Here is a 239887-nt window from a genome sequence, read left to right as displayed (position 1 = left end):
ACCGTTCCAGGAGGCTTAGCGCTTGGCAGGGGACCACCTGTTTAGGCAGATCGGCCCCGCCAGGAAGCTGCACTGTCCCTGAACTCCAGGCCACGGGGGTATTCTCACTCAGCGTGAGCTGACAGGGCTTAGAAGGTTTAGGCATGGGGGTAGACAGGGACTTTCCAGCTACACAAGGCTCCAGTGGAGGAGCCTCACAGCTCCCTGTTCATAGCCAGCAGTCATGCATCCGAGTTCCAGGTTCAAGGACAAGCCTCTGGGCAGAGGCCTCTTTGTTATTACTAAAGGTGCCACTCTCTTCCCAAACGAATCCAGTCATCTGCATCTAAGAGCCAGTGTCTGCTGCTCAAAGGAGCCAGAATAGAGAGGGTACTTTAGAAAACCAGCTGAGAGTAATCATGAGGGCTATTATCTTATTGATCAAGGTCCAGCCATTTGCCAAGGTATATACACATTTTATTTAAAAAAGTTTACAGTTTTCATTATACACAACTATTAAGAGGTTATAGTCAGAGGAGGCATGTGTCCTGTTGACAGACGTGCCTACTAGATCATCACAATGCAAGGAAAAGGGTGGAAGGGAGGAGACAGGGTGAGGAAAAGTAAGCAATAAAAAGCTTAGATTTCAGTTAGGGCTGGCAGTCCCTTTTTATCTTTTCAAGTATCACACGTTATGTACCAAATACAATCCATAAATAATGGCCACTTCTTCCCATGCTCACAGCCAAGATGCGTGTTTGGCTAAATTCAGAGCCCTGGCCCTTCCCAAAGAGGAATGGAAAACCTGCACACCAGAGGGCCAAACCCACTTCTCAAAGGGCTTCCTCCACTCATCTCACCCCTAAGGGAATCGCCGGGAAGTTCAGGGGCCAGAGAAAGCACGAACGTGGATTCAGAAGTCCAAAGAAATGCAGTTCTTTGCGCCCAATCAGAGAGATTTGATTTCATTCAACAAGGCTGGGAAGTTGATTTAAAAACCTTGCTAACTTTTGTAAATGGCTTTCATTTTTCTAATAGTCACTGAGACATAGAAGGGCCACATGCCATTTAATATCAAATGCTAGTTCCTAGAGACGGAGTGTCTAGAAACTTGACCTGTGGAGGCTGGTGGAGCATCTTTCATGATTCTCGGCCATCCCAACGGGGGCCTGATAGAAGGCATGGGCCAGGCCAAGGCCAACTAGGACTTCAGGGGACCTTTGGAGGGAAAAATTCCTTCAAGAGGAGACGTTCCTCAGGAGCTTAGATCAGCCAGCTGGCAGTCAGAACAGCTTTTGAAGTGGATGAGAAATTTTAGGTACCGGAGAGATGATATGGCAACTCCTGATAATGACCTCACTAGTATAAAATGCTGGTTGAAACTGCACAGTAACCTTAAGGAGGGTGATGAGATTGAAGACAAAGCCAAATGCCAGTGTCCAGGACGGCTACCACTGACCCTCTGCCCACAAGCCCCCCCCCGCCCCGCCCTGTGCTGGGGCTTCCAGAGGGAGCCCAAAGGGCCGTGGAGTCAGGTTGCTGGTTTTGGCCATCTTGCTTGTTGGTGTTTGGCAAGAGCCTGAGCTCAGTTACATGAACAGGGGCAAAGAATGGCTTGTGCTGGTAAAACACAAGGGAAGATCCAAAAACTACGGGCACTGAAAAGGGGAAGGAAACCGCCAGAAGTGGCTCTGACCTGCTGCCGCTGTTACCACCTCTAAAGCCAAGAATGTTCAGCTTCTGCCCAGAGATCGGGATGCTTTTCTGAGTGTTGGAAGGGCAAAGCTCAGACAGCCTGGAGAGGCATTTGGTGGGGAAAACACCCCTGCTCCAGACTTACGAAATCATCTATTGCTGGGTCCCAGAGTCCTGGGATTCACCACCAGGTCTTCTTCCAGATCTTTCTGTACCTGCATGTTTGGGCTCCTACTCTCACCTCTCCCAGGTGCAGGGAAGGGACAAAATGCATAAGAAGGGACTCTGTTCAACCCAGCAAAAGTCAGTTTCCCAGGGGAGAGGCAAAGCCCCACCCAGAGCTAAGACATGCATGGGACCAAGGCCGGTGCCTGGACAGGACAGATTTGCACGGAGCAAGCAGGTGCAGTGGGACCAGGTAGCAAAGATAGAGCTTCCAGCGCTAACAGAGAAGCCTTATCTCCCCTTCATCAGATAGACCTGGAGGGACACAGATGGACACACTCACTCACACACACTCTCTCTGCAGCCACACTCAAATCTGCTTAACTCCTACAACCTTCCCCAGCAGGTCATTTGACAGTTCTGCACCTTCTGCTCTCTGGTGCTGGGGCTCTGGTCACAGGCGAGCCAATGTCTTATCGTTAGAGAGATCTGGGATTAGGTGAGGGGCTGGGCCACGGCACTGCTCACGCACCTTCCCGAAACGGGGGTCTACTTGGTTTTTTGACAAGATTAAAAGCAATCCTTAGCTGGTCATTATTTTTTTTTTCAAGGTAATTAGAACACTACTGTTTATACAATATTGAAAAAATACAATTTTTTATTGTTTGAACTCAAATCACCACCCAGCACTTTAAGCCTACCCTAAATAGCACCTACAAGAAATGTCATAGCACAAGCAAACTGCAAAGTCAGCAGGTAAGCAAGTTAGACAGTGCCAGCAGAGAGACCCTCCCTCCCCCAAAGCAATGAGAAGACAGCGTGCTAGGTAAGAGTGAAGTACACCATTACAAGTTAAATAGTTAACACTACCCTTCCAGCAAGCCACGGATGCTAGATGGATAACTCAGTACGGTTAACTAACCACAGCCCTACATCACTGCACTTTTTTTTTTTTTTTTAAAGAAAACCTTTTGCTTCATGCCCGTAATTAACATAAAGAAAGTAAATTCTTTGTCTTTTTATTTAGGAAAATAATCATGCTAAAAGCAAGTTGTACTTTATATAGATTTTCAAAGAAAAGATTGATTGTGCTTTTCAAATAAAAAAAAAAAAAGATAGGGTATCTTCCAACCTCACTGACTTAAACCTTGTGGAATACAGCACTTCTAAACTAAAAACACACATCAAAAAGAAAAATTAAATAATCCCAGTGGGATGCTCAAAAATCATCTTTAGAAGGTTTTAGGATTGGCTAATTCTGCAATTATCTCATTGGCTGCGGCAAAAAAAAGAACACAGAGCTGCTGTCTGAAACTTCTCCAAACTCCCCTCCGAATTCAGCAGGCAACACTCAGATCTGTAAGAAACTGCAGCAACCTGGACATACGGTTAGCTGAGTCGACATTTGATTAGCAGGCATTTTAAACTGATTTCCTCGTAACATACACAGGAGAGAAAAAATTTTCTTCCTTCAGGGCCTGTTCTACTACATCATATTTCTGAATCCCTTCTATTCGGTCACTCTCTGAGAAAAGTTGTTCTGTTTTTCCCATGTACAATCACTCTGGGCACAAGAACCTTTATTTGTTCCAATTATTATTCATTTTAAATTCAGAATCTGTGTTGGGTCTAAAATGCCCATTTCCCACTCCCACAAGCAGATGACCAGGCTGCTGCCAAGAGCAGCAGAAAAAGGGAAAACCAAACCAAAACATGAAGGCAAGTACCCAGGGCTTTGCAGTCACCACGTGGGTCTTCTTCTCAAGTCTAATGGTCCATGAGCGGCTTGTCCAAGGAGGCAGCCGCCTCTTGGTAGGTAAAGATGAAATCTGCAACCTGTCTAAACACAATACACACACACGCACACACACACACCCCCCCCCAAAGAAAATACCCCCCAAAAAAACACAACCCTCATATTTAAAGCTCTTAAGTTCAGGGTAGCGGTCTCAAACTGGCTAAACACTAGGATGAGGATGTGACTGCATGTGTTTTAGATCAGAGGAAGCATCATCCCAGTCACTTTTCTCCTCCTGTGCTGTCCTTTCAAAAACAGGTCTGGATTACAAACTCTACCCCGAGAAAAAGAACCGATTCAGAAAACACTTCTCAAGGTTTCTCCAACAGAACACTGTGGCTGCAGGGCCTGGTAGTGAAGGGCAGGAACTGACATATAAAAATGTACTTAAAATCAGAGTCAAAAAATGGTTTTACGTTTTAATACTCTAATTAGCTCCCTGTTTTATACTGTTACTCCACAGAAGACATAGGGCCACCTAGGACTCACAGGAAGGAGCAGCTCTGAGTCTTCTGTGGCTGGCTCTAAGCGCTCCCACGGCAGGCCTCTTCCTCCCCAGTTTTTTTCTTTCCATTTCGAAAAAGCACTATTTTATCTTCACATCCAAGAGCTGGTTGGTTTGGTTTGTTTCTTTGGAACCATCAATAAAAGAAGCGACTTTTTCCTGTTATTTTTACTCATGTCTACCTATCAGAGCGGCTATTTCCTTTGACAGTTCAGTAGCACACAGGCTGACTTGGCCACATTGACTTATGAATGCATGCATTCGGACCGCATATTGCTACCAAATGGAATGTGGGAATATGCTATGCACCTCAGGTTGAGAAATGACCAAGAAATCAAGATCTAAAGGGTGATATATAATATATATATATCAATGCTATTATTCATAAAAACCTTGTTTAGTAATAAAAAAAATTGCTTTGTTTAAATATGAATATTATAGTCTGCTTCTCATGGTTAGGAAATAATAGTCTTTCTGAAAAGCAGGTGCTTTTTCTACTACAACTCCATATCCTGGGCCTCATCTTCGGAAAAGTCAGACATAGAGCTTTCCGACGAGCTGTCCCCGGTGCCCTCTTCCTGCTCTTTCAGCGCCTCCTCCGTGGCGTATTTCTGGATGTACTCTGCACGGGGTGGGGGAAAGAGAACAAGGGCGGTGAGTGGGCAGGCAGGGCAACCCCAAAAAGCTGGCAAGGCTGGGGAGGTTCAAACTTACCTTAAACACCGGGCGGGGGGGTGGGGGCAAAGAGGACAGTAATCATGGTCACTACAGCGAAGGAGAATCCCACAGGGAGACTTCTTTGGGACAGAGTTTCCGCATTTTGCCCTGATCGAAGGGGTACTGGGAAGAGCAAGACAGCAGGTTCCGCTTGCAGGGGAGTACGTGCTGCAGCACCCCAAGAACTCTTCAGGGACCAGGGAAATGGGAGCCCCACAATTTTCTTTTTACTTTCACCTCCCAGATAGTACAGGACTAGTCATGATTCCATAGTAGTTTATAAGGAAATCCCCCATCATTTTTAGATTTGCAGTTATATAATTAAAGTCAGCCCTGGTCTATTATTTTAGGAATTGATTTTAGTCTAAACAGATCCTGCCTGTCAGGTTTTTGAAGCAGGTGGCAAAAACCATCGCTCAATCTGCTCGGGACTGAGCTGTTTTATGGAGACACCCCTCACCTCTGAGTGATTTTTCCATGTATTATTTACCTGAAGGTAGATTTACACTGCTACAGCCTCGGAGGAATCCTAGGCTGAATCAGAACTGCTCAAGAACTGCTGAATAAACAAACTTGTTCCTAAAAACTAAGTGCATGCTGTTTTTAAGTGAATAGCCTACACACAATAGGAAAAGATAAGACAGAAACCTATTCAGAATGCAAGCCACACAAAAACGCACCCTTGCAGCTTTGTTTCTCTCCTCCTAGAGAGCTGCAGGGACTCACTGCAACAGGAAGATAAGCTGAATGGCCAAACGGGCCTACCAGACTTGAATAACTAGCACAGGGCCTAAGAATGTTTGTCTATTTTAAAGATTGTCTTAAAACACAGTAGTAAACAGAAGGTGTGACAAAGACCACATCTGGCCAATGTGGCCCCTTACAGAAAAGGTTTGCAGGCTTGAGACTTAGAGCCCTTCCAATTCATAAAGCAATTTTATGCTAATGATTTCATGACAATGAAAGTAGCCCATGATTAGGTAGAATTTTACCTTCACTTACATTTTAGAGTGAGAGAAATGTTTGTTCAAACTTCAGCAATTTTATTTTTAACTTCTAATGGGTTGGCTATTTTGCCTCTTCCTTTGTAGAAGCTACATCTTGACACTGGGGTTTTTTTTGTTTGTTGTTTTTTGAGATGGAGTCTGGCTCTGTCGCCCAGGCTGGAGGGCAGTGGTGGGATCTCGGTTCACTGCAACCTGCGCCTCCTGGGGTCAAGTGATTCTTCTACCTCAGCCTCCCAAATAGCTGGGATAACAGGCGTGTGCCACCATGCCAGCCAGGCTAATTTTTGTATTTTTAGTAGAGATAGGGTTTCACCATGCTGGCCAGGCTGGTCTTGAACTCTAACCTCATGATCCACCCACCTCGGCCTCCCTAAGTGCTGGGACTATAGGCGTGAGCCACTGGCCAACACTGTGTTTTTGACACTAGAATTTGATACTATTGGCCCTCTTTATTCAAGGATACAAATGTGTATTAAGAAATTACTAGGACAAGGCCTTTGGGTTAGAGAAAGGAAGAGCAAGGTCACCAATGAGGAGGATGAAACAGAGGAAGATAAAAGGAAGGAACTGCTGAGTATCAGTCACCAGAGGGAGGCAGTTACAGAAGAAAGCGGGTAAGGCAGTCCCAGCCACACTGACCCCCAAGTCCTACCAGCTACAGCATAGGAGAGGCCACTCCAGGGAAAGGCTTTGCTTCGTTGAATGTGGCTGGGATGTTTAAACACAACCTTAACAGAGAATTACGGCCAGACGCAGTGGCTCACACCTGTAATCCCAGCAGTTTGGGAGGCCTAGGCGGGCAGATCACCTGAGGTCAGGAGTTTGAAACCCAGCCTGGCCAACATGGTGAAACCCCATCTCTATAAAAATACAAAAAATCAGCCAGGCATGGTGGCACACGCCAGTAATCCCAGCTACCCAGGAGGCTGAGGCAGGAGAATCACTTGAACCCGAGAGTTGGAGGCTGCAGTGAGCTAAGATCATTCCATTGCACTCCAGCCTAGGTGACAGAGCAAGACTCCATCTCAAAAATTAAGAGAGAGAGAGAGAGAGAGAGAGAGAGAGAGAGAGAGAGAGAAAGAGAAAGAGAGAGAGAGAGAGAGAGAGAGAGAGAGAGATTGATCTGAGACCTTATCTTTAAAAAAAAAAAAAAAAAAAAGGAGTAAAGGCAAAGATGTAGATTCCACTCAATTATCAGAACACCTTGAATGGCAGGCAAAGATGTCACCCAGCAAAGGGTTTTGAGCAGGGAAGTGACAGCTTTAGACAGCTCCAATGGTGCCCAGTGCTACAGACTATCCATTATTTAAACACATTTTCAAATGTGTGCTATAAGACAGTGCCAACTAAATATGAATGCTGAGTGTGTCAGGTGTGCTGAGTTGGCAGTGACTGCCACACAAGTGGAAATGTCCAGCGGCAGCATGTGAGAGGCCAGGCCTAGACACACACATCAGAAATCATCTCCCTGGAGGGGACTCACTAAAACTGTGAGAGGTGAAGCAGCTCCCCAGGGCTGCGAGAGGAAGAGAGGGAGACCAGGGGCTGAATCCTAAGTGAATGACCAAATTTAGGAAACAGAATGAGAAATTTCCAGAAAGGTGGGGGTAAGATGTAACACTTGCAGAGAGGTCCAGCAAAATGGGACTTGAGAAGAGTCCAAAGGATTGGGAAGAAATGAGGGCACAGATTAAGCAGAGGAGGGGAAAAAACTAGAGGAATTTAAGGTGAGGAAGCAAGAAGTTTGAAAATGAAAGGGAATGAACACATGACTCGTAAGGGAGGAGGCCACAGGAGCAGATCACTGTTTCTCAAACACAGAGACCTCTGACAGTCAGGGCTGGAGAAGGAAGACTGCGTGGAGGGAACAAGATCACAGGTTGGTGGTGGGAGTGCATTTGAGAAATCTCTTATTTCCCATAGGAGCAAAGAAAAGATGTAGAGGGGACGGGTTGGGGGGGGGGGGGGAGAAGATATCAAGGCACAGTAGGAAGTAGGGGTGAGCTCAGGTCTGATGGCCATGATTTTCTCAGATTACTAAGGAAGACAAAATGATAGCTGACACGAACATTTCTGAACACTAGGGGTCCGTAAGCTGAAGTGCACCATGTAAGATAAATGTAGCTTCGGTTCTTTTTGTAAATGGAACTATAGCAGATATGTACTAACAGGGATACTGCTAAACTGTTGAGACAGAATGCCTATGTGAACTAGATAAATATACACTGCTCCAAGATACCTGTGGTTTGCAGACATTACTAAGCGATTCCTAGGTCAAAATTTTAATACAGTTTCATAACAGCACTTTATCTGGCTGAAACTGACTGCCTTTTTCTTCAAATACATGTTTGCTTAGCTCTATGTTCTGCTACATAAATTAGATATTAATTTGCAAAGCACTTGAGATCTAAGAAATTATAATAAATTCATTTCTGCTTTATCTCAACAAAAGCTCCAAACAATACCCTATAGAGACCTCAGAAGAACAAAACAAACAGAAGAAAGCTACTGTTTAACGCATAGTCCCGGTTTGCCTCACACCTGTGCACATTTAAGAGTGAGGACCTGCACACTCAGGCTCAGGTAAATTATTTCTACTGCCACCTCTTACAAATGTACCTCAGGGAGGCCACACACTGTGAGGAAGCCAACATTCCGGACTGTTATGCAGATGGGCACATCATGCGAAAAATTGGTTAGATAGTAATGCGTGCCGTTGGTTAAAAACAGTAGGCATATTTCACAAACTTTGAATTCCTTTGCTTCTTGGTGGAGCTTCATGTATCTAGACTTTTCACTATGAAAGTTCTGAAACATACACAGAGGTAAAAGGGACAATCCAATGAACCCAAGTGAACTTTAGAATTTTTTTTTTTTTTTTTTTTTTGAGACGGGGTCTTGCTCTGTCACCCAGGCTGGAGTGTAATGGCATAGTCTAGGCTCACTGCAACCTCCTTCTCTGGGGTTCATGCGATCCTTCCACCTCAGCCTCTCAAGCAGCTGGGACTACAGGTGTGTGCCACTACACCCGGCTAATTTTTTTTATTTTTAGTGGAGATGGGGGTTTCACCATGTTGGCCAGGCTGGTCTCAAACACCTGACCTCGTGATCCACCTGCCTGGGCCTCCCAAAGTGCTGGGATTACAGGTGTGAGCCACCACACCCAGCTAGATGTTCTTTCCCAAGCTTATTTTCATTTAAATGTCCCATCAGCATATAAACTGTTTTAAGAATGCAAAAACAGGATTCTAAATCCTAAAGGATGAACAAACTGGTGCTATTACCACCCGAGGTTGGTGAGCACGACTTCAGCCCACAGCTGTCTCTTTTCAGGCCTAATAAAAAGTATTAGGAACTAAGTAACTTAAGAAGGGCTTTTAAGGGGCATGGTGGCTCATGCCTGTGATCCTAGCACTCTGGGAGGCTGAAGGCAGGCGGATCATGAGGTCAGGAGTTTGAGACCAGCCTGGCCAACATGGTGAAACCCCGCCTCTACTAAAAATACAAAAATTAGCTGGGTGTGGTGGCGCACACCTGTAGTCCCAGCTATTTGGGAGGCTGAGGCAGGAGAATCACTTGAACCTGGGAGGCGGAAGTTGCAGTGAGCTGAGGTCAAGCCAATGCACTCCAGCCTGGCAACAGAGCAAGACTCCGTGTCAAAGAAAAAAAAAAAAAAGAACTTTTAATGACTAAAGTCCAAAAGACTGCCGTTCTTTTGTCTCCAGGTTAAACTACACACCCTCTTACCTTTAATTTTCTGCTTGTATTCTTCTGGTCGGTGGAGGTACATGGCTGCAGCGTCACCATTGAGAGGATCTATAGGGTTAGGATAGGCCAACAACTGGGGCAGGAAGGACTCGAATATATTGGTAAGATCTGAAAAAACAAACAGAAACACGTCATGCACGGGAAATGCAAGTTCACCTAAAAGTCACTTGCATTCAGTAGTCAAACTGCTTCCTAGGGATTTAACTACATGGTGATGATTTTTCTTAAAAGTATGCTCTATTACATGTGACCTGTATTGCATATTCATTTCAATACCAATTAAAATTTTTAAGTTTATTTTTAATTTGAAGAACCAGATAAAGATATACCTGATACTCACTTTGAAAGACAATTTTCCCAATTCTATTTTACTCTATTTCTATGGCTATTTCACACAGCCATTTTCTACAGCTTACAAAACCCCCAACTCTGAAAGGTATTCAAATGCTGGGTCTTAAAAGAATTGAGGACAAATTTTTTTTTTTTTTTTTTGAGACTGAGTCTCACTCTGTTGCCCAGGCTGGAGTGCAATGGCTTGATCTCAGCTCACTGCAACCTCTGCCTCCCAGGTTCAAGTGATTCTCCTGCCTCAGCCTCCCAAGTAGCTGGCATTACAGGTGCCTGCCACCATGCCTGGCTAATTTTTGTATTTTTATAGAGATGGGGTTTCACCACGTTGGCCAGGATGATCTTGAACTCCTGACGTCAGATGATCTGCCAGCCTCGGCCTTCCCAAGTGCTGGGATTACAGGCATGAGCCACCACACTCAGCCTTGAACACAGTTTTATAGGACTTGACATTTAATTCAATTCTTGCAACTTTTAACAGAGGTAAATACAATCAATTTTTCAATTATTCTGGGTAATGAGAGTAGGAATCTATAAGGACCACATAAAACCACAAGTACTCATGAGACAGATAAGAATCAATCTACTGCATTTATTTATTAAAAACATTTTTTTGAGAGAGGATCTCACTCTGTTGCCCAAGTTGGAGTGCAGTGGTGTGATCATACCTCACTGCAACTTCAAACTCTTGGACTCAAGCCAACCTCCCAGCCTCAGTCTCCTAAGTAACTTGGACTATAGGCATGTGCCATGATGCCCAGTTTTTTGTTTTTTTTTTTTTTTTGAGACAGGGTCTCCCTATGTTAGGCTGGTCTCAAACTCCTGGACTCAAGTGATCTTTCCACCTTGGCCTTCCCAAGTGCTCGGATTATAGACGTGACATTATTAACTCTCTTCTTGCCAAGTATACACAGATGATATCTACACACAATTAGCAAAAAAACAAACACCCTCCTGTCACCCAGTGTTTTAAAAAAGCAGGCCAAGAACCTGCACATAACAACCCACACTCCCTACAGCTACAGAGATGCTGTAACTTCTACCCTCTGCTCCTCAGTGAACTGTGGCACCCCTGAGAAATGGAAGGACACGAGACTGCTTCCACGTCTCTGCCCTACTCCAGCTACTTTCTCACGTTTTATATAAAACATTTGTTTCTGGAGACAATGCTGAAGTATAGTAAGTAGCGTAAAAAACTACTCATTGAGTCATCTCTTTCAAGTGATTTTTCTTTTAACAATGGCTGCTCCTCTGCAATATTACAGATGAATGCTTTGCCAAGCCACATTGCTTCAGATTTGTGGTTCTCAGCTACGGGTGATTTTGCTCCCCATGGAATTTGGCAATGTCTGGAGACATTCTTGGTTGTCACATCTAAGGGGTGCTACCGGCATCCAGTGGGTAAAGGCCAGGGAAGCTGCTAAACATCCTACAGTGCACAGGACAGCCCCACAACAAAGGACTATGTAGACCAAAATGTCGGCAGTGCTGAGGCTGATAAACCCTGATCTAGATAAAAGGGGTAGGCAAACCTTTTTGTAAAGGATCAAACACTTTAGGCTTTGCAGGCCACATATGGTCTCTGTCATAACTACTCAACACTCAGCTCTGCCACTGTAACACAAAAGCAGCCAGAGGTAACAGGTCAACAAATCAATGTGGCTGTATTCCTATAAAACTACATATACTGTACAAAAGCAAGTAGTCAAGGTCTGCCCAACTTTGCTCTAGAAAATCTTAGCTATAAGAGGTGGCTCTTATCATTCATTGTAAGGTTAAGAAACTGAGCAGTTAAGAGAATAATCTAGAGCTGTTACTCGACTGTACTTTCTGCAGTGATGAAAATGTTATGTACCCCATCCAAATCAATAGCCACTAGCCACATGTGGCTACTGAGGACTCAAAATATGGCCAGTGTAAATAAGGAAATTAATTTTTCTGTTTATTTAATTCTAATTAAATTTAAATAACCACACATGGCTAGTAGATCCTGTGTTGGACAGCACAGGTCTAGTGAATGATAGGATAGAGGGTCCCATGACAGCTACCACAGTCCTGTTCTCATGCACCAGGCATTGACACAGAGCAGCTCTGCCTTGTAATGAAAGTCACAGACTTGGGGTGATTTCATCTGGGTCTATTTCACCTTCGAAAGGTTGACTTCAGAATAGTCCTATAAGGTTCTCACGTATTACAAAAGACATGCTGATACTCCTAATCAAAAAGAAATCAAAAAAGCAAAATAAAAATCACCTTCCTGGATAACCCCCAAACTATCTGCAGTGAGATTTTCACCGTTTTATTTATAATTTTCTTAAAAAGAGAAACAATTATTAGGGTACGAAAATCATTGAAAACTACTTGTTTTCAATGAAAAAAATGCTTATACTTGAATGCTGGGTAGAGAAAGGTTATAAAATGGTATGTTTTCTAGAATTACAACTAGGTACAGTGTGTATACATAAGACGAACATTTTTTAAAACTATGTCAAGGCAATAGCAGCCTGGTGTAACTTCTACTTTTCCCATTTCAAATGACACTTTTTTTTAACCTTTAAAAATCAGCATTTTTAGCTCACACCTGCAATCCCAGCACTTTGGGAGCGGATCATATAAGGCCAAGAGTTCAGGTGGATCACATAAAACCAGGAGTTCGAGACCAGCCTGGCCAACATGGCAAAACCCTGTCCCAACTAAAAAATGCAAAAATTAGCTGGGTGTGATGGTACACGCCTGTAGTCCCAGCTACTTGGGAGGCTGAGGCAGGAGAATTGCTTGAACCTGGGGAGGTAGATGTTGCAGCAAGCTGAGATTGCACCACTGTACTTCAGCCTGAGTGAAACCCTGTCTCACATAAATAAAATAAAAATAACATTTTCCTGTAAATATGTCCTGGTTTGTTTTTTTTTTTTTGAGACGGAGTTTCGCTCGTTACCCAGGCTGGAGTGCAATGGCGCAGTCTCAGCTCACCGCAACCTCCGCCTCCTGGGTTCAGGCAATTCTCCTGCCTCAGCCTCCTGAGTGGCTGGGATTATAGGCATGCGCCACCATGCCCAGCTAATGTTTTGTATTTTTAGGTAGAGACGGGGTTGCACCATGTTGACCAGGATGGTCTTGATCTCTTGACCTCGTGATCCACCCGCCTCGGCCTTCCAAAGTGCTGGGATTACAGGCTTGAGCCACCGCGCCCGGCCAATATGTCCTGTTTTTAATGCTTTTCTTTTCCTCTCTTTATCCTTAGGTAAGTGAGTTATTAAGGCAGTGATAGAAAATGCCAAAAAGTAAGCATTAAGAAGTTTTATAGGCCGGGCGCGGTGGCTCAAGCCTGTAATCCCAGCACTTTGGGAGGCTGAGGTGGGAGGATCATGAGGTCAAGAGATCGAGACCAACCTGGTCAACATGGTAAAACCCCATCTCTACTAAAAATACAAAAAATTCGCTGGGCAAGGTGGCGTGTGCCTATAATCCCAGCTACTCAGGAGGCTAAGGTAGGAGAATTGCCTGAACCCAGGAGGCGGAGGTTGCGGTGAGCCGAGATCGCGCCATTGCACTCCAGCCTGGGTAACAAGAGCGAAACTCTGTCTCAAAAAAAAAAAAAAAAAAAAAAGATTAGACTGTAAGAAAAGAAAATAGAAGACCTGTATTACAGGTACTTCATCAGTTTGTAAGACATGCGTCCGAAACAGCTGCCAGTTTGGTTCTTGAAAGATCCCTGAATTGTGTGCAGTTACTTGGGCGAGTGGGTCAGGACCCTGTCTTGAGATAGCCAGAAGGAAAAAATCTAGTCACAATATTTTCCCCAGCAACAAATGAGATGCGGCGATCAGGAGAAAGTGAAGCTTACCAAATGGGCGACGTCAGTCAAAAGACAACATGGCACAGAATATCAGTATTCCAGCCAGGCCTCAGAGATGTGGCATATCAGTATGTGAGAAAGGGATCTCGAATTTATGTGGCAGGGAAAATAGACTATGGTGAATACATGGATAAAAATAATGTGAGGCGACAAGCAACAACAATCATAGCTGATAATATTATATTTCTGAGTAACCAGACGAAAGAAGAATAGAATGGATGACTCTTTTTTGGCCAATCATTTGGTACAGTCTCACTTCCAAATCATGTATAATCCTTATAGTTCCCAAGGACAAGAACTAAAATACTTATTTACATTAAAAAAAAAAAAAAACTGAATGTGATTTCAGAGCACGTTAAGAGTTAAACAATAGTTATATTAACAGTAATGGCAGCAGGTTAATGCTTATATAGCATTTACTACAAGCCAGGCACTCTTCCATGCTCTGCATATACACTCTTAATTTCACTACAGCCAATGAGGCAGGTACCATTACTGTCTCCATTTTACAGATGGAGAAACTGAGGCACACAAAGCTTAAGTATGGATCTAGAACTCACACCTGAGCTTATCCGCTCTGCTGCCTCTGTTAATTGATAAAACACACAATGCAGAAACTTTCACGGAGGCACAAGCTCCCCAGGTCTCTGTGTCAAAATTGCACACCTTCATTGGCAGGGAAGCCAAAGCCATGAATCAGAGCTGACCACCCTCCTCCCCAAAGAATCCCTTTCTCACAAGTGCAAAGAAAGATGCTAAGCAAAAGATGTTCAGGCGTTTCTGTGGCTATTTTGCAAAGGTAGTATGCTTGTTTTCATGTGGCTCCACTGCAGGAGGTAACCTGCAGACACCTGCACATAAAGAATGGTGGCTCCTCCTGCCACATTATTATTACAGGTGCTGCTCAAAAGGATTAGTGGCTGGATGCGATTACATAACAACGAAAACCTTTAAAAACAAAGCATAGGTTTAGGTTCTGAAGTAATGCTCAGAAGTGCTTCAAGGCTACAGAAATATTACAGACAACATGTTATAAAACCAGGAGTTTCATGTGTCCTAGGAAGAGATTTTATACCCTTTCCTACTACTTTTAAGTTCCCTCAAGCTACCAATAAATGCCTCTGCCTATGAATTTGTTCCAAACAAATTAAAAAAAGCCTTAATTATTGGTTATTCTTTCCCGTATCTACTGTCTTCCTGCATTAATACATTTTTTATCCATTTTACAGACGTGCTGAGTCACACCTGTAAAACAGAAGAGCAGAAGGAAACACAAGAGGCCCAGTTTCAGGTGAAAATGACAACTTTGGGAGGCCAGTGACTAACAAAGTGATTACTACAGAGGGTGTTTCCAAAAGGAGCATCTCTCAAATGTGCAGATGTGCAGAAAGTCTTCTTTCAAGATAGACTGGCAGAGAAGACTAAAACTATAAACCAAGAATACAATACTCATCTTTGGAAAAATGAACATTTTCCCCTAAATTTTTTGTTAATGATAAAAATATGTCAAAGATCTTTATTTTAAAAACATTAACCTTCAAATTTTTGAAAGGAAGAGAGCCAGACACAGTTCACCTAACCTGTAGAGTACAGTCAGCCGGCCCCATTTCTGGCTGTCTTAATTTTTAAAGGAAGTTCCAAGATCCCTGAATATATGGTTTATGATGAGCAAACAGCCCTTACTTTTGCCTTAGACTCAATCAGCAGTTACCAAAATGTGGTTCATTAGCACTGACTCTTCAATCTGATCTTACTTTTTATTTTTATTTATTTATTTATTTTGAGACAGAGTCTTGCTCTGTCACCAGGCACCAGGCTGTAGTGCAGTGGCACAATCTCAGCTCACTGCAACCTCCACCTCTTGGGTTCAAGCAATTCTCCTGCCTCAGCCTCCGGAGTAGCTGGGACTACAGGCATGGACCACCACGCGCAGCCAATTTTTGTATTTTAGTAGAGACGAGGTTTCACCATGTTGGCCAGGATGGTCTCGATTTCTTAACCTCATGATCCGCCCGCCTTGGCCTCCCAAAGTGCTGGGATTACAGGTGTGAGCCACCGCGCCCTGCCTGATCTTATATTAATGTTAAAATTATAACACTCATACCTCAGTTTAGGCATATAAATTAACAACTTATATTCATATTTAATCTTTAAAAACAGGCTGGGCGCAGTGGTTCACGCCTGTAATCCTAGCACTTTGGGAGGCTGAGGCAGGTAGACTGGCTGAGGTCAGGAGTTCAAGATCATCCTGGCCAATATGGCGAAACCCCATCTCTACTAAAAATACAAAAAATTAGCCGGGTGTGGTGGCAGGTATCTGTAATCCCAGCTACTTGGGAGGCTGAGGCAAGAGAATCACTTGAACTCAGGAGGTAGAGGTTGCAGTGAGTCAAGACTGCACCACTGCACTCCAGCCTGCGTGACAGAATGAGACTCAGTTTCCAAAACACATGCATGCACACAAAAATCATAACAATTTCTTATCAAAAGCAGCATCACTTAGTCTACAGCAGTGGTTCTGGGGTAAGCCTAGGTCCTGCTTGTCCATCACAATTACCTGTGGAGTTTTTCCAAAAACTTGCTGGCCAGATGCAGTGGCTCACGCCTGTAACCCCAGCACTCTGAACTCCTGATCATTAGGTCAGGAGTTTGAGATCAGCTTGACCAACATGGTGAAACCCTGTCTCTACTAAAAATACAAAAATTATCTGGGCGTGGTGGCATGCACCTGTAATCCCAGCTACTGGGGAGGCTGAGGCATGAGAATTGCTTGAACCCAGGAGGCAGAGGTTGCAGTGAGCCAAGATTGTGCCATTGCACTCCAGTCTGGGCGACAGAGCAAGACTCTGTCTCAAAATAAAAAAATAAAAAAAATAAAAACCACGAAATCTTGCTAAGCATCCTAAGGATGCATCTTCATACCTACCCCAGGACTTCTGGTTTAGGACTGGATGTGTTTGATACAGACATCTGTGTGCAAATGCCCAGTCAGGAAATACTACCTGGCCCATGCATACCCTATCCCCAAAGACCAGATGGGAAGGAAAGGGCCATTTGCTCGTAGGTTCTTTTGTGCCAGAAAATGTTCGCATCTAACAGCTCGACTCTGGTTTAGTGGCCCTCCCTGACCCTTCCCTCTTTCTTTTCTGCACACTGCTGTTACCATTGCTATCTCTAGCACAGGTGTGCCAAACCACAGGCAATCCACAGGCAGTCAAAAGCAGATCTGCTTCTGGAGAGGCACTAAAGGGCCACTTTGGAGAATGGGTATTAGCAGGATGGTTAGAATCATCACCTAACACACTGTGGACACCTGGCAGAGCAAATTCCATTAGGCTGAACTGTCTCCAGCAAACGGGAAGCTGGCTCCTCAGTGAACAACAGATGAAAACTCTTAAAAGACCACAAGTTTAGCTGGGCATGGTGGCGCGTGCCTGTAATCCCAGCTACTCAGGAGGCTGAGGCAGGAGAATCGCTTGAACCCAGGAGGTGGAGGTTGCGGTGAGCCGAGATCGCGCCATTGCACTCCAGCCTGGGTAACAAGAGCGAAACTCTTTCTCAAAAAAAAAAGAAAAAAAAAAAAAGACCACAAGTGTAATCTCAGGCTTTCCACTGACTTGCTCTTTGACCTTGGGCAGGTCTTTTCCTTTCTACATCTCAATTTCTTCACTGAAAAAGGGGAAGTATAACACTGCTGTTCCTTACAGGGAAGTATCATATATTACTAAAAGTGACTATAAGATATCTATCAATTGCATCAAAGAACTAAACTATTAATATAAATATGACACCCTCTAAGGGTAGACATTTCAGCTGCCTCTATCCCTTAAGGGATATGTGTTAATTAAAATGAGTTACACTGAAAAAAAAAAAAAGTACCAATTCTTAAAACCCCCTAACTCTAGGTGACTCACAATGAGATGGAAAAGGGCTTGAAGGAGAAAACACAAGAGGGGGTTAATCGCATATCTCATGTTTTATTCTTGGCTCTTTATGAACCACTGACCACAAGTTATTTCTTTTCCATTTCCTTTGAAATAAATGGAAAATTTCAGGCTGTACATAGTAGCTCATGTCTATAATCCTAGTACTTTGGAAGGCCAAGGCAGAAAGACTGCCTGAGCCCAAGAGGTCAAGAAGAACCTGGGCAACATAGGGAGATCCTGTCCCTACCCACCCCCCGCAAAAAAAAAAAAATTAATGAGGCATGGTGGCATGTGCCTGTGGTTCCAACTACTCAAAGAAAGTAGTTGCTCAGTAGCTGCTGAGGTGAGAGGATTTCTCCAGTCAGGGGCAGGTGGCTGGGTGGGTCAAAGATGCAGTAAATCGTGATCATGCCACTGTACGTCAGCCTGGGTGACAGAGCAGGACCCTCTCTCTCCACCCTCAACAGCAAAAAAATTTTAATATACACTGCTTTCTTCAAGTTAAAATCCTGTGCACGCCCAAACCTTGACATGCTCTGACTCACCAGAAACCACAATTAGCAAACATGCAGTCATTTTGGAACACTTTTACCTACATAATCTTCATTTATTTTTCAGACTTAATACTGAAAAATAAATGCTGTAACTCAGAAACCACCACCATTATATGATATAGTCACAGCCAAGAGCCAAGAACCATCAAAGCCATATTTCCCTTTTCAAACCAACCTACTCCAACCGCTTTCTACTACTTCTCCCTCTCCCCTAGATGCCCAATATCCTGGGTTTCCTCTTTTTAAAAACAAACAAATAACAAAAAACTTATCTGGAAAGACATCAGCATCCTGCATAGCAGTGCAAATTCCGTGGCATTTGCATTTTAAGAATTAGCTTTGTACACTCTGACCCTGGGAAGTCCATCATCCTATAAATTTTCTTTTTTTTTTTTTTTTTTTTGAGATGGAGCCTCGTTCTGTCGACCCAGGCTGGAGCACAATGGTGTGATCTCAGCTCACTGTAACCTCTGCTTCTTGGCTGCAAGCGATTCTTCTGCCTCAGCCTCCTGAGTAGCTGGGATTACAGGCACACACCACCACAACCAGCTAATTTTTTGTATTTTTAGTAGCGACAGGATTTTGCCATGTTGGCCAGGCTGGTCTCCATCTCCTGACCTCAGGGTGATTTGTCCACCTCAGCCTCCCAAGGTGCTGGGATTACAGGAGTGAGCCACTGCACCCAGCCATCCTACAATTTTAAAGATGTAAGTCTACTGGGTGTGGCGGTGGCTTGCACCTGTAATCCTGCCTACTCGTGAGGCTAAGGAGGGAGATCACTAGAGCCCAGGAGTTATAGTGAGCTATGATCACAACCACTGCCCTCCAGCCTGGTTGACAGTATGAGACCCCCAATCTCTCTCTCTCTCCACTTTTTTTTTTTTTTTTTTTTTCAGAGATAAGTTCTGTGTTGCCCAAGCTAGTCCCAAACTCTGAGGCTCAAGTGATTCTCTTCACCTTGGCCTCCCAGTGCTACCACACCCAGCCAAGGCCCAGTCTCTTTAAATAAAAAAGAACGAAAAATAAGACGACAATATTGGTAACTACCAAATCCACATAACTGGTCCTTCATATGTCTAGTCTTATAATCTTAACAAATTTACATGCCTAAGATTATTTTCCTGAAAACCCATTCCCTTCTCCTAATGAAGGGGAGTAGGTTGAGTCTAACTAACACCCTTGCTTTTAGGCTCCAAGCCTCTGGAAGGAATCTGGCTAGGTATTCTTCCTTTCTTCCATGTACTCGCTAAGTTTCCCAGAAACGTCTCTAGTTTCTCTTCTATTTCCCTGGGCATGTAACTATGTCAAGCCCAATATATCATTCCAGCCCTGGATCAGAGCAGCCATCTCCTAAATGGCCTTCAAGGCTCTATACTCTCACCTTTGTAATCAGACAAAGTTTCCTTAAAACAATCGCTTAGATCATTTCCCACAAACAATAAGTTCCTCTTGCCCTCGATCACGATTCTGCATCCTGAAGAATTGCTTGAACCCGGGAGGTGGAGGCTGCAGTGAGCCGAGATCATGCTGCTGCACTCCAGCCTGGGTGACAGAGCAAGGCTCTGACTCAAAAAAAAAAAAAAAAAAAAAGAAAGAAAGAAAGAAAAAAAGAAAAAGAAACATCACTACATACCCCATGAATATGTACAATGACTATCTGTCAATCAAAATTCTGCATCCTCTGGAAGGATGCTATCCAAACTTCTTTCACCATCCCTCTCCCTTCTGGGGTACAACTCCTGGCTTTAAAACCACAGGGATAGCCACTACTCTTTACAGCATTTATCTGTTCTGTAATTCGATAAAGAACAGGGCTGAAAGGAAGAAAAATCTGTTCACAACTAGAGGAAAAAATGGACAAAAATCACAAGTTGATTGCTGTCTAGAACTGATGATTCCCTCTGAGACTTAGATCACTTTCCCTGTACTTTTGGTCATTATAGTTGAAACTCCTGAGAATTTTGACCATGTTATTCATATCCTTGACTACTAGATAAAAGCAGCTGTTGACCTTTCAAAATTCCATCGGCTGACTTTTGCCCATCTTACAAGAAACTGTATTGAATTCATCATGAACTGCCATGCAAGTCGTGAATTTTACAGTATGTGCTCAAAATAAAGCCAACCCAAAAATTTCCTCTTATTCATTCAACAAGTTTATTTTTGGTGGTGGTGGTGAGTATCTACTGTATGTACAAAAACCAGGCAGCTTTATTTATTTATTTATTTATTTTAAGGCTAAGATCTCCAGATTTCTTTAGTTACTTAATAATGTGGGGCTAACAGATTTTTCTCAAGGGTATATTAGATACCATAATTAATAGATCTTTACCTTCCACTCCTTTACTAGCTCCTACAAAGCAGCAATGCTAATAATGGTTGAATTTTTTATTTTAATTTTATCCTGCTTGCAGTCAGTAAACATTAAGAGACAGTGAAATTCTGCCAGGCACGGTGGCTCAAGCCTGTAATCCCAGCACTTTGAGAGGCCGAGATATCGAGACCATCCTGGTCAACATGGTGAAACCCCGTCTCTAATAAAAATACAAAAAACTAGCTGGGCGTGGTGGTGCATGCCTGTAATCCCAGCTACTTAGGAGGCTGAGGCAGGAGAATTGCTTGAGCCCAGGAGGCAGAGGTTGCGGTGAGCCAAGATCGCACCATTGCACTCCAGCCTGGGTAACAAGAGCGAAACTCCATCTCAAAAAAAAAAAAAAAAAAAAGAGACAGTGAAATTCTACAAGAAAGGAGGAGTAGCTGCCGGGCGCGGTGGCTCAAGCCTGTAATCCCAGCACTTTGGGAGGCCGAGGCGGGTGGATCACGAGGTCAAGAGATCGAGACCATCCTGGTCAACATGGTGAAACCCCGTCTCTACTAAAGGTGCAAAAAAATTAGCTGGGCATGGTGGCGCCTGCCTGTAATCCCAGCTACTCCGGAGGCTGAGGCAGGAGAATTGCCTGAACCCAGGAGGCGGAGGTTGCGGTGAGCCGAGATCGCGCCATTGCACTCCAGCCTGGGTAACAAGAGCGAAACTCCGTCTCAAAAAAAAAAAAAAAAAAAAAAAAAAAAAAAAAAAAAAAGAAAAGAGGAGTAGCCAAGAACCTATAAAGGATCCTACACTACACACAACGAAGCACTTGTTATCTTTGAAAAAAATTTGGCAACAGAGGGCGGTAAAAGATAGCCCCTCAAGGAAAACTTCAATGAAACCAATCATATAGGTAGGCAGACTTCAAAGAAACAGTTTTGAGATTAAAGGTACCATTCTCTAAAATAACTAATTTGAGCCAGGCGCAGAGGCTCACCCCTGTAATCCCAGCACTTTGGGAGGCTGAGACAGGCAGATCACTTAAGTCAAGAGTTCAAGACCAAACTGACCAGCATGGTAAAAATCCCACCTCTACTAACATAAAAAATTAGTCAGGCTTGATGGCGGGAGCCTGTAATCTCAGCAACTTGGGAAGTTGAGGCAGGAGAATCACTTGAACCCAGGAGGCAGAGGTAGCAGTGAACCGAGACTGTGCTACTGCACTCCAGCCTGGGCAACACAGCAAGACTGCATCTCAAAAAAAAAAAAAAAAAAAAAAAAGACAAATAATTAATTTGAACTCAACTTCAGTAACAAAAAGCCCATTTCTCCAGCTGTTTGAAGGCACATAGGTGGTGAGCTAAAGCAGCCCACCACAGCCTTCCTGTGGTGCCGTGGCTCAGGCCGAGCTGGCCACAGGTCTCACCATGTTATGTTGCACTTAGTTTACTGAATGCTAACTAGCTGCAAATAAAATAATATAACCTGCCACCAAATACTAACTGAGAGGGTCTTATGTGTGGATAAAATATACAAAAAGTCTAAGCTCAGCAGATTCACGCATCTTCTCATATTTGTCCATGGGGATCTTTTAAAGATAAAGTCTTAATGAAGAGGGCCATGCAGGCAACAAAACTAAACAAAAGAAAAAACAAAAACAAATGAAAACACCTTCCTTATCAGAAAAAAAAAGTAGGATGCTTTTTTTTTGTTTTTTTTTGTTTTTTTGAGACAGAGTTTCGCTCTTGTTACCCAGGCTGGAGTGCAATGGCGCGATCTCGGCTCACCGCAACCTCCGCCTCCTGGGTTCAGGCAATTCTCCTGCCTCAGCCTCCCGAGTAGCTGGGATTACAGGCACGTGCCACCATGCCCAGCTAATTTTTTGTATTTTTAGTAGAGACGGGGTTTCACTATGTTGACCGGGATGGTCTCGATCTCTCGACCTCGTGATCCACCTGCCTCGGCCTCCCAAAGTGCTGGGATTACAGGCTTGAGCCACCGTGCCCGGCCAGGATGCTTTAAAAATACAATAAACACCTCACCTCCCTCCTCTCACCTCTCAAAAAAAAAAAAAAAAAAAAAAAAAAAAGGTGGCTGGGTGTGGTGGCTCACGCCTGTAATTCTAACACTTTGGGAGACCAAGGTGGGCAGATCACTTGAGCCCAGGAGTTTGAGACCAGCCTGGGCAACACAGTGACACCCCCATCTCTATTATAAATAAAAAATCAGCCTGGTGTGGTGGTGCATGCCTGTAGTCTCTGCTACTTAAGAGCAAGCTGAGACAGGAGGATCACTTGAGCCCAGGAGGATGAGGCCACAGTGAGCCACACTGCAACCCAGCCTGGGTGGGTGACCTTGCCTCAAAAAAAAAAAAGGTAGGAATTCAAACACTCAAGGAAAATGTTTGCAACATACATGATAAATACATTTAAATCTCACTTACTGGTAGCATTTTGGTTTTTAAGTGTTCTAAGCTAGAAACAGGTGTTCCTGTGCTGTGTGGGAAAGGGCAATATGAATGATGCAGGGTGCTGAAACCGGGAGGAAACCAGCCACATTCTGCTCAGGGCCTGGCTACTAGGTCACCAATCTGAGGTGTAGTTACAGGACATGGACTGTTTTTAAAGCATTCTAAACCCACTTAAAAGATAGTTTCCCATTCACTGCCTAATTGTAGACCCTTTCCCTGCGAAGCATTTAAACTTCAGAGAGCTGCAGAAGAAAATGAATGCTACAGCATAGATCACAATAAAGGAAACAAGCTCCTGTTCATCAAAAACACTGTTCTTGTTGCATTGTCAATCTCAAAACAATTCACATCTTACTTGTTTTTTAGAGGTCATTCATTCTAGTTCAAACCTATTATGACCCTGCTTACCTTAAGAGCTTGTAAGCTAAAACGTGGTAATAGGATTTATTATTAACCTTCCAGAAATGAGGGCAGTTAATGTGTAATTAGCTAGCTGGATACTCTTACTGTCATACTAAAACTTGCTATTCAAGCTTGTAATTACTAGACAATAATTTAGTTGTTGTTAATGTTGGAAAAGATAAGAGATAACTTCCTGCAATTACATGCCAAGTGTCTATACACGGGGAAGACTTTATCTCTAACTCAATAATCATAAGCAAATGAGGAAAAAACATATCAAAGTTGCATTTCCATATAAACAAGAATGAAACGAGCCCTAAAATTAGAGCCCCTGTGAAAGCAGAACACAGCTGTGGCTACCTTTCAGAGCCATACCCTTCCTTGCTAGCTCATACCACGGTCCAAAATGCCTGGACCACTCCATGGTTTTAAAGCTGACCGCCAGTGATCGTGATATTTTTTAATGACTCTCCACTAAGTTGTTCAAAGCCAGGAGACTCTATTTTTATGTATATAATTAGGCTCCTGACATATGAACACTGCGTCCGAAGATTTCCAGGCAGACAGATAAAGTAAGTTGGTCATGGAGCTAAGTACTGTTGAAGCACAAATCCACAACTGAGCATATTTCTTCTCTATGTACAACAGGTGACATTATCCCAATAGTACTGGACAGAATTGCTCTACCTGGCCTCTACCTAGAAATAATGACATCCTGCTGTTCCAAAGGCAGGATGATGCTTGTGATTCAACATGCCAGATCAATACTGAAGTTCTCAAGCTGTTCAAATAGTAGTTGGCCAGTCAATCAGCTGTGCAGACACATACATATATTTCTTATCTGTGTAATTACACTAAAATGTTTAGAAACAGCATACACTAATCCAACATAAAGCATTAAATTTTAAGATACACCTTCTGCCAAAATCTGAATTATTTGGGAAGATTCACAGACTATCAGACTGAAAAGGGGATGGAATAAATGTTAAATTTGTATTTTAAATTTCTAAACGCCTGGTAAAAGAAATTTTGTAACTCTTGCCTAATCTCAAAGTACTTGAAGCATTCCTTCTGTTGTAGTCAATTTCATTTGCTATTACTAACTCCCCAGATAACTATAGGGGAAGACATTTCCCAAATGTTGATTTTTCTCCCCAGCAAAGTAAGAGTAGAAGTATCCAGTCCACTGGCTAGCAACCTTAAGGGGGAAAATGTAAACCACCCAGTTTTATAAGAAAATTGTCTTCCGCCTCACTTCTCCAGAACTTACTCCATCATATAAGTAACTTACCAAGTCAGTCAAAGAATGAGTAAAATGAAAGCTGGAGAGAGAAACATATTTGCAAGGATCAAGCATGCTTGGTCCAGAAGGGTGGGATGAAAGAAAGATTAAAGCTGTATTGCAGTGAAGGTACCTGAGCCCCAGGAGTGCAGGGTGATAAGCCAACTACGGATAAAATATATTTTGGAGGAAAAAATGGAAACTGGAAAATAGAAGAGAGCTTAAAAAGCTACCTGTGGCCGGGCGCGGTGGCTCAAGCCTGTAATCCCAGCACTTTGGGAGGCCGAGGCGGGTGGATCACAAGGTCAAGAAGATCGAGACCATCTTGGTCAACATGGTGAAACCCCGTCTCTACTAAAAATACAAAAAAAATAGCTGGGCATGGTGGCGTGTGCCTGTAATCCCAGCTACTCAGGAGGCTGAGGCAGGAGAATTGCCTGAACCCAGGAGGCGGAGGTTGCGGTGAGCCGAGATCGCGCCATTGCACTCCAGCCTGGGTAACAAGAGCGAAACTCCGTCTCAAAAAAAAAAAAAAAAAAGCTACCTGTGGCTTCATGAACTCTCCTATCAGTCCTTAAAATTAATTTGTTTTGAAATGGAAATCCAAATCCCCTTGGCTACATTTTATGTTTCTCAGAGCTTTTGTCACTGCTGTCTGGAGGAGCAGAAAGGGATGCAAAAAAAAGATGCTATCATGCAGGAAGCCAAAATGAATCAATTTTGTCATCTGCTACTTTCCATTTAATGTCACAAGAATAACAATAGATAACTTCATACTTGATAACTTCATACTGATGACAAGCATCTTTACAAAATTAATCCGATTCCTGACTATAATTAGCTCTCTTGCAAGGTTAAATAGTATACAATTAAAAATTACTGGGTGAGTAAACCACAATTATACCACATTTTGAACTCTGAATAAACAAACTGCACATACACTTGGCAAAGAGATAACAGGATGACAACAGAAGCAATGAGTCAACTGGCTTACCAGAAATCAATGGCAGGGAGGAGTGTGAGGGGATACAGGACTAAATTTACCGCTAACATAAATGCTGTTTAGTATCAGGCTATGACTAATGTAAATCTGAAATTTCAACTATGAATTGTTGTTATGTTACAAATACATATAGCCATGGCACAGTACATGCCCTGGGGCAAGGTGAATGGTAGGAAATTTCACAATCCACTCCCTGCTCCCTCATCGTATTATACAGCAGAGGAAAATGTTGAAACAAGTTTTAGGTGCCAGGCTTAGCCTTTTGCTTTTCAGTTGAATATTTATGTTGACATGCCAACTTCCTCCTATTAGTTATTTAGTGTTAGTTTTTTTTTTTTTTTTTTTTGGCAGGGTGGGGGTGCCTGGGGCGGGGGCAGTCCTTTGAACTGAGATTCTCTCAGGAACCACTGCAGGAAATGAAGTGATTCAGAACTCACCAATTATGAACTAACCTTCAATGCCAGAGGCTTTAACAGTTTGTAATAAAAATTCAGTTCAGATCTCAAGATCAGATAAGTCTGAAAAAACACTTCAAGGTCATCTGAACGAACATAGTCTACCGGTACTTTATATAATTGTATTTACCTGTTCCTAAAACTTTCCATGAAAGAAATGTTGAATTTTCTTGAGAAACAGTTTGTTTTGAGAAAAATGTCAAAACAATTCTCCCATGCTCAGTATACTTTTGACTATGCTCTGAAAATATTTCTTGTTTTCCTGCACTTACCTGTTAGTGTGCTCACACTCCTGTATTATGGAACATGTTCAATAACTCATACACATGTAAGTAACACAGCAGTCTGCTTTCAGTTCACTTGGACCAACATGGTTTAACTCTTGCTGCTTATTAAATGCTTTGCAAGCTAATGTAAGAACATACTCTAACGTTTTATAAATGTGATGAAATCTTTTAATTTATTTATTTCTTTATTAAAGACAGGGTTTCACCATGTTGGCCAGGCTGGTCTTGAACTCCTGACCTCAGGTGATCCCCCGACTTTGGCCTCCCAAAGTGCTGAGATTACAGGCGTGAGCCACCATGCCCGGCCAATGTGATGAAGTCTTACTTATGTTGGCCACTTTAGAAAGTGGTCTATCAGCCCTCAAATAGTTAAACATATTACCCAGTAATTTCACTCCTAGTTATATACCCAAGAGAAATGCAAACATGCCTACATAAAAACTTGTGTACAAGGCTGGGCATGGTGGCTCATGCCTGTAATCCCAGCACTCTGAGAGGCCAAGAGGGGCAGATCACAAAGTCAAGAATTTGAGACCAGCCTGACCAACATGGTGAAATCCCATCTCTACTAAAAATACAAAAATTAGCCAGGCGTGGTGGCAAGCACCTGTAAGCCCAGCTACTCAGGAGGCTGAGACAGGAGAACCGCTTGAACCCGGGAGGTAGATGTTGCAGAGAGCAGAGATCACGCCACTGCACTCCAGCCTGGGGAACAGAGCAAGACTGAGACTCCATCTCAAAGAAAACAAACAAACAAATAAAAACAAACTTGGGCACAAATGTTTATAATACTCATAATAGCCAAAAGACCGAAACAATCCAAATGTCTATTATCTAACAAATAATGTGGCTTATCCATACAATGAATTATTCAGCCATAAGAAATTCCAATACATGCAACAACACAGATCAACCTTGAAAACATCATCAAAGTGAAAAAAGCCAGTCACAAAAGACCACATATTATATAATTACATTTCTGAGAAGTGTCCAGAATAGACAAATCCACAGAAACAAAAAGCAGATTCGTGGTTGCCTAGAGCTGGTGGGGGTAAGTAGGGAATAGTTATAGGGTACAAGTTTATTTTTGAGGTGATGAAAATGTTCTAAAATTGACTGTGGTGATGGCTGAATATAATTGAATATATTAAAAACTACTGAATTACACATTTTAAATGGGCGAGTTGCATGCTTGTGAATTATAATTCAATTAAACTTACTTTTTTTAAAATTTGTTCTGAGACATGAGGTACTTGAGAGTCAGCAAACATCTACAAAGCTTTTCTGGTCAATGGTAAAAGCTTTAACAAAACTAAACTTCAGTTTACTTCATTGTAATTGGAACCAGCTTGCAGTATTTTGATATGTACATTTCTAAAATGTGAATGTAGTTTAAGAAAACACATCATTACATCAGATATTCCAGGCAGCCTGCCATGAGACATTTTTACCAAAAAAACCATCTTAAAAGGAATCCATTTAATCGACCGGTATATGTTCTTTCTTGTTGCCTCAACTATGTGCCATCATCTCCCCTAAAACTCTCTTGCTAAACATGATTAATTCACTCATTAAGACAACAGTTGAACCATTATTGTATCTATCAGGCATTGTTTTAGTCGTGTGTGTGTGTGTGTGTGTGTGTGTGTGTGTGTGTGTGTGTAGAGAGAGAAACAAGAACAAGAAAAAGTCCCCACTCTTGGTGCTTACACTCTAAGAGGATAAGATAAATAATAAACAAATACCAGTTTTAGAAGCTTATTTAAAACCAGGTACTAGCCCAGCTACTGGGGAGGCTGAGGTGGAAGGATCGCTCAAGCCCAGGAGCTCAAGGCTGCAGTGAGCTATTATTGCACCACTGCATTCCAGCCTGGGCAACAGAGTACAACTCTGTTTCTATGTATTAAAAAATAATTTTAAAATTAAAAAAATATATATACAACAGAGTGCTGTGCTATGGAGGGGTGTGATTTCAGAGATTGGCTGGGAATGGAGGCTGCTCTGAGGAAGTGATGTGTGAGATGAGTGAAGAAGATGCCAACCACACAAAGATCAGGGGAGAACATTAAGGTAGAGAAAATAATTTCTGAATGGCACAATCGGCTGGGGGCAGGGATTAACTGTGTTCTGCTGGTGACCAATCTTCCTCTGTGATTCTCATTTACCAATCTAGTTCAAAGATATCTGTCAAAGGTAACTTGCAGATTGTGGCTAGACTAAGAAGTCTTACCTACCTTAGACTATTAAAGGGTCTCACAAGTCTTCGACAAGAAGGAGCCATCCCTGGTTAAGCTCTGCCTCAACTGAGCTTTCCCTTCTTTTCTTGTGCCTCTCAGCAACTGTTACCTGTACCATTCATTCTTTCAACCCATATTGGTGAAGGGCACTGTGACAAGAGTCCAGGAACTTACAGATGAATCAGACACATATCTGATGGCCCTTAAGTTAGGAAATAATTGAGTAGCACCAAAAAAAAAAAAAAAAAAAAAAAAAGGCATAAACAACAAATACAAAGTAGAAAGTAAAAGTGGGCCATAAAAAAAGGAGCTATAAAATGTAATGGTATCCAGAGATTACTTCCAGCTGGAGAATCAGCGGAAGTGTACAGGATAGGAACACTGGAGTAGGGAGACTCTATGAAGCCAGAGGATTTGGACATGTGGAAGGAAAAACAGATTTATTTGTTGTATCCCTAATTAACTTCAAATAGACAACTGACCCTTGAACATGGGTCCATTCACATGTGGTTTTTCAATAAACACAGCTAGCCCTCCAAGTCAGTGGGTTTCGCAGTGATGACTGCGGGACTTAAGTAAGCATGGATTTTGGTATCTGCAGGTGGTCTGGGAACTGATCCCCTGCAGATACCAAGGGATGACTGTATGTTAAAATATTATCAGCTCCCCAAACCAGGTGACAAGGAGGGAAGGCCTGATACTCTTTATAACTCTCTGTGATATTCAGCATAGTATTTTTGAAGAGCTGGGCAATTCATCTGTTGATTCACTGTCAGAGATGGGGTGTCACTTTCAGCATTGAAGGTAAGGCTAAATTACTCTTCCTTCATCAGGAGGTTTTGGCCTTTGAAACAACGATCCCCTAAAACCTCTTACTACATCATTTATTTTTCATTTCACCTAAGTGTTTTTTCAAAACTAAAAGGTATTATATGTATGCAAATATGTATATATTATGTGCTTCTGAATACACACATATGTTTGCACATATATTTGTGTGTGTGTATATGTATCACTATACACACAGTTTAAAATGATTATTTTAAATTTTCACAGCTAAACTGGTTTGTACTTAAGAGAAAATTTTTTCTCCAATGATTAAACTTTCCCAGTCAGTCCCTCAAAAATCCCTTCTCATTACCAATGAAACATCTTAAACCAGAAAAGCAAAGCCCAACAACAATTTTTTAGGCAATGTCTCAACATCTCCAAAAAATATTCCATGGCCAAACTCACCATAGAGAGCTGTCCAAGTTTGATTAATTACATCTAGACACACAGTTCCTGACCTGAAACAGATGGAAAGAATGGCATGTTTTTAAAAATTAGAAAGTTAGCTGCATGTATCTGGCAACTGATTTTACTTATCAAGAGAAATACTTTTAATAGATCTGTGAAAAAAAGAATCCCAGCTGGGGAAAAGTATGATGAGCAACAGAATAGTACAAGGTCTTATGTGTCTCCTTACAGACTGGAAGGGGAAAATAGTAACTATGCAATGGAGAAACCAGACAACACCTGAACCAGGTGCTGAGAACGCAAGGGGCAGACAGACCTCGTGTGCCTCCGAATGTGATACCTCAAGAAGGTCACAATCTCACTTTGTGGTTTTCTGGCCTTAAGTGTGTTCATGCCCTGAATGTAATAAGGAAACATCAGACAAACCCAAATTGAGGAACAATCTAAAAAATAATTGGCCTGCCGGGCGCGGTGGCTCAAGCCTGTAATCCCAGCACTTTGGGAGGCCGAGGCAGGTGGATCAGAAGGTCAAGAGATCGAGACCATCCTGGTCAACATGGTGAAACCCCGTCTCTACTAAAAATACAAAAAATTAGCTGGGCATGGTGGCGCGTGCCTGTAATCCCAGCTACTCAGGAGGCTGAGGTAAGAGAATTGCCTGAACCCAGGAGGCGGAGGTTGCGGTGAGCCAAGATCGTGCCATTACACTCCAGCCTGGGTAACAAGAGCGAAACTCCATCTCAAATAATAATAATAATAATAATAATAATAATAATAATAATAATTGGCCTATAGTTTAAAGAAACACAGCAACTAAATGTAATGTATGATTCTAGACTGGATCCTTTACTGAAAGAAAAAAGTACTAAAAGTAAGTTACTAGAATATGGCAGTAGATTAAATAAAAAGTATTGCATTAACATTAAAAACCTGAATCTCACAACTATATACTGTGGATATATAAGAGAATGTCATTGTTAGGATAACGTAAAATATTAATATTAAAGGACTAAGGGGCATGATGTATATAAACATAGAACCTGCTCACACAAAGTTCAGAAAAACCTGTTAGGTATGCGTGAGAGACAGTAAAACTTAGTGCCATGACAAATTAAAACTGTGTCCCAAACAATCATATTCTAAACAGCACTAGAAGTACAAAACATGGTATGCTAGAATATTTTAAGTCTCACTAAAAATATTAGAATGAAAGAAAGGGATAAATAAGATTCATTAACTGAAATAAAACTACAGTCATTTTGCCTTACTCTCAAGAATTGAGAAAATACTATAAGGTCTGAAAATAATCTGTAGATTGAAAGCAGATCTCTGAATTGTGTCTACACAAAGAGAAACGAGATGTGGAACATTACTACTGTTAGTGGAATAACAAGAAAATGAAAGATCCAGTCACAACAGTGGAAAAAATTAAGTGGTACAATAGCAGAATGTGAACTAAGTGACTGAAAACCTCATATCCTTTGGATTCTATCATTTACATGACCATTCGTACAGTCCTAACTCCTGAGAAGGTCCAAAAAGGTCACTGAGGCTTTTTATAACAGAAAGACAGAGAAACGTTAATCAAGAGCAGTTCCTGCTAAAATTTAAACATTTAAAAATAGTTACTTACGCTTCATCAATGTTGGGATGGAAAATTTTATTCATGAATCCTGTAAAAAGAGATGTTAATTAGCAGCAAAAAGTACGCAGAAAACAAAGTATTTCAGTATTAGAAACAATTTTGGTATTGGGAAAAGGTGGCAAGACTTATAAATCACTACTTTCAACCTTAGATCTTTGGTTACTGATAATATTCTCCTGATAGCTCCAATTAATTTACATCAGCATTCTATTAACAAACGAGAAATGCAGCTTCTTTTTTTTTATTTTTTGAGACAGAGTTTCGCTCTTGTTACCCAGGCTGGAGTGCAATGGCGCGATCTCGGCTCACTGCAACCTCCGCCTCCTGGGTTCAGGCAATTCTCCTGCCTCAGCCTCCTGAGTAGCTGGGACTACAGGCATGCGCCACCATGCCCAGCTAATTTTTTGTATTTTTAGTAGAGACGGGGTTTCACTATGTTGACCAAGATAGTCTCAATCTCTTGACCTCGTGATCCACCCGCCTCGGCCTCCCAAAGTGCTGGGATTACAGGCTTGAGCCACTGCGCCCGGCCGAAATGCAGCTTCTTCTGCAAAACAATCTTTAAAGCAACTGTTTTTCTTAGCTATGAAGCTACTGCCCAAAGAGAAATTATACTACTAAATGATTCATAACCAGGGTCATGATAAAAGCTAAGAAAACTTCACTCTGACTCTTCCTCCCAAAAGTTTTATTGTTCAAGCTTTAAATCTGGAGGTTCTGCATTTGAACTTTTCCTTCTGAAGCTTACTTACGGGTATCATTCGTTACACCGTGTGCGGAACATGAATGAAACTGTTGAAATGCTAAAGGAATACCACTTCAAACCACAAAGGATTTCATAAGAACAGTGACTGAAATATTTCCTTTAACATTAGTCCACTCATTCAGGGAAACCCAGTTTTGATTAAAATTGGGGCAACCAAGAAATGAAGCAGGAGTTTAAAAAAAAAAATTCTCTCAGTTGGCTGTATCTGTTGGAGATCTAAGTTTTAAAATTTTTTTCTAGCGAACCAAGTACACATTTTAATAGCTATATGACCATTTAAACTTCAAGGAGAAATTCGTTTTTTTCTCTAAAAACCAGTGATTTAGTATATATGCAAATGGCAATACTCTAAAGCAGAGATCCATTGTCAAAGGTGTCATTTTGTCATCCTCATCACTACCTTTCCTTTTAGGACTCTCATTCTGTTCCGCACTTTCAATATTTGAACTTCCTTATTAAGGTGAGTATCACCACCACTATCTCCGATCCCCACCCTCCCTCACCCCATCCCCACACTCTTTCATTCAGAATATATTTGGTCAGCACCTATACCACAGGCATTGTGCTTGGATAGGGTACAAAAGACAGACAGACAGTACAGTGTTCTTGAACAGGTCACTGGCAGTGGAACAAGAGACATCAAGAAATAACTGCAATCTGAACAAAGTATTGACACAGTGAGGGGAATACATACAAGAAGAGTCAGGGAAGATGCAGAGAAATGGTACTGGAGGAGGAGCCTCAAGTAAGGCACTACAGAGATTGTCTCCAAAAACCTGAGAAACTTCCCCTGAATTAGAAAACGGGCAAGAATACCAAGTCTCAAGTATTCCAGTCTTAGACCGCTCCAGTCACTCACACTTTTAACTTTTGTTTTTAGATGCTCTGTGTTGAAACAGCATACAGTTCTATCTACTATAATCAAGAGGGCCCATGTGATGTATAAGTTACTCTGATGAAAAAAAAAAGCTTTGGGTCCAATATTAATTTTTCATTAAGGAAATTAAAGATGTTTCAAAGTCTATATTTAAGAAGCATGTGGTTTATGAAGATATTTTAATAATGGGAAATGTTCACATTTTAATATTAAGGGAAGAAAAATTAGGGTAAAAAAATCTACATAACTTGAGAAAAATACTAATATACATGTCCCAGATGACTCATGAGAGTATTTGCTACAATATTATTTATAAAAGCCAAGAGCCAAATTCAACACTGTCAATGGGATAGGGCTGGATGAAGGGGAGTACATCCATCTACTTGAGTCCTGTATAGCCAAAGGTAATGAAGTAGATCAGTATGTATCAACTTGTATAGCTCTAAAGCTGAGGGTTTTTTTCGTTTTTGTTTTTTTAAGTTGCAGGATGTTATATTCACAGCCTGATATTTAAATAAACTAAAACAAAGCAATACTACCTATTCTCCACGGTAACAAGTAGGGAAAACTGTACTGAACCAACATATACCAAATTTCCAAAAGTAACTGTTTCAGTTAGGGCACAGGGCCACGTGTCATTATAGGAATAGGAAACATAATGGGAAACACTGGTTAAAAATGACTTTATCTGGCCTGGCACGGTTGCTCACGCCTGTAATCCCAGTACTTTGGGAAGCTGAGGTAGGTGGATCACCTGAGGAGTTCAAGACCAGCCTGGCCAACATGGTAAAACCCTGTCTCTACTATAAAGAAAACAAAAATTAGGGCATAGTGGTGTGCACCTTTAGTCCCAGATACTTGGGAGGCTCAGGCAGGAGAATCACTTGAACCTGGGAGGCAGAGGCCACAGTGAGCCGAGATCACACCACTGCACCCCAGCCTGGACAACACAGCAAGACTGTCTTTTAAAAAAATGACTTTATCTAACGCTATTAATATAATCCTTTTAAAAAGGGACAATGGGCCGGGCGCGGTGGCTCAGCCTGTAATCCCAGCACTTTGGGAGGTCGAGGCGGGTGGATCACAAGGTCAAGAGATCGAGACCATCCCGGTCAACATGGTGAAACCCCGTCTCTACTAAAAATACAAAAAATTAGCTGGGCATGGTGGCATGTGCCTGTAATCCCAGCTATTGAGGAGGCTGAGACAGGAGAATTGCCTGAACCCAGGAGGCGGAGGTTGCGGTGAGCCGAGATTGCGCCATTGCACTCCAGCCTGGGGTAACAAGAGCGAAACTCCGTCTCAAAAAAAAAAAAAAAAAAAAGGGACAATGTGCTTGTGTGTTATTTGCTCTGTTTAAGACATGCACATAAATTAAGAAACTGGAAGCAAGTAAGTACAAATGTTAACAGTGCAGAATTCTTAGTGGGGGGAGTATTTTATCCATTGAACTTTTCAAATCTCATCACTCCCCCAACCACCACACCTGAACCAGAACTGGGATCACAGCAATGGGAAAAGGCTAGAAGGAAACAGGTGTCGATGGCTGTCATCTTTGCAGTATTCTCCCATTATTTCTACTTGTACTCTTGACTTTCCGACATTTCTACAATGTGCAATTTTAATAGTTGAAAGTAAAAAAAATTTCAAATAAAAAGTTATACGCAGTATCAGCTGGGTACAGTGGCTCTCGCCTGTAATCCCAACACTTTGGGATGCTAAGGCAGAAAGATTACTTGAGGTCAGGAGTTTGAGACCAGCCTGGCCAACATGCTGAAACCCCATCTCTAGTGAAAATACCAAAATTAGCCAGGCACGTGGCAGGCATCTGTAGTCTCAGCTTCTCAGGAGGCTGTGGCAGGAGAACTGCTTGAACCTGGGAGGTGGAGGCTGGAATGAGCTGAGATCATGCCACTGCACTCCAGCCTGGAAGCCAGAGGTAGACTGTCTCCCGAGGGAAAAAAAAATGTTATACATAGTATCAAACATTCTAAAATAGACTTAATTATACAAACAATAACTAGTGTTGAACTATCTTATGTCAGTAAAACCAACCATTTTATTTAAAATCAACACTCAGGCCGGGCGCGGTGGCTCAAGCCCGTAATCCCAGCACTTTGGGAGGCTGAGGCGGGTGGATCACGAGGTCGAGAGATCGAGACCATCCTGGTCAACACGGTGAAACCCCGTCTCTACTAAAAATACAAAAAATTAGCTGGGCATGGTGGCGCGTGCCTGTAATCCCAGCTACTCCAGAGGCTGAGGCAGGAGAATTGCCTGAACCCAGGAGGCGGAGGTTGCGGTGAGCCGAGATCGCGCCATTGCACTCCAGCCTGGGTAACAAGAGCGAAACTCTGTCTTAAAAAAAAAAAAAAAAAAAAGAGAGGTCTTTAGAAAAAGTAAGTCTTATGTTAGAAGGTTGCCAGGATTATGGAGAAAAACACAGCAAAGGAGGGGGACAGAAATGGAAAGCGTGGGGTGGGGTTGCAATTTTATTTTATTTTATTTATTTTTTTGGGGGGGGGTTGCAATTTTAAATCAGATGGTCAGGGAAGGACTTCCTAAGAAGGTGACTTGCTTTGAAGGAGGTAAAAGAGGAGTCACCTGGTACCAAGAGGAGAGGAGGTCTACATAGCGGCAACAGCCAAGTGCAAAGCATGTTAGGAGTTTGCCTGACACTCCGAAGGTTTTTCCTGAAACTGAAGGTATTTGAGCAAGGGGCAGAAAATGAGAAGTAAGGTCAGACAGGTGATCAGCATTCAGGGCCCTTTAAAGGATGATGGTATTCTGAGGTAGATGTGGGGAGGGTACTGAGACTATGCTGGAACAGTGACATATACATGTCTTTGGCTTGTTTAACAAATGGCTTGTGTCCTAAAATAGGCTAGTTGGGGAACAGCTCAATCAGCTCAGAGCACCTGAGTGCTGGGGAATGGCAGACCTCAAGCAAAATGGAATGGGGATCCTACAGGGGCATTACACTTCAACAAGCTCATACCACAGGGCATCTAAAGGTGTTAGGTCAAGAAAATAAGAAAATAATTATGGTAAGCTTTAAATGTTTATCAAAACGGTCTCTGAAAGACTAAGGTGTCTGGTTTTGTTTGTTTGTTTGTTTTTGAGACAGAGTCTCTGTCGTCCAAGTTGGAGTGCAGTGGTGTGATCTTGGCTCACTGCAATCTCTGCCTCCCAGGTTCGAGCAATTCTCCTGCCTCAGCCTTTCAAGTAGCTGGGACTACATGTAGGCGCCTACCTCCACAGCTGGCTAATTTTTGTTCTTTGTTTTTTTGTTTTTGTTTTTGTTTTTAGTAGAGATGGGATTTTACCATGTTGGCCAGGCTGGTCTTGGAACTCCTGACCTTGTGACCCACCCATCTCAGCTTTCCAAAGTGCTGAGATTACAGGCATGAGTCACTCCCACCCCCAGCCACGGAATTAACAGTTTCTATACAGTTTTCAATTAAATCTAGATTTGGCTTGGTTGAATACAGGAATACATAACAGAACCAAAAAGGACTTGGTAAACATACACTTTAGTAATACATGGTTTGGAGCTTAGTCTCCAGTGCCCCTGCGAAGTATAGAACACCATTTTAGCACTAGGACAGAGGGCAGAATCACATCACAAAGTACAAAGTACTAAACAGGGACATGATTCTAGCCCCAACTCTACTATGTAGGTAGGCCCTGCCTTGTGGGGTCTGTCTCTTTACCTACGAAGACAAATAGTTGAACCACACAATCTCCAAAATCTCCGCTCTATTTCTAAAGGCCCTATCAGCTCTAAAAATCTAGCATTTAATATTTAATAACAATGGCAAGTACTCTGAGAACAGAAGAATTAAGGGGAAATATCCAAGATTAAGGGTAAGTCCTTAAAGGAAATTAATTCTGTAAGGCAGCATTTTTAGGTACAGAAGTATTCTAGAGAATACCATACGAAACCACCAACACGATAAAATACCATTAAGAGCCACAAAACAAACCCTCTGACTCTTCCAGAGTAGGTAGAAACAGTTTATAACCTTGCCTTTGAGGAATGAACAAAACCAGACCAATTCTACCAAAAGACAACTTTCTAAACTAAAATGATCTCTTCCTATACCAGGCCTTTTTTTTTTTTGGAGACAAGGTCTCACTTTGTCACCCAGGCTAGAGTGCAGTGGCCTAGTATCAGCTCACTGCAACCTCCACCTTCTGGGTTCAAGCAATTCTCCTGCTTCAGCCTCCCAAGTAGCTGGGATTGCCACAACCAGCTAATTTTTGTATTTTTTGGTCGAGATGGGGTTTCACCATGTTGGCCAGGATGGTCTTGAACTCCTGACCTAAAGTAATACACCCACCTCAGCCTCCAAAAATGCCAGAAATTATAAGCATGAGCCACTGCACTCAGCCCTCAGGCTTTTTTAATTGTTAGAAAAATATCCAAAGCAAATACATGGAAAAGAGCATATCTCCTTGACATTTGTTCTTAGTCAAGCTGTGGGCAGTGTTTCTGGCAAAGCCATTTACATTCTGGATAATGATGCCAACAATGGAACTCCTGGATAAGAAGGGGGAAGACAGAGAAAGAACAGGCCAGAAATTCGGAGAAGGAATGTTCTCAGGGCTGTGTGTGTTGGCCCTGGCATGTTCTCCTTCCTTTTGGCAATGCTATCATCACACTAATATGTCTGCAGCAAGAGAATTTTCCCAACACTTGTTTCCATTAGACCAGGAACTATTTTCAAGATATTTTAAGAGAACATATTTTGAAAACTGCTTTTATGGCAACATGGTAAGTAGAAGTAGCAGGTTATTTTTAATCTACATGATTTAAGATTTTATTCACCACCAGACATTTTACTTTTTCTTCTTTTGAGACCTAGTCTTGCTCTGTGGCCCAGGCTGGAGCATAGTGACATGATCTCAGCTCACAGCAACCTCTGCCTCCTGGATTCAAGCAATTTTCCTGCCTCAGCCTCCTGAGTAACTGGGACTACAAGCATGTGCCACCACACCTGGCTAATTTTTTTGTATTTTTAGTAGAGACAGGGTTTCACCAGGTTAGCCAGGATGGTCTCAATCTCCTGACCTCATGATCTGCCCACCTTAGCCTCCCAAAGTGCTGGGATTACAGGCATGGGCCACCGTGCTCAGCCACTACCAGACATTTCCTAATCACATATTTCAGTGATTTGACCAGATAAAAATCAGAACTCCTTTAATTTTTTTTGACAATTATTCTCTGGCATAGTTCTAGCACTTGTTAAAGGGGGTGGGGAGGATCGGACAACAGGAATAAATGTCCAGCTAAAAAGCTTACCAATTCTGTCCTGCATCTTATAGCAGAAGGGAATTAGGTGATTTATAATTCTGGAGAAGGAATCCAAATTACACTCAGTTGACGTAAACTATAATTATGTATCTTAAAAAATAAAAAACACAGATTACAATAGAAAAATATGCCTTGCCTTTTTTTTGCTTGTTCTACTCCAATACTCAACTGCTCCAGAATCACAAATCTCATGACCCACAGGCTAATAGGCAGCAAACATAAATAACATCATGCCAAGTCATGTTGAAACTGTTTTTTTTTTTTTTTTTTTTTTTTTTTTTTTTTTTTGAGACGGAGTTTCACTCTTGTTACCCAGGCTGGAGTGCAATGGCACGATCTCGGCTCACCGCAACCTCCGCCTCCTGGGTTCAAGCAATTCTCCTGCCTCAGCCTCCTGAGTAGCTGGGATTACAGGCATGTGCCACCATGCCCAGCTAATTTTTTGTATTTTTAGTAGAGACAGGGTTTCACCATGTTGGCCAGGATGGTCTCGATCTCTCAACCTCGTGATCCACCCGCCTCGGCCTCCCAAAGTGCTGGGATTACAGGCTTGAGCCACCGCGCCCAGCCCTGAAACTGGTTTTTATTTCAGCCACTGCGTCTAGTCCCAGGGAGGGCTCTATACAGAGCTGTATACACTTCTGAGTAACTTCTGACATTGGGGTCAATATGTAAATAAATGAGGCCAAACCTCATCTATTTTCCACCTTTGTTCCCTTTATTTGGGAGGATATTAACGATCCAATTTGTGGATAGATGAAGTACCTTGGGCCAATCACCAGAAATTTCACCTAGAATTTTCTTGACAAAATGAGAGGTTAGACAAATGACTTGTGAATCAAGGTAAATCCACCCTATGGTAAATAGGTGAAAAACACCAACAGCCAAAACAGCAGCTACATCCCAGGGATAAAATAAGCCTAGCTAGACTAAGGTGGCTCAGACAGCTATGGCTGATGCAATTTCATTATAACCTTATGAATTCCTGTGAGAAAACAGTAAGTGAATACATTAAGTCATTCTGATCATCTATCTTCAGAACAACTGCCCACATAAAGCAGACTATTCACAACCAAGCTAATTAATTCTATTTTTTGAGTTGGTATAATTGTTTAAAATATTCTTATTAAAGACTGAATTTCATCTTCCCTTGCAGTATCTCAGACTATAACATTTTTTAAGGGTAATAACATGGATCTCTGTTCCTAGCACACAGGCTGACCAGAGTTGGGGTGTTCCAACTGAGTAAGGCGTAGGGGTGTGCCAGCAACACTAGTGACAGCCGATGGCCAGCTATGTGCAGGAGTGCACAATCTGATAGATTTTCATCTTACCTCAGACAGCCAGGCCCTGCCTGAGGGACCCTGTGCCTGGGAAAAAGTCTCTTCAGAGAACTGAGGGGAGATGGACCCGGGCTTGTCTTTTCCTGGGTGAGGAACCAGGTAAGGAGCGCTCTCTCAATGCCCTGTGTCATGGGAACTATGGAACTGATCTTGTGTGTCCAGATCTAAACTCAACGAAGGGTCCTCTTCTGTTTCTTCCTTTCTCTCTGATAATATGGAGTCTGAGGAATGAGCTAAATGGATAAGAAAAGTTCATTTATAACTAAGAAAAGGTGAAGTGTTATCCTTCAATAGCATAATCCTTCTACCGACCTAGTGGATGACCAAAACCTTTGGCCTACTTTCCTATAGTTTCTTTCTTTTTTAATTGCATTTTAGGTTTTGGGGTACATGTGAAGAACATGCAAGATTGTTGCATAGGTACACACATGGCAGTGTGGTTTGCTGCCTTCCTTCCCCTCACCTGTATCTGTCATTTCTCCCCATGCTATCTCTTCCCACCTCCCCACCCCACCCCCATTTCCCCCCAACGGACCCCAGTGTGTAGTGCTCCCCTCCCTGTGTCCATGTGTTCTCATTGTTCAACACCCGCCTATGAGTGAGAACATGTGGTGTTTGATTTTCTGTTCTTGTGTCAGTTTGCTGAGAATGATGGTTTCCAGATTCATCCATGTCCCTACAAAGGACACGAACTCATCGTTTTTGATGGCTGCGTAATATTCCATGGTGTATATGTACCACATTTTCCCTATCCAGTCTATCATTGATGGGCATTTGGGTTGGTTCCAGGTCTTTGTTATTGTAAACAGTGTTGCAATGAACATTCGTGTGCATGTGTCCTTATAGTAGAATGATTTATAATCCTTTGGATATATACCCAGTAATGGGATTGCTGGGTCAAATGGGATTTCTATTTTTAGGTCATTTAGGAATTCCTATAGTTTCATTGTTAAAAGACTAACTTCTGTCTGGTTTTCATAGTTTATCTTTCAATCTCTTGGTCATTCATATAACCACACTGTTGGGATCAGGCAGTATTTATTTTCATGGTCAGGGATAATACAGTACAGAACACATTGTACTTGAACTCACAAAACCCAAGTTCAATTCTCTACCACTCTTAAGAGTTGTAGTTAAAAGATCGGTCTCCAAAGGATAAATGTTTGAGGTAACAGCTATCCCAATTACCCTGATTTGATCATTATGTACTGTATACATGTATCAAAATAGCACATGTACCCCAAATATTTGTGTAACTCATGTAACAATACATTTTTTAAAAAGGACCAGGCTCCAGTTAGAATGCCTAAATGCCACTGTGTGAGCCTCTGGGGCAATTTACTTCATCGCTTTGCCTTTCCGTTCCCTCATTCCTAAAACTAAGTTAAATAATGGTATCTACACATCACTGGACCATCATGAGGATTAAATGAGTTTAATATATGTAAAACATTTGAACAGTTACTGGCATACAGTAAGCACGCAGTAATGTTAGAATTAGCTTAATAAGTTTAATGAATAAGTAATTTCTTCTTACTGTCCTCATCCTAAAACTCATAATATCTATCCTATGTGTCCATCTGCTAATGCTCTTGGAAATGTCAAGAACATGAGAAGATATTATGATTCAGAGAGATGTTTGCTGTAACTTCATCACACTGGAAATGAAAAATATACTTATTGTATTTTTTAAATATTTTACTATTTCTGTGACAGCCCCAGGACGTCCTGAGGACACGTACCCCATATTTACTACTAAAAAGACCATCTCCTCTTGATGTACAAGCAAAAGATTAAAAACAAAACAAAACAAAACCATCCTGACTGCATTTGGTATAGTTAAAACACAAGCACATACATACTGAACTAGAAGCCAGAAGCCAGACTCTGCAACTAGTTAGTAGTCATACATCTCAGCCTCATTTTCTTCCATTCTTATTTATTTTTAGTATTATTTTTTGAGCCAGAGTCTTGCTCTGTCCCAGGCTGGAGTGCAGTGGCATGATCTCAGCTCATTGCAACCTCTGCCTCTTGGGTTCAAGTGATTTCCCTGCCTCAGCCTCCCGAGTAGCTGGGACTACAGGCACCCACCATCACGCCCTGCTAATTTTCTGTATTTTAGTAGAGATGAGGTTTCACCATGTTAGTCAGGATGGTCTTGATCTCCTGACCTCGTGATCTGCCTGCCTCAGCCAACCAAAGTGCTGGCATTACAAGTGAGCCACCGCGCGGGGCTATTTTCTTCCATTCTTAAAATCAGGCAAACTGGTTATCATAATCTCTAAACTTCCACCTAACAACACAGTTTTCACCAACACCAGGAATACAAGCAAATCTCAAACTGTGAACAGGTTTTTAAAAAGAACTGAGACATTGCTTTTGTTTTCAAAAGAATTTCAGTTTAAAGAAAAGGAAGCCAAAAAATACTTGTTTTCATTATCATACCAAATCCTAAATGGAAAGAAATAGATTTAATGACAAAAAGATGTCAGAATAACCAGCTCAGAGGCTAGAGGTCACCCACTACAGAGTAGGAACCAACCTAGGCAGCAAGTTTGATGGAAGTTTTAAATAGCGAATGGAAAGATTATAAAATAATGAGCGGTCAAAGGCAGAATTAAAACTGGCATAAGTCAACTTCAAGAAAGAAATGGACAAGTCCTCTGATAGTAGCATGCATATGCAAAAGCAGGCTTATCCTTAGAGGTGGCAGCCTGGGGAAGAGGGTGGGAAAGCTAATGTACTATTTTTACGCTGGCTAATAGCAAGATGAAGGTAAGTGAATTTAGACATTACAGCCTGCTCACAGCAGGTTTCATAGTAAAAGGGCCCATTTGACCACTGGCTCCTCTCACTGAGAACTTCAGCACCGAGCTGGTCCTCAAGTCACTCTCTGCTCCAACCCCTGTCATTTTTGGTGACAATACAGACCATACTCCTGACGCCTGGGTCTCTGTTTCTTAAGCTTCTCCTCGATGACCTCTCTTCTATTCCATTCCACTTCATGCCCCACAGGACATACCTTGACCTTTGTCATTCCCTCCACAATCACATATTTACCTCCACAATCACAAATTCAGACACTGCCTATCCTACCAATCCCCTATCCTTGCCAAAAGCTTCCCACTCCAGGAACCATTCATTCTTTCCTCTGTTAATTCTAATCCACAGATTCTCCCATTTTCTTCCCACCTACCAACCCTCTAATCTTCACCAGCTTCTTATTCAGCTTAAGATTTAAGAGCCATCACCATCCTCATTCTCAAGCAATCCTCTGCAAATCCTCTGTTCTCTCTCTTCCAAAATGCCCATCCAGCAAATCTACCAGAGGAGGCATCATTCACATTTGCTCAGTTTCGACTTGAGGGTACCACTAGGTAGACATTCATTCACTCACACAAATATGCTTCTGCAGAACAGGCAATGTATCAGGCCCTGAGTAGTTACTATTTGAGAGGATGGAGATGGTGGTAGTAAAACAGAGACAGGGGCTGCCTTCATGAAGCTCACATCTACTGAGCTGACAAGGAGGAGAGACATAAGTAAACAAATCTATACCAATTTATCTAAACATGCTCAACAGCCTTTCTTGGACTTGGCATCGCCTACAATCTTCCCTTCTCCTTTCTCTGGTGGCTCGCCCCCGTAAGCTCCCATGAGTGTTACATTTTACCACGATCCCGCAAACCTCCTACCTTTTTCCCCCTCCCTTTATTCCCCTAACCTCTCCTCCAGTTCTTTCAATAAATAGCCTTGTCCCTTTTCTTTGAGAAAATAAAAGCCAACTGGCAGGCCCCCTTAATTTTCCATGAAAATTTCTAAACTCCTCCCTGCACACACACTCTTTTTCCTGCTTCAACAGCTTGCACAAATATTCCCCCTCTTCTGAAACACCAGGCCTCTGGGTTCTGATTCTGCTCCCTCCTTCCTTCCTTCTTCTTTTTTTTTTTGAGACGGAGTTTCGCTCTTGTTACCCAGGCTGGAGTGCAATGGCGCGATCTCGGCTCACTGCAACCTCCGCCTCCTGGGTTCAGGCAATTCTCCTGCCTCAGCCTCCTGAGTAGCTGGATTACAGGCACGCACCACCATGCCCAACTGATTTTTTTGTATTTTTAGTATACAAAAATAGAGACGGGGTTTCACCATGTTGACCGGGATGGTCTTGATCTCTTGACCTCGTGATCCACCCGCCTCAGCCTCCCAAAGTGCTGGGATTACAGGCTTGAGCCACCGTGCCCGGCCTTCTTTTTTTTTTTTTTTTTTTTAAATAAAGATGGGGTTTCACCATGTTGGTGAGGTGGTCTTGAACTCCCGACCTCAGGTGATCCGCTCACCTCGGCCTCCCAGAGTGCTGAGATTACAGGCGTGAGCCACCGTGCCCGGCCCCCTCCTTCCTTCTTAATGGTGGTGCTCCTGTGATTCTCTTCCCAACTCCAGCATCACCAAACTCTCCCTCTTCGAAACATCTCCCTACAATAAGTACTTTAAAATCATTCTGAATCTTCCACTTAAAAATTAAAAACAGGCCAGGCATGGTGGCTCACACCTATTGTCTCAGCACACTGGGAGGCCAAGATGGGCAGACTGCTTAAGTCCAGGAGTTCAAGACTAGCCTGGGCAACATAGTGAAACTCATTTCTACAAAAAAAAAATGCACAAAAAAATTAGCCAGGTATAGTGGCGCATGTCTGTAGTTCAAGAGGTCCAGGCTGCAGTGAGCCAAGATTATGCCACAGCAGTCCAGCCTGGACAAAAGAGATTCTGCCTTAAAAAACAAACAAACAACAGACTATCCCTTTATCTTCCACCCCCATTTGGTTTTTCCTTAATGAAGCCACATTTCTTCAGAGCAGTGCATGTCTAGATCAGTTTCTTGACCTTGGCAGCAGTGTGTGTCCAGATCAAAGTTTCTTGACCTTGGCAGCCTTGTCTAAGCCACCAGCATTTCTGGTTACAAAAGCTTTTATAATTGTGCTTCTATCCTATCACTGTCTCTTGCCCCACAGAGTAGAGTGATCATTAAAAAACAAAATCAGGCTGGGTGCAGTGGCTCACACCTGTAATCCCAGCACTTTGGGAGGCCCAGATGGGAGGATTTACGAGGTCAAGAGATCGACACCATTCTGGCCAACATGGTGAGCACATGCCTGTTATCCCAGCTACTCAAGAGGTGGAAGCAGGAGAATCCAGGAGGCAGAGGTTACAGTGAGCTGAGACCTCGCCACTGCACTCCAGCCCACACAACAGGACAGGACGAGACTCAGTCTCAAAAAAAAAAAAAAAAAAAAACCCCAAAAACAAAATCAGACCTTTCTCTCCCCTACTGAAAACCTTTGTGATCTATTACATTTAAAATGAAGGTTGAGCCTTTAATCTGGCCTACAAAGCAGTCTGTGACCTCGACCCTGCCTGCCGCTTGGCCCCTGTGTCATACACCTCACTTTTTACCCAGTTTTCCAGGCTGGGGCCTTTGTACTCAAAATTTCTTCTGCCTGGAAAGCTCTTATCCACGATCTTAGAGGATCAGGGCTGGCTTCTTTTTTTCTTTTAATCTTTTTAAGTCTCAGCTTAAATTTACTTTGTCAGACCCTTCCTGAATATCTGATCCAAGGTAGCTATTCTATCCATTAATTCTCTGCATAAAGCTATCAGAAGTTTTAAATTTTGATTTATTTTCTCACTCCAAAAGAACATAAAGTATCAAAAGAGCAATTTATTCGCTTCTGTATCTACAGCACCCAGAATAATGCCCACCATGCAGTAGGTATCCAATAAATTTGTGAACCTGATTAGAAGAAATGATACAGGCCACAGCCAAAGCCGCAACTGCCAGACATATAATTTTTAAATGTATTCTGAAAAATGTCATTTTCAGAACACCAGTAAAAAAGCTTTTAATAGGCCGGGCGCGGTGGCTCAAGCCTGTAATCCCAGCACTTTGGGAGGCCGAGGCGGGTGGATCATGAGGTCGAGAGATCGAGACCATCCTGGTCAACATGGTGAAACCCCGTCTCTACTAAAAATACAAAAAACTAGCTGGGCATGGTGGCGCGTGCCTGTAATCCCAGCTACTCAGGAGGCTGAGGCAGGAGAATTGCCTGAGCCCAGGAGGCGGAGGTTGCGGTGAGCCGAGATCGCGCCATTGCACTCCAGCCTGGGTAACGAGCGAAACTCCGTCTCAAAAAAAAAAAAAAAAAAAAAAGCTTTTAATAATGGCTTATATTCTCATAGCATTATCTCTATTTAAAAACAAAAAACAAACAAAAAAAAACCTTCCTTACTAGAAACTCATTTCTCTCTACTGGAATTCAAAAGATCATTGGCCGGGAAAACTGGCTCACACCTGTAATCCCAGTACCTTGGGAGGCCGAGGCAGGCAAATCACCTGAGGTCAGGAGTTCGAGACCAGCCTGGCCAACATGATGAAACCCCATCTCTATAAAAGTTAGCCAGGTGTGGTAACACCCACCTATAATCCTAGCTACTTGGGAGGCTGAGGCAGAAGAATCACTTAAATGCAGGAGGCAGAGGTTCAAATGAACCAAGATCATGCCACTGCATTCCAGCCTGGGTGACAGAGTGAGACTCCATCTTAAAAAAAAAAAAAAAAATTCTTGCAGAAGCCTATTTCTTCCTTACTCTCTCTCTTCTAAATTGAGGTGCTGACTCACACCTCTCCTAAAAAACAATGGAACCATGCCATTAAAGCACATGGTAGTATTTTATTTACGTTCCTTTTCTCTCCTAACCAGTAAAGATCTTCTACAGCCTTCCTCGTGTCCAGCAGGACGCCATGTACCTGGAGTTTTAATACACTGGTCAATATCAAACACACAGAATCCATTTAATTCTACTATCTCATTTTAGAAAAGGAAACAACAGTTCAGCTGAGTATCTCTCTCATGGTCAAGGAGAAGCAGGGCCACAACTTCTGTTCTGATAACCAGTCCACTGACCAATCACACTCTCCTAACTCTACATAGTAACAGCCAGCAGCATTGCTAAGCACTCTAGGAACTAATGTTTCTGAATGAAAAAGATAAAAGTTTGAATTTTCAAGTAAATCAGAAAAAGATTTGAACGTGATTCATTTCAAAGCAGTCTCTCTGGAAAACTATGCAAATATTTCAGCGATGTTATAGTTGATTAAAGGAGTTTTACAATTACTCTTTCAAAGTGCCTAGAGGGCCAGTTTTATACCCCAATTGATATTATTCAGTTTTTCCATTCATCTTATTCTTGGGGCTTAAATGACTGTTAGCCATTTCAAAAATTCATATCCAGCTTCAAAGCATCAAGATTTGCCATCATTTATGATATTCAAACAGAAAGTGTTTGAAACAATAATGACATTTAAGAGTAAGTTCATAACCTTCCAAGGTGGCTACTTAGATTTCTTTTCTTTCCAAAAAGTAGCTATGCCACTATTTAGAAAAAAAAAAAAAAAAAAAAAAAAAAAAAAAAAAAAAAAACCCACTCATGTATAGATGTAAACTGGACATCTCATGCAATCATGTAACTACTGACAGCCCTCTAAAACTGTATTTGGAGAGTGTCCCAAAGATGAGCATGTCGAATTATACTGAATATATAAATATTCAGAGAGAAATGTTTTAAAGAGCATATGCCAGGATGTAAATAATAACACTCTGTAATGGATAAGATTATAAGACCATTATTTGATTTTTCTTTACTTTGGCTTACAGATTTTCTTGTATCACTCCAATGGATATGGGTCATTAATACAATTGAAATATACATCCACATACAAACACACAAAACAGAACAAAGTACACATAGATGTTGCAAAATTCCAAGATCCAAGCATTAAAGATGTCTGATCTAAATCTGCACAGCTTATTATTTAAAAGCTCAAAATTTGGCTCAGGAAGAACAGTACACCTACCCAGATACAACAGGGGCAAGATTTAAAAAGAATGTTGAGATTGGGTTTATCTTACCTCATCACCCCTCTGTATAATTTTACAACTATCTACACACTTCAAAAAGGAATCCTTGCCTTTTCTGAGCCACAAGCTTTCAGAATGTTTAAAACACATCTCAACAGTAATTACATTGTTGACGACCTGAAAATAGGTCACCCCACGCAACTGATTGAAACTCTCTTATGCAACCTTCCTCTGGAGGAAACAAGAACAGCTTGTACAAATATTTCAGCTAAATCTACTTCCCTAAGAGAAGATGATACACGTATTTGTAGTCATTATCAAGTCCTGAAAGCACACAGAAAGGGAAAAGAAAAAAATTATGAAGAAGTTAAATTAGCTTAGTCATTTGTTCCAACCAATTTCATATTGCATCATTAATTTAAGAAAGCATGGAGGCTTTTTGTGTCATTAGTTAATAAATAGGCAATGCCTGACTCAGTTTAGACATTATTACTTAGAAAATTGCGTTGAGATAATCATACTACCTAGAAAAATACATTAAGGTCTGAGAAATGACTACATTTCTACAGGATATGAAAACTGTATTTCTGTAAGTTCACTGTTAGTTTCAACAAACTCCATTGTTTTCTTTCTTTTTTGTGTTTTTTGTTTGTTTGTTTGTTGTTGAGATGGAGTCTCGCTCTGTCACCAGGCTGGAGTGCAGAGGTGTGTTCTCGGCTCACTGTAATGTCTGCCTCCCAGGTTCAAGCAATTCTCCTGCCTCAGCCTCCTGAGTAGCTGGGAGGCGCCTGCTACCATGCCCAGCTAATTTTTGTATTTTTAGTAGAGATGGGGTTTCATCATGTTGGCCAGGATGGTGATCTACCCGCCCTGGGCTCCCAAAGGGCTGGGATTACAGGTGTGAGCCACTGCATCCAGCCTATTGTTTCCTTTCTGACTAGAAATGTGGGGTTAACAAAACTAGACTTAGCATGCCAATTTTCAGCCTTTAGGTAAATAGGCATTTATGAAATGTATCTGAATTTATATGATTTGGACTTATATAAAGGCTGTAAAGTCATATCACTAAACAACATAGGAGTTTTAAATGGCTGAATGGAAAGAAATACCCTAAAGTTAGAAGATGAATAAACTGGGGACAGGGAACCACAACACAACAGAAAAGCCCTCTCAAAAGGAGAGGATGTACATTACAGGTGTGCACGTTTCTACACCTATACAGGTGCTAAGTCAGATGTGCTTGCGGGTTGTCTCAAAGACGTAACACCTCACAGCTCCAGTCTCACTTTACCATTCACAATGCTGACACTTAGAGGCCCCTGTATAGCAAGAAAGAAATATCTGATTCAATTACCTGTAAAGGATCTTCTTCAGTATTGGGTTTAGAAAACTCTTCTAAAGGACCTCAAGGAAATTACCAATTTATTCTTCAAATGAATACTGACTTCCCCAGCCCAAGAAGAAACTACAGATGCAGTATTTTTATAGAATAAAACTCTGACACACACAAAGTAGCTAGATGTTGGAGGAGAGGCTGCTCCTTTTAAGTGGGACCTAGTTGGTGATGATCCCAACTTTTCTGCACCATTTGCCCTGAAAAGAAATGGGGGAGCCATTTCTTCTTCTTCTTTTTTTTTTTTAAGATGGGGTTTCACCATGATGGCCAGGCTGGTCTTGAACTCCTGACCTCAAGTGATCCACCCACCTCGGCCTCCCAAAGTGGCATGAGCCACCGCGCCCGGCCTGGGCATTAGTTCTTAAGACAGCCACACAGTAGCAAAATGTTTGAACTCTGGTAATTCTGAACATGACCTTCAGAATGCTCAATATATTACAATTGCTTTGTTCTTACTTAAAATTGGTCAATATTTTATCATAAAGACATGTATAAAGTGAAGCCAAAAAAAAAGTTGGCTTAACTAAATTATTACCATTCTACAATCTCCAAATATTTAAAGGTATCAACTTTCAATCAGACAGATCTGTCACTGAGTGCCTTACTGGGGACTGAGGGTGACAGGTAAATAACATCCCCATTAAGGTAAAGAAAAAGTACCTCTTTGTACAACTCCAATGAGGTTTCTATTCTTTTTTTCTGCTGTTTAGAGGGCTAAGACGACTGGGGATGGGGAGACTGCAAGGGTCATTTAATTGTGAGGTACCCAGAGTTGGAGTGAACAAAAAAAGGAAAGTAGGATCTAGGGAGGATTTCTGAAAATGATAGGATTAGAACATTCATTCTTATGATATGGCATTCAAAATTAGACTTAAGATATGTTTATTATTTTCCTGCTAACAGCTTGAAGAGCAGTGGAGCCTTAAAGCTGGTAAATCTGACATTGAAAGACAAAAATCTAAAGTAATGGTCACTATAATTATGCAAAGGGTATATTTAAATATCTTCTAACACACCTACAGAAGTTCCCCCCCAAAAGTCACTGATTAATTAACCAAAGTCCAAAAGGGAAAAATTCAGCTTAGTAGACATTTCTGGAATTAATTATCTTCCATGAAATGAAGAATTTTTTTCCTCTTAGATTTCAAAACTCTCTAAGGAGAGAAACCAAGTAGTCACATACCTATAGATGGAGATTTGAAAGGGTATTTATCAGGTAGGTCCACTCTAACTTTCCATACTCCGCCTTCATATGGTGCTGAAATAAAAGTAAAAATATTCATCAGAACTGCATCTCCAAATTAGAAAATAAATCTGAGTGTATCTTAAACATTATTCCCTCATCTTCTGAAAACCTTCCAAATTAATTCCTTCAAGAGTCAGGGACCTGTAACAATCCGTAGGTGCACCATGTTCAGATTAAGATACTTTTCCTGGAAAGATCCAAAGTTAAAAAATAAGCAGATTCATTCTCTTTTGTAATTTACATGGTTCTTCAAAATTACTAAACACTATTTAATTATTTGTTAAGTAACAGCCACGTTACTTTCTCTATCTCAATAAACCGCATGCCCATCACCCCTCCAAAGCCAAAAAACAAAACAAGAAAAAACATTTTCTGGAAACCACTCACATGGCCATCCATAACAAAACCCACAATTTACAACTCATGTCTAGTACTGTCACATAGAGATAAAGAGAAAGCCACAATCGGCCCTCTATATCTGCAGGTTCCACATTCCTGGATTCAACCAACCACAGATCAAAAATATTCAAGAAAAAAATTCCAAACAATAGTAAATAACAATACAATTTAAAAAATACAAAAAAGGCCGGGTGCAGTGGCTCATGCCTGTAATCCCAACACTTGGGGAGGCTGAGGTGAGTGGATTACCTGAGGTCAGAAGTTTGAGAACAGACTGGTGAAACCCTGTCTCTACTAAAATACAAAATGAACTGGGAGTGATGACAGATGACTGTAGTCCCAGCTACTTGAAGGCTAAGGCAGGAGAACTGCCTGAACCCAGGAGGCAGAGGTTGCAATAAGCGGTGATCACACCGCTGCACTCCAGCCTGTTCGACAGAGTGACATTCCAACATTAAAAAAAAAAAAAAAAAAATACAGTATAACAACTATTTACATAATATTTGCATTGTGTTAGGTATTACAAGTAATCTAGAGATGATTTTTAAAGGACATGGGAGGATGTGTGCAGGTTACATGCAAATTCTATGCCATTTATATATGGATTTGAGCATCTGTGGATTTTGGTGTGGGGTGATCCTGAAACCAATCCCTTGCAGATACCAAGGGATGACTGTATATAAAGTGATTGCAATAGGAGAAAGATTGCCTCACTGGTTCTGCAGTCCAACTAAACTTGCTTTTCAGAAACTATGGATGCTACCATCTGTCTTTGATGTTCTATTAAGAAATAGAGAAAAAGATTGTAATAGAAGAACACATACCAACACATGTACTTACTTCCTTGTGGTCCATAAAACTTCACTACAAATTCATTGAGTCCTCCCAGGATCGTAACCTCATGTTTACTCTCAATGCTAAGGTGGACAGTAAAGGAAATTACAAGGCTTTACAGTACCTGACAGAACCATGAATAACATCCCCAGGATGCGCCACTTAAAGTGCTGCCAAAATTTGACATGACATTGATCAAATACACATAATAATTCTGATAGTTTAGGAGGCAATAAATACTCTTGTGAGAAGAATATGTATGAGCTTTGGATTCAGAGACTGCTGTTCAAATCCCAAGACTGCCATTTACTGAGTAAGGCCAGCCAAAATAATGTCAGTTTACTCCCTGAGTCTTTATTTTCTCTTTGCAAATTGGGAAAACAGCATATCATAGGATTTTTATGAGGTTCAAGATGTTAAATGTGTAAGACTGCATTTTGTCTATATACATGAAAAACAGGCCAGGCACGGTGGCTCATGCCTGTAACCCCAACACTTTGGAAGGCCAAGGCGGATGGATCACCTGAGGTCAGGAGTTCAAGACCAGCCTGGCCAATATAGTGAAACCCCATCTCTACTAAAAAATACAAAAATTACCTAGGCATGGTAGCACATGCCTGTAGCCCCAACTACTCAGGAGGCTGAGGCAGAAGAACTGCTTGAACCCAGGAGGCAGGGGTTGCAATGAGCTGAGATTTATGCCATTGAACTCCAGCCTGGGCAACCAGACCGAAACTCCGTCTCAAAAAAAAAAAAAAAAAAAAAAAAAAAACAGGCAAATCCAGTTAAAATAAAATTAAACATAAATAATACAGCCCTTAAAGAAAACAGACATCTAAAGCACTTCTATACTGTAAAAGACAAAGGACAAACTAGGAAGGAAAATACGCTGTGGATTTTTAAAACAAATTATTACAAAGCAGTAAGAAAAAAATACAAACAACACAACAAAGAAAAGGCCAGAATATCCAAGTCAAGTAAACTGAAATGGGTAAAACTGAAGTATAAAAAAGTTTGACTCATTAAAGAAGTTTAAAAATGGTATTTTCTCACTATAAACAATGAAAACAATTAAAGAGCTGGATAAAAATCTAGTGTTCAGTGGAGTATGAATTAGTACTTCTGAGGACAAATCCAGCACTACCTTCCAAAACTTAAAATGAATTTACTCTTTTATTTAAATTTCACTTCTATGAAGTTATTTTTTTTAAATAGCCAGACACTGCTGGTGGGAGTGTGATATGGTTTCACCCACTCTGAAAAACTGTTGGCAGTACAAAACCTGCACATATGCATACCCTATGCCTGTCCGTGCTACTCCGAGAGATATGCCCAATACATATGGATAGTCACATTAACCGAAGCCCATGTTTAAGAATGTTCACGGCACTATTTGTAACATCCAAAAATTAGAGACAGTCCAAAATTTACCAACAGCATAAAGAATAAGCTGTAGTACAGTCACCCAAAAGAAAATTACAAAGCATTAAAAAAGAAAAAAGAGGCCGGGCATGGTGCCTCATGCCTGTAATCCCAGCACTTTGGGAGGCCAAGGTGGGTAGATCACTTGAGGTCAAGTGTTTGAGACCAGCCTGGTCAACAGGGTTTCCAGACATAGAAACCCTGTCTCTACAAAAAATACAAAAATTAGCTGGGTGTGGTGGTGGGTGCCTGTAGTCTTAGCTATTCAGGAGGCTGAAAACAGGAGAATCACTTGAATCCAGAAGGCAGAGATTGCAGTGAGCTGAGATTTTACCACTACACTCCAGCCTGGGCAACAGAGTGAGACTCTGTGTCAAAAAAATACAAGTTAAAAAAAAAAAAGGAAGAATTTATACACATAAATGTATGCGTTTTACAGATTTCAGCACTGAACTACAAAAATAATTTGTCTACAAAAATTAGCCAAGTGCAGTGGTGCACACCTATAATCCCAACAACTTGGGAGGCTGAAGCAGGAGAATCGCTTGAACACGGGACGCAGAGGTTGCAGCGAGCCAAGACTGCGCCACTGCACTCCAGCCTGGGCGACAAAGTGTGACTCTGTCTCAAAAAAATGAAGACAATTTCTGTACTTTTTGTTTGTATATATGTTATTCTTTAATAAAAAGTTTACAAAAAAATAAGTGTTTCTGATAAATCTGTATATATGTTTACTGGAATAGTTGAAGTTTAAAAATGTAAACAGTCTAAACATTTATCAATAAGAAACTGGTTAAACAAATTACTGTTACTATTTTTTCTTTTTTTTTTTAGATGGGGTCTCACTCTGTCATTCAGGCTGGGGTGCACTACAGTAGCATGATCACAGCTCACTGCAGTCTCCACCTCCCAGGGAGTGATCCTCCCACCTCTACTTCCCCCTAGCTGGGACTACAGTGGGCACCACCACACCCAGCTAATATGTTTAGTTTTTGTAGAGAGAGCATCTATGTTGCCCACACTGGTCTTGAACTCCTGGGCTCAAGTGATCCTCCCACCTCGGCTTCCCAGAGTGCTGGGATTATAGGTGTGAGCCACTATGCCTAGCCAGATGACTTATAAGCCATTTATACGATAGGTGGCTGGCTGCACTGGCTCATGCCTATAATCCCAGCACTTTGGAAGGTCTAAGGCAGGAAGACTAAGCCCAGGAGTTTGGGGCTGCAGTCGGCTATGATCGTGCCACTCTATTCCAGCCTGAGAGACAGTGAGAACCTCTCTAAAACACACACACACACACACACACACACACACACACACACACACACACACAGAGGCAGTAGGCTATTGTTAATATCTATAAATGCCCTCTTCCCAGAGCTCCACTAATATATGTGTCTGTTTAACTTCGGGTATCCAGAAGAAATCAACTAAGTTGTACAAGATATTCCAGTCCTTAAAACGAATAAACTGACAAAGATAAAGAATGGAGTCGTGCAGAATATTAGAGTTTAACAAAAGAAGTCTTAAACTAATTTTCTAATACAAAAATCCATAGATGCAGCATTCTCCATCAATCAGAACTAATTTGCCATGAATGACACCGATCTATAGCTATTACTTTTAATCATGTCACTTCTGGGAAAACTGAAGGTATCTTTTCTATCCTTTATCTGGATGCATAGAACAAGTTTTCTTCCATTTTTTGGTTTGGAATTTAGTCCACACTTACATCTCTTTTATAAAAAAGATTCTCCAAGCCTTCTCTTTCCCATGATCCCCGGTACAACCTACATGCCAGATACAATGGGCCTGTCTTTAATCATATATCACATCATAAATTAAAGAGTTCTCATAGTCTACCTCATATGAAACCCAAAAGCAAACTGAACTAAACTTTCAAAACTTTTATTAACCAAATGGTAAAAGAAGAAGCTGTGCTAACTTTATGCTGCCTTGGAATGGTACAAGCACAAAATGATACAGAAAAAAAGAAACAGATTTAGTCTAAAGAAAAACATTGCATTAAAAATAAGCTATTCCATCACCACTGAATGAATGACTTGCCACACACAAAAAAATAATAATAATCACTTCACTGCTGTTACCATGTGTATTTATGGTAGAGACCATGAGTTTCTTTCTCCTCTCTGTTGCAAAGTGAAGGGCAAGGAAGGCTATAAGAAGGCAGGTTAAAATGACAAAAATAATTATTTCTGGGCATGCTGGTCAGGCTGGGAGACTGGTGGGACTCACTAGAAGATGCCTCATTACGCTGTTTCAAAGCTTAAAAATATAAAATACCCTTCAGACACCATTCTGGTAAAAACTCATTAAATAAAACCATAAATCACATTTTATATTCAACTTTTTAAATCTTATTCACAAATACTGCTTTATATCCATTTAGCATTTCACTATTAAGGGGTATGACCATTTTGTGTAGAATAATGATTAACGGTTCTAAGAACCTAAGTCCATTTCACGTTTAAAGTGCCAGCCAACCACCACATTATTTTCCCTGAAAGGCATTACTGATTACACAATCTAATATTTATTTATTTATTTATTTATTTATTTATTTTTTTGAGACGGGGTTTCGCTCGTTACCCAGGTTGGAGTGCAATGGCGCGATCTCGGCTCACCGCAACCTCCGCCTCCTGGGTTCAGGCAATTCTCCTGTCTCAGCCTCCTGAGTAGCTGGGATCACAGGCACGCGCCACCATGCCCAGCTAATTTTTTTTTGTATTTTTAGTAGAGGCGGGGTTTCACCATGTTGACCAGGATGGTCTCGATCTCTTGACCTTGTGATCCACCCACCTCGGCCTCCCAAAGTGCTGGGATTACAGGCGTGAGCCACCGCGCCCGGCCCACAATCTAATATTTAAAGGCAAATGCCAAACTGTCAAGAGATAAATGACATTCTTGGCAAAATGTGTCTATTAGGGTTTTACAAGTGATTTTTATACAGTTCTGAAATTTTCCAGAAAGGAAGCCAAAGGCAAAGTCTGTGCCATAGGATTGACAATAACAGGTCAAGGACCAAGGATTCAGGGACCACTGTTTCTAAATTTACTGGTAACAAGTTCATAAAAGGGTGCACTCCCTGAGCTGTGTGGAAGGAAACCAGGCCCTGGCATGAAGAACGTGCTTCTGTGCAGAGGGCAGAAGCAAGCTGTGTGGATTTCTGTGTTCGGACCCAGCTGTTCCCTACTCTCCTGCAGATGAATCACACTAGAAAAGCTGAAGAAACTTGGCAACTTTCACTATCTGGTTTTTGCTTTTGTAAAAAAAAAAAAAAAAAAAAAATATATATATATATATATATATATATATATATATATATATGATTGGCTAATAAATAACCCAGTGTGGGCAGGAGAGGTAGAGAAGAAATAGTAGTGGCCCGGCAATGTTAATGATTGAATCACATGTTAATGATTGAGTCCTAGTGGCACATGGTGATTTGTTACACTGTTCGCTATTTTTGTCATATATTTTAAGTTTTCCATAATAAAATAAAAGTTCTTTAAAAACCTAATAACATAGTTATCATCAAAAGTTTAGCTTTGTAGAGGCATAAAGGTTTAGAAGAACTTAGCTACTAGAGCCCAGGCTGGAGTGCAGTGGCGTGATCTTGGCTCACCGCAAGCTCTGCCTTCCAGGTTCAAGTGATTCTCTTGCCTCAGCCTCCTGAGTAGCTGGGATTACAGGTGCACACCACTACACCCAGCTAACTTTTATATTTTTAGTAGAGACAGGGTTTTACCATGTGGGTCAGGCTCCAACTCCCGACCTCGTGATCCGCCTGCCTCAGCCTCCCAAAGTGCTGAGATTACAGGCATGAGCCACTGTGCCCATCCTCTCGTAACATTTATGAAACAATCTAAGTTTTCCTGAAGTATAACAGTTTGAAGGAGACAAAAAAGTTTGAGGTGTAACAGTTTGAATAAGACCAAAAAAAAGCAAGTGATTCAGTATTTAAGAAAACAAAGACTGGCCAGGCTTGATGGCTCATGCCTGTAATTCTGGCACTTTGGGAGGCCGAGATGGGCAGATCACCTGAGGTCAGGAGTTCGAGACCAGCCTGACCAACATGGAGAAACCCCATCCCTACTCAAAATAAACCCCATTTCCCCTAAAAATACAAAATTGGCCCAGCATGGTGGTACATGCCTATAATCCCAGCTACTGGGGAGGCTGAAGCAAGAGAATCGCTTGAACCTGGGAGGCAGAGTTGTGGTGAGCCAAGATCGCACCATCGTACCTGGACAACAAGAGTAAAACTCTATCTCAAAAAAAAAAAAAAAAAAACTTTACATTGAAAGAGAAGCATACTCTGACAAGACAGTAAATCAATAGCTAATATTCTGAAGGAAACAAGTTTAAGTGGCTTCATAAGGATGTCTATGAAAAATTCAATCACATGGAAGAAAGACAACCATGTGTCTGTATATCCATGACAAACAGCCTCTGGGCAACATCCTAACTAAAGATATGCTCTTAAACTATAAGGAAAAATGGTCATGTCCAATAGAAAGGCTCCTGGTTGAAATAAGAGTTCAAAAAAATTTTAAGGTTTTTAATGTTCTTCAAATGAAGAGGGGGAAACTTTTTTTTTTTTTTTTTTTGAGACAGTTTCACTGTTGTTACCCAGACTGGAGTGCAATGGCACGATCTCGGCTCACTGCAATCTCCGCCTCCTGGGTTCAAGCAATTCTCCTGCCTCCGCCTCCCAGTAGCTGGGACTACAGGCACGCACCAGCAGGCCCAGCTAATTTTCGTATTTTTAGTAAAGACGGGGTTTCACCATGCTGACCAGGATGGTCTTGATCTCTTGACCTCATGGATCCACCCGCCTCGGCCTCCCAAAGTGCTGGGATTATAGGCGTGAGCCACCGCGCCTGGCCGGAAACTTTTTAATTGAATGGCAGAAATAAAAGTTATTCAGAAAATAAGCACAACTTGGGGAAAGACTGCTAAATAAAGAGGAAAAAAAGTGGCACAGAGAAAAGACTATGGGGGTGTGGGCTTCTATCAGTGATGAAATCCATATGTGTAAAGAATTAGGGACCATTGCAGTGGCTCACACCTGTCATCCTAGCACTTCAGGAAGCCACGATGGGAGGACTATTTGAGCCCAGGAGTTTAAGATCAGCCTAGGCAACACAGCAAGACCCTCTGTCTTTACAAGTAATTTTAAAAAAATTTGCCAGGAATGGTAGCTTGCTCAAATCTGTTGTCCCAGCTACTTGGGAAGCTGAGGTGGGATTGCTTAATCTTGGGAAGTCTAGGCCACAGTGAGCCGTGACTGGACTATTGCATTCCAGCCTGGGCAATATAGCAAGATCCACATCTCAAAAGAAAAAAAAAAAGAAATGAGGGGAGGACAAAAAAAGTAAAAAGGATTAGGGCACATTTGTATTCATTTCTCTCAATCTGGGAGGCAATACTACGTCAAGGGCCCTCAACAAAACAACACACATGTGTCATTATCTTCTCATCTCAAGCAGTTTTATTCCCTGTATCCCCCCTAAAACTATTTTTAAGAATAGGAACTTATTAAACTGAGTTATAAAGAATATAGTCTAGATCTGTTAGATCCACAAAAGATCAAAGAGGATTTATTTCTAATCAGAGTTGGTTTCCTAAATATTCTATACACCTTTCATATAAGCATCATAAGGCAAACTATTTTGTTTTGTTTTGTTTTGTAGACAGAGTCTTGCTCTGTTGCCCAGGCTAGAGTACAATGGTGTGATCTCGGCTCCCTGCAACCTCCACTTCCCAAGTTCAAGTGATTTTTCTGCCTCAGCCTCCCTAACTGGGATTACAAGTATGGACCACCATTCCCAGGTAATTTTTACATTTTTGATAGAGACAGGGTTTCACCATATTGGCCAGGCTGGTCTTGGCCTCAAGTGATCTACCTACCTCGGCCTCCTGAAGTGCTAGGATTACAGGCATGAGCCACCACACCCAGCATAAAAACTACTCTTAAATAGAGACTGCCTTCAAGAAGTTTGAAGTCTAGCAAGGGAACCCGAGAAAGCGTTTGCATAAAGCACTACTACAGCTCAGAGTAGGAGAGATTTCTTCTAGCCTGGCGGGAGGGATAGGGACGGTCTGCTATGGAAGGTAAGGATTTACAGAATGTCTTAAAAAGGGTGTGATTTGGACGCGCTGAGGTGGGAGAAGGAATTTAATGCAAAGGTTTAGTATATGACTGGTCCACAAAATTGAGAACAATACATATTTATTTTGATGAGTAGACCAAGAGAATACTAGAAAGTAGGCCAAGACCAGATTACGGAGGGCTCCGAAGTATGGATTTATCTGGCAAACAGGGAAACAGTATTCCATGCACCGTGCATCTATGTATGCTTTACAAAGATAACCCACTGTGGTATGTAGGACTGGCTGAAAATGGGAATAAACAGTGTTAAAGTAAAACAGCAGAAAAGAAATATTCAAGGCTTCAACTACGGTAATAGCTATAGGAATGATGGGAGATTAAACCAGGCCTTCACAGCTAAACAGACCTGGCAGAGCCAGTAGAAAGCTCCAACATTGTTACAATGTCTAATTTTCATGAGAAACCAAAAAACTGGATCTCCAAATCATTCTTCTAATTTCTAAATCAATCTCTAAATTTGTAAGTGTAAACAAAGCATATATGCTCCAATGTCTCCCTCTCAGTGAGGCTTTCTGGGACATCCTATTTACAACCACATAGTCCTGACATGCCCACCACGCAATATACCACATATTTTACTTTTATCTCCTACTGCAGTGCAAGCTCCATAAGGGCAGGAATTGTTTATTTTGTTTAGACAAGAGTACCAGCAAGCAGTAGACACTCGATATAAAATGAACATGAGGCTGGGTGCAGTGGCTCACACCTATAATCCCAACACTTTGGGAAGCAAGGTGGAAGGATCGCTTGAGGTCAGAAGTCTGAGACCAGCCTGGGCAACATAACAAAACCCAGTCTCTACCAAAATAAAATTTTTAAAAATTAGCCAGGCATGGTGGCACACGCTTATAGTCCTACCTAATCGGGAGGCTGACAGGGGAGGATCGCATAAGCCCAGGAGTTAAGTCAGAAATCAGCAATGGCAACACAGTGAGACCCCCATCTCTACAAAAAAATACCAAAAAAATTAGCTAGGTGGGTGGTACAAGCCTGTAGTCCCAGCTACTTTGGAGGCTGAGACAGGAGGATTACTGGACCCCAGGAGTTTGAGGCTGCAGTAAGCTATGATGGCACCACTGAACTCCAGCCTGGGTGACACAGATAGACTCTGCTGCTTAAAAACAAATAAATTTGCCGGGTGTGGTGGCTCAAGCCTGTAATCCCAGCACTTTGGGAGGCCGAGGCGGGTGGATCACAAGGTCAAGAGATCAAGACCATCCTGGTCAACATGGTGAAACCCCGTCTCTACTAAAAATACAAAACATTAGCTGGGCATGGTGGCGCATGCCTGTAATCCCAGCTACTCAGGAGGTTGAGGCAGGAGAATTGCCTGAACCCAGGAGGCGGAGGTTGCGGTGAGCCGAGATCGCGCCATTGCACTCCAGCCTGGGTAACAAGAGTGAAACTCCGTCTCAAAAAAAAACAAAAAAACAAATAAATTTAAATCAATTTTAAAATAATATGAACACTGGAATGAAGCTGTCAGTCTGAGACCTTAATACAATTTTTGCCTGACAGGTGAGGTGATACTATACATACATACATATATATACACAAACATACACACACACACTAAATACATATATACTATACATTTATATACACGATACATATATTTATATATTTTATACCTATATCTATATATATGTGTATTTTTTTTTTTTTGAGACGGAGTTTCACTCTTGTTACACAAGCTAGAGTGCAATGGCACAGTCATGGCTCCCTGCAACCTCTGCCTCCCAGGTTCAAGTGATTCTCCTGCCTCAGCCTCCCAAGTAGCTGGGATTACAGGTGCCTACCACTACGCCCAGCTAAGTTTTGTATTTTTAGCAGAGACAGGGTTTCACCGTGTTGGCTAGGCTGGTCTCCAACTACTGACCTCAGGTGATCCATCTGCCTTGGCCTCCCAAAGTGCTGTGACTGTAGGCGTGAGGCACTGCGCCCAGCCAAAGGTGATACTATTAATGGCGAAGTGAAACATAGGACAGCAGGAAGTAGTTTTCTAATGAAAGATACTATTAATAAGTTTACTTCTGAACACACTAAATTTGAGGTTATCAGTAGATAAACCAACTGGCAATATATTATAAACAACTGGAAAACTCATGACTTAAAGTCAACTTGAAAATCACTTAAATCTGTGCCTGTTTCTTAATCTCTAAACAAAGGGGGAGGGACACTACCTCATTCACAGAATTGTGGAAAATTAAATGAAATACTGTACATCCAAAGATACCGGGTCCAGCAGCTGACACAACAGGAACTTTTAAAATGTAAAAATAAATATACAGAACTCTGCCTAAATGAATTGCCACAAAACTAAAATTCAAAGGTTTTTTTTAACATAGTTTTTTTCTTTTTATAGTTTTGGTTTTTTCCTACGTGCTTAAACAGAATACTAAAAAAAGCACACTACACCCTTTCTTGATGCTGGGTCATCATTATGAATAATAGTTGCTATACTGTACTATAAAACACAAGGATGCCCTTAGGAACAAATAAGAAATATACTTATTTTTTGCTATAGAAAATTTCCCTTTGTTATGCTAAAGTCCTTGCACTGAGAGGTTCTTTTCCTGGTTTCTCTTTGTTCTTTATTTTTATTTTTTTATAAGATGGGGTTTCACCATGATGGCCAGGCTGGTGGTGAACTCCTGGCCTCAGGTGATCTACCCACCTCAGCCTCCCAAAGTGCTAGGATTACAGGTGTGAGCCACTGTGCCCCGCCTTCTCTTTGTTCTTAACCTTCAGCTATGTTTGGGAGATGTTACAGGGCTAAAATCCTTTAAAAGGTATCTACAATAGGCTAGAAAAATCAGATAACCGAAGTTCATAAAATTACTGTATGTAGAAGAAAACAGGAAAACATATCCTAAGAAAGATACACTCCAATAAACTTTTAGCAGGTTTACAACTAAAGTAGTTGGCCAAAGCTGTCAAACAGCTTCTGAGTAAGGGAAGTAGTACTTAAAAATAGCCATTTCAAAATAAATATGTATCGCCCAGAAGCAAAAAAAAAATAAAATAAAAATTGGCAACTTACTATGGTACCCTGAATACTCAGTTTAGCTTTTCCCTGAATATATTATTCTATCAGACTTCCAAATAACAAAGTAAAAAGATTTGAAAAAAAATAATTGACTCATAGAAAAAATTTTAGACAGACTTATCAGAAAGATACGAAATCTAAGTACCACACCCCCATACCCAACAAAATATTTTTAAAAGCAGATTTACAAAGTGAGATAGTCAAAGTCAGAGATGACCCAATTGCAGAAACAGTTTGAGAGAGAGAAAAGTGAAGGGAAACAGGGAAAAATAATGATGTCATCTTGATAGTAAGAAAATGTAGTCAAAACAAAAAAGATTTTGAAAGAAGTTCCAATTTCAGTTACGCAGCTTAAAATATTTAGAAGCTAGAAGGCTACTGATAAAATATCAATAGCTCCTTAATAAACTTCACTGCTTTGCTGTTTTATGGCAATAGTGCGTATTTGCTTACTTGCAACTGAAAATTATAAATTTACATAATGTGCAAATGCATGTACATAAATTAGCAGTATATTAGCTAAACAGTATATTACTCTCTTAACTTCTAAAGGGTTCATCAAAAGCTTACTTTTGGGCTGGGCATGGTGGCTCACACCTTGTAATCCCAGCAGTTTGGGAGGCCGAGGCGGGCAGATCATCTAAGGTCAGGAGTTTAAGACCAGCCTGGCTAACACAGCAAAACCCTGTCTCTACTAAAAATACAAAAATTAGCCAGGCACGGAGGTGCACACTTATAATCCCAGCTACTTGGGAGGCTAAGGCAGGAGAATTACTTGAACCTGGGAAGCGAAGGTTGTGGTGAGCGAGACTGCGCCATTGCACTTGAGTCTGGGCAACAGAGAGAGACTCAGTCTCAAAAAGATAAAATAAAATAAAAATAAATTAATAAACAAATAGGACCAGTGGCTCAGGCCTATAATTCCAACACTCCAGGAGGCAAAGCAGGCTGATCTTCTGAGCTCAGAAATTTGAGACCAGCCCGGGCAATATGGCAAAACCCTATGTCTATGAAAAATACAAAAATTAGCTGGGTATAGTGGCATGTGCCTGTAGTCCCAGTTACTCGAGAGGATTGTCTGAGCCCAGGAGGTCAAGGTTGCAGTGAACCATGATCACTCCACTGCACTCCAGCCTGAGCAACAGAACAAGACCCTGTTTCTAAATTTTAAAAATGATGTCCTTTTGTTTCATATCTAATCCCCGTAATTTTTTAAAAATTTCTTTTCTCAAAGTTGCATATTACTTCTACAGAAAAGTGACACTCACTGTCAAATAACTATCAGCTAGTAAAGCATTCAGTTTAAAATCTGCAAACTTGGAAAACAACTTTGAACTTCAGAGAAAAAATAAAGCCCTGCCAGATTCTCAAGACATGAGACACTTCAGAGACATTAACAAGTCCGCAATGAAATTCTAAATCTAGAAAAATTGTTGTAAAAATTTTTTGGAAAACTTTTAGAAGGTAGGACCTTAAAAGACATCTGGTACTTAATTAAAATCCACTTTTTCTGCTCTCAGGAAATTATAAAATTACTTTCGGAGACAACAAAAATCTTTCCTGGTTAACCGTAAGCCTGAAGGGGAACCATGAGCTGTGCATCTGACATGCTGTGCAGAAGTCCCAGGTGGCATTTAGTTATGTCTGTCACAGAGTCTCTATGTGGGGGTTATGGCATGAAAGGAAGCACAGGCGAAGATCTAGACCTGCAAATCCTAAGGGTGGAGGGGAGATGAAACCCTTGCGCACATGAGAAAAACATGCAGGAAGAACCTTGTCATTCCAAAGGCAGAACCTACCTAATCACAGGCTGGTAAGACAAAGAAAAAAAATCACAATCTTAAAAATGACAACAGGCCAGGCACAGTGGCTCCCATCTGTAAACCCAGCACTATGAGAGGCCGAGGTGGGAGGATCACAAGTCGAGATTGAGACCATCCTGGCCAGCATGGTGAAACCCTGTCTCTACTAAAAATACAAAAATTAGCTGAGTGTGGTGATAGGTGCCTGTAATCCCAGCTACTTGGGAGACTGAGGCAGGAGAATTGCTTGAATCCGGGAGGCGGAGGCTGTAGTGAGCTGGATCATGCCACTGCACTCCAGCCTGATAACAGCGAGACTATGTCTCAAAATTAAAATAAATAAATAAATAAATAAATAAATAAATCACAACAGCATCTCACCTTGAAAACTTCTAAGTCATAGGCAACATACATGTTTTTATATCACTTCCTCATAAATGATATAAAAACATCCAAATAATCAGGTAGCCCTCTGCAAAATCCTAATGAAGACATCTATTTATTTCTTCCCCCAAACTCCTCCTCCCCAAAACATCTATTTTAAAACATCCTACTTCCCCTTTCGGGCTGTATGTGCCTTTGCTGTACCACCCAGAGTGCTCATCACAAAGCAACTTCTCAATATTAACTAACCTAAATTTCATATGACTTGATGGAGTATCTATGTAGTGTCTTTGGTATTCCAGTTTCCAATGTTCTCTGAAAAACACTGGCTGGGTGTGGTGACTCATGCCTGTAATCCCAGCACTTTGGGAGGCCAAGGTGGGTGGATCACCTGAGGTCGGGAGTTCTTAAGACCAGCCTGATATGGTGAAACCCCAAAAAAAAATTAGCTGGGTGTGGTGGTGTGAGCACTTGTAATCCCAGCTACTTGGGAGGTTGAGGCAGGAGAAATCCCTTGAATCTAGGAGGCAGATGTTGCAGTGAGCTGAGATCGTTCTACTGCACTCCAGCCTGGGCAATAAAGCCAGATTCCATCTCAAAAAAAAAAAAAAATTTTAAAAACACTGTTTCCATTTTTCATTTTATTTATTTTCATTGCATTTATTTATTTGCTGATTGAGACAAGGTCTCACTGTTGCCCAAGATGGAGTGCAGTGGTACGATCTCAGCTCAGCTCACCGCAGCCTCAACCCTCACAGGTTCAAATGATCCTCCCCTTCAGCCACCCCAGTAGCTGGGACTACAGGCGTGCATTACCACATCCGGCTCATTTATTATTTTTTGTAGAGATGGGGTCTCCCTATGTTGCCCAGACTAGTCTCAAACTACGAGTCTCAAGTGATCCTTCTACCTCAGGCTCCTAAAGTGCTGGGATTATAGGTGTGAGTCACCTTGCCTGGCCCCCTTTTTTTTCCATTTTAAATATAGTTTTTACTCTAACTTGACATATAGACTGCAATGCCACTCAATGAAGATAGCATTTAGCTAAGTCAGTGTATAAAAATCTCTACTCACAGACATTTTAATCAGGCATATATGAATCATTCACAGTAAGCAGTTAAATTTTACGAGGAAATATTTTCTCTGGCATTCTTCACAGTGACAAATCGTTACCTCTGTAGAGTAGTGAGTAAGAATAAATATCAAGCAATGGTACCCCCGTCAGCAGATAAAGATGATCAAAGTGTGAATAGTGGATCACAGAAATGAGCAGGAAGAGATGCTAGATATGCCATCACCCCCTTCCTCTTACATCATATTCAGTACCCCAAAGTCAAAGAGCCACTTACTCAAAGACCCTAGTCCACAAACCAGACCATGCCTCATCTTCCTTTCCTTCCCTACACTGACTAATTACCAGTTTATGTCTCTAGAGACTGGTTCCCCATCTTAATGACTTCTGTAATATAATCTCAAGAAAATTCTTACAATTCAAATATAAATGCCTATAAATCCAGAGGAAAAGGGAAAAGGTAACACATATGCACAAATAAAAAATGAGTGCTCTTACAACAGGTTAGAACCCACTACTCTAAAGCTCTAATCATAGCCCCCTCATTCTCTATCTTATATAACATGGATGGCTGACTCTGCTGCTCCCTTTACTACTCCAAGTTCATTAAGCATAGCAGGTGTCAAATATTAAGTGGCACTAATAACAATTTAACCTTGATTTCATAAAACTTAAAAGGGGGAAGAATACTAGACTTTGGCCTTTTTAAAGCAATACATGCACAAAGGAATAAAGTTCAGGTTCAAAATCACTGTCAAGGTTTTATTCTGAAAAAAGCAAAACTACAGATGAATACACTAGATAGTGCTAAATGCAATCTACATGCAGAGAACTCTGCGTTCCAAAACAAATGAATATGCCTTTATTCAACTGGGCCCAGTTTCCATTGTCCCTTTGGAAGACTTATGAGAGGCAGTACCCATTATCTGTTGGAAGTTTGATAAAAAACTTGTATAAACAGTGTTTTAAAAAATCAGAAAGTAATCTAAAGAGATATGGAAAAATAGTATCTTCTTGATTGAAATTCTGCTTAAAAACTATATAGAAGTGTAGTTAATAGGAAAATACTTCATTTGATATGTTCAAATAACTATTACAAGCTGCCTGTGTTTATTATCTTTATCAGTATTTAGGATGAAAGAACTGGTATAGAAACTTTCAACAGAAACCTGAATGCTGCTTTAAAAAAAAAAGTCCCTAGTGAAAATAAGCAAAAGAAATAATTTTATGGAAAGAAATTGCTATTAAAGAAACACCCTACCACAAGAAAATCACACCAATATGAGTAAATAAGAAAACCCTGGAAAGTCAAGGGAGGTGAAAGTAGACTGTAACTAGGTGTGCAATGTGATACAAGAGTGGTTACAGCTATTTTCAGCATTATACAAGTAACAGGTGATAGATCTCCGAGAAAAAGCCAGCCTGCCATATTAGCAAGACTGCTAGCTCAAGACCAACAGAAATGACTAACACACAGTTAAGAAATGAGCGGTCAAGCCTGTAATCCCAGCACTTTGGGAGGCCGAGGCGGGTGGATCACGAGGTCAAGAGATCGAGACTATCCTGGTCAACATGGTGAAACCCCGTCTCTACTAAAAATACAAAAATTAGCTGGGCATGGTGGCACACGCCTGTAGTCCCAGCTACTAGGGAGGCTGAGGCAGGAGAATTGCTTGAACCCAGGAGGCGGAGGTTGCGGTGAGCCGAGATCGTGCCATTGCACTCCAGCCTGGGTAACAAGAGCGAAACCCCGTCTCAAAAAAAAAAAAGAAAAAGAAAAAGAAATGAGCGGTCAGGTACAATTAGGACATATGGAAGTGATAAATAAACCATATGGAAATCAACCTAATCATTTAAGTAGAAGTTTGAGATTTAAATATGCATCAACAGTAAGAATAAAGCCTGTATTATTATGAAGTATGAGAAGAACATTAAAAATCAAGTTTCTCGCCGGGCGCGGTGGCTCAAGCCTGTAATCCCAGCACTTTGGGAGGATGAGGCGGGTGGATCACGAGGTCGAGAGATCGAGACCATCCTGGTCAACATGGTGAAACCCCGTCTCTACTAAAAATACAAAAAATTAGCTGGGCATGGTGGCGCTTGCCTGTAATCCCAGCTACTCAGGAGGCTGAGGCAGGAGAATTGCTTGAACCCAGGAGGCGGAGGTTGCGGTGAGCCGAGATCGCGCCATTGCACTTCAACCTGGGTAACAAGAGCGAAATTCTGTCTCAAAAAAAAAAAAAAAAAAAAAAAAAAAAAAAAAAAAAAAAAAAAATCAAGTTTCTCACAAGAAGTAATTCCTGAATTGAATGTGAAAAAAAATCAAGCTATTTAGCAAAACACCAGAAAACAAACCTACACACATACACAATGGTGGATGTATACATAATAAGAAAACTTGACATTGAAAAGGTGACAAAACTATTAAGTTTCCTTCTCTCGTGTTTGCACCACAGACACAAACAGAACTGATAGGTTCAAATGCCAAGTGAGACACACTGGTGCTGCAATCAGAGGGAACGGTGCAGTGGAGAGCCCCTCCTGAAAGACACAAGAACACCTTCAATACAACCAAATAACCCCATCAGATCAAGTGTTGAATTGCAGGCTTTTTTTCTTGACTTTTAAAAACAAGACTGGGGCTTTAAAAACAGCCTTTCCACACACACCCCCCGCCAACTTCTAGCCCCACTGCCCAGATACTAACACAGCTTATGCACTTTCCATAGAAATGTTTATATACACACACATTCATGTCATCACATACACAAAGACAGGTAGGTACAAACTGTTCTGTAAAATACCTCTGCCCGTGCATCTACGGAGGATAAATTTGAGGACATACAGATCTCAGCTCCTTTTTTAGTGCTTGCACATTGTCAATATACCATTTACCTGTCCGTAATTTCACATCCATTAGTGAACAGGAAGGCTACTGTCTGCTGTTTGCTTTTTTCCTTTTTGCTATTTGTTACGATAAACATCCCAGTACATGTGTGTTGGTATACTTTTTCAAGTAGCTCTTTGCAATTTCTAGAAGTGGAACTTCTATTCAAAGGGCTATATCCCTAATTTTAATAATGCCTAAATATCCTTTGAAAAGGTTGCACCCAATTACTTTCTAACTACTATCACATGAGCAGACCTGTTTCCCTCACGCTCTCACCAATACCAGTATCAAAGCTTTTATAGTAAAATAAAGTTCACCTTTAAACGCCACCTCAATTGCCAAATGCAGCTTAAATTGCCCAGTGCTTTTTTTCCTCTCATGCTGTTCACCAATCCACCAGAGCCCTGGCTACGTGACCCACGGGGAAAAGCATGCTTTTCACAAGGATTTGCTCTACTGATCTTCTTTCTTGCCTCTCTAATACAACACATGCATGTGCTCAGGATTCATGAACAAAAACTTACTAAGCTATGAAGCACCTTTCATCAACTATCTCAAAGAGACGGCTAACCAATTAAATCTCACTTAACCTGTGAGACAGGTTAACTCCAGAACCTGACAAGAAAAAAACTAAAAATAAGGACAGAGTTTAGTCTGACATGGCATCACTTAAACAACAAAAAGTAGTATCTTACCTACATCTCAAACACTTAAAAAGTATTTTTGTACTCCTAAATCTATGTTCCAATAAGGCTGGACACCATGGTTCAGGCCTGTAATCCCAGCACTTTGGGAGGCCGAGGCAGGCAGATCACTTGAGGTGAGGAGTACGAGATCAGCCTGGCCAACATGGCAAAACCCCATCTTTACCAAAAATACAAAAATTAGCGGGACATGGTGGCACACACCTGTAATCCCAGCTACTCAGGAGGCTGAGGCAAAAGAATCGCTTGAACCTGGGAGGTAGAAACTGCAGTGAGCCGAGATCACACCACTAAACTCCAGCCTGGGCAACAGAGTGAGACCCATCTCAAAAAAAAAAAAAAATTAATAAAATAAATCTGTGCCCCAAATAGAATATGAAGTTAATTTCTTATTTCTTAGGTGGACCTGTATTTTAAATAGCTCCTTATTCCAAACTACTCTGCTATTACAGCATGCAAAATAATGTGTTCTCACAAAAGAATGACATGGATTTAAGTCACCCAACATCCAACATTCATGTAACATATATGTTACTCTCCAATTTGCTAAAAAGCCATAGTTTACCCTTGACTACTTAAATGTGAGATCCCACAGAAGATAATTCAAATACATGGAAGAAAAATTCACTATATCTACTTAATATTTGTATGAACTATTTGATTTTGTAGTTTCAAATATTATCAAATGACTTTCTCAACCTCACCCCCATGTTCTTTCTCCCTCTCCATGGAATAGTCATATCACCATTGTTGATCAAATCACTATTCAGAGATTACATTATGACCATATAAATATTATTCACTTCTGAGCCATATAGATTAAGTTTGTCTTCTTTACAGTATTTTTCCCCAAGGAAATAAGCACTGTCTTAAACACAAAATTAATAAGAAACCAATGTATCTATCTTTAATTTGTTCCTCACCTATTTGGGTTTGTTTGTTTGTTTTTTAGATGGAGTCTCACTCTGTTACCCAGGCAGGAGTGCAGTGGTGGGATCTCAGCTCACTGCAACCTCCGCCTCCCAAGTTCAAGTGATTCTCCTGCCTCAGCCTCCCAAGTAGCTGGGATCACAGGTACACACCACCACGCCAGGCTAATTTTTGTATTTTCAGTAAAGACGGGGTTACACCATGTTGGCCAGGCTGGTCTCAAACTCCTGAACAGGCGATTCGCCCTTGTCAGCCTCCCAAAGTGCTGGGATTACAGGCACGAGCCACCAAGACCAGCCTGTTCCTCACCTTTGACAGAACTGTCTCAACATGTTTAAACACATTAAGATGAGTATTTGTATTTAAATGTTTTCCCTAGCTAATTGACCTTTCTCACTCTTGGGCTGATGAGTTGTGGAGGATAGGAGCTCAGGCAGTCTAGTTCAAGTCTGTTCTGAGCCACCTATTTGCCTCTCTCTATCAAGACCACAGGGCTTCTGGAGGTGCGGCACTCTCAGGCTTGTTCTGACTAGAAAGATGAACCACAGCGAGACTGCACAGCACCACAGGGAGATGCTGGTGGGAGAGAGGTCGGTGGGGGCTACTGCACAGACAGGTGAGAGCTAACAGGCAGCAGACAGGCTGGCGGGAAGCCACATTTCAACGAGATTTTGAAGAACTAAAAGAACTGGATGACTAATTGTATGTAAGGGAGAAGAAAGACTCAAGAATACCTGATATTTCTAATCTGGCAAGTGATGATACGGTTCTTTTTTTTTTTTTTTTTTTTTTTTTTTTTGAGATGGAGTTTCGCTCTTATTGCCCAGGCTGGAGTGCAACACGCAATCTTGGCTCACTGCAACCTCTGCCTCCTGGGTTCAAGCGATTCTCCCACCTCGGCCTCCTGAATAGTTGGGAGTACACAGGTGCCTGCCACCACACCTGGTTAATCTTTTGTGTTTTTAGTAGAGACTAGGTTTCACCATGTTGGCCCGGCTGGTCTCGAACTCTTGACCTCAAGTGATCCACCTGCCTCAGCCTCCCAAAGCGCTGGAATTATTGGTATAAGCCATTGTGCCAGGTTGATGACACTGTTCTAATAAAAATAAAGGGCAGGCAGGGGTAGCAGGAGCAAGTTTGGGGACAGGGAGAGAGATGAACAATGTGGAACATTTAAGATGATGAGACAACAAATAATTGTCCAAAAGACAACATTAAGTATTATTAACCCATTTTCATCTAGTCCTACTTCTTTCAAAGTAGATTTTTAAAAAGGGAACTTGGCATACAAAGAGTTTTAAGTAAAGGCTGAGCAAATGAATAAAATATAACTTCAGATCTTGGTAGTCTGAGGGATGATTTTTTGTTGTTATTTTTTGAGACCAAGTCCCACACTGCTGCCCAGACTGGAGTGCAGTGGAACGATCTTGGCTCACTGCAACCTCTGCCTCCCAGGTTCAAGCAATTACCCTGCCTCAGTCTCCTGAGTAGTTGGGATTATAGTAGCTGGGATTATAGGCACCTGCCACCATGCCTAGCTAATTTTTGTATTTTTAGTAGAGACAGGGTTTCACTATGTTGGTCAGGCTGGTCTAGAACTCTTGACCTCACGATCCGCCTGCCTCGGCCTCCCAAAATACTGGGATTATAGGTGTGAGCCACCACACCCAGCCAGAAATGTTTAAATAACATAGAAGTCTCTTAACAAAACCCATTGCACGGCCAGGTGCGGTAGCTCACACCTGTAATCTCAGCACTTTGGGAGGCCGGGGCAGGCAGATCCCTGAGGTCAAGAGTTCGAGACCAGTCTGGCCAACATGGCATAACCCTGTCTCTACTAAAAATACAAAAAATTAGCTGGGCATAGTGGCAGGTGCCTATGATTCCAGCTACTCAGGAGGCTGAGGTAGGAGAATCACTTGGACCTGGGAGGCGAGGCTGCACTGAGTTGAGATCGTGACATTGCACTCCAGCCTGGTCGACAGAACAAGACTCCATCTCAAACAAACAAAAAACTCGTTGCAGAAGTGAGAATAAGGGAAGCTTTATGGGATGGGGGAAGGCTTAGAAGTAGAGCAAACCTGGGTTTGAGGCCCATCTTCCCTACTTCCTACGTTAAGTAGCCTAGGGTCTCCCTAGTTAAGGTGAGGGAGCTTGTTAGAAATAAATACACTGGGCCCCAGGTTTCAGACTAACTGAATCAAAATCTGCATTTTAACAAGAGTCCCCAGTGACTGAAAAGCACCAGCCTAAAGCAAGTGAAATGTTCTCTAAGCCTTGCCTCCCCACACCATTTACAGAAGTGGGGATAAGCAAATTCACCTTATGGGGAAGCTGAGGATTAACAGGTGCCAAATATTTACCAAGCTTCTACCATGATATGTTAGTGTCTTACATATGTTATACCATTTAATCCTCTCAACAACCCTATCATGCAAGTATCATTTCCATTACAAAAATAAATACATGGGCCGGGCATGGTGGCTCAAGCCTGTAATCCCAGCACTTTGAGAGGCCGAGGCGGGTGGATCACAAGGTCGAGAGATCGTGACCATCCTGGTCAACATGGTGAAACCCCGTCTCTACTAAAAATACAAAAAATTAGCTGGGCGTGGTGGCGCGTGCCTGTAATCCCAGCTACTCAGGAGGCTGAGGCAAGAGAATTGCTTGAACCCAGGAGGCGGAGGTTGCGGTGAGCCGAGATTGCGCCACTGCACTCCAACCTGGGTAACAAGAGCGAAACTCCATCTCAAAAAAAAAAAGAAAAAAAAAAAAAAGAAAGAAATACATTGTCAGGCTGCAACACTGTCCAAGGTCAAACTGCTGGGGAGTAGTAGAGCTGCCACTCACTGTGGCTCCCCACTCTGCATTTGGCTTCCCATTAACCTCAATAATGTATATGCAACCTCGTGCAGCCAAGGACACAGAATAAGTGTGAGAACAGGGGATTCTCGCACCTACAGAGAATCTAAACAGTTTAAAGCACCATCAACAAAATTCAAAAACTGTATTCATACAAGCTTAAATGACTCAGCTGTGCTTATCCTTGAACTGATATTAAGATAAGGATGTGGCATTAAATGAACAGTATTTATTTCAACAATTGTGCTAAAATAGATCAACCAGCAGAATGCAACGACGGTTAATAAGACTATATGAAAATTCTCAATATGACACAGAAAACTCTCAATATAGCTATATTCCAGGCTCCTGAGGGACAGGAATTCAGACAAGAAAAGGAACACCCTAAGAGTGTCTCCAATTATAGGATATATTTCACATAAAGACTGAAATTCTTGGCCAGGTATAGCAGCTCACATCCCTGTAATCCCAACACTTTAGGAGGCCCAGGTAGGAGAACTACTTGAGGCCAGGAGTTTGAGACCAGCCTGGGCAACACAGCAAGACCTCATCTCCACAAAAATTTTAGAACTATGGGTGGGTGTGGTGGCTCACATCTGTAATCCCAGCACTTTGGGAGGCCAAGGCAGGATTTCTTGAGCCCAGGAGTTCAAGACTAACCTAGGCAAAGAAGCAAGACCCCATGTCTATTATTTAAAACACAAAACAAAACTAGCTGAGCACAGTGTTACACACCTGTTATCCTAATTACTGAGGAAGCTGAAATGGGAGGATCCTTTAAGCCCAGGAGTTCAAGGCTACACGTAGCTATGCTGGCATCTGCACTCCAACCTGGGCAACAGTGACACCCTGTCTCTTAAAAAATAATAAATCCTAGTTATTTTAATTATCTTTCAATAATTATTTTTAAGTATTAACATCCCAGAAAAGAATGTGCAAAATTAACATGTAGAATCCCAAGTGCTAGTTCCAAACAAATCTTAACTATGTGACTCACTCACTGTATCGACAATTGTCGAATTTTACTCATCCAAGCCCACAATATGCCTGACATGGTCTCAGTCTGCCACACTCCTCCTCTCTGCCTTTCAAGCCACACTGGTCTTCTTTCATTTCCTCAAACACAGTAAGCGCTCTTCCTCCCCACGGCCTTTGCAATGGCTGCTTCTGCCCAGCCCTGACTTCCCTGTAGTGACAGATAGCTTGCTGATTGTTAACCCTTACAGTACGTCTTTTCTTTTCTTTTTTTTTTAATAGATGGGAACTATGTTGGCCAGGCTGGTCTCAAACTCCTGGCCTCAAGTGATCCTCCTGTCTTGGCCTTCCAAAGTGCTGGGATTAACAGTGTAAGCCACTGCACCAGGCCTTTATGATGTGTCTAAATGGCACTTCCTTAGAGACATTTTGATCATGTGAAGTACATGCCCAACAGACTATCCCAACTATTCTCCACCTCATTCTATTGTCTATTTCCTTGTAGGTTTTATCATGAGTATTATTTTGTCTGTTTACATCCTCCCTCACCTCAAACAAAATTCGAGTTCCAAGAGGGCAAGAACCTCATCTGCTTTTATTCCTGACACTTAGCTGAGTGCCTAGCCTATAGTGGATGCTCAACAGAAACTGGTTAAATGAATAGTGTGAGTAGGTGCCAGACACTATGCTAGACAGCAGGATCTAGAAACTGGAGAGCATCTGCCCTCTGAAAGCTCCAAGTTCAGTGGGGAAATGAACAATCAATTACCAAAGAGGAAGATAGGAGTGATATGAAGGTTACCCAGCAGTGCTGAGGAGGCACACTGAAGGTGCTCCTGTCCTCATCCAGGAGGTAGGGAAGCCAAAGGTGTTTTCAAGAGGTGGTGATGCTGGCCAAATGCAATGGGAGAATAGCATTTTGCTCTTACATGGCAGCTACAGTGAAGTTTTTTCCAAGGACATGAAATAAGATGGCCCCTCAGAGTTCAACTCGAGAACACACCTTGACTAAGGGGAGTACAAGCCATCTGAAAGACAAAATCTGGTTTCCCACATAGCAAGATTCAAGTACAGTCAGAATGAATGTATTCAGACATGCAAAGAATCAAGGTGTCTCACAAAAGGGTCACCCCTGCAAACATGGAAGAAGAATGAAAAAGAGACTGACAGGGGCCACTGAAGCAACTGGATAGGGAAGAAAAGGGAGTCTTTGTTCACAGACATGACTTTTCTGGTCACAACAGATATATGATGAGATGGTGGCATCATCAGATTGTGTCAGACCATTATACATTTGACTGATCTCACTGCTTTAATTCCTTCTCAAATAACCTTCTTTCAGGTAATAGTATGGGATCCTACCTATGTTAACTTATAGGGAGCAGACATACTGTTACATAATGAAAATTATATGCTGGTTTTCCAATTGTACCTTTTAGTCTTATGAGCTTGGTTAATCTGATGCCATGGAAGTAGATCTGCTCTTAGTTCACAAATTAGATACTTGGAACACAGGGAAGTCCCCTTCCCCACAAAGGATAAGGTTGGCCAGAACTCAAAACAGAGAGGAGGGAAAGGATTTTTTTAAGAAGTGTTTGAGGTGGACCTGACAGATACAGAAAGAGAAGGAAGAGGGACAAGCCAAGGATGATTCCAAGGTTTGTGGCTTGAGTTATCTGGGGATGGTAATACTATTCAGCAATTAAGGAATAAGAGAAGGCCTAAGAATTACAGAGAGGCCAGGCACAGTGGCTCACACCTGTAGTCCCAGGTACTCAGGAGGCCAGAGGAGGATGATTTGAGCCCAGGAGTTAGAGGTTACAATGAGCTATGATAGTGCCATTGTACTCCAACCTGGGCCATAGAGCAAGACACTGCCTCAAAAAAAAAAAAAAAAAAAAAAAAAAAGACTTACAGAAATGTTCCATTGAAGACATGTTGAATCTGGGGTCTCTGAAGAGCAGCAAAGAGATATCCAATGGGCATTTGGCCACTCAAGACCAGAGCTCAAGAGATATGAAATTTTTATTCTAAAAACACATTCAGGCAATAATGAAGAAACCACCCAAGAAAAGGGTACTAACTACCAAGAGATAAGGATGAACTGTGAAACCCTGAGTAAAGTTAAAAAAAAAAATTTTTTTTTTTTTTTTGAGATGGAGTCTTGCTCTGTCGCCCAGTTGTGCCATCTCGGCTCATTGCAACCTCCACCTCCAGGTTCAAGGTTCAAGTGATTCTCATGTCTCAGCCTCCTGAGTAGCTGGGTGGCATATGCCACCATGTCCAGTTAATTTTGTGTTTTTAGTAGAGACAGGGTTTCACCATGTTGGCCAGGTTGGTCTCAAACTCCTGGCCTCATGCGATCCGCCAGCATCAGCCTCTCTAAGTGCTGGGATGACAGGTGTGAGCCACTGCGCCCAGCCCTGAATAAAGCCAATATTTAAGGAAAGAGGAACTTAAAAGGTATCCTGAGAAACAGATAAGTATCTAGAATATTTTAGGTATTTGCTAGGTTATCATTTAATGTCTGCTTTCAATAAATACATGTCTTACAGATAAAACACAAGTTTTAAAAAGAAAAACATTCCAAGGTGCAAATGATGGGGAAAAAAAAAAAGAAAAACAATTTGCTTATAATAAAGTTACTGAAAAAGACAAAAGTTCTTTCAGAATACCATAATATGGCTTCCTGGGACAGGAAGGAAACCAATGAGATACACCCTCCTGACCTCTTACCAGTACTTCAAAAAGTGCAATAAAGCTGGCTGAAAGAAACAAAGAAGTTTCTTTTGGGACCTACTTTAAACACTTAATCCTTGCCAAAAGTCCGAAGTCCATGATGCTAACTACCTTTGGATGAATTTTCAAGGCAGAGATAAAATCTCCAGTGTGCATTTTATGACTAACACTGGTTTTGAAAGACATTACTACACATTTATGCTCTGGAACAGACCAGAACTTCCATTTCTACATGGATGCTATGGCAGACTACTAATCTCCCCAGTAGTGTCACTGAATTTGTGACTCACCGAGTTAGAAGAGCTGCTTAAAGGTTTATCATCATCAAAAGCCATTTATTAGGTTTTTGTTTTTTGTTTTTGTTTTTACTTTAGCAAACTGCTAAAAACCGTGTTGTACATTTCCTACCCCATCACAGTTTACAACTTTGTTGCGTAAGATCAAACGACTTCAAAAAACACCTCTGGAATTTCAACACAAGTTGTGATGGTTAAGTGCCAAAACAAGTGGTATGACAGCAGTCAGGATGCAGGAGTAATCAGTAAAACCTGGATCGCGTGAGAAAATGGGACTTGAGCCAGTCTTTAAGGAAAGGCCAAGCAGTCAAGGAGGAATATGAAGTCCAAGAAATATCATAGGCAGGGTACAGCTGAGAACAAGGCACAGATGCAGGAACTGTGCCTAGAACCAGCTGATCAGTTTTATTGGAAAAAGAAGTCCACATAGCCAGGCTGTGGTACATAAAGACAGGTAAGTAGATGAAAAGCAAGGATGGTAGCGAGCCAGACCACAGAATTTTGTACTTTAGCCTATGAACAGTACATAGCCAGTGAAGGTTTTATGCTCAGGTAGACGACAGATGTAAAGCATGATTTTAGAAAAATTAATCTGGCAACTGTGTATAGAAAGGGTAATGGGGCCGGGCGCGGTGGCTCAAGCCTGTAATCCCAGCACTTTGGGAGGCCGAGGTGGGCAGATCACAAGGTCAAGAGATCGAGACCATCCTGGTCAACATGGTGAAACCCCGTCTCTACTAAAAATACAAAAAATTAGCTGGACATGGTGGCGCGTGCCTGTAGTCCCAGCTATTCAGGAGGCTGAGGCAGGAGAATTGCCTGAACCCAGGAGGCGGAGGTTGCGGTGAGCCGAGATCGCGCCATTGTACTCCAGCCTGGGTAACAAGAGCAAAACTCTGCCTCAAAAAAAAAAAAAAAAAGGGTAATGGAATAACATGATTGTGGCAAGGTATACATGTGTCAAACTCATCAAATGTATATATTTAAAGCTGAATTTCACTGCATATATTATACCTCTGTAAACAACTAATTTTTAAAAAACAAAGGTAAAGACAAGAATAAGCTGACTATTAAGAATACAGACTGGGGAAAAAAAAAAACAGGCTGGAAAATCCTGAACATTTGATAGCTGAAATTAAGACAGCTGCTTATATACATTTTTCTCCAACTTTAGCAACGTAACACTAGTAGCCTGAAACCAGCCATGATGGAGTATTTATACCTCAGAAATCAACAAACATTACAAACCAGGGCTTTACCCCCATCCCTAGGGTGGTTGTTGAATATTCACCAGCACACCACCATGTCATTTCTATACAAGGTTTGGCTTGGGTATGGCGCTATATGAAGAGTTCGACATTTCTTCTAACTCAAAAGAATGACATAATTCTGAAGCACCATGTCTCAATCTTACCATCAGTAGATGGTTATCAAAAGAGTGTAAGATTGAAGTGCCTAACGTTTTACTAGTTTCAAGAATTAAAGCAGGTCCATGAATAAGAAACCTTTGTTTGTGTCTCTCAATCAAGGCTTCTAGCTATTATGAGGTTTGGGACTAACACCAATTGATGATGATAATGCACAAAAAATTCCAGCATTCATTCCATTATACTAAAGGCTAATTGCATGGGCCTATTATTAGAATATGCTTTCCTAGTTCAACTAGCTGCATTTCAATAGAGCAAAGAGGGTTTTCTGGAGAAACCCCACTGTGAAAAGATGAACTTTGTCTTAACAACTTCAGTTTCAAAAACTATTCATTTATAGATGCCTATTTCATGTCTCTGAAGCAAAATGGTTCATTTGTTATGTAGATTACTAAGCAGTCAGTCACTCAGAATAAAAAGGTTTCTTCTTTTAGAGGCTCCGGCTAACTATCTGCATAGCCTCAATCTCAAAACTAGCAAAGCATATCACTAAATATGATGGCAAATAATTGTTTTGAACCCATCTGATTTAGCTGCAGAGAAACATGAACGAGCATCACCTTCCAATTTTCCAACCCACTTTCCAGGGGCCAATGTATGGCTATCCCCAAGAAAGACTGCCTGCTCCTTCGTTTCTTACCAGTAAAGGGAAGAAATAGGGGTCACAAGAGGGGGATATGGCAGGAGGTGAAGAATGATGTTCTCTACTGCAGATCCGACTCGATGAGTCCTTAACTAACAGCCTTAAGTTTTGTTTCAAAAGTTCTTAAGTCCATTGCTTAGAATTTGGAATGTAACTTCCCAAATATAAAAGCCAATTTAACTCACTTGTATCTGAAGTACACTATTTAACTCTGGAATATTAACCATCATCTATACCAATGCTTTTACTAGAAAATGTATATACATTTGGAGTTTTAACTGAGACACTAAAACCATCATTTGCACCTCATCACAACTGGAGCCCCTCTCTCTCAGAGAAGGAATACAAGACACAGGAAGAAAGACCATGAAGAACTATGTAATGTAAGGAGCAGGGAGAAAATGTCAGGTGGGAAAAATGACTAGAAATGGGAAGAAGAAACATGTACAGGAATCACCAGGAGAGGGACATTTCCCACTCCACTGAAAATGAGAGAGGGGTGGGCAGGGGGTAGGTATTCATCAGACACGTGCACTTTGATGAAGCACTCCATGAGCTTCTGACCTACACTTCGAAGAACCACTGCTTCAAGGAGTGAGCTGCAAGGCTGTGAAAAACATACAAGGAAGGCCGGGCGCGGTGGCTCAAGCCTGTAATCCCAGCACTTTGGGAGGCCGAGGCGGGTGGATCACGAGGTCAAGAGATCGAGACCATCCTGGTCAACATGGTGAAACCCCGTCTCTACTAAAAATAAAAAAAAAAAAAATTAGCTGGGCATGGTGGTGCGTGCCTGTAATCCCAGCTACTCAGGAGGACGAGGCAGGAGAATTGCCTGAACCCAGGAGGCGGAGGTTGCGGTGAGCCGAGATCGCGCCATTGCACTCCAGCCTGGGTAACAAGAGCGAAACTCTGTCTCAAAAAAAAAAAAAAAAAAAGAAAACATACAAGGAAACAGTTCACAGCCCCAGGTCTGCTCACTGAGCATTCTTTCTACCAGACTCCAGTCCAAGGGTCTTTTTCTTTTGCTTCTAATTGCCTGGAAGAGTAGAAATAAGAATCCTTCAAAAAGAGATAAATGAGCCAGGAGTGGTGACTCGTGCCTGTGATCTCAGCACTTTGGGAGGCTGAGGTGGGAGGATCACTTCACCCCAGGAGTTCACGACCAGCCTAGGCAACATAATGAGACCCTGTCTGTATTAAAAAATATATAAGCACACATGTGGCCCCACCTCTTTAGTAACAAATATTTAACATTTTTCCCCATTCTTCACAATGCTTAAGCCCAGATATGCAAGCCGAACAGTTGTAGGAGCTAGGGAAAAAGAGTAAGATACAGAATCAATCCTCTAAGGAGCAGCTTGAAAGAGGTGGGAGTTGGAGCCAGAAGCAAACAGCTGATTATATAAAATGGTAACTGTTTATATGAGGGGAAAACAAAGGGTTCAATTAAAGCACAAAGAAGACAGGAAAAGGGTCTAAGACAAATATGGGGCGGGTGGTTCAAGGAAGGCTTTGAGGAAGATGCAAAGCTTGAGGAGAATACTCAAGAATAAACAAGTGGCTGGGCGTGGTGGCTCAGGCCTATTATCCCAGCACTTTGGGAGGCCGAAGACAAGACGGTGGATCACCTGAGGTCAGGAGTTTGAGATCAGCCTGGCCAACAATGGTGAAACCCCATCTCTACGAAAATTCAAAAAATAGCCGGGTGTGGTGGTAGATGCCTGTAATCTTAGCTACTTGGGAGGCTGAGACAGGAGAATCACTTGAACCCAGGAGGCAGAGGTTGCAGTGGGCCAAGATAGCGCCACCATACTCCGACCTGGGTGACAGAGTGAGATTCTGTCTCAAAACAAAAACAAAACAAAAAACAAAAACAAAACCAGAAGCCAAGACGAAAGGCAGACTGGAAGGAGACAGACTAGATGCAGGGAGCCTTGAAGTTGTGAGATGATCGACAACAGTCCAGGTAAGCTCCTGAGGCCATGAATCAAATAGTGGTGGTAGTGATGAAGGGCAGGGACGGGGGAGACAATAAACAGGACCGAACAAAAAGGATGAGGGAGGTTGTTAAGACACACAGGTTTCCCAATTGGGCAACAGATAAGTAAACATATACAAAAAAACAGACTGCAGTGAGTTTGGAGGAAATAGTACGAAAATCAACACTGAACATGCAGTTTTAGGGGCCTGTTGGGATAGCCTTGGAGAGAGATTTGGAAGGCAGGCACCTACCCTAACCTAATTTTGGAAACAACTCAACTAAAGATGCATACACATGTTTTTAATTATTATCATTTTTTTGAGACAGGGTCTCACTCTGTTACCCAGACTGGAAGGCAGTGGCATCATCATAGCTCACTGTAACCTTGAACTCCTAGGCTCAAATGCTCTTCCTGCCTTAGCCTCCCAAGTAGCTGTGGAACTGTAAGTGTATGCCACCATGCGTGGCTAATTCTTAAATTTTTTTTTGTAGGGACAAGGTCTTGATATGTTGCCCAGGCTGGTCTCAAACTTCTGGCCTCAAGCAATCTTTCTGCCCTGGCTTTCCGAAGTGCCGAGATTACAGACGTGAGCCACCACACCTGGTCTATGAATCATTTTATAGCAAAGGATGTATTATGTGAAAAGAAGATTGAGAATGAAGCCTTAGGGAAAAACAACCTTTAATAAATATACACAGAGAGATGCAGGACCAAGGTAGGCCTTTATTATGAGATAGAATGTAAGATGTTCCCTCAGTTTAGGAGTCCACAAACTAGGGCCAACCACCCTGTTTCTGTAAATAAAGTTTTACTGGAACATGCCATGCCCATCCATTTATGTATTATCAATGGCTGCTTCTGTGCTGCAACAGCAGAGTAGAATAGTTGCAAAAAAGATCACATGACCCACAAAGCCTAAAATATTTACTACAGGTTGAGGATTCTTTATCTGAAATGCTTGGGATCAGAAATGTTTTGGATTTTGGTTTGGGAATATCTGCATATACATAATGAGATATCCTGGGGATAAGACCCAAGTCTAAACATGAAATTCATGTATATTTCTTTCTTTTTCTAAAGAGATAGGGTCTCATAATGTTGGCCAGGCTGGTCTCGAACTCCTGCATTGGCGATCCTCCCACATCAGCTTCCCAAAATGCTGGGATTACATGCATCAGCCACCATGCTGGGCTCATTTATGTTTTATATATATCTTATACACATAATCTGAAGGTAATTTTATACAATATTTTAAATAATTCTGTACATGAAACAAAGTTTGTGTTAAGTACTTATGTGTGGAATTTTCCACTTGTGTTATGTAGGTGCTCAAAAAGTTTTGAATTTTGGAGCATTTTAGAGTTTCACATGAGGGATGCTCAACCTGTTTCTGGCCCTTATAAAGCCTGCTCACTCATGCTGTAGTCAATAGCCGTTAGGCGAAGCCTATCCCTACTTCCTACCTCAGTTTCTCCATCTGAGAAATGAAATGTACATTATGTTTAAGTTCAACAAGAACTTAAAGGCTCATGGTAGTATCAAAGCTAATCATTAAAAATTTTCCTCAAATATTTTGTTCAACACAACCAAGTGCATTTCCAACAAAAGTCACGGCTTTAAGGAATATAAAAAAGTACAACATAGAATTTGACAATATAGTATTTAAATTACAAGGCGATTTATTGACTTACATGGGCCTACAAAATAAAAAGAATCCCAAATTTTACTTTATATCCAATTCAGAGCATTAACACAACAGTCTACTCCAGAGAGCATTCACCTCTACCTGCTACAAAAGGTCTTGGTCTTTTGTAACAGAAGAGAAGGACCATGCAGCAGAGAAGTTACTGCTATCTCCACCACCAGTGCCATCACTTCCTGAAAACCCACCATGTCTAAATGCCATTCTAAGCATCTAAGGCCTGTTTGTTTCATTTGAGCCCCTCAATAACCCACGAGGACATCCATCCATTTTATAGATGAGGAAACTGAGCCTCAGAAAGGTTAAGAGCCTTTAAACAGGTGCAGTGGTATTCATTCGTGGTCCCAGTTATTCCAGAAGCCAAGGCACAAGGATCGCGTGAACCCAGGAGTTGGAGGCTGCAGTGAGCTATGATTGTGCCACTGCATTCCAGTGTGAGCAAGAGCCAGACCCTGTCTCTCAAGGGGAAAAATGGTTAAAAGCCTTGCCTCAAGTCACCTAGTAGACAGCGGGTGACAGAACCAAGTCTGACCTCAGAGGCTCTGTACTTAACCACAACCCCATACTTTGTAGTTTGTTACTGACACGGAGGGAGTTAACACTTATAAAGGAACAAATGGAATCTGGAGACTAGGAACACATATCTGCTTCTCTTCCCCGCTTGGAACTCAATGCAGATCTTGGAAGTCAGGTTGGTGTCAGCAGCTTAAGGAGGTAGTATGTATTGATTAAACCAATGCGCTCTGGCCAGACAGCCTCAGAACTACAACCAGGTGTGCACCATCACTGCCAGCAGACAACGTATCAAGTTCCCAACAACCACCTCAAAATCAACTTTTCTTTTTTTTTTTTCGAGTCAGAGTATTGCTCTGTTGCCCAGGCTGGAGTGCAGAGGTGTGATTTCGGCTCACCGCAACCTCCATCTCCCAGGTTCAAGTGATTCTCCTGCCTCAGCCTCCCAAGGAGCTGGGACTACAGAAGCACACCACCATGCCTGGCTAATTTTTGTATTTTTAGTAGATTGGGAGGCTGAGGTGGGTGGATCACTTTGGGAAGCCGAGGTGGGTGGGTCATTTGAGGTCAGGAGTTTGAGACCACCCTGGACAACACGGCATGTTGGGATTACAGGCAGGAGCCACCATGCCCAACCAAAAATCAACTTTTTAAACAACTCCCCTCCAGAAACAGAGGGCAGCTGACAAAAGAAATAAAAAGACCTTTGTAAATCAGATTACAGTAATGTACTCTAAGAGGTCCTAAGATATACTCAGTGTCAAGAACATAAACTTTTACTTCAAACCGGCCCAGGTTTGAGTTCTGGTTCCAACACAAGGCTTATGATAGTAAATTACTTATCTTCTCTGAGCCCACTCCCTTGATGAAATAAGACCACCCTCTTCGCCAGACAGTCCAGGGAATTAGCAGTACCATAACAGAAAATTTAGTGGTTCAGAGTCAAAGCTCCCGAGTTAGACAGACTGAGCTTATCACTCAGCTCTACAACTTACTTGGCATGAGATTGGGGCCTAAGGTTTCATCTTTAAAACAGAAAAAAATGAAAATAGTACCTACCTCCTGGAGTTATTCTGAGGACTGAGGAAGATATTTAAAGTGCTAAAAAGCACAGTGCCCGGCCCAGGATGCACTAAATGTCAGCTGTTACTACTATGATTCATGTGTCTGGCACACAGTAAGCACTCCAAGAGGCTTTTCTTCCGTGTAAGTTATAGACCAAATGACAACTTCCAACTTCAAGATCTGATCTTCAGGGGAAACAACGTCTTTCCCCAAGGCTGTAAAATTAACTTTCATAGCTTTAAAGGAGTGGTAGAAGCACATTTCCTGAGACAGAAACCACAGGCTTTGCTCCCTTTTGTTAAATGGAAGGTTTCTTCATCTGCTGCTTCACACTTGAAAATAAATACTAAATACTACTACTGGTGCTTTCAGGCAGGCAACACCCTTAACCTCCAAACAGAACACTATCTTCCCCACATATGATTTTCTGAGCACCAGGAAGAAACACTGAAACAGAAAGACATCTGTTTAGAAGCAGAACTTTAACTCCTTGTAAAACAGCCTGCCTGCACCTATGGCCAAAGCAAAAGCAGGCTTAGCTAAGTGGCCCAGACTCTCCTAACCCTGCCTGTCTTTCAAAAGAACTGCTACCATCTACAGCATGCAGCTATCTTTGCGCTCCCCTTATATCACAAAATCCATGAAAATGTTGAGTTCCACAGATCCTTTCAATCATTCGTTCAGGATACAGAAACAGACCAAAGGCAATGCAAAGACAATCTAGAATTTCAAAATGCTTTGACCTCTACCAGCCTCGTAAGTCCATCCAGCTAAAATGTACCTTTCATATCAAGTTCAATTATTAAAAAGACAGAAAAAAATCCATAAAACCCTCTGAATCTCAGAAAGCTCTCTCAGATGCATTTTTAAATTTTCAAATGGCTCATATTCCTGCACTTGTTAATTTTTTTTCAAATGACTTCAGCTTTTTCACATAGGCAGATAATGATATTCATTCCAGGACTCTAAAATTCTAAACACAAAGTTTAACAGGCATTATAACCAGCTTAAAAGAGAAATCCTCTTCCATTAAACAGATCCGATTCAAGAGGTATCTAAGAAAAAGAGGAAAACAGTTTCCAGATACAGCATTGGCTTTTATCCACCACAGAAATCAACAACTCAGCTTCTCAAACCTTAACAAATTCGTTTTAAATTTCTAAGCCATTTGAAATATGCACAACTGGTTAATGATCTTGTATTTTCTTTCCACTTTTAAAAAGAAGCCATTTATCACACTCAGGTTCTAACAATTTAAAAAAAAAAAAAAAAAAAGCCTTACCCAAAACTTAAATCCCTAACCACCACCGTCCTCCCCAGCACTTTGCCACAGTCTAGTTCACATCCACAAGCCTTACTTTTCTTTGGAAAGCCAGGGGGGAGGAAAGCAGCCTATCTGTTTTAGATTTCATTTCTAGGGAAATGGAAATAGATGCAAGGCCTCAAGGTTACACAGTACACACAGAGAACATCCTGTTCACTTGCCTAAACACACTCTGAGCATGCTCACGGCTAATGGCCAAACCACCTGCTAAAGTTCCATTTAGTGGGTCTCACATGTTGCCTACAAGTTTGAGATTATGCTGTTTCACTTTGTTTTAGAACAGTCACCTTATATCCAGTTGATCCAGGCCACTTTTGCTGCCAAGGTGTTAACGTGTATGACATTTGCTAAAGACAGAAAGAAAATCACAGTCTCAGCTTCTGCCCTGAGGACATATCCTCATGTCCCTACTCCTTCCCCACAAGCTAAACTGTGTGTGCACATGTGTGAGTGTGTGTGCCTGCTGGAGTCTGGGGTACAAGGAGGTTGGTTGTAACAAGAGACCATGAGGCTGAGACAATCAACAAGCCGGGGTTTTCTGAGAAGTAAGAGCACAGGCAGGGATGGGCAACACAAGCTTCTGTCTAGTTCTTTTCATCTCAAGCATGGTTCAAGCAATAAAAACTCTCCCTGGACTAAATCCTAAACTAACAAAAAGCCTTTATTTTAGAGATAGCAGAGAAGTATGTAATTGTTAAATATCAAGTAGCTAGGAAACACAATTAAAACTCCGAACTGGGATATGAAAAGGAGGCGTGAAACAAAACAAAACAAAAAAACCCAACAACTTTGAACTGTAAGGTTTAAGAAAGTTAACCTACCTGCATAGGATTCTCCTAAATTAAAAACAGCATCTGTGCAACGCTCAGTGTTACCCCTGCATTTCAATGAACATACCAACATACCTTTAAATATGCTCCTTAAAGCTAGCACAAGTGTGAGACTTCTCACCAAAAGCTAGTATCAAACATTCACACGCAAATAAGTGCTTACTATTCCATGTTATGGTTCATATTTATTCTTTTAAGGCACTGAGAATTTCAACAATATAACGACTCCCTATAATTTGCTCTTCGAAAACTGCTTCTATTACATTAGATACTAGCAGGCCTCAAACTTTCATGCCTTAAAGCAAGACATATGCTCCTATTTAAAAAGGACTGGCTGGGCGCAGTGGCTCACGCCTAATTCCAGCACTTTGGGAGGCTGAGGGGGGCAGATCACAAGGTCTACATGCACCTGTAGTCCCAGCTATTCAGGAGGCTGAGGCAGGAGAATCACTTGAACCCAGGAGGCAGAGGTTGCAATGAGCCAAGATCGTGCCACTGCACTCCAGCCTGGGCGACAGAGCAAGACTCTGTCTCAAAACAACAACAACAACAACAAAAAAAAAAAGGACTGGCAGGCCAAGTGTGGTGGCTCATGCCTGTAATCCCAGCACTTTGGGAGGCTGAGGCAGGTGGATCACCTGAGGTCAGCAGTTCGAGACCAGCCTGGCCAACACGGTAAAACCCTGTCTCTACAAAAAATACAAAACTTAGCTGGGCGTGGTGGCACATACCTGTTCCAGCTACTTGGGAGGCTGAGGCAGGAGAATCACTTGAGCTGGTGGGGTGGGGGGGGGCGGAGGCTGCAGTGAACTGGTATCACACCACTGCACTCCAGCCTGGGCGACAAGAGCGAAACTCAAAAAAAAAAAAAAAAGGAACTGGCAGCAGCACGATCAAGACTCACTGCAACCTCTGCCTCCTGGGTTCAAATGATTCTCATGCTCGACCTCCCAAGCAGCTGAGATTACAGGCATGTGCCACCACACCCAGCTAACTTTTGTATTTTTATTAATAGTAGGGTCAGGGTTTTGCCATGTTGGCCAGGCTCAAGCATCCAGCCCCAAAATCCATATTCTTAAAACTACCAACCCGTACAAAGCTATACCTATCCACAGTTGACAATAAAAAAGACCTGTGAGGACCATTTGTTTTCCCACTTAAAACTAAGGAGCAACAACTCAATGGTGGCCACTGCACAGACCAGACTTCATTTGTTCGCACGCCTCGCTCTGCTCTTCCTCTATAACCACATCTGACAAACCCGATAGAGCTGGGATCGAGAAATCTGATAAGTCAAAACTGAAGAAGACAGAAACCCAAGAGAAAAATCCACTGCCTTCCAAAGAAAGGAATGAACAGGAGAAGCAGGCGAACTGTAATGAGGCATACACTGCCAATATACACTGTACATTCCACAAGCATTGCCTTCTTATTTCACTTATTTTAGCTGTTTAACTTTGTAAGATGCAAAGAGGTTGGATCAAGTTTAAATAACTGTGTTGCCCCTTTCACATCAAAGAACTACTGACAATGAAGGCCGTGCCTGCTTCTCCCTTCTGTCTCTCTGGCTGGAAGAGAAGGAAAGAACTTGCCTGTTGGTGAAGGAGAAGTGATGTGAGACGACAGTGAAATCTAGAGTAAAACCAAGCTGGCCCAAGATGTCCTGGAGGCTGTAATGCAGTTTAATCAGAGTGCCATATTTTGTTGCTGTTGTTCAAATGATTTTAATTATTGGAATGCACAATTTTTTAAATATGCAAATAAAAAGTTTAAAAACTTTTAAAAAACAAACAAACAAACAAAGGAGCACAGGCTGGACACTTGAGGCCAGGAGCTCACAACCAGCCTGGGCAATGTAGACCCTTTCTCTATGTGTATGTTTAACATGTAAGAAAAGAAAAGAAAGAGGGCTGGGCACTGTGGCTCCTGCCTGTAATCCCAGCACTTTGGGAGGTGGAGGTGGGTAGAGCACTTGAGCCCAGGAGTTTGAGATCAGCCTGGGCAACACGGTGAAACCCCATCTCTGCAAAAAACATAAAATTTAGCCAGGTGTGGTGGCACACACCTATAGTCCCAGCTACTGTGGAGGCTGAGGTAGAAAGATCACTTGAGCCCAAGAGGCTGCACTGAGCTATGATTATGCCACTGCACTCAAGCTGGGTGACAGAGCAAGACCTTGTCTCAAAAACAAAAACAAACCAAGAAAAAAAACACCAAAAAACAAGGCACATGGATGAAAGGAAATGTGCCATATGCTAGGAAAGAGTAGAAAATGACCAACTCTAGTTCAGAGGAAATACAGCAACTTCTATTACCTACCTGTTTCAAAAAGACAATAGTAAACTGTCAAGCTAATGAGTTTGAAACTGAAATTAAGACAAAAACTTGACTGACCATCAAGCTTGTTTTAACACCAGAATCCATTCCTAGACTTGTAAAAACAAAACCAAACTCCTGTTAACACCGTACTTAAAACCTTCAACAACTCTGGGTACCAGCAGGATACAACTGCACCTGCCTCCAATTCTGCAGGCTCTCCTCTGCTTATCCCTTGACCTCACCAATCCTGAGACTACACAGTCATTAACACTCATTAAGTTCCTTGAATGATGTGGTTTTACAGCTCTACGCCTTAGCCTCCCCTCCACCTAGAATGCCCCTCTACTCCGCAGCTCTCTAAAAATGCCTACTCACCTTTCAAGACCAAAGTCAAGCTTTATCTCTTGGAACAGCCCCATTTCCCCAGGAAAACAGTACACTGCACCCCTCTGTGTGTACCTTTGCCACTCACTGGTAGGCAAAGTTCATCTCTCTCCCTCCTATAATACAAGCTCCCTAGAATAGGAAAGCCATGTCTCATTTTTCTTGTTAGTATCTTTACTGCTTTGCAAAGGGTCTGATAGAAAGAAGGCACTCAAAATATTTGACTAGGAAACAGACTGAGAAAATATTGGGATCTCATTTCACATCCATCAGATAGACAAAATATTAGAAAACTGGACAAATGTTGGTGTGGATATGAATAAACAGGAACTCTGATATGTTGCTGATGGGAATGTGAGTTTGGTAAAACCACTTTGAAGAGTGATTTTTTTCATCTCTCACCAACCTGAAAATGAGCACCATCAAGATCAGGAATTCTGCTTCAGGTTACATACATTAGACTATTATTTGTCAAATATGGTCCTGATCAGCATTTTTTTAAATGAGGGATATTTATTTATATCTCAAGTATGCATCTCTCACATTGTATGGGTAAATATTTTTTCAGGGTATTTTATAAAACTGTAATTTACATTACATGTAAATATGCATATATATGAACAATATGCAAATATACATGCATATACATATGTTGGGTCTCAATGTACATACTTTTTAAAATTTTTTGAGACAGGGTTTCACTTTTGTTGCCCAGGCTGGAGTACAATGGTACAATCTTGGCTCACTGCCACCTTTGCCTCCTGGGTTCAAGCAATTCTCCTGCCTCAGCCTCCCAAGTAGCTGGGATTACAGGCGCCAGCCACCATACTCAGCTAATTTTTATTTTTAGTAGAGACAGGGTTTCATCATGTTGGCCAGGCTGGTCTCAAACTCCTGACCTCAGGTGATCTGCCTGCCCTGACCTCCCAAAGTGCTGGGATTACAGGCGTGAGCCACCCCCATCCCCACCCCCCAGCAAAGTACATTTCTGTGCCTACTAAACAAAAAGTCTTGAAAAACACTATCCCAGAGAAACACATATGTGCTCAAAAAGACATTCTTTAAATGTTAATTATGACACTGTATATAATGGTGAAAAACGAAATAACCTAAATGTGCATTAACAAAATAGAAAAATAAGATACATGCATATAAATCAATATAAATGAATTGGAAACAAATGAAGTAGAGCTACTAGCATACTTCTAACAACATCAATAAATCTCAAATCATATTGAATCAAAATATACGAGCATATTTATATGAACATGCAAAATACTACATACATACATTTGAGAAAATGGAAAAACAAATGGAAACATGATTAATTCACAAAAACAGGGAGGAAAGTGGAATCGGAATATTTCACAGGAGGCTTTAGTGTAACTTCAGGTGTTATTGTCTTAAAAAAAATTCTGAATGTTAAAATCTGACAACTGAATAATGAATAGGGTCTCATTATTATTTTATTCCACATAATTGTTGTGGTGCTTAAAATATTTCGTCATCAAAAAAAATGTAATAAACAAATGACTAGGGCACATCAAAAAAAAAAAAAAAAAAGCAACCTTTAAAATGTCCTGGTGTTGACCAGGCACAGTGCTTCACACTTGTAATCTCAACACTTTGGGAGGTTAAGGTGGAAGGATCACTTGAGGCCAGCAGTTTGAGAACAGCCTAGATAACATATCAGGACTCTCTGTCTCTTAAAAAAAAAAAAAAAGTCCTGGTGTTTACAGTTCCAAATCAATACATATCCCACATATGTAATTTTTGTTAAAGCTAACATTGGAGGGCTTATGTGTTAGACACTGCTAACCACTACTACACCATTTCACTTACTTGGTAAAAATGACCCTTTGCAGCAGATACTATTATTTTCTACCAGACTAACTGCATCGCTGTCTCTGGTATTTACTCTTGAGGGTCCAATTGTACTCACCATTCTGTATTTTCTAAGGGCAGAAAAACGTTCACCTATTTCAGAAAGTTGTTTGCTTTTTCCAGAGACAGGGTTTCTCACTCTGTCACCCAGGCTGGAGTGCACTGGTGCAATCATAGCTTATTGCAGCATCAACCTGCTGGCCTCAAGCAAATTTTTAAAAATCTGCAGCTACAAAAGCAAATTTAAACCCTAATTTAAAAGTTCACTTTAGAGGCCGGGCGCGGTGGCTCAAGCCTGTAATCCCAGCACTTTGGGAGGCCGAGACGGGTGGATCACGAGCTCAAGAGATCGAGACCATCCTGGTCAACATGGTGAAACCCGTCTCTACTAAAAATACAAAAAATTATCTGGGCATGGTGGCGCGTGCCTGTAATCCCAGCTACTCAGGAGGCTGAGGCAGGAGAATTGCCTGAACCCAGGAGGCGGAGGTTGCGGTGAGCCGAGATCACGCCACTGCACTCCAGCCTGGGTAACGAGAAACTCCGTCTCAAAACAAAACAAAACAAAACAAAAACAAAAACAAACAAACAAACAAAAAGTTGACTTTAGGCGGGGTGCAGCGACCCCCATCTGTAATCTCAGCACTTTGGAAGGCTGAGGCGGGTGGATCCCCTGAGGTCAGGAGTTCAAGACCAACCTGACCAACAGGGAAAAACCCTGTCTCTAGTAAAACTACAAAATTTGCCAGGTGTGGTGGCACATGCCTGTAATCCCAGCTACTTGGGAAGCTGAGGCAGGAGAATCTCTTGAACCCAGGAGGTGGAGGTTGCAGTGAGCAGAGACCGCACCATTGCACTCCAGCCTGAGCAAAGTCCATCTAAAAAAAAAAAAGTCCTTATTCTTTTTTAATTTTTATTTTGAGACAGAGTCTCACTCTGGCACCTAGGCTGGAATACAATGGCATGACCTCAGCTAACTGCAGCCTCCGCCTTCCAGGCCCAAGTGATTCTCCTGCCTCAGTCTTTTGAGTAGTTGGGACTACAGGCACATGCCATCACATCTAGCTAATTTTGGTAGAGACAGCGTTTCAACACGTTGGCCAGGCGGGTCTCGAACTCCTGACCTCAAGTGATCCACCTGTCTCGGCATCCTCAAAGTGCTGAGACTACAGATGTGAGCCACTGTGCCCAGCCAGAAAAGTCCTTATTCTTTGAAGATACATGTTAAAGTATTTATGTTGAACTGTCACAGTATTTGCAAATCATAAATGGCTCAACCAAAAATATGATAAAGCAAATATAGCAAAATTTTGATTCTACATAGTAGGGTGGTATACAGGTATTTATTTATACTATTCTCATTTTATATATCTGAGTTGTTTTGTTTTAGACATGGGGATCTTGGCCGGGCACAGTGGCTCAAGCCTGTAATCCCAGCACTTTGGGAGCCCGAGGCAGGTGGATCACGAGGTCGAGAGATCGAGACCATCCTAGTCAACATGGTGAAACCCCGTCTCTACTAAAAATACAAAAAATTAGCTGGGCATGGTGGTGTGTGCCTGTAATCCCAGCTACTCAGGAGGCTGAGGCAGGAGAATTGCCTAAACTCAGGAGGCGGAGGTTGCGGTGAGCCGAGATTGCGCCACTGCACTCCAGCCTGGGTAACAAGAGTGAAACTCTGTATCAAAAAAAAAAAAAAAAAAAAAAAGAGATGGGGATCTTGCTCTATTAGCCAGACTAACTTGAATTCCTGAGCTTAAACGATCCTCCAGTCTCAGCCTCCCAAGTAGGGACTATAAGTGCATACACAGTACCTGGCTTGTATCTGAGATTTTTCAAAGTGAACTGGAAAGAAAACTTTCCAGTCCATAACTGTTAAACAAGAAACTTAATGCTGTCATTATTATGCAATTCAATCTGAATTACACTTGTCAACTAACTCGAAAATAGTTTTACCTGCTTTAAGTTTGGTTTTATTCACAAATACGTGGCAGCCAAAAATAAAGATCTACAGTCACATCCATGTTAAAGACCTAATACTATATTTTAACCAATAAATATTACTATCAACTTAGAATCTGTTCTGCAATATCATTAATTGTAATTTGAAGCAGCCCTCTCTTGCTATCGGACAAGCTTAGACACTTTTTATGTGACTAAAAGTTACACTGTAATTTAGAAAATCACAAAACTGTCTATTAATTTCCTCAATAACATTTCCAAGTAATAAGTCAAATTTAAGAATCTATAACATCTTATTCTTACCTAATAATTAAATATTCTAATTACCAATAACAAACATCTGAGCTGCTTATTGTTAAGTAAGAGAGGTCCTAAAACATGGAAGCTTCTGAAACCTATCGTTCGTAACACCAGGGATCAGGAACAGAGATGAAGGAGAAATTTATTGGGTTGAAATTACAAAATTATATGAAAGCTTTTTTTTTTTTTTTTTTTTTTGAGACAAGTTTTACTCTTGTTGCCTAAGCTGGAATGCAATGGCATGATCTTGGCTCACCACAACCTCCAACTCTTGGGTTCAAGCATTCTCCTGCCTCAGCCTCCCGAGTAGCTGGGATTACCGGCATATGCCACCACACCTGGTTAATTTTGTATTTTTAGTAGAGATGGGGTTTCTCCATATTGATCATGCTGGTCTTGAACTCCTGACCTCAGGTGGTCCACCCGCCTCGGCCTCCCAAAGTATTGGGATTACAGGCATGAGCCACCGCGCCTGGCCTTGAAAGAATTCTCACAAGGGCCTGTCCCATCCACTCAACCATACTGCCTCTCTAGATGAATTCCATATGAAAAAACTGAAACAAGACACGAGGGAACTGTAAGTTTCCATCAAGTGAACAGATATATATTCTCTCTCCACAGGACAGAATCAGAAGACATTCTTAACCAGCTCTCCATATTGGACAAGGGACATTAACATCTTGACTCAATTCTACCATCTGTAATAATGACAAAAAGAAAAAAACTGATTCATTCACAGAGTAGGCCAAAGTCTGACCTAAGCAGGGCAAACAAAGCATTTGAATTCTTGGGTAAGCAGGTTATGAACCAGCATTGGATAGCATTTTAATAATTATACCTTTGTCAGGTGGTGGCTCACACCTGTAATCCCAGCACTTTGGGAGGCTAAGGCAGGCGGATCACAAGGTCAGGAGTTCAAGACCAGCCTGGCCAATATGGTGAAACCCCATCTCTATGAAAAATACAAAAACTAGCTCAGCACAGTGGCACGCACCTGTAGTCCCAGCTACAAGGGAGGCTGAGGCAGGAGAATCACTTGAACCCGGGAGGCAGAGGTTACAGTGAGCCGAGATCATGCCACTGCACTCCAGCCTGGGCAACAGAGCAAGACTCTGTCTAAAAAAATAAATAAATAAAATAAAATATACTTTCAGGTTGGGAATGGTGGTTCACACTTGTAATCCTAGCACTTCAGGAGGCCAAAGCGATAGGATCACTTGAGCCCTGGAGTTTAAGACCACCTGGCAATATAGTGAGACCCTGTCCCCTAAAAAAAAAAAAAAAAAAATTTTTTTTAATTACGCTTTCACAATACTCCATCTAATTCCAGGGATCCATTTCTAGAAATGAAAGGGTAACGACACATCATTACTAATGGCATAAGACTGAGACTTTTCAGTATTATGTGTATATTAACACAGGTTTTTAAACGTGAAACATTTCACTGCCGTATTTTAAAATCAGAAATGAAGATGTTAAAGGTTTTCTTCTTTGAACTTCTTAAAAAGCCCTAGTAAAAATGCATACCAAGAAGGTAATAAGCTGCAGAATTTATCTATTTTAATTGTACATATTTATTGGCAAAGAGAGTAAGATTCAAGATGAGATTTTAAATTTATGTCATAACTCTATCTTCAATTCTGTATTCCCTAGAAGGCAATACCATGTATACATATGACTGTGAAGGCCTTTTACATTCACACATACGCACATAAGAGTTACATGTATAATACCCACATATAAAATCAGAATATTCAAGTTAGAAAGATTTCAAATCATCTAAACCAACTCCTTATTTGATAGATAAGGACAGTTACCCAAGAAGAAAGTGAAAGTGCCAAGGTCTCTGAGTCACCCAGCATGGAGCCAAGGACAAAAACCCTGGATGGGCCTCCAGGTAGCCTCCTTTCCTACCAACACTCTGCCTCTCTCCTCTACCAACTTTCAACCACCGCCAAACTCCCAAATCAGGTCCTCTGAGTTAAAGGCTGAAGGTACAAACTAAACTACAAAAAAAAAAAAAAAAAAAAAAAAAAAAACAGTTTAACTTTTTTCTTTTTCCTTTAATGCTCAAGAGTAAGTAATTTTATCACATAAGCCCAGTCCCCCAGCAAAGCAGAAACTAAAAGTCTTAAGATATACACAAACAAAAATTCAGTGTTCTCCAGGTGAAAATAATAAAAAAACTAGAAAAAATTAAAAAATAAAATCCATGGTGGGGGACATTTCATAGCTAGATAGGTCTATACGAAAGCTCCCAAATATGTAAATGAAAGAAAAAAATGAAACATTTGCTGTGGAAGAAGCTGCACGTTATATCCAACCCTGTGTCTATTCTCTCCTTCTTACTATCAAAACTCCAATTTAATTTAATTTATTTATTTTTACTTTTTTTGAGACAGAGTCTTGTTCTGTAGCCCAGGCTGGAGTGTAGTGGCACAATCTTGGCTCACTGCAATGTCCACCTCCTGGGTTCAAGCACTCCTGCCTCAGCCTCCTGGCTAGCTGGGATGACAGGCAAGCACCATCACGTCCAGCTAATTTTTGTATATTTAGTAGACACAGGGTTTCACCATGTTGGTCAGACTGGTCTCAAACTACTGACATCGTGATCCGCCTGCCTTAGCTTCTCAAAGTGAATATAGATGTGAGGCAACCGTGCCTGGCCAAAATCCTGATTTTATTCAGGGCAGTCAAACATCCTTATTTCCCAGACTTTCTTGCAACGAGACACTTTTCACCTAGGTTGATCAGGACAATGTGTAGCGAAGGACACTCAGAAAAGTTCCTTTGGTCACTAGGGGAGGGGAGTAGCCTTAGGCTCTTAGCCTTCTGCTTACTCAGCCCTTTTTTCCTCCCCATACATGAAATAGTGATGTGATGACAGAAGCCATTCCTTTAAGATGTAAGACATATGTACTGAAGAGGGCTGGGAAGACACACTTTGGCAATCTGGATTCCTGATGACATCAAGACCACCCTTATCTGCCTAACTTCCCATCACAGTTATAGAACTGTTACTAGCAGCCAACTACAATTCATAACTGAGCTGTCCAGTAAGCAATTACATGCTAAATATATTCACATACATTTCATATAATATAACCTCAAAACAAATTACAAGTATTTCCTTCCTTTGTTGGGTGAGGAAACCAAGGCAAAGAGAGATGCAAATACAACTTGTAACTGAAGACTATAGTTGTTCCACTGTATTTTACTTCTTCAAATGTCATACATCTGAAAAAGTCTATGCTTTTTTCTTTTTAAGATAAGGGGTCTCGGCCGGGCACAGTGGCTCATGTCTGTAATCTCAGCATTTTGGGAGGCCAAGGCAGGTGGATCACCTGAGTTCAGTAGTTCGAGATCAGCCTGGCTAACATGGTAAAACCCCATTTCTACTAAAAATACAAAAAAATTAGCTGGGCGTGGTAGCACGTGCCTGTAATCCCAGCTACTCAGGAGGCTGAGGTAGGAGAATCGCTTGAACCAAGAAGGCAGAGGTTGCAGTGAGCCAGTATCACAGCACTGAATCCAGCTTGGGTAACAAGAGCAAAACTCTTGTCTCAAAAAAAAAAAAAAGGATAAGGAGTCTTGCTCTGTTGCCCAGGCTGATCTAAACTGCTGGCCTTGAATGATTCTCCCACCTTAGCCTCCTGAGTCGCTGAAATTACAGGTGTGAGCCACCTGAAAAAGCAGACGCATTTCAAAAAATTATCTTAATCATTCTCATATAATGTGCCACAAATCCATTCATTGTCGAATTCATTAAAACCCTGTCAGCCGGGCGCGGTGGCTCAAGCCTGTAATCCCAGCACTTTGGGAGGCTGAGGTGGGTGGATCACGAGGTCGAGAGATCGAGACCATCCTGGTCAACATGGTGAAACCCCGTCTCTACTAAAAATACAAAAAACTAGCTGGGCGTAGTGGCGCGTGCCTGTAATCCCAGCTACTTAGGAGGCTGAGGCAGGAGAATTGCCTGAGCCCAGGAGGCGGAGGTTGCGGTGAGCCGAGATCGCGCCATTGCACTCCAGCCTGAGTAACAAGAGCGAAACTCCATCTCAAAAAAAATAAAAAAATAAAAAATAAATAAATAAATAAAACCCTGTCAACAAGGATTGGATTTCAACCTCTGTGGGTAAATTCTTTACCAAGAGTCCTCCTCTGGCTGACTGATAAGAGATCACACCTCCAGAAAAGTATCAGGTTGGCCCTAATGATTCCAGACTGTCAGATCATAAAACACTCAGCCCATTCACCTTACCACAACCCACATAATCTTGGTCACAAACACTGCACTCTAGTATGTAAATACTTAAGAGGGACTTATTTACAACCTGATTCTTCAATCAAGAAGCTACTGGGGAAAGGAGGCGGGGAAGAAGCAGCTACTAACCACCTCATATCCCATGGGTGCCCTCTTGCTCATCTACCTCCTGTCTCTATGACATTCTGCTTCTTCAGGAAGCCTTCTCTGATAGACTCAACTTTTCAAAGGTCCTATACTCCTTTTTAAAATATACTTCTAAAGACACCTAGGCTATTTATTCATACGATATTTTATATCTCCATGATATGGTCCTATTCTTTTTTTTTATACAAAATAAAGACACAAAAATGTTAACAACAGAATTCAGTAACTTATCTTTTAATAGGCCTATTAGAGATTTAAAAATGAGGGCAACAAATAAATGGATAAAGAAAATGTGGTAGAAAAAAAAAGAAAACGTGGTATGTATATACACTATATACTACATATGAATACTATTTAGCCATAAAAAACCTGAAAACCACATCTTATCATTCATGGCATCATGGATGAGTTTGGAGGACATTAAGTGAAACAAACCAGGCACGCAAAGACAAATACCACATATTCTCATTGATATGTGGTAGCTAAAAAAGTTAATTTCATAGAAACTGAGCAGAATAGTGGTTACTAGAGTCTGGTGGGGAGGTAGCCAGAGATTGGTTAACAAAAACAAAATTACAGATAGATAAAAGGAGTAAGAGTGCACTGGAAGGTGACTGTAATTAACAATTTACTGTAGCTAGGCACAATGGCTCACACCTGTAATCCCAGCACGTTGTGAGGCCAAAGGCAGGTGGATCACTTGAGCCCAGGAGTTTAAAACCAGCCTGGGCAACGTGGCGAGATACCATCTCAATTTAAATAAAACAAATAAACAATTTATTGTGCCTTTTCAAATAACTAGAAAAGTTTATTTTGGATGTTCCCAACACAAAGAAATGATAAATAAGGTGACAGATATGCCCAATTTGATCACTACACATTGTATACATCTATAGAAATATCACCGTATGCCATATGTCAATTAAAAATAAGCAAAAATACATATATATACACACATGTATAAAGATGGGAAAATCAATAATATGATTAAACAGAAAAACAAAAAGCTCTACATATTTAAAAAGACACATAAATATGAGTTTTACATTTTATTTTAAAGGCCTGAATTCTAGCACTCAAGTCTAGTTTTCTGGCTTGGAATAAAGATACTTGCTTTATGAACAGAATATTCCAACAATGAGCCTACTGTCAACTGCCCAGAGTCAATTCAGTTCCCGATAAGAGTAACATTTAATGCAGCATATCCTGGAGCTCAAGAACTGAACTGCTTACCCAGGATGTTTCCTTCTCTTCTCCACACAAAAAGAGACACTAGCACATTTCATCACATCTATGACACACCATTATTTTATGACACACCAAGAAAGAAGAAAGTTGCCCATTAGACTACGACTCATCACCATTTTAAGACATCACAATTTCAAAGATTTGTTAAGATATGGAAAAAAATGTCTTAGACTCTATAAAATACCACATAAACCTGACACTGTTTACTAACATATAAACACTTGCCATCTTCACACACCACCACTTTTCCTTCTTGACTAAATGTGTATTTACACAGTTTACTGAATAATTCAATCCAGTCTGGTTCAACACATTGCCAGGCACAGTGGCTGACGCCTGCAATCCCAGCACTTTGGGAGACCGAGGCAGGCAGATCACTCAAGGTCAGGAGTTCGAAACCAGCCTGGCCAGCCTGGCAAAACTCTGTCTCTACTAAAACAACAAAATTAGCCAGGCATGGTGGCAGGCCCCTGTAATCCCAGCTACTTAAGAGGCTGAGGCAAAACAATCACTTGAACCCAGGAGGTGGAGGTTACAGTGAGCCAAGATCCTACCACTGCACTCCAGTCTGGGCGACAGAGACTCTATCTCAAAAAAAAAAAATTGATATACCAGACACTGTGCTAGTTTACAATTAAAGCACATCCTAGACTCTATCACAATGTGACTTCTCTTCTTATATACATTTATATCTTCTGATATACATTAGAGTAGTGGTTCTCAAACACTGTGGTCTCAGCACACTTTACACTTTTTTTTTTTTTTTTTTTTGAGACAGAGTTTCGCTCTTGTTACCCAGGCTGGAGTGCAATGGCGCAATCTGGGCTCACCGCAAACTCCGCCTCCTGGGTTCAGGCAATTCTCCTGCCTCAGCCTCCTGAGTAGCTGGGATTACAGGCATGTGCCACCATGCCCAGCTAATTTTTTGTATTTTTAGTAGAGGCGGGGTTTCACCATGTTGACCAGGATGGTCTCGATCTCCTGACCTTGTGATCCAACCGCCTCGGCCTCCCAAAGTGCTGGGATTACAGGCTTGAGCCACCGCGCCCGGCTACACTTTACACTTTTAAAAACTGGAGACCTCAGCCAGGCACGGTGGCTCATGTCTATAATCCCAGCACTTTGGGAGGCCAAGGCAGGTGGGTCACGACCTGAGGTCAGAAGTTTGAGACCAGCCTCACCAACATGGCGTAACCCCATCTCTACTAAAAACACAAAAATTAGCCACGCATGGTGGCATGTGCCTATAATCTCTGCTACTAAGTGTGCTGAGGCGGGAGGATCGCTTGAACCTGGGAAGCAGAGAGGTTGCAGTGAGCCAAGATTGTGCCACTGCACTCCAGCCTGGGCAACACAGCAAGACTCTGTCTCAATAAAAAAAAATGTGAAGACCTCAAAGAGCTTTCCTATGTGTGTCAGTACCATTTTAGGAACACAAAATATTAGTTCATTTAAAAGTAAATCTTGGCCGGGCGCGGTGGCTCAAGCCTGTAATCCCAGCACTTTGGGAGGCGGAGGCGGGTGGATCACAAGGTCGAGAGATCGAGACCATCCTGGTCAACATGGTGAAACCCCGTCTCTACTAAAAATACAAAAAAATTAGCTGGGCATGGTGGCACGTGCCTGTAATCCCAGCTACTCAGGAGGCTGAGGCAGGAGAATTGCCTGAGCCCAGGAGGCGGAGGTTGCGGTGAGCCGAGATCGCGCCATTGCACTCCAGCCTGGGTAACAAAAGCGAAACTCCGTCTCAAAAAATAAAATAAAATAAAATAAAAGTAAATCTTATGCCTGTAAACATAAATCATTTTTATGAAAAATAATTTCTAAAACAAAGAAGAATATAGTAAAAACAGTTTTTAATGATTTTGCAACTTTCTTTAACATCCAGCTTAAGAGAAGAAAGCTGGATTTTCATACGTGCTTCTGCATTCAATCTGGTATGTTTTGAATGTAACTAGAAAGAGTACTTTTATGGACTTTTCAGATAATTCTGGACATTTTTGTTGATATTGTACCAAAATTGACAAGTACTTATCTCCTAAAAGCTAACTGCAATGTGGAATCTTAAGTTGAACCAGTGAACTTTTCATATTCTTATATTAAAATCCACTGATCTACTTTGCATTTTTATGGATCTTTTACCCAAGCATAATTTTTCTATCATGTACTGGCCATTTGGAAAATAGCAGTTCACTGACTTACACAGATCTTCCAAATGTTGACACCGTTTCATCATACAACATCAAAAATTCTGTCAGAAATGTATCCAAAAACTGTTAAGCACACGGTAGCTGATACATGTATTCCAAAATTCTAATTTTTGCTTTAAAGCTCAAATTTCATCACTGGCAACATATACTGTCAGTTGTTCTTGTAGTGATGGGCTAGTTTTCATTTTTTAGAAAATGTCAGACAGATACCCAACTCTGAATAACCCCATTACAAATGGCATCCAATGAAAAAGCAGCTAGTTCAGATGGCAACTCAAAATCACAAGTGTTTCTTTTTTGGAAATTGCCACACTTTCAATATGCAGCAAAAATGCTTCCTGCTTCATTCCACAGATTTTTTGTTTTGTTTTTTGTATTTTGAAACAAGGTCTTACTCTGCCACCCAGGCTCAAGTACAGTGGCATAATCATAGCTAACTACAGCCTCAACTTCCTGGGCTCCAGCAATACTTCCACCTCAGCCTCCAGAGTAGCTGGAACTATAGGCAAGGGCCACCAAACTCAGCTAATATTTGATATTTTGTAGAGACAGGGTTTCGCCATGTTGCCCAGGCTGGTCTTAAACTCCTGGCCTCAAATGTTCCTCCTGCTTTGGCCTCCCAGAGTGCTGGCATCACAGGCATGAGCCATCATGCCCAGCCCAGTGCACAGAATATTAAAAGGACGTGTACTTGAGGGTCAAAATTTAATAAATTGCCTTTACTCCTTATCAAGGATATGTTTCAGTGGAACTGCCTTTTTTCAATTTAAAAAAAGTGGTGGTGAAGAATACAGTATCTATTAATATGGTTTTGGTGTGTTAAGACATCTGCAGTTTTATCCACCACTGGTATTGCACTGTTAGTACAAATGTCAAGGCAGTAAAGAAAGCACAGTGAATTAAAATTACTATGAAGCAAGTTCTAACTTCACAGTCTCCTTGAAAGTATATTGGGGATCCCTAAGGGGCTGTAGACAACACCTGTGCCGGAACCTCTGTGTTACTTACCAATAACCTAAGGAGTAAAATTCTGTCCCTCTTTTGCCAAGCACACGCCCATACACAAAGAAAAAAGAAAAGCTATAATTTTTTTTTTTTTTTTTTTTTTTTTTTTTTTTTTTTTTTTTTTTTTTGAGACGGAGTTTCGCTCTTGTTACCCAGGCTGGAGTGCAATGGCGCGATCTCGGCTCACCGCAGCCTCCGCCTCCTGGGCTCAGGCAATTCTCCTGCCTCAGCCTCCTGAGTAGCTGGGATTACAGGCATGTGCCACCATGCCCAGCTAATTTTTTGTATTTTTAGTAGAGACGGGGTTTCACCATGTTGACCAGGTTGGTCTTGATCTCTCGACCTTGTGATCCACCCGCCTCGGCCTCCCAAAGTGCTGGGATTACAGGCTTGAGCCACCGCGCCCGGCCTGAAAAGCTATAATTATGTATATATACATTTAAATATAACACTAAACTTCAGGTTTGGCATCTGCAAAATGAGATTTTAAATGTCTGATTTAAGTATCTTTCCTATTATTCTGAATAAGAATAGGCCACGTAAGATTTTTATGGAAGGTGTGAGCTGCTAAAGTACTTCTTAAGTCTTCTCTTTTGTCACAGAATACAGGTGAAAGGTAAAAATAAACACAAAGAAAGGTCTTTGATGAAGTCCTGAGCAAACTAAGAAGTTGACAGTATCAAATATTAAGGAAAGCCACTTTTGGAACCATTAAATTTGTAAGCAAGAACTTGAGACACTTTGCAATGTATAAAAGTACTAAAAAGCTCTATAATTTGGATGAGTTTAAGGTATTCTATTTTACAAGTGAAGTAACACAAGTTTCAACTGTTTCTTTCCCCAGTGCACAACTTTAAATAATTTCCTTGGATCTTAAATACCAGGAATCAAACAATCTTAACCACCTGAAAATGGCATTTTATAAACTATAAAGCAGGCGTCCCCAAACTACAGCCCTCGGGCCGCATGCAGCCCCCTGAGGCCATTTATACGGCCCCCCACCGCACTTCAGGAAAGGGCACCTCTTTCATTGGTGGTCAGTGAGAGGAACACAGTATGTGGCGGCCCTCCAATAGTCTGAGGGACAGTGAACTGGCCCCCTGTGTAAAAAGTTTGGGGACGTCTGCTATAAAATATTAGCATTTAGGATCATTTCAGAAAACAAACATACACGTTAGATGTGGGAAAATGAACACTACATAAAAAGGTAAATGGCATCTGCACAGAAAAGAACTCAAGTCTCCATCATTTGAGGACGATTCAACACTTTCCTGCATGATTTCCATATCATTTCCATTACAGGTGCCAAAGTTCAGTCTAAAAATGACCCAAGGACTTGTTGAAAACCCAGTAGTATATAATTTATTCTAATCCACTTAACAGCTGTTTGCTGAGCATCTACTACAAAGGCAAACCTACAAGGGACAAAACTATAAGGAACAAAAGCTTAAGAAACCATAGCCGCCAGGTGCAGTGGCTCACGCCTATAATCTCAGCACTCTGGGAGGCCGAGGCAGCCGGATCATGAGGTCAAGAGATCGAGACCATCCTGACCAACATGGTGAAACCCTGTCTGTACTAAAAATTCAAAAATTAGCCGGGCATGGTGGCACACACCGTTGGTCCCAGCTACTCGGAAAGCTGAGGCAGGAGAACTGCTTGAACCCAGAAGGCGGAGGTTTCAGTGGGCCGAGATCACACCACTGCACTCCAGCCTGGTGACACAGAGAGACTTCGTCTTAAAAAAAAAAAAAAAAAGAAAAGAAACCCTAGTCAGCCCCAGATGCATTGTGATAAGGACTTACTCTGATCTCAGCCCTTTCAACTGACCTGTGTGGCCAGATATTTAATTGACAAAATGTGGGCCATAACATCTCAAAGCAGAGATACTACAAGGATAAACATGAAATATATTAGAATGGTAAGAATATAGAATGTTCTATAATGTTCTACATTATAGAACAATGAAGGCTGGGCACAGTCACTCATGCCTGTAATCCCAGCACTTTGTGAGGCCAAGGTGGGCAGATCACTTGAGCTCAGGAGTTTGAGACCACCCTGGGCAACATGGCAAATCCCACCTCCACTAAAATTAAATTATTAGCCAGGCATGGTGGCACATGCCTGTAGTCCTAACTACTCAGGAGGCTGAGGCAGGAAGATCACTGAGCCTGGGAGATGGAGGATGCACTGAGCTGAGAAAGCACAACATTCCAGCCTGGGCAACAGAGACAGATCTTGCCTTAAAAACAAACAACAACAAAACCATGAGCTGAAATAAACATACATATACCAAAAATCATCAACGCTTTCTCACTTAAAGGAGAAATTTCAATTGCTTAGAAAATTCTGAAGTCAAAATATATCTATAAAAAACATAAAACAAATATTTTTAAAAACAGGCCTGGTGGCTCACCCTGTAAACTCAGCACTTCGTGAAGCCAAGGTGGCCAGATCACTTGAGGCCAAGAACAGACAGGCTAAGACTCCATTTCTACAAAATATATATACATATATATGTGCACCACAGAACAGAGGTGAAAGATTAAAATACATACATATATATATACATACATATTTATATACAGAGAGAAAGGCGGGGAGGGAGGGAGGGATGGAGGGAGGGATACACAGAAGCATAAAATATATATAAACCTTTTAAAAATAAATTTAGGCTGGGCACGGTGGCTCATGCCTGTAATCCCAGCACTTTGGAAGGGTGAGGCAGGTGGATCACTTGAGGTCAGAAGTTCAAGACTAGCCTGGCCAATATGGTGAAACCCCGTCTCTACTAAAAATACAAAAAGTTAGCCAGCCAAAAAGTTAGTGGTGGCGCCTGTAGTCTCAGCTACTCAGGAGGCTGAGGCAGAAGAATCGCTTGAACACAGAAGGCAAAAGTTGCAATGAGCCGAGATAGCACCACTGCACTCTAACCTGGGCGACAGAGTGAGACTCTGTCTCAAAAATAAATAAATAAATTTAAAGTCCAGCTGCAGTGGCTCATGCCTGTAATCCCCGCACTTTAGGAGGCTGAGGCGGACGGCCTTAGATAAGGAGTTCGAGACCAGCCTGGCCAACATGGTGAAATCCCGTCTCTACTAAAAATACAAAAATTAGCCAGGCATGATGGCACATGCTGGTAATCCCAGCTACTCAGGAGGCTGAGGCAGGAGAATTGCTTAAACCTGGGAGGTGGAGGTTGCAGTGAGCCACAATCCCGGAAAAGTTAGATACTTTTATATTTTAAAAATTTTTTAGGCCGGGCGCGGTGGCTCAAGCCTGTAATCCCAGCACTTTGGGAGGCCGAGGCGGGTGGATCACGAGGTCAAGAGATCGAGACCATCCTGGTCAACATGGTGAAACCCCGTCTCTACTAAAAATACAAAAAATTAGCTGGGCATGGCAGCGCGTGCCTGCAATCCCAGCTACTCAGGAGGCTGAGGCAGGAGAATTGTCTGAACTCAGGAGGCGGAGGTTGAGGTGAGCCGAGATTGAGCCATTGCACTCCAGCCTGGGTAACAAGAGCGAAACTCCATATCAAAAAAAAAAAAAAAATTTTTTTAAAAATATAGTATAAAAAACATTTTTATTTAAGAAGTAAAACTCGGCCGGGCGCGGTGGCTCAAGCCTGTAATCCCAGCACTTTGGGAGGCCGAGGCGGGTGGATCACGAGGTCAAGAGATCGAGACCATCCTGGTCAACATGGTGAAACCCCGTCTCTACCAAAAATACAAAAAATTAGCTGGGCATGGTGGCGCGTGCCTGTAATCCCAGCTACTCAGGAGGCTGAGGCAGGAGAATTGCCTGAACCCAGGAGGCAGAGGTTGCGGTGAGCAGAGATCGCGCCATTGCACTCCAGCCTGGGTAACAAGAGCGAAACTCCCTCTCATAAAAAAAAAAAAAAAAGAAGTAAAACTAGTTTATAGAACTTTATATGTAAAATAGCATTTACATGTAAATACTATTACATTAAAAATTCTATTTTTATAGTTTAAAAGTTAGTACTTACTTTTTGTTTTTTGTTTTGAGATGGAGTTTCACTCTTGTTACCCAGGCTGGAGTGCAAAGGCACTATCTCAGTTCATTGAGATCCATGAGTAGAGACAGGGTTTCACCATGTTGGCCAAGCTGGTCTTGAACTCCTGACCTCAAGTGATCCACCTGACTCAGCCTCCCAGAGTGCTGAGATTACAGGCGTGAGCCACCACGCCAGCCAAAAGTTAGTACTTTTTAAAAGACTACTAGCTCTGTTAACTACAAGTGCCCAATAAGGCACTCAAATTTCAGAAGGCAAATAAAGGACCAGAGGTACAAAAGAGCCAGTTGAACACCTGCCCAGAGTCATCAAGCCAGTAAGATGGACTTAAGTGCCATACTTCTGACTCTCACCATCTACATGACATGCAGGTACTGGCACTATTTACCATCAAAGGTTTAAAAATGCACCAAGGTTACTAAACTAACAAACAGTTGCTTACAAATACTTCTGACTTACATACCACACAAAAACCCAGGAGTCCTCATGAATTAATACATAATTCTGAACTACTTCTACAATCTCAAATTAGACAATTAATTACCACTACTATTTTTTTTTTTTTTTTTTTTTTTTTAGACGGAGTTTCACTCTTGTAACCCAGGCTGGAGTGCAATGGCGCGATCTCGGCTCACCACAACCTCCGCCTCCTGGGTTCAGGCAATTCTCCTGTCTCGGCCTCCTGAGTAGCTAGGATTACAGGCACACGCCACCATGCCCAGATAATTTTTTGAATTTTTAGTAGAGACAGGGTTTCCCCATATTGATCAGGATGGTCTCGATCGCTTGACCTCATGATCCACCTGCCTCGGCCTCCCAAAGAGTTGGGATTACAGGCGTGAGCCACCATGCCCAGCCCACCACTACTATTTCTATGTAGCAAGAATAGCTGGGCGTGGTGGCTTGTGTCTGTAATCCTAGCACTTTGGGAGGACAAGGCAGGAGGATAACTTGAGGCCAGGAGTTCCAAGACCAGCCTGGCTAACATGGTGAAACCTGTCACTACTAAAAATACAAAAAATTAGCCCAGCATGTCATCACACACCTATAATCCCAGCTACTCAGGAGACTGAGGCAGGAGAATCACTTGAATGCAGGAGGTGGAAACTGCAGTGAGCCAAAATTGCACCACTGTACTCCAGCCTGAGTGACAAAACGCAACTCAGTCTCAAAAAAATAATAAATGATTTCTGAGGAGAAATTCATTTAAAAAAATTTTTTAATAAATAAATGAAAAATATGTAGCAAGATGTTTGTCATTAATGTTCACTTTCTGGCCGGGCACTGTGGCTCATGCCTATAATCCCAGACTTTGGGAGGCCAAGGCGGGCAGATCACAAGGTCAGGAAATCGAGACGAACACGAGACTATCATCCTGGCTAACACAGTGAAATCCCATGTCTCCTAAAAAAAAAAAAAAAAAAAAAAAAAAAAAAAAAAATTAGCTGGGCATGGTGGTGGGTGCCTGGAATCCCAGCTCAGGAGGCTGAGGCAGGAGAATCGCTTGAACCAGGGAGGCAGAGGTTCCAGTGAGCTGAGACCGCACCACTGTACTCCGGCAGGGCAACAGAGAAAGACTCTGTCTCAAAAAAAAAAAAAAAAAAAAAAAAAGAATGTAAGATGCAATACCATCTAAATCTACTGTTATAGAGAGGTGCCAGGACACTGATATTAAAACCTGCTAAAATCATTTTTATTTTTCTTTACGAATCTTATATTCATAAACAAGATTAACAGACATTACTAGGCTGTTGTTTTAATTCTATTTTTCACACAACAAAAATGACTATAGTAAAACTGATGTTAATCACAGTTGAAAAGCAGTGTCCTCTCAACCTTCACCTCTATTTTTTTTCTATCCGTAATAACAAAGTTACAAGAGTTTCCTCTTCTGAAATGGTACAGTCAAGCATTAATACTTCTTAAACTACCACTTAAGGCCACACTTGCTATTCCCTAAAGAGAAGCGATTATTAATTTCCACACTTATTAGTATAGTAATAACATTATTATTAATTTCCACCCTTATATTTGAAAAGCCACCATTCCTTTATAAATACTAGTAGTTGCAGTCCAGGTTTTCTCCAAGTATAAAAACATGGTAAAATCTATGATTCTAATGCCTATTAAAATTTAACTTTAAATAATAAGATGCCATCAGAACGTCATCAGAGCTGACAAAACACTTTAAGAATGACATTTAAGAAATAAAACTGCCAGAACTGGCAGACTAAAACCATCACATTTTATCCAATTCATTCAAATGAGTAATGGTCCCAATTTAAAAGCACACAAGTCACACACTAATTTCTGATTCTGAAAAAAAAAAAAAAAAAAGAATTTTTTTTTTTTTTTTTTTTTTGAGACAGAGTTTCGTTCTCAGGCTGGAGTGCAATGGCGCGATCTCGGCTCACTGCAACCTCCGCCTCCTGGGTTCAAGCAATTCTCCTGCCTCAGCCTCCTGAGTAGCTGGGATTACAGGCACACACCACCATGCCCAGCTAATTTTTTGTATTTTTAGTAGAGACGGGGTTTCACCATGCTGACCAGGATGGTCTCGATCTCTTGACCTCGTGATCCACCCGCCTCGGCCTCCCAAAGTGCTGGGATTACAGGCTTGAGCCACTGCGCCCGGCCAAAAAAAAGAATTTCTAATTCTCATTAAGCAAATAAAAAGACACATGTTCATTAAGATAATCCAGTTCAGACTGGCTGCAGTGGCTCACGCCTATAATCCCAGCACTTTGGGAGGCCAAGGTAGAAGGATCACCTGAGGTCATTGAAGACCAGCCTGACCAACATGGAGAAACACCATCTCTACTAAAAATAGAAAAAAATTAGCTGGGCATAGTGACACATGTCTGTAATCTGTAATCCCAACTACTAACGAGACTGAGGCAGAAGAATCGCTTGAACCTGGGAGGCAGAGGTTGCAATGAGCTGAGATCATGCCACTGCATTCCAGTCTGGGTGACAGAGAGACACACCATTAAAACACACACACACACACACAAAACTTGGCTGGATGCAGTGGCTCATGCCTATAATCCCAGCATTTTGAGAGGCCTAGGCAAGATAATCACTTGAGCTCAAGAGTTCAAGATCAGCCTGGGCAAGATGGTAAAGCCCAGCTCTACAAAAACAATAAAAATTTAAAAATTAGCTGGGTGTGATCTTGCATGCCTATAGTCCCAGCTACTCAGGAAGCTGAAGTGAGAGAAATCACTTGAACTCAGGAGTTTAAGGCAAGCTACAATCATACCACCATACTCCATCCTGGGTGACAGAGACCTTGTTTCTATTTTAAAACAAAAAAAAAAAAAAAGAGAGAGAGAGAGACAGAGAGAAAAACACAAAATTCAGGTGCCAAGTTCCACTGGGTCTGACTTCACTGCTAAGGCAAACTCAAAGCATTGCCTGTTACTTTCACATTCAGAGGGTACACATTAAAATTGTAAATAACTGCACACTTTTGGCATGAGTAAGATCAAGTATGATACATCACTGCCAAAATGCACAAAGTAAAATAGATGAACTATACCTTAAGCTCAAACTCCTAGAAACAAGGACCTGGCTTGGCCGGGCACGGTGGCTCACACCTGTAATCCTAGCACTTTGGGAGGCCGAGGTGGGTGGATCACCTGAGGTCAGGAGTTCAAGACAAGCCTAGCCATCATGGTGAAACCCCATCATAAAAAAAAAAAAAAAAAGAAAAGAAAAGAAAGAAAAGAAACAAGGACCTGGCTTTGCTTCTACTTTTAATTAAAGGATCTGGAAATACCCTATCTCCAAAGGTGAGTGTGTGCTGCCTGTAATTAACCTAAAGTACTTTCCTATCAGTGAGTTTGCCTTGCTTGAGTCCTAGAAATTAAAGTATAAGCTAAGAACACGAACAGAAAAGACATATAGGCTGGGTGAGGTGGCTCATGCCTATAATCCCAGCACTTTGGAAGACAAAGGTGGGTGGGTCACCTGAAGTCAAGAGTTCAAGACAAGCACAGCCAAAATGGCAAAACCCCATCTCTAATAAAAATACAAAAATTAGCCAGGCATGGTGGCACGCACCTGTAGTCCCAGATACTTAGGATGCTGAGACAGGAGAATCACTTGAACCCAGGAAGTGGAGGTTGCAGCAAGTTGAAATCACATCACTGCAGTCCAGCCAACACCCCAGCTCAAAAAAATTAATTAATTTAAAAATATCTATAGAGAGTGAACATACAATTGAAAACACACAATTTATGAAAATGAAAAGAGATTATAGTCTTTTTTTTTTTTTAATCAGTTTCTATAGAGACTGTCAAAAATTGCCAGTGCTGACTATATTGCAAGATGTCACAGCGGGGTATTGGGAAAAAGTTTTCAATTAGCAATAATCACACCTTGGATAAATCTCATTGGCTACGATACTGCCACTGCACAAAGCTAGAAATTATAGTCTTTATGAACCACAGATAACAGTCTGATATATCATGGTTTATATGTTATGTATGAAACTCTTAGCTAAATCTCAAACAAGGGAAATGTCGCCTTAATTACTCCAAGAGAAACAACTGGTAACTATTACTAACCACCCTAATGCAAGAGCTCATGGATAGAAAAGATAAAAGCAAGTGAGGGTTCACAACGGCACCACAGACAACACAGGTATACTCACATATACAGCATTTGATAATCAGAGACAGCACTGAAGAGCTCCCTTTCTTCACTGCTGCGAGGAATGGGCAGCAATCAAGACATTTAAAGGTCTACCTCCTTTCCTTCTTCCAACCATACAACCAACCTAACTCAAAAGAATGGTATGTTCTGTTTTAAATCTTTACAGATATAAATGGAGTGACAAAATACACAATTTTTTTTTTAATTTCATTATCAAGATGGTGGCTGTGGAGAACTGAATGAATCAGGTTTGTAAAGTTAACAGATGCTAATAATGTCATATTGTGATGCAAAGATGAGTGCTTTTTTTCCTCAGTTTCCTTGATAATTCTGTTACCAAACACATATTGTGTTCAACATTTTAGTATGCTTAAGTATACTTAAGGGCAACTTTAATACCAGCCACCAAGTTAAGATAAAGGGCTAAAACTCCTGTCAAAATTGCTATCCATACTAAAAATTCTTTTCCCTCCTATTTTCGTCTATTTGAATATAATTTGTAATAAAAATTAATGGCCAGGTACAATGGCTCACACCTGTAACCCCAGCACTTTGGGAGGCTGAGGCAAGATGAACGCTTGAGCTCAGGAGTTCAAGACCAGCCTGGGCAACACGGCAAAATCCTGTCTCTACAAAAATATACAAAAATTAGCCGGGCATGGTGGTGTGAGACTGTAGGTTCCAGCTACTAGGGAGGCTGAGGCAGAAGGATTGCTTTGTGCCTAGAAGGTTGAGGCTGCAGTGAGCCATGATGGCACCACTGCACTCCAGCCTGAACAACAGAGGGGAGGGAGGGAGGAAGGAGGAGGGGGAAGGAAGGGGAGGGGAGAGGGGGAGAGAGAGACGGAGAGAGAGACAGAGAGAGAGACAGAGACCGTCTCATTGGAGAAAAAAAAAAAAAAAAGGCAACCCAAACTGTCTAAGAGCTCCCTCACAGGATTATGTCCTTGTAGGCTCTCCTAGTTTGAATTTTTTTTTCTTTTTTTTTTTTTTTTTGAGACAGAGTCTCACCATTGCCCAGGCTGGATTGCAGTGACTTGATCTCAGCTCACTGCAACCTCTACCTCCTGGGTTCAAGCAATTCTCCTGCCTCAGCCTCCCGAGTAGCTGGCATTACAGGTGCCCACTACCACACCTAGCTAATTTTTGTATTTTTAGTAAAGATGGGGTTTCACCATGTTGGCCAGACTTGTCTCGAACTCCTGATCTCAGGTGACATCCGCCTTAGCCTCCCAACCAAGTGCTGGGATTACAGGCGTGGCCACCACACCCAGCCTCTAGTTTGAATTAATGATCTGATCAAGTACAACTCACAGTTGTAAGAACCAAAGGCCATATAGAAGTGACTGTTTTTCTTTTTTTTACTATGAGAGACAAGGTCTCACTATGGTGGTCAGGTGGGAGAATGCAGTGGCAATTCACAATCATTGCAAACTACAGCCTTGGGCTCAAGCAATCTTCCTGCTTCAGCCTCCCCAATAGTGGACTATAGGAGTGAGCCACTGCAACTGGCAAAAGTGAGTATTTGTTGCTCAGTTTCTTCTTTTGAAATAGAATTATAAGAGTTAATGTAGTTCCAGCCAGGCACAGTGGCTCACGCCTGTAATCCCAGCACTTTGGGAGCCCAAGGTGGGCAGACCACGAGGTAAGGAGATCAAGACCATCCGAGCTAATGTGGCGAAACCCTGTCTCTACCAAAAATACAAAAATTAGCTGGGTGTGGTGGTACATGCCTGTAATCCCAACTACTCAGGAAGCTGAGGCAGGAGAATCGGCTGAACCAGCGAGTTGGAGGTTGCAGTAAGCCAAGATCACACCACTGTACTCCAGCATGGCAACAGAATGAGACTCTGTCTTAAAAAAAAAAAAAAAAAAAAAAAAAAAGAGTTATGTAGTTCCAAGTTTTGCTGCCAAGGAGAATCACTAATTTATTTACACATTTAGATTCAAAGAATAGCAAAAAGGTAGCAAACATTCAGCAGTCTGTAAGAACATGAAACAATAGATCTAACTATATTACACTTGGTGATCTCTTATTGAGATGACTCTAACCAATCAACCTTCTACCTACAAATGCTAGACGGAAATGCCCAACAACATTTTCAATTTTTTTTTTTTTTTGAGACAGAGTTTCGCTCTTGTTACCCAGGCTGGAGTGCAATGGCGCGATCTCGGCTCACCACAACCTCCGCCTCCTGGGTTCAGGCAATTCTCCTGCCTCAGCATCCTGAGTAGCTGGGATTACAGGCACACGCCACCATGCCCAGCTAATTTTTTTGTATTTTTAGTAGAGACGGGGTTTCACCATGTTGACCAGGATGGTCTCGATCTCTCGACCTCGTGATCCACCCGCCTCGGCCTCCCAAAGTGCTGGGATTACAGGCTTGAGCCACCGCGCCCAGCCCTGAATTTTTTAATTAATCAACTTTTCAGAAACTGTCTATGCAATATAGTCATCAAACCGAAAAGCAAAATCCAGATCACCAAAGTTACACTGGCACCCTTTGGACAAAACAACTAAATTTACTTTTCACTAGGCTGACAGCCCAACTGCTTCTGAGGTAACACGAACCAGGCACACACTCTGTATCTAGTTTTCTATTTATATTACCTCAAACTAAGATTTTATAATCAAAAAAACCTTAAAAAGTATACATGATAAAACTTAATATATGAAAAAAATTTTGCCTAACACTAAAAAGAAAATGTGTAATTCACAACAATAACATGATTTCGAAGGTAGGGAGTATCTCCTACCTTCATATATAATGCTCCCCTAAAAATGGTTTACGTTAGAAACCAGGAGATTGAACCAAAGACAAAGATTCTATTTCCAATTAATTCGTATACGAAATATGGATCCTCCAAGTGCTATAGGCCAGGCATCTTGTGTGAGTCCACTGACAGACCCGCCAGCCATGCCAGTCTTCCAGAGAACAGCAAAGTCTTCCAGAGAATTGGTAAAGTCCAGCCAAACCCCTCCCCCTTCAAAAGGGCTACCTAGTCCTCCCTGACTTCTCTGCAGGGATAGGTCAGAAGATCAGCAGCAATTATTCACGTTGCCTACCTAAAGACCTAGATACCTACAAAGCAGGGAAAGGCAAAAAAAAATCCTTCATCCCTCAAAAGCATACAGCTGCCATGTGGAGCTTCCCTAGGCTCTTGAGGATTTGGGTTCCACGGGGCATGGGCAGATACCCCCACAAGCACCAGCCTATGAATAACCAGACACTTTCCACAAGCATCTGGTGAAGTGCAGAGGAGAACTTAAAATAACCATAGTACCTGGCTTCCCCCAATTCTTTTCAAATTTCATACCCAACTGAGAACCACTAATGCAACAACAGCCTCTCGACAGATTTTTTTGTTTGTTTGTTTGTTTTTGTTTTTGAGACAGTTTCATTCTTGTTGCCCAGGCTAGAGTGTAATGACACAATCCTGGCTCACTGCAACCTCTGTCTCCAGGGTTCAAATGATTCTCCTGCCTCAGCCTCCTGGGTTAGCTGAGATTGTAGTCATCCACGACCACGTCCAGCTAATTTTTTATTTTCAGCAGAGATGAGGTTTTGCCATGTTGACCAGGTTGGTCTTGAACTCTTGACCTCAGGTGACCTGCCTGCCTCAGCCTCCCAAAGTGCCGGGATTACAGGCATTGAGCCACAAAGCCCGGCCAGATTCCTCAACTGTAATTTCAAAGGGCCACAAAACATTTTTTTTGAGAAAGGGCCTTGCCCTGTCACTCAGGCTGGAGTGTAGTGACGTGATCTCAGCTCACCACAACCTCTGCCACCTGGGCTAAAGTGATCCTTTTGCCTCAGCCTCCAGAGTAGCTGAGATTACAGGTGCATACCATCACACTGGGCTAATTTTTGTATCTTTTTTGGTAAAGACAGGGTTTTGCCATGTTGCTCAGGCTAACAAAAATATTTCACAATAACAATTTAATTCATAGCTGGTGGCAGCAGCTCATGCCTGTAATCCCAGCACTTTGGAAGGCTGAGGTGACACCCAAGGTCGGGAGTTCAAGACCAGCCTGACCAACATGGAGAAACCAGGTCTCTACTAAAACTACAAAATTAGGTGAACATGGTGGCGCATGCCTGTGATCCCAGCTGCTCAGGAGGCTGAGGCAGGAGAATCGCTTGAACCCAGGAGGTGGGGGTTGCAGTGAGCCGAGATCGTGCCATTGCACTCCAGCCTGGGCAACAAGAATGAAACTGCATCTCCAAAAAAAAATTTTTTTTTAATTCACTAATTTCAAATGGGAGTAAGGAGAAAAGAGAAGCTACCAAATCAGCTTGGACCAAATTCAGCTACAAATCTGTAATTTAGGCCAGGCACTGGAAGGCAGAGGCTGCAGTGAGTAGAAATCTCACCACTGCACTCCAGCCTGGGCAACAGAGGGAGACCCCATCTCAAAAAGTAAAAAAACAGATTGGCCAGGGGTCGTGGCTCACACCTGTAATCCCAGCACTGTGGGAGGCAGAGGTAGGCAGATCAGCTGAGGTCAGAAATTCAAGACCAACCTGGCCAATATGGCAAAACCCTTCTCTAACTAAAAATACAAAAATTAGCCAGGTATGGTAGAAGGCTCCTGTAATCCCAGCTACTTGGGAGGCTGAGGCAGGAGAATCACTTGAACCCAGGAGGCAGAGGCTGCAGTGAGCCGAGATCATGCCACTGCACTAAAGTCTGGGCAACAGAGCAAGACTCTGTCTCAAAAACAGGAAGTAATGTGTTTAAATCATTATTCAAGTGAAAGGTATTGCAATCACCATGGTAAAATAAAATTCATTTTACTGATAAGAAAAAAAAATCAACAAAATTCATATACTATAAAGTTAATAACAAAAAAAGAAATCGGTGCTTTAAAGCATGTAATTTAACATGTTTCCTTAAAAACTCACAAGTAAGGCCAGGCATGAGGTTCATACCTGTAATCCCAGCACTTTGGGAGGCCGAGGAGGGCAGATTACAAGACCAGGAGTTTGAGACCAGCCTGACTAACATGGTGAAACCTAATCTCTACTAAAAACACAAAAATTAGCTGGGTGTGGGGGCAAGGGCCTGTAATGCCAGCTACTCAGGAGGCTGAGGCAGGTGAATAGCTTGAACCTGAGAGGTGGAGGTTGCAGTGAGCTGAGATAGCACCATTGCACTCCAGCCTGGGGATAGAGCAAAACTCCATCTCAAAAAAACAAAAACAGGCCAGGCAAGGTGGCTCATACCTGTAATCCCAGCACTTTGAGAGGCTAAGGTGGGCGGATCACCTGAGGTTGGGAGTTGGCTATCAGCCTGAACAAAATGGGGAAACCCAAAAAACTAGCTGAGTGTGGTGGCACATGCCTGTAATCACAGCTACTCAGGAGGCTGAGGCTGGAAAATCGCCTGAACCCAGGAGGCAGAGGTTGCAGTGAGCCCAGAGCTCGCCTGGGCAACAAGAACAAAACTCAAACACACACACACACACACACACACACACACGTGAAACAACAGTTGTCACAATTGTTCTTGTGTGTGAAATACGGACCATCATCAGTAAATATTAAATTCAAACTACCTGTTAAATATGGCTGGGCACAGCAGCTTAAGTCTGTAAACCCAGCACTTTGGGAGGCTGAGGTCAGAGGATCACTTAAACCCAGGAATCTGAGCCCAGCCTGGCCAACAGTGAGACCACATCTCTATAAAAAATAAAATTAGCCAGGTATGGTGGCCAAGGCTGCAGTGAGCCAAGATCACACCATGAACTTCTGTCTGGACAATAGCGTGAAACCCTGTCTGAAAACACAAACACACACACACACACACGCACACACACACACACACACACACGCAAAAGCTACCACATGATCCAGCTTAGCCAAAAGAATAAAAAGCCTATGTCCATACAATGTTCATAGCAACTTTGCTTGTAATAGCCCAAAACTGGAAATAACCCAAATGCCATCAGGCATTAAGAGGTGAATGCATAAACAGTAGTTTATCTATATAACAGAATACTACTTAGCAATTAAAAAAAATGAACTAAATGATCACATGGGTGAATGTCACAATTATGAGTTTAAAAACCCACACAAAGAGTGTATACTGAATGATTCCACTTATATATACAATTCTAGAAAATGTAACAATCTACAGTGACAGAAATGAGATTAATGGTTGGAGGGAAGGGAGAGAAAGATTACAAAGGGGTACACAAAATTTTGGGGGAAGATAAATATGTCTCCTACCTTGATGAGGATAAGCTTCATGGGTGATACATAACATTAAAACTTATCAAATATATCACTATAAAAAAGTACAGTAAATTGTACATAAATTTTTAAAAGTACAGTTAATTGTACATCAATTATACCTCAGTAAACAAAATAAAAAAGAATTCAAAATACCAAAACTAATTCTACAGCTCTTGTTAGTCAGATCTATCTGCTCATGAATATACTTAACCTAAAGACTGAGAATACAAAAGTATGCCTAAATTGAGGATCACCATTATCATAAAAAAAAAGTTTAAATAAAGAGGAAATTAGAACTCATCTATAATCACCATGCCAGGCCATTTCAGTGCCAAAACGATAACTAAAACACAACAGAACAACCCGCTGAGTGTAGGGCTCTGAGATTTTTAATTAAATATTTTAATTCAGGGCCGGGCGCGGTGGCTCAAGCCTGTAATCCCAGCACTTTGGGAGGCCGAGGCGGGTGGATCACGAGGTCGAGAGATCGAGACCATCCTGGTCAACATGGTGAAACCCCGTCTCTACTAAAAATACAAAAAATTAGCTGGGCATGGTGGCGTGTGCCTGTAATCCCAGCTACTCAGGAGGCTGAGGCAGGAGAATTGCCTGAACCCAGGAGGCGGAGGTTGTGGTGAGCCGAGATGGCGCCATTGCACTCCAGCCTGGGTAACAAGAGCGAAACTCCGTCTCAAAAAAAAAAAAAAAAAAAAATTTTAATTCAAATGTTTACCTTCTTTTGATCCAGAATCCCACTTTGGGAAAACAGAAATAACCCAAAGAAAAGCCTATGTACAAAAATGTTGATTTCAACCTTATTCATCAGAGAAAAATGGCAAAGAATTAAATCAATGACACAGCCATGGGATGGCATGTTACATGAGCTATTTATTATTTATTTATTTTGACATGGAGTTTTGCTCTTGTTGCCCAGGCTGGAGTACAATGGCGCAATCTCCCCTCACCGCAAGCTCCACCTCCCAGGTTCAAACAAATTAATTCTCCTGCCTCAATCTCCCAAGTAGCTGGGATTACAGGTATGTGCTACCATGCCTGGCTAATTCTGTATTTTTCAGTAGAGACAGGGTTTCTCCATGTTGGTCAGGCTGATCTCAAACTCCCAACCTCAGGTAATCTGCCCACCTCAGCCTCCCAAAGTGCTGAGATTACAGGCATGAGCCACCGCATCCAGCCTATTATTTTTTAACTTGGAAAAACAGCTGCAAAATATTAAGCCAAAACAAAGCAGACACATATGATATAATCAACAGGTGGAAAACGATAATAAACGACATAGGAAAAAAGCCATAGGTTAGCATTTAAGGCCAACAGTTCTTAAACAGTGGTCCCAGGACCGGGAGATCATCTGGAAATGTCTTAGACCCCACCCTAGACCCAATCAATTAGAAAACTCCAGGAGTAGGACACAGTAACCTGTTTTAACAAACTCTCCAGGTGATTAATATTACACTAAACTTTGAAAACTACTGTTTAAAGGATAGCATTACAGGTGACTGTTTTCCTTCCTGTAATCTATATTTACCTCAATTATCTTATTACTTTTAAAATCCAACTAAGTTCTTAAGTATTTTACTAACAGGTACACTCTGTAGGTCTACAGATAAAAAGCTATTACATTACAAACATTATAATACAATGTAAGGGCTGGATTACATGCCTAAAAATCCAGTGATTCTTGGAACCATTGAATCTGTCAAGACTGAAGAGAATACCAAATTTTAAATATATCTATAAAATGCAGGTCAAGGGGTAAGAAAATCACAACACTAGAAAAACTAACAAATCTAGGTTTTCTAACACATACACAAATACAGAAGGGACTTTTATGGGTCACATCTGTAAAATATTTTTTCCCCAAAAAGCTGAATTTTGAGGCTTGCGTGTAATTTACTAGAACTGCACTGCAGGAATCAGATGTTCTAAAGCTGTGAATGCTTACTCATATAGGTTCCTGGTTAACCAAAATAAGTACCAGTATGTTATATTTGTCACCAAAATCTAGGCAGGGAAGACAAATTCAGAACACTGGGAGCTGCCAAATCTTTAACTTTTAGCTTGAAGACATAAAGCTGTGCCAACTTTCATCTCATCTCACTAAAACAGAGGCCACAGGAAATAAAGAGGCAAACCACAGGTTCCCAATTGACACTGGAGCTAGTTAAAAGATTATGGAATTGTCTACACTTGGAACACAAATTAAAGAATAAAAAAGACTACTAAGGGATAAAATAACTACTGATTAATAGTAAAATACCAAAATTAAGTCAAAGACAAATGGCGACACATTTTAATATTTTAGTTTTGCAGTTTTTTAAATAGCTGTACAGATCCCCATATACATCCTATCACACAAAATTCACTTTTTAACCTTTCTATTCTGTGAAAAGTCCACTCTAAGAGTAAATACAAGTTACTCAAAAAGGCACTATACACAGCAAACATAGCCTGTCATTTCTGAATTTTAAAAAATGTTTTCACTAATTTCATAAGCACCATGACCACCCATAACGAATTTTTCACTACCAAACCCAGCACCATGCCTGGCACAAAGCAGGTACCCAAACATATGAGGATTTTATTTTTTTCTGAGACAGAGTCTTGCTCTGTCGCCCAGGCTGGAATGCACTGGCACAATTTTGGCTCACCACAAACCCCACCTCCCAGGTTCAAGCGATTCTGGTGACTCAGCCTCCTGAGTAGCTGAGACTACAAGCCCACACCACCATGCCTGGCTAATTTTTTATATTCTTCGTACAGATGAGGTTTCGCCGTGTTGGCTAGGCTTGTCTCCAACTCCTGACCTCAGGTGATCTGCCCACCTCAGCCTCCCAAAGTGCTGGGATTACAGGTGTGAGCCACCGTGTCAGGGTTTTTTTTGTTTTTTGTTGTTTTTTTTTTTTTAATTGAGAGAGTCTTGCTCTCTTGCCCAGGCATGAGTGCAGGGTCATGATCTTGGCTCACTGGACCCTCAAACTCCTACACTTAGGTGAGCCTCCTGCCTCAGTTTCCCAAAATGCTGGGATTACAGGTGTGAGTCACCACACTCTGCCATATCTGAGGTTTTGAATTTGTTACAGAAAGCTTCTGAAACCCTAAAGCAGACACGAACAATTCCATAAAATTCACTCAGGCTGTTAATGAATTTAGTGTGAGACACTGCCCCTTTCTATCACTTTTGACACTTTCTTAAGGGAAGATGACATTTCTGCCATATTTTTGAATCCCTGCATATGAGTCACTTAAGTGCATTTAAAGTGGCATACCCTAGGCCAGGTGCTCTGGGCTCACACCTGTTAATTCCAGCACTCTGGGAGGCCAAGGTGGGAGGAACATTTGAGGCCAGGAGTTGGGAGGCCAGCCTGGGCAACCTAGTCAGACCTCGGCCTCTACGAAACATTTTTTTTTTTTTGAGGCGTAGTTTTGCTCTTGTTACCCAGGCTGGAGTGCAATGGCACGATCTCGGCTCACCGCAACCTCCGCCTCCTGGGTTCAGGCAATTCTCCTGCCTCAGCCTCCTGAGTAGCTGGGATTACAGGCACGCGCCACCACGCCCAGCTAATGTTTTGTATTTTTAGTAGAGGCGGGGTTTCACCATGTTGACCAGGATGGTCTCGATCTCTTGACCTAGTGATCCACCCGCCTCGGCCTCCCAAAGTGCTGGGATTATAGGCTTGAGCCACCGCGCCCGGCCTTACGAAACATTTTAAAAATAAAGGGGTGTATCCTGCACTCCCTCTGAAAAGAATCATTGAAAACTCTTGGTATTATAAGTTACAAAATTGTACACTATGGTGTAGGCTGGCCCCCATTATTATCAGATCCACTTTTCTGATTTAACCGTAATTTTTCTTTTTTTTTCTTTCAAGATAGGGTTTCACCATGATGGCCAGGCTGGTCTTGAACTCCTGACCTTAGGTGATCCACCCACCTCGGCCTCCCAAAGTGCTAGGATTACAGGCGTGAGCCACCGCGACCGGCCAACCTTAATTTTTCTAAACATTTCTTGAACTCTAACAAGTCAGGTTTTCCTCTTATCTTTTTGCCCCTCGAAAACACTCTTGTTCCTGTAACACCCCTCACAGGGCCTCCTCAGCCCCCACCTCTTGTATATAAACACTTTCTCTTGTCACACACTCCATCAGCTGTTTGGTAGCTCCTCCCCTCCTCCTTTTCCGGGTAGTAACAGAGCAGCCAATGAGCGATAAGGAGCGGTGCCTGCGGCCTTTTGCCTGCATACGCTTTTCCAAAACAAGCAGCTCTAGCCTTCAGCAGGGGCCACTGGTTCACAGATAAAAGGATCACCAGGGCTGTGCAACAGGGTGAGACGAGTAACCCCCACCAACAAGGAAACCCGTGTAATCTGAGCTGTTTGTTCCTCCACCAGGGAGAACTTAAACCGATATTCCTTTAGGGCAAATCACGCTTTAAGGTCACCAGAGTCCCAGTTCGCAGACAATCTAAATAATCAGCTGGTTGGAGATGGAAACCTCAAAGGTTGCCAGGCTCTGGCCAGCACAGATCACCCATCTACCTGACTTTGCAAACAAATGGCCGCACTATTCGAGACCATTCCATAGGATCTGGGCTAACTGCAAGGTTTTTTTTAAGTGGGGCACATTCCTAAAGGATCCAAAAGTCATGTAAATCAGTTTCTAGGCTCCTGGGGAGGTTTGCACAACCTTAAGCAAAGGATCAGAAGAGAAACAATGAATGAGTCAGAGTTTCAGAACATAATCACCCAGCAGATTATTAAGTGCATTGGTGCAAAACACTCACTCCCTGCATAACTTGGGAGTCAGCTCTCTTCCTACCAACCCGTCACAAAAGAAATATCACCGACTCCAAACAACAACCAGAGACGGTGTCTCCAAAAGAACTGAGCGAGGTGGTGGAAGGCAGCGGCCAATTAGTTACACATCCTCTTCTCTCCCTCCCCCCACACTGCTACTTTGCTACTATATAGGTTCCCTGCCAGGCTGTAAATCGTGGTGGTATAATTACGCTCAGGAGACATCCAAAAATGGGCTGAAACAGGAGACTGCAAGGAAACCAGCTATCACCCCCCAACACCAAAGAAATCATCAAGGGGCACGGGGGGGGGGGGGGCAAGAAGTGCATTCCTTCAGACCTTTTCTTCCTACTTCTTCTCCACCATCTTTCTCAACCCCCAGCCTTTTCAGACCAATTGTACTCATTTTAATAGAAGGCTGGGAAATTTTTCCTTAGATTTTCTGCTAAATATACCTTACTCAAAAATTGTTGGCTCCATTTGGGCCTACTGATTTGTGAATTCAACAGAGAAAGGAGGACACAAAATCTCTCACCTACACAGCACAGACACAAAAGGAAATCCAAAAATTTTAACTTCCAAACTCCGTTATACCAGAAAATAAACATGAAACAAAGATAACCTCTGGCTTTTAAATCTCGAGACTGTTATCCTCCTATCTCAGAGATCTACAATTTTAAAGGGCCTCTGCTTTCTTTTGTCAGAAAGGAAGGAAGGTGGGGAAAGAACAGAAGGCCAATACATCTTTGCCTTTCTTCATCTTCTACTAAAAATAAGCTATGAAATAAGCCACTTAGGGGGAGAAAAAAAAAAAGACACCCTGCTGTTCTTTGTCTGTTTTCCTCTCCCTCTCCACCCCCCACACCCCGACTCCTAAATGCGGTAATCATTCTAGATGCCACAACTACTAAATGAACAAAAGGCACGGTATGGAAAAGGCATCAGGTCAAGTCAGGCCCCCCTCTTTATCCTCAATCTTTAAAAAATATGTCTTTGTACATAATTTGAGACTCTGACAACGATCACAAACAGCTGGAATTCTCTCTCCCCACTCCATCCCAATTAAACATTAGGTAGAAATTTGCATTAGGTGTGACAGAAACTCTCAATTCAAGATAAAAATAACTCAGGTTCTGCCACCATGTCATTTCCTAGTTTCTAAACAAAAATAAAACCTGAAACTGCTTTGTGTAAAATGTACACACAATCATAGTTACAAGTTTTCCTGCAGCCTTATGAAAAGCCAACATTACTGGCATCATTCACACATTTACAAAACAACTGCAGCCACAAACAGCTTCATAAAGAGTTGATTTCACTCGCGCCGGAACATACAGTGGGTACACTATACAAGCTGCTCCGCTCTAATCTCCCACCCCACACCAAAAAAATTCTAAACTCCAAACCACAAACTTAGAAGTCTACCTACTGCTCCTAATTTCTAGCTAAGTTCTCCCTGAGCAAAGAGAAAAACACCTTATTTCTGAAAAGATTTTTTTAAAAAAAATCTCTTGCCCAGACAACTTCCCTCCCATCCCCCACTGCCAAACCCTATGCACAAACTACTTTTTTAAAACTTCAGCAAATTCCCTAACTGAATTTTTTTTAACAATAATCACTGACCACTACAAAGAGAGAAAACACTCAATCAAAAACAGCAGATATATAAAGGAAGAGAAAAGGAAATCACCTGAAGAATTTAGCCAAACAACTTGAGTTATATAAACAAAACCCTGCAACAGGGGGAAACAGTGGGGGGATGGGGAGAAGGCAGAAAGAGAAACAGTAGACAGGACTTTTAAACTGTGTTCCACACTACCACCCCCTAACTCCCTACTTTCCTCCCTCCCCAAGGACTAGTCGCCCAGAACTCTGGGTTTCCCCCACCCTCTAAATTACCCCTTAAAAAAAAAAAAATCCTCTTATTTGTCACAAGAACCTTCGCGAATTTCTCTAGCTGGTCCTGAAATAATCAGTCTGGACTCCAACCAAAACCACTGCCTGAAGGGCTCTTATCAGTTATCGCCTTCCCACTGCAACCTCCAGAGTGCATAAAGTTGGGGGATGGGGGGGGGAACAGAATATAAAGGGTGTCACTTGGAGACATCAGGGTAAGTATTCCCCCAAGAACCTGACCCGCTCAGAGAAGTTTTGCCCAACTAGCCAGTCCAGGGGGTATTTATTTTGTCCAGGAGCTCCTCTTTCCCCAGCTGTCATACCCCCCAATATGGAGGGTGGCTTGCTGGAGGGCCCGGGGGTCTTCATCGCAGACAACTATGGGTGGGACAGGCTTTGTCAGTGGAAAGGAAAACAGTAGGGTTCTCCCGGGGACCAGAAAGCTTAACAGGAGGGTCTGACTGAAAACACACAGAGCTCTTTCTTATAAGAGGGGGCCCTGAGCAGACAACTCTCTTCCGAATATAGAAAGGAATTAGGGATAAAAGAGGTCGCTTGAGTGACCCCAGTTCAAGCAGCATTGTAGCTGGAGGAAATGGGGGCATCTCAAGAAAGGGAAAAAGGCTACCCTCTTGGGAATTTCTGCCTGGAGTCCCTAAATCCAGAGCCAGCAAACAGGAGAGAGAAACCCTGAAGATGGATCAGAGAGCGAGGCGACTGGTCCTGCAAAAAGGAAAAAGGCCGTCTCCGGAGTCCAAACGTCGCGAAGGAAAGTCACGGGCTCTGGGGGTGCAGGAAGAGCGAGCAGCAACGCGTATTTCGGGGTGCTGCGGATGAAAGGCGAGCTGAAAAGACTCTCGGCCCCTGGGAGGTGCCAAGGAGCCGCCGTAGGCACTGGGGGAGGAGGGGAGTCTCGGACAGTGGCCAGGAGTGCCCCAGGGCCCTTGCAGTGTTTCCGGGGGTGCCCTGGGCATCCCCACACCGCCCCCCAAATACACCCGAATTCCCCTCTACGAAGGATACAGCTTGACCACGTCCGTGTCCATCCGCCTCTTGCCCGGACTGGGAGATGACATGGTGTCGCCGCCGCCTCTCTCCCTTCCTCGGCCCGTCTGTCACGGGGCCCGGGCCCCGGCTCTGAGGAGCCCGCGGCCGCGCCGGCTCCTCGGTGGAGGTGGCAACAGCCCCGCGGTCCCGGCGGTCCCGTCAGCCGCCGCCGCCGCCGCCGCCGCCCCCCGCACGGGGGAACACCGGGCACTGTCCGGCCGGGTGGGGGTGGGGACCCCGCGGCGCCCGGCTCGGGCTGCCCCTCTCCGGCTGTGGTTCCGCCCCGGCCCGACCCCGGCGCTCCTCTGCGCCGCGCGACGCTCCCTCCTGCCTGCTCTGTGGCTCGCTCGCCTGCTCCCCGCTCACCCTCTGGCCGACTCCTAGCAGCCTCCACTACAAGCGGACGACTCCAGCTCAGTCGGCCTCCCTACCCCAGCCTCGCTCTGGGCGCCGTGACGTCACCTCTGTGACGTCATCGGAGGGGCGGGCCAAGTCGACGAGAGGGGTGGGACGCCGCCGCGGCGTGGACTTTCCCGGGGGATTCTGGGAGTCGTAGTTTCTCTTTCTCCGGCTCTCTCACTCTCTGTCCCCTCCCCCAACTTCCCCACCTGCTTCTTCGCTCAACTGCCAGTGTGGTTATCATCATCCTAAACGATAATAGTAAATAATGGCAATATTATTACATTCATGAACTTTAGGGTAATGAACCTCCACACACACTCTGTTTAACAAGCTGTTAATTTTTTTGATTTGGAGGAGGCCAAGGTAGCAATTACTCAGAAAGTTACCAAAATCTGGAGATCCCCACACCAGCAGGTTCCTTGCACTCCACTCCCTCCTTGGTTGGAAAAAATTTATTTGCAGGGATTGTAGACCACAGCAAGCCTTCCTCGGAGCTTGCATACCAGGGTACATCACAACTCACGTGTCTACGGCCATGATTTTTTTTTTTTTTTTTCTTTTTTTGAGACTGAGTTTTGCTCTTGTTGCCCAGGCTGAAGTGCAATGGCGCGATCTCGGCTCACTGCAACCTCCGCCTTCTGGGTTCCAACGATTCCCCTGCCTCGGCCTCCGGATTTTTTTAGTAGAGGCGGGTTTCACCATGATGCGCCCGCCTCAGCCTCCCAAAGTGTCGGGGTTACAGGAGTGAGCCCACTGCGCCTGACCTATGGCCACTATTTCAAAGGTTAGAGTTGACACAGCAAGGTTGTAAGGCCAGAAGTAATTTAGTACTAATGTCCTTATTCTACAGAGGCAACTTGGCAAAGTGTGTGAACCTCCTCCAAAGTGTGTGACACCAACGTTAAATACTTCATTCATTAAATAATATTTATTGGCCGGGCGCGGTGGCTCAAGCCTGTAATCCCAGCACTTTGGGAGGCCGAGGCGGGTGGATCACGAGGTCGAGAGATCGAGACCATCCTGGTCAACATGGTGAAACCCCGTGTCTACTAAAAATACAAAAAATTAGCTGGGCATGGTGGCACGTGCCTGTAATCCCAGCTACTCAGGAGGCTGAGGCCGGAGAATTGCTTGAACCCAGGAGGCGGAGGTTGCGGTGAGCCGAGATCGTGGCATTGCACTCCAGCCTGGGTAACAAGAGTGAAACTCCGTCTCAAAATAATAATAATAATAATAATAATAATATTTATTAAGCATCTCTTACGTGCTAATCACTTTGCTGGACATGAGGATATAATGGTGAACTAAGAAAGACTAAATTTACGCAGCCCCCCCGTATAGTCTGTGGATCTATGGTGTCAGCATCACCTGGGAACTTGTTAGAAATGCCGGCTAGAGCTTCACTTCAGATCTATTGAATGAGAATTTGCAGTTTTAACAAGGTCCCCAGGTGATTCTTATGCACAATGAAGTTTGAAAGATACTGCCCTCCAAAATGAAGTGATATGGAACCCAGGCGTCAACCAGGCAAAGGGGCCAGTGAAGAGTGTTCCAGGCATCGCCTATATTTATGTCAGATTTTCCCTGCGATCTATTTTCAAAAGTTTCCTCTTTTCCCTGGTTCCCATGAACTGGTACTTTGTCAGACCATGTGCTGTGAGTTAAGCCCCCTTACATAATCTCCTATGCACACACACCTGGGGCAGCAGCAAATGCACTAACACTGAACATCTTTTGCAGCTATTATTTCATGCCTCAAAAAACCCAGGCTTTTTTACATTGTAAAATATATGTAACATAAAATTTACCATTTAACCATATTTAAAGGCATAAGTCAATAACATTAAATACATTCACAATGTTGTGCAACCATCACACTACCTATTTCCAGAACGTTTTCCCCATCCCTAACATTAACCAGTACCCTTCCCCCACCCCAGCCCTTGATAACCTCTCTTTATGTTCTGAAAAAGATGGGCTATTTTAGCTGTTTCTGAAAGAAATGCGTTGCTCTTTCAAATTGTACATAGCTGCTGGTCGGGGTGCACTGGTGTTTAAAACTAATTGATCACAGCCGTTAACAGATTTCTTTGTTCCTTCTTCAAGCCCACTGTTTCACTTGACTAGCCTTAAAAAAAAATAAAAATAAGTTGCACAGCCAGGCACAGTGGCTCACGCCTGTAATCCCAGCACTTTGGGAGGCCGAGACGCGTGAATCACAAGATCAAGAGATCGATACCATACTGGCCAACACGGTGAAAACCCGTCTCTACTAAAGATACAAAAATTAGCTGGGCATGCTGGTACGAGCCTGTAGTCCCAGCTACTTGGGAGGCTGACGCAGGAGAATCACTTGAACCTGGGAGGCAGAGGTTGCAGTGAGCTGAGATCTCACCACTGCATTCCAACCTGGTGACAGAGCGAGACTCCGTCTCAAAAAAATAAAATAAATTGCATGGCCAGATACAGTGGCTCATGCCTGTAATACCAGCACTTTTGGAGGCCAAGGCAGGAGGATTATGACATCAGGAGTTCTAGACCAGCCTGGCCAACATAGTGAAACCCTGTCTCTACTAAAAATACAAAAATTAGCCAGCTGTGGTGGCACACACCTGTAGTCCCGGCTACTCTGAGGCTGAGACGGGAGAATCACTTGAACTTGGGAGGCAGAGGTGGCAGCGAGCCAAAGACCACACCATTGCACTAAGCCTGGGTGACAGAGTGAGACTTCGTCTCTAAATAAATAAATAGTACGTAGAAAACCACACAGAAAAGGAGGAATGTCTGAAGGAAGAGATTTCTATAACCTCTTTTATTTGACCACTTTGTTAAAGTGAGATAAAAACAGAGCAGAGATTTGTCTTCCTGATTGTGTCTCCTCTGGGCTCTCTCTACAATTCTGTTGCTGCTACCTCCTCTCCTAAAATGACTCCCCAGGCCAGGGTGGCGGCTCGCCTGTAATCTCAGCACTTTGGAGGCCAAGGTGGGTAGATCCTGAGGTCAGGAGTTTGAGACCATCCTCGATAACACATGAAACCCCGTCTTTACTAAAAATACAAAAAATTAGCCGGGCATGGTGGTGCGCATCTGTAGTCCCAGCTACTTGGGAGGCTGAGGCTGGAGAATTGCTTGAACCCAGGAGGCAGAGGTTGAAGTGAGCCAAGATTGTGGCCACTGCACTCCAGCCTGGGATACAGAGTGGGACTCTGTCTTTTAAAAAAAAAATTTTTGCCGGGCGCGGTGGCTCAAGCCTGTAATCCCAGCACTTTGGGAGGCCGAGGTGGGTGGATCACAAGGTCAAGAGATCGAGACCATCCTGGTCATCATGGTGAAACCCCGTCTCTACTAAAAATACAAAAAATTAGCTGGGCATGGTGGCGTGTGCCTGTAATCTGAGCTACTCAGGAGGCTGAGGCAGGAGAATTGCCTGAAGCCAGGAGGCGGAGGTTGCGGTGAGCCGAGATCGCGCCATTGCACTCCAGCCTGGGTAACGAGAGCGAAACTCCGTCTCAAAAAAAAAATTTTTTTTTAAAGGCTGGACACAGTGGCTCACACCTGTAATCCCCAGCACTTTGGGAGGCCAAGGCAGGTGGATCACCTGAGGTCAGGAGTTCGAGACCAGCCTGATCAACATGGTGAAACCCCGTCTCTTAAAAAAAAGAAAAATTTGGCCGGGCGCAGTGGCTCAAGCCTGTAATCCCAGCACTTTGGGAGGCCGAGGCGGGTGGATCACAAGGTCGAAAGATCGAGACCATCCTGGTCAACATGGTGAAACCCCGTCTCTACTAAAAATACAAAAAAACTAGCTGGGCGTGGTGGTGCATGCCTGTAATCCCAGCTACTTAGAAGGCTGAGGCAGGAGAATTGCCTGAGCCCAGGAGGCGGAGGTTGCGGTGAGCCGAGATCGCGCCATTGCACTCCAGCCTGGGTAACAGGAGCGAAACTCCGTCTCAAAAAAAAAAGAAAAAAAAAAAAAAGAAAAATTTAAAAAAGATTCCCCATCATGTTTCACCTGATTAAGACTGTGCTAAAACTGGTTGTCAAGCTTTGGTGTACTTCAGAATCACCTGGGGAGCTTGTTAAACTCACAAATGTCCAGGCCCCACCCCTGGAAATTCTGACTCAGAAGGTCTGGGGTGGGGCTTGGACATCCATGTTTTTGTTTTGTTTTTTCTTTTTTTCGGCAAGTGAGTTGTTACACACTCCTTAGCGGATTCTGACTTCCATGGCCACCATCCTGCTGGACATCCATGTTTTTAACAAGCTCCCCAGATGATTCTGATCAGGCCAGAGTTTGAGAACCACTGCCTTTAAGAGTCCAACAGGCATCACTACTTTCAAAATACCATCTGACCACTCCAGGTGAGTTAACTGCTCCCATAATGTCTGTCCTATGGATATAAGGGAAGGTCTGAGCACTCTCCAAAATTTCCTCCCAACCTGAGAGCAACAGTGGCAAGCTTAGAGGACCCAAAGATGTTTCTGGAACCCAGGTGTGGAGTCCAGAAACAGGTTAGGTTTTGATAGAACAGGTTAGGGAAGGAACACTTGAGAAACAAGGACATGGGGTAGAGCCTGGAAATTTTCCCTGGTGCTTCACTCTTCACCAGTGCTGTGACTGCTGTGATCCAAGTACTAGACAAAAAATAATCAAAGGGGTGTTTAGAGAAAGTAGTTACAGATGACTCTGGAAAAGGTGGGCTGCTCTACTCAGAAATGCAATGGAGATTTAGCCCTCTGAGCAATCATGGAAGAAGAATCAGGCTGGGCATGGTGGCTCATTCCTGTAATCCCAGCACTTTGGGAGGCCAAGATGGGAGAATCTCTTGAAGCCAGGAGTTCAAGAGCAAGGCAACATAGCAAGATCCCTACCTCTATAAAATTTTTTTTTTTTAAATAACCGAATCATCCTAAAGAAGGGTTATTATTGGCCAGGCACAGTGGCTCACTCCTATAATCCCACCACTTTGGGAGGCCGAGGTGGGCAAATCACCTGAGGTCAGGAGTTTGAGAGCAGCCTGGCCAACATGGTGAAACGCTGTCTCTACTAAAAAAACAAAAATTAGCCAGGCATGATGAGGCACTCCTGTAATCCCAGCTACTCTGGAAGCGGGATAATCTCTTGAACCCGGGAGGTGGAGGTTGTAGTGAACCAAGATCATACCACTGCACTCCAGTCTGGGTGACAGAGCGAGACTCCATCTCAAAAAAAAAAAAAAATTACGTGTCTTTATTTTATTTATTTATTTGTTTGTTTTTGAGACAGAGTCTCTGTCGCTCAGGCTGGAGTGCAGTGGCACGATCTCGGCTCACTGTAACCTTCACCTCCCACGTTCAAGCAATTCCCCCGCCTCAGCCTCCCTAGTAGCTGGGACTACAGGTACATGTCACCATTCACGGCTAATTTTTGCATTTTTAGTAGAGATGTGGTTTCACCATGTTCACCAGGCTGGACTTGAATTCCTCACCTCAAATGATCCTCCCCCGTCAGCTTCCCAAAGAATGGGATTACAGGCATAAGCCACTGCACCCAGCCAAGTTATTGTGTCTTTAGTAAGTATCCTAGCTCTGGGTTACTTAAGATAAACCTGCCCCTTCCCAGCTCTTAAATCTCAGTTAATTTCATGTATCTTCCTCGAGCCTCAGTTTTCTCATCTGTAAAATGTAGCTCATAATGTCTTGCCCACTCAAATGTGTTGATGGCATACATGGAAAAGATGAATGTATAGTTGTAAACTATAAATGGCTTTCATGAAGCTAATGTAAAACGTTGATTACAGGTATAATGTAGTGGTGGTATTATCATATAATTATCAATTTCAATTCCCCTATTTGCCCCATTCATTTTTTATTATTCATGTATATCATTTAAGGAGTAGGGCACTCCTTTTTTGGGGGTTCTCAAGATCTATTTGTTCATTTTTTGGGGGGATTTATTTTCTCTTTTTTTCCTTTTTTATTATTTTTTTATATTTTTTTATTTTATTTTTATTTTTATTTTTTTTTTGAGACAGAGTTTCGCTCTTGTTACCCAGGCTGGAGTGCAATGGCGCGATCTCGGCTCACCGCAACCTCTGCCTCCTGGGTTCAGGCAATTCTCCTGCCTCAGCCTCCTGAGTAGCTGGGATTACAGGCACGCGCCACCATGCCCAGCTAATTTTTTGTATTTTAGTAGAGACGGGGTTTCACCATGTTGACCTGGATGGTCTCGATCTCTTGACCTCGTGATCCACCCGCCTCGGCCTCCCAAAGTGCTGGGATTACAGGCTTGAGCTACCGCGCCCGGCTTCCCTTTTTTATTTTTGAGACAGAGTTTTGCTCTTATCACTCAGGCTGGAGTGCAATGGCATGATCTCCACTCACTGCCACCTCCGACTCCTGGGTTCAAGAGATTCTCCAGCCTCAGCCTCCCGAGTAGCTGGAATTTCACGTGCCCCACCACTATACTTGGCTAATTTTTGTGTTTTTAGTGGAGACAAGGTTTCACCATGTTGGCCAGGCTGCTCTCAAACTCCTGACATCAGGTGATCTGCCTTCCTCAGCCTCCCAAAGTGCTGGAATTACAGGCATGAACCACAGCACCCGGCTTCTCTTTTGTTTTTTTTTCTTTTGAGACAAGGTCTCCCTTTGTCACCCAGGCTGGAATGCAGTAGTGCAGTCATAGCTCACTGCAGCCTTGATCTCCCAGACTCAAGTGATCCTCCTGCCTCAGCTTCCTAAGTAGCTAGTACTACACGTGCTACGCCACCACATCTGGCTCTATTTATTTATTTATTTATTTGGAGATTGGTCTTGCTCCGTCTCCAGGCTGGAGTGCAGTGGCACCATCTTGGCTCACTGCAACCTCTGCTTCCTGAGTTCAAGTGATTCTCCTGCCTCTGCCTCCCGAGCAGCTGGGACTACAGGCGCACACCAACACGCCCAGCTAATTTTTGTGTTTTTAGTAGAGACCGGGTTTCACCATGTTGGCCAGGATGGTCTCGATCTCTTGACCTTATTATCTACCCACCTCGGCCTCCCAAAGTGCTGGGATTACAGGCATAAGCCACTGCACCCAGCCTATTTTTAATTTTTTGTAGAGACAGGGTTTCATTGTGTTGCCCAGACTGCTGTTAAACTCCTGGGTTTAAGCAAGCAATTCTCCCACTTCCGCCTCTCAAAATGTTGGGATGAATGGCATAAGCCACTGAGCTGGCCTTTTCTCCTGTTTTTGAAGATGGCATGGCATCGATTTCCTCTCTTAGCAGCGAAGGTATGTTCACATTTTTATGAGACACCTTTTCTCAATGGGCATTTTGCCATTTGTTCCTTGATAAATCCACCGCTCCTCTTCTGACCTCCTCCTAGTCCCTCCACTTTAATCCTTCCTTTTTCTTTCCTGAGCTGAGCCCACCCTTGACCAGGTAGGTTCAAAGAGCAGCCCCAAAGCAGAACCAAACGACAGCCCTGGGTTTTTTACTGTCTTTCTTTCCTTTTTTTTTTTTTTTTTTTTTTTGAGCTGTAGTCTTGCTCTGTTGCCCAGGCTGGAGTGCAGCTGCGCTATCTCGGCTCACCGCAACCTCCGCCTCCCAGGTTCTTGCAATTCTCCTGTCTCAGCCTCCCAAGTAGCTGGGACTACGGATGCATGCCGCCACGCCTGGCTAATTTTTGTATTTTAGTAGAGATGGGGTTTTACCGTGTTGCCCAGGCTGGTCTCGAACTCCTGAGCTCAGGCAATCTGCCCGCCTTGGCCTCCAAAGTGCTGGGATTACAGCATGAGCCACCACGCCAGTGACAGCCCTGTTTTTACTTATTTTGGCTTATGAAACTGGGGCCCTCTCCACATTCTCTCGTGAAAGCCTGTCTTCCCCTCCTAAACTCCATCTCTCTCTATTCCCTTCCATTCAGTGGGAAAGCTGCTTTCCTCCCCTGGATTTCATCTTTCTGGATTCTCTCACTCAGTGTGAGAGTTAGCTGTTTCCGTCTCCTTCTCCTGTTTTTCTCTCTCTGTAAATAAATCACTTTCCAAAACAAAAACAAGAACAAAAACAAAAAACTGGAGCCCTCCTTTCGCAGAGGTGAGTTTGCTAAGCTCACCAGTGGTTTCTGCCGTTCAGAACGTCAGTCGTTGCCTCTAAGACAACACTGCAGCTTGGGAGTGTCTGTTTATATGTGGTACACGCACAACAGCCCTGCGCTGGAATGAGCGACGTTCTTCCTTATCAGGTATGGCCAGCGGGTGCCTGTGAGGGGCAGCTGTCCTATCCTGCCTGACTCACCAGTGTTGCAATCTGGGAAGTGTATTCGGGGCCTGTTTATCTCTGCCCAGGGCAGGGCCATGCTTGACCCACTGAAGCCTCCGATCTCAGGAACAGTTTCTCCGAGGCAAGAAAACAAGTTCGGAGAGAATCTAATGCTCTGAGCAGGACTCAGATGGAGTAAGCTGAAACCGGTTATTTGGTAGAATGAGTAGCAGAGCGCAGCCCAGAAGCTGCTCAGTCTCTGAAGTTACCTGTTAACCCCAACAGCTCTGGAACCAAAGTAAATTGATCCCTGTCCCCACCAAGTGTGAAAACCCCCACAAGAAAGCCCCTCAATTCCATTTCATTGCTTCTCACTGGGAAAGTGTTCATTTTGAGCTGGCACTCTTAGTGTTTGGGTCACAGGTCCAGGCCCTTCTAGAAGGTAATCATGTCAGTAGTTTCTTGGCTGCTGTGGAAATAAAAGCTTAAAATCCATTTCAAGTTATCTACATGTAACTTTGTCACAGTTTGTCCCCGGAGAAGTAATCAGAGTTTGGGAGCCTGCAGCATGATTCAGCTAGCCCACGGAACTTAGAAGACACCTTCCGGCCTAGGGTTTCCCTGTTATTGATATAACTTGGGCAAGTAACTGAACCTTTACACCTCAGTTTACTTATCTGTGAAACAGGATGATAGCACCTGTACTTCCTTTGCCTGGATCAAATAAGATCAAAGAGGAGATGATACAACCTCTGACCTGCTAGTCATCTATAAAGTATTATCTGGTCCCCTGTACACATACACACACACACACTCCCCAATGCCAAGCTTCAAGGAGGAAGCAAGGCTGAAAATTATTCACACCCACATCGAAACAGCTCTCACCTGGGCCAGCTCCTCTGTTGGGAGCCCACGTGTTGTCATTTGCGGCCTCCTGCCTTTCCTTCACTGCTTCCTCGTCTCCCTGATATGGAATTGCTGGAAGCCCCAGACTCAGTTCTCAGGTCTCTATCTACTCTTCTTTAACTATAAGTAATACCTAAGTGACTTCACAGTTGATTTTTTTTTTTTTTTTTTTTTTTGAGACGGAGTTTCGCTCTTGTTACCCAGGCTGGAGTGCAATGGCGCGATCTCGGCTCACCGCAACCTCCGCCTCCTGGGTTCAAGCAATTCTCCTGCCTCAGCCTCCCGAGCAACTGGGATTACAGGCACTCACCACCATGCCCAGCTAATTTTTGTATTTTTAGTAGAGACGGGGTTTTACCATGTTGACCAGGCTGGTCTCGATCTCTTGACCTCGTGATCCACCCGCCTCAGCCTCCCAAAGTGCTGGGATTATAGGCGTGAGCCACCGCGCCCGGCTTTTTTTTTTTTTTTTTTGTGATGGAGTCTTGCTCTGTCACCCAGACTAGAGTGAAGTGGTGCTATCTTACGTCTGTAATCCCAGCACTTTGGGAGGCTGAGGAGGGCAGATCATAAGGTCAGGAGTTCGAGACCAGCCTGACCAACATGGTGAAACCCCATCTCTACTAAAAAAAAAAAAAAAAAAAGTTAGCCAGGCATGATGGCAGGCATACCTGTAATCCCAGCTACTCTGAGGCTGAAGCAGGAGAATCACTTGAAACTGGAAGGTGGAGGTTGCAGTGAGCCGAGATCAGGGTACCACTGCACTCCAGCCTGGGGGAAAAAGCAAACTCTGTCTCAAAAAAAAAAAAAAAAAAAAAAAAGAGCCGGGCGCGGTGGCTCAAGCCTGTAATCCCAGCACTTTGGGAGGCTGAGGCGGGTGGATCACGAGGTCAGGAGATCGAGACCATCCTGGTCAACATGGTGAAACCCCGTCTCTACTTAAAATACAAAAAATTAGCTGGGCATGGTGGTGCGTGCCTGTAATCCCAGCTACTCAGGAGGCTGAGGCAGGAGAATTGCCTGAACCCAGGAGGCGGAGGTTGCGGTGAGCCGAGATCGTGCCATTGCACTCCAGCCTGGGTAACAAGAGCGAAACTCTGTCTCAAAAAAAAAAAAAAAAAAAAAAAAAAAAAATTAGCCAGGCAGAGTGGTGCATGCTGGTAGTCTCAGCTATTTGGGAGGCTTAGGTGGGAGGACCACTTGAGCCTAAGAGCTAGAGGCTGCAGCAAGCTATGCTCAAGTGAGCCACTGCACTGTAGCCTGGACGACAGAGTGAGATCCGGACTCTTTTTTTTTTTTTTTTTTTTTTTTGAGACGGAATTTCGCTCTTGTTACCCAGGCTGGAGTGCAATGGCACTATCTCGGCTCACCGCAACCTCCGCCTCCTGGGTTCAGGCAATTCTCCTGCCTCAGCCTCCTGAGTAGCTGGGATTACAGGCACGCACCACCATGCCCAGCTGATTTTTTGTATTTTTAGTAGAGACGGGGTTTCACCATGTTGACCGGGATGGTCTCGATCTCTCGACCTCGTGATCCACCCGCCTCGGCCTCCCAAAGTGCTGGGATTACAGGCTTGAGCCACCGCGCCCGGCCTGAGATCCGGACTCTTAACGGTCTCACCTCTTTTCTATTTTATTATTTTATTTTATTTTTTGAAAGAGGGTTTCACTCTTGCTGCCCAAGCTAGAATGCAATGGCACCATCTTGGCTCACTGCAACCTCCGACTTCCAGGTTTAAGTAATTCTTCTGCCTCAGCCTTCCCGAGTAGCTGCCACCACACCCAGCTAGTATTTTTTGCATTTTTAGTAGAGATAGTGGGGGTTTCACCATGTTGACCAGGCTGGTCTCAAACTCTTGACCCCAGGTGATCCGCCCACCTCGGCCTCCCAAAGTGCTAGGATTACAGGTGTGAGCCACCCCGCTTGCCTTTTTTTTTTTTTTTTTTTTTTTGAGATGGAGTTTTGCTCTTGTTCCCCAGTCTGGAGTGCAATGGTGCAACTTCGGCTCACTGCAACCTCTGCCTTCCGGGTTCAAGCCATTCTCCTATCTCAGCCTCCCGAGTACCTGGGGTTACAGGAGCCCACCATCACACCCGGCTAACTTTTGTATTTTTAGTAGAGACTGGGTTTTGCTATGTTGGCCTGGCTGGTCTTGAACTCCTGACCTCAGGCGATCCACCTGTCTTGGCCTCCCAAATTTCTGGGGTTACAGGCGTGAGCCACCACGCCTGGCCTCTCTCTCTCTCTTTTTAAGAGGTGCTTAGGTTGTGAGGGCTCTGTGTTATTCTATTATAGCAACAGAAAAAAGACTAAGACACTCCTGAACTCAGATGCATATACATAGCTGCCTGTTCGACATCTCATGTCCAAAAATAAATTTCTGACACCACCTCCTCACCTCTTCCTCACATATTTTTCCCCATCTCAGTCAATGACAACTATTAAGTTGAAATACATGAAATTGCCTTTTAAGGTTAAGAACTATCAAATATTGGCAATTGCATTTGGTTCAACCTAATACATTCTTCCAGCTGCTTAGGCCAAAGACCTTGAATTATAGTCCCCGATCTTTCTCTATCTCTAACCCCTTCATCCAGTTATCAGGAAATCCTGTTGGCCCTACCATCAAAATATATCCAGAATCTTTTCCTCGCCTTCTCTACCAACCCCTCATCTCTTACACGGATTGCTATAATCACTTCCCAGCTGGCCTCACTTCTTCAATCCCTGTATTCAACTCAGAAGCCAGCCAGCCTGACTATAAAGGAGATCTCATCTCCCCACTGTTCAAAATCCTCCAAGCGCTTCCCATTTCACATCATGTAAAAGCCAAAGCCATCACAGGCTCTCAAGGCCCTACAGGAGCTGCCGTACCCATTTCCGTCACTCACTCCTCTCTACCCACACTGTGTTTTTTAATTTTTTCACATGTGTATATATTTTAAGACTAGCCAAGTGAAGCAGTGGGAGTGGAGAAGGAACAAAGAAATCTGTAATCAATAGTTGTAAACACCATGCTCATACCAGCTGGCACTGGCCTTGCTGTTCCTCAGATACACCACGCATGCCCCTGCCCTGGGGCCTCTGCACTTTGCTACTTTCTTTCTTTTGTTCTTTTTTTTTTTTTTTTTTTTTTTTGAGACAGAGTTTCGCTCTTGTTACCCAGGCTGGAGTGCAATGGCCCGATCTCGGCTCACCGCAACCTCTGCCTCCTGGGCTCAGGCAATTCTCCTGCCTCAGCCTCCTAAGTAGCTGGGATTACAGGCACGCGCCACCAAGCCCAGCTAGTTTTTTGTTTTGTTTTGTTTTGTTTTTTTGTATTTTTAGTAGAGACAGGGTTTCACCATATTCACCAGGATGGTCTCGATCTCTCGACCTCGTGATCCACCCGCCTCGGCCTCCCAAAGTGCTGGGATTACAGGCTTGAGCCACTGCGCCTGGCCCTTTTTCTTTTTTTTTTAGATGGAGTCTTACTCTGTCACCCAGGCTGGAGTGCTGTGGCGTTGATCTTGGCTCACCACAGCCTCCACCTCCCAGGTTCAAGAGATTCTCTCCTCTCAGCCTCCTGAATAGCTGGGATTACAGGTGTGTGCCACCACACCTGGCTAATTTCTGTACTTTTAGTAAAGACAGGGTTTCACCATGTTGGCCAGGCTGATCACAACCTGACCTTGTGATCTGCCCACCTCAGCTTCCCAAAGTGCTGGAATTACAGGCATGAGCCACCGCACCAGGTCGAGATGTTTCTTTTTCTGAATTGGGACAGGTACTCAGGCTGGAGTACAGTGGCAAGAAGATAGCTCACTTCAGCCTCGACCTCCTGGGATACAGCCACCTTCCTGCCTCAGCCTCCAGAGTAGCTGAGACCACAGGAACGCACCACCACACCAGGCTAAAGCTGTTTCATTTTGGCTGGGTGCAGTGGCTCAGGTCTATAATCCCAGCACTTTGGAAGACTGACGCAGGCAGATGGCTTGAGCCCAGGAATTCAAGACCAGCCTGGGCAACATGGCAAAAACTTGTCTCTACAAAAAAGGCAAAAATTAGCTAAACATGGTGGCACATGCCTGTAGTCCCAGCTACTTGGGAGGCTGAGGTGGGAGGATCGTTTGAGTCCAGGAGGTGGAGGTTGCAATAAGCCGAGATTATGCCACTGCGCTCCAGCCTGGGTGACAGAGTCAGACCCTGTCTCAAAAAAATAAGAAGTTTTAAGTTTGAATATATATTTATTTAAAACACAAGTGAATTTCAGTATTTACATGTATCCATGTGTATGTATATATGTATACATGTATATACACGCAATAATAATTATATGGTTCTGCTATTCGCTATTTCTTTTTATTAAGATATAGTTGACAAATAAAATTTTTTTTTTTTTTTTTTTTTTTGAGACGGAGTTTCGCTCTTGTTGCCCAGGCTGGAGTGCAATGGCACGATCTCGGCTCACCGCAACCTCCGCCTCCTGGGTTCAAGCAATTCTCCTGCCTCAGCCTCCTGAGTAGCTGGGACTACAGGCACGTGCCACCATGCCCAGCCAATTTTTTGTATTTTTTAGTAGAGATGGGGTTTCACCATGTTGACCAGGATGGTCTCGATCTCTCGACCTCGTGATCCACCCGCCTCGGCCTCCCAAAGTGCTGGGATTACAGGCTTGAGCCACCGCGCCCGGCTCCTGTCTCTCTTATACCACCTCAGCCACCCTGGGACACACCAAGCTTGTTCCACCTCAGGGCCTCTGTACTTGCTGCTCCCTCTTCCTGCAATACCCTTCCCCTGGAGCCTCTGAACTCTCTCCTTTCTGCAATCATGACTTTATTCAAATAGCCTGTATTTGGAGTCCTTCCCTGACCACACTGTTTAAAAAGACACACCAGGCCAGGCGAGGTGGCTCACGCCTGTAATCCCCGCACTTTGGGAGGCCGAGGTGGGCAGATTACTTGAGGTCAGGAGTTCAAGACCAGCCTGACCAATATGGTGAAACCCCATCTCTACTAAAAACACAAAAATTAGCCAAACGTGTTGACGGGCACCTGTAGTCCCAGCTACTCGGGAGGCTGAGACAGGAGAATTGCTTGAACTCAGAAGGCAGAGGTTGCAGTGAGCCGAGATCGTGCCACCACACTCCAGCCTGGGCAACAAAGCGAGACTCTATCTCAAAAAATAATAAATAAATAAATAAAGGAAGGAAGGAAGGAAGGCACACCATGGCCAGGTATGGTGACTCTGGTGACTCATGCCTGTAATCTCAGCACTTTGTGGGACTGAGGTGGGAGGACTGCATGAAGCCAGGAGTTCCACCAGCCTGGTCAACATAGCAAGACCCCTTCTGTCTCTATTAATAAAAAAAAAAAAAAAAAAAAAAGACCGGGTGCAGTGGCTCACGCCTGTAATTCCAACACTTTGGGAGGCCGAGGCGGGTGGATTACCTGAGATCAACAGTTCGAGACCAGTCTGACCAACATGGTGAAACCCTGTCTCAAAAAAATAAATAAGTAAAAATAAATTTAAAAATAAGAGGCTGAGCACAGTGGTTCATGGCTGTAATTCCAGAACTTTGGGAGGCTGAGGCGGGCAGATCATGAGGTTAGGAGATCGAGACCATCCTGGCTAACACAGTGAAACCCCGTCTTCACTAAAAATACACACACACAAATGAGCCGGGTATGGTAGCACATGCCTGTAGTTCCAGCTACTTGGGAGGTTGAGGCAGGAGAATTGCTTGAACCTGGGAGGTGGAGGTTGCAGTGAGCTGAGATCACGCCATTGCACTCCAGCCTGGGGGACAAGAGCAAGACTCCATCTAAAAAAAAAAATGATGTCTATGTGGAAGACATAAATAAATAAATAAATAAATAAATAAATAAATAAATAAATGAGAGAAAAAAAGAAAATGCTCAAATATACCTTTTTTTTTTTTTTTTTGAGACAGAGTCTCACTCTGTTGTCCAGGATGTTACCAACTGAAAAATCTTCCTCTTCCACACGAAAACTAGCACACATGTTTATTCATCACTGGCAAAAAGCAGAAACAACTCAAATGACCATTAACTGATGAAGGAATAAATAAAACGTGGTCTATCCATACAATGGAATATTTTTCAGCAATAAAATGATGTACAAAAACACATGCTATAACATAGGTGGCCACTGAAAACATGCTAAATGAAAGAAGCCAGTCACAAAAGACCACATATGGTTTGATTCCTTTAATATAAAATGTCTAAGCCAGGCGCTGTGACTCATACCTGTAATCCCAGCACTTTGGGAGGCCAAGGCGGGCAGATCACCTGAAATCAGGAGTTCAAGACCAGCCTGGCCAACATGGAGAAACCCTGTCTCTACTAAAAATACAAAATTAGCTGGGCATGGTGGTGCATGCCTGTAATTCCAGCTACTCTGGAGGCTGAGGCAGGAAAATCACTTGAACCCAGGAGGCAGAGGTTACAGTGAACAGAGATGGTGCCATTGTACTCAAGCCTGGGCAACAAGAGTGAAACTCTATCTCAAAAAAAAAAGTCTAGAATAAGAAAATTCACATACAGAAAGTAGATTGTAGTTGCTTAGGGTTGGGGAAAATGGGAAGAATAGGGGTGGGGGTATGACAGCTCAGGGGCACTGGATTTCTTTTTTTTTTCTTTTCTCCCTTTTTTTTAGACACAGGATCTGGCTCTGTCACCCAAGTCAGAGTGCAGTGGTGGGATCATAGTTCACTGCAGCCTTGACCTCCTGAACTCAAACAATCCTCCCACCGCAGCCTCCCAAGTAGCTGGGACTACAGGCATGCACCAACTAAATTTTGTAATTTTTGTAGAGACCGGATCTTACTATGTTGCTCAGGCTGGTCTCAAACTCCTGGGCTCAGGTGATCCTCCCACCTTGATCTCCCAAAGTGCTGGGATTATGGGTGTGAGCCACTGTGACCAGCCTAATTTTTGTTTCTTATAGAGACAGATCTTGCCATGTTACCTGGGTTGGTCTAGAACTCTGGCCTCAAGCAATCCTCCTGCCTCAGCCTCCCGAAGTGCTGGAATTACAAGCATGAGTCATGATGCCCAGCCCCAGGATTTTTTTTTTTTTTTTTTTGAGACGGAGTTTTGCTGTGTTGCTCAGGCTAGAGTGCACTGGCTGGCACAATCTTGGCTCACTGCAACCTCTGCTTCCTGGGTTCAAGCAAGTCTCCTGCCTCAGCCTCCTGAGTAGCTGGGATTACAGGCGCACACCACCACACCCAGCTAATCTTTGTATTCTTAGTAGAGACGGGGTTTTGCTATGTTGGCCAGACTGGTCTCAAACTCCTGACCTCAAGTGATCTGCCCCACCCGGGCGTCCCTAAGTGCTGGGATTACAGGTGTGAGCCACCTCGACCGGCCTCATAGCTCTTCTATTTGGCAGATGTGGTGTGGTTGGAATGACTGCTTATTTCCAGTCCAGCTCCCCTGCTGCACTGTAAGCAGGAATTGTCTCCCTCATCTCTCTCTGTGTATTTTCTGTGCCTAAAACGATCCTTTGCTTGTAAACAGCAGAATATGGAGTCAGGGCTTCCACACCTAGCATGCTCTCCAATGGGGACACTCCGCTTCAACGGGGGAGTCCTCAAGGTTTGGGAATTCTGAATTCCAATCCCAGCCCTGTCATGGGGCATCTGGGGACTCCATGAACTCACTCCCTGATAAGACTGTGGGGGAAGATCGGGTAATGCCAGGAAGCTTGCACAGTTCACATTTAATCAGAACCTTTTTTTTTGAGACAGTCTCGCTCTGTCGACAGGCTAGAGTGCAATGGCGTGATCTTGGCTCCCTGCAACCTTCCGCCTCTCATGTTCAAGCGATTCTTCTGCCTCAGCCTCCCAAGTAGCTGGGACTACAGCAGCGCGCTACCATGCTCAGCTAATCTTTGTATTTTTAGTAGAGACGAGATTTCACCGTGTTGGGCAGAATGGTCTCCATCTCTTGACCTGGTGATCTGCCTGCCTCAGCCTCCCAAAGTGCCAGGATTCTAGGCTTGAGCCACTGTGCCCGGCCTAATCTGAACCTTTTTAAAAAATAGGTTAAGTCCAGGCACGGTGACTCACAGCTATAATCCCAGCACTTTGGGAGGCCGAGTCAGGTTGATCATGAGGTCAAGAGTTCTTTACCAGCCTGGCCAACATGGTGAAAACTAGTCTCTACTAAAAATATAAAAGTTAGCCAGGCATGGTGGCAGGTACTTGTAATTCCAGCTACCTGGGAGGCTGAGGCAGGAATATGGCTTGAACTTGGGAGGCAGAGATTGCAGTGAGCTGAGATCGTGCCACTGCACTCCAGCATGGATGACAGAGCAAGACTCTGTCTCAAAGAAAAAAAATAGGTTAAATTTGGCCAGGCATGATAACTCATGCCTGTAGTCCAAGCATTTTGGGAGGCCAGGGTGAAAGATCGCTTGAGTCCAGGAGTTCAAGAGCAGCCTGGGCAATAGGGAGACCACATTTCTACAAAAATAATTTTAAAATTAGCTTACTGTGGTATCGTGTGCCTGTGGTGCCAGCTATTCAGGAGGCTGAGGCTACCAGAAAGTTGAGGCTTCAGTCAGCTATGTTCACACCACTATATTCTAACCTGGGTGACAGAGTGAGACCCTGTCTCCGAAAACAAAAATTAATTCTGTCAATACTTAACCAAAATGTTTTTCTTTCCTTTTGTGTGTGTGTGTGTGTGTGTGTGTGTGTGTGTGTGTGTGTGTGTATGTGTGTCTGTGATCTTGGCTCACTTCAACCTCTACCTCCTGGGTTCAAGTGATTCTCCTGCCTCAGCCTCCCTAGTAGCTGGGATTACAGGCGTGTGCCATCACACCTGGCTAATTTTTGTATTTTTAGTAGAGACGTGGTTTCACCATGTTGGCCAGGCTGATTTCAAACTCCTGGCCTCAGGCTATCTGCCCATCTTGGCCTCCCAAAGTGCCGGGATTACAGGCAGGAGCCACAGCTCCCGATCTCCAAATTTTTCTTATTCTCAGCAACATGAGCCAGGACTCCTCTGCCAATTTTGTGGAGGAGAAATGAGGTTGCATTAGCAGAAAGTGAGATGTGTAAATCTGCTTAGTTGACTAAAGGAAAAGAAAGCTAAAGTGGGAATCCAGGACTCTGATTTCTTTCCCTTCCTCAATTTCTCTTATTCTTACGTTTTCCTGCTGTCTCTAAAGCCTCTTCATTTCCCCAGGGTGCTCTGGCTGTTTGGCCTGTGAATGCCTTTGGCTTTCCTCCAGAGGTCACACAGTAAAGGATCCATCGTGCCTTCAGCTGACAGTTCTGTATAGTCAATCAGGGGAAGGGGCGAATGATAACTGTTACCAAACTGTATGATGATTGGCTTAATTCTTATCACATTCTGTTTGGCTGTTCCAGGCCAGGCATGTTGGCTCATGCCTGGAGGTGGCGGTGAGCTGAGATGGTGCCATTGCACTCCAGCCTGGGCAACAAGATAGAAACTCCATCTCAAAAAAAAAAAAAAAAAAAAAAAAATGCTGGACACAGTGGCTCATGCCTGTAATCCCAGCACTTTGGGAGGCCGAGGTGGGCAGATCACAAGATCAGGAGTTCAAGACCAGCCTGACCAACATGGTGAAACTCTGTCTTTATTAAAAATACAAAAATTAGGGCCGGGCGCGGTGGCTCAAGCTTGTAATCCCAGCACTTTGGGAGGCCGAGACGGGTGGATCACGAGGTCGAGAGATCGAGACCATCCTGGTCAACATGGTGAAACCCCATCTCTACTAAAAATACAAAAAATTAGCTGGGCATGGTGGTACGTGCCTGTAATCCCAGCTACTCAGGAGGCTGAGGCAGGAGAATTGCCTGAACCCAGGAGGCGGAGGTTGCGGTGAGCCGAGATCGCGCCATTGCACTCCAGCCTGGGTAACAAGAGCGAAACTCCGTCTCAAAAAAAAAATAAAAAAAAAAAAAATAAATAAAATAAAAATACAAAAATTAGTTGGGCGTGGTGGTGCGCACCCGTAGTCACAGCTACTCAGGAGGCTGAGGCAGGAAAATTGCTTGAACCCGAGAGGCAGAGGTTGCAGTGAGCCGAGATCATGCCACTGCACTCCAGCCTGGCAAAAGAATGAGACTCCATCTCAAAAAAATAAAAACAACAAAAAATAGCTGGGCGCAGTGGCACGTGCCTGTAGTCCCAGCTACTCAGGAGGCTGAGATGGGAGGATCTCTTGAGCCCAGGAGTTCTGGGCTGTAGTGTGCTATGCCGATTGGGTGTCCGCACTAAGTTCGGCATCAATATGGCGACCTCCCAGGAGTGGGGGACCACCAGGTTGCCTAAGGAGGGGTAAACAAGCCCAGGCTGGAAATGGAGCAGGTCAAAACTCCCATGCTGATCAGTAATGGGATCGCGCCTGTGAATAGCCACTGCACTCCAGCTTGAGCAACATAGGGAGACCCCATCTCTAAAAAAAAAAGGAACACGTTCCTTTTCTTCCTCTGTTGCCTAGCTTCCCCTCTTCCTCTTGCTGCCCTGGGCTTGCAGCCCTCTCCAGTGAAACATTAACCCTTGGCCTTTGCCTCCTGCTCTGTTTTCTAGGAAGCCACGTTAAAACAGGCAAACTATGCAGTTACGTGAGGGTAGGAGCTTACAAACCCTCCTATGTGTCTACCTTGCACCATTAAGTAGAAACTTCTCTCCTCTCTGGGAGGGAATGGTACTGGAAAAATACCTGTAACCCTCCTCCCAACCTCCCGCACTCCATGAGATAAGCACCACTCCTTGGCAGGAAGAAATGGGGTGATTGTCCTGCATGTAGCCAGTAGGGTTGTCTAGGACTGGGGTCAGGGGAGAGTAAGTTGAATTCTGCCAGGAAAAGATAGGAAGCCCATTTTGATGTAGGTATCAACTGAATTTTTTCTTTTTTGAGATGGAGTTTCACTCTTGTTACCCAGGCTGGAGTGCAGTGGTTCGATCTCAGCTCACTGCAACCTCCGCCTCCTGGGTTCAAGCCATTCTCCTGCCTCAGCCTGCCGAGTAGCTGGGATTATAGGCACCCGCCACCATGCCCAACTAATTTTTGTATTTTTAGTAGAGACAGGGTTTCACCATGTTGGCCAGGGTGGTCTTGAATTCTCAACCTCAGGTGATTTACCCGCCTCGGCCTCCCAAAGTGCTGGGATTACAGATGTGAGCCACCGCGCCCAGCCCCAGATCACACTCTTAATGAGGGTATTTTGCCTCCCCTGAAGTGGTCTGCTAATGGAAAATGTATTGGTTCTACATGGGGGTGTGCAACTGTAATCTCAGGAGGTTGAGGCAGTAGGATCACTTGAGCCCAGGAATTCAAGATCCACCTGGGAAACATAGTGAGACCGTGTCTCAAAAAAAAAAAAAAAAAAAAAAAAAAAAAAAAAAAAAAGCCGGGCGCGGTGGCTCAAGCCTGTAATCCCAGCACTTTGGGAGGCCGAGGCGGGTGGATCACGAGGTCAAGAGATCGAGACCAGCCTGGTCAACATGGTGAAACCCCATCTCTACTAAAAATACAAAAAATCAGCTGGGCATGGTGGCGCGTGCCTGTAATCCCAGCTACTCAGGAGGCTGAGGCAGGAGAATTGCCTGAACCCAGGAGGCGGAGGTTGCGGTGAGCCGAGATCGCGCCATTGCACTCCAGCCTGGGTAACAAGAGCAAAAACTCCGTCTCAAAAAAAAAAAAAAAAGAAAAAAAAATATGGAGTTATATGTAAAAAGGAGGGTCAGGAATATTTGTTGAACAGATCATTGAACCACAGTGAAGCCAACCTGTGTCTTCTATAGTACCTTATGGGGAAACAGGTGGGAAATAAACCTGATTTACCCAAGTAGAAAGATGATTAGGAGCAGGGCATTAAGGAAGAATGAGCAGATATGCTGGAGTAAGAACAACAGAGTATTTCAAGAGTTTCCCCCTGGCCTTTCCACTCCAGGCCCTAAAATGCCCTTTCTGGCCAGGCGTGGTGGCTCACGCCTGTAATCCCAGCACTTAGGAGGCCGAGGCTAGTGGATTACCCTGAGGTCAGGAGTTTGAGACCAGCCTGGCCAACAGGATGAAACCCTGTCTCTACTAAAAATACAAAAATATCAGCCTTGTGTGGTGGCTCATGCCTATAATCCCAGCACTTTAGGAGGCCGAGGCGGGTCAAAGATGGTGAAACTCTACCAAAAAGAAATACAAAAAAAAATTAGCCAGGCGTGGTGGTGCACACCTGGAATCCCAGCTACACGGGAGGCTGAGGCAGAGAATTGCTTGAACCTGGAAGGCGGAGGCTGTGGTGAGCCAAGATCGCACAGCTGCATTCCAACCTGGGTGACAGAGAGAAATTCCATCTCAAAAATAAAAATAAAGGCCAGCCATGGTGGTTCACACCTATAATCCTAGCACTTTGAGAGAGCAGGGTAAGTGGATCACCTGAGGTCAGGAGTTTAAGACCAGCCTGACCAACACGAGGAAACCCCATCTCTGCTAAAAATACAGGCCAGGCACAGTGGCTCACACCTGTAATCCCAGCACTTTGGGAGGCCCTGGTAGATGGATCACCTGAGATCAGGGGTTTGAGGCCAACCTGGTCAACATGGTGAAACCCTGTCTCTAATAAAAATACAAAAATTAGCTGCGCATGGTGGCAGGTGCCTGTAATCTCAGCTACTTAGGAGGCTGAGGCAAGAGAATCACTTGAGTCTGGGAGGTGGAGGTTGCAGTGAGCCAAGACTGTTCCACTGCACTCTAGCCTGGGCTACAGAGAAAGACTTCATAAAAAAAAAAAAAATGCCATAATTAGCCAGGTGTGGCAGTGCATGCCTGTAATCCCAGCTACTCGGGAAGCTGAGGCAGGAGTATCGCTTGTACCCGGGAGGCAGAGGTTTCAGTGAGTTGAGATCTCGCCATTGCACTCCAGCCTGGGAAACAAGAATGAAACTCCATCTCAAAAATAAATAAGTAAATAAATAAATAAAAATACAAAAATTAGCTGGATGTGGTGATGCATGCCTGTAATGCCAGCTACTCAGGAGGCTGAGGCAGGAGAATCACTTAAATCTGGGAGATGGAGGTTGCAGTGAGCCAAGATCTTGCCACTGCCCTCTAGCCTGGGTGACAAAGCAAGACTCCACCTCAAAAAAAACCCAAAAAAAACAAAAAACAAAAAACCTCTTTTCTGGCCAGGCACAGTAGCTCAACCCTGTGCCGAGACTAAAGGATCACTTGAGCCCAGGAGTTCAATACTAGCCTGGGCAATGCAGTAAGATCCTCTTGTCTCTACAAAAAAAAAAATTAAGAATTAGTCTGGCGTGGTGGCATGTGCACAGTCCCAGCTACTCAGGAGGCTGAGGTGGGAGGCTCGCTGAAGCGCGGGAGGTCCGGGCCGCAGTGAGCCATGATCGCACCACTGCACTGCAGCCTGGGCAACAGAGGGAGACCCTGTCTCCAAAAAAAAAAAAAAAAAGTTTTTCCTCCCTTCCTTCATTACCCCGTGTCTTTTTCTTTTTCTTTTTTTTTGAGACAGAGTCTTGCCCTGTCACCCAAGCTGGAGTGCAGTGGCACAATCTCAGCTCACCGAAACCTCTGCCTCCCAGGTTCAAGCAATTCTCCTGTCTTAGCCTCCTCAGTAGCTGGGATTACAGGCGCCCACCATCAAACTCAGCTAATTTTTGTATTTTTAGTAGAGATGGGGTTTCACCATGTTGGTCAGGTTGGTCTCCAACTCCTGACCTCAGGAGATCCACCCACGTCAGCTTCTCAAAGTGCTGGGATCACAGACATGACCGCGCATGGCCATTACCTGTATCTTCTTGCCTCAGAAGGAAACTTTGTGCAGACACTGCCTTTCCTGAAGTCAGTGTTTGACTTTCTGGTCTCCTGAGGCTATTTTCCTTTTCTCCCCACCCCCACCCCTAAACAGATACTCCTTGTTTTCCTGCAGAAGGCCCCACCCCAGCCTCACCTTCCCCTCCTCCCCGCCATGGTGGCTTTTAGTGCCTGTGTGATTCACACACGTGCGTGTGCCTTTGTTTGCTGTTCTGTTCACCTCTCTGCTGCCTGAATTTTGAACTCCTGAGAAAGAAACTTTCTGGTATTCACTGGCACTAAAGAAAGACAGGAAACAAGTCTCGCAGCACAGAAGAATTTCAGTCTATGCTACATTAAGCTACCTCCTTGGCTGGGATTTTTAACCAGCACACAAAGAAGGGGCAAACCTCCCACATTCTTTATCTGGGAGCTTCTGAAACACACTCAGGATCTCAGAACCACTGGCCTGGCCTCTTGGTACTCACAAGGCTGGTCCCAGCCACTGGAGATGACCAGTTAGCTACCCCACTCCCAGCCAGCCAAGACCTAGCCACGGCTTGTCTATCATGCTTGGTGTTTGCCTTGTTAAACTGCTGACTTCTGGGATACCCTCAATTCGCAAATCTCTCGGTCCCGCAGACTGAAGGGGAGGAGAAAGGGTGCAGGAGCTTTTGGAAATGCTTGTCTTTAGGGCAGGGAAGGTGGAAGACAGTCCCTGGAGGCCTCTCTGCAGGCTCCTGCCCGCGAGACAGTGAGTTCCCAGTCCGGGCTTCCCTCCCCCGCTGGCCACTCGGCTCAGAGCTGTTGGCTTCCTCTAGAAGCCCTGGAATCGAAGGCCTCTTGCCCGGCCACTTCGGAGTGTGAAGTTCACCTGCAGGCGGGCCACTCCCTGGGAGGGCAGCCAAGGCTGGGACATGGCCTGGTTTGGTAGGAAACTTTCAGAGACGTGCCAGGATGCTCCTCCACACTTACAAATCCAACTGCTCACCCCACTTTACAAGCCGATAGTTCCTCAAAAGGAAACAAAGAGTAAAACTGGCAGGGAAACTGAGGGAAAATTTAGATTTCAAATACAGTGCCAGGCGCGGTGGCTCACGCCTGTAACCCCAGTACTTTGGGAGGCCGAGGTGAGTGGATCACAATGTCAATAGATCGAGACCATCCTGGTCAACATGGTGAAACCCCGTCTCTACTAAATATGCAAAAATTAGCTGGGCTTGGTGGCAGGCACCTGTAATCCCAGCTACTCTGGAGGCTGAGGCAGGAGAATCGCTTGAACCTGCGAGGCGGAGGTTGCGGTGAGCCGAGATCACACCACTACACTCCAGCCTGGGAACAAAACGAGACTCTGTCTCAAAAAAAGAAAGAAAGGAATTCAAATACAGTAACCACAGTAGCTTATAGACCTGAAATTATTTTTCACTTTTAATATCTTTCCTGATTTTTTTAAATTTGTATTTTTTTATTTTGGAGGCAGAGTATCTTACGCTGACGCTCAGGATAGAGTGCAGTGGCATGATCTTGGCTCACTGGACCCTCTACCTCCTGGGTTCAAGAGATCCATGACTGGGCGTGGTGGCTCACACCTGTAATCCAAGCACTTTGGAGGTCAAGGTGGGTGGATCACCTGAGGTCGGGAAATCAAGACCAGCCTGACCAACATGGTGAAACCCTGTCTTTTTTTAAAAAAAAGAGAGAGAGATCTTCCTGCCTCAGTCTCTCTAGCAGCTGAGGCTACTGGCACATGTCACCATGCCTAGCTAATTTTTTGTTCTTTTTGAGTCAGAGTCTTGCTCTGTCACCCAGGCTGGAGTGCAGTGGTGAGATCTTGGCTCACTATAACCTCCAGCTCCTGGGTTCAAGCAATTCTCCTGCCTCAGCCTCCCGAGCAGCCAGGATTACAGGCACTCGCCACCACACCCAGCTAATTTTTTGTATTTTTTTTTTTTTTTAAAGATGGGGTTTCACCATGTTGGTCAGGCTGGTCTTGAATTCCTGACCTCAGGTGATCCGCCCGCCTCGGCCTCCAAAGTGCTTGGATTACAGGTGTGAGCCACCACGCCCAGCCAATTTTTTGTATTTTTAGCAGAGACAGGATTTCACCATATTGGCCAGTCTGGTCTTGAACTCCTGACGTTGTGATCCACCTGCCTCAGCCTCCCAAAGTGCTGGGATTACAGGCGTGAGCCACCACACTCAGCTAACACTCTAAGTTTTACAACTATTGTCTTAACATATATTCCAAATATAGTGAAATTCCTGAGCCGAAGGGGATGAACACTGTAAGACTTGATTTTCAGAAAGATTGTACAGCCACTAGCAATATATTAGAATGCCAGTCCAAAAAGTTTCTTCTTTTCTTTCTTTCTTTTTTTTTTTTTTTTTGAGACAGAGTTTAGCTTTTGTTGCCCAGGCTGAAGTACAGTGACACAATCTGAGCTCACTGCAACCTTCACCTCTCGGGTTCAAGTGATTCTCCTGCCTCAGCCTCCCGAGTAGCTGGGACTACAGGCATGCGCCACCATGCCCAGCTAATTTTGTATTTTTAGTAGAGATGGGGTTTCTCCATGTTGGTCAGGTAGTCTCAAACTCCTGACCTCAGATGATCCGCCGGCCTTGGCCTCCCAAAGTGCTGGGATTATAGGCATGAGCTACCAGGCCTAGCCAGACGTTTTTTTTTTTTTTTTTTAGATGAAGTCTCACTCTGTTGCCCAGGCTAGAATGCAATGGCGTGATCTTGGCTCACTGCAACAGGTGCCTGCTAGCACATTCAGCTAATTTTTGTATTTTAGTAGAGATGGGGTTTCACCATGTTGCCCAGGCTGGCTGGTCTCGGACTCCTGACCTCAGATGTTCTGCCTGCCTCAGCCTCCCAAAGTGCTGAGATTATAGGAGTGAGCCACTTCATCCAGTCAATTTTTGTATGTTTTATTAGAGATAGGGTTTTGCCATGTTGGCCAGGCTGGTCCTGAACTCCTGACCTCAGGTGATCCACCTGCCTTGGCCTCCCAAAGTGGTGGGATTACAGGAGTGAGCCACTGCACCCAGCCTCTGAAGACATTTTTAAGTAAATAATTGACCCACTCATACCCCTCCCCCCTAAAAAAAGCTTAATTTTGTTCATTAGCAACAGATTGCCTTTCTGGGCTGCTAAGAGAGGAAAGGGAAAGTCCCCTGAGATCGCCATAATATTGTGTTAGGACGGAATCTATCTTTGGCTGCAGCTGGAGCACAGTCAGAGTATGGCCAAGGCAAAGCGCTGGCCAGAGCCAGGAGGCTGGGCACAGTGGCTCACGCCTGTAATCCCAGCACTTTGGGAGGCCGAGGCAGGCAGATCATGAGGTCAAGAGACCAATATCATCCTGGCCAACATGGTGAAATCCCATGTCTACTAAAAATACAAAAAAAAATTAGCTGGGTGTGGTGGCTCACGCCTTTAGTCCCAGCTACTCGGTAGGCTGAAGCAGGAGAATCGCTTGAACCCGGGAGGTGAAGCTTGCAGTGAGCTGAGATTGTGCCACTGCACTCCAGCCTGGGCAACAGAGCACGATTCCATCTAAAAAAAAAGGAATGTTAAAATTCACAGTTGTCTTTGTGTGATTAGTTAATTAATGTCTCTGATGGAACTGGGAGCTCCACACGTGTGAAAACCAGATCTCTCTTACGATGTGTTCTCAGGACCCAGCAGTCACTGGCGCGCACAGTCAAGTGCTCAGTAAAGATGTAATCAGTTCTTAGATAGGGTGCCTCACCTCCTTTTCTATTATTTTGTTTTTGTTTTTGAGACAGAGTCGTACTCTGGAGTATGACATACACCCAGGCTGGAGTGCACTGGCATAATCTTGGCTCACTGCAACCTCTACCTCCCAGGTTCAAGCGATTCTCCTGCTTCAGCCTGCCAAGTAGTTGGGACTACAGGCACCCACCACCACACCCAGCTGATTTTTTGTACTTTTAGTAAAAATGGGATTTCCCCATGGTGGCCAGGCTAGTCTTGAACTCCTGGCCTCAAGTGATCCTCCTGCCTTGGCCTTCCAAAGTGCTGGGATTATAGGCGTGAGCCACCACACCTGGTCTTTCTATTGTATAGAAAGCCTCCTCTCTAGAGTCCCATGTCAGGAAACCATTATCTAGGTTTATGTGGCGAATTTTTCTCCCAGCCATTCTTGTCCTCTAAGGAAGCTCGGAGGATCCCTGTGCTACTGAGACAGTCAATCCATGTCAGGTCCCAGCCTCTTTTCCATTTCTTCTTTCTGCTGTCTTATCATTGGATTCTCTCTGTGACAGATACAGTGTTTCCTCTGTAAATGGATGTCTTTTTCTTTTTCTGAGACAGTGTTTCTCTCTTGTTGCCCAGGCTGGAGTGCAATGGTGTGATCTCAGCTCACTGCAACATCTGCCACCTGGTTCAAGTGATTCTCCTGCCTTGGCCTCGCCAGTAGCTAGGATTACAGGTGCCTGCCACCTTACCTGGCTAATTTTTTTTTTTTTTTTTTTTTTTTTGAGACGGAGTTTTGCTCTTGTTACCCAGGCTGGAGTGCAATGGCACGATCTCGGCTCACCACAACCTCCGCCTCCTGGGTTCAGGCAATTCTCCTGCCTCAGCCTCCTGAGTAGCTGGGATTACAGGCACGCACCACCATGCCCAGCTAATTTTTTGTATTTTTAGTAGAGACGGGGTTTCACCATGTTGACCAGGATGGTCTCGATCTCTTGACCTCGTGATCCACCCGCCTCGGCCTCCCAAAGTGCTGGGATTACAGGCTTGAGCCACCGCGCCCGGCCTAATTTTTGTATTTTTAACAGAGACAGAGTTTCGCCTTGTTGGCCAGGATGGTCACGAACTCCTGACATTGTGATTCACCCGCCTCAGCCTCCCAAAGTGCTAGGATTATATAGATGTGAGCCACGATGCCCAGCCTATGAATGTTCTTTTTTTAAAAACAAAAACAAACCCAGAGTTTCACTTTTGTTACCCAGGCTGGAGTGCAATGGCGGGATCTCGGCTCACTGCAACCTCTGCCTCCCAGGTTCAAGTGATTTTCCTGCCTCAGCCTCCCCGCTAGCTGGGATTAATGGCTCCTGCCACCACACACAGCTAGTTTTTGTATGTTTTAGGAGAGACAGGGTTTTGCCATGTTGGCCAGGCTAGTCTTGACCTTCTGACCTCAGGTGATCCACCCACCTTGGCCTCCCAAAGTGCTGGGATTATAGGTGTGAGCCACCGCACCCAGTGGATGGTCTTTTTAATGCCCGTTCTGTCATGAGGCAGCCCCTGGCAGGGTACCAATCCTCCCCCAGCTAGCTAGCTAACTGAGGTTACAGGCATGAGCCACCACACTTGGCCCTTTTTATTATATTTTTAGAGACAGGGCCTTGCTATGATGCCCAGGTTGGTCTTGAACTCCTGGCCTCAAGTGATCCTCCCACCTCAGCCTCCCAAAGTGCTGGGATTACAGGTGTGACCCACCATACCCGGCAGGAATTTTTTTTATTATAGTCCAAGGGTTTGCTTCTCACTGCACTCCAGCTAGCTACAAGATCAGTAATTAAGTAGAGAAAAAAAACCTATAAATTTGTATGGTACACCTTGTTTTCTAGAAACGAGTGTTGATTATTAGATCTTTCTCTTAAACCCTTCGGGGTTTTGATTGGTGTCTCTTGAGCTCACACACAAATCACTGGAATTAAATTTTCTCACCGAGGGATAACAATTTGTTTCTGAAATAACTGAGCATGTTTCCAGGCTACTTCTCCTTTTTTTTTTTTTTTTTTGAGACGGAGTTTTGATCTTGTTGCCCAGGCTGGAGTGCCATGGTGCGATCTCAGTTCACCGCAACCTCCGCCTCCTGGGTTCAGGCGATTCTCCTACCTCAGCCTTCCCAAGTGCTAGGATTACTGGTGTGAGACACTGCGCCCGACCCTTAGCTACTTCTCTTTCTGGGTGAAGAGAAGATTTTGAGTCACAACTGCTAAGAAGATTGTGCCAAGGAGACCTCCTTGGCCCTGTGCCATGTAATGGAAAAACACCAGTTGAAGTGGTCAGTTGTGCTAACAATGTTTATTTTCAGCACAGGTGGAAACATTTCATCTCATGGCACCTCTGTCCCAAGATCAGTGTTGATTCAGCTGCTTATTATTTGGTCAGTTTTAACATCCTGAATCCAGGGTTTTGACGGAGCAAGCCACAAAACAAAGCAAAACAGAAACAACCACTCCTACCCTGATGCACACAAACAAATAAACTAACAAACAGAAAACCGATGCCACCCAGCGAGGTGGTTCGTGTTTGTAATCCCAGCACTTTGGGAGGCCGAGCTGGGTGGATCTGGTCAGGAGATCGAGACCAGACTGGCCAACATGGCAAAACCCCATCTCCACTAAAAACACAAAAATTGGCCGGGGGCGCGGTGGCTCAAGCCTGTAATCCCAGCACTTTGGGAGGCCGAGGCGGGTGGATCATGAGGTCGAAAGATCGAGACCATCCTGGTCAACATGGTGAAACCCCGTCTCTAATAAAAATACAAAAAAACTAGCTGGGCATGGTGGCGCATGCCTGTAATCCCAGCTACTTAGGAGGCTGAGACAGGAGAATTGCCTGAGCCCAGGAGGCGGAGGTTGTGGTGAGCCGAGATCGCGCCATTGCACTCCAGCCTGGGTAACAGGAGCAAAACTTCGTCTCAAAAAAAAAAAAAAAAAAAAAAATTTAGCTGAGCATGGTGACGAGCACCTGTAGTCCCAGCTACTCAGGAGGCTGAGGCAGGAGAATTGCTTGAACCCAGGAGGCAGGTGTTGCAGTGAGCCAAGATCACACCATTGCACTGTAGCCTGGGTGACAGAGCAAGACTCCATCTCAAAACAAACCAACCAACCTACCCAATCAAATGAATGCTCTTCCAGTGCTCTTCTTGGGTGGAAAATTTCTCAGGTTGGGCACGGTGGCTCATGCTATAATTCCAGCAGTTTGGGAGGCCAAAGCAGAACAATTGCTTGAGCCCAGGGGTTCGAGACCAACCTGGGCAACATGGTGAAACTATCTTTACAAAAAATATCTGGGCAGGCCGAGCATGGTGGCTCATGCCTGTAATCCCAGCACTTTGGGAGGCCAAGATGGGTGGATCACCCGAGTTTAGGAGTTAAAGACCAGCCTGGCCAACGTGGTGAAACCCAGTCTCCACTAAAAAAAATACAAAAATTAGGCCAGGCGCAGTGGCTCATGCCTGTAATCCCAGCACTTTGGAAGGCCGAGGGGGGCAGATCACCTGAGGTTGAGAGTTTGAGACCAGCCTGACTAACATGGAGAAACCCCGTCTCTACTAAAAGTACAAAATTAGCCGGGCGTGGTGACACCTGCCTGTAATCCCAGCTACTCAGGAGGCTGAGACAGGAGAAACGCTTGAACCTAAGAGACGGAGGTTGCGGTGAGCCCAGATCGTGCCATTGCACTCCAGCCTGGGCAAACAGAGCAAAACTCCGCCTCAAAATAAATAAATAAATAGATAAATAAATTTTTTTATTTTAATTTTTAATTTTTTTCTTTTCTTTTTTTAAAATTAAATTTTAAAATATTCACCTGGGTGCAGGTAGGCTAAGGCTGAAAAGGGTGTTAGCCAAATAAATAAAACAATTTTTTTTTTTTTTTTGGAGATGGAGTTTTGCTCTTGTTACCCAGGCTGGAGTGCAATGGCACAATCTCGGCTCACCACAACCTCCGCCTCCTGGGTTCAGGCAATTCTCCTGCCTCAGCCTTCCGAGTAGCTGGGATTACAGGCACATGCCACCATGCCCAGCTAATTTTTTGTATTTTTAGTAGAGATGGGGTTTCACCATGTTGACCAGGATGGTCTCGATCTCTTGACCTCGTGATCCCAAAGTGCTGGGATTACAGGCTTGAGCCACCGCGCCCAGCCCAAAAATTTTTAAAGATTTTAAAAAAGAAAATTTCGGCCAGGCGCAGTGGCTCAAGCCTGTAATCCCAGCACTTTGGGAGGCCGAGGCGGGTGGATCACAAGGTCGAGAGATTGAGACCATCCTGGTCAACATGGTGAAACCCCGTCTCTACTAAAAAAATACAAAAAACTAGCTGGGCGTGGTGGCGCGTGCCTGTAATCCCAGCTACTCAGGAGGCTGAGGCAGGAGAATTGCCTGAACCCAGGAGGCGGAGGTTGCAGTGAGCTGAGATCGCGCCATTGCACTCCAGCCTGGAAAGAGCGAAACTCCATCTCAAAAAAAAAAAAAAAAGAAAATTTCAGGACATTTTACCTGATGCAAACTCGTCTCATGTCTGGGAGGATGAGACATGAGACATGCTATCATGCTCTGACAATTGGGAATAATCTACTGAGAATCAGCTTGTGTTTGTTTTCACTGCTGTGGATGCCTTAGGAAGAATGAAAGGTATTTTCCCTCTCCCAGGGTGGTATACAGGCCTTTATTCTGATTTCTGGGAAACCTTTATCTCTAGAAGGTGATCATAGGATGAGGAGTCATTTGTGTAATCTACCAGCAAGATTAGATTTTATTGTCTCAGACAGCTGTGGGATGTTCAGGGGTTTGAAAACGGAGGGCAGCCAGACCCTATGACAGGCTCAAGGACGGGGAAGAAGAACTAAGTTGGTAAAGGCCTTGGGGCCTGGGGGAGGCGTGGAGATGCGGAAGTGGCAGCCTCCATGGAAGAAATCCTTAAGCTCTGAACAGGGAGCTGGACCCGGAGGCTTCAGGAGCAGCCGCAGGAGAGCCAACCAGGGCCTCTTGGTGCTGAAAGACTGGGAGTCCATGAAACCTGTCTTGGTGCCCAGGGTTAGTGATGAGCCAAAGGAGTGGAACCCATCCTTGGAGTAGCTGAGATTGGGACTCCCTCCCATCCAGGTGAGTAGGTTTGAGGTGGTTCTTTATTTTATTTATTTATGTATTTATTTTGAGATGGAGTCTTGCTCTGTTGCCCAGGCTGGAGTGCAGTGGCGTGATCTCAGCTCACTGCAACCTCCGCCTACTGGGTTTAAGTGATTCTCCTGTCTCAGCCTCCCAAGTAGCTGAAATTATAGGTGCCTGCCACCGCACCTGGCTAATTTCTTGTATTTTTTTAGTAGAGACGGGGTTTCACCATGTTGGCCAGGCCGGTCTCAAACTCCTGAACTCAGGTGATCCACCTTGGCTTCCCAGAAGGCTGGGATTACAGGCATGAGCTACCATGCCCGGCGAGGTGGTTCTAATTAAAGTGAGGAACATTATTGTTATTATTTATTATTATTATAATTTTTTTGAGACGAAGTCTTGCTGTGTCTCCCAGGCTGGAGTGCAGTGGTGCGATCTCAGCTTACTGCAACCTCCGCCTCCCAGGTTCAAGCAATTCTCCTGCCCTAGACTCCTGAGTAGCTGGGATTATAGGGACTTGACACCACACTTGGCTAATTTTTGTATATTTAGTAGAGATGGGGTTTCACCATATTGGCCAGGCTGGTCTCAAACGGCTGACTTCATGATCCACCCGCCTCGGCCTCCCAAAGTGCTGGGATTATAGGCGTGAGCCCCAAGAACGTTATTTTATTTCATTTTAATTTATATTATTTTTTGATACAGGGTCTTACTTGTTGCCTAGGCTGGAGCGCAGTGGCACAGTCACAGCTCACTGCAGCTCCAAATTCCTGGGCTCAAGCAATCCTCCTGCCTCAGCCTCCTGAGTAGGTAGAACTACGGGTAAGCTACCACACCAGGCTAATTTTTTTTTTTTTTTTTTTTTTTTTTTTTGAGATGGAGTTTCGCTCTTGTTACCCAGGCTGGAGTGCAATGGCGCGATCTCGGCTCACTGCAACCTCCGCCTCCTGGGTTCAGGCAATTCTCCTGCCTCAGCCTCCTGAGTAGCTCGGATTACAGGCATGTGCCACCATGCCCAGCTACTTTTTTGTATTTTTAATAGAGACGGGGTTTCACCATGTTGACCAGGATGGTCTCGATCTCTTGACCTCGTGATTCACCCGCCTCGGCCTCCCAAAGTGCTGGGATTACAGGCTTGAGCCACCGCGCCTGGCCTTTTTTTTTTTTTTTTTTTTTTGAGACGGAGTTGCTGCTCACTGCTCTCTCTGCCTTCCGGGTTCAAGTGATTCTCCTGCCTCAGCCTCCCAAGTAGCTGGGATCAGAGGCGTGAGCCACTATGCCCAGCTGATTTTTGCATTTTTAGTAGAGATGGAGTTTTGCCACATTGCCCAGGCTGGTCTCAAACTCCTGACTTCCCACCTCAGCCTCCCAAAGTGCTCAGATACAGTCATGAGCCACGATGCCCAGCCAAGTACATTATTTTTTTATTTTGAGACAGAGTTTCACTCTTGTTGCCCAGGCTGGAGTGCAATGGCATGATAATTGGCTCACTGCAACCTCTGCCCCTCGGGTTCAAGTGATTCTTCTGCCTCAGCTTCCGGAGTAGCTGGAATTACAGGCATAAGCCACCACGCCTGGCTAATTTTTTAGTTTTATTAGAGACGGGGTTTCTCCATGTTGGTCAGGTTGCTCTTGAACTCCCAACCTCAGGTGATCCACCCGCCTCGGCCTCCCAAAGTGCTGGGATTACAGGCGTGAGCCACCTCACCCAGCCCCCAAACATTATTATTTTTTTTTCCAAACATTATTTTTAAAAGTAACATAATTAGGCCGGGTGCAGTGGCTCACACCTGTAATCCCAGCACTTTGGGAGGCTGAGGCGGGTGGATCACGAGGTCAAGAGATCGAGACCATCCTGGTCAACATGGTGAAACCCCGTCTCTACTAAAAATACAAAAAATTAACTGGGCATGGTGGCGCGTGCCTGTAATCCCAGCTACTCAGGAGGCTGAGGCAGGAGAATTGCCTGAGCCCAGGAGGCGGAGGTTGCAGTGAGCGGAGATCGCGCCATTGCACTCCAGCCCGGGTAACAAGAGCGAAACTCAGTCTCAAAAAACAAATAAAAAAATAAAAATAAAAGTAACATAATTAGCATCCTCATTGTAGTTGAGCACTTCAAACCTACTACATGTATGGGGGTCTCAGTCTGAACACTTACCCCAGAGTGAGGCACCAACATGGTGAAACCCCGTCTTAAAAAAAAAAAAGAGAAAGAAAAGAAAAGAAGAGAAAGAAAAAAAAAAAAAAAACCTCTGCTCTTGACACAGGGAGAGGAGCACTACACACTGGGATCTGTTGGGGGGAAACGGGAGGGACAGCAGGGATTGGGGAGTTGGGGAGAGATAGCATGGGGAGAAATGCCAGATATAGGTGAAGGGGAGGAGCAGCAAATCACACTGCCACGTGTGTACCTATGCAACAATCTTGCATGTTCTTCACATGTACCCCAAAACCTAAAATGCAATTAAAAAAAAAAAAACCCTCTGAAATAGAATATGACAGGGTCAAAAATGTTAAAGTGGAAGTATTTGCAACCTTGTTCTCCTCCCCTGCTCAACCTAAGAGCTTGAATCTCAGAATCAGGTGTGTGAGATGGAGCTGTAGCCGGGCGTGGTGGCTGACGCCTGTAAACTCAGCACTTTGGGAGGCCGAGGTGGGCGGATTGCTTGAGGTCAGGAATTTGAGACCAGCCTGGCCAACGTGGTAAAACCCCGTCTGTACTGAAAATACAAAAATTGGCTGGGCATGGTGGCTCAAGCCTGTAATCCCAGCACTTTGGGAGGCTGAGGTGGGCGAATCATTTGAGGTCAGGAGACTAGCCTGGCCAATGTGGTGAAACACCGTCTCTGCTAAAAATACAAAAAAATGAGCTGGGTATGGTGGCACATGCCTGTAATCCCAGCTACTTGGGAAGCTGAGGCAGGAGAATCACTTGAACCCAGAGGCAGAGGTTGCACTGAGCCAAGATTTCACCACTGCACGCCAGCCTGGGTGATAGAGTGAGAGAGACCCTGTCTCAAAATAAATAAAAGAAAATACAAAAATTAGCCAGGCATGGTGCCATGCACCTGTAATCCCAGCTACTCAGGAGGCTGAGGCAGGAGAATCACTTGAACCCGGGAGGTGAAGGTTGCAGTGAGCCAAGATCATGCCACTGCACTCCAGCCTGGGTGACAGAGCAAGACTCTGTCTCACAAAAAGAAAAAGAAAGATGGGGCTGTAAGGCTGGAAAGAGCTTTCTTTCTTTCTTTTTTTTTTTTTTTTGAGACGGAGTTTCGCTCTTGTTACCCAGGCTGGAGTGCAATGGCGCGATCTCGGCTCACCGCAACCTCCGCCTCCTGGGCTCAGGCAATTCTCCTGCCTCAGCCTCCTGAGTAGCTGGGATCACAGGCACGCGCCACCACGCCCAGCTAGTTTTTTGTATTTTTAGTAGAGACGGGGTTTCACTGTGTTGACCAGGATGGTCTCGATCTCTCGACCTCGTGATCCACCCGCCTCGGCCTCCCAAAGTGTTGGGATTACAGGCGTGAGCCACCGCGCCCGGCCAAGAGCTTTATTTCTTTATTTTATTTTAATTTTTGAGACAGGGTCTCCCTCTATTGCCCAGGCTGAAGTGCAGTGGTGTAATCATGGCTCACTGCAGCCAGGTTCAAGCAATCCTTCCACTTCAGCCTCCTGAGCAGCTGGGACTACAGGTGTGCACCATCACACCAGGCTAATTTTTTTTGAGACTGAGTTTCACTCTTGCTGCCCAGGCTAGAGTGCAATGGTGTGATCTCAGCTCACTGCCACCTCTGCCTTCCAAGTTCAAGCAATTCTCCTGCCTTAGCCTCCCGAGTAGCTGAGATTACAGGCGCCGGCCACCATGCCTGGCTAATTTTTGTATTTTTAGTAGAGATGGGGTTTCACCATGTTGGCCTGGCTGGTCTTGAACTGCTGACCTCAGGTGATCCACCCACCTCGGTCTCCCAAAGTACTGGGATTACAGGCGTGAGCCACCGTGCCCAGCCACACTTGGCTAAGTATTAAATTTTTTTAGAGACAAGGTCTTGCTATGTTGTCCAGTCTGGTCTTGAACTCCTGGCCCCAAATGATCCTCCCACTTTGGCCTCCCAAAGTGTTGGGATTACAGGCATGAGCCACCATGCCTGGCCTGGAAGGAGCTCAGAGAAGGCATGAGGAGAGGGGAGGAGAGGGAGGTCAGGAGGATGCCTCTCCCACAGGGAGGCACAAAGGTGGCAGCGGCAGGTGCCCTAGGACTTAGCAGCTGGCCGGCGTGCGGGTGGAGCAATTTCCGTCTTGAAGCTTGTCTGGAGAACCTGATGTAAGAGCTGCTAGAGCCTCTTTTCAGATCCAGGTGTGTGTGTGTGTGAGACAGAGAGAATTCCACGGGGGCGGAGGAGGTGGGAGAGTAAAGTCTGTCACGGTGGAACTTCTGCCCAAGACATCTTCATGGTGGATTTCAGAGAGGCAAGATGGAGCCACCTGCAAGTTTCAAGACCAGCTGGGGGAAGAGTAAATTAGAGTCCCAGCCGCCCCCACATCTATCTTCTACACCTGTTCCTTTATTTTTCTTTCTCCGGAGGGCTGAGAGAGACTTACTGGGAAGAAGGAAGAGCTCCTCACTCGGTTTCAGGAATCTCACGAAAGGAAATGGTCACAGAAGGAAGAGTCACTTGGGTAATTGGGATGACATGAGTAAGTATCAAAAGTTCATTGAGCAGAAAAGACTCAAAGGTGGATGGGGGTAGTTTTTTTTTTTTTTTTTTTTTTTGAGGCGGAGTTTCGCTCTTGTTACCCAGGCTGGAGTGCAATGGCGCGACCTCGGCTCACCGCAACCTCCGCCTCCTGGGTTCAGGCAATTCTCCTGCCTCAGCCTCCTAAGTAGCTGGGATTACAGGCACGAGCCACCATGCCCAGCTAATTTTTTGTATTTTTAGTAGAGACGGGGTTTCACCATGTTGACCAGGGTGGTCTCGATCTCTCGACCTCGTGATCCACCCGCCTCGGACTCCCAAAGTGCTGGGATTACAGGCTTGAGCCACCGCGCCCGGCCTGGGGGTAGTTTTTTTTTTTTGAGACGGAGTCTTGCTCTTGTTGCCCAGGCTGGAGTGCAGTGTTGCAATCTTGGCCCACAGCAACCTCCGCCTCCCGGGTTCAAGCGATTCTCCTGCCTCAGCCTCCAGAGTAGGTGGGATTAGAGGCGTGTGCCACCATGCCCAGCTAATTTTGTATTTTTAGTAGAGACGGGGTTTCTCCATGTTGGTCAGGCTGGTCTCAAACTCCTGACCTCAGTTGATCCACCCGCCTCCGTCTCCCAAAGTGCTGGGATTACAGGTGTGAGCCACTGCTCCTGGCCATGTGGGGGTAGATTTTGGGGGAAAAAAAGGGATACTGGATCATAATCTCACCGGGGCAGAGACTACAGTTCTAGGTCCAGATATCAGCCTAATGTGGGGTCCAACCCTAGAAGGCATCGAGGCAGCCAGTCCTGGTTACACTGAGAGGGGAACTGGGTTACAGCATCTTGGCTGGGCATGGTAGCTCACGCCCGTAATGCCAGCACTTTGGGAGGCCGAGGCAGGTGGATCACTTGAGCCTATGGGTTCGAGACCAGCGTGGCCAACATGGCGAAACCCTGTCTCTACGACACATACAAAAATTAGCTTGGTGTAGTGGTGTGCACCTACAGTCCCAGCTACTCAGGAGGCTGAGGTGGGAGGACTGCTTGAGCCTGGGAGGTGGAGGTTGCTATGAGCTGAGAGTGCTACTGCACTCCAACCTGGGTGACAGACAGAGACCCTGTCTTAAAAAAAAAAAAAAAAAAAAAGTTATAGCATCTTTACTGAAAATGTTCAAGAGACTAAAGTAGGGCAGAAGATGAAGAGAAAGATTTCTCTCCTGAGCTCTAGGTCCACATTTCCAACTTTCTGCTAGAAATCTCTAAACCCCATCTCTAGAAAGATCATAAGCTCGGTAGGAGAGTAAAGGTTAGATCAGAGGGGAGCCTGGAGGAAGGGTCAATTAGCTGCTATCACAGATGAGATTCAGGCAAGAGGTAAAGATAGCCTGAATCAGGTTAGCAGGAGAGAGGCTTGCAAGACATTCTCTAGGTGGAATCTGTGGTACTTGATAATCGATTGGGTGAGGCAGAAGAAAGAAGCTTCCAACCTGGGTCAGGGAGGGTGGGATGCTGTGAACATGAACAGGGGACACAGTGGAGAAGGAGCAGGCTTGGGAGGAACATGTGGGAAGAGGTGTTGAGCATATTGTGTTTGGAAATTTTTCTTTCTTTTTTTTTTTTTTTGAGTTGGAGTTTTGCTCTTGTCACCCAGGCTGGAGTGCAGTGGCGTGATCTTGGCTCACTGCAACCTCCACTTCCTGGGTTCAAGCAATTCTCCCACCTCAGCCTCCCGAGTAGCTGGGACTACAGGCATGCAACAACAGGCCCAACTAATTTTTGTATTTTTAGTAGAGACGGGTTTTCACCATGTTGGCCAGGCTGGTTTCAGAACTCCTGACCTCAGGTGATCTGTTCACCTGGGCCTCACAAAGTGTTGGGGTTACAGGCCTGAGTCACCATGCTTGACTTTTTTTTTTTTTTGGGACAAAATCTTGCTCTTGTTGCCCAGGCTGGAGTGCAATGGCGTAAATCTCCACTCACTGCAAACTCTGCTTCCTGGGTTCAAGCAGTTCTCCTGCCTCAGCCTTCCAAGTAGTGATCTGACCTCAGGTGACCCATTTGCCTGGGCCTCCCAAAGTGCTGGGATTACAGGTGTGAGCCACTGCACCTGGCCCTGTACATTCATTTCTCTGGGTATATACCTAGGAGCAGAATTGCTGGACTCCAGGATAGAACATGTTCAAGATGACTAGGTAAAGTTATTTTTCAAAGTAATTGTACCCATGTACCAGTGAAATTTACCTTTTTTGCTCTATTTTTCACTGCTTTCTTTCTTTCTTTTTTTTTTTTAAATGGGGTTTCAGTCTTGTTGCCTAGGCTGGAGTGCAATGGCATGATCTTGGCTCACGGAAACCTCCGCCTCCTGGGTTCAGCGATTTTCCTCCCTCAGCCTTCCGAGTAGCTGGGATCACAGGTGTATGCCACCACGCCCAGCTAATTTTGTCTTTTTAGTAAAGACAGGGTTTCTCCATGTTGGCCAGGCTGGTTTCAAACTCCTGACCTCAGGTGATCCACCCACCTTGGCCTCCCAAAATGCTGGGATTACAGGCATGAGTCACCATGCCCAGCCACTGCTTTCATAATGAGAATATAAATGCATATATATATATATATATATATATATATATGTATAATTGCAAAACATGCAGGATTGTTGCATAGGTACATACATGGCAATGTGGTTTGCTGCCTCCATCCCCAGTCACCTGTATCTGGCATTTCTCCCCCTGTTATCCCTCCCCAACCTCCCTACCCCCTGCTGTCCCTCCCCTATTGCCCCCCAACAGACCCTAGTGTGTGGTGCTCCCCTCCCTATGCCCACGTGTTCTCATTGTCCAACACCCGCCTATGAGTGAGAACATGTGGTGTTTGATTTTCTGCTCTTGTGTCAGTTTGCTGAGAATGGTGGTTTCCAGGTTCATCCATGTCCCGACAAAGGACGCGAACTCATCGTTTTTTATGGCTGCATAGTATTCCATGGTGTATATGTGCCACATTTTCCCTGTCCAGTCTATCATTGATGGGCATTTGGGTTGGTTCCAGGTCTTTGCTATTGTAAACAGAGCCACAATGAACATATGTGTGCATGTGTCTTTATAATAGAATGATTTATAATCCTTTGGATATATACCCAGTAATGGGATTGCTGGGTCAAATGGAATGTCTATTTCTAGGTCCATGAGATAAATGCATATTTTTAATAGACAAATGAGATTATATCAACCAAAAAACTTCTGCATAGCAAAGGAAATAATCAACAGAGTAAAGAGACAGCCTGCAGAATGAGATAAAATATTTGCAAACTACTCATACAACAAAAGATTAATATCTAGAATAGGACTGGGCATGGTGGTTCATGCCTGTAATTCCAGCACATTAAGAGACTAAGGTAGGAGGATCACTTGAGCCCAGGAGTTTAAGACCAGCCTGGACAATGTAGCAAGATTCTGTTGTCTGTATTTTTTTTTTTTTTTTTTTTTTTTTGAGACGTAGTTTCACTCTTGTTCCCCAGGTTGGAGTACAGAGGTATGATCTCAGCTCACTGCAGACTCCGCCTCCTGGGTTCATATGATTTTCTTGCCTCAGCCTCCTGAATAGCTGGGATTACAGGCATCCACCATTACCCCTGGCTAATTTTGTATTTTCGGTAGAGACAGGTTTCAGCAGGCTGATCTCGAACTCCTGACCTCAGGTTATCCGCCTGCCTTGGCCTCCCAAAGTGCTGGAATTACAGGAGTGAGCCACTGCACTCTTTTTCTGTGTCTATTTTTTAAAAAGAAAAGAAAATGGCAAATAGGCTGAATAGACATCTCTCGAAAGAAGACACATAAATGGCCAAGGTATATGAAAAGAATCTTGATTACTAATCATCAGGGAAATGTAAGTCAAAACCACAGAAATTTTTCTTTTTTCCTTTTTTTTCTTTTTTTGAGATGGAGTCTCACTCTGTCATCCAGGCTGGAGTGCAGTGATACAATCTCAGCTCATCGCAACCTCTCCCTCCCGGGTTCAAGCCATTCTCATAGTTCAGCCTCCCAAGTAGCTGGGATTACAGGCATGTGCCACCACACCCAACTAATTTTTGTATTTTTAGTAGAGATGGGGTTTCACCATGTTGGCCAGGCTGGTCTCAAACTCCTAACCTCAGGTGATCCATCTGCCTCGGCCTCTCAAAGTGCTGGGATTATAGGCGTGAGCCACCATGCCCAGCCGAGATGCCATTTTATCCTAGTTAGAATGGCTATTATCAAAAAGGCAAAAAAGGCCGGGTGTGGTGGCTCATGCCTGTAATCCAAGCACTTTGGAGGCTAAGGTGGGCGGATCACCTGAGGTCAGGAGTTCAAGACCAGCCTGACCAACATGGTGAAACCCCGTCTTAAAAAAAAAAAAGGCAAAAAAAAAAAAATAATAACAAATACTGGTGAGGATGCAGAGAAAGGGAAACTCGTATATGTTGTTGGTAGAAATGTAAATCAGTACAGCCATACTGGAAAACAGTATGGAGATTTCTCAAAATAGAACTACCATATGATCTAGCATTCCCACTACTGGTCATATATCCAAACTAAAGGAAATCAGTATGTCAAAGAGGTATCTGCACCCCCATGTTTACTGCAGTATTATTCACAATAACCAAGATATAAAATCAACCTTAGTGTCCACCAGCAGATAAAGGGATAAAGAAAATATGGTATATGTATCTTCATGATGGAATGCTAGTTAGCAATTAAAAGGAACAAAATTCTGCCATTTGTGGCAACATGAATGAGCTTGGAGGACATGATGTTAAGTGAAATAAGTCAGGCACAGAAAGATAAATACTGCATATCCTCACTTATATGTGGGAACTAAAAAGCTTGATTCTCTCTAGAAGTAGAGAGTAGAATAGTTGGGGAGGAGGGTTAGCCGAAGATTTGTTAACAGATATAAAAGCATGGCTAAGTAGGAGGAATAGGTTCTAGTGGGGTTTTTTCCTTTTCTTTTCACTGGTTCTAGTGTTTTACAGCACAGTTGGGTAACTGCATTTAACACCATTTTTTTTTTTTTTTTTTTTTGAGACAGAGTTTCACCCTTGTTGCCCAGGCTGGAGTACAAAGGCGTGATCTCAGCTCACTGCAATCTCCGCCTCCCAGTTCAAGCAATTTTCCTGCCTCAGCCTCCCAAGTAGCTGGGATTACAGGCATCCACTACCACGCCCAGCTAATTTTTGTATTCTTTTTTTTTTTTTTTTTTTGAGATGGAGTTTCGCTCTTGTTACCCAGGCTGGAGTGCAATGGCGCGATCTCGGCTCACCACAACCTCCGCCTCCTGGGTTCAGGCAATTCTCCTGCCTCAGCCTCCCGAGTAGCTGGGATTACAGGCACGTGCCACCATGCCCAGCTAATTTTTTTGTATTTTTAGTAGAGACAGGGTTTCACCATGTTGACCAGGATGGTCTCGATCTCCTGACCTCGTGATCCACCCGCCTTGGCCTCCCAAAGTGCTGGGATTACAGGCTTGAGCCACCACGCCCGGCCTAATTTTTGTATTCTTAGTAGAGATGGGGTTTCACCATGTTAGCCAGGCTGATCTTGAACTCCTGACTTCAGGTGATCTACCCGCCTCAGCCTCCCAAACTGCTGAGATTACAGGTGTGAGCCAACATGTCTGACCTAACATCAATTTATTTTCTTTTTCTTTTTTTTTTTTCTGAGACAGCCTCAATCTCTTGGGCTCCTGTGATCCTCCCTCCTGGGCCTTCCAAAGTTCTGGTATTATAGGCGAGAGCCATTGTGCCTGACGTATTGTATATTTTCAAATATCTAGAAGAGTAGATTTTGAACATACCCAACATGAAGAAATGATAAATATTTGAGGTGATGGAGTTGTGTCGCACCCCTATTGACTCCCATGGGAAAGACACCAGGTTCAAGAAGCTAAAGAAGAGACTCAGAGTCAGCAAAGGAGACATGGGGCTTTAGTGGAGGCTACATACAGGGAAGAGAGTCCAAGGTCAAAGGGCTGGACAGGAGAACCACTTGCAAAAAGCATACAGTTTATGGCCGGGCGCGGTGGCTCACGCCTGTAATCCCAGTACTTTGGGAGGCTGAGGCAGGTGGATCACTTCGGGTCAGGAGTTTGAGACCATCCTGACCAACGTGGAGAAACCCCATCTCTACTAAAAATACAAAATTAGCTGGATGTGGTGGTGCGTGCCTGTAGTCCCAGCTACTAGGGAGGCTGAGGCAGGAGAATCACTTGAACAAGGGAAGCAGAGGATGCAGTGAGCTGAGATTACACCCACTGCACTCCAACCTGGGCGACAAGAATGAAACTGTCTGAATAAATAGCATGCAGTTTATATTGTATTTTCACCTAGAACCCTCTCCATGACAATCTGTGGAACACAGGCTGTACAGGGGTATTGAGGGCCTGAGTTTGGGGTTGAATGAGGATTGTCAGGTAGAGGTTGTTATGGGCTTCCATTTCACATCATTCTGGGAAGAGAATGCCTGCCTGGTGGTCCAGGGTATCCTGCTCTTGTTGACATCTTAGGGCAGCAGCCAGTGCACCCTGGTAATGGCTCAAGCAGGTGGAGAGAACCAGCCATCTTCATTAAGTCCCATTTTTCCATTCGGAACTGAGGCAGAGAGCAGGAAGGGGTGAGGAAGGATGGGGAAAGGAAGGTCTTGTCAGGGAAGGATAGACCAGCTTCCCTCCCTCCCTCCGTCCCTCCCTCCCTCCTTCCTTCCTTCTTTGCCTTTTTTTGAGATGGAATCTCACTCTGTAGCCCAGGCTGGAGCGCAATGGTGCGATCTCGGCTCACTGCAACCTCTACTCACTCAGTTCAAGTGATTCTCCTGCCTCAGCCTCCTGAGTAGCTGGGACTACAGGCATGCGCCACCACACCCGGCTAATTTTGTATTTTTAGTAGAGACGGGGTTTCCCCATGTTAAACAGACTGGTCTTGAACCCCTAACTTCTCAAAAAAAGAGAGGAAAAAAAGAGCCAGCTACAACCACGTGGGGCACCGGCAGAGGGCAGAGCAGAAGGGTGAAAGAGCAGGGTCTGTGATGATTAATTTGAGGCCCCGAATTAATCAAGCCACCGCTGTCTGCTTCAGGGGTTCTTGTTGGTGGGTGTATGGGTTTTGCTGCCATGATGGAGTGCAACAGACTGGATGGTTGAAACAACATATATTTATTTTCTCACAATTCTGGAGGCTAGGAGTCTGAGATCAAGTTGTTGGCCTCTTCTGAGGCCTCTCTTTGGCTTGCAGATGGCATCCTCTCTGTGTGTCTTCATGTGGTTTTCCCTCTTTACATGTATCCTAATATACTTTTTTTTTTTCCTTTTACTATTAAGAAAAAGGCCAGGCACAGTGGCTCACACCTGTAATCCCAGCACTTTGCGAGGCCGAGGCGGGTGGATCACCTGAGGTCAGGAGTTCGAGACCAGCCTGGCCAACATGGAGAAACCCCGTCTCTACAAAAATACAAAAATTAGCTGGGTGTGGTGGTGGGTACCTATATGCCCAACTACTCAAGAGGCTGAGGTGGGAGAATCGCTTGAACCCCTGAGGCAGAGGTTGCAGTGAGCCAAGATTGCGCCGTTGGACTCCAGACTGAGCAACAGAGCAAGACTCCATCTGAAGAAAATAATAAATTTAAAAAAATATTAGAGAGGGGTCTTACTATATTGCCCAGGCTTGTCTTGAACCCCTGAGTTCAAGTGATCTACCTGCCTCAGCCTCCCAAAGTGCTGGGATTACAGGTGTGATCCACTGCACCTGACCAGTAACCTTCCTATTTTATATATATATGTATGTACACACGCACACTTATATGTATATGTATATATTTATATGTACACACATATATATGTATATACATATATGTATGTAGCTGGAATTACAGGCATGCACCACCATGCCTGGCTAATTTTGTATTTAGTAGAGATGGGGCTTCTCTACTAAAGGTATATATGTATATATGTGTGTGTGTGTGTATATATATATATATATATATATAGAGAGAGAGAGAGAGAGAGAGAGAGAGAGACAGAGTCTCACTCTGTCACCTAGGCTGGAGTGCAGTGGCACCATCTCAGTTCACTGCCCTCAGCTTGTGCCCGGGTTCAAGCGATTTTCATGCTTCAGCCTCCCGAGTAGCTGTGGGATTACAGGCACCCACCATCACACCCAGTTACTTTTTGCATTTTTAGCAGAGATGGGGTTTCACCATGTTGGTCAGGTTGGTCTCAAACTCCTGACTTCAAGTGATCGGCTGTCCTCAGCCTCCCAAAGTGCTGCAGGTGTGAGCCACTGCGCCTGGCCCATATTTTATACTTAAAAAGCATAATCTGATGTGTGGAAAATGTGAATCCCCAGGCAAGCAGAAAGTCAGCCCTTCATTTTGGAGATCTGGTATCTGCATAATTTCAACAGAAACTATGTGTTAGAGAGGCAGAAATGATGTTGGCTCCTATCTGAGCCTCAGGGGTTTCTAGTCTCAATCAAGGAAGTGAAGATCACAGAGAACGTGACTGATTAGGGCTTTGACTCTGAGAGCTGGGTGTGAATCAGAATTACCCCAGCCTTGTTAAAGAATTCAGACGCCTGGCTCCACCCTACAGACTCCAATTTAACGAGTTTAAAGTGGGGCCTGGGCATCTGTTTTTAACAAACCACGCAGGTGACATTGATGCCCACTTGCGTGTTGAGGGCCCGCTGGAGGACTCTGAACTGAGGAAGGCTGGAAGGGGAAGCATTCAGCTGTGATCGGTCCTGACTCTGGGCACGGTGGCATGCATCTATAGTCCCAGTTACTTGGGAGACAGGCTGGAGGATCGCTTGAGCCCAGGAGTTTGAGACCAGTGCCCCTACACACCCTACCTCCATCTCTTAAAAAAAAAAAAAAATCCTAGGGTTTTGAGAGGCCTTGAACTGGGTCCTGGAAGGGCACAAGGCTTGGGAGGACTACGATCCCATCTCCGTTTAGGCACGGGGGGCTGGGTTTGGACCAGGATCATCCACGAAAAGCCAGCATTCAGCCCGGCGTGGTGGCTCACGCCTGTAATCCTAGCACTTTGGGAGGCCAAGGTGGGTGGATTGCCTGAGCTCAGGAGTTCGAGACCAGCCTGGGCAACATGGTGAAACCCCCATCTCTACTAAAAACACACACACAAAAATCAGCCAGGTGTCGTGGTGTGCACCTGTAGTCGCAGCTACTTGGGAGGCTGAGGCAAGAGAATTGCTTGAACCCGGGAAGCAGAGGTTGTAGTGAGCTGAGATCGCAATACTGCACTCCAGCCTGGGTGACAGAGCAAGACTGTCTCCAAAAATAAAAAAAAAAAAAAAAAGAGAAAAGAACAGCCAGCATTCACCTCTGGCCAAGACCTGACCTTCTGAGAGGCAGCTGAGCATTGACCTTCTGTCTTTTACTGCAACCTTTCTGTTTTCTGCTCTTCGGTCCGTTCTGGGGAAGAGACAAACATATCCCTGAGTTGCTGAAAATTCTGCTGGTGGCTTGGGAGCATGTTCAGGACTGGAGATAATCCAACCTACCCTGGTGTCTAAAAATAGAGCCAAGCCAGCAGGAAGCCAGCGGGTTGGGGATCCTGAGGTCTCCCCGGTGATGGAGAGGCCTCTGAGGAGTTGCTGCTCCAGGGAACCATCAGCCTTCTCCCCAGCGCTGCTTCCTGGCAGCTCCTGCAGCATCCAGTGGCTAGCACCTGACCCCACAACAAAGCCACTCTTCTCTAGAGTAGTTTGTCAGGCCGGCCGGCAGGCTGCAAAATTCAGCCCCACTGCCACATGGCTGCAGCCAGCCCTTGTGAGCTTGCCCTGGCCACCAGGAGGGCTCTATTTTAAATCATGAAAATATGGTCCCCATGAAACAGCTGAAGTGAGAGCTTAAGACAGAGGGCCCTGTGTTTTCTGTGCCCACCCGCCCCTTGCTCAGCTGGCTTTGCACACGCTGCTGCTGCCCGCCTGCCAGAAAGGGAACTGCCTCTGAGTCTTGTACCACGGGGAACCAAAGCACGAGGCGAGACATGATCACAGTGAAAGTTCCCAAGAGGAAGGCAAGGGGCTGGTGTCTGTCTAAGTAGATGTGAGTATCAGGATGCAGAGCTCTTGGGGATGTTGGAGCACATGGGCTTTATTCTGGAATTTTTTTTTTTTTTTTGAGAGGGAGTCTTGCTCTGTTGCCCAGGCTGAAGTGTACTGGTGCAATCTCGGCTCACTGCAGCCTCTGCCTCCTGGGTTCTGGAGGTTCGACCTCAGCTCCTGGGTTCTCCTGCCTGTCTCCCGAGTAGTTGAGATTATAGGCACCTGCTACCACACTTGGCTAATTTTTGTATTTTAGTAGAGATAGAGTTTCACCATGTTGGCCAGCCTATTAGTCTCAAACTCCTGACCTTAAGTGATCCACCTGCCTTGGCCTCCCAAAGGGCTGGGATTACAGGCATAAGCCACCACACCCGGCCTTGGAATACATTTTTTTTTTTTTTTTTTTTTTTTTTTTTTGAGATGGAGTTTCGCTCTTATTACCCAGGCTGGAGTGCAATGGCGCGATCTCGGCTCACCGCAACCTCCGCCTCCTGGGTTCAGGCAATTCTCCTGCCTCAGCCTCCTGAGTAGCTGGGATTACAGGCATGCGCCACCATGCCCAGCTAATTTTTTGTATTTTTAGTAGAGACGGGGTTTCACCATGTTGACCAGGTTGGTCTCGATCTCTCGACCTCGTGATCCACCCACCTCGGCCTCCCAAAGTGCTGGGATTACAGGCTTGAGCCACCGCGCCCGGCGGAATACATTTTTATTGAGCATGTCATGTTGACAGTTTTACACCTGGTCCCACACCAAATGAAAGTGCAACCATGGTCCCTGCTTCTGAAGAACCAAAAATCTGTTTGGAAAAATACTCACTTGTCGACCGTGTGCCAAGCTCCGTTCTCCATGCCCTACAATGTTCTGACTCATTTAATTTTCACCCCTCTCTTATGGAGTGGTTCCAAGGTGGTCACAATTATACTTCCCGTTCTAAAGAGGAGGATTTTGAGGCACAGAGAAGCTAAGTAACATGCCATGTTCCCAGCTCATGAGGGACACAGCTGGGATCTGAATCCAGATGCTGGCACCTGTAGCTGGGCCATCACCCTGGCACTGCCCTGTCCTCAAATGTGGCTAGCACAGACTGGGGGTGGGAAGATGCTGTCTAAGGCCTCTTCCTTCTCCTGGGCGTTATGACTGCCAGTAATGAGATTTTTTTTTTTTTTTTTTTTTTTTTTTTGTGATGGAGTTTAGCTCTTGTTACCCAGGCTGGAGTGCAATGGCGCGATCTCGGCTCACCGCAACCTCCGCCTTCTGGGTTCAGGCAATTCTCCTGCCTCAGCCTCCTGAGTAGCTGGGATTACAGGCACGTGCCACCATGCCCAGCTAATTTTTTGTATTTTTAGTAGAGACGGGGTTTCACCATGTTGACCAGGATGGTCTTGATCTCTCGACCTCGTGATCCACCCGCCTCGGCCTCCCAAAGTGCTGGGATTACAGGCTTGAGCCACCGCGCCCAGCCTTCTTTGTTTTTTTTTTTTTTAAGACAAGAGTCTCACTCTGTTATCCAGGTTGAATTGCAGTGAAATGCTCTCCGGGTTCGAGTGATTCTTATGCCTCAGCCTCCCAAGTTTATAGTAGCTGAGATTACAGGCATGTGCCACCACACACGGCTAATTTTTGTCTTTATTTATTTATTTTTTAGATAGGGTCTTGCTGTGTTACCTAGGCTGGAGTACAGTGGCATGATCTCAGCTCACTCTACCTCCACCTTCCAGGTTCAAGCGATTCTCCTGCCTCAGCCTCCAGAGTAGCTGGGACTACAGGCATGTGCCACCACACTTGGCTAATTTTTCTGTATCGTTAGTAGAGGTGGAGTTTCATCATGTTGACCAGGCTGGTCTCGAACTCCTAACCTCGTGATCCACCCGCCTCGGCCTCCCAAAGTGTATGATTACAGGTGTGAGCCACTGCACCCGGCCCTAATTTTTTGCATTTTAAGTAGAGACGGGGGTTTCACCATGTTGGCCAGGCTAGTCTCGAACTCTTGACCTCTAGTGATCTGCCCGCCTCAGTTTCCCAAAGTGCTGGGATTACAGGAGTGAGCCACTGCACCCAGCCTGACATTGTTTTTTTTAACACAAAAATAGAGCCATAGGCTATCAAGTGTACAAGGGTCTCAAAAGTTGCAGAGTGAAACAGCCCTGCCACGCTATGGAGATTCACAGCGAGGTAATTGCTGCCCTTTCCACCCTTAGAAGGCTCAGCAGTGATGCTGTTGTGCCGCCAGCATTCTTGGCTCTCCAGTTTTGGAATTGCTTCCAGAGACACTTCTTGAGCAAGACATGAATCAGTCTCCCGAGAGTCTTATTTATATATTTATTTACCCGCTGCGTTATTACCTAGCTTTATCACGAGAATTATTTGCCAGACTTAATTCCGAATGCCTTTTAGCTATTTCTGAAAGTCAGAGCTGCTGTAAACCACTTAAGGCTTTGCCACCACTGAGGTTATTTTAAAAAACGCTCCAGAGGCTCTCAAAGCTATTTCATGAGAAAAGCTACGAAACAAAACAAACACAAAATACTTGTTAGAAGTGTGTGTACAGGGTATCATCTTCTTAAAGTCACAACTTTGGGAGGAGACTATGCCTTTGGATAGTTTAATTCTGCATGTTTGTTAGAAAAATGAATTTCACTCTTGTAATCCCAGCAGTTTGGGAGGCTGAGGTGGGCAGATCATGAGGTCAGGAGTTAGACACCAGCCTGTTCAATATGATGAAACCCTGTTTCTACTAAAAAATGCAAAAATTAGCTGGGCATGGTGGTGCATGCTTGCAGTCCCAGCTACTCAGGAGGCTGAGACAGGAGAATCGCTTAAACCCGGGAGGCAGAGGTTGCAGTGAGCCAAGATTGTGCCACTGTACTCCAGCCTGGGCAACAGAGTAAGACTCTGTCTCAAAGAAAAAAGAAAAAGAAAAAGAAATTTCTTTGCCTTATAGTCTTCTTTAAGAGACAGGGTTTTGCTCTGTCACCCAGGCTAGAGAGAAATTACATAATCATAGCTCAGTGTAGCCTCAAACTCCTGGGCTCAAATAATCCTCTGGCCTCAGCCTCCTGAGAAGCTGGGATTATAGGCAGGAGCCACCATGCCCTGCTTATGGTCATCTTTTGTATGCTAGGTTGTATGCTCTCTGTATGAATACCAGGCAGGCTGGCAACTATTTTGCCCACTGTTGTATTCCCAGTACCTATCACAAGGCCTGACCCAGAGTAGGTACTTAAGAAATGGGCCAGTTGCCAGGGATGGTGACTCAAGCCTAGAATTCTAGCACTTTGGGAGGCTCAGGTATGTGGATCACAAGGTCAAGGGTTCAAACCAGCCTGGCCAAGATGGTGAAACCTTGTCTCTACTAAAAATACAAAAATTAGCCAGGTGTAGTAGTGAGTGCCTGTAATCCCAGCTACTTGGGAGGCTGAGGCAGGAGAATTGCTTGAACCTGGGAGGAGGAGGTTACAGTGAGCTGAGATGGTGCCACTGCACTTTAGCCTGGGTGACAGAGCAAGACTGTCTCAAAAAAAAAAAAAAAAAAAAAAAAAAAGACCAGTCACGGAGGCTCACACCTGTAAGCACAACATTTTGGGAGGCTGAGGGAGGAGGATTGCTTGAGCCCAAGACTTTGAGATCTGTGTGGGCGACATAATAAAACCCCATTTCTATTTTTTAAAGAATTAGGGCCGGGCACGGTGGCTCAAGCCTGTAATCCCAGCACTTTGGGAGGCCGAGGCGGGTGGATCACAAGGTCGAGAGATCGTGACCATCCTGGTCAACATGGTGAAACCCCGTCTCTATTAAAAATACAAAAAATTAGCTGGGCATGGTGGCATGTGCCTGTAATCCCAGCTACTCAGGAGGCTGAGGCAGGAGAATTGCTTGAACCCAGGAGGCGGAGGTTGCGGTGAGCTGAGATCGCGCCATTGCACTCCAGCCTGGGTAACAAGAGCGAAACTCCGTCTCAAAAAAAAGAATTAAAAATTCGGTGGGCACGGTGGCACACACCTGTAGTCCCAGCTACTTGGAAGGCTGAGACTGGAGGATCACTTGAGCCTAGGAGGTTGAGGCTACAGTGAGTCATGATGGCATCACTGCATTTCAGTCTCGGTTACAGAGTGAGACTGTGTCTAAGGAAGAAAGAAAAAAACTTGTTGAATTAATGGATAATATGATACACTAAGTAATAATAGATACTCAAATCAGTAATGAAAGACTAGACCAGGTACGATGGCTCACGCCTGTAACCCCAGCACTTTGGGAGGCCAAGGCAGATGGATCACCTGAAGTCAGGAGTTTGAGACCAGCCTAACCAACATGGTGTAACCCCGTCTCTACTAAAAATACAAAAATTAGCTGAGTGTGGTAGCACACGCTTGTAATCCCAGCTGCGAGGGAGGCTGAGGCAGGAGAATTGCCTGAACCCAGGAGGCGGAGGTTGCGGTGAGCCGAGATCGCGCCATTGCACTCCAGCCTGGGTAACAAGAGTGAAACTCCGTCTCAAAAAAAAAAAAAAAAACAAAAAAAAAAAACAAAAAAAAAAACTGTAGCTGGATGCAGTGGCTCAAGCCTGTAATCCCAGCACTTTGGGAGGCCGAGGCGGGTGGATCACAAGGTCAAGAGATCGAGACTATCCTGGTCAACATGGTGAAACCCCATCTCTACTAAAAATACAAAAAAAACTAGCTGGGCATGGTGGCGCATGCCTGTAATCCCAGCTACTCAGGAGGCTGAGGCAGGAGAATTGCCTGAACCCAGGAGGCGGAGGTTGCGGTGAGCCGAGATCGCGCCATTGCACTCCAGCCTGGGTAACAAGAGCGAAACTCCGTCTCAAAAACAAAAACAAAAACAAAAAAAAAACAAAAAAAAAACTGTAGCTGGATGCAGTGGCTCACACCTGTAAATCCCAGCACTTTGGGAGGTCCAGCGAGGCAGGTGGATCACCTGAGGTCAGGAGTTTGAGGCCAGGAGTTTTCAACATGGTGAATCCCATCTCTACTAAAAATACAAAATTAGCTGGGTGTGGTGGCACATGCCCGTAATCCCAGATACTCGAGAGGAAGGCTGAGGCAGGAGAATCGCTTGAACCCGGGAGGCGGAGGTTGCAGTGAGCTGAGATGGTGTCACTGCACTCCAGCCTGGGCAGCAAGAGCAAAACTGCACTTCAGACAAACAAACAAAAACATTCACATATATATACTTCACACATATATATGGGAAATAAACGTTCATGTTACAGGCAATGAATTCGATAGGAGTTCAGAGCAATGAATCATGAGCTGGTGTGAAGTTGGGGTTAGCGCTGAGTCTTGAATACAACTGAGATAGGGAACGAGATATGAGGAGGGGCATTGGAAGCCTGGGGGAAGTACCTACATAGACTAGCTGGCTAGAAAAAGGCTCTTCTCACAGAATTAAAGTTTGCAACGGTTGTTTTTAATTTTTATTTTTAATTTTATTTTTTGAGACGGAGTCTCTCTCTGTAGCCCAGGCTGCAGTACAGTGGCTAGATCTCAGCTCATTGCAACATCTGCCTCCTGGGTTCAAGTGATTTTCATGCCTCAGCCTCCTGAGTACCTGGGATTACAGGTGTGTGCCACCACACCCGGCTAATTTTTTAATTTTTTAAGTAGAGGCACAGTTTCGCCATGTTGGCCACCTGGTCTCAAACTCCTGACCTCAGGTGATCTGCCCGCCTTGACCTCCCAAAGTGTTGGCATTACAGGCGTGAGCCATTGCACCCACAGGTTGTTGAAACCAGGCTAGAAAAGCCCCAATTACCTAGGAATGAGTCATTGAGGGATTTTGCAGATGGCATTGGCTTAGTAAGAGTGGCGTTTTGGAGCAATTCATCTGGCAGGACCGTGGGCAAGAGGAGCTAGAGAGGGTAAAGCCTGGAGGTAGATCTATCCCAGAGAGCAGTATAGACATGATGCTGTGAGGACCTGGTCTGGGGAGAACAAGACATGGGGTAGGAGACACCTGAAGATGGAAGAGATGCAGGAGGGATGAGGCAACTGGTTTGGAGACTGATGGCTGGAGGCAAGGGAGAGGGAGACATCAAATATCAAAGATGACTCTGAGATTTCTGGCCTGAGTGATCGGGATAATTACAACAGCACCGGGCTGGGCACGGTGGTCCACGCCTGTAATTCCAGCACTTTGGGAGCCTGAGGCGGTAGGATCACTTGAGCCCAGGTGTTTGAGACAAGCCTGGGCAATATAGTAGACCTTGTCTCTACAAAAAATGCAAAATTAGCTGGGCATGGTGGCACGAGCCTGTGGTCCCAGCTACTCAGGAGGCTGAGGTGGGAGGATCACGTGAACCTGGAGGCTGCAGTGAACCATGATGGCTTCACTGCACTCCAACCTAGACAACAGAGTGAGACCCCATCTCAAAAAATAAAAATAAAAACAAAAACAAAAACAACAAACCATTGGCCTGGTGCGGTGGCTCATGCCTGTAATCCCAGCACTTTGGAAGGCCAAGGCAGGCGGATCACTTGAGGTCAGGAGTTTAAAACCAGCCTGGCCAACATGGTGAAACTCTGTCTCTACTAAAAATACAAAAATTAGCCAGGTGTGATGGTGGGCACCTATAATCCCAGCGACTCAGGAGGCTGAGGCAGGAGAATCGCTTGAAACCAGGAGGTGGAGGTTGCAGTGAGCTGAGATCATACCACTGTACTCCAGCCTGGGTGACAAGAGTGAGACTCTGTTTGAAAGCCACAACAAAAACAACACTGACAGGAACAGGAGGTAGCTTCTGGTCATATTGAGATTGAGGTGACAACAGGACATCCAGATGGAAACATCTAGGAGGTGGTTAGAAATGTAGGTGTGGTCCTCTTGAGCTTTGCCCACCCTGAGCTCCTCTGCTCCCCATGGCCAGAATGGAGGGTAGAGCAGCCCTCGGAGGCCCAAGGGGTGCGCAGCCGTGCCCATCCCGGGGCGAGTGAGGCACAGGTGCTGTGGAAAAAAAAAATGTAGGTGTGGAGCTGAGAGACAAAGAAAAATGAGAAAGAAAAATGGGAAGAAATCTTTTTTTTTTTTTTTTCTTTTTTTTTGAGACGGAGTTTCGCTCTTGTTACCCAGGCTGGAGTGCAATGGTGCAATCTCGGCTCACCGCAACCTCCGCCTCCTGGGTTCAGGCAATTCTCCTGCCTCAGCCTCCTGAGTAGCTGGGATTACAGGCACGCGCCACCATGCCCAGCTAATTTTTTGTATTTTTAGTAGAGATGGGGTTTCACCATGTTGACCAGGATGGTCTAGATCTCTCGACCTCGTGATCCACCCGCCTCGGCCTCCCAAAGTGCTGGGATTACAAGCTTGAGCCACCGCGCCCGGCCGGGAAGAAATCTTATAAAGAAAACAAGGCCGGGCATGATAGCTCGCACTTGTAATCCCAGCACTTTGGGAGGCCAAGGTGGGTGGATCACTTGAGGTCAGGAGTTTGAGACCAGCCTAGCTAACATGGTGAAACCCCATTTCTACTAAAAATACAAAAATTAGCCAGGTGTGGTGGCGGGCGCCTGTAATCCCAGCTACTCAGGAGGCTGAAACAGGAGACTCACTTGAACCCGGGAGGCAGAGGATGCAGTGAGTGGAGATCGCTCCATTGCACTCCACACTGGCTGACAAGAGTGAAACTCCATCTCAAAAAAAAGCTCATCAGAGGGTGGCACCCTGAGTCCCCACTTGCACCCCTGAAGCTCTCTGGCCCTACCTGCCAGAAGGTCCCAGGCCTTCAGCTAGACAGAAATTGACACTCTTATTGTGCTACCCTGATGGAAGGCTGACTCCTCCCTAGTCCAATTTAGAATGCAAAGAATTCCTTTTAGCTTGAAAGGACAAGGCTGCCTTTTTCTTTTCTTTTTTTGAGGCAGGGTCTCTATCTGTCGCCTAGGCTGAAGTATAGTGGTGCAATCATGGCTCACTGTAGCCTTGATTTGCTGGGATCAAAACATCCTTCATCCTCAGCCTCTAAGTAGCTGGTTCTATAGGTGGTCACCACCATACCTGGCTAAATTTTTTTTTTTTTTATGAGGCAGGGTCTTACTCTGTCCTGCAGGCCAGAGTGCAATGACGTGATCTCAGCTTACTGCAACCTCCGCCTCCCAGCTTCAAGCAATTCTCCTGTCTCAGTCTCCCGAGTAGCTAGTACTACAGGAATGCACCGCAATGCCCGGCTAACAGGATTTCAACCATATTGGCCAGGCTGGTCTCGAACTCCTGAGCTCAGGTGATCCACCCGCCTCAACCTCCCAATGTGCTGGGATTACAGGCATGAGCCACCATGCCAAGCTTGTACTTTTTTTTTTAGTAGTAGAGATGGGGTTTTGCCATGTTGGCCAGGCTGGTCTTGAACTTCTGACCTGAGGTGATCGCCTGCCTCAGCCTCCCAAAGTGCTGGGATTACAGGAGTGAGCCACCACACCCGGCCTGGCCTATCTTTTGAATCTGTAATGTCAGGGTTCCCTGGGCTTGATCCCTTAATTCTCGTAGGTGACTTCCTCCAGCCGTGACTTTAATAGCAAGTGTACTCAAAGATCCCCGTTTCCACCTCTAACACATCTTCTTCCTGAAGCTGCACACTCAAATGCTGAACTGCTTTCTTTTTTGATTTTTATTATGGAAAAACTCAAATATATGCAAAACAGAATGATGAACCCCATGGCATGAAGTGCTTTCTTAATGCCTCGTTGTGAATTTCTTTTTTTTTCAGATGGAGTCTCGCTCTGTCACCCAGGCTGAAGGGCAGTGGCTGCACCTTGGCTCACTGCAACCTCTGTCTCCCAGGTTCAAGCAATTCTCCTGTCTCGGCCTCTTGAGTAGCTGGGATTACAGGCATCCACCAGTACACCCGGCTAATTTTTTGTATTTTTTTTTTAGTAGAGAAAGGGATTCACCATTGGTCAGGCTGGTCTTGAACTCCTGATCTCAGGTGATCCACCCACCTTGGCCTCCCAAAGTGCTGGGATTACAGGCATGAGCCACGGCTCCTGGCATTTTTGTTTGTTTTGAGATGGAGTCTTGCTCTGTCACCCAGGCTGGAGTGCAATGGTGCGATCTCAGCTCACTGCAACCTCTGCATCTCAGGTTCAAGCTGGTACTACAGGCCCGTGCCACCATGCCTGGTTAATTTTTGTATTTTTTTTAAAAATAGAGATGGGGTTTCACTGTGTTAACCAGGATGGTCTCAATCTCCTGACCTTGCGATCCACCTGCCTCGGCCTCCCAAAGTGCTGAGATAACAGGCATGAGCCACCTCGCCCGGCCAACTTTTGTATTTTTAATAGAGAGGGGGTTTCACCATGTTGGCCAGGCTGGTCTTAAAATCTGGACCTTAGGTGATCCACCTACCTCAGCCTCCCAAAGTGCTAGGATTACAGGCATGAGCCATGGCATCCAGCCATGAATTTCTTTTTTTTTTTTTTTGAGACAGAGTCTCACTCTGTTGCCGGGTGCTAGGCTGGAGTGCAGTGGCACAATCTCAGCTCACTGCAACCTCCGCCTCCTGGGTTCAAGCAATTCTCCTGCCTCAGCCTCCCGAGTAGCTGGGACTACAGGCGCACACCACCACGCCCATCTAATTTTTGTATTTTTAGTAGAGATGGGGTTTCACCATGTTGGCCAGGATGGTCTCGATCTCTTGACCTTGTGATCCGCCTGCCTCGGCCTCCCAGAGTGCTGGGATTACAGGCTTGAGCCACCGCGCCCGGCCTCCAGCCATGAATTTCTTTTTTTTTTTTGAGACGGAGTTTCGCTCTTGTTACCCAGGCTGGAGTGCAATGGCGCGATCTCGGCTCACCGCAACCTCCGCCTCCTGGGTTCAGGCAATTCTCCTGCCTCAGCCTCCTGAGTAGCTGGGATTACAGGCATATGCCACCATGCCCAGCTGATTTTTTGTATTTTTAGTAGAGACGGGGTTTCACCATGTTGACCAGGATGGTCTCGATCTCTTGACCTCGTGATCCACCCACCTCGGCCTCCCAAAGTGCTGGGATTACAGGCTTGAGCCACCGCGCCCGGCCAGCCATGAATTTCTAATGAATATCTCAAAGTTAACTATGATCCAGTTGAAACTTTTTTTTTTTTTTTTTTTTGAGACCAAGTCTCGCTCTGTTGCCCAGGCTAGAGTACAGTGGTGTGATCTCTGCTCACTGTGCAGCCTCTGGGTTCAAGCGATTCTCCTGCCTCAGCCTCCCGAGTAGCCAGGGTTACTTGTGCCACCATGCCTGGCTAATTTTTGTATTTTTGGTAGAGATGGGGTTTCACCATGTTGGCCAGGCTGGTCTTGAACTCCTGACAGGAGTGATCTGCCTAGCATGGCCTCCCAAAGTTCTGGGATTACAGGCATGAGCCACCACACCCAGCCTCATTTGAAACACTTGACTCCCCTTCAGGTATGCTCTTTCTCATATCTTCCTCCTCTTTGTGAACTCACACTCAGTCACCCTGTGGTGAATGAAGAGGAAGCAAGGCCTAGACCAGGCAGGTCTTTCAATATCCACTCTGCAAAATCCCAGCCCTAAAGCCAGGTGAGGGCTGCACATTTATCTCTACCCACAGGGTAAATATAGTAATATGATTTTCATATCAATAGATAAGATGCTGAATGTCCCTTACCTGCCAATGCTGGGGAGTGTATAAATAAGCCCCTGGCTGGGCACAGTGGCTCACATCTGTAATCCCAGCACTTTAGGAGGCCCAGGTGGGTGGATTGCCTGAGCCCAGGAGTTCAAGACCAGCCTGGGCAACACAGTGGAACTGTCTCTACTAAAATACACAAAATTAGCCAGGTGTAGCAGTGTGTCCCCTCAAATGTCAGAAGGGGCAGGGGACTTTCACTCTCATTTTTTATAACTTTTGAAAAAGTATTTTATTTTTTTGAGATGGAGTCTCACTCTGTTGCCCAGGCTGGAGTGGCATAATCTTGGCTCACTGCAACCTCTGCCTCCCAGGTTCAAGCGATTCTCCTGTCTCAGCCTCCCAGGTAGCTGGGATTACAGGTGCCCACCAACATGCCTGGCTGATAGGCTGGTCTCGAACTCTCGACCTTAGGTAATCCACCCACCTCAGCCTCCCAAAGTGCTAGGATTACAGGTGTGAGCCACTGCGCCTGGTCTGAAAAAAGTCTTTTCCTTTTTTTTTTTTTTTTTTTGAGACGAAGTCTCGCTCTGCCGCCAGGCTGAAGTGCAGTGGCACAATCTCGGCTTACTGCAACCTCTGCCTCCCAGGTTCAAGGGATTCTCCTGCCTCAGCCTCCTGAATAGCTGGGATTACAGACGTGCACCACCACGCCTGGCTAATCTTCGTATTTTTAGTAGAGACGGGGTTTCACCATGCTGGCCAGATGGTCTCAATCTCCTGACCTCGTGATCCACCCACCTCAACATCCCAAAGTACTGGGATTACAGGGGTGAGCCACTACACCTGGCCAGTATTTTCTAATTTTATTCATATTTTAAAACACGGTACTGTGAAACATAGCACCTGTTTTGTTCCTCATTTCACTTTGGAAAACCCCCAGGTTGAGAGTGAGAGTTGAGCCCACTCTTTTTTTTTTTTTTTTTGGAGATGAAGTTTCACTCTTTTTGCCCAGGCTGGAGTGCAATGGTGCAATCTCAGCTTACCACCTCTGCCTCCCAGGTTCAAGTGATTCTCCAGCCTTAGCCTCCCGAGTAGCTGGGATTGCAGGCATGTGCCACCCTGCCCAGCTAATTTTATATACACATATTTTTTAGTAGAGACGGGGTTTCTCCATGTTGGTCAGGCTGGTCTCGAACTCCCAACCTCAGGTGATCCGCCTTCCTCGGCTTCCCAAAGTGCTGAGATTACAAGGGTAAGCCACCAAGCCAGGCTGGAGCCTGGTCGCTCTTGACTGGCTGTGTGGGCCTGGGCAGTGCCGGGGTTTGGCAACAGGGCCTGGGGGCCCCTGAGGACCAGTGGGGCACAGAGAGTGGCTACTGGTGTGGCATGGGCTGAAGGAGAGGGGGAAGCTGCTGGTCCATCTCTGATCATGGAGCTGATTTTCCAAAGACTCTAAGGCTTCAGCTCACGTTCTGTTCCCCACAGAGGGGGCCCTGCGTCGCTGGCCTGTTGTCAGGCCCTGCTGGGCTCTTCACTGTTTGGAGCCACATCTGTGGAGCCAAACTGCCTCGACCCACTTTCTGAGGAGGGGACAGGCAGGAAGTGCCTGCCCTAGCCAGATTCAGCCCGAAGTGGGTGTTCCAGACTCCAGGCAGCCTGCTGGCCCAGCTCCAGGCCCACGTGGCTGCAGGCTCTGTGATGGGTGACTCAGGTAAGCTGTGCTAGGCAAACAAGCCGGTATTCTCGGCCCAGCAGGGTGATGCTCGTCATTAGCTTTCCTGTCATCATTGTACCACCACTTTCTGAGAGTGGCCTTGCCAGGGCCATGGAGACTGGCAAGAATGTAGTTCTCTTGGTTTATGTCTTATTGCCAAGGTGCTTCCTGATGCTTCCAAAGCTGGGTTTGGACCTGATCCACCAGCATCTGCGCTGTCTGATGATGCCATGGAGGCCACTGGGCTGAAAGAGCTCTACTTAGACCACAGACGATCTGGTGAGGAGATACCGGTATGCGTCTTTCTTGTGATCCCAACACCGAAAGTTTTGGTGCTCCCTTCCTTCAGGAGACACAAAAGACTGGAGACACTTGGCGAGACAGGCGACGGGGCCTAACAAACAGCCAGCTTAAACAAACAGCTAATGTTTCCCAAGCACTTCGCATGTGCCAGGCACTGCTCTAAGCACTTCACAGATGTCACTGAATTCTCAAAACATTCCTGTGACACAGCTACTAGTATTATCCCTATTTTACAGATGAGGAAACCGAGGCTGAGTCACAGGCTCAGAAACACACAGCTGGAGACCAGGCGAATCCAGGATCTGAACTCAGGCTACTGAACCTAGAGCCTGCTAGATCCACCTGCCAAGCTCCCCGACCTTGAGTTGGTGGGTTTTATTCCCCTTTGTTCTTTTTACCTTCCTCCTTTCCTCTCTCCCTTTCTCTCTCCCTTTCTCTTTCTGATAGAGTTTCCCTCTTGTTGCCCAGGCTGGAGCACAATGGCATGATCTCGGCTCACCAGAACCTCCGCCTCCCGGGTTCAAGTGATTCTCCTGCACCTGCCTCCTAAGTAGCTGGGATTACCGGCCTGCGTCAACACACCTGGCTAATTTTGTATTTTTAGTAGAGATGGGGTTTCTCCATGTCGGTCAGACCAGTCTCAAACTCCCGACCTCAGGTAATCCACCCACCTCGGCCTCCCAAAGTGTTGGGATTACAGGTGTGAGCCACCGCGCCCAGCCTATCTTTCTTTTTTTTTTTTTTTTTTTTTGAGATGGAGTTTCGCTCTTGTTACCCAGGCTGGAGTGCAATGGCGCGATCTCGGCTCACCGCAACCTCCACCTCCTGGGTTCAGGCAATTCTCCTGCCTCAGCCTCCTGAGTAGCTGGGATTATAGGCACACGCCACCATGCCCAGCTAATTTTTTGTATTTTTTTTAGTAGAGACGGGGTTTCACCATGTTGACCAGGTTGGTCTCGATCTCTCGACCTTGTGATCCACCCACCTCGGCCTCCCAAAGTGCTGGGATTACAGGCTTGAGCCACCGCGCCCGGCCTCTTTCTTTTTTATAGACAAGGTATCTTGCTCTGTCACCCAGATTGGAGTGCAGTGGTACAATCATAGCTCACTGCAGTCTCGAACTCCTGGGCTCAAGCAATCCTCCCACTTCAGCCTCCCTAGTAGTAGGACTATAGGCGTGTGCCAATACTCCTGGCTAGTGAGCTGGTGCACTTAACTCTCACAGGTGCTGCCTCTCTTCCACTCTGTCATCGTGACTGTAGTGCAAGAAGGAGACTCAGCATGCAGCCTCAGGATTCGAGGCCTGGCTCAGCCACAGCCTGCTGTGTGATCTTGGCCTTCACTCCCCACTCTGGCCTTCGGATTCCTCAGTGATCAGATCAACTAGTCTGCAACTCCGCCTCCAGTTCTGTGGCTCTGACCCACATGGAAACAGCAGTGGGGCAAGGCCCTATCCCCTCTGCCCTCGGACAACCCCACCTGGAAGTGTCTACTCCTGATTACCAAGGACAGTCTCACAGGCATTTGAGAAGGGCGGGAATCAACCCCTGACCTCGTGACACTGATGGAGCAAAGCTGCTTCCCCACTCTACACCTCAGTTTCCCCACTCCTTCCAGTGGAGATAATGACCTCTTTGTGCTCTGTGCTATGTGAGTCAGGGTTAATTAGCATTAGTCACAGACTTGGGAATCCTTACAAGAAAAGGGTCATCTGGTGGGTCTGGGGTGTGCCCTGGCCGTGATGAGACACCACTCATGCCCTGCTGAGTGTGTCATCATGCTTCATTAGTGGCTTGCTTAACTGCAAGTTGGCCCTGGGGTGGCCTAGCCCTGAGGGTCAGTGCTGAGACACGCCCGAGGCTGACATGTTGGGAGGGCTGTGTGTGTGGCAGCATGGCTGCCAATGGCTCATGGTCCCCTGGGTTTCCCTTTCAGTTGACTTGCCATTTGATCTGGTTCTTATCCTTGCCACTCAAGCCTCTCGTCCTGAATGCAAGTCCCCAATTCTGACCTTAAATATAGAGATTTTTTTTTCCTTCTCTGTCTCCTCAATAAATATCCATTCTCATTTCTCTGTCCCTCCTGTCTCAATGCTTTCAGTCTCTTTCTGTTTCCATCACTGCACTTGGTACAGCTTAAGTGAGGTTAGAGGAGAGTGCCTGTAACAAAATAAAGACTCAATTTCAGAATGATGAATGTCTGTTGGCAATTTCAGCTAGGTATGCCAAATGTGGAACACTGGGGGCATCTAGTGGCCACGGTGGGTATTGCTGGCATTCCTGCTTCACACTGAGGCCAAATACCTCAACTTTTTTTTTTCTGAGACCAGGTCTTGCTCGAGTCGTCCCAGCTGCAGGGCAGTGGTGAGATCACAGCTCACTGCAGCTTTAACTTCCCAGGCTTAAGTGATCCTCCCACCTCAACCTCCTTATTAGCTGGGACTACAGGCGAATGCTACAACGCCTGGCTTTTTTTTTTTTTTTTTTTGATGGAGACTTGCTCTGTCACCTAGGCTGGAGTGCAGTGGCGTGATCTAGGCTCACTGAAACTTCCGCCTCCCCGGTTCAAGAGATTCCCCTGCCTTAGCCTCCTGAGTAGTGGGACTACAGGCACGTGCCACCACACCCGGCTAATTTTTTTATATTTTAATAGAGATGGGGTTTCACCATGTTGACCAGGATGATCTCGATCTCTTGACTTCGTGAACCACCGCACCTGGCCAATGCCTTCCTAATTTTTGTACTTTTTTTTTGGTAGAGACAGGGTTTCCCTATGTTGTCTACTCTGGTCTTGAACTCCTTGGCTCAAACAGTCTGCCCGCCTTGGCCTCCCAAAGTGGCCTCATACCTGAACTTGCTTCTCAAGTCGGCTACAGTGACTTTCCCCAGCTCTTGGAGACCTGGGAGATGGTATAATCGGTAGGAGGGGAGATTTTCTTATCACTTAATAGCTAATAAATTGCATTTCCCTTGATATCTGCTTTCTCTGGATCTACAGAAGAAAGGTCTCAGGCGCAGTGGCTCATGCCTGTAATCCTAGCACTTTGGGAGGCCAAGGCAGGTGGATCATTGAGGTCAGGATTTCAAGACAGGCCAATGTGATGAAATCCTATCTCTACTAAAGACACAAAAAATAGCTGGGCGGTAGTGGCACATGCCTGTAATCTCAGCTCCTCAGGAGGCTGAGGGAGGAGAATCACTTGAGCCTGGGAGGTAGAGGTTGCAGTGAGCCGAGATCATGCCATTACACTCCAGTCTGGGTGACAGAGTGAGATCCTGTCTCAAAAACAAAACAAAACAAAATTCAAAAATTAGCCGGTCGTGGTGACAGGTGCCTGTAGTCCCAGCTACTCGGGAGGCTGAGGCCGAGGCAAGAGAATCATTTGAACCCAGGAGGCGGGGGTTGCAGTGAGCCAAGATCACAGCATTGCATTCCAGCCTGGGCAACAGAGCAAGAATGTCTCAAAACAAAAACAAACAAAAAACCCACATAACAATGGTATTAAACATCATCATGAACAAATAACTATATCCTTGGTTAAAGGCAGGCAGTAGGGGCTGCTTTGGAGGCAGATGGACTGAGTTTGAATCCCAGCCCTCACTTTGTTCGTGGCCGTGTGACCCTGAACAAAGTAACTAACTTATGCTTTTGTTTCCTCATTTGGAAAAATGGGACAGTAATTATATCTACCTCAGAGGACTGCTATGAGGCTTAAATAAGATAAAATGCTTAGACCAGATAAAATGCCTGGCAAACAATCTGTACTTACAAGTGACAGCTGTTTGCAGTATTAGTAAAATCAAGTTTCAGAGGTTCTCCTGCTTAAGACTGGTCCCCCACATCTCAGTAGGAGGCAGACTCCAGCTGCAGTCTTGGCTTTGGCTTTGCTATCACTTTTTTTTTTTTTTTTTTTTTTTTTTGAGACACAGTCTCATTCTGTCGCCCAGGCTGAAGTGCAGTGGTGCAATCTTGGCTCACCAGAACCTTTGCCTCCCAGTTCAAGTGATTCTCCTGTCTCAGCCTCTGAGTAGCTGGGACTACAAGCACCTGCCACCATGCCTGGCTAATTTCTGTATTTTTAGTAGAGATGTGGTTTCACATTGGCCGGGCTGGTATCAAACTCCTGACCTCAAGTGATCTGCTGACCTTGGTCTCCCAAAGTGCTGGGACGACAGGCGTGAGGCACTGTGCCTGGCCTCGCTGTCACTTCTGATTGGCTCAAAACTCACCATGCCGTCCAGGTATTCTTGTGTGCCTTGCCTTCTTCTCTTTTGGTTCTAGTTAGCTTGGACAAGACTGGCCAAGAAATGGATACAGAGGCTAAAAAGGATTTTCTTGTCTCTGTGATCCTGGCTTCCCCATGAGAACTATGATGGCCTTGGAGGTGAATCTTTTTTTTTTTTTTTTTGAGACAGAGTTTCGCTCTTGTTACCCAGGCTGGAGTGCAATGGCGCAATCTCGGCTCACCGCAACCTCCGCCTCCTGGGTTCAGGCAATTCTCCTGCCTCAGCCTCCGGAGTAGCTGGGATTACAGGCTACGCGCCACCAGGCCCAGCTAATTTTTTGCACCTTTAGTAGAGACGGGGTTTCACCATGTTGACCAGGATGGTCTCGATCTCTTGACCTCGTGATCCACCCGCCTCGGCCTCCCAAAGTGCTGGGATTACAGGCTTGAGCCACCGCGCCCGGCCAGGAGGTGAATCTCTTTTTTTTTTTTTTGAGACAGAGTTTCGCTCTTGTTACCCAGGCTAGAGTGCAATGGCGCGATCTCGGCTCACCGCAACCTCCGCCTCCTGGGTTCAGGCAATTCTCCTGCCTCAGCCTCCTGAGTAGCTGGGATTACAGGCACGCGCCACCATGCCCAGCTAATTTTTTGTATTTTTAGTAGAGACGGGGTTTCACCGTGTTGACCAGGATGGTCTCGATCTCTCGACCTCGTGATCCACCCGCCTCGGCCTCCCAAAGTGCTGGGATTACAGGCTTGAGCCACCGCGCCCGGCCAGGAGGTGAATCTTGAGTCCCTTCCACGCTTCACATTTTCTGTTCCTACTACCATCCCTTTGAGGGCTGTGACTGATCCACTATGGGAAACAGTCAGTTTTCCTTCATATCTGCTCACTGGGATATCAATAGATAGCTAATAGAAGTGAGTACAGAAAGCTGAAGAGAGTTACTATAATGATCTGACTCGTTGGATAATCTCTGGATAAGTGGCCCAATCTCCATGACCTACCTTTCCTACACAGACACCTTTGTGTGTTTCTGTTTCCCTCTCTTCCTAATTGGCTTCAGCTACACAAAAGTCAATTCACCTAGAGAGGCACTGTGGCAAGAAAAATAATAACCACCACACCTGTAGCTAAGGAGCAATGAGAGAAAAGACATTATGGGATACAGATTGAATGAATGGTCTCTAATTAAAGGGTTTAAACACAGCATTCACTTCTGAGGGCATGGGCCAACTCACCAAGATGGCAGCTATAGAAAGCCAAAGAAAATCTAGCATGGGAATAAAACTAAACATAGAAAGGAAAACCGAGAAGGAAGTGTTTGTGCTTTTGTCGTTGGTCAAGCTGAGCGTGCAGCTGTTTTTGTTGCTAAGATGGAATAGGATGGAAGGGATTCAGAGGCGGCTCTCAGGCAGCTACAACCAGAAGAGTGTAAGTGAGGAAAGCCCCCAAACAGCAAAGAGAGTAAGAATGCACCACCTGTTAAGTCTATTAAAGTTGGCCGAAATAAAAAAGGGGCCAGGAAAAAGACTCTGTTCTGGGCACTAGTATCCCATGAGGGGCTGCAAGATATTTCTTTCTACTGTGGGAGGCAGATCTCAACTTTGAGCTTGGGAAAGAAAATCATGGCCTCACAGTGCTTGGAAGATATTCCCAGCTGCATTGTAATGGAAAGAACAGAAGGCTGGGAAAGATGGATTTCAGTGTAGCTTTGCCTCGTCCTAGCTATGACACCAGTTACTAGATGTCTTTGAGCTTCAGTCTTCTCAGTAAAAACGGAATCTACTTGGATGGGAAATACAACCTTTGTTGAAACACAGAATCCTAGAGGATTTAGTGGAGAAAATTAGTGAAAGGTGAATCCGACGGTTGGGGGGCTGTCCATATAACGGGGTATGAAAAATCTGGAAAGGCAAGGGTGCTTCAAAATGCCACCACCTGTCCTGATCACTGAGACCAAGCACTGCAAAAGGTGTTGGTCTGGGAGGTGGGGAGGAGGGCGCTGAAGTTCTATTTACCAGCAGGAGACAAATTAACACAGAAATCACATAGGATTTTCATAATGTACCTAATGTGGCTAATACAAGAGGAAAAATTCCTCAGAATGTTGACTTATGCTACCTTTGTGGATAGTTAAGTGGCAAAAATGAAATTTCAGGCAATTATCTTCTTTAAAGGAATCTAACAAAAGGAAAAAAAAAATCAAGCCAGGTGAGGTGGCTTACACCTGTAATCACAGCACTTTGGGAGGCTGAGGCAGGCAGATCACTTTAGGTCAGGAGTTCGAGACCAGCCTGGCCAACATGGCGAAACCCCGTCTCTATCAAAAATACAAAAATCATTTGGGTAAAGTGGCGTGTGCCTGTAATCCCAGCTACTAGGAAGGTTGAGGCAGGAGAATCACTTGAACCCAGAAGGCAGAGGTTGTTGTGAGCCAAGATTGGACCATTGCACTCCATCCTGGAGTGAAATTCTGTCTCAGGAAAAAAAAAAAAAAAGAAAAAAAAATTCAAATAAAGAATCAAATCAGGAAGACTGGATTCCTAGAAAGGTGAAACTAAAACTTTTGTGGGAACAAACCACGAGACGAATGAGTAAGAGCGTGGGGTTACAGGCATGTCCTGGGGTGTGGAAGAGAACAGATGCTTTAGGAAAGGAAGCTCACGTGCTCAGTCCCATCTGAGAACACCCCATGACACTACTAAGCTGGAATGAGTATGTTTGAAAGCACACTCATTCCAGTTTAGTAGCGTATTCTCCAGAAATGCTGACGTGTAGACTTGAACTCATGCTGTTAAAGAGGATAGCATTAAGATGTCTCGTGAGAAGACAAGGTTGGGAGCTTCTCTCTACATGGCTCTAGATCCTAAGCTTTTTTTTTTTTTTTTGAAGATGAGATCCTGTGCCACCTAGGCTAGTCTTAAACTCCTGCGCTCAAGCAATCCTCCCGCTTCAGCCTCCTAAGCAGCTGAAACTACAGGCGTGTGCCACCGCTCCCAGCTGATTTTAAGCATTTGAAACAACAATCTTCGATTTCTCCATCACAACAAATCCTCTCCTGAACTCTATTTCTAGACAGATGTCTTCATATGTAACTGAATTCAGTAAGTTAAGAGTAAAAAATTATCATCATCCATCAACATCTGAGGGGGGTTCTCTGTCTTGGTTAGGCCTCAACCTCAAGGGCATCTCTGATTCTTCTCTCTGCCTCAGGCCCGAAACCATTCATGAAGTCATTGCTGACATTTCTGTCCAATTCTGCCCCATTGCAACTGCCATGGCCACCATCCTCACACCTCCCTTAAAGCCTTGGCCTCCCTAATGCAGGCTATTCAGACACCAGAATTCTCTTCCTAAGCACAAATGTCACTCTCCTGCTCAAATATTCTTTTTTTTTTTTTTTTGAGACTGAGTTTCGCTCTCGTTACCCAGGCTGGAGTGCAACGGTGTGATCTCGGCTCACCGCAACCTCCGCCTCCTGGGCTCAGGCAATTCTCCTGCCTCAGCCTCCTGAGTAGCTGGGATTACAGGCACGCGCCACCATGCCCAGCTAATTTTTTGTATTTTTAGTAGAGACGGGGTTTCACCATGTTGACCAGGATGGTCTCGATCTCTTGACCTTGTGATCCACCCGCCTCGGCCTCCCAAAGTGCTGGGATTACAGGCTTGAGCCACCGCGCCCGGCCCTCCTTTCTTTTCTACTCAATGCAAAGTTTTAGCCAAAACAGAACACCTGCTCTTTCTAGAACATATGCTACATGCTGCTCATTTGCTTACAATGCTACCTCCAACTCGGATGTGTGTATTTTTTTTTTTTTTTTTTCTTTTTTTTGAGACGGAGTTTCACTCTTGTTACCCAGGCTGGAGTGCAATGGCGCGATCTCGGCTCACCGCAACCTCCGCCTCCTGGGTTCAGGCAATTCTCCTGCCTCAGCCTCCCGAGTAGCTGGGATTACAGGCATGCGCCACCATGCCCAGCTAATGTTTTGTATTTTTAGTAGAGACGGGGTTTCACTGTGTTGACCAGGATGGTCTCGATCTCTTGACCTTGTGATCCACTCGCCTCGGCCTCCCAAAGTGCTGGGATTACAGGCTTGAGCCACCGCGCCCGGCCGGATGTGTGTATTTTTAACTGAGGCTCTATGACATGTCAGGCACTATTTCAAGTGTTGAGATTAAAACTAGGACAAGGCCAAGCATGGTGGCTCATGCCTGTAATCCCAGCACTTTGAAAGCCGAGGTGGGCGGGTCACCTGAGGTCAGGAGTTTGAGACCAACCTGGCCAACATGGTGAAACCCCATCTCTATAAAAAATACAAAAATTAGCTGGGTGTGGTAGCAGATGCCTATAATCCTAGCTACTCCAGAGGCTGATGCAGGAGAATTGCTTGACCCCAGGAGGTGGAGGCTGCAATGAGCCAAGATGGCGCAACTCCAGCCTGGGCGACAGAGGGAGACTGTTTTAAAAAAAAAACCAGGGCCGGGCGCAGTGGCTCAAGCCTGTAATCCCAGCACTTTGGGAGGCCGAGGCGGGTGGATCACAAGGTCAAGAGATCGAGACCATCTTGGTCAACATGGTGAAACCCCGTCTCTACTAAAAATACAAAAAATTAGCTGGGCATGGTTGCGCATGCCTGTAATCCCAGCTACTCAGGAGGCTGAGGCAGGAGAATTGCCTGAACCCAGGAGGCGGAGGTTGCGGTGAGCCGAGATCGCGCCATTGCACTCCAGCCTGGGTAACAAGAGCGAAACTCCGTCTCAAAAAAAAAAACAAAAAAAACAAAAAACCAGGACAAAGTCCCTGTTCTCATGAAGCCTACATCTCCCACTCATCTCCAAGGTCCAGCTCAAATCTACACCTTCCTCAAAGTTCTTCCCAGTGACACATGAGAATTAACTTCTTCCTGTTTTATGCCTCTTCTAGACTACAGCATTTAGCAGTTTGCCCTGTGTGATGTTTATATACCGGTGTGTCTTCTGGCCTGGACTATAAACTTTTTAGGGGTAGAAACCAGGTAGTCATTCATCTATAGCACAGTGCTTCACACATGGAAAATAGTATTTCTTGAATTACACAAAGTCTATCTCAATCTGCTTCCATTTATTTTTTGATATTTTTATTTTTTTGAGGCAAGTTTCGCTCTTGTTACCCAGGCTGGAGTGCAATGGCGCGATCTCGGCTCACCGCAACCTCCGCCTCCTGGGCTCAGGCAATTCTCCTGTCTCGGCCTCCGGAGTAGCTGGGATTACAGGCACGCGCCACCATGCCCAGCTAATTTTTTGTATTTTTAGTAGAGACGGGGTTTCACCATGTTGACCAGGATGGTCTCAATCTCTTGACCTCATGACCCACCTGCCTCGGCCTCCCAAAGTGCTGGGATTACAGGCTCGAGCCACCACGCCCGGCCGCTTCCATTTATTTTTATTTCTACTTATGTATTTATTTTTGAGACAAGGTCTTACTCCGTTGCCCAGACTGGAGTGAGTGCAGTGGTGTCATCTCAGCTCACTGCAGTCTGCATTTCTGGGCTCAAGAGATCCTCCCAGGTCAGCTTCCTGAGTAGCTGAGACTACAGGCGAAAGCCACTATGCCTCACTAATTTATTTGTATTTTTTGTAAGACAGGGTTTCTCTGTGTTACCCAGGCTGGTCTTGAATTCCTGGACTCTAGTGATCCTCCTGCCTCAGCCTCCCAAAGTGTTGGCATTATAAACCTCTGCTTCCATTTATGATTTTATTTTTTGACATGAATTCATGCTCTTATGCTGAGGCTGGAGTGCAATGGTGTGATCTTGGCTCACTGCAGCCTCACCTCCCAGGTTGCAGAGATTCTCCTGCCTCTGCCTCCCAAGTAGTTGGTATTACAGGTGCACACCACCACGCCCAGCTAATTTTTGTATTTTTAGTAGAGATGGGGTTCTGCCATGTTGGTCAGACCGGTCTCCAACTCCTGAATTCATGTAATCTGCCCCCCTCAGCCTCCCAAAGTGCTGGGATTACAGGTGTGAGCCACCATTCCCAGCCTAAGATTTTAAAATACATATAAAAACAAAAAATGTGGAGTCTTGTCTATTTTTTTTTTTTTTTTTTTTTGAGACGGAGTTTCGCTTTTGTTACCCAGGCTGGAGTGCAATGGCGCGATCTCGGCTCATCGCAATCTCCGCCTCCCGGGTTCAAGCAATTCTCCTGCCTCAGCCTCCTGAGTAGCTGGGATTACAGGCACGCGCCAACATGCCCAGCTAATTTTTTGTATTTTTAGTAGAGACGGGGTTTCACCATGTTGACCAGGATGGTCTCGATCTCTTGACCTCGTGATCCACCCGCCTTGGCCTCCCAAAGTGCTGTGATTACAGGCTTGAGCCACTGCGCCCGGCCAAGTCTTGTCTATTTTAAATAAGTATAAATAGTTTTGGCGTGAGTATAAATTAAAAACTGGGCTGGGCACGGCGGCTCACGCCTGTAATCCCAGCACTTTGGGAGGCTGAGGCAGGTGGATCACAAGGTCAAGAGATTGAGACCATCCTGGCGACATGGTGAAACCGTCTCTACTAAAAATACAAAAATTGGCTGGGTGTGGTGGCACGTACCTGTTTTCGCAGCCACTCTGGAGGCTGAGGCAGGAGAATCATTTGAACCTGGGAGGTGGAGGTTGTAGTGAGCCAAGATCACACCACTGCACTCCAGCTTGGTGACAGAGTAAGACTCTGTCTCAAAAAAATAAATTAAAATAAAAATTAGGGCCGGGCGTGGTGGCTCAAGCCTGTAATCCCAGCACTTTGGGAGGCCGAGGCGGGTGGATCACGAGGTCGAGAGATCGAGACCATCCTGGTCAACATGGTGAAACCCCGTCTCTATTAAAAATACAAAAAATTAGCTGGGCATGGTGGCGCGTGCCTGTAATCCCAGCTACTCCGGAGGCTGAGGCAGGAGAATTGCTTGAACCCAGGAGGCGGAGGTTGCGGTGAGCCGAGATCGCGCCATTGCACTCCAGCCTGGGTAACAAGAGCGAAACTTCGTCTCAAAAAAAAAAAAAAAAAAAAAAAAAAAAAAAAAAAAAAATTAAAAACTGTAGTGGAAAAACTTGAGGTCTCCTTTCTATAAACATTAGAGAGGTACCTACTAGTCTCCCCACAAGGGAGACCTCGAGACCAGTAATAAACAATTAAGGCACTTACCACAGCCTAAGGTAAGAAAACACCCTTAGAAAACAACTTGGGGCTGGGCACAGTGGCTCATGCCTGTAATCCCAGCACTTTGGGAGGCTGAGGAGAGATGGAGACCATCCTGGCCAACATGGTGAAACCCTATCTCTACTAAAAATACAAAAATTAGCTGGATATGGTGGTCTGTACCTGTAGTACCAGCTACTCGGGAAGGTGGGGCAGGAGAATCGCTTGAACCCAGAGGGCAGATGTAGCAGTAAGCCAAGATCACGCCACCGTATTCCAGCCTGGTGACAGAGTGAGACTCCATCTCAAAAAAAAAAAAAAGAAAGAAAGAAAAACAACCTGGACAGCCTCTACCTGGCTTCGTCCATTGATAAAATATTGATTTAGGAGATATTTTACCTTTTAAAAGTTCAGATTGACAATGACAAATTTAAAATCTGACATGCATGAAAGAAATGCCTGCCCCTTAGAATAAAATGAGTTATGCAACTCAAGATCATGTCCTGGTTCGGACGATTCACATATAAGCAATGTATTTGGAATAATCAGAAATTGTGACTATAGAGTAGGCAGTATTAGATGATATTGAGGGATTTCTTTTTTTTTGGATGGAGTTTCACTCTGTCTCCCCAGCAGGAGTGCAGTGACATGATCTCAGCTCACCGCAACCTCCGCCTGTCAGGTTCAAGCAATTCTCCTGCCCCAGCCTCCCATGTAGCTGGGACTACAGGCACATGTCACCACACCTGGCTAATTTTTTGTGTTTTTGAACTCCTGACCTCGTGATCTGTCCACCTTGGCCTCCCAAAGTGCTGGGATTATAGGCATGAGCCACCATGCCTGGCCAGATTATTAATTTTTGTTGGGTGTAACATGTAGGGAAAAAGCTCTATTCTTTATTTATTTATTTATTTTTGAGACGAAGTCTGGCTCTGTTGCCCAGGTTGTGGCACAATCTTGGCTCACTGCAGCCTCCACCTCCTGGGTTCAAATTATTCTCCTGCCTCAGTCTCTCCAGTGGCTGGGACTACAGGCACATACCACCATGCCTAGCTTGTGATTTAAGAAAGATTATACTGCTGGGCAAGGTGGCTCACACCTGTAATCCCAGCACTTTGGGAGGCTGAAGTGGGTGGATCATGAGGTCAGGGGTTCAAGACCAGCCTGGACAAGATGATGAAGCCCTGTTTATAAACATTTTTTGTACTAAAAATACAAAAAAAAAAAAAAAAAAAGAGCTGGGCGTGGTGGTAGGCACCTGTAATTCCAGCTATTCGGGAGGCTGAGGCAGAGAATTGCTTGAACTCAGGAGACGGAGGCTGCAGTGAGCCAAGATAGCACCAAAGCACTCCAGCCTGGGCAACAGAGTAAGATTCCATTTCAAAAAGAAAAAAAAAGAAAAAAGAAAGATTATACTTCCTTGACTGGAATCACAAATAAATTTTAGGCTTTACAGCAAATCTGAACACCAGCCCACAAGGTAAGGGGGAAAACAGTTCTCTAACAATGAGAATCTTAGCAAATATTTTATTAACACACGCTGTCATACTCCTGGGATAGAACAGTCCTCAGAACACTGCCCCACATTGAAGATGCTGAAATGGGTGGTCAGGTCCTTGGTCCTCCCGCTAGTCAGATAACCCCACACTCCTTCAACACAACCAGGCTTGCTGCCCTTAGCCCGCCACATCCTGAAAGCGATGACATCTGGTCTCCCTCAGCCAGATGCAGATGGTTGACACTCACTGCCTTTGCAACAACAGGCGGTCCTTACGATTAACCCAGAACAGGAAAACTTAGCGTCAGCTGACCGAAAGGAACTTGGCCTTCATTTGTCAAAGAGTCACTCTCATTCCAGCTGTCTCCAGAAGGGGCTGGAGTATCTTCAGGACGAGCATAGAGATTCCCACTGCCGAAATATTCGGAATACTTTCCTTGATTTCTCGGAGAGACTCTGTAGGTAGAAAAGCTTATTAATAGTGATTATATTCTTTTATAGAGACAAAGGATAGATCATTTCTCCCACACCTGACTAATGATTTTTGGATTTTTAGTAGAGATGGGGATTCGCCACATTGGCCAGGCTGGTCTCGAACTGCTGACCTTAGGTGACCCACCTGTCTTGGCATCCCAGTGTTGGGATCACAGGTGTGAGGCACTACGCCCAGCCTCAGTATACACTTTTTCTCGAACATCAGGATCCTTTACCACACAACCTCATTAAGCTTTCTAGCTTTCAGTCGCAGCAGCTGTCAGGTTAAAAGACACACTATCAAAAAAAAAAGATAAAAGATCTTAAAAGTCATTTAAACAGGACATTAGTTAAAAAAAAAAAAGAAAAAGAAAAAGAAAAAAGAAAGGCCGGGCGCAGTGGCTCAAGCCTGTAATCCCAGCACTTTGGGAGGCCAAGGCGGGTGGATCACGAGGTCAAGAGATCAAGACCATCCTGGTCAACATGGTGAAACCCCGTCTCCACTAAAAATACAAAAAATTAGCTGGGCATGGTGGCGCGTGCCTGTAATCCCAGCTACTCAGGAGGCTGAGGCAGGAGAATTGCCTGAACTCAGGAGGCGGAGGTTGCAGTGAGCCGAGATCGCGCCATTGCACTCCAGCCTGGGTAACAAGAGCGAAACTCTGTCTCAAAAAAAAAAAAAAGGGCCGGGCACGGTGGCTCAAGCCTGTAATCCCAGCACTTTGGGAGGCCAAGGTGGGTGGATCACGAGGTCAAGAGATCAAGACCATCCTGGTCAACATGATGAAACCCCATCTCTACTAAAAATACAAAAAATTAGCTGGACATGGTGGCACGTGCCTGTAATCCCAGCTACTCAGGAGGCTGAGGCAGGAGAATTGCCTGAGTCCGGGAGGAGGAGGTTGCGGTGAGCCGAGATGGCACCATTGCACTTCAGCCTCGGTAACAAGAGCGAAACTCCGTCTCAAAAAAAAAAAAAAAAAAAAAAAAAGTCCTGGAATCCACAGCCAGTTATGAGGCCAACTTCCTACCCAAACACAAAAGCAAAACCCCTTGGGCTTTGTTTTTAGTATGGCAGTGACAGAGGAATCTTACTATAACTGCCAAGTTTTCTGTGAAAACTTGGAAAACCTTCACCTGTATATTTACTAAGCATACTAATACACACTTTTGGACTTTTAGCATTACTATAGTGCCCTCCAGTGGAGTCCTGTAACTCTAGAAGACCATGAATCTAGGAATGCTGCTCGTAAATATCTGATGACAAGCATTATTTTACTTTGTCCTCAAAAGTTATAGAGGTCAGAAATTGTTACCAGCTATAAGGAAAATCTGGGAGTGAGTCAGCCAAGGGGAGTCCCAGTTTTCAGGATTCCATATTGCCCAGCCTATCACTTCCAGTCTTTACACACAGCAAACACTTGACTTTTCTTCTCAGTTGACACCCATATTTGTAACCCACAGTAGTCATGGCTGCAATGGCTAGTAGAGTCACAGTCTGGGCTGTGGAACAGAGTAAATGTGGCCAGCGTGCGAAATGAAGCCATCATCTTGGTGGCAGAGTCCAGTGCTCCAAACGGCTAAGTTAACTGGCCAGGTGCAAGTGACAGCAACTGAAAGAAAAAGCAGCTGTCTGCAACATGAGGCTGGAGCAGCTGCCTATTCATCTATTTTTGTTTCTGTACTCCTTTTCTACTTAGAGTCATTTTATTTAAGTGAACAAAAGAATGTATCAGAACTTGATGGAATGCCATATGCTAAAGTGCAGAAAGACAAACCGGTTCTACACCTATTCCCTAGCATGAAAGCAAAATGAGTCTAACTTGACCTATTAGCCGGGTGCGGTGGCTCACGCCTGTAATCCCATCATTTTGGGAGGCTGAGGTGGGGTGGATCATGAGGTCAGAAGTTTGAGATCAGCCTGGCCAACATCGTGAAACCCCATCTCTACTAAAAATATAAAAATTAGCCAGGCATGGTGATGGGCACTTGTAATCCCAGCTACTCGGGAGGCTGAGGCAAGAGAATCACCTGGAACCAGAAGGTGGAGGTTGCAGTCTGCTGAGATTGCACCACTGTACTCTAGCCTGGGCGAAAGAGCAAAACTCTGTCTCAAAAAAAAAAAAACCAAAAACATCTTTGTGTAGTTTGAAGGAAAAAGAAAAAAAAGGAACAAAAAATTAGCTGGGTGTGGTGGTGCATGCCTGTAATCCCAGCTACTTGGGAGGCTGAGGCAGGAGACTCACTTGAACCCAGGAGGCGGAGGTTGCAGTGACAGAGATCACGCCAGTGCGTGCCAGCCTGGGCAGTAAGAGCAAAACTCCCTCTCACAAACAAACAAACAAAAAAACCCAAATAACTTGACATATGAAAGCTGAGGGCAGGCGGGGTGCTAATTATAGGACCAGCCTCTGCTCCTCCTTCCATAAACAGCAAGGGCTGTCCACACACAAGGTAATGGCTTATCTCACCACAGAGTCTGTTTCAGCTGGCTGGCTAGACTGTTTGTGGGCCAGCAGGATGGTCAGCACTGCCTTCCAGCCTGGCTCTGCTGGGGTGCTGGCATCTGGTTCAGTTCCACCATTCTCCCTGCTTTCTTTGCCAAGTGTGATATTCACCCAAGGGCACCAGTCTCTATGCTGAGAGGTGGGATCAAAGAAGCTTCGGGAAGATGTGTCCTGAGGAAGGAGAAAAAGAAATGGCATTCATGGGCAGATGCTGTGTAAGTTCAGGGAGGCACTGCTATTAGTCATCAAATCCAGAACCTCACAACTACCCATACTTCAAGTGTTTATGCTCTCCTTTAAACTCTGCCAAGATATTTTCCTCATTTTTTCACTCTTTTCTTGTTAAACAAACTATACCTTATCACAAGGGATAGGGGATACCCCACCCCCAGGCCATGGACGGGGACCAGGCTGTACAGCAGGAGGTGAGCAGCAGCTGGGCAAGGAAAGCTTCATCAGTATTTACAGCCACTCCACATCCTTTGCATTACTGCCTAAGCTCCGCCTCCTGTCAGATCAGCAGCGGCATTAGATTCTCATAAGAGCAGGAACCCTACTGTGAATTGCACGTTCGAGGGATCCAGGCTGCCGGCTCCTTATGAGTCTGACACCTGATGATCTGTCACTGTCTCCCATCACGTCCAGATGAGATCATCTAGTTGCAGGAAAACAAGCTCAGGGTTCCCACCGATTCTATATTATGGTGAGTTGTATAACCATTTCCTTATATAAAAAGTGCACAATACATGTAATGTACTTTTATCATCCCGAAACCATCCTCTCAACTCCAGTATGTGGAAAAATGGTCTCCGCGAAAATGGTCCCTGGTGCCAAAAAGGTTGGAGACCACTGCCTTATCAGGTTTGTCCCCGTATCACGCTGCTGTTCCATTTGCCTGAGGTATCTATTATTTCTCCAGAAGCTACCCCAAAGGAGCAAATGACTGACATTTTTTCCCTTTGGTCACCCAACTTTAAACTTATTTACATGGTCTACTTTTTGCATTGGACCACGGAAGGGCTCATGCCTGCTTCTCCATGCTGCCCAGGGAAATCCCAACATGCTGTCTATGCTCAGCCACTGCTACATGCGAGGTGGACTCACCGAACTGCTGGAGGAGCAGAGGCGAGCTCGCTTGGCTTTCCGAAGAGGGCTAGATGGTACCTCTAGGCCAGGGGTGTCACCTGTTCCCATGCTTCGGGTCACTGGGCGGGTTCTGGTGGTGGGGCTAGCAGCCTCTGGCTCAGGACGGTCAACAGGACTGGAGGAGTCCCAGCTTCGAGTTCGAGAGACAATGGGACCAGGGCTCTTTTCAGCCTGAAGGAAAGGGGAGATAATGGAAGTATGAAAATGTATTAATGATCATGGTCAGAAATACTTCTTTCTTTCATCTTTTTTTTTTTTTTTCTGAGACAGAGTCTTGCTCTGTCGCCAAGGCTGGAGTGCAGCGGGGTGATTTCTGCTCACTGCAACCTCTGCCTCCCGGGTTCAAGTGATTCTCCTGCCTCAGCCTACCAAGTGGCTGGGACTACAGGCACCTGCCATCACGCCTGGCTAATTTCTGTATTTTTCATAGAGATGGGGTTTCACCATACTGGCCAGGATGGTCTCAAACTCCTGACCTCAAGTGGTCTGCCTGCTTCAGCCTCCCAAAGTGCTGGGATTACAGCATGAGCCACCACATCTGGCTGAATTTAGCTTCTCCATTAGTGAACAGAAACACCACGTGGCATTGCAACCAATGTAGTGCAAAGTGAAGTCTATCTCCCTAATTTCCAACTTTCTAGCAACAACATTTTTGCCAAGAATGTCGTTTCAAAGTCCACCCCAGTTCAATTCATTCACTTCAGAGGGCAGTTTTTTTAAAGAAAAAAATAAAAATTAAAAAAAGTCCACCCCAAACAAGCTAAGTGCGTACCTGCTCTGAGCCAGGGGAGAAAGTGGCATCCTGGCTCCGGGTCATCATCCTCCGAGGAGATTCAGGCACCAGAGGGAAGCGCTCTGGCCGCCCCTCAAGGCCTGGGATAGGGGAGCTGGTCAGGCCAAAGGATGTGTCCAGATCAGCTATGGACGACTCAATCTGCTGGAAGCCCCAGAGCCCGACCTTCCTCATACACTGAGAACATGCTATCAGGGAGAGCTGCATGGGTTCCAAAGAGGAACTAGACAGGAATGAAAAAGAAAGAGAGTTTTCTCAAAGTGTCACAATTCCAAATGACTAAGTGTAATGTCTTGCGAGTATGTTTTATCTCATCCAATTTCTGGAACAGTCCAGTGGACGGGAACCATGTCCTGTCACAGCCTTTGTGCTCCAATCTCAGGACCCTAGCTTCATGCTTTGTCATCTCTCATACATTTCCCATAGAAAGACCTACGGTTCTTAGTGTGCTCTCTATGGTGAGACTGTTTTGCAGGCATGTTTTAAAAGTTTCTCCTGTCCCTCCTTAAATCTTTTCCCTTTACACAAAAAACATTCTTTAATCTACCAAAGAGAGCATATTTAAAATAAATCAAGATTTATTTACTGTCAGAAACCATCTTGATTTATTTTAAATATGCTCTCTTTGGTAGATTAAGGATAGTGGAAGTCTCTGCCAAATTGAGCAGCTGGAATGGAAATAGCAACATTAGGGCCTTGAGGACTCCAGCTGGTGTTTCCTATGGTAGTTTTTACCAATTAAGCGGATTTTTCTTCTTTTCTAAAAGTAGAAAAGAACTTCCTATTTTTCCTTCTTAAAAATAGAAAAGAGCTTATTTTCTATTTTTAGAAAGGAGCTTCACTATTTATAGAATACAAATTCCCAGTTGAGAAGCAACAGCACAAGAAACAAAGTTCAGCTGTTACACCAGGAATTCCTGAATTCCAATTCTGGTTTTGTTACTAATTATTATTACCCATTCTCCCTGCTGCCAGCCCCCCAACCAGTTTCTCTTTGTCTCTTTTTCTCATGGGAAACACCATGTGATTTCTAAATATGATTAGGGGCTGATATATATGGGTGTAATAATGCTGTTGTCATAGTTCCTGTCTCCGGGCAAATTTGCTGACTCACCTACATGCCCAGCCACACACAGAGAGAATACAGGCAGTGACGTGGACTTGGATGTCTGAGCCTAATTTGGTTGTAGTTTTCCTCTCATCAGTTCGGTGATCAAGTTCATCTTCAAGTAGGTGTAGGAGAAGACTGATCTTGTCTTCTGTCAAGCACTACAGAGGAGCCAAGTAAAAAACTGCAAGTTTCAACCACCATAAAAGGAAAAATTATACATTATAACATACCTAGTTGGTACAAGTCAAAAATCAGGAAGGAAATTACAAACACGAAGACAGTTCACAGAGAACAAATACTTCCAGGACAGGGCTATACTATCACATAGAAGGTTTCTTTTTTTTTTTTTTTGAGACAGAATTTCACTCTTGTTGCACAGGCTGGAGTGCAGTGGCGCAATCTCAACTCTGCAAACCTCTGCCTCCCGGGTTCAAGAGATTCTCCTACCTCAGTCTCCTGAGTAGCTGGGATTACAGGCGGGTGCCACCACACCTGGCTAATGTTTTTACTTTTGTAGTAGAGATGGGGTTTCACCATGTTGGCCAGGCTGGTCTCAAATTCCTGACCTCAGATGATCTGCTTCCCTCAGCCTCCCAAAGTGCTGGGATTACAGAGTGTGAGTCACCATGCCCAGACCCACACAGAAGCTTTCTGAATTGCCCTGGATCTGCTGACTGAGAAAGACAAAGTCTCCCTGGAACTGCTAAAACTCTTGTTACTACTAAATTGTTTTCAATTTACCAGTTGCAGATTTTCCCTGAAACATGCAAACTTCAAACTCAAATAGTGAAAACAGATTACTGCTTATGTCTTAGCCTAATGCTAAATTTACTTAAACGTTAAAAAAAAAAATTTAGAGATGGGGGTCTCACTATGTTGGCCATGCTGGTCTTGAACTCCTGAGCTCAAGATCCTCCACCTCAGCCTCCTGATTAGCTGGGACTACAGGTGTGCATGACTGTGCCCCTCACTCTGAAATTACTTTTTGACAGAATGACGGAACTCGTTAGACTTTAGTTTCGTTCTAAGAAAAATCAGGAACTGGCTGGGCAAGGTGGCTCACACCTGTAATCCCAGCACTTTGGGAGGCCAAGGCGAGTGGATCTCAAGGTCAGGAGTTCAAGACCAGCCTGGCTAAGATGGTGAAACCCCATCTCTACTAAAAATACATACAAAAATTAGCCAGCCATGCTGGCGGGCATCTGTAATTCCAGCTACCCAGAAAGCTGAGGCAGAGAACTGCTTGAACCTGGGAAATGGAGGTTGCAATGAGCCTCCTCATTGTAAGAGAACATTCCACTGCACTCCAGCCTGGGTAATGGAGCAAGACTCTGTCTCAAAAAAAAAAAAAAAGGAACTATGATTGGGTGAAAAAAATTGCCTTGGCTAGAGACAGGATAATATTCATAATAAGCACCAGAGGTTAACAGTTTGCCTCTATGGTCATAACACCCCGAATGCGCCCGATCTCGTCTGATCTTGGATGATAAGCAGGGTCAGGCCTGGTTAGTACTTGGAAAGAAGTTCAAGAGATTAATAGTTTGATGCTAAAACCCATAACATTCTCTTAATTTTAAAAGGCTAAGGCCGGGTGCGGTGGCTCAAGCCTGTAATCCCAGCACTTTGGGAGGCCGAGGCAGGTGGATCACAAGGTCAAGAGATTGAGACCATCCTGGTCAACATGGTGAAACCCCATCTCTACTAAAAATACAAAAAACTAGCTGGGCATGGTGGCGCGTGCCTGTAATCCCAGCTACTCAGGAGACTGATGCAGGAGAATTGCCTGTACCCAGGAGGCGGAGGTTGCGGTGAGCCGAGATCGCGCCATTGCACTCCAGCCTGGGTAACAAGAGTGAAACTCGGTCTCAAAACAAAAAACAAAAAAACAAAAACAAAAAACAACAAAAAAAGAGGCTACTATTTCCCACAGTAAAGCTTGTCTTGTCCTCATGGAGTACCCACACAGTGATGAAATGGGACAGTAAATATTCAAAGCACAGACTGACTAGAGCATTTATTTATTTATTTATTTATTTTGAGACGGAGTTTCGCTGTTATTGTCCAGGCTGGAGTGTAATGGTATGATCTTGGCTCACTGCAACCTCTGTCTCCTAGGTTCAAGCAATTTTCCTGCCTCAGCTCCCTGAGTAGCTGGGACTAGAGGCACACACCACCATGCCTAAGTTTTTGTATTTTTTTAAAATTCTTTTTTAGCACTTGAAGTGGCTTCAGAATAATTTTTTGTATTTTTAGTAAAGACCAGTTTTCACCGTGTTGACCAGGCTGGTCCTGAACTCCTGACCTCAGGTGATCCACCTGCCTTAGCCTCCCAGAGTGATGGGATTACGGATATGAGCCACCACACGTGGCCTGACTAGAGCATTTAGACGTTTCTACTCACAAGGAGAAGGGAGTTTGTTACTTTCTTTGGAAAATGATATGCAATAAACCATATGTAGTCGTATTTCATTCTTTTTTTCTTTTTCTTTTTCTTTTTTTTTTTGAGACAGAGTCTCGCTCTGTCACCCAAGCTGGAGTGCAGTGGCACAATCTCAGCTCACTGCAACCTCCGCCTCCCGGGTTCAAGCAATTCTCCCGCCTCGGCCTCCCGTGTAGCTGGAATTACAGGTATGTGCCACCACGTCTGGCTAGCCTTTTTGTATTTTTATCAGAGATGGGGTTTCACAGTATTGGATGGTTTCCATCTCCTGACCTCATGATCCACCTGCCTTGGCCTTCTAAAGTGCTAGGATTACAGGCATGAGCCACCACGCCCAGCCTTTATTTCAGTATTTTCTGTTAAATAGTTTAAGTAATAAATCAAGATAGAATTGAATTTGTGGGAAGCATATATTCAGGGCAAACTTGAATCTATGCTTCCAGGTTATAGCCCTAAAACTTGGCTCAAATAAACTCTCTACTTATATACATATATTATAAATTGAATCTATGCCATTTAAAAAACCATACCTGCCGGGCACGGTGGCTCAAGCCTGTAATCCCAGCACTTTGGGAGGCCGAGGCGGGTGGATCACGAGGTCAAGAGATTGAGACCATCCTGGTCAACATGGTGAAACCCTGTCTCCACTAAAAATACAAAAAATTAGCTGGGCATGGTGGCGCGTGCCTGTAATCTCAGCTACTCAGGAGGCTGAGGCAGGAGAATTGCCTGAACACAGGAGGCGGAGGTTGCGGTGAGCCGAGATCGCGCCATTGTACTCCAGCCTGGGTAACAAGAGCGAAACTCCGTCTCAAAAAAAAAAAAAAACCCCACAAAAATTAGCCATGTGTGGTGGCGGGCACCTGTAATCCCAGCTACTAGGGAGGTTGAAGGAGGAGACTCATCTGAACCCAGGAGAAGGAGGTTGCAGTGAGCTGAGATCACGCCATTGCACTCCAGCCTGGGGGATAAGAGCAAAACTCCATCTCAAAAAAAAAAATTATACCTAAATATTCAAATGGAACTCTCAACAGTCACCTTCCTGGTGGAGACTGAAAAAGGTAAGCTGAGAGACAGACAAGCATTTCTCTTCATAGTAATTGCATCTTGTTGTCATTAAAAGAAATGCTTCAGGCCGGGCGCAGTGGCTCACACCTATAATCCTAGCACTTTGGGAAGCTGAGGTGGATGGATTGCCTGAGCTCAGGAGTTTGTGACCAGCCTGGGCAACATGGGGAAACCCCGTCTCTACTGAAATAGAAACAATTAGCCAGGTATGACGGCCTGCGTCTGTAGTCCCAGCTACTGGGGAGGCTAAGACAGGAGAACCGTTGAGCCAAGTGAGCCGAGGTCACACCACTGCACTCCAGCCTGGGCAACAGAGCGAGATTCTGTCTCCAAAAAAAACAAAGAAATGCTTCAGGCATAAATGCTGGCAATAACTGGAGGCCACTGCAGCATAGTTAGGAAAAACTCACCATGGTTTTCAAGTCCTCCGGCCTTAGGGAAGGAAGCTGGAGATCCAAGTGACAAAGGCTTTGAAAACGATCTAGGAATTCACTAACAAGGACAGCAGGCTCATCCAGGGGCAACATCCCAAATCGGTCTGTGGAAAAAGTAAACTGGAAGATTATATTGGTGTAAACTGTCAAAAATAAAAAACACATATTGAACGACTGAGGAAACTTGATGATATCAGGAAATTACTGATTTTCATTTTGATGGGGCTATAATGATACTACTGTGACTATGTTTAAAAAGTAGAATCTGGCCGGGCACAGTGGCTCACACCTATAATCCCAGCACTTTGGGAGGCCGAGGTGGGCAGATCATGAGGTCAAGAGATCGAGACCATCGTGGCCAACATGGTGAAACCCCATCTCTACTAAAAATATAAAAATTAGCTGGGCATGGTGGTGCACATCTGTAGTCCCAGCTACTCAGGAGGCTGAGGCAGAAGAATCGCTTGAACTCGAGAGGTGGAGGTTGCAGTGAGCCGAGATTATGCCACTGTACTCTAGCCTGGCAACAGAGTGAGACTCCATCTCAAAAATAAGAGAAGTGGAATCCATATCTTTTATATCTTAAAATATTTACAGATAGGGGCCGGGCGCAGTGGCTCACGCCTGTAATCCCAGTACTTTGGGAGGCTGAGGCGGGTGGATAACGAGGTCAAAAGATCGAGACCATCCTGGTCAACATGGTGAAACCCCGTCTCTACTAAAAATACAAAAAATCAGCTGGGCATGGTGGTGCGTGCCTGTAATCCCAGCTACGCAGGAGGCTGAGGCAGGAGAATTGCCTGAACCCAGGAGGCAGAGGTTGCGGTGAGCCGAGACCGCGCCATTGCACTCCAGCCTGGGTAACAAGAGCAAAACTCCATCTCAAAAAAAATAAATAAAAATATTTACAGATAAAATGGCATAGTGTGTGGGATTGGGCTTCAAAACAATGCAGAGGGGCAAGGTGTTTGTTGGGTGTTAGGAATACAGAAGAAACAAGATCGGCCATGAGGTGATAATTGTTGAAGTTGAGTGATAGAGTTTCATTATTTATCCTATTCTGTGTACTTCTGTGTATGACTGAAATTGTTACATCGAGAAAGAGAAAACAAAACAGAGTTAGTGGAGGTGGAAGCTTAAATAGGTGAAAGGGCTTAAAGAACCAACATTTTATAACAACTCCCAAGTTATAACTTATTGTGAGCTATGAATGAAAAACATGGCATGTTCCTAAGGTCTACACAAGAGATACAAAAGGGCTTACGTTATAAGGTGAAGCATAACTGGGTACCAGAGTATATAAAGTATACAATTAGGAATTATACTGGTAATACCTACGCTGGAAAAGAAAGAATCCGTCTGAAATGTGGCAATGTGATCTAAGCAATGTGTCTAAGCAACGTGGCAACTGATTATATACTATAGAATAATTATCTCTGGCAATGGCCGGGAGTGGGGGCTCACGCCTATAATCCCAGCACTTTGGAAGGCTGAGGTGGGTGGATCACTTGAGGTCAGGAGTTCAAGATCAGCCTGACCACTAAGATGAAACCCCATCTCTACTAAAAATATAAAAATTAGCTGGATGTGGTGGCATGTGCCTGTAATCCCAGCTACTCAGAAGGCTGGGACAGGAGAATCACTTGAACCTGGGAGGTGGCGGTTGCAGTGAGCCGAGATTGCACCACTGCACTTTAGCCTAGGCAACGGAGCAAGACTCCATCTCAAAAAAAAAGAAAAAAAAAGAAAGAAAAGAAAAAGATAGAAACAAAAAATAGAAAAAGTAGCTGGGTATGGTGGCTCATGCCTGTATTCCCAGCTACTTGGAAGGCTGATGTGAGAGGACTGCTTGAGCCCAGGAGGTCAAGGCTGCAGTGAGCCATCAGGCCCACTGCATTCCATTCTGGGTGACAGAACAAGACCCTGTCTCAGAAGGAAAAAAAAAAAAAGTAAACAGAGAAGAAAACTAAACCCAACATGAAAATATATATTTAAGTTTAAAGATATATATATATATATATATATATATATTTTTTTTTTTTTTTTTTGAGACGGAGTTTCGCTCTTGTTGCCCAGGCTGGAGTGCAATGGCGCGATCTCGGCTCACCGCAACCTCCGCCTCCTGGGTTCAGGCAATTCTCCTGCCTCAGCCTCCTGAGTAGCTGGGATTACAGGCACACGCCACCATGCCCAGCTAATTTTTTGTATTTTTAGTAGAGACGGGGTTTCACCATGTTGACCAGGATGGTCTCGATCTCTTGACCTCGTGATCCACCCGTCTCGGCCTCCCAAAGTGCTGGGATTACAGGCTTGAGCCACCGCGCCCGGCCAAAGATATATTTTATAATTAATGTATTTGTACATGTTGCTGTTTAAAGTGACATGTTTAAAATAAGCAGTCCTAATAAATTAATCATTGTAATTTAAAATGTTTAAAGAAATTTAATTTAGTTTAAAATCATTGGTAAATGTTAGAAGAAAATTACCTTCAAAATTATATTTATTAGTTTTGATTAATAAATTTAACCATAAAGTGTAAATAGTTGTGAGTGTTCTTTTCTCCACATATACGTCCTTTGAATGTTAAAGAACCAAACCAAGGGATTGTATACTTGAAAGGTCACATCTAAGACCCTTTTAGGAGACAGAATGGATAGGTCAAAGTGGGTGATGATAGAAAAGAGCATGTCAAGTGACTTCCAGGTTTCTGGCTAGGACAACTGGATGGGAAAGTTAGTGCCATTTGCCAAGATGGAGAAAGTTTTAGGTGTAAGATGAAGAGTTCAGTTCAGTTTTATACATGTTGAGTTCCAGCTACCTATAATATTAAGCGGAAATGTTTAGAAGGTAGATGAAAATACAAGTCAAGCTCAAAGGAGAGGTCTGGATAGGAATTAGAGGTCCCCAAGGTGGTAGCTGAAGTTGTGAATGAGGTCAAGAAAGCAGAATGTATAATAACAAGAGCTGGGAACCACCAACAGAGCCCTGGCAGACCTTTAAAACGTACACAGATGGGCATGGGGGCTCACACCTGTAATCCCAGCACTTTGGGTGGCCAAGGTGGGCAGATCATGAGGTCAGGGGTTTGAGACCAGCCTGGCCAACATGGTGAAACCCTATCTCTACTAAAAATACAAAAATTGGCCAGGTGTGGTGGCACATGCCTGTAGTTCCAGCTATTGGGGAGGTTGAGGCAGGAGAAACACGTGAACCTGGGAGGCAGAGGATGCAGTGAGCCTAGACTGTACCACTGCACTCCAGTCTGGGTGACAGAGCAAGACTCCATCTCAAAAAAAAAAACAACAAAAAAAAAACAAAAAAAACTCGGACTGAGTGCACTAGACAGGGATGGTTTCAAATCCTCAGAGGACCAAGTTTTGTTATACTCTATAGTTAAATAATTAGTAAATTCTAGCTATTTCAACAGCAGGAAATCCGTATTACATAATCATCTTCATTTTAACAATTTTCTTTTTTGAGATGGAGTTTCGCTCGTTACCCAGGCTGGAGTGCAATGGCACGATCTCGGCTCACCGCAACCTCCACGTCCTGAGTTCAGGCAATTCTCCTGCCTCAGCCTCCTGAGTAGCTGGGATTACAGGCACGTGCCACCATGCCCAGCTAATTTTTTGTATTTTTCTAGTAGAGACGGGGGTTTCACCATGTTGACCAGGATGGTCTCGATATCTCGACCTTGTGATCCACCCACCTCAGCCTCCCAAAGTGCTGGGATTACAGGCTTGAGCCACCACACCCGGCCCATTTTAACAATTTTAATAAACCCTTTTCTACCACACCTTCATTGATCAAAGGTAAAGAGCAATCTCTGGTTATTTTCAACCTGCTTTTTCCTTTTAGTGATAAATCATGGAATATTCCTAGCCATCAGTGACCCTGGAAGTAGCCTGCTATCCTACTGAAATAAAAAATATACCTATATGGCACTGATTCCCAGTCAAGGCATGAAATACAGAGATGAACAGTGTTGCATTTTAACTATGGGTCTAAAGAATTTTTTATACCTGCTCTTAGATTCCCCACCAGAGGGCTCTGCTGTTGAAGCTATTTAGTTAGCGGGAACATGCCTACATAATCAACAAAATATTTACTTATTTTTATTTTTAATAGAGATGAGGTCTTACTATATTTATTGCTCAGGCTGGTCTCAAACTCCTGAACTCAAGTGATCCTCCTGCCTTGGCCTCCCAGTGTTAGGATTATGGACAAACAAAATATACATATATATATTTTTTTTTTTTCTTTTTTTTTTTTTTTTGAGACGGAGTTTCGCTCTTGTTACCCAGGCTGGAGTGCAATGGCGCGATCTCGGCTCACCGCAACCTCCGCCTCCTGGGTTCAGACAATTCTCCTGCCTCAGCCTCCTGAGTAGCTGGGATTACAGGCATGCGCCACCATGCCCAGCTAATTTTTTTGGATTTTTAGTAGAGACGGGGTTTCACCATGTTGACCAGGATGGTCTCGATCTCTTGACCTCGTGATCCACCCGCCTCGGCCTCCCAAAGTGCTGGAATTACAGACTTGAGCCACCACGCCCGGCCACAAAATATTTTTTAAAACACAATTTTTTTTTTTTTAAAGATGGGGTTTCACCATGTTGGTCAGGCTGGTCTTGAACTCCCCACCTCAGGTGATCCGCCCGCCCTGGCCTCCAAAGTGCTTCGATTACAGGTGTGAGACACCGCACCCAGCCAAAACACAATATTTTTTTAAATGATGAACAAAATTATTTTCAAAAACCCAGTTGAGGCTGGGCGTGGTGGCTCACACCTGTAAGCACAGCTTCAGGAGGCAGAGGCAGATAGATCACGAGGTCAGGAATTCAAGACCAGCCTGGCCAACATAGTGAAACCCCGTCTCTACTAAAAACACAAAAATTAGCCAGGTATGGTGGCATGCACTTGTAGTCCCAGCTACGTGGGAGGCTGAGGCAGAAGAATCGCTTGAACCAGGGAGGCAGGGGTTGCAGTGAGCTGAAACCACGCCATTGTACTCCAGCTTGGGTTACAGAGTGAGACTGTCTCACAAAAATAAAAATAATAATAATTAAAAACAAAAAAACACAGTTGAGATTATATTTTGGGATCTCTTATTCCAAAGTGTTCCGTGCACACATCAGTAGTTCCTGATTCAAGGGAGAGTATGTCCTGTCATGGCTCTTATATAAAGAAGAAACAGGAGGATGGACCTGGCCTCCCCAGATAGACAGCCTGTGGCTGTGATGACACCCTTACTTCAGTGCTGTTGTGATAGTGTACTGTTTTACTGTAATAAATTGCAGATTTGTGATCACTCTCATTTGGGGTCCTGTGAGTCTTCTTTAGCAAACGAACCCTGTTTAACTTCCACCATTATTGCTATTAGTACTCCCTCTACAGGAAGCCTAGGTAGAATATGGTGTTGCTTGGTGTGGTGGGAAAAGCAGAGGGTTTGAAATCAGATTAAACTTAGTTATAGCTTCTCTCTAGTTGGTTTTAAGACCTCTGATTCTTACTTCCTTCACCTAAATGAACTGAGTTGTGGCCATGCATGGTGGCTCACACCTGTAGTCCCAGCACTTTGGGAAGCTGAGGTGGGTGGATCACTCGAGGTCAGGAGTTCGAGACCAGCCTGGCCAACATGGTGAAACCTTGTCTCTACCAAAAATATAAAAAAATTAGCTGGGCATAATGGCAGGTGTCTATAATCACAGCTACTTGGGAGGTGAGGCAGGAGAATCGTTTGAACCCGGGAGGGGGAGGTTGCAGTGAGCCGTGATCGTGCCACTGCACTCCAGCCTAGGCGACAAAGCAGGGTTCCACCTCAAAAAAAAAAAAAAAAAAGGAACTGGTTTGATAATATCTACCTCCCGTAGGCCAGGCGTGGTGGCTCACGCCTGTAATCCAAACACTTTGGAGGCCAAGGCAAGCGGATCACCTGAGATCGGGAGTTCAAGACCAGCCTGACCAACATGGTCAAACCCCGTCTTTGAAGAAAAAAAAATTGCCGGGCGCGGTGGCTCAAGCCTGTAATCCCAGCACTTTGGGAGGCCAAGGCAGGTGGATCACGAGGTCGAGAGATCAAGACCATCTTGGTCAACATGGTGAAAACCCGTCTCTACTAAAAATACAAAAAAATAGCTGGGCGTGGTGGCGCGTGCCTGTAATCCCAGCTACTCAGGAGGCTGAGGCAGGAGAATTGCCTGAACCCAGGAGGCGGAGGTTGCGGTGAGCCGAGATTGCGCCATTGCACTCCAGCCTGGGTAACAAGAACGAAACTCCGTCTTAAAAAAAAAAAAAAAAAAGAAAGAAAAAAGAAAAAAGAAAAAAAATTAATTTTAAAAAAAGAAAAAGATAACATCTACCTCCCAGGGCCCCTCTAAGGATTGCATGGGATAATGCATATCTATGGCTAAGCCTTAAGTATGTCAAATGCACTTAATAAAGGTAAGAAATAACACAAGTGAATATAAGTTCTTCTGGAAAAATACAAATAGAAAAAGAGAAGACGAAACTTCAAAGACTAAGTTTTCACAAACAAGTAGACAATAGGAGAAATGCAATGACGAAGGAGAAATGGTGAACAGGAATTCTTAGAAATAAGTACCTGGAGATGGGCTGTCTGGCCAGAAACAGAACTTCTCATGGGCAGTACACAAGGCTTTCTTCAGCTCAGCACATCGTTGCTTATCTGAAATCCACATAAACAGCAATACCTTAAAAAACACTCTATAGATTCAGAATCCAATTAATGGCCTCTAGGAGTAGAGATTTAACTAAAAATAAAAATAACTAAGCCGGGCGCGGTGGCTCAAGCCTGTAATCCCAGCACTTTGGGAGGCCGAGGCGGGTGGATCACAAGGTCGAGAGATCGAGACCAACCTAGTCAACATGGTGAAACCCCGTCTCTACTAAAAATACAAAAAATTAGCTGGGCATGGTGGCGCGTGCCTATAATCCCAGCTACTCAGGAGGCTGAGGCAGGAGAATTGCCTGAACCCAGGAGGCGGAGGTTGCGGTGAGCCGAGATCGCGCCATTGCACTCCAGCCTGGGTAACAAGAGCTAAACTCCGTCTCAAAAAAAAAAAAAAAAAAAAAAAAAAAAAAAAAAGGCCGGGCGCGGTGGCTCAAGCCTGTAATCCCAGCACTTTGGGAGGCCGAGGCGGGTGGATCACGAGGTCAAGAGATCAAGACCATCCTGATCAACATGGTGAAACCCTGTCTCTACTAAAAATACAAAAAATTAGCTGGGCGTGGTGGCGCATGCCTGTAATCCCAGCTACTCAGGAGGCTGAGGCAGGAGAATTGCCTGAACCCAGGAGGCAGAGGTTGCAGTGAGCCGAGATCGCGCCATTGCACTCAAGCCTGGGCAACAAGAGCGAAACTCTGTCTCAAAAAAAAAATAAATAAATAACTAAGAGAATTTTTAAATGTGAAAATATTAGCAAGTACATCATCTTAATATTTTCCACAAAACAGCTTCTAAACTGAGATCCTAAGGTCTACAAAGGAGATACCACCTATCTTATTTTTACTTTTTATTTTTTTGAGACAAAGTCTTCCTCTGTTGCTGAGGCTAGAGTTCAGTGGTGCAATCTAAGCTCACTGCAACCTCCACCTCCCAGGTTCAAGAGATTCTCCCGCCTTAGCCTTCTGAGTAGCTTTTTTGTATTTTTAATAGAGACAGGGTCTCACCATGTTGGCCAGGCTGGTCTCAAACTCCTGACTTCATGTGACCCACCTGCCTAAGCCTCCCAAAGTGCTGGGATTACAGGCATAAGCCACTGCATCCAGCCCCGTACATCTTATAAGGCAGAGCATTCCAAAGTGTGAGCCTTCACAAAATTCCTTTGTCCCTCTTTGTTTAAATGTATACATTTTGGAATAATAAAGTAAACATGCTGCTGTTATCTAGATTACATTATGTAAAGTCCATGCTGTAGTAGCTAGCTTAGTTTAAAAAAAAAAAAAAACAAAGAAGAAAAAAGACTAGCCAGGCACTATGGCTCACCCCTGTAATCTCTGTACTTTGGGAGGCTGATGTGGGCATATCACTTGAGCTCAGGAGTTCAAGACTAGCCTGGGCAACATGGTAAAACCCTACCTCTACAAAAAATACAAAAATTAGCCAGGTGTAGTGGCACTGTGCGTGTAGTCCCAGCTACTTTGAAGGCTGAGGTGGGAGGATCACTTGAGCCCAGGAGGTTGAGGCTGTAGTGAGTTGTAATTACACCGCTACATCTCACTCAGCCTGGGCAACAGAATGAGACCCCATCTCAAAAAGACAAAAAGATTAAAAAAAAAAAAAAAGGATTAAAGCCAACAGGGTAAAAGCAATCACAAATTCACCTTGTCATATATAATAGTACACACCTTCTGCTCAAACTAAAATGACTCTTTTTTTCCAGAAAATCAGGATAGTTATCTATTTCAGTATGGAGAAAAACGTAATTTGTACCTCATACTTACATCTGTCAAAGTCAAAAGCTGGTTGTAAACTGGCACAGAGAAAAGCTTGACAGCTAGAGCACTTGAGCATATCACATTCAACTGTGACCCAGCCATATTTTGCACAGACGAGGGGAGACAGCTCGGAGGGCTTACCTGCCCATTTCAAGGAGTATCCATGTTAAGAAAAATAACACCACAAATGTATATATAACTCTGTGTGTGTGTGTGTGTGTGTGTGTGTATATATATACACCTTTTTTTTTTTTTTGGAAAAGGTCTTCCTCTGTTGCCCAGGCTGGAATGCATGATCTCAGCTCAATGCAACCTCACTCTCTCAGGTTCAAGCAATTCTCCCACCTCAGCCTCCCAAGTAGCTGGGACCACCTGGCTAATTTTTGTATTTTTTGGTAGAGACAGGATTTCACCATGTTGCTCAGGTTGGTCTTGAACTCCTGACTTCAGGTGATTCACCCACCTTGGCCCCCCAAAGTGCTGGAATCACAAGTGAACACTGCAAGTATATTAAATGAGTAAGTCATACATTACAATCTCTCTTAGCTTCTAGGGCTTAAATTAAAAAAAAAAAATTACAATATTAACATATACAGGAATAAATATTAAGGAGAAAGGCAATGAGAAAACCATTTTTTTCTTTTTTTTTTGAGATGGAAGTCTCACTCTGTTGCCAAGCTGGAATGCAGTGGTGTGATCTCAGCTCACTGCAACCTCCGATTCCCAGGTTCAAGTGATTCTCCTGCTTCAGGTTCCTGAACAGCTGGAATTACAGGCACGAGCCACTACATCCAGCTAAGATTTGTATTTTCAGTACAGACGGGGTTTCACCATGTTGGCCAGGATGGTCTCAATCTCCCAACTTCATGATCTGCCCACCTCGGCCTCTCAAAGTGCTGGGATTACAGGCGTAAGCCACTGCACCAAACTAAGAAAAACTATTTTTTTTCTTTTTTTTCTTTGTGCCTCCCCTCCCTCCCCAGAAAAATTATTTTTAATGCACAGGCACATACTTTACAGAATGATGAAGGTCATTTAAGTAGTAAGTGGAGGGGAAAAGTTATTAACTTATTCTTGAAGAAGCCCTATGTATTTTGTGTGTTTAAAATGTTAATTGGCCAGGCACAGTGGCAAATGCCTCTAATCTCAGTACACTGGGAGACTGAAGTGGGAGGATTGCTTGAGCTCAGGAGTTCAAGATCAGCCTGGGCAATACAATGAGACACCTCTACTGAAAATCAAAAAATTAGCAGGATGTGGTGGTGCACACCTGTAGTCTTAGCTAATTGAGAGGCTGAGGGAGGAGGATGACTTGAGCCCAGGAGATGGAGGCCACAGTAAGCTATAAGCACACCACTGCCCTCTAGCCTGGACAACAGAGTCTCAAAAAAAAAAAAAAAAAAGTTTATTACTGGTCATCTGGTAGAATATAGGATCCATTAATTTTCACTGAATCTGAAACACTACGAACTTAATGACATTAGTGAGTACTGGGATAGGCCTAAACGGTAAGAGATGGTCAAAGTCAAACACGGAAATATTTTCTGCCACTCACCTATGCTCTCCTACTGTACCACATCCATTTTTACTTTCCAAAGAATAAAGGCAGTAAAATTCTCCCTCCAAAATTTGATTGCTAGTATCAGTGGGGATGTGCACTAATGTGTTTCAAATAGCTAAAAGCATCTGTAAGTATATATTTGGAAAGGTATCCTAAAACATTTATTGCTCCTTAATAGTAAATGCTCAATTTTTTTGTTTTTTGTTTTTTTTGCTTTGTTTTGAGACGGAGTCTTGCTCTGTAGCCCAGGCTAGAGTACAAATGGCACAATCTGAGCCCACTGCAACCTCCACCTCCTGGGTTCAAGCAATTCTCCTGTCTCAGCCTCTGAGGTAGGCTTCCAGGCATGGGCCACCACACCCTGCTAATTTTTGTATTTTTACTAGAGGAATGGTTTTACCATGTTGGCCAGGCTGGTCTTAAGCGACTAAACTCTAATGCCTGAGGCCCTCCTTGGCCTCCCACAGTGCTGGGATTACAGGCGAGAGCCACTTCACCCAGTCTCAGTTTTTAATATTCTACCTGGGCCAGGTGCAGTGACCCCAGGACTTTGGGAGGCTGAGACAGGCAGATCACCTGATGTCAGGAGTTTGAGACCAACCTGGCTAACATGGTGAAACCCCATCTCTACTAAAAATATAAAAATTAGCTGGGCATGGTGGGATGTGCCTGTAATCCCAGCTATTTGGGAGGCTGAGGCAGGAGAAACATTTTAACTCAGGAGGCAGAGACTGCAGTGAGCTGAGATGGTGCCACTGCACTCTAGCCTGGACAACAGAGCAAGATTCTGTCTCCAAAAAAAAAAAAACTACCTGAAGAGCTCTTATTTTACAAAGTACAGGTTAAAAAACAAAGGATAAAATATGAAAGAAGATGCAGGAAAGTTTTACATTTTTATAAAGGGATATAGGAATTTGAAAAGCATTCCAATATTAGCAAAGGAAGTATGAAGACTGTAAAACAAAATTTAGATATAAATATTAAAGGAGCCATGACTATGTAGAAAAGTAACAGTTAAATAAATAATCATCATAACCAAAATGATCAATTTATAGCCAATGAGCAAAAAGGAAACTGATCTAAATACTGTATCAAAATCAAGATTTTTTTTTTTTTTTTTGAGACGGAGTTTCGCTCTCGTTACCCAGGCTGGAGTGCAATGGCGCGATCTCGGCTCACCGCAACCTCCGCCTCCTGGGCTCAGGCAATTCTCCCGCCTCAGCCTCCTAAGTAGCTGGGATTACAGGCACGCACCACCATGCCCAGCTAACTTTTTGTATTTTTAGTAGAGACGGGGTTTCACCTTGTTGACCAGGATGGTCTTGATCTCTCGACCTCGTGATCCACCCGCCTCGGCCTCCCAAAGTGCTGGGATTACAGGCTTGAGCCACCGCGCCCGGCCAAAATCAAGATTTAACACAAGAAACAAAGATAGAAAGATGGTTAAAACACCTTCCCTTTCCTGAGCAATTTAGTTTTAAAGCCATTAATTGGTGAACAAGGAAGATGTCTGAGTCAGGAGGCTGGGAAGAGGCAGCTCAGCACAGGGTGTCAGAACCCAAGTGGTATATACAGGCATTTGCTTACGGCAGCCAAATGTGGAGTGCTAGGGCCTCAACGGGGTGATGAGAGATCCATGCAAGAAAGGATGGCAGCATGGCAGAAATGGGAGATGAAGCACATAAAGGGAGATTGATCAAAGTAGTAAACATATAAAGGATAATAGAAATTATGTTTCCCAATGTTGAATAAGGGAGGGACAAATATGGAAAAGGAGAAAACTAGAATGAATCCTGTGATGTACAGTTGCAACTGGAGATGCCAGAAGGAACTCCTTGTTTTCTAAAACGCAGAGATAAATGGATGTAAATTTTGATGTATATGTGTACCTATGTGAATGTGTGTGTGTATGTGTGTACATAAACATATATTCTCTAGCTTTTTCCTCTGAGAGGGCCTGAGAACAGTGGTATCCCAGGAGCTTTGAGTTCTCCCTGCACCCAGATCTTGGCATTCATTCATTCATTCATTCATTCATATAGAGACAGGATCTTGCTATGTTGCCCAGGCTGGTCTCTCTCCTGGGCTCAAGCAATTCTTCCACCTAGGCTTCCCAAAGTGCTGGGATTACAGGTGTGCCACCATGCCCAGTTCAGATTTATCTTTTAAATAACACTCTCCACTGAAAATGAGAGAAGGATCCTTGTAGAATTGGCTGATTCCAGGGATGGGACAAGAAGATAAGCCTAGAACAACTTGTTCCTGAAAGTAACAAAGAGGTCATGGGTTATGGGATATGTCAAAAGGCCAACCTGAGGGGGGTGGTCACTGACTAAATAAGGAACAACTGGAGCATCAAAATATATAATAATAGTTATGAGTTATAACCTATTGAATAAAAAAGAAAATCATGAGTCTATGTTGCTACAAATAAATCAATTACCTAAAGTCTGACAAGGAATGGAATATTTACATAGCTTCAAAGAACCTCCCCACAAAGTACCTTTTTATTCACAAAGGAGGAAGGAGTTATTTTACAATGGAAATGCCAAACACTCCCTTAATCAAGTGATCAAAGTGATCATCACCATAAAGGGATAAATACAAATCATGTGTCACCTGACAGGATGCAATGAGAACACAGCATCACTTCACGACACTCCTGCATAACCTGAATCTAATCACCAAGAAACATCAAACATCACTGATGTACACTCTACAATATAACTGGTCTGTTGTATCAAAATCATGAAATTCAAGGAAAAACTGAGGAAATGTTCCAGATCAAAGGAGACTATAGCAACATGACAACTAAATGTAGTATGTGATTCTCAACTGGATCCTTCAGCTATAAAGAATGTTAATATTAGTACAACTGATGAAAAAACTGGCGTCTGAGGATTAGAGGGTAGGAATTTATCAATGTCAATTTCCTGACTTTGATGGTTGCCTTCTGGTTATGAAGGACAAAGTTCCTGTTAATAGGAAGTATTTGGGAGTAATAAGACATCACTTTGGTGGCTTACTTTCAAATAGCTCAGGGAAAAAAGGTCCTCTGTAACCTCTGCAACCTTTCTGTAAGTCTGTAATTAAAAAAGAATTTTAGGCCGGGCGCGGTGGCTCAAGCCTGTAATCCCAGCACTTTGGGAGGCTGAGGCGGGTGGATCACGAGGTCAAGAGATCGAGACCATCCTGGTCAACATGGTGGAACCCTGTCTCTACTAAAAATACAAAAAATTAAGCTGGGCATGGTGGCGCGTGCATGTAATCCCAGCTACTCAGTAGGCTGAGGCAGGAGAATTGCTTGAATCCAGGAGGCGGAGGTTGCAGTGAGCCGAGATCGTGCCATTGCACTCCAGCCTGGGTAACAAGAGCGAAACTCTGTCTCAAAAAAAAAGAATTTTAAATCACTGTAAAAAACTACCATCTAGGTCTTTCTGTCCTTGCATACAGGGAACAAACTAGTGAAAAACAGAGGACTTGGTGTGGTACCACATTTCTTCCGCCTTCAGTCTCTGCCCCTTTCCCAGAGCTACCCATCAGTACTATGTTGGCCCTGCTGGGCTAGAGTATCCTCAGCTTCACAACCTCTCTGGTCTATAGGAGCCAAAATGACAGCCCAGAGAATTTGACATTTTCAGTGAAAACAACTGGCATTTACTAATTATGATGACTTGTACTTTGGATCTGATTTGCTGTACTTTTCTTTATAAGATATCAATTGCCAGGCGCGGTGGCGGGCGCCTGTCGTCCCAGCTACTTGGGAGGCTGAGGTGGTAGGATCGCTTGAGCCCAGGAGTTCTGGGCTGTAGTATGCTATGCCAATCGGGTGTCCACACTAAGTTAGGCATCAATATGGTGACCTCCTGGGAGCAGGGAAGCACCAGATTGCCTAAGGAGGAGTGAACCAGCCCACATTGGAAACAGAGCAGGTCAGAACTGCCGCACTGAGCAGTAATGGGATCGTGCCTGTGAATAGCCACTGCACTCCAGCCTGGGCAATATAGCAAGACCCCATCTCTTATTTAAAAAAAAAAAAAAAAGTATCAACTGGGCCAGGTGTGGTGGCTCACGCCTGTAATCCCAACACTTTGGGGAGGTCGAGGCGGGTGGATCACCTGAGGTCAGGAGTTGGAGACCAGTCTGGTCAACATGGTGAAATCCTGTCTCTACTAAAAATACAAAAACTAGCCAGGCATAGTGGTGAGAGCCTGTAATCCCAGCTACTTGGGAGGCTGAGGCAGGAAAATCGCTTGAACCCAGGAGGCAGAGGTTGCAGTGAACCAAGATCACACCAGTGCATTCTAGCCTGGGGTGACAAGAGTGAAACTCCATCTCAATTAAAAAAAAAAAAAAAAAAAGACATCAACTGTTTAAGATGGATGTTTGAGTTCACAATTTGAAACTATGCAGCCATGAAAGGAATTAGATCATGTCCTTTGCAGGGACATGTATAGAGCTAGAAACTAGTTCAGCAAACACACACAGGAACAGAAAATCAAATACATGCTCTCGCTTATAAGTAGGAGCTGAATGATGAGAACAGATGGACACATGGCATGGGGGGAACGACATACACTGGGGACTGGTGGGGGTAGGGATGGCGGGAGGAAGAGCATGAGGAAGAATAGCTGATGGATGCTGGGCTTAATACCTAGGTGAAGGATTGATCTGTGTAGCAAACTACCGTGGCACATGTTTAGCTATATAACAAACCTGCACGTCCTACACATGTGCCCCAGAACTAAAAATAAAAGTTGAATAAAACAAAACAAAACAAAACAAAACAATGGATTAAATTCTTGAACTCAGGCATAGAGCACACTGGGTATGTTTGTAAATAAACTTATGATGTAATACATAATGTCTCTTCTTGAAATATACAATGTGAGGCCGGGCGCAGTGGCTCACGCCTGTAATCCCAGCACTTTGGGAGGCCAAGGCGGGTGGATCATGAGGTCGAGAGATCGAGACCATCCTGGTCAACATGGTGAAACCCCGTCTCTACTAAAAATACAAAAAAATTAGCTGGGCATGGTGGCGTGCGCCTGTAATCCCAGCTACTCAGGAGGCTGAGGCAGGAGAATTGCCTGAACCCGGGAGGCAGAGGTTGCGGTGAGCCGAGATCACGCCATTGCACTCCAGCCTGGGTAACAAGAGCGAAACTCCGTCTCAAAAAAAAAAAAAGAAATATACAATATGATAACTAGCATGTGCTTACTTTTTCATTTGACTAACATTCCAGTATTAGTTTCTATTATTATTATTTTTTTTGAGATGGAGTCTCGCTCTATTTTCCAGGCTGGAGTACAGTGGCACGATCTCAACTCACTGCAACCTCTGTCTCCCAGGTTCAAGTGATTCTCCTGCCTTAGCCTCCAGAGTAGCTGGGACCACAGGCACGTGCCACTATGCCCAGCTAATTTTTTGTATTTTTAGTAGAGACCAAATTCACTGTCTTAGCCAGGATGGTCTCAATCTCCTGACCTCGTGATCTGCCTAGCTTGGCCTCCCAAAGTGCTAGGATTACAGGCGTGAACCACTGTGCCCAGCCTAGTCTCTTTTTTTTTTTTGGAGACAGTGTCTTGCTCTACTGCCCAGGTTGGAGTGCTCACTGCAACCTTTGCCTCCCAGGTCAAGTGATTCTCCTGCTTCAGCCTCCCAAGTAGCTGGGATTACAGGTGCACATCACCACACCCAGCTAATTTTGTAATTTTAGTAGATACGGGGTCTCACCATGCCGGCCAGGCTGGTTTCAAACTTCTGATCTCAGGTGATCCACCCACCTTGGCCACCCAAAGTGCTAGGATTACAGGTGTGAGCCACTGCGCCGGCCAGTATTTAGTTTCTTTATCAAAAAATGGTGTGTGATTTGGCTTATTTCATGGTCTTAAGTTCTGAGATTTTGTTAATTTTTGATTCCTAGGTCAAGACCTTGCTAATAGTTTATAAGACAGAAATTCAGGGTCAGGTTTGGCAGTTCATGCCTGTAATCCCAGCACTTTGGGAGGCTGAGGTGGGCAGATCATGAGGTCAGGAGTTCAAGACCAGCCGGCCAATATGGTGAAACTCCACCTCCACTAAAATACATATACACACACACACACACACACACACATATACACACACACACACACACACACACACACACACACACACACACACATATATATATATATATTATATATATATATATATATAAAGTAAGACTTCTGTCAAAGCAAGGTGATGTAAGCAGCTTTTAAGGTGGCTCCAAAGATCCCTGCCTCCTTATATTCATGCCCTGGTTTATCTGCTCCTCTTGAGTACAGGCTGGCCTAGCGACTTGCTTCTAACGCATAAAATATGACAAAAGTAATGGGATGTCACTTCTGAGATTAGATTACAAAATGAGACAGGTTTATATCTTGTTCTCTCACTTGCTCACTCTGATGGAAGCCAGCTTCCAAGTTGTGAACTTTCCTTTAGAGAGGCCCATGTAGCAAGAAACCAAGTGGGGAAGGGCATCTCTGGCCAATGGCCAGTATAGAACTGAAGCCCTCAGTCCAACAGACACCAGTAAATTAATCCTGCCAACAATCACACGACAGTTTGGAAGTGGACCATTTCCTAGTTGAGCCTTGAAATGACAGTGACCTGACCAACCTTAATTGCAGCCTGTGAAAGACCCTGAGCCAGAGGACTCAGCTAAGCCACGCCTGGATTTCTGGCCCACAGAAATTATGAGATAAAAAATGTTTGTTGTTTTAAGATCACTAAGTTTTAGGGCAATTTGTTATGCAGCAATAGGTAGCTAATACACAAAGGAAAATCTAGAAAGAGATAGTACAGTAGTATAGTCTCTAATAATCTAAAAAACATTAGGTTATAATCTCAGATCTGCCATTTGCTTAAAGGTTCATCTTGGGCAAGTCATATAACCTGCCCCAAACTGTTTCCTCTTCTGTAAAACAAGTATAATAATAATGCTTTTTTCATAGGTTTAAGGTCAAGATCAAATGTGATAATATATGTGAAAACATACTACGTACAAGTATTAGTTGTTATTTCTTCTTTTCTCAGGCTCTTAGTGTTTTCTTCCCTAAAAAGAAAAGGTTAGATAATCTCAATTGTCCCTTTGAGGGATAATATATTAGGATGCTGAGTTTCCTATACAATTTCTTAGCAAGATTTGATTCTTTTTTTTTTTTTTCACTACTTCTTATAACAGGACCACCAGAAATAAGGATTTGAGTCTTAAATTTAAACCTTGAAAAAATTTAAATACCTTGGAGTAATGCCTTGGAGGAATTCTAGAAGCTGGCAGAAAGTGCAATTCACATGAACTAAAAAAGGATATAGAAAATGTTTCCACTCTGCTAAAAAAGGCTTCTTTGCTTGTAGATTCCAATGAAGATTGTTCCACTTGGGGTGATCCATTAAGTGACTGGGATGTGGCAGACGTGTCCCTCCTAACACAAAGCGGCAAAACCGTTGGTAAGCCTTTCATAGTATCTCGCTGCTTAAATATTTTCCATCTAGCTTCTCTATGCGTCGTATCATAAATCACACCAATACTAGATTTTAAGCTTCCTAAAAATCATTTTATTCATGTCATTCCTCAGCTTATTATTTTCAATGGTTTTATAAAACTTAATAAATAAAACCCAAATGTTTCAGTCTGGCATTCAAAACTCTTTACGGTTTAGCCATACCTAACTTCAATCAATTTCTACCTCTACAGGGCTCCACTAATCCTAGCAAACTATTTTCCTCACTCACTCACTGTTCTCCACAAGTATTTCGTAAAACTTTAGTGAACAGAAAATAAGACTCAAGGCTTCAGATATGCATTATACAATTTGAATCTCTTCAGAAATCTGTTAACAGCAGAAAAAACAATTTTTATATTTCTACCTGGAGAGACCTTTGATACCCATTCCTTCCAAAAAAAAAAAGAGGACCAATTAGAAAAATTCAAATAAAGGAAAGATCTTCAGAAGACTTCATGAAAAAAAAAAAATCAGGGAGAAAAAAGTCAGCAAAGCAATTATCTCATTTTCAGTGGAAGGCATTTCAGCAGTGCCTGGGGAAGTGCTGAAATGCCGAGCATTATTTTAATAAAAATAGGATTATATCAAGGATTATAGCTCCAAAGAAATAAATTCTGTCCAGGCGCGGTGGCTCACGCCTATAATCCTAGAACTTTGGGAGGCCAACGAGGGCAGATCACCTCAGGTCAGGAATTGGAGAGATCAGCCTGACCAACATGGTGAAATCCTATCTCTACTAAAAATACAAAATTACCCAGGCGTGGTGGCGCATGCCTGTAATCCCAGCTCTACTTGGGAGGCTGAGGCTGGAGAATTCCTTGAACCCGGGAGGCGGAGGTTGTGGTGAGCCAAGATTGCACCATTACACTTCAGCCTAGTAAACAAGAGTGAAACTCCGTCTCAAAAAAAAAAAAAAGAAATTCTAAGACTCTCAGAGATTCATAGAGAGCCTCAAGGGGGTGTGGTTCTTAGGAAAAAAAAATCACAGCATCCATAAACTTGGATGGGTAGAAATGACATTTACTTCTCTCTAAATGACAAAATTTAGCATTTTCTTCAATTGTGAATGGAGGTAAAAATACCATAGTAGTATTAGCAGTACCAGTTAATTTGTCACCAATGGAAATAATGCTCCCACATTATGGTGGCTGCACATTTTCAAACAGCTTTGTGCTAAACACTACTTCAAAATTATGGTTGACTAGACATACTACTAGATATTATGAACTCTTTAATATGTTACTGCATAACTTTTTTCTTTTACTATCTTGATAACAACATTCCAATCTAAGTGGTTTCCTTTATAGTCCTATGTAATTTACTTTAAGCATTTACAAATATTCTGAGATAAGCTTCTCCAGTCAAAGAGGTCCACGGCACACACAAAAAAGGTTAAGAATCCCCAAGTAAAAGAAGGCCGGGCGCGGTGGCTCAAGCCTGTAATCCCAGCACTTTGGGAGGCCAAGGCGGGTGGATCACGAGGTCAAGAGATCGAGACCATCCTGGTCAACATGGTGAAACCCCGTCTCTACTAAAAATACAAAAAATTAGCTGGGCATGGCGGCACGTGCCTGTAATCCCAGCTACTCAGGAGGCTGAGGCAGAATTGCCTGAACCCAGGAGGCGGAGGTTGTGGTGAGCCAAGATCGCGCCATTGCACTCCAGCCTGGGTAACAAGAGCGAAACTCCGTCTCAAAAAAAAAAAAAAAAAAGAAGTCAGGTGCACTCATTCAGTTAACGGTCCTTTTTTTCCTTCCAAAAATAATGTCCGATGACAAAATTTCGGCTATGATTGTGAATCCAGTACACCCCAAGGGGAAGATCAAAGCCAATCAAACATAGTAATCCCAGTATCTTTCAGATCCTGAGAAGCCAGCCCCCACTGCCCGAGTCGCCGACCGAGGGGGACCTTCCCCACCCGCTACCCCATCTCCAGGCTTGTGTTTCCCAAGCCTTCTCCACTTTTCCAACGCCGGACCCAGGGTTAACTCATGAACTCACGCGTCTACGCCTCCCTCTTCCGAGGCAATCCCCTCATCTATCAGCTGCCGGATTTTCTGGGGGGTTCCTTCTGGGGAGCGAACTACTGCACCCCAATTCTTTTCAACCCCCACAGCAAACGCTAGTCCCTCACTGGGCGCCGCCATCTTGGTCCGCTGCCGAGTTGCTTCCCCGAGGGTTTGAAGGCTCCGGAAGTTCCGTCCTGGGCGGCCGCCTCCGGAGGCCGCCTGGCGGGGAAAGTGAAATCGCCGGGCCCCCGCCTCCCTGACTGTGTTAGAATCTTAGAGCTACCTTGTTTAAGGAGGGCTGTAGTGTTTAGGACACTCTTAATTAGTCGTTTCCTTTATCAACTAGCATATTTAGGTTAAGAGATTTTTAGAACGCGGTCTCTCCAAATTCAGCAGGGATGAGGGGCCCAACTTAGTTTTCAAGTAATACTAACTTATACCAGTAGCATCTTTTTACAAGCAAGGAAATGGTAATTGAGAGCAAATAATTTAGAATCCTTGTTGGAAACTGTGTTATGGGTGGATTTAGAAGTCTGTGGCATTTGACGTATTGACCTTCCTTCCTTTGTCCAACAAATATTTACTGAAAGTGTCTTTTTTTTTTTTTTTTTCTTTTTCTTTTTGGCAGAGTTTCCCTCTTGTCGCCTTTCGCCCAGGCTAGGGTGCAGTGGCACGAACTCCTCGGCTCACTGCAACCTCCCCCTCCCAGGTTCAAGCGATTCTCCTACCTCGGCCTCCCAAATAGCTGGGATTACAAGCACGCACCACCACGCCCAGCAATCTCTTTTTGTATTTTCAGTAGAGACAGGATTTCACCATGTTGGCCAGGCTGGTCTCGAACTCCTGACCTTAGGTGATCCGCTGCCTCGGCCTCCCAAAGTGCTGGGATTACAGGCGTGCGTCACTGCGCCCAACCGAAAGTGTACTACTGATTGTAGGCACTGGCAATGACAGCAGTGAGCAAAGGAGCTGTAGGTCTTGGTGGCATTAGATATCAAATACATTTTCCTATAGTTTCAAAATTATGATTACAAGTGCTCCAAGGATGCACCGACATTGCAATAGGAGAACCTAATTTAGTTTGCACATTCTCCTGAGACGATGAGGTGCTGGAGCTGAAATGGATGAGATTATAGGGAAGAAATTTGTACAGAATCTTCTTGTTAAAACATGTGCACCCTGAATGGAAAGACCCCCAAACAGGCTTTGTGTGAGCAACATGGCTGTTTATTCACCTGTGTGCCTGTGGGCTGAGTCCGAAAAGGGAGTCATCGAAGGGCGGTGGGATAGGAGTTGGTTTTATAGGTTTGGGGTGGGCAGTGGGAAGTTATAGTTTAGGGTGGTTTTTTGCAAGCTGTGGGGTGGTAGTAGGTTTGCAACCTGGGAGGGGTGGCAGGGTGTGGAGTCAGGAGGTTGACCAAGGTCAGTTACAAATTCCATTGGCCTTATCAATTAGGGCGGGAATAAAGAACAATAGAGAATGTCTCAAAGTTAAGTAGGCCCCACAGGGGTTGATCATTTCTTCCTCTTTTCACAGTCTTCCAGTTACTTTAGACTTTCCAGGAACTCATCCTCTGAGACAGAGTTTTGCTCTTGCTGCCCAGGCTGGAGTTCAATGGTGTGATCTTGGCTCACTGCAACCTCCCCTTCTCAGGCTCAAGCAGTTCTGCTGCCTCAGCCTTCCGAGTAGCTGGGATGACAGATGTGTGCCCCCCTTGTCTGGGTAATTTCTGTATTTTAGTAGAGACGGGTTATTGTTCTCTCAAGACCAGCCAGGCTGGTCTTGAACTCCTGACCTCAGGTGATCCGCCCGCCTTGGCCTCCCAAAGTGCTGGGATTCCAGGCATAAGCCACTGCGCCTGGGCTTGACTTGTTATTTAATGTGTTACAGAGGCACATTAATTACTATATCACAGCTGGGTGCGGTAGCTCACTCCTGTAATGCCAGCACTTTGGGAGGCTGAGGTGAGCAGATTGCCTGAGCCCAGGAGTTTGAGACCAGCCTGGACAACATGACGAAACCCTGTCTCTATAAAAATCACAGAAATTAACCAGTTGTCATGGCGCATGCCTGTAGTCTCAGCTACTTGGGCGGCTGAGATGGGAGCATAACCTGAGCCCAGGAGGTTGAGGCTGCAGTGAACCGTGATTGCTGTGCTGCACTCCAGCCTAGACGAGAGTGAGACCCTGACTCAAAAAAAATTTTACTAGATTACAAATTTAATTATTTTAATATTTTGGTATCTATATTTCCATATAATTCTTTTCTTTTGTAATCCTACACATCTTATTTTATGCGTTAAAAACATTATTCTGGAGGCTGGGCACGGTGGCTCACGCTTGTAATTCCAGCACTTTGGGAGGCTGAAGCAGGTGGATCACGAGGTCAGGAGTTCAAGACCAGCCTGGCCAACATGGTGAAACCCTGTCTCTACTAAAAATACAAAAAATAGCCAGGCATAGTGGTGGGCGCCTGTAATCCCAGCTACTTGGGAGGCTGAGGCAGGGAACTGCTTGAACCTGGTAGGCAGAGGAGGCAGTGAGTCAAGATGGCGCCACTGCACTCCAGCCTGGGCAACACAGTGAGACACCGAGTCTCAAAACAAAAACAAAACATTATTCTGAAAAAATGTTCATAGGCTCCACCAGGTAGATATAAGTTTAAAAACAAAAAACAAACAAACAAACAAACAAACCCTGTTTTTTGTTTGTTTGTTTTTTTGAGACAAGGTTTACTCTGTCTCTCAGGCTGGAAAGACCTCCTAGCTGAGTAGCTGGGACCACAAGGTGGCGCCACCACACTACTATTTTTTTTTTTTTTTTTTTTTTTTTTTTTTGAGACAGAGTTTCGCTCTTGTTACCCAGGCTGGAGTGCAATGGCGCGATCTCGGCTCACCGCAACCTCCGCCTCCTGGGTTCAGGCAATTCTCCTGCCTCAGCCTCCTGAGTAGCTGGGATTACAGGCACGCACCACCATGCCCAGCTGATTTTTTTTTTTTTTTTGTATTTTTAGTAGAAACGGGGTTTCACCATGTTGACCAGGCTGGTCTTGATCTCTTGACCTCATGATCCACCCGCCTCGGCCTCCCAAAGTGCTGGGATTACAGGCTTGAGCCACCGCGCCCGGCCCACACTACTAATTTTTAAATTTTTAGTAGCGACGAGGTCTTGCAGTCTTGGCCTCAATCAATCCTCATGTCTCAGCCTGCCAAAGTGCTGGGATTACAGGAGTGAGCCCTTCACCCAGCCAAGAACTCCTGATTATAAGGACCAATATCTGCGTGGAGAAACCAGAACAGCGTCCTGTGAACAAATTCCTCAGGGAGATTAAAGTCAATGGAGCCCTTCTTCTTTCCTTCCCTCCTTCCCTCCCCTCTCTTCCTTCCCTTCCCTTTCCCTTCCCCTCCCTCCCTCCCTCCCTCCCTCCCTTCCTTCCCTTCCTCCCTCCTTCCCTTCCTCTCTCCTTCCCTCCCTCCCTCCTTCCTTCCCTTCCTCCCTCCCGCCTTCCTTCCCTACCTCCCTCTGTTGCTCCCTCCCTCTGTTGCTGAGCCTGGAGTACAGTGGAGTAATCTCCGCTTACTGCAACCTCCACCTTCTGGGGAGATGCGATTCTCATTCCTCAGCCTCCCAAGTAGCTGGGATTACAGACCCCCATCACCACGCCTGCCTAATTTTTTAATTTTTGGCAGAGACAGGGTTTCACCATGTTGGCCAGGATAGTCTCTATAGACTTCAAGTGATCCACCCACCTCGGCCTCCTAAAGTACTGGGATTACCAGTGTGAGCCACCATGCCCGGTCCCTTTTTTTCTTTTTCCTTTTTTTTTGAGACAGGATCTCACTCTGTCGCCAAGGCTGAAGTGCAGTGGCATGAACACAGTTCACTACAGCCTCAGCTTCCCCATAGCTGATCCTCCCATCTCAGCCTCCAAAGTAGTGTCTGGGACCACAGGTAGGCACCACCACGCCCTACTAATTTTTATTTTTGTATTTTTTGTAGTGATGGGGTTTTACCTGTTGCCTAGGCTGGTCTCGAACTCCTGCGTTCAAGTATTCTGCCCACCTTCACCTCCTAAAGTGCTGGGATTACAGGCATGGGCTGCCCCACTCTGTCAAACACTTTAACCTACTGTATAAGGATATCCTCAGATTCACTCAGATCTTGACAAATTATCTTTCCTGTTTAGAGAAATCCCCCTCCCACCTTTAATTTTTTTTTTTTCTGAAAGGAAAGATTGTTCATATGCTGAAGACAACTTCAACTTAGCTTTTGTTTGGAGTCTTTGAGTGACTTTAAGATCTTTTGTTTAATTTTTGCTGTTTTTAAAACAACTTTAATTAATTTATTTTTGAGACAGTGTCTTGCTCTGTCACCCAGGCTGGAGTGCAGCCGTGAGATCATAGCTCACTGTAGCCTCGAACTCTTGAGTTCAAGGGGTACTCCTACCTCCACCTCCCAAGTAGCTGGGACTATAGGCACAGACTATCGTGCCTGGTTAATTAATTTGTATATATATATACACATATATATGTGTGTGTGTGTATATATATATACATATATACATATATATGTGTGTATATATATACATATATATGTGTGTATATATATGTATGTGTGTATATATATATATATATATATATATTTTTTTTTTTTTTGTAGAAATGGAGGTCTCACTATGTTGCCCAGGCTGATCTAGAACTGGGCTGAAGCCATCCTCCCACCTAAGCCTCTCAAAAGACTGGAATTACAGACATGAGCCAGAGCATCTGGCCTTAAACTTACATTTTAAACTTCCAATGTGCTGATTTGGGCCTGAGAAATCTTTTTTTTTTTTTTTTGAGACGGAGTTTCGCTCTTGTTACCCAGGCTGGAGTGCAATGGCGCAATCTCGGCTCACCGCAACCTCCGCCTCCTGGGTTCAGGCAATTCTCCTGCCTCAGCCTCCTGAGTAGCTGGGATTACAGGCACACGCCACCATGCCCAGCTGATTTTTTGTATTTTTAGTAGAGACGGGGTTTCACCATGTCGACCAGGATGGTCTCGAACTCTCGACCTCGTGATCCACCCGCCTCGGCCTCCCAAAGTGCTGGGATTACAGGCTTGAGCCACCGCGCCCGGCCTGAGAAATCTTTAGTAGTTGTTTTCACCAATGGTGACAGAAGAATGGTTGCAGGTATTTACTTACTTTATTTTTAAAAATTATTTATTTCTTATTTTTTAGTTTTTTTTGAGATGGAGTCTTGCTCTGTCACCCAGGCTGGAGTGCAGTGGCGTGTTCTCGGATCACTGCAACTTCCGCTTCCCAAGTTCAGCTGATTCTCCTGCCTCAGCCTTCTGAGTAGCTGGGATTACAGGCATGTACCACCACACCCGGCTAACTTTTTTAAAATTTATATTATTTATTTATTTATTTATTTTTTGAGACGGAGTTTCGCTCTTGTTACCCAGCCTGGAGTTCAATGGCGCGATCTCGGCTCACGGCAACCTCCGCCTCCTGGGTTCAGGCAATTCTCCTGCCTCAGCCTCCTGAGTAGCTGGGATTAAAGGCATGCACCACCATGCCCAGCTAATTTTTGTATTTTTAGTAGAGACGGGGTTTCACCATGTTGACTAGGATGGTCTTGATCTCTTGACCTTGTGATCCACCCACCTCGGCCTCCCAAAGTGCTGGGATTACAGGCTTGAGCCATCATGCCCGGCATGTTTTGTATTTTTAGTAGAGACGGGGTTTCACCATGTTGACCAGTATGGTCTCGATCTCTTGACCTCGTGATCCACCCGCCTTGGCCTCCCAAAGGGTTGGGATTACAGGCTTGAGCCACCGGGCCCGGCCACTTTTTTTTGTACTTTTAGCAGAGACAGGATCTCACCACGTTGACCAGGCTGGTCTCCAACTCCTGGCATCAGGTGATCCACCTGCCTTGGCTTCCCAAAGTGCTGTGATTACAGGCGTGAGCCACCGAGCCCGGCCCTCATTGCAAGTTTCAAAAATGAAGGAATAGCAATGTACTCCAGATGTGAGGGCTCACCCCTGTAATCCCAGCACTTTGGGAGGCTGAGGTGGATGGAGCACTTGAGGTCAGGAGTTCGAGACAAGCCTGGCAAACATGGTGAACCTTGCCTCTACTAAAAGTACAAAAATGTCAGCCAGGTGTGGTGGTGCATGCCTGTGATTCCAGCTACTCAAGAAGCTGAGGCAGAAGAATTACTCAAACCCAGGAGTTGGAGGTTGCAGTGAGCCAAGATTGTGCCACTGCACTCCAACCTGGGCAACACAGTGAGACTCTGTCTCAATAAATAAATAAATAAATAAATAAATAAAAAGAAACACAGTGGAACTCTGTCTGTACAAAAAATAAGCAAAATTAGCTGAGTGTGGTGATGCAGGCCCGTGACCAGCTATCGGGAGGTTGAGGTGGGAGGATGGCTTGAGCCCAGGAGGTCAAGGCTGCAGTGAGCCAAGATTGCACCACTGCACTCCAGCCTGGATGACAGATGAGACCCTGTCTCCAAAAACAAAAAAAAACTTTGGTGAGGGAAGACCCCATAAGTGCCGAGGCAGAAGTCAGAAGCCTCAGCCTATTCCCATATAAATAATGAAGAAGAAAATAACGAGATATAACCATAGCAGTTATTCATAGGTGATCTTAGTTATTCATATGTGATCTTAGTTATTACTAGGTGATCTTAGTTCTTTTATTAATGCCTTTTGGGTCGTGAAGTGTGAACGTGGGGTGACATTGTGAAAGGACCCTAAGACAACACACTTTAAGCCCTCTGTCACCCCCATGTAAGGGCTGCTGGAGGGCACCTTGGCTGAGTGGCAGCACCAGCTCTGGGAAAGCGCCTGCGGTTTAGCCAGCTGGGGAAGAAGTCCAAGACGGCCGAGACATCTCCCTCCCCGGAGAAGTTAAGAGAAAACTCCGCTCCTCCAGGCTCTTGTGGTGGGCCTGATGCTGTTGTCAGGTAGGCCCGCAGACATCCCGGGGCTTAATTGTCTCTATGTGACACTGTGCTTCAGTGGTCACATTCCAGGTCCACTCTCATGTTCCGCTTCTCACCTGGTTCCCTTTTTCTTGGAAGAGATAATCAGTGAAAGTAATATAAATCTTAATGTCTTTGTTCTTTCTTGACAAGGATGGAAAAGTGCTGATGCATTATGCTCCTTACCTCATCTCGGCTACCTGAAATTCTTGAGTCCCTGCCTATATGACACGTGATGTACTTCACCCTATCACTGACCCCCAATTCCACGCCCTACCTACCCTGCCCCCAGCTTTGTTTTTTTTTTTTTTTTTTTTTTTTCTTTTTCTTTTTTTTGATACGGAGTTTCGCTCTTGTTGCCCAGGCTGGAGTGCAATGGCCCGATCTCGGCTCACCGCAACCTCCGCCTCCTGGGTTCAGGCAATTCTCCTGCCTCAGCCTCCTGAGTAGTTAGGATTACAGGCACACACCACCATGCCCAGCTAATTTTTTTTGTATTTTTAGTAGAGACGGGGTTTCACCATGTTGACCAGGATGGTCTCGATCTCTTGACCTTGTGATCCACCCGCCTCGGCCTCCCAAAGTGCTGGGATTACAGGTGTGAGCCACCACGCCCGGCCTGTACTTATTATTTTTAACATTAGAATTGAATTTAAAGACAGTAGAGTTACTGTCTTAGTCCATTTTATGCTTCTGTAAGAGAATAGCACAGACTGGATAATTTATAACGAAGAGACATCTATTAGGCTCATGGTTCTGGAGGCTCAGAAGCCTGAGATCCTGAAGCCACATCTGGATAGGGCCTTCCAGCTGCATCTTAACATAGCAGAAAGCATCGCATTGGGTGAGAGAGAGTGAGAGGGAAAGGCAGAGGAAAGGAGGAAGGGAGAGAGAGAGAGGTGCCAAAGTTATCCTTTTACTGGGAACTCACTCCGGAGATAACTAACCCATTCCTGCAATAACAGCATTAATCCATTCATAAGGGCAGAACCCTTAGGTCCTAATCACTCTTAAAGGTCCCACTTCAGCCGGGCACAGTGGCTCACACCAGTAATCCCAGCACTTTGGGAGGCCAAGGTGGGTGGATCACCTGAAGTCAAGAGTTCAAGACCAACATGGTGAAACCTCGTCTCTACTAAAAAAATAATAATAATAATACAAAAAATTAGCTGTGCGTGGTGGCGAGCTACTGTAATCCCAGCTACTAGGGAGGCTGAGGCAAGAGAATCACTCGAACCCAGGAGATAGAGGTTGCAATGAGCCGAGATCGTAGCACTGCTCTTCAGGCTGGGGTGACAGAGTGAGACTCTGTCTCAAAAAAAAAAAATTCCCACTTAACAGATTGGGGATTAAGTTTCCCACACATGAACTGTGGGGGACACATTCGAATCATAGTAGTTACCCATAGAGCTATTGAGCCAAATCTCGGGACTATGAAAATGTTATATGTCATTGTCTTATTTCATCTCTCCCAGTTGATTAATTAAAAAGCATTGCTTAAGAATCTACTTTGGGGGCCGGGCGCGTTGGCTCAAGCCTGTAATCCCAGCACTTTGAGAGGCCAAGACGGGTGGATTACTAGAGATCGAGACCATCCTGGTCAACACGGTGAAATCCCGTCTCTACTAAAAATACAAAAAATTAGTTGGGCATGGTGGCACGTGCCTGTAATCCCAGCTACTCGGGAGACTGAGGCAGGAGAATTGCCTGAACCCAGGAGGCGGAGGTTGTGGTGAGCCGAGATCGCGCCATTGCACTCCAGCCTGGGTAACAAGAGCGAAACTCCGTCTCAAAAAAAAAAAAAAAAGTCTACTTTGGCTGGGCGTGGTGGCTCATTACTGTAACCCAGTGCTTTAGAAGGCCAAGAAAGGAGGATGGCTTGAGGCCAGGAGTACTAGGCCAGCTGGAGCAACAAGGTAAGACCACCCTCCCATTCACCAACACTGCCCCATCTCTACAAAAAAGTAAAAAATTAGCCAGGTACTTGTACTTAGGAAGCTGAGGCAGGAGGGTCCTTTGAGTCCAGAGTTCGAGGTTGCAGTGAGCTATGACGGTGCAACTGCACTCCAGCCTGCATGACAGAGGAGACCTTATCTCACAACACACACACACACACACACACACACACACACCCCAAAAAAACCTCCCCCCCCGTATAGTAAATATCTCAATCCATTGTACTTTATGGTTTGCATCTATTTCTCACAACTCTAGAGATAGTGTATTAATTATAATTTTATTGGCTTCAGGTAACAAATCCAATTTAATCTAACCTAAGGAAGAAGGAAAACTTAGTAGAACAGTGTTTCTTAAAATTGAGAAATGTTCACTCCACCTTTTAATTTTGTTCTTCCTGTTCTAAAGAAAAACCCCTTTCTCAATAAGCATAAGGAGCTTATAAATTTATAAATTTATGCAAATAAGTAAACATGAAATTTGAAATCAGAATATGAAATCAGAACAAATTTATTAATTAAATAGGCTGGGCACAGTGGCTCACGCCTGTAATCCCAACACTCTGGGAGTCCAAAGTGAGCGGATCACTTGAGCCCAGGAGTTGGAAACCATCCTGGCCTACAAAACGAAACCCTGTCTTTATTAAAAATACAAAAATTAGCCAGGCATGGTGGCACCTGTAATCCCAGCTACTCAGGAGACTGAGGCAGAAGAGTTGTTTGAACCCAGGAGGCAGAGGTTGCAGTGAGCTGAGATTGCACCACTGCACTCCAGCCTGTTGACAGAGTGAGACCCTGTTTCAAAAAAAGAAACTTTGCAAGAAAGCATTTTTTTAAAGCCGGGCGCGGTGGCTCAAGCCTGTAATCCCAGCATTTTGGGAGGCTGAGGCGGGTGGATCACGAGGTCAAGAGATCGAGACCATCCTGGTCAACATGGTGAAACCCCGTCTCTACTAAAAATACAAAAAAAATTAGCTGGGCATGGTGGCACGTACCTGTAATCCCAGCTACTCAGGAGGCTGAGGCAGAAGAATTGCTTGAACCCAGGAGGCGGAGGTTGCGGTGAGCTGAGATCGCGCCATTGCACTCCAGCCTGGGTAACAAGAGCGAAACTCCATCTCAAAAAAAAAAAAAAAGCATTTTTTAAATGTCAGTTTAATGAGATGTGACTTATGTCTTCATAAAAACAGTCTTGTTCCCTCATAGTTAAGTCAGTGTTACTTAAATCTGCATTAAATGAGTATCTAAACCAATTATTGTTGGAATAGGTAACAGGAAATAATATCTGGACTTCAAGTTCAATTACTGCAGATGTTGAAAAAATGTCTAGGTTTAGCCCAGAAGTTTCTATTAGATTGTTGAAGGAGGTAAGTACTCAAATGACTCATTCACATAATTTTTAAAAATGATTGGCTATTAATCAGTTTTCTTTCTTTTTTTTTTTTTTTTTGAGACAGAGTCTCTCTCTAGTGCCCAGGATGGAGTGCAGTGGCATGATCGTGGCTCACTGCAGCCTCTGCCTCACCAGTTCCAGGAATTCTCCCACCTTGCCCTCTGCCCTGCCCCGAGTAGTGAGGATTACAGGTGCCTGATGCCACACCCAGCTAATTTTTGTATGTTTAGTAGAGATGGGGGTTTCACCATGTTGGCCAGGCTGGTCTTGAACTCCTGACCTCAAGTGATCCACCCACCTCGGCCTCCCAAAGTGCTGGGATTACAGGCGTGAGCCCAGTTTGGTTGTTTTTTTCTTCAAACATCCAGTTTTTATTGGACTTGAAACATTGGGACCAGTGCTAAGCTTGATTTTATACTTTCCACTGTGATGTCACGCAGGCTTCATTTACCCGCCTGTGTGTATCCTCTTCTCCAGTGGCCTCAACCTTGTTGGCACCAGGGACTGGTTTAGTGGAAGGGTGGATATGGTTTTTGGATGATTCAAGCGCATAACATTTATTGTGCACTTTATTTCTATTATTATCACATCATAATATATAATGAAATAATTATACAACTCACCATAATTTAGAATCAGTGGGAGCCCTGAGCTTGTTTTCCTGCAACTAGATGGTCCCATCTGGTGGGATGGGAGACAGTGACAGATCATCATGCATTAGATTCTCAAGGATCTGACAACCTAGATCCCTCACATGCACAGCTCACAGAATTCATGCTCCTATGGGAATCTAACGTTGCTGCTGATCTGACAGAGCTTAGGTGGAGTGCCTGTAAATACAGATGAAGTTTTCTTGCCCGCCAGCTGCTCACCTCCTGCTGTGCAGCTCAGTTCCTAATAGGCCTTGGGACTGGCCCCCAGTGAGGCCGGGGAGTGGGTTGGGGACTCCCGCTTATTAGCCTATAACAGCTAAAGTAACATAGTGCTGCATTACCTTATGTCATTTTCATGATGCCAAGTACAAAACTAAATTCAGGTTGGGTTTAGTGGCTCACACCTGTAATCCCAGGACTTTGGGAGGCTGAGGCAGGTGGATTGCTTGAGCCTAGGAGTTCAGGACCAGCTTGGGCAACATGGTGAAATCCCATCTCTATGGAAAAAAAAATTAGCCAGGTATGATGGCATGCATAGCTACTTGGGAGGCTGAGATAGGAGGATCCCTTGAGCCTAGAAGTTTGAAGAGAGAGAACCTGTCTTGACGATAAATAAATAGCAGTAGCTCACACCTGTAATCCCAGCACTTTGGGAGGCTGAGGCAGGCAGATCACCTCAGGTGAGGAGTTTGGGACCAGCCTGGGCAACATGGTGAAGACTCATCCCTACTAAAAATACAAAAATTAGCTGGGTGTGGTGATGGGTACCTGTATTCCTAGCTACCTAGGAGGCTGAGGCATGAGAATTGCTTGAACCTGGAAGGCAGAGGTTGCAGTGAGCTGAGACTGCGCCACTGCACTCCAGCCTGGGTGACAGAGCGAGACTCCGCCTCTGAAAAAAAAAAAAAAGAAAGAAAGAAAGAAAGGAAAATAAAGAAAAACAAATCTAATAATACCTTAAAAAACTAAAGTTTAATTCTGTGACTCTGTTTTAGTCTTTGTGTTACAAAACAAGAGCATTGCCATTATAATTGATGATTTTAAAACCATGTGACTTAGTGGTAGAATTGTATGGCAATTAAATCATAGTCTAAACAAGAATTTTAATGTTTAGTTACATTGCTCTCAAACACACATAATGTGATAGATAGACCTTTTTTGTTGTTGTTTTTAAGAGATGGGGTTTCACCATGTTAGCCAGGATGGTCTCAATCTCCTGACCTCCTGATCCACCTGCCTCGGCCTCCCAAAGTGCTGGGATTGCAGGTGTGAGCCACCTTGCCAGGCCTGTGATAGATCTTAATGTGGCAGTTAGAAGATATTTGGGAGCAGAGGTTTTTTTCCTCAGGCTGCTGCTTATAGGCACCTCCATTCTCCATTATAAACACCCAACTCAATTCACTGTAGCTGGAGTGATCTTTGAAAACAAATCTGACGGTCTCACTGCTTAAAGCCTTCAATGCTCCTCACTCTGTTAGGATTCAATCTAAGCTCCTTGATGAGGTTTACATTTTCAGTGTCATCTCAAGCAGAATTGTTCAACTGCTTCCCCACTGTAGAATGGCACATTATGTCTCACGTCTTATTTTGTGGTGCTAGCGGTGGATTATGCTCAGTGGGTAGATCTCTTAATTCATTAGGGGTTGCAAAATGGTGACATTCTATCATTCCTTATTTATTTGTTTCTTGGAATACTCTTTTTTTTTTTTTTTTTTTTTTTTTTTGAGATGGAGTCTGGCTCTGTAGCCCAGGCTGGAGTGCAGTGGTTCGATCTCAGCTCACTCACTGAAACCTCCGCCTCCAGGGTCCAGGTTCAGGCAATTCTACCTCAGCCTCCCAATTAGCTGGGATTGCAGGCAGGAGCCATCATGTCCAGCTAATTTTTGTATTTTTTAGTAGAGATGGGGTTTCACCATGTTGGCCAGTCTGGTCTTGAACTCCTGAC

At 44.2% G+C, this 239887-nt stretch overlaps 2 protein-coding genes, 1 non-coding gene and 1 pseudogene across 4 annotated transcripts; 1 reads left to right on the top strand and 3 right to left on the bottom strand.

Moving 5' to 3' along the window:
* Window positions 1–434: 434 nt before the first annotated feature.
* UBE2H (ubiquitin conjugating enzyme E2 H) lies at window positions 435–125406 on the bottom strand. Of its 2 annotated transcripts, XM_003921004.4 has the most exons (7): window positions 124928–125406; window positions 51741–51817; window positions 50439–50513; window positions 31635–31674; window positions 29999–30051; window positions 9614–9742; window positions 435–4764 (listed from the first exon to the last, which is right to left on the bottom strand). In XM_003921004.4, the coding sequence occupies exons 1-7, from the start codon at window positions 124978–124980 to the stop codon at window positions 4640–4642; spliced, it is 552 nt and encodes a 183-aa protein (XP_003921053.1). In that variant the 5' UTR covers window positions 124981–125406; the 3' UTR covers window positions 435–4639. The 2 variants fall into 2 exon arrangements, with proteins under 2 accessions (XP_003921053.1, XP_074235166.1); XM_074379065.1 differs by lacking the exons at window positions 29999–30051; window positions 31635–31674.
* Window positions 13617–14051, top strand: LOC104652576 (single-stranded DNA-binding protein, mitochondrial pseudogene; annotated as a pseudogene).
* Window positions 110586–110727, bottom strand: LOC120365553 (U4 spliceosomal RNA). The gene has a single exon (XR_005580460.1). It is a non-coding gene; the product is annotated as a U4 spliceosomal RNA (small nuclear RNA).
* Window positions 125407–197438: 72032 nt separating the features above from the next.
* Window positions 197439–227111, bottom strand: ZC3HC1 (zinc finger C3HC-type containing 1). The gene is made up of 10 exons (XM_039472950.2): window positions 226950–227111; window positions 224756–224867; window positions 215862–216012; window positions 214000–214083; window positions 207373–207500; window positions 203458–203612; window positions 202323–202566; window positions 201509–201721; window positions 200369–200575; window positions 197439–197879 (listed from the first exon to the last, which is right to left on the bottom strand). Exons 1-10 carry the CDS (start codon window positions 227093–227095, stop codon window positions 197811–197813), a joined length of 1509 nt encoding a protein of 502 aa, XP_039328884.1. The 5' UTR covers window positions 227096–227111; the 3' UTR covers window positions 197439–197810.
* Between the last annotated feature and the right edge of the window lie 12776 nt (window positions 227112–239887).

The sequence above is a fragment of the Saimiri boliviensis genome, chromosome 10, assembly GCF_048565385.1.
Source record: "Saimiri boliviensis isolate mSaiBol1 chromosome 10, mSaiBol1.pri, whole genome shotgun sequence".
Lineage (NCBI taxonomy): Eukaryota > Metazoa > Chordata > Mammalia > Primates > Cebidae > Saimiri > Saimiri boliviensis.
The sequence above is the reverse complement of the archived record's forward strand: the minus strand, read 5'-3'. Positions and strand labels throughout refer to the sequence as shown.

Excerpts from the sequence above, each read along its gene's own strand:
- UBE2H (XM_003921004.4), bottom strand. The coding sequence starts at position 124,980 with ATGTCATCTCCCAGTCCGGGCAAGAGGCGGATGGACACGGACGTGGTC. Across the intron at positions 50,514-51,740 it reads GTTTTATGGACCACAAGGAA|CACCATATGAAGGCGGAGTA; the intron begins GTAAGTACATGT and ends CTTTTATTTCAG. Across the intron at positions 31,675-50,438 it reads TTTCAAATCTCCATCTATAG|GATTCATGAATAAAATTTTC; the intron begins GTATGTGACTAC and ends CTCTTTTTACAG.
- ZC3HC1 (XM_039472950.2), bottom strand. The coding sequence starts at position 227,095 with ATGGCGGCGCCCAGTGAGGGACTAGCGTTTGCTGTGGGGGTTGAAAAG. Across the intron at positions 224,868-226,949 it reads GAAGAGGGAGGCGTAGACGC|GAGGGACACGTCTGCCACAT; the intron begins GTGAGTTCATGA and ends GCTTTGTGTTAG. Across the intron at positions 216,013-224,755 it reads GCAGAGTGGAAACATTTTCT|TCCTTGAAATGGGCAGGTAA; the intron begins ATATCCTTTTTT and ends TAACATGGATAC.